Genomic DNA, 245474 nt, shown 5'->3' with positions numbered 1-245474 from the left:
GCACTTCAAACACCCCTTGAGGGTTAGATGCTATTCACCAAAGGGTTAACCACACACGAATACAACTTTAGTGACAAACATACTGAGAAAGGGTTTGCACAGCTCTCAGATTAATCATCTTAATAACGTCATTTATATAGGAACCTTCACAAACAGGGATTAGTAAAAGGAGTAAAACATCATTCCTACACTAATACAACTTTAGTCACACCTTACTGAGAAAGTCTTTCTACAGCTCTTAGAATAATATTATAAACAACTTTATTTACAAAGCGCCTTTAAAAACAGGATCACAAAGTGCTTAGAGGACACTGATAACAGCAACTAATAAATAAAAGCACTAGAAGACAGCATCATGAAGAAGCTGCACTTTACAGTTAAAATTAACAATAAAAAGAAGAAGACGACATAACATAAAAGACTGAATCAGCAAACCACAATTTCAGGAGGTTGCTCTTCATTCTGATAAGGCAAATAATCAAATAATCAAAAACTGAAAGTATAGAAATACAGATCATCACTTTGGACTTGGGTTCATGTTCAGAGTTTTTTCACGTTTCTTTATGGGACTGGCCTTCCTCGGGTACAAGGTAGTGATAGAGGTTAGGGTTTTAAATTGGCATTTGTTGCTTGGGGCTGGCAAGATTACACACAAAACTACTTAAACAGACTAGGTATGGGTCAGGAGGAAACCATTGCATTTCGATGCTGATCCAGGAAAAGGAAGTTTTTCCAAATTTTCACTGATTTCTCAGAGAATAATTCAAATATCTTGGTGGAAAAATCTGAGATGTTCAGGGACTGATAATTATGAGTGTGTGTAATTCTGTGTAGATCCATAAAAAGATTCCAGTGAATTTGAATGAAACAAATAGGACTGTTGGCATTGGTGAAGGTATGAATTCGACTGAGCATTACCCTGCTGTTTTAGCAATGTCGCCTGATGATGACTGAAGGGGCCTTAACATGGTGCTGGAAATAATCAACTATTCCAGATGTTTCCCTGCTATTGCATTTGTTCTGTCCAGGATACTTCCTTAAACTTTCTGACACAAAATATACACTTTTATTCACGCACAATCCTTGAAAAAGTACAGTTATATTTTATATTACAGTTAATATTGTAAATCTAGGAATTGATGAATTGGGATTCTGTAAATTCAGATTTGCCCTGGCAGCTCTCAGAGGGAGTGCTCTGTTAGTAAAAAATACAGATTTCGACACATAAACTCTCTTTGAAACATATTATAAGATGTCTGGTCCCATGTTTTTGAGCACAGGTAACTTAGTGTTGAAATCTTGAAGATGCACAATCATATCCAGCGCCAGGGTTTGCAGGTACAAAGTGCAAGGAAGTGCAACAGGTTCTTATGACGGGAAAAAGGGGGACATCTCTGGCCACTGGATAACTGACTGCCAATAAATAGAGGTAGTTTGTCATTTTTAACATAATCACATATCAGAAAGTTCCCAAATCAGTATTGGTGCAACACTGCAACTGTCCACTATCAAACATGTTCACCCCTGACTGTGATTGGACGTGCTCGTGTCAGTCATCCAGGAGGCGTCCTGCTCCACTCGCAGCAGCGCCGCTCCACACTGTCCTGTACCTGAGGCCTCTCCAGATCAGCCGCTAAGAGAACCTCCAGAACAGAGGGCTGAGAGAGTGTGAGAAAGACACAATAACTTCTCTACATCTAGTTTGTTGTGGTTGTTATAAAACTGAATTCTGGCCCAAAATAATAATCTCACCTGTAATCTGGAAAAGACTAGTTGCACGTCTCGTTGCTCTGAACTGTCTCAGCATGTCCCTGAGTCAGCTGATCACCGTTGTTGTGCAATAGTAAGCAGACGTGATGTTACTAATTATGAATAATCATTAAATATTGTAGCGTCCCGCTCACAGACGACACGGAACTTCTTCTCTTATTTGCAACTTTATTGGTGTCAACTCAACATGTCACACTTCTGTTCTTAACCCGACACTAACAACAACAACTTGTCTTCTTCACTCCCCCTTCCTCCTTCACCCCCTGACCCGCTAACAAACCAGCCAATGAGAGCCTGTCATCCCACACAACCCCACAGTCATTGGTCTAGAACTGTCACATGCCCCACCCCGACCTGTTCACTGACCTCAGGACATCTCAGAACTTATTTAACACAGTGTACTTAGCTGAACATAAGTCATAACGAATTAAGCATAGCAGTCAAACAGAACATAATTCTAACTATCAGTCCGTTACACTACCTCCCCATCAAAGTCCCTCGTCCCGAGGAACAACAAAGACTCCCAGGCGGTCAGGAGGTCTGGCGGTTCTCCCGCAGCCGCGCGGCCCTGCAGCAGGGGGTCCACAACGTGGGAATCCAGGGCAGGGACCGGAAAAAAGGGGAAAGGATCCTGACTGTGGGGAACTTGATAAGAACACGGCACATCAGAGGGGTATTGGGAGAAGATCGAACAGTGTCCCTGACACCCTGTGTCTCCAGTCTCCAATCGCAGTGGGGCCGCCGTGCCCCGATAGGGAGCCAGTCTATTTCTGTGGAGGGCAACCTCCTTCCTCTCAGCGGCAGCTGACCCTGCACACAACTTCACCAGCCTCTCCAGGACCCTGCAGGGCCCCATCCATTTGGTGTCCAGCTTGGGCACCTGCCTTTCTTCCTCTGCGGTTGTACACCCAGACCAACTCGCCGGCTCGAATGCCGCCCTCTGGTATGTACGTCGTAGTTCCTCTTCTGCCTTGCCCCTGCACTCTGCAGCCGGGCCCCTGGCAAACTTCTGTGAGTTGACTCCAGGTGGTCCTGTAATTTCCTGGCATATTCAGGCTCAGGAGGATCCACCGGGGTGGGTCCTGAGGTTTGCCCATCATCATTTCAGCCGGAGTCCGGATTTCCCTGCCTAGCATGAGTAGGCGGGGAGCAGGATGTGGAGTTCTGGGCAGCAGACCTGTATGCCATCAGCACGAGGGGAACATGGGTGTCCAGTCTTCTTGGTGTTTAGCCACTATGGCAAAGTTGTTGCGCCAGTGTGCAAGCTGGAACCGCCGACTGCCGCCACTCTGGGCGTGGTGAGAGGTGGTGCGTGTCTTATGGGAGCCCAGCTGCACATGGTTGCAAACACAGGACTCAAAGTTCCTGCCCTGGTCGGTATGGATGACCTCGGGGTGCCCCGAACCAGCTGAACATTCCTTCCACTCAAAGTATCACAATGGTCTCCGCCTTCCTGGTCAGGCAGGCTGTATGCTCCTCTGGCCACTTGAGAAGTAATCCATGAAGGTGAGGACGTAGCGGTTACCCCCTTTCCGAGCGGGGAATGCCCTAGAACATCGACCTGACTCTCTCCATGAGCCCCTGTTGGAAACTGTTGGAGTTGTGCATGGGATCTGTCTGTGGGGCCTTTGCGTAAGGCGGTGCAGTTTGTCGCAGCGCACAATAATCTTCCACATCTCGCTGTGCTGGCCCCAGAATTTCCTGTGTCGGAGGCGGCGGAGAGCCCTAGAGATCCCAAAGTGACCAGATCCAGGAGCTCCATGTACAGCCCGAGCACAGTCTCCTTCAGAGCCCCTGAACTACCACTCCGCCACCGTGTCTCCTGTAGCTGGTTCCTTCCACCCCTTTGTAGAACCTCATTACACAGGCGCAGGGTTTCAAACACTGACCATAGTCCTCAGGCCCGGAAAACACAGATAATTTCCTCCCACCGCTGTTTGTGTCAAAGGGGCACCCACATGCATACTGGCCTGATGTCACCATCCTCCTCTTGGATTTTCCTCCACTCCACTGTATCCACAGCCACTAGTCGCTGATCGGCAGACGGACCCCAGGTCCCAGAGCTGCACATTTCACCAGTCTTTACACTGCACTCTGTGCCTCCCTTTTTCGCAGTAGCGGCAGAATGCCAGCTGTCGCAGGACCGACGTGGAGAGTGCATACTCAAGTCTGTGTACCACTGTGAAGTAATATGCCTGTAGTTCCTCAATCCAGCGTGCCAGCTGGCCTTCCGGCCCTTGAAGGACATTAACCACTGCAAAGCGGAATGATCAGTCCGGACAGTGAAGTGAGCCCCTAGGTAATATTTGAAGTGGCCGGATGGCACTGACCACAGCGCAGTTCAGCCTTGTTGAATGTCCTTGCTGTAGTACGCCACCACTCTTCTCCCCAGGTGTCACTCTGGGCTAACACAGCACCTGAGCCGACGTTGCTGGTATCCGGTCAAGAATGAAAGGGAGAGTGAGGTCAGGCGGGAGAGGATCGGGTGCCTCCAGCATGACTTCCTGCAGCCAAGGAAGGTTCGACACTTTTCTGTCCATAAGAACGCCTCCCTTCAGAGCATGCAGAATATGGGGCGCAGCTATGCAGGAGAACCCTTCACGAACCTCCTGTAGTAGGAGTGACAGGTTTCAGGAAGCCTTAGGGTCCTGTACAGAACTGGGGTAAAAGTCAGCTCTTCACTGCTTGTACTTTCTCTTCCATGGTGCCAACACCACACTCGCCAACCGTGTGACCAATGAAAGTCACTTCCCGTCTCATGAAGCAGCACTCTGGGGATGCAGTTTCAGTCCTGCTGCTGCCACCCTCTCCAGCACCCGCTTGAGGGACCTGAGGGCAGACTCAGCGATTCTCCGTGTACCAGGATACTGCCCAGATATACAACACACTCTCGCGGGGAATATCAGCCAGCACCTGTCCATCAGCCTCTCGAACGTGGCGGGGGCATTGCAGAGGCCAAATGGGAGGACTCAAACTGCCACAAACCTCCATTGGTGATGAAGGCAGCTTTGGGTCTGGCCTCAGGGGCGAGAGGGACCTGCCAATACTCCGCTGCGCAGATCCGCGAGGAGAACCAGGAAACCCCGCCACTGAATCAAGGGCCTCATCAATGCGCGGAAGGGGATAGGAGTCCTTTGGTCACTTTGTTGAGGCCTGAAGTCCACGCAGAATCGAAAGTCGTCCTTCTGCTTTTTGGGGACCAGTGACTACTGGGAGGCCCATGAGCTGGAGGAGGGCTCAATGAGTCCAGCCTGTTGCATCTCCCCGCAGAGTTTGTCAGCAGTGCCATTTGTCTGGCTAGGGAAGGCGTGGGTCTCATCCCAATGGGCTGTGCCTCCAGTTTCGATGTTGTGTTCGATGAGACTGGGTCCGACCAACATCGCTCTCTGACAAAGAAAAATAGCCCTGAACTCCAGCAGAAGCTGTAGTAGCAGACTCTGTTCATTGGGGGTTAGTCCATCAAGCAAGAAACTTGCCAGACCCTCACCGCCAGTGCTCTCTTCCTCAGGCTGTGTAGTGCAGGGGCTGGTCGTAGGTGCAGGCCAGTGGTTGGCGTGGGTGGAAGATGGCGTAGGCAGCGCCTGAGGAACTGTAGCACCCAGGCATGTCTGTCCCGGGTCTCAGTTGTCCCTGTTGTAATGTTGTGTCAGCAAGACAGCCTGGCTGTGGCCGCCATACATTCCGGATAGTGTGTCCATTCGGAAAAGTGAGGTCCCCCTCCTTGTACTAATGACAGTCCAATGCCCCAAGAACATCCAGCCCCAGTATGCAATCTTCGAGGTTCATACCCACACTGGACAGTGGCAAACCTCTTCCCCACCCCCAGAGTCACTAATGTTTCCACCAGCAGGTGTTCGCTCCCGGTGACTGGGTTCCGAAGTTTCACTATGGTGGGGAAAATATTTGTTTTATCTTTACCATCTCGGCTTCACTCAGCTACTGAAGAGCCTGTGTCCACCAGCGCAAAAACACTCTGTCCCTCGATAGTCAATGGTATACCAGCAGTCTCAATCCACGCTTGGCCCAGCATGATGAGCCATCCAGCCAGTTGTCAACTCATTCGCTGATGGTAGCACTCCCACCTGATTAGTGCAGCTTAACGTCTCTTCATTCAAGGGGTCGGGAAACAAAAGCAGGGGTCCACATCGGGCCCTGATTATGCAGCCCCTGGTCTATTTCCTGATTCGGGCCAAAGTTATGTAGGGCATTGTCGAACCAGGTGGCCAGGCTGTCCACATCTCAAAACCTCTTGAATGAGGTCTGAGACTGCCTCTCGCAGTGTGGTGGCATGCACGAGCTGCGTTAGTTTTTCCACCCAGGCAGGTTCTGCGTGCTTAACTCGGCTCCACGCGCAGCTCTCACTCTGTGCAGTAATATCCACCGCAGCATCCCGTGTCCCAGCGCCTCAGCATCTCTCTTTCTGTATTAATCCCAAAGCCTCCTGGAGTGGACCCGGGATGGGCCAGTACATCTGGATACGAGGTCAGCTGGTAATAAGGCCTGCAGGAAATGATCACGGCTAGCTCACTCTGGATGACAGGGGCATGTGAGCATAGGTGCGGTGACCAGCCCTCAATGTCGTTGGCGAGAGATCCCTCAGCAGCTCCCGCAGGCCGACGCTGTCTACTGCACAAGTTCAGAGCGAAGTAGGCTGGCTGTTGAGCACAATCCAACCGTCTCCTTTAAAGCCCCCTACTAATGCATCATAGTCGCCTCCTATCAGCGAGCTTAGCAGCAACAGGCTAGTCAGAGTATCCCCAGTAAGGCACATAGCGAGCTGGAGGGCTTTTCTCCTCCGTGCACTACTTTCCAGCTGCAATAATAGTTCAAATTGTGCATGGAATAAGCCCCAGTTAGCTTTTCCCATCAGATCTGGGGAGCCGAGGCGGAGGGCCTCTCTGCGCGGGCTCCACCCGCAGCTGTCGCCTCAGCCCTTCCTCCAACTGCCCCTGATTGACCCTCCTCCGGCCATTCTCCGGTCATTTCTCTCTCACCCGCTCTCTGTGTTTCGGCCCACTCCCGGCCTCGCCAGCGCTGATGTATTGCCGACAGTCGGGCTTCCCTCCTCCCGCTAATTTTCTTGCTCATCTTGCTAACAGGCAAAAGTCACTGCAGCTCCGCTCATATGCAGCGATCCGGAGGCGAACTTTTTACTTGACACCAATGTAAAGGCCCCGCCTCACAGACGACACGAACTTCTTCTTATTTGTAACTTTATTAAAGTCAACCCGAACATGTCACACTTCTTGTTCTTAACCCACACTCCTAACAACAACTTCGGCTCTCTTTCACTCCCCTTCCTCCGTCACCCTAACCTGCTAACAAACCAGCCAATGAGAGCCTGTCATCCCACACAACTCTACAGCCATTATTCAGGAACTGTCACATGCCCCACCCCGACCTGTTCACTGACCTCAGGACATCTCAGAACTTATTTAACACAGTGTACTTAGCTGAACATGTCATAACGACCACATAGCAGTCAAACAGAACATAACCTAACTACCAGTCCGTTACAATATGATTATTAAAATAATAAAATTATTTATTAAAAATAATACAATTATTAATAAAAACGATAGTTATCAATCAGAATAATAAATAATTAATGAAACAATACAATTATCAATTAAGAATAATACAATTTGTAATTATAATTTATCAAAGACGGGCAATACCTCGATATCAGGGACCAAATAATCAATCAGAAAGATCAGTCTCATAATCTGAAAAAGTTCACTAGTAATCTCAATATTTATCATTAGTGATTATATAATGAACAGTGAAGGTTTTAAGTTCGAGCACTGACTATCATACTCCAGCCGTATTCACATACATATGCACAAATAATCACAAAATACCGGTAATTTTAATTACATCTAGAATTTATTTAAGACAATAACATCAACGTAAATCAATGACTATTATCCCAACAAAACTAATTATATCAAAAAGGTAACAGTGAGACCTATAACACACATGCAATACCTGTGTGTGTGTGTGTGTGTGTGTGTGTGTGTGTGTGTGTGTGTGTGTGTGTGTGTGTGTGTGTGTGGGAGAGAGAGAGAGGGAGGGGGAGTCAAGATGGCGCACGGTCACGGGGATGACGCTGCCTTGCCGACTAAGATGGCGGTATAACCGCGTGGTTTGAACAAGGGAAGTCGAGAACAAAAGGATACTTTTGATCTATCTCGTGCTCCAAAGCGCCGAATGATAGCCACGAGATGCGACTCACCCTCTCTCTAATTCCTGGTGAACGTGTATAAAACGTGAATTGTGTGGATGCAGGTCGAATGTGTGTGCAGGCGGGTTTAGGAGAAAAGAGAGAGAGAGAGAGAAAAGGAAAACATGGAAGGAATGATCAGAGGAGATCTCAAACACCGCCAGAGACTATTTTGCGGGACTTACCACTCGTACCCAAGCGGACGAACTAAGATCCGCTCCAGTTGTGCACCATCTTTTAATGGGTTAAAATCTCTAAAATTGGTCAATGTAACAGTGTGGCGATGGCATAATCTGGGCAGAGAGAGTGCAGCAAATGTCTGGGCATACAGAGGCAAAAATGTCTGGGCAGACAGAGGCAAAAATGTCTGGGCAGACAGGGGCAGGCAAAAATGTTCAAGACAGAGGCAAAATCTGGGCAGAGAGATTGTATAACATTTCTAACACGGCAATACAATTTCAATTTCACACAATGCTATCGGCAGTAATTTTCAACATACCCATGAATTGGATGCGAAACGTGAAATGAAGGAAAAGGGAAAGAGGAGCAGAAGGAAAATTTGAGGCAGGCGAGTAGTGGTGGTGTTTGAAGGTGAACATGTGTGTTATCCTGCCAAAACCCAACCTTGAGAATGGACTTTAGGAGGTATTAATGTTTTGTTATTCAATAACGTGGAATCTATGATGAATCATTTCTAGATTCTGCGATCTACCGATATTGGACTTGCACTGCCAAGACTGAATGTGTATCTGGGAGGGCTGCACAACCGTAGTGGCAGCAGACTTCGGGCGATTCTCTCAACGAGGTCTAAGGAAACCGGTCAGGTGGGGATCCTACCGGGCGCCAGGCTGTTAACAGTGGAACTAACTTCTCTCATGAGGTCCTTACATTAGGTCTTTCGCTACCTGAACATACGTTATGTCATCCCTAAAATTACTGACAGAGTCTGTAAGGCATGCAACTATTGATGGTGTGAGTGGTTTGAATGGTCTCCTGTTGGAGTTGATTCTCCCCCTTTCAGATGTAGAGGCGTAGAGAGAGAGATGTTCTGGTTGCGCCTGGTCCCTCCCTAAACAATAAAGTAAACTTTGGGAGTGGGGAAGGAGGGCGCCTGCTCTAGTCTAGCCTATGAGGTTCAGTGTCTGGCTTCTTAGGGAGCCTGGAGGGGCAGGTACATCAAGGTTCCTTATCGCTCAGCCACACATCTCCGTATCAAGTCCTCCATCCCAGGATGCATCCCATGTTTTGGGTTTCGTCACCATATCTATACTCCTGGTATTGATGGGGGTGGTTTGAATCCTCACCCCCTGGTTTGGTTTGAAACTCAGTTGTTGGAAGGGTCGGTGTTGATGGGGTTTTCTGCTCGACCAATCCCTGCCTCCTGTTGAGAAGTATTTGGATACCGAGGTTCTTCCTGATTGTGGGGCTGGTTTGAATCCTCACTCCCCCTGGTTTTGTGTGGCACCCTGTTAAAGGGTTGACGGCCCCTGGTCTCCCTATTCCTGGGGGTTCATCTTGGCGCGCATTCGTTAATTTTCCAGCGCCAGGTCCACATTTGGCTGACTTGAATTCCCAGAACCCTGGTATCCTGTTCAGGTCCTCTGCTTGGCATGTTCGCATCTCCCAGGCCAGCTGAGAATACCTCCTCATCTCCTGCATGGTGGTGAAGTCACCTGCTCTGCAGTGCATGGTGACGCTCATACCCACACTCTCGTGGAGGTTGTGCAGGAATAGTGATTTGAAAGCAGTTTCTTTCTAGCCCAGGGCGTTACGCCCTGGAAATACGCCGCCTCAGGCGTCTGGGTAGTACTCCCTGCATGACCGCAAAGGCACCCAGGGTGGCAGAGGCCTGGTCGTGAAGAGTGAGTACTTTCTCTGCAGGGCCTGGACAGAGGCAGAGTAGCGATTCCTGGTACCAGGGGGAGCGTTTCCATGAACGCATGGACACCTCTGGTTGTCGCTTTCCAGACCAGCTTCAGCCTTCCTGATGATGGGTTTGCAAGTCCAAGAGGGCAACGCTCGACCTCCCGAAGGTAGTCGTCTATGTTGACTCTGGCTGTTTGGGTCGTAAGGTTTGACGCTTGGACAGGACTCCAGCTGTCAGGTGCGGATTCTCCTACGAGGGGGCATGGCCACTGTATTCTCCGACTGTATCCACCACGGTATTGACTGTCATGGTCACCATATCCTTGCCCTTGCACCGGGAGTGGAGGACCATTGAGACGCGATCAGTGAGCTATAGTGCGCATACGCCTGGAGTGGCAGACGGGGGTTCAGAGCCAGCCATGTCTCTACAGCTGGGAATATCCTCCAGCCCTCCAGGGCGGAGTTCTTCCTGGTTGCCATGGTCTGGGAGCAGAGGGCCTGCAGGATGTGCTGGAGTTGCCTGATAGTTCCAGGTCACTGCACTCCCAGGGCTGGGCCTTTGGCCGGCGGATCCTCAGTGTCCACTAGACTGGGCATTTGAAGTTGGCTGATAGTCCCAGGTCACTGCACTCCCAGGGGTTGCCTTTGCTCCACCCTTGATGTTGCGTTGGCCGAGGGTCGCCTGCTGGGCGAAGTTGGACCCTCCAGAGCAAAGCTTCCTCTGCCTGGAGGGTTGCGCAGCTGTGTCTGCAGCGTTTCCCAGTGTCTCTGTTCCGCTGGCTCCACCGGGAATGACGTCAGCTCCTGACCCCAAAGGCCCAGGAATGCCTGGGGAGGCCAACCCCATTTGACTGCCTCCTTTTGCTGATCTTGAACATGGATCGCGCGAGAGTTTCGCGCTCCTGCATTGCCTGGTCATGTTTTCTCGGCCTGCGTGGCGCAGAGTTTCACTCCTGTAATTGGGCTCTGGGCCATGTTCTTCTCGGCCTGCGTGCGCAGAGTTTCGAGACTTACACGGTCCTTGTTACCATCTTCTGAAAGTGCAACAAGACACCTGGTGGATCGATTTAACTCGCTTACACAAAGCTGCGCACACGTAGGTTTACAAAACACAACAAAGGCACAGGTGAGTTTCACCTCTGTGTATATCTCAGAGACTATCTAGGATAGCTCAAGCGGCTATCAAAATCAAAGAGCATGCAGAATATCTCCAATAAAGTTACCAATACTGAAACGCAGTCAGCAACCAACCACAGTTACACAACGCCTGCTTAGTAAGGAATTTAAAAATAAAAATTTCAAAAAGACAAATCATAATTTCTAAATTATTTCTCTCTCTAAAAATGTATTATTATTATTGTGCATCAAGATGACACAACCACTGATATGTAGTTTTGAGCAGCCAACCACGGTTAAGGGACGGGCACTAGTAAACCTGCTTGGCAATGTCGCATGGGAATAAAAATAATTTTCAACAAAAATAAATTTCCAAAATTTTTCCTGGGAAAATTAAATTGGATTATTGTACAAATATTATAGACAGCTGGAATAAGATAGCCTCACATCGCAAGTACCACTATACAGTAATAGTAAGCAGACTTGATGTTATTAATTATTAATAATCATAAAATATGATTACTAAAATAATACAATTATTTATTAAAAATAATACAATTATTAATTAAAACGATAAAGTTATCAACAAGAATAATAGAAATAATTATAAATGAAACAATAAAATTATCAATTAAGAATGATCAAATTTGTAATTATAATTTATCAAAGACGGGGCACCACCCTGGTATCAGGGACCAAATAAATCAATCTGTAAAGATCAGTCTCATAATCTGAAAATTCAATTAGTAATCTCAATATTACTATTACTATTAATGATTATATAATTAACATGAAGGTTTTGGGTTCGAGCACTGACTATCATACTACAGCTGTATTCACATACCTATGCACAAATAATCACAACACGGCACTTTAATTACACTAGAATTTATTTAAGACAATAACATCAACGTAAATCAATGACTATTATCCCAACAAAATCCACTATATCAAAAGGTAACAGCACAAGCACTTATCACGACCTATAACACACATGCAATACCCCTGATCCCAACACCGTGCAATCTATGATGCTGACGTGATGGCAGTCCAGGATCACTGGAGCAGAGGAGACGCTGAGGAGACAATAAGGGAGAGAGAAGAGTGGTAAAGGACAGGAAAGAGAGGAGGTGATGAAGTGTCTGATACACAAACCTCACCTTTCAGAGCGTAGGTTTGGTAATGTGGCTGAGATACTCTGGTGGCTGGAAAAACTTAGGTCCACTGCTCAACTACATCACTAGTGCACCATGATCAGACACCTGCACGCAATACACACACTGTTACACAAACATGGGTATGACATGGACTTTATTACAGCCTATAGAGAGCAGGGTATTCAAATTCAAATTTCAGAGGTCCAGTGAGAGAAAATTTGAAGCTAAGGTCCGGAAGATCATAATGTCTCACTATTTAGTGTGATATATATTTAAGTATCCTAGTAGTTCTATCTCAACATCTGCATGTACCAAATACCTGACTTAAGTCAAATCAAATGAATTCAGTACGATTTAAAACTTTTTTGACAATATTTATTGTCATGTAACATAGAACTGAACAGAGTATGTATGATTGCAGATATGTATAATGTTCTTCATTAATTAAATAAAAGTAGGGGCTGCATTTCAAAATAAGAGAGCAATAAATAAATGGGAAATGGTATGTCAAATAAAAAGGGCTTAACTTGGAGAAAAAATAAAATAAAGGGCAAAGATTAATTTCCTTTTTTCTGTTTCACATTCACTCAAAGTCTCAACCAATTTTACAGATAATAAATCTCAACACATCTCAAACAATGGCAGTTTTAGAATCACTTTCTTCCCCTTATATCCCACTCACCTTGTCTGCCTGTTTCTCCCTTTCCGTCTCACTCCTGTTTCTCCACTTTCTCCGTCTCACCCGTTTCTCAACTTCTCCAGCTCACTCCTGTTTCTCAACTTTCTCCAGCCTACCTCTGTTTCTCAACTTTCTGTCCTGCTCCTCTGTATCTCCCTTGTTTCCTCTACCTGTATCTCTATCTTCTTTTCTTTCTACCGCTTCATGTGTAACTTGCCTCAACCCCATCTGTCCGCATTAGTAGAGTCGCAATGTTTACCGCCTGGAATGCATAGACTTGATTGGCTGAGTAGTATCACGTGGGACATTAACTCGCATGCAATTACCTACTTCATCCGCTAATCCACTAACAAAGAAGACTACAAAAGCTGCTTGATTACAATAGAAGCGCCTGGTCAGGTTTTAATCATAACCTTCTGTTTTGGTTGTGGTGGTCCGGTCCTGCATGGACGGTTTAAGTCCTGATTCCAGACTGCGTGTCCGCCTGTTAGTGACCTCTGCTATAGAGGCTGTGGTTAATGGAGAAATCAGCGAGGGGGAGAGAACTGACACTCTTGCGACTGATGTGACTGATGATTCAAATGTCCCGAGTCTCTAATCATCCTTTTAGACAGATAACTTATTTCTCTGAAATATCTTCATGTGACTTAATAAAGAGAGGATTACGTATGATAAAATATGATATCAAAATAATATAAAATGTAATTTATACAGCAATATCAACATTATTGCGGGAAAACTATGAACCTTTTTCTAGCATATCCACGAGTTAAAATTCCTGAAAACTAAAATCGCGAATTGAAGCTAAAGTTCGTAATTATATTGCATTTAATTGTCCTGATTGGTAATTGGAAAATAACTCACATTACCATAGATATTAAAAAAATAAATACCAACCCTGAATAAAACGAAGATAAAATCCTGTTATTTACTATCCTCTCATGACAAATATCATGACACTCCAAACCTTCCACAACCAACACAGTGGATGCAGACTTTTTTTTCCATAGCTGAAGAATGAAGTTTAAACCCTACTAACTCAGGTTTACATGATGAAGTCTGAGAAGTAGATGATGAGACTGTGTGGTGTTAAATAATCACAGCAGGAAAATGATTGATTTACTGTGTAGAAGTTTGTTTGGAGCTCTTGTTGGTTAAAGGCCCAGTTCAGACCTGTTCCTGCCTTAAGTCCATAGTTCAGACCTGGTATTGACTGACCTACTCACTGCTTTGAAGTGCAATAATCACGTATGTCATTTTGTGCAATGTACACCAAAATGATGCTGTTTTTACCCAGTCTGAGTTTACAGTGTGTCCAAGACAATGTTGGTGTGTGTGTTGGCACACCAGCAGAGCTTAGAGAGAGAGAGAGAGCGAGAGAGAGAGAGAGAGAGAGAGAGAGAGAGAGGTGACAGAAGACAGGAGGGCTGAGTGAATCTGAGCAGCTGCTGCGAAGAAAGTGTTGGCTAGCAAGGATATTGTAGCCACATGCAAATCAATGTATGGGCGCTGGGAAGAGTAAAATCACATTTCATTCATTGATAAACAGTAGCAGGTCAGGAAAACTCAGCTGAGTACGCGGTCTCATGTTTGGCCCAGGAGTCGGCCAAAGGGGTCAAAGGCAGATCCAGGCACAGAGCCAAACAATCATTTTGTTAACTGTACTTATATCCAGTGAAGAGGTCTTATTAGAAAATGACTCTCACTTGTGCCTTTGAGACAATAGCACCAAAGTTGGGGAACACCCGACTCATCAAGGTCATTGATTCTGTGGAATCATTGAAAGACAAACCTGTTTAAATAGGCGTTCAGGTCACTTAAGTTTACCAGATCTGTCTCTATATGCAATTTTTACTGGACACTATATTGTTGTTTTGTATTGTGTATGTTTGTCTTCTGTTTTCACTTTTGTAATGTGGCTATTTTTCACTTTTTGGGCCCTGTGTGCCACACAACTCTTGTATGTGAAAAGTGCTTGTTATTTACTTTACAGAAAACAGTGAGCAAATTAGTGTGCTGCCTTTGAAAGATTCATGTGTTTCACAGTAGTAGCTGGCCATGCACCTCATCACACACGTTCCTGTAAAGAATATTACTGTACCTTTATCTGGGTCTGGCCGTGTTGTGATGTTAAGCAGACCCAGATACAGCCACACACCTCCGATAATAACAGATCAAACGCTGTCAACAGGAACGCTCACGACAAAGCAGAGAAGTCCAGCTCTGTGGGAGGTCACACGAGCACCAGGACTTCAAATAAACAGACAGATCCATGGAGGCACAAAATTGAGGTAACACTATTGCGTATCCTCTAGCATCTTGGTACTACAGTGTAATCCACTATGGGAGCAAATGCGATGATGAGATCACAGCAGCCAGAGAAGCTTGGGGATGTAGTAGAAGGCCGCATGAGGAACGCCAGAGAGAGCAACACGATCACACCTGCAAAACACCACAGAGGGAAGGTCACATTTACAGAATTTCTCATTTTCAATCTTAATAAACACACAAACTCAAGAAAAGAACTTACATAAGCAGATCAGTAAAATAGCTTGCTTTAATGATAATGATTTATAATGGAAGGAATGGGCATTGTCTTTGTGGCAAGAAGAGGTTGGTGTTGAGAGAGAAAACCTAGTTAAGACATCAGGAACTGTGATGTTTAATGGACCCAGAAAAGCAAAAATGTAAAAGTGCTACACATAGTTGTGGTATCTAAAAGGAATGGTACTTAGAGAAATCCTTTCTTCTGTGAAGGAGTATACTATGAGTGTCCAAATTTGTGTTTTATTGGTTGGAAAAAGCCAAACCAATATCAATCTTTTATGGCAGTGTATAATTTGAAAAAAAAAGAAGGTACTAGATTAACTCTCTGTGTTCACATGCTGGGCTGCCCTGTTTAATGTTTCTCTGGGCAAAGCTGTGGCCTGATGTTTTCTTAATTCCTTTCACATAAATACCAATGGAGGAGACAGGAAGGGAGGGGAGTCCATAAGTAACTCAGTAGTCATTAGTGAGTAGTACATGATGGCTTAGTACCTGCTTGCGGTCAGACCACAGCCTGTGAAGTTCTGTGATTGTATCTTGTACAGTTTGAATGTTACTATGTTGGATCATTTCTGCCCATGGACAGACAGGTGATGATGAGAAATTCAATGGGATACTACAGACAACCACAAGAGGGTGGAAGAGAGTTTAAGTGAGTGCTGACTCACCGGTGATGATCCCTCCAGCAGGAGATACATACCAGTCTGGGAGTTCACTGCTGTCCTGGAGGTGATTTGAAAATATGACACTTGGTATAGGCACGATAGCGCTCTCTCTCTCTTTCTTTCTCTCACACGCACACACGCACACACACACACACACACACACACACACACACACCCACACACACACACACACACACACACACACACACACACACACACACACACACACATAAACACACACAAACTCACACACACGTTCTCATACACACACACCTCCCAAAGCTGCCGGTGACAGGGTACGCTAATAACAAAGGAGCCCATGATGTTGGTCAGCAATTCAATTGCCAGCAGCCCTAAGCCAGCACTCAATCCTGTAGTCGCTCTGACTGGCTGAGACAAACAGGAAGCTCAAATCAGCCGAGCAGTTTGATCAAACACTCGTTCTTCAGCTGCCTGAATTCTAGTGCTAGTACAAGGTGTAGAAAAGTGCTGTAATAATAATTCATTTCATTTTGATTCATTTTCATGTTGCGAGTTTTAAAAATATGGCATGCTACAATGCTAAATGCTAACCTGCTGACGCTCAGCAATTCTCCTGAATCATTGATAAATTGTTGTTCATATTCCAAAACTGGAAAAGAAATGTAAAAGCTTGAAATCTAATAAAGGTATTTAAATCATTAGATAAAGTTCAATATACGTTTTGAAAAAGAATTTCAAATCTCAAACAGTATTGTATTTGGGCACACAGCATGCCCATTTTGTCATGCTGATATGGTTCCTTGGGGTTCTAATAAATGTCTGTAACATACTTTGGTCGTGTACACACAAGGATCATTTAAAACAGCACCCTTTACCCTGTATGTTAAGCTCCCATGCCAGACGAAATTTGCTTGACTGCCTGTTCCTTTAAATGCTAATGAGCCACGCTCCCTCCCCTCTCCCCCCCATGATTTTAAAAACTATATAAACTGGCACCTATGGAGACTTCCGAGGGTGGTTACACACACAATACCCAGGAAGCGTAATCGAGTCGCCACATGACGCTTCTATTCTAGAGGAACTATAACAAAACGCGCTTATGTTTTTTCCTCAGAGTTTTTGGGTTGGTAGACATGCCAGATACCACATTAACCTGTAGAAGCACTAACAAAGTGGAATTTGCATGCTATGTCCCCTTTAAGTATTTGTTCTTTTAAACTGCAGCATTCTCAGTTTGTTTTCCAGGTTTGAAATCTTGTCAATGCTGCTCTAAAGTGTGGTGCATGTATGTTGGTTCTGAAACTTTAGTTTTGAAAGGCTGCACGTTGAGTACCAGGTAATTCAGGAGTGGGAAACATTGAAAGAGTGCTGCAGTTTGAAGAAGGAAAACCTGCAGTCCTCGTATAAATATATTTCCAGCCAATCAAAAACATTACAATGATTCAAAACTTAGTTTCAAATCATGCAAAACAACAAAAAAAAGCAGAATTCAACCTTCAAACTACACAGATGCCAACCTGTGTTTCCTGTAATCAATCCACTGAAAACACGACTTATAATACCACTTACCAAAAAGCTTTGCAATAGCGATGCTCTCCAACAGACCCACAGAGGGAACTACCACAGCCCTCCGAAAATCCTGCACCAAATAAACATAGAGAAAATGGCTGCCCAGCTGTATTTCTGAAAACTTGAAAGAATATGGGAAGTGAAAGCGAAAATAACTTCACTGACTCAATCCTGGTACTGTCACATGCTGTTTACTCGCATCTCTCCAAAGGATCACTATGTCAGTTAATGTGTCTGAGGGTGGGGGCCTGAATGCATGGGAGCCCCCTGGAAGGTTTTCCCCAGATCAGAACACGTGATAACCGTGAGCGCGCATCCCCGAAACGCTAAGGGATGGAGGCAGCCACTACCACCAGAGCGTTAATACACTGAGCGAGACCGATAAGAAGGAGGACAAACAGAAGGCAAAGTGACTGATTAATATGTTATTCTCTGTAAAAGTGATACATCACACAAACACACTCATGCAGGTTCTCAATTTGTTAACAGCCTGCCACTCAGTTTCCCTGGAGTTCATACACCGGCGCCGCGTCAGAGCCCAAACCCGTCTTCATGAACATCAACATGACCAGCAGTGTGAGACACAGCAGACCCAGGACCACGTCTCCGATCCTGGCCTCTGGGACTGGAGTGTAGTAACCTCCTTATGGGGCAACTGCAGTCCATGAAATACCCACCAAAAGTTGTTTTTCATCAATAAACTTCAAATTCTCACCCTGGCTCATTGTCTCCTCCAGTTTATTTTGGCACATATGGGAATGACCAGCACAGCTCTGTTGATCAGAGGGGGAAATCCCATGACGTATTGTCACACAGCATTTATAGTGTTTGAAACACCTTCTGTGGACACATCAAGACCACCAATATTTGGCATCAACAGGTCCCACTATCTACACCATAGGCCTTCTTTCCTCTGTGGGCATGGGGTCACACGACCCACAGGAACACCACCAGTTTCCAAAGTTCTGCAGCTTGCAGCAGCTCATTGTCCTCCTCTGCTGGTTGCCTCTCTTCTCGTCTTCATTCATATACGCTGACTCAAAACAAGTGTGGACATCATCAGCCATTGACATTAGTTCAAACTGCAAAAGCCACAGTTCCTCTCATAGCAAAAATCCAAACTCCTGTCTCCAACTCTCTTACTCACCATGTTTCCACCTCCATCTTCCCAGCAAACAACTTAAGTCTGTGAGGCTTGAGTGAGAATTCTGTTAAGTGAGACATGTATAATGTTGCCACACTCTTAATAATAATTTGAGCCTTTTATTGGGAAGAAAAACACCTTTAGTGCATATTTCCTGACTGTTGCTAGTTGCCCCATAAAATTGCATCGTAGCCAATTGCTACATGTCCTGGCTGCCAGCAGAAATGACTCACTGTCTGATTCATTTACACACTTGTTATAACACAGGACTGTGTTGAAAATACCGAATTCACCTAAAACTAGAACTTTAAGGTTAGTCAGTTAGATGTGACTTGTGGTTAGGTAAAGATTAGATAAGGCATGAATTGTTCATGTTAAGGTTTGTTATCAGGTTTGGGTCAGCTTTCTTACAAACACTGTAAGTCAATGGCAAAGTCCTAAAAAGATTTTGTGGAGCTCTTCAGGACTTTTCCCATAAACACTCCTCGACCGCACCAGTAAACCTCATCGGGACCAAACCCCGGTGTTGGGACCTGGGTATTTGGTGAACTACAGTTCGGCTCTACATGTAGTCAAAAGCCTAAGGCCGCATGTCCTTTGTTGTGGAGAAAACTAGAGTCTGCAGAACTCAGTCTCCCAGGGTGCCTCAACGTCACACAGAGGTGTGACCAGGGGCACAAGTTTCAACTACTATTGGTCACTCTGGGCCCCATGACCTATGAGGTCACCAAGACAATATAAGGCCAGGTCTCCTCTCTCTTTGTCTTTCCATGCACCTTCCAGAGCACACCATCTTTCCCCGATTCTCTTCTACGCCACCCTCGAGAGGAGAAGGGTGTCCAGCCCTTCCGATTCCTCTTCCACGAAACCCTGAATGGAGGAGAGACAAAGGCTTGCAGCTCATCTCAACAAGGAAACCTCCTCCCAATCCAAGCTCTACCATACTTCAAGCAGCGACGCAAGGGCCTGCCGAAGAACAGCAACTGGAGGTGTATTGCATGAACCACAAAGGCAAGAACCACAACCAGCAAAACTACTTCACTGACTTTCGAACAGCACGCTAACCCTTTTTTCCCTTTCCATGGACGGGTAACACAACTGGGCTTAATAATTATACTAGGCTACAAAGACTGTTTACTCACTCCTTGTGATGTTTATAAGTTTGATTTGTGTTGCTGTGATATTTTAATACAAGTTACTTGAAAGTTAATGTTAGTTATGCTCTTCTGGTCTTTCCTTGCATGCATCTAGTAACTTTCTAATTTGGCACCAAAACAGACACATGCATATCTCAGCATCCATCTCTCTGATCCCCTACACGTCGTAAAACATTCCAAAGGGGGGCGTTATCTTTGGAGTGGCCAGCTGCCATCTTAAACACGCTGACTCACACAGACACACAGACACACAGACACATCTTGCTTAGTAAGTACACTGTTATTAATTTGTGTTTTTGTACTTTATTACCTTCATATAAATGTTTTCTTCTTACAAATGTTTTTCATTAATGTTGCATAAGTGAATTTTGCCAACCTCTCTATGTAACAGTAGATTTACAAATCTTGCCTAATAAAAATAAAAAGGCCTATATAAGAAAATAATAAATGCAAAAAATACTTAAGGATTTAGAAAATAATGAACAAAAGTATGATTTACAATTGTCTTTGGAATGTATCACATTCACTCATACCACAGTCACACATCATGAAAAGATTCACATTTTCTATTTACAAACAAACAAAAGTCCTATGCAACAAAACAAACATACCTGTTCAGTGTTTTAGCAGAAGAAAGGAACAGTTGCTATTTATCTGCCTTCAGTACATGCCTAACATAAAAATCAACAGCGATTTCAGGACACACAAAATAGCGAAGCGCTGCCCACATGCACAGAAACATAACACATGTTTGCTAGCTCGCGAAAACACTCTGAACCAATCCCACAAATGAAAATGAACCATGTGGAGCATAAAGGTTTAGTGTTTACAATTTAGTGACATCTATGGTGAAGTTTCATGTTGCAGCTGAATACCGCCACTCACCCCCCTTCCATCATGAGAGAGAACCTGGGTGGCTGCCTTCAGTTGTCATAAAAACTCAAAATGTGTTTGTCCAGTTTGGACTTACTGGGATTCATTACTAGGATTTTTCTATAACCTTCACCTAAATTTTACTCACTAAACCTTTAAATAAAAAGTGTTAAAAATGAGGGTGAATTCAGGATGAACTCTTCCATAAATCAGTGTGTTGTTAAACCGCTCTAGATCTACTGATTCAAGAGATCCTCCAGACATTCAAAATGTCTGAGTGAAAGTTTCTCAGCCTCCCTGCTATTAAAAGTCTGTAGAATGTTCCAATGAGCGAATGTGAGAAAACAGATCCTCCGAGGATTCACCACGAAAGCGAAAGTGGGTGTGTTGATGTTTCTTAACATGCAACAGATGGCAATTAAAACAAAAAAAGGAAATCAAATATATCGATGAAAAAGGTGGCATACACGTAGGAAGTGAAAACAAAGATGTCAAGAGGGCTAATACTCAGTGTCGATAAAAAGGTAAACAAAAACACTTGATCCCCGCAATGAAATGAATACATTAGGTCGTGCTCTCCGCCTGCTGCACCACCCCTCACCTGAAGGCTCCAGAGATTTCTGTGATGCTATGAATGCTGCCTGAGTGGAGAATCTTCTTCTGCATTGTGCATGTGTATAAGGCAACTCAGGAAAAGTTGGCACGAAATTTCCTGACATCCCTCTGGAGGTCATATCTCGAGGCACTACACCATCAGAATAGAACAAAGGAAGGCAGGGGTGAGTGAAACTCAATATTTGGTTGGGAGATGACCATCAGATCAATATCAATCATGCAATCTGGATTTTCTTTGTTATGAGCAGAAAAGGTTGTATCACATTTATTCACACATCACAGGATCAGACCTTCATCTCTGCAGTACATCTACCAGCAGAGAGTCTTCAGAAGAGCCAACAACACAACCAAAGTTGACCCCACTCAGCATCACCTCCTCACACCAGTCTGAAATGCAGGACTCCAAGACACATTTTACCTCAGGCCATAAAACTGATTAACACCTCCAAACACTGCCACTGTCTTCCTCAAAAAAAAAAAGGACAACTTACTGACATTGTGTCTTTGCACAACAGACTATATGCACTTGCTTTTGCACATTCCTTTAACCACTGTTAATACTGCCCCAGTATGTATGGATGTATATTTATCATCTGATGAGTCGATATGACTGCATTTATTTAAACTATTTCTGAAAATAAATACAGAGAAGAAGAAAAGCACTCTGACATTGATTTTTATTTTCTTCAATCATTTCACAGCTCATTACACAGCTAGTACAAATCAGGAATACCAATGTGTGTTACGATTCAATTAAGTAAATGTGATGTTTTTTTATTAATGTATTTGCTAATAAAGAAATTCAAACACAAAAATAATATCACACTATGAAATGAGTTTGTATTATTAATATATGTTACCAGCTCACCATGTGACTGGTACCAAGATAAAGAAGAAAGAGTAAAACATGGTGATCATCTTGTATTGGATTGTCAGTTGATACATCAACCTGAGAGCACATAGTTAATCATACTCACAAGTGATTAGTCCAATGGTGAGGGGGTTCATAGGAGCAGAGCTGAAAACAGAGTGAGATGTCCTTTCTTCTGAAAGACTATGAAAAGAGGGAAGAACAGATCCAATCAAACCAGTGTAAAGCTGCAGTGACTATTGATTGATAATGCTAATGCTAATGCTAATGTGAAACGTGTGACGACTGGGGCACAGCGAGCTCCTCTGGTCACACAGGCTGAGGCTGCAGGAGTGTAAATGTCACTGTATTCACCGTGGATCAGGAGAAACAGGGCGGAGAAACGAGCTCTGTCGGGATGAGCCGCTCTCAATCACTGCCACTTGTCGGTCAGTGGGCACCTGGCAGTGAGGATGAGCATGTCATGAGGGCCATTGTACATCACCTATACACAGTCTTTCCCCATTTCCATTATAACTGAATAAAGCATAATGATAAAGAGGGACACTTACTTGTTCTGAATAAAAAAGTATTGTGCGATCATTGGGGTTTGATGAGTTAGAGGCGAGCAGTTCCAGACAACTACAAACCTTGGGTTTCCTGACTACTACAGAGACGCCACATGCAGAGTAAAAGAGCCCACACAGGAGTGATCGGGCCGTGATGGATAAGGCTGAGTGGAAGGTGAGGCATGAACAGAGACATGGAGGCTCTAGCTCTCTACCTAAGCCTGAGAGGCTACCTGCAGTGCTGTCAAAAATATAAGCCTTGTTATTATGATGACCTAAAATCCTACATAGGTGACATTGATGTGTCCTGGAGGTATAAAGCCACTGGTGGCAAACAGCAGTATTACGCTGGACATGATTGGTTAAAGAAACATACTAGACCAATTTTCAAATTAGGTCTGCCTTGACCATTTTACTGTAAAAAGTGAGTGATTGTCGTATTCAATAAAATAGTACTTACAGCAGGACTGGTCTGATAGCCACATTCATGCTGGCGTCTGTTTAGGATAAAAGGAAAAGGAAAACATCCTTTTTATTATCTCTGACCAGGAGGTTATGTTTTCACACCTGTTTATATGTCGTTTGTAAGCAAGATTACTCAAAACTACCTCAAACAAGATTTCTCAGAACGTGGTGGAAGAATGTGACATGGGACAGAGAAGAAACACTGTATTGGGTGCAGATTCAATCAGGGGTCACATCCAGGAGGGTTTTTTCAATTTCTTTAACTTTATAAAATAGCATTTTTTCAACATTTTGACCATTTACCCAGGAAACAATTCATTGACCTTGATGAATCCAATCCGCACATTAATGGAACTGATATTCATGAATGTGTGAAATTTGATGCAGCTCAAATTAATTTAAGGGGACTGTCAAGTCTGGTCGTGGTACGTATGCTGAAAGATGTTCTAGTTTGTTGGTGTATCTGGCCAGCAGGATTATCCAAAAACTACTGAACTGATTTCCACCAAACTTGGTGGAGAGCTGGGGCGTTGCCTGGAAGAACCATGTACATTTTGGTGTGGATGCAGATTAAGGGTTGGATTCAGGATCTTTTCCACTTTCTCTAACTATGTTTGTCTGCATAGATAAATAATTTAGGCTATCAGACCACCTTTTTTCTTTTATATTTCTACCATTAGAATTAGACAAATATGTGTGGGATTGACTGTAAGCGGAGGTACAGTTTGTGCTCTACTGAGGTCACTCTAGTTAAAGATATAATTGATGATGTTATCCTGAGGCACAAAACTCTATTTTACTTCCTTGACATAAACATTTACTGCACATTTGACGTGTTGTGCCAAATAACAATATATGTTGAAATGTATCATAATGAGGTACCTTTCCAGTTAAATGTGAGCAATAACAACTGGACCCAACTTTAAATATGTAAACATTTACTGTAACATGATGCTGGCATCTTCATTATGTCTTACAGTTGTGACCCCGAACCCTGGATGTCTGCAGTCTGTTATCGATGGTTCCCTTCCTGAACAAATGACGCTCGGCCCAACCAGATGGGTCCACTGCCCTGTCCAAAAGCAGCATGTTGCAGTGCTGAACGAACCCTGCCACACCTCAGCTGTCTGCACACCACACTGGCATCGCTCAGGTCCCCAGGAATCACACACTGTCCCCACTGTCCAGCATGGTAGATCTCCACCTGCCAGAGCAGCGGTTGTCAGAGCTGACCAGCCCCACTGGTGAAGCAGCCACGTAGACACACACATGCAACAAAATACTGTTGATTAGAGACACAGATGAAAGAGAGACTTCAATAGGATTTCTATAAAACCCAGTGATATCAGCGTGAAGCAAATATTCCATATTTCTGTTCTCTAATGTTATCCCATGTCTGGACAGGAGACTTCATTGGCTTAAAATCTACAAATAAGCATTTACCACAGATGACACCAGCATCCCCACTGTGACCACAGTTGGAGATCCAATCCTCGGCGCCGCACTCGGTCAGCTTTTGATTCACGTCGGAGTGCGACATCGGCTCCAACCAGATGAATCTCTGCCCTGTCCAAAACGTGCACTTTGTGGTGCTGACAGACCCTGCCACAACCCAGCTGTCTGCACACCAGAGCATCAACCAGGTCCCAGTGGTCATCACACTGCCCTCACTGTCCATGGAGGAAGACTTCCACTCTGCCAGAGCAGGAGCTGTTTCCTCCACTGGGCTGTGGCGGACCGGTACCTCGACTCCTGTGCTGTTGTCCACTGCCAAGGTTCCAGGGTGCCAGATATGAGCATGGGAGGTGAAGGTCTGAGATCCTGATCAGGTGTGGTTGGTGAAACCGTGGAGTTTGGTCCTGGTTGAACTGGAAAGACAAAATCTATGTGAACCCACACAAGACAACAACAGCCTGCACTTCCATCATTAATGAGGAAACATATTTTTATTATCAGACCAGGAGGTTTTGTTTTCACACCTGTTTATATGTTTGTTTGTATAAAGATTACTCAAAACTACCAAACAGATTTCCACAGAACTTGGTAGGAAGAATGTGATATGGGTCAGGTAAAGAAACACTTGTATTTTGGGTGCAGATTCCATCAGTCACATCCAGAGGGCTTTTTTTCATTTTCTTTAACTTTATGTAAATAGGCGTTTTTCAACATTTTGACCTTTTACCCAGGAAACAATTCATTGACCTTGATGAAATCCAACTCTGGCAAGCAATAAGGGAACTGGATATCTATGAATGTGTGAAATCGATGCAGCTCAAACACCTTAAGGGGACTGTCTGTCCTTGGTGGTGGTACGTAGCTAATTGGAGTGATGTTCAGTTTGCTGGTGTATTCACAGTTATGGATTATGCAAAAACTACTGAAGGATTTCCACCAAACTTGGTGGAGAGCTGGGGCGTGGCCTGGAAGAACCTTTTAAATTTTGGTGTGATACAGATTAAGGGTTCATTCAGAATCTTTTCCAATTTCTGTAACTATGCTTTGTACCACAGATAAATAATTTAGGCTACTAGACCACTTCCTTTTCTTTTATATTTCCACCAATAGAATAAGACAAATATGTGTGGATTGACTGTAAGCGGAGGTACAGTTTGTGTTCTACTGAGTGTCACTCTAGTTAAAGATATAATTGATGATGTTATCCTGAGGCACAAAATCCTATTTTACGTTCTGATATAAACATTTACTGCACATTTGACGTTGTGCCACAAAAATAACAATATATGTTGAAATGTATCAATGAGGCAATTTTCCAAAGTTAAATGTGGTTAACAATAACTGACCTAACTTTAAATATATATAAACATTTACTGTAACAGATGATGCTGGTATCTTCATTATGTCTACAGTTGTGGACCCCGAACCCTGATGTCTGCAGTCTGTTATCGATGGTTCCCTTCCTGAACAAATGACGCCGGGTCTCAAATCAGATGGGTCCACTGCCCTGTCCAAAGCTGGGCATGTTGCAGTGCTGAACGGTTCCTGCCACACCCCAGCCGTCTGCACACCACATTGGCATCGTCTCAGGTCCCAGGAATCGGCCACACACTGTCCCCCACTGTCCAGCATGGTAGATCTCCACTGCCAGAGCAGCGTGCTGTCAGAGCTGACCAGCCTCACTATAAAGGAAGCACGAGACACACATGCACAAAATACTGTTGATTAGAGACACAGATGAAAGAGAGACTTCAATAGGATTTCTATAAAAACTCCAGTGATATCAGCGCAGCTAAATATTCCATATTTCGTTCTCTAATGCTATCCTAAGTGTTGTCTGACAGGGAGACTTCATTGGCTTAAAAATCTGGCCAAATAAGCATTTACCTTCACAGATGACACCAGCATCCTCACTGTGACCACAGTTGTAGATCCAACTGTGCCGGCACTCGTCAGCGATTCGCTGCCGGGAGCAACATCGGCCCAACCAGATGAATCCTCTGCCCTGTCCAAAACGTGCACTTTGTGGTGCTGACAGACCCTGCCACAAACCCAGCTGTCTGCACACCACCTGAGCATCAACCAGGTCCCAGTGGTCATCACACACCGCTTCCCACTGTCCATGGGAGGAAGATTCCACTCTGCCAGAGCAGGAGCCAGCCCATTGGCCAGGCGGACCTGTACCTCGACTCTGTGCTGCTGTCCACTGCTGTTGTTCCAGGGGTGCCAGATATGAGCAAGCAGAGGTGAAGGTCTGAGATCCTGATCAGGTGTGGTTGGTGAACTGTGGAGTTTGGTCCTGGTTGAACTGAAAGAAAAATCTATGTGAACCCACAAGATAACAACAGCCTGCACCTCCATCAATATTAATGAGGAAAACATCTTTTTTATTATCTCTGACCAGGAGGTTATGTTTTCACACCTGTTTATATGTTTGTTTGTAAGCAAGATTACTCAAAAACTACCAAACAGATTTCCACAAAACTTGGTGGAAGAATGTGATATGGGTCAGGGAAGAAACACTTGTATTTTGGTGCAGATTCAGATCAGGGTCACATCCAGGAGGGTTTTTTTCACTTTCTTTAACTTTGCGAAATAGGGCGTTTTTCAACATTTTGACCTTTTACCCAGGAAACAATTCATTGACCTTGATGAAATCCAATCTGGCACATTAAGGGAACTGATATCTATGAATGTGTGAAATTTGATGCAGCTCAAATTAATTTAAGGGGACTGTCGGTCCTTGGTGGTGGTACGTGTGCCACTGAGTGATGTTCTAGTTTGTTGGTGTATTCGTCAGCAGGATTATGCAAAAACTACTGAACTGATTTCCACCAAACTTGGTGGAGAGCTGGGCGTGGGCCTGGAAGAACCTTTTAAATTTTGGTGTGGATACAGATTAAGGGTTCGATTCAGAATCTTTTCCACTTTCTGTAACTATTGTACGACAGATAAATAATTTAGGTTATCAGACCACTTCCTTTTTTTCTTTTATATTTCCACCATTAGAATAAGACAAATATGTGTGGGATTGACTGTAAGCGGAGGTACAGTTTGTGTTCTACTGAGTGTCACTCTAGTTAAAGATATAATTGATGATGTTATCCTGAGGCACAAAACTCTATTTTACGTTCTTGACATAAACATTTACTGCACATTTGACGTGTTGTGCCACAAAATAACAATATATGTTGAAATGTATCAATGAGGCAATTTTCCAGTTAAATGTGAGCAATAACAACTGGACCCAACTTTAAATATATATAAACATTTACTGTAACAGATGATGCTGGCATCTTCATTATGTCTACAGTTGTGGACCCCGAACCCTGGATGTCTGCAGTCTGTTATCGATGGTTCCCTTCCTGAACAAATGACGTCGTCCAACCAGATGGGTCCACTGCCCTGTCCAAAAGCAGCATGTTGCAGTGCTGAACGGACCCTGCCACACCCCAGCTGTCTGCACACCACATTGGCATCGTTCAGGTCCCAGGAATCGTCACACACTGTCCCCACTGTCCAGCATGGTAGATCTCCACTCTGCCAGAGCAGCGGTTGTCAGAGTTGACCAGCCTCACTGGTGAAGCAGTTACGAGACACACATGCAACAAAATACTGTTGATTAGAGACACAGATGAAAGAGAGACTTCAATAGGTTTCTATAAAAACTCCAGTGATATCAGCGTGAAGCACATATTCCATATTTCTGTTCTCTAATGTTATCCTATGTTGTCTGACAGGGAGACTTCATTGGCTTAAAATCTACAAATAAGCATTTACCTTCACAGATGACACCAGCATCCTCACTGTGACCACAGTTGTGAGATCAATCCTCCGTGCGGCACTCGGTCAGCTTTGATTCGCTGCGGAGCAAGCAACATCGTCCAACCAGATGAATCCTCTGCCCTGTCCAAAACGTGCACTTTGTGGTGCTGACAGGACCCTGCCACAACCCAGCTGTCTGCACACCACCTGAGCATCAACCAGGTCCCAGTTGTCATCACACACCGTCCCCCACTGTCCATGGAGGAAGATCTCTACACTGCCAGAGCAGGAGCTGTTTCCTCCATTGGCCAGGCGGACCTGTCCCTCGACTCCTGTGCTGTTGTCCACTGCTGTTGTTCCAGGGGTGCCAGATGTGAGCGAAGCAGAGGTGAAGGTCTGAGATCCTGGATCAGGTGTGGTTGGTGAAACTGTGGAGTTTGGTCCTGGTTGAACTGAAAGAAAAATCTATGTGAACCCACAAGATAACAACAGCCTGCACCTCCATCAATATTAATGAGGAAAACATCTTTTTTATTATCTCTGACCAGGAGGTTATGTTTTCACACCTGTTTATATGTTTGTTTGTAAGCAAGATTACTCAAAAACTACCAAACAGATTTCCACAAAACTTGGTGGAAGAATGTGATATGGGTCAGGGAAGAAACACTTGTATTTTGGTGCAGATTCAGATCAGGGGTCACATCCAGGAGGGTTTTTTTCACTTCCTTTAACTTTGCGAAATAGGGCGTTTTTCAACATTTTGACCTTTTACCCAGGAAACAATTCATTGACCTTGATGAAATCCAATCCGGCACATTAAGGGAACTGATATCTATGAATGTGTGAAATTTGATGCAGCTCAAATTAATTTAAGGGGACTGTCGGTCCTTGGTGGTGGTACGTGTGCCACTGAGTGATGTTCTAGTTTGTTGGTGTATTCGTCAGCAGGATTATGTAAAAAACTACTGAACTGATTTCCACCAAACTTGGTGGGGAGCTGGGGCGTTGGCCTGGTAGAACCATGTAAATTTTGGTGTGGATGCAGATTAAGGGTTGGATTCAGGATCTTTTTCCACTTTCTGTAACTATGCTTTGTACGACAGATAAATAATTTAGGTTATCAGACCACTTCCTTTTTTCCTTTTATATTTCTACCATTAGAATTAGACAAATATGTGTGGGATTGACTGTAAGCGGAGGTACAGTTTGTGCTCTACTGAGTGTCACTCTAGTTAAAGATATAATTGATGATGTTATCCTGAGGCACAAAACTCTATTTTACTTCCTTGACATTAACATTTACTGCACATTTGACGTGTTGTGCCACAAAATAACAATATATGTTGAAATGTATCAATGAGGCAATTTTCCAGTTAAATGTGAGCAATATCAACCGGACCCAACTTTAAATATATATAAACATTTACTGTAACAGATGATGCTGGCATCTTCATTATGTCTACAGTTGTGGACCCCGAACCCTGGATGTCTGCAGTGTGTTATCGATGGTTCCCTTCCTGAACAAATGACGTCGTCCAACCAGATGGGTCCACTGCCCTGTCCAAAAGCAGCATTTTGCAGTGCTGAACGAGCCCTGCCACACCCCAGCTGTCTGCACACCACATTGGCATCGTTCAGGTCCCAGGAATCATCACACACCGTCCCCCACTGTCCACGGAGGAAGATCTCTACTCTGCCAGAGCAGGAGCTGTTTCCTCCATTGGCCAGGCGGACCTGTCCCTCGACTCCTGTGCTGTTGTCCACTGCTGTTGTTCCAGGGGTGCCAGATATGAGCGAAGCAGAGGTGAAGGTCTGAGATCCTGGATCAGGTGTGGTTGGTGAAACTGTGGAGTTTGGTCCTGGTTGAACTGAAAGAAAAATCTATGTGAACCCACAAGACAACAACAGCCTGCACCTCCATCAATATTAATGAGGAAAACATATTTTTTATTATCTCTGACCAGGAGGTTTTGTTTTCACACCTGTTTATATGTTTGTTTGTAAGCAAGATTCCTCAAAAACTACCAAACAGATTTCCACAGAACTTGGTGGAAGAATGTGATATGGGACAGAGAAGAAACACTTGTATTTTGGTGCAGATTCAGATCAGGGGTCACATCCAGGAGGGTTTTTTTCACTTTCTTTAAATTTGCAAAAATATGGCGTTTTTCAACATTTTGACCTTTTACCCAGGAAACAATTCATTGACCTTGATGAAATCCAATCTGGCACATTAAGGGAACTGATATCTATGAATGTGTGAAATTTGATGCAGCTCAAATTAATTTAAGGGGACTGTCGGTCCTTGGTGGTGGTACGTGTGCCACTGAGTGATGTTCTAGTTTGTTGGTGTATTCGTCAGCAGGATTATGCAAAAAACTACTGAACTGATTTCCACCAAACTTGGTGGAGAGCTGGGGCGTGGGCCTGGAAGAACCTTTTAAATTTTGGTGTGGATACAGATTAAGGGTCCGATTCAGAATCTTTTTCCACTTTCTGTAACTATGTTTTGTACGACAGATAAATAATTTAGGTTATAAGACCACTTCCTTTTTTTCCTTTTATATTTCTACCATTAGAATTAGACAAATATGTGTGGGATTGACTGTAAGCGGAGGTACAGTTTGTGCTCTACTGAGTGTCACTCTAGTTAAAGATATAATTGATGATGTTATCCTGAGGCACAAAACTCTATTTTACTTCCTTGACATTAACATTTACTGCACATTTGACGTGTTGTGCCACAAAATAACAATATATGTTGAAATGTATCAATGAGGCAATTTTCCAGTTAAATGTGAGCAATAACAACTGGAACCAACTTTAAATATATATAAACATTTACTGTAACAGATGATGCTGGCATCTTCATGATGTCTACAGTTGTGGACCCCGAACCCTGGATGTCTGCAGTGTGTTATCGATGGTTCCCTTCCTGAACAAATGACGTCGTCCAACCAGATGGGTCCACTGCCCTGTCCAAAAGCAGCATTTTGCAGTGCTGAACGAGCCCTGCCACACCCCAGCTGTCTGCACACCACATTGGCATCGTTCAGGTCCCAGGAATCGTCACACACTGTCCCCCACTGTCCAGCATGGTAGATCTCCACTCTGCCAGAGCAGCGGTTGTCAGAGTTGACCAGCCTCACTGGTGAAGCAGCTACGAGACACACATGCAACAAAATACTGTTGATTAGAGACACAGATGAAAGAGAGACTTCAATAGGATTTCTATAAAAACTCCAGTGATATCAGCATGAAGCACATATTCCATATTTCTGTTTTCTAATGTTATCCTATGTTGTCTGACAGGGAGACTTCATTGGCTTAAAATCTACAAATAAGCATTTACCTTCACAGACGACACCAGCATCCTCACTGTGACGACAGTTGTGAGATCCAATCCCTCGGTGCCGGCACTCGGTCAGCTTTGATTCGCTGCCGGAGCAAGCAACATTGTCCAACCAGATGAACCCTCTGCCCTGTCCAAAACGTGCACGTTGTGGTGCTGACAGGACCCTGCCACAACCCAGCTGTCTGCACACCACCTGAGCATCAACCAGGTCCCAGTGGTCATCACACACCGTCCCCCACTGTCCACGGAGGAAGATCTCTACTCTGCCAGAGCAGGAGCTGTTTCCTCCATTGGCCAGGCGGACCTGTCCCTCGACTCCTGTGCTGTTGTCCACTGCTGTTGTTCCAGGGGTGCCAGATGTGAGCGAAGCAGAGCTGAGGGTCTGAGATCCTGGATCAGGTGTGGTTGGTGAAACTGTGGTGTGGTGCACTGCTGCTGTTTGAGAGGTGCCTTTCTGTCCTGGACCAGGAGTGGTCAAAGGAACTGCAACGTCTGTTCTGTTCACCTCTGTTGACAATGAAAAACATCAGTGTGCAACAATGAGTTTTTGTTCATAAAATGTAATTTGAATATTTAAACAAAAGGACAATATATTCTCTATAACGCTTACAATAGATGGATTAAATGGGAAAATTGAATTTGTTAGAGAGTAAAGTTTCAGTACCTGCACAGTAGGCAAGATTGCATGTGCTCGGCTTCACCAGTTTGTAGACGTAGTAGTTTCCATTGCAGAGTTTGACATTGATGGTGTGTGATCTAAAAGAGCAGCAGCTGGAGCTCCAGTGATTACATACATTCCGATTTACAATCACTCCTGGCTGTGTGGGATGAGGCTCTGTTATCCATAGGGGAGCGTGTGTTCCACACCTGTTTGTCTGAACACACCTCTCGGGAACGTGGGCACTGGTTTGATTCAGAAACAGACGATACCAGCCTTGCCAGTTAACATCTCTGTCACAGCGTGGGATCAGATTCATTGTGTTATCTGTCGACCGCCAGTCATGGTGCAGCTCAGTGTAGCGCTCACAGGGGTCAGCGCAGCGGGCGACCCCATTATTACTGATGCAGTCCATGCCTGTTGGGCAAACAGTGTTTCCACACCTGAACTGGACAGATTGGGGAGAGGGCCCAGATCTGACGGTGGAGGAAGGCACCATACATATGAAAGAGCCTGGTGTGTTGTGGCACACCTGAGGCGGCGCACACGGTGGGTCTGGGAGAGAGCACTCGTCAGTTTCTACACAGCCGCTGTCTGGTGACCAGTGATAACCTTGGCTACAGCACGAAGAGTCACTGCAGAGTTTTGTGTCGTAGCAGGTGAGACCGTCGCCTACGAAGCCATCTTTACAGACACAAGAGAGGACCGGGCCACTGAACGTGTCTCCTCTTTCCCGTGACTCCAGGCACATGGATTCATCGTGACATGAATCACAGCTGGAGACAAGTGTCCCTGTGAAAAGTACGAAGACAGTTTGATCCATGCTCTTGTAAAAGTTTATTCGCTTCTCCAAATGAAACCGTGAAAACCAAGATTGAACTGATTCTAGAAATTAGTACATAAAGCTTTAAGTACTCAAAAGGCACTTCTGGCAAGAATGAGTGTTATAATATGGGAAATGTATTTAAGTGTGTATTTACAGACGTCAGTATTCATGATTGAAAATCAACAATGAATATTTATTATATCACCTCAATATTAACAGCTATGTACCACTTCAGATTGTCCAAAACATTTCCTTGTTATTTCATATGAGAATGAAAGAACAAGGAAATGTGTTCAGTGAACAAGGAAATGTGTTCAGTGTTCAGATCACTGAAGACATTTCCTTGTTCAAAAGTCAACAGGCAGAACATTGATAAGCTGTTTTTGTTTTGTTTTTTGTAATAAACTAAATAATAGGCCATTTCACACAGATTCCGAAAAGGATGTTTATTTTTGACTTTGAGTGCAGTTAAACAGAAAAGTGATATAACATCATATATTATATTATATACATATATTAACATCAGTGGATCTGTACGGTTGATAATTCTCACGTTAAAATGAGTTTAGAAATCAATGAAATTTCGTTTAAACTGAATGTGGTAGGTATTCTTCACACCCTGCAAGAGTAATAGGGTTTTAGGGAATAAGCAATTAATGCTATCTTTTTATGTGATACATTTTTAATTGAAGTCCTAAGCTTCTATTCCTTCACTCTGTGGACTTGAACAGACAGTTAGACTCGGTCTTTTCTCATGAATGTCACTTTCAACTCTCTCTGAGGCTTCTAAGTCCCCCCCTGCTAATAGGCTTATTTATTTGGTAGTTTTCCCTCACTCTTGTCAAAGGTTAAAGACAGAGGGTGTCACACCTTGCTAAGCCTTAAGAGGCAAATTGTTATTTGTGAATATGGGCTATAGAAATACATTTTGATTGATTGATTAAACAGTTGGCAACTCTAAATATACAATGTCCAGATACGTCAGAACCAGAAGCACAGACAGAGCTGGGAGGCTGATTTAAAGTTATTTAAGGACAGATTAAAAACTTGATCACAGAGAAAAGGTAAAATAAACAAATTCATACTTGTGAGGTGTGGTCTGTGAACACATTCTGCTAATTTTAATTGTTCACCAAAATTTACTGTGTAATCGAGTAAGATGAAATGTAACTCGAGATGACAGAAAGTCAGATTGACTTACCTGAAGTGTTCCCTGTAAAAAACTGCAAAATTAGGAGCAAGAGCAAACCCCCAGGCATCTCCATCATGGACCACATCCACGACACAAACTTGCTGAAAAACACAAAAGAGATGTATGAAAATCATATGTTCACATTATGATCATGACTTTACTTTGCCAGTGTTGGTACTCACCTTGGAGAGAGTGAGTGGAAATTTAACAGATGCTGAAATTGTTTGTGAAATTTGCCTAGTGAGCGAGAGCACGAGTCTATAAATACTCGTGCTCTCGCTCACTAGGCAAATTTCAGGCCTGTCTTTGTTCGCAGAGGAAAACAGGAACAGATAATTTGTGAAACAAATAAGCAGGTCATTGATAACGCTGGTTTGATATGACAACAAAAAATCTACTTATTAATCAAAATAGGACAAAAGGATAAAATTCAAACATAACCGACACACAGGCAAAAGCCCTTAATCAATATATTTTATGGTTCTTCAATCATTCGCAGGTCAAGATACAGTACTGGAGACCTTTTGGTTTTGACAGGTTTGCACATTCCATTGTATTAACCTCCTTCCGTCAACAACTGGGACAGACTGTTGTAGTGGATGAACATATTCATTAAAGGTCCAAGGTCCCACATCATTGAACAGCCTCTCACTGTTTTCATGTTCAGGCTTTTACAGTCAGTTTGACGGAACAAATACCATTTGCGTCAGTTTCTGGAAATTATAAGGTGGACGTATATTTCAACTAGAATGGTGATCATTAGAGCGCATACCTCCGCCAAGGCCAAACAGTCCCCTTGAATTCAGTAGAACTCATAGATATCAGTTCTCTTAATATGTCTGATCAGGTGTTATTGTTATGTTATTCCCTGGGAAATTGTCAAAAATGTTAAAGATAGCGTGCGGATTTCGTGGTAATCCATCCAGTAGTTTTTGTGTAATTCTGCTGACAACAAACATTCAAACAAACAAACTAGAAGGGCACTCAGTAGAGCGCATACCTCCACCAAGGCCAAACTGTCCCTGGATGAAATTTAAGTTCACAACATCCAGATTTATATTTGGACCTGCACCTAATTTTGCACACTCGTACAAAGCAGTCCCCAGAACATGTCTGATCTTTTTCATCAAGATCCATGAATCTGTGAGAAATGAAGGAAAATGTTGAAAACGCCCAAATTCACAATGTTAAAGAAAGTGAAAGAAATCCTGATCAGGATCCACACAGAGATGTAATGGGTAACTATGCATGACAAAACTGACAATGGACATCACTGGTTGAAATGTTTTTTTAAATGAATGAACAGATCTCTTTGAAGCGAGGAGTGCAATGTAAAGATCAAATAACAGCGGATGACATTTCCCAATTTCTCAAAAGGATTTATTGTTTTTATTATATGGACACAGCAAGTCTTCGCACCATTTACTGGACTCACTGTGCTGCTGCTTGTATTGATTGTCTAGTGTACTATTTCAAAACTCACTTCCTCTTTTAAGTATTATTACTACAAGGTAAAGGCTTGACTCAGCGTGAGGTGCTTCACTGGAAGAAGAATGTGCTAAAAATGTTTTCATACCACTTGTTGGTAAGTGTGTTCTCAGTGTTACTGAAAGTGAGCGACAAAGCATTTCAAACACCCCCTTGAGGGTTAGATGCTATTCACAAAAGAATTAAACATCATTGCTACGTAAATACAACTTTGAGTGACAACATCCTGAGAAAGGGTTTGCACAGCTCTCAGATTAATCATCTTAATAACTTCATTTATATAGGAACCTTCACAAACAGGGATTGGTAAAAGGAGTTTGACATCATTCCTACACTAATACAACTTTTAGTCACATCTTACTGAGAAAGTCTTTCTACAGCTCTTAGTATAATATTTTAAACAACTATATTTACAAAGCGCCTTTAAAAACAGGGATCACAAAGTGCTTAGAGTGACACTGATAACAGCAACTAATCAATAAAAGCATTAGAAGACAGCATCATGAAAAAGCTGTACTTCCAGATAAAATTAACAATAAAAATAATTTAAATGAAACAAATAGGACTGTTGGCATTGGTGAAGGTATGAATTCGACTGAGTGACATTCTAGTTGTTTTAGCGATGTCGCCTGATGATGACTGAAGGGGCCTTAACATGGTGCTTGAAGTAATCAACTATTCCAGATGTTTCCCTGAGTTATTGCATTTGTTCTGTCCAGGATCCTTCCCCTAAACTTTCTGAGAATCTAATTCCATTTTGATATACATGTGTCTTCAACTTTCTTTGTGGGGTTTGAATGTTCTCCTTGTGTCTATGTCGGTTTTCTCTTTGGCTTCAACCTCGATGCAACCCTCAAAGGATAAACAGCTGAGATGATGTAAGGATGGATGGTAAATGTACGATTGTGCAGCTTCACTATGACTCAAACATTGTTGCACGTAAAGACAAAATATACAGTTTTTATTCACTAACAATCCTTGAAAAAGTACAGTTGTCATTGTAAATCTAGGAATTGATAAATTGGGATTCTGTAAATTCAGATTTGGTCTCTGGCAGCTCTCTGAGGGAGTTCTCCGTTCGTAAAAAATACAGATTTCCGACCCATAAAACTCTTTGAAACATATGATAAGACGTCTGGTCCCATGTTTCTGAGCACAGGTAACTTAGTGTTGTAATCTTGAAGATGCACAATCTTCTCCAGAGTCAGGGTTTGCAGGTACAAAGTGCAAGGAAGTGCAACAAGTTCTTATGACGGGAAAAAGGGGGACATCTCTGGCCACTGGATAACTGACTGCCAGTAAATGGAGGTAGTTTGTCACTTTTTACGCCATAAAAGTCTGATAATCATATATCAGAAAGTTCCCAAATCAGTATTGGCGCAATACTGCAACTGTCCACTATCAAACATGTTCACCCCTGACTGTGATTGGACAGTTTCCGTGTCAGTCATCCAGGAGGCATCCTGGCTCCACTCGCAGCACCGCCGCCTCCACACTGTCCGTGTACCTGAGGCCCTCCAGATCAGCCGCTAAGAGAACCTCCAGAACAGAGGGCTGAGGGAGTGTGTGAGAAAGACACAATAACTCTACATCTAGTTTGTTGTGGTTGTTATAAAATCTGAATTCTGGCCAAAAATAATAATCTCACCTGTAATCTGGAAAAGATCAGTTGCACGTCTCGTTGTTTGAACTGTCTCAGCACGTCCCTGAGCTCGTTGACCACCGTGTAATCTATGATGCTGACGTGATGGCAGTCCAGGACCACTGAGCGCGGAGGAGACGCTGAGGGAGACAATAAGGGGAGAGAGAAGAGTGGGTAAATGACAGGAAAGAGAGGAGGTGATGTGAAGTGTCTGATACACAAAACCTCACCTTTCAGAGCGTGGGTGTGTATAATGTGGCTGAGATACTCTGTGGCTGGAAAACTTAGTCCACTGCTCAACTCCATCACAAGTGCACCGTGATCCGACACCTGCACGCAATACACACACACTGTTAGCACAAACATGGGTATACATGGACTTTATTACAGCCTATAGAGGCTGTGGTTAATGGAGAAATCGGTTGGGGAGGGGAGAGTAACTCTGACACTTCTGCGACTGGTGACTGGTGATTCAAATGTCCCTGAGTCTCTAATCATCTTTTACACAGATAATCATATTTCTCTGAAATATCTTCATGTGACCGTAAGGTAAAGGAGAGGATTACGCATGATAAAACATGATATCAAAATAATATAAAATGTAATTTTATACAGCAATATCAGTCATTATTGTGGAAAACTGAGAACCTTTTTCCAGCATATCCAATGAGTTAAATTCCTGAAAAACTAAAGCTCATGAATTGAAGCTAAAGTTCTGTAAATGCGATATTGCATTTAATCAGTCCTGATTGGTAATTTGGAAAATAACTCACATTACCATAGATATTCAAAAAATAAATACCAACCTCTGAATAAAACGTAATATAAAAATCTTCTAAGCATTTACTGTCCTCTCATGACAAATATCATTACACTTCCAAACCTTCCATTAACCAACACAGTGGATGCAGTGACTTTTTTTTCCACAGCGTTGAAGAATGAAGTTTAAACCTCATTAACTCAGGTTTTGTTACATGATGAAGTCTGAGAAGTAGATGATGTGAGACTGTGTGGTGTGTTATAAATAATCACAGCAGGAAAATGATTGATTTTACTGTGTAGAAGTTTGTTTGGAGCTCTTGTTGGTTAAAGGCCCAGTTCAGACCTGTTCCTGCCTTAAGTCCAGTTCAGACCTGGTATTGATCAGATCTCACTTCACTGCTTTAAATGCAAATAATCACGCATGTCATTTGTGCAAACAAAGACCAAATGATGTTGTTTTTACCCAGTCTGAGTTTACAGTGTGTCTGATGACAATGTTGGTGTGTGTGTCACCACGACCAAGTGAGCGAGAGAGAGAGAGAGAGGTAGACAGAAGACAGGAGGGGCTGAGTGAATCTTGAGCAGCTGCTGCGAAGAAAGATTTGACCAATTTAAGAAAAGCATCAGTCATTATGTGTTGGCCAGTGTTGATATTGTAGCCACATGCAAATCAATGTAAAATCACATTTCATTCTTTGAAAAATAGTAGCAGGTCAGAAACCTCAGCTGAGTACGCGGTCCTTCATGTTTGGCCCAGGAGTCGGCCAAAGGGGTCAAAGGCAGATCCAGTGCTTCAGAAGCCTACACAATCATTTTGTTAACTGTACTTATATCCAGTGATGATGTCTTATGAGAAAATTACTCTCTCTTGTGCCTTTTGAGACAATAGCACCAAAGTTGTGGAACACCCGACCTACATCAAGGTTTGCTTTGTATTGTGTGTGTTTGTCTTCTGTTTTTACTTTTTGTACGGTGTAACTGTTTTTTTACTTTTTGGGCCCTGCAAAGCACATAATAACTCTTGTATGTGAAAAGTGCTTTGTTACTTACTTTACAGAAAACAGTGAGCAAATTAGTGTGCTGCCTTTGAAAGGATTCATGTGTTTCACAGTAGAAGCGTCATGCACTCACTCACACACGTTCCTGTAAAGAATATTACTGTACCTTTATCTGGGGTCTGGCCGTGTTGTACAGCAGCAGGACTCCAGATACAGCCACACCTCCGATAATACCGTACTGCACCTGCCAGAAGCTCAACAGGAACGTCACGACAAAAGGCAGCAGGTCCAGCTCTGTGGAGGTCACACGAGCACCCAGACTTCAAATAAACAGACAGATCCACGGAGGCACAAAATTGAGGTAACACCTACTGCGTATCCTCCACATCTTAAGCACGACATGGTAATCCACCATGGGAGCAACCGCACAGATGATCACAGCAGCCAGAGAAGCTTTGGGGATGTAGTAGAAGGCCGGCATGAGGAACGCCAGAGAGAGCAACACGATCACACCTGCAAAACACCACAGAGGGAAGGTCACATTTACAAGAATTTCTCATTTTCAATCTTAATAAACACACAAACATAAATACATTCAGTAAAATAGCTTGCTTTAATGATAATGATTTATAATGGAAGGAATGGGCATTGTCTTTGTGGCAAGAAGAGGTTGGTGTTGAGAGAGAAAACCTAGTTAAGACATCAGGAACTATGTGATGTTTAATGGACCCAGAAAAGCAAAAATGTAAAAGTAAGGCAAGACAAGGTTGTGGCATCTAAAGGAACAGCACTTTAGAGAAATCCTTCTCTTCTGTGATGAGCATACTCATGAGTGTCTAAATTTGCTGTTTTGTTGGTTGAAAAAAAGCCAAACCAATATCAATCTTTTATGGCAGTGTATAATTTGAAAAAATAAAAAAGGTACTACATTAACTCTCTGTGTTCACATGCTGGGCTGTCTCTGTTTAATGTTTCTCTACTAAAGCCAGGGCCTGATGTTTTCTTTAATCTCCTTCATGACAACAATTTATGGAGGAGACAGAGAAGGGAGAAGGAGTCCATAAGTAACTCAGTAGTCATTAGTGGAGTAGTACATGACGGCTTAGTACTCACAGGTCAGACCACAGCCTGTGAAGTTCTGTGATTGTATCTTTTGTACAGTTTGAATGTTACTATGTTGATCATTTCTGCCCATGGACAGACAGGTGGACAGATAGATAGACCAATGTGATATCACAGACAACCACAAGAGGGTGGAAGAGAGTTTAAGTGAGTGTTGACTCACCGGTGATGATCCCTCCAGCAGGAGTATACACACCAGTCTGGGAGTTCACTGCTGTCCTGGAGGTGAAGAGAACAAAATGACACTGTATATACGTGATAGCGCTCTCTCTCTCTTTCTTTCTCTCACACGCACACACACACACACATAAACACACACAAACTCACACACACGTTCTCATACACACACACCTCCCAAAGCTGCCGGTGACAGGGTACGCTGACACAAAGGAGCCCATGATGTTGGTCACACCAATTGCCAGCAGCTCCTGGTTGGCATCAATCCTGTAGTCGTTCTGACTGGCTGAGGACAAACAGGAAGCTCAAATCAGCCGACAGTTTGATCAAACACTCGTTCTTCAGCTGCCTGAATTCTAGTGCGAGTACAAGGTGTAGAAATGTGCTGTAATAATAATTCATTTCATTTTGATTAATTTTGTCATGTTGAAAGAGCGGAAAAATATGCAGCATGCTACAATGCTAAATGCTAACCCGCTGACATTCAGCAATTCTCCTGAATCATTATTGGATACATTTCATGTTCATCTTCCAAAACTGAAAAAAAGGTTTTGAAAGCTTGAAATCTAATAAAAGGTATTTAAATCGTCAGAGTAAAGTCTAACATAATGTTTCACAAAAGAAATTCAAATCTCTTCAAACAGTATTTTGTATTTTAAGTATTTGTTCTTTTAAACTGCAGCATTCTCAGTTTGTTTTCCAGGTTTGAAACCCTGTCAATGCTGCTCTGAAGTGTGGTGCATGTATGTTGGTTCTGAAACTTTAGTTTTGAAAGGCTGCACGTTGAGTACCAGGTAATTCAGAGTGGGAAACACTGAAAAAGAGTGCTGCAGCTCTGAAGAAGGAAAACTCGTATCCTCGTATAAATATTTTCAACCAATCAAAACATTATGCAACGATTCAAAACTTAGTTTCAATCATGCAAAACAAAAAACAAAAAAGCAGATTTCAACCTTTCAACCACAGATTTTCAACCTGTGTTTCCCGTAAATCATTGGATCCACACTGAAAACACGACTTGTAATACCACTTACCAAAAGCTTTGGCAATAGCGATGCTCTCCAACAAACCCATGAGGGGAATCACAGCAAGCCCTCCTCCAAAATCCTGCACCAAAATAAATATAGAGAAAAAAATGGCTGCTCAGCTGTATTTCTTGAAAACTTGAAAGAATATGGGAACTGAAAGTTGAAAAAATAACTTCACAAAAAAAATCCACTGACTCAATCCTGGTACTGTCACATGCTGTTTACCTCTACGATCTCTCCAAAGGAGACGACGGTGCCGTTGGCTGTAGTGTCTGAGGTGGGTGGGGGCCTGAATGGCGGAAGCCCCTGGGATGTTTTCCCAGTGATCGTGAACACGTGATAACCGTATGCATCCCACGAAAACGCTATGAAGGATGCAGCCACGACCACCAGAGCGTTACGCACTGAGCGAGACCGATAAGAAGGAGGACAAACAGAAGGCAAAGTGGACTGATTAATATGTTATCCTCTGTAAAAGTGATACATCACACAAACACACTCATGCAGGCCCTCACTTGTAGCAACAGCCCACACTAGTTTCCTGGAGAGTCTGGCATAGCGGGGCGCGTCGTCAGAGCCCAAACCCGTCTTCATAAACATCAACATGACCAGCAGTGTGAGACACAGCAGACCCAGGACCACGTCTCCGATCCTGGCCTCTGGGATCTTGGAGAAGGTGTAGTAAACCTCCAGGTAGAACTGGTGGGGAACGCCCTGCAGCCCCAGAATATTCTAACAGAAACAACAGCAACATAATTTTAATGACAAGTGTGTGTGTGTGTGTGTGTGTGTGTGTGTGTGTGTGTGTGTGTGTGTGTGTGTGTGTGTGTGTGTGTGTGTGTGTGTGTGTGTCTAACACTCACCTTGACTTGGCCAAAGCCAATGGTTACTGCAGCAGCACAAGTGAAGCCTTTTATTACAGGGAAAGAGATGAAGTCTAAGAGAAAACCTGCAGACGACAATAAGTCATGTTATTGTATTTCAGGTTCCTGTTTAAGAACTGGTTTGGGACAACAGATGAAAATTAGCATGTAATGCTAACTCTGGCTCATTTAAATAGATTTCTCTGTTGATCAATGAGCACTCTCCCTATCAAATGAAATTATAAATAAATACATAAGGCAATTAAGTATTTACAGAGTCATGATCTCGGACAAATCATGCAGGAATGTTTCGGATCCACAGATTTCACAGAAATACTGTGGTTACAGCTGATGGGCTCAGCACAGGAAGTCATAGATGTGGTGGTAGGAAGTGGCTTTCACACAAACTAATATCCTGTTTTACTGCAGTTCACTCCCTAAACCACTGACAGTTTGTACTTTACATTTCTATCACAACTCTTCTTCAAAGAGGATTCAAGTCAGTTTTTTCAATCTGGGCCATATGTTTAGAAATGTGGGTGTGTAAATGAATTGTACTTACACAAATGTTTGGAATGGGTCCAGGGGATAATCTCTGCTGGCAGCTTCAACACAGTAGCTACATCTTATGGGGCAACTGTGACAGTCCATGAAATACGCACTAAAAGTTATTTTTTTCACCAATAAAATTCTCAAATTCTGGCCTTAGCTGTCTCCTCCAGTTTATTTTGGGCACATATGGGAATGTCTCCAGCACAGCTCTGTTGATCAGAGGGGGGAAATCCTATGACGTGGTCACACAGCATTTTATAGTGTCAGAAACACTGTCTGTCGACACATCAAGACCACCAATATTTGGCAACAACAGGTCCCACTATTTACACCATAGGCCTTCTTCCTCTGTGGGCATGGGGTCACAGTACCCACAGGAACACCACCAGTTTCCAAAGTTCTGCAGCCGTGCAGCAGCTCATTGTCCCTCCTCTGCTGGTTGCCTCTCTCTTTCTCGTCTTCGTCCATATACGCTGACTCAAACAAGTGTGGATGACCATCAGCGTCATTGACATTGTCTAAATCAGAAAAAGCCACAATAGTTCCTCTCATAGCAAAATCCAAACTCCTCTCTCCAACTCTCTTGCTCTCACTCATGTTTCCACCTCCATCTTCCTGCAACAACTTAAGTCTTGTGAGGCTTGAGAGTGAGAATTCCTGTTAAGTGAGACATGTATAATGTTGCCACACTCTTATCAAAGACCCTGAATAATAATTTGAGCCTTTTATTGGGGAAGAAAAACACCTTTACTGCATATTTCCTGGACTGTTACAGTTGCCCCATTAAATTGCATCGTAGCCACTGCTGCCATGTCCTGGCTGCCAGCAGAAACGATCTACTGTTCCATTCATTTACACACACACAGTTATAAACACAGGGATCAGGTTGAAAAATACTGGAATTCATCTAAAAACTGCTGCATTGGGTTTAAATATTGTTCACACTAAATTCAACTCAAAACAAAGTGACACATTAAGAAGAAATCTTAAAATCTTATTTTTCAGTTTGATAAAACTTCATCCAATAGCCTCTCGCGTTTTGACCAACAAAAATGGAATTACAAGGTTTCCACGTGACCTCAGGAGCCCCCCCCGCCCCCCCGCTCACCTAATCTCAGTAATGCCATCCCAGCCTGGATGACTCCACAGAGGAGGCTGAGGAGCACGGCTCGGTGTGGCTGCCCCCCCACCAAAGAGAAACACAGGAGGGACATGATGGCTGTGGGACCCAGTGTCACATCCTTAGAGGTCCCCAGGAGGGTGTAGATGAACCCCCCCATGAAGGCAGAGTAGAGTCCGTACTGTGGAGAGAAATTTTTCAGGTTAAAGGATGAACAGAGGTGCAACTAACATTTAATTAATTCATGTTTGAAGAAAAGTTTGAGCTTCACCATGCAAAATTTTTTTCAGATCCATCTGCTGTAGGCAACGTACAATGTGTAACTTCTGGCACTAGGAGTCTCTCAATCAAAACAACAACAAAAGACCTAGTTCGATGACATTGTGACGCAGCGTGGGATTATGGGAGTTATTGTCTTCACCACCATTGCTAATGAAAATCTCACTGATATGACTCAATCCCAAATCATGTTCACAGATGAAATAATGTTTTAAAATTGAATTTACGTTACGCAGCAAACTGCAATGAATAATCCTGATCCATTACGAGCCGGCTGTCTAACAGTGGCTGTCTAACTGGCGAACAGTGTGTTTATCCTCCGTCATTCATCGTTTATCCCAGAACTAATGCAAAGGCAAAGCCACAGGTAAAGTGCATACTAGGCAAAAAAAGGTAACCCAAATCACCTTGAATAAAATCTTTGATTTCTCTGGGCTTGAACATTGTTTAAAAAATATGTTGAATCATATAAATACACGAGTAAAGAAAATATATAGCAGAGCTCTAGTTGTTTTTAGACATTTTAATGAAGAATTGTTTCATATTATGTCTTTAAACTTCTGTTGAAGATGTTTATGTACAAGCAGGTTTTATGACATCACAATTAGTTTGGAAATCAGTCATTGTATAATTTATAATTTCCAAGCAGCTGAAATATCCGGAGAGACTTGAATCTGAATGAAAATCGAATCCAAAAGATGAACTTTCACACAAAAGACGAGCTGGGACTCACCTGCACAGGAAGACCGGCTACTTCAGCGTAAGCCAGCGCCTGCGGTACAGTCGTCAGCCCGACAGTGATCCCTGCAAGCAGGTCCATCTGAAGCCACTTCAGCCTGTACCTGGGCAGCCAGGAGAGGATGGGCAACCAGGCCTTCAGGGTGTTGTAGGAGCAGCAGCCACCGGCTGACACTCGTCCCACCAGACGTTCGTCCATTGTGCTGGAGAGGTGAGAGGTGAGAGGGGGGAACCTAAAGAGGAGGAGGATGACAGAAGGGATGATAAAACAGCTGTGAGAGAACAAAGGAATAAAGTTTGACCTATTCTAATGTGTGCCTGGTTACAGAATAAAATCACTTACAGAAATAAATGAAGTTTCCTCCTCTACGTTAAATGCCACTCACTGGCGTTATGGAAGTGCTGCCCAGTTTCTCTGGTTTAGGTTTTGCCTGCTGTGAATCTTCTTTCCCGACAAGAGCTCGGTGCACACGCATGAGTCAGTCTGTCTGTGTGTTTTTCTGGATGAATACACAGCAAATCAAAGGGACTGGCTGCCATATCCTCAGATTCATGCTGTGATCTATGTGAAGTGGAAGAAAACAATCAAAAGGTCAGCTACCAGCATGAAGCCAGGTCATATGGACAATAATCACATGCTGTCTACAGGTTTATCTAGTATGTTGTCGAGATAACTCAAACCATGCACAGATAAATGTTTTTCTCTGACCTTTGACCTGATTGGCCTTTGAGGCTTTTATAATCATGTGATGATCATATGACAGGTCACCTACAAGCCATAAAACTCACTGACCACATATATTCCTCTGAGTTATAAATCCTCCACTGACAGTGTGATATGTACTTATCTCCCACAAGATTCGTAGTCTATGATATTCTTCTAAAATGAATGAACAATAAGATGTTGCAGTGACAAAGTAGCAGAACAAGAATAATTTCAGTAAAACAGTAAGATGTGTGACTGGAATAACACACAAAATAATATCAACAGAATACAAAACGCAATGCTACAGAAAATCAATAGAATAGAACAGAAAGAGACACATTGGAATGGATTAGAAAAGGTATAAGATAATGGAATGCAACAAAATAATAACAACACAAGAGAATACAAATGGATTGAAAACAACACAATTGAATAAATTATAATAAAATAATAATAGAAGAGAATAGAGTAGAAATGACACAATAGAATAAATTAATAGAATAGGATACAATACAATAGACTAAAACCAACACATTACAATACAACAGAGTAGAACAAAATAGAAACAACACGATAGAACTATAGAATATAATAATAGAATAAACTGGAATAGAATATAATTGAAACAACACCATAGATATCAATAAATGGAGCAGAATAGAAACAACATAATAGGAAACTTAAAAAGAATAGAATAGAATAAATTACGAAAAATAGAACAACTGAATAAAACAAAACAAGTAAGAACAACACGGTAAAATGTGATAGAATAAAAAAAGAAGAGAGTAGAAAACCTACACTACTGGAATGGAGCAGAAGAATAGAAACAACACAGAATAGAAAGAATCGAAGACAGTCTCACCGTGTGTGTGTCCTCCAGTTTAACAGTGTGACTACACAACTCTGCACTGATTCATTCAACTCTTCCTCCTCCTCTTCTTCTTTTTATTTCTCTTCTTCCACTAAACCACTGAGGCAGCGCGAGACTCCAGTTCCTGTTGTCACTCGTCACGTGACCCGTGTCATGTGACCGCAGGCTGCGCGAGGACACAGGAAGAAGTGAGGGCAGTGTTTGTAGTTGTTGGTTTTACAACTGGTTCTGTTGCAGTGTCAGTCCACACCAGCTCCACACCCACATCACTGAGCTGTGCTTTGTGTTGATACGACGGGTTTCAATGCAAGCAAAGGTTCACAGCAAGGGCAGAAGAGCCCGTCCTGAAACTTAAAGAGTGGCCGAGGTGATCATCATCATCATCATCATCATTATCAACATTCATCTTCATCATGCTGCTGCAGTTGCTTTGTCTCGTTTTGATCTCACGGTGCATCACCGAGGCAAAGACCAGAAACGTGCTTCTGATTATTGGTGAGTGAACTTCTACATTTCTGTCCACGTACAAAGTCAGATCTTCAGTCATCCCTCACTCATCAAGATTATAAAGTTTGTGTTCAACTGTTCTATATATAAGTACTATACTGAGTGGTGTTTCTTTGTCCAGCTCATTGATATTGGAGAGAAACATCAGAAACACCTCTCTGATTAATGCAAAGTGACGCCTCCAAAATGACCCCAGAGTTGAATCACCTCAAACTCAACATTATAACCTTCCTGAGGGAGGGTTTACTGCAGAGCTGCTGTACTTGACTGCATTAGATTTAGCTAGGTGTACCTAATAAACTGAGCATCCCAGACAAAGTATTCTAACATGCAAGCAATGGTACTTGACAATATTTTGATTTGTTTATGTGTGTGTATGAGAGAGAGAGAGAGAGAGAGAGAGAGAGAGAGATATATTATCAGATACATTTGACTTCTACAGCAATAATGTACTGCCTCAACCAAAGTAGTTTGTATATTTTTTGTGCAGGGCTGATTACCAGCATAAATCAGTCCATACAGTACTGAGTACATAACAACACATGACATACACACATGCTCATTGTAAGTGAGTGAATGAATATCAATCCTCCATTAAGGCTAATGCTGCATCTTGCCATGTTAAAGAAATTGAAAATTGACAAAATATGGAGGGGCGGATCATGTTCCACACCAGGGCCCAATACAAGCACTTATCTGACAAATGTGTATCATCTGACAGTAGCAGCACCCCCAATCTTGTCATCTGATACAAATACCAGTTGCCTTGTATTAACTTCAGGTAGATGTACACACACATCATGAAGAGTACCTGTGTTTTCCCTCCTCCAGCCGACGATGCAGGTTTTGAGACGGAGGTGTACAACAACTCTGTGGTCCGCACCCCCCACCTGCGCTCTCTAGCCCAGCGCAGCCTGGTGTTCAGCAACGCCTTCACATCTGTCAGCAGCTGCTCCCCCAGCCGCTCCACCATCCTCACTGGCCTGCCCCAGGTAACACACACACACACACACACACACACACACACACACAACACACACACACACACAACACACACACACACACACACACACACACACACACACACACAATCAGACAGCGCTGTGTGCGTTGTAATTAAATGGAAAAGGCCGGACCATGAACTTACAAACATAATAACAGAGAGACTAGCATATGTAAATTTTAATAAACAAAATGTCAAGCACACTCAATAGAGAGGGGAGACGCTCGCATATATGGAGGGGTCCCATGACTTCAGAGGACATTGCATTGACTGACATTGATTTCCTTGAGACTTACTCTAACCTTAACCATAGTTACTACTTGCCTAAACTAACCTTAACTTAAACTTATACTTCACCTCAACCTTGAAATATGTCTTCACCTTAAAATGTTATGATTTAGGGTGGGGGTTGACATGCTTTTTGTCCCCATAAGGAAGACAAATCCCTATAATGTGACTATGTAAACAGATTTAGGTCCCCACAGCATGGGGAACACACAGACACACACACACAGCATTGAGGTGTGTTTGTCTTGTTTCCAGCATCAGAATGGAATGTACGGGCTTCATCAGGGCGTCCATCACTTCAACTCGTTTGATGCCGTACAAAGTCTGCCACTGCTCCTCAGCAAGGCCAAGGTACACACAGGTCAGTAACAAAGAAACCAGTTTATCTCCAGTCTACACACACATACACACACACTCGCTTGCTTTTTAATCACATTATTCTTTCTTTTTTCACTCTCTCATCCCTGCAGGTATTATTGGGAAGAAGCACGTCGGTCCTGGATCTGTCTACCCTTTCGACTTCGCCTACACGGAGGAGAACAACTCTGTCCTCCAGGTGGGGAGGAACATCACCCGCATCAAACTCCTGGTCCGCAAGTTTTTCCATACGCACAAAGAGGAAGCCATGGAGCACAGGCGGAAGAAAGAAGAGAATAAAGGAGACGGTGATGATAAAAGAAGTGAAGAGAGACCGTTTTTCCTTTATGTCGCCTTCCACGACACCCACAGATGTGGACATTCGCAGCCACAGTACGGAGCTTTCTGTGAGAAGTTTGGTAATGGTGAGATGGGGATGGGACGAATACCTGACTGGACTCCAGAATATTACACACCAGACCAAGTAAAGGTCAGTGAAGTAAAGATTTTCTATAGTGACATGTAGAAAGAGACACAATTTTTCATTCAAAAACAAGGATTATTAACTGTTTAATATATAGATAAATATTTGTATACAAATGAATATCTATTTTATAAGAGATTTCGACATATTTTATAAAATGATCATAAAAATGTAATAGCACAGTTCTTAACATCAGATATAAAGCACCAACAGAACATTTCTGGAACACAAGTGACAGATGTGTCTTCCTTTGCCTCAGCTTCTCTCTCCGCTGGAAAAATATTGATGTTTAATATTAGCGATAATTCACCTGAGTTTTGTTTTGTCCCACGCATCGTAACACTTGTTTATCTGGTCTGCCTCATCTCTGCACTTCAGGTTCCTCCCTTTGTGCCGGACACACCTGCAGCTCGAGCTGACCTGGCTGCACAGTACACCACAGTCAGCCGGCTGGATCAGGGTCTGAAACGACAACCTACACGTACACAAGATAACCAGATGGAGACAGGTCTTGTTTTTGTATAACACCACCTGTGTAAATTTCCTCTGCAGGTATTGGATTAGTTCTTCAGGAGCTCAGGGACGCTGGTTATGAGAACGACACACTGGTAATCTACAGCTCAGACAACGGCATCCCCTTCCCTAACGGCAGAACCAACCTGTACCACTCCGGCACGGCAGAGCCCATGCTGGTGTCCTCTCCAGAGCACAGGGAGCGATGGGGAGACACCAGCCAGGCCTACGTCAGTCTCCTTGGTAAGAAATGGAGACTGAGAATACTGATTTAATACAACAGAAAATCTACCTTGGGAGGCTTCCTACCCCTGGGGGGGAACCACTGGCTTTTACACACACAAGCAAACATGGAGGTCAGTTTATTTATCTTAAGAGAGTAAAGCAGCCACAAGAGGGAGACGGACCAATGAGGCTTCAGCAGCGGATGGCAGATATAACTGGATAAAGGGAAGCAGTTAAATGTGAATATGAATATTATACATAGGATTTATTTAATATATTATTTATTTGTTGAATCTTTCTTAACTCAAAAGGAAACACTTGTTATATTAGCAAATCAAATAAAAAATCACCCAAATACATTGATATACATGATTTTATGTACAGGTGCCTCTCTGTATTCACTAGGAAATAGCATTGGCTCTTTAGTTCACTATTTCATTTTCAGTACTACTTTTTATTCTTATTTTCTCTTTTGTGGCAGACATCACTCCCACCATTCTGGACTGGTTTTCTGTTCCCTACCCGCCCTACAGCCTCCCGGGCAGCTCCTCCACCCTGGTCCATCTCACCGGTCGCTCCTTGCTGCCCGCTCTGGTCACTGAGCCTGGCCAGTGGCACACCACCTACGCCAGCCAGTCCCTCCACGAGGTCCGTGAGCGTCGCTGCTTTCAAACAGGACGTCAGCAACACACGAGGGAGTGAAACACACGGCCGTCTTAACTGCTGGACTGTCATTTGTGATTTCAGGTCACCATGTACTACCCAACCCGCTCTGTCCACCAGGGGGCGTACCACCTTCTCCACAACCTACACTACCGGATGCCCTTCCCGATTGACCAAGACCTGTATGTGTCCCCCACCTTCCAGGACCTGCTGAACCGCACCAGGCTGAGTGAGCCGACGCACTGGTTCAAGAGCCTGGAGCAGTATTACTACAGAGAGCGCTGGGAGCTGTACGACTCCAGGTCTGCTGCTCATGTTATTTCAGTGTTTGTCACAACAGAGGGAGGAAAATGTTCACTGGGACGAATCACAGATGAAAAAACCTATAGAGTTAAAGGATAAGATCAAGTTCTCAAACGCAGAGTAGTCACAGTACTTGGACGACAACCATGAGATCCACTGATGAAATAAACCTGCAACAGATAACAGTTTAGTGATGTAGTGAGTAGAAAATGCTCAAAAACTGTTGCCATGAAGGAGAGAAAAGAGAAACCTTACATAAACAAACATTAATGTTCATAAGAGGAAGCAAGTGAGATTCTCCTGCTCCAGTTTGGCGATCTCATTAAAAACCTCCCTAATGTCAAAAATGGCTTCACTACAGATCAAAAACAGCAAAACCAACAACTACTGTGATGAACTTCTGGGTGAATTTTTTTGGATGATCAATGAAGTGACAAAATATAATACTGTCTGCTCATATTTAACATAGGTTAAATTAGTGTTGTCAATTTGACATCTTGAAGGATATAGTATATGTCTTTAACTAACTGAAATCTGAGCTCCTATCACAAGGACACATACAAGCCCTCAAATATGACACTGTACTAAAATGTTATGTCTTTAATTTTATTCTAATGCTGTAAGTAAACAGAGAATAATATATTTGCTTTTAATGTGCAAAATAATAGCAAAATAACTGATGAATAGACACATCAAAGATTCATTGACCGGTCAATGTTTGGTCAGATTTGCCATTTATTGAGTTTGTACTTTAATACTAACAAAGTAAAAAGATAAAAGAGATCAGGAAATGATTGCAGTTGTTTTATTTAAATCATTAATTACCATAAAATCCACTATAATTCAACTTTTTACTCTCTGACCCCCTGTTGAGCATCTATTAGCAGCTTATAAATGTTTAATAAAAGGTTTATAACACTATAATGGAGCTGTACACAGCTATAAGGACAATTGAATTGTACAGTATTAGCTATTATAACTTATGAAGACATTTTATGGACACATTAATATTATTATAATTGAATTATTCATTATTATATTTTTTATAATTACAACCGTTTTACCTTATTTTCATTGATTATCTGTTTTTAAATCATCCTCCACTTACGGGGTCTCTACAAGAGAAGTTAAAGTTTATGACAAATACTTTAATACACAATGATAACTTCATTATATGAAGAGTTTAATAAACCATTTCTCTAATGTCGATATGATGCTTATAAAACCTGCTTATAAAACCCCCAAACAGACGGGTAAAATTAAAAAGTGACTTACGAGTTCTTTCTAAAATCTCGGCTGTGGCCCTGTATGTTTCAATATGAGCGATTGTTTCACCGTTACAGGACAGACCCACTGGAGATGAGGAACCTGGTATCAGACCCGTCCTACAGCGTTGTGCTCGAGAGCCTGAGGCAGAGTCTGCAGAAGTGGCAGTGGGAGACCGGGGACCCCTGGGTCTGTGGACCAGACTATGTCCTGGAGGACAAACTGGAGCCGCAGTGCAGACCACTCTACAATGGACTCTGATGGACTCTAATGGTACTTTTACTCATCCATGGCTGATTTGTGTATATATATTTTTATACGTTTAAAGTTCAATAATAAACATTAAAGTTGTCCCAACATTATTTGTCTTTATATTACAAAATAATTTTATAATTCTGATCAGTGCTCTTCTTATGTGTCTATACATTTAAGGTATCTTTTCTCATCATCCAGACGCCATGATAACCTTGTTTCATAGAAAGCCAATGTGGTTACAAAGTATGTTATTGTTATTATTTAATTGAACAAACGTAGATGCATCCCTCCTCTGTCTTAATCGCCGTCGCTGTAAGTCTTGTACTGATCTGCCAGCCTCACGGGGTTCATGACGCATGACCTGTGAGCTCCATGAATCAATACGTAAAAAAAGCTTTTTATTGATAAAGGCCTGCTTTTACTCAGAGCTCCACTTTGAAGTCGGACTGATTCCCACGTAGAAAGCTGTTAAAAGTTAACACAATTTGGATCAGTCGATTATTCACTATTGATCTGCCCATTTTTTCCCCTCTCCTAATCTGTCCAACCTCACTGATGTTGGGGTCTTTTGAAGTCCCACACGCTGATTCTGCTTCATACACTCTTTTTGTTTGATGCACAGTTGCATATCATTGGTTTTTATACATCCAGGGAGATTTTGAACCTAAAAATCTGCCTATAACATAATAAAGAAGGAAATGTTGTACATCAGTAATTTATAATTTAACTATTCTGGACATGTTTAGTTTTACGACTACAGGTACAGCTGCTTGTGTTTTTTCAGTGCTCAGTGAAAATGTTCATTGCGATGATTCACAGATATAACTTCACGTTAGAGGTTAAGATCAAGCTCCTAAATGTAGAGCAGTCACAGAACTTGGCCGACAACATAAGATCCACTGAAATGAGATAAACCTGTTGCATGTGTTTTTACCCTGAGTTGAGATTTTGAAGCTAAGAATAAGCCTATAACATGATGGACAGTTTTTTTGTCATCCATTTAAAAAAACATTTGGACATGTTTAAGTTTTGACAACCTACATCAGTGTCTATCCTGCTCCACTGCTGATTTCAGTTTCACTTTTACAAGCGTCAGAGAAGGATTGACATCCCCATACATCTCCAACCCCCTCATACTCTATATCACACGCACACACACACGCACACACCACCCCTCGCATGTCACCACCGAGCCAGCGGATCGATTGTGATTGGTCCTTTCCTCCTCCTGAATACAGACGGCTCATCATCCACCCACCTCAACTTTGATTTGATGAACGTCGTCGGTCACGATAACGTCTCAGCCTATATAAGCACCACAAAGTTTCCCAAACAGCCAACAAAACATAAAGTCTGCCGCTGACCAAGAGCAGAAAGAAGAACAGCGCCGTCTCTCACTTTGCGTAAAGGAAAGGAAAGAGGTGCCAAGACGGTTCCAGACATGGAGAGGTCCGTCAGGTTTGCCGTGGTGTGCGTCGGAGTGTCCCTGCTCATCTCCTGCCCTCCAGTCGAAGCCTGGTATAAACAGTCGACCGGGCCCAGTTACTACTCGGTGGGTCGCGCCTCCGGTTTGCTGTCCGGTATCAGGAGGTCGCCATACGTCCGGAGGGCCGAGTCCGAGGAGACGCAGATGGAGAGCGGGGAGACGACGGGTAACAACGTGATCCCCGAGACCAACAGGCAGATCTCCATCCTCAAAAACATGGTGAGTACAGTCATAATGATGCGCTCTTTATTCCTCGTTGTTTTACACTGAGGATGGGATGAAGAGGTGGTGCGTAAAATGCGCTTTCCACTCAGCACCACAGGAGCTACTTATATGGCGATGCTTAAACATTTGAACTTGGTAATATTTGAAGTAGACAAGCATTAAACATCGATAAGCTTTTACTTTTGTTTCTTACAGTTGAGATCTAAACTGTAAATAGCGGTTTAATACCCGTGCGTAAAGGCGCACACCAGTGAGCGCCGCAACTCAAAGCGCAGCCGGGAAAACACCAGGAGACAAAAATACAGAGCTTTTATATAAGAGAACATTCCGCGTCATGTTGTTATTACCTGCAGTTAAATAATCCTAATAATTTGGCTATATTCTAAATGAAGTGATTAGTTCAGAGACTTCTCCCTGCAGTTGATTCCATGATGGTGGAAGAAAAGAAGGATAAAAACCAGGACGATTCTTTTTTTGGGGTGAATTTTATTTCTTAAACTTACTTTTTCTCATCCCTTCCTCTCACACCCTTCAGGCCATCTGCGTAAAGGACGTCTCTCCAAACCTGAAGAGCTGCGAGCTGCTGCGGGACGGGACCGGCACCTTCCAGTGCAAGGCGGACGTCTTCCTCACCCTGGACTCCCTGGACTGTCTGTCCGCGTGAGTCCCCGCGGGTAGACCCGGCGGAGGCAGGGAGACATGTCATCCCCAACCTTCCCGGGGGCGCCTATCTGGAAACCGAAAAAAAATGCAGGACGAGGGGAAAAAAGAAGGCATGAGGGATGGATGAGTGTGTTGGGGTTGATGGCGCTGAGGAAAACCTGATCTTTATCAATGATGGACCGCTGCAGACTCTGAATGTTCTCTCATTTAAAAACACAAACATTGTTCTTTTTTTTGCTTTGGTTACATGAGTATAGAAAAAGATGTTAATTGAAACCACTTTGTTTCCACACGACTTCCTCTCTTTACTGCCCAACCCCTGACATGTACCCCCCCTTGCCAAAATGTATTAAATGTCCAGACAGTTGGCTGCAGAGCAGATTTCTTGGAAAGTACTTTTATTTATTTTATCTATTAAAATGGACACTGGTAACTTGTGTGGCCTAAAGTTGTCTTTAAATATTTAATTGAAAAAGTAAAATAAGTGATATGTGCAGTGCTGCCTCACCTTACAGAGTTGATTACAAACCATAATCTGGTCCATTAGACTTGAGGAGTAGTGATACATGAATGAAACATAAAGACACATTATGAAAAAGTAACAGGAAAAATACACATGTAGAGATTATATATATGTATGACGCATTTTTATTTACACAGCAGAAGAAAAGCACTTCATCATAAGGCACTTGGGGGTGTTTTTTGTATCTTTCTCTCACCTTCAGAGTCCATATCAGAGCGTATCAGTCATTAGCACATCTTGTTTGTTACTGGAGTCAGAGAGGAGCTGCTGTGATCGCTCAGTCAGTCGCTCAGGGGAGCCTTCAGAGTTAATATCACACAAATCACAAAGAGGCAGCATCCTGCTTGACAAACCAGGGTCTGTGTGTGTGTGTGTTTGTCGGATATTACAACAATAATCATCAAGTAGGAAAATGAAACAAGTCGCCAAGCTTCAGGGATAAGTCCTCATGAATTGCAAGAGTCAGGGGAACGAGCGATGCACAGATGATAATAAACGTGTGTGCTGTGATTTCAGCTGAGGGAGAGTAAAGGCAAACTAGGGTGCTTTTACTGCGATCGCCGCCTCATTAGGAGGGTGTGTGACGCACGGGATGCACACAGCGGGGACACGGTGATGAATGAGCGGAAAACACTAAATTGTATGCGTGAGTGAGCCCTGCGCCGGGGAAGTAACGGACAAACAGTAAATCCTCCTCACGTCCTGTGTCCTGCCTGCCTGCCCCCACACACGCACACACGCACACACGCACACACACAATAAGACAGGGAAATAAATGGCATATCTGTCAAGTCTTGAGAAAATGTAGCGTCACTGTTTATAGTCTGATTTTAAAGCACAGTACAAAACAAAATGCCCATTATTCTCAACACAAACTTCAAAAGTCAACATTTCAGGGCTAAACCTCAAAATCAGAGGATTGGGCCAGTGGTTGTCTTCCGTCCTTAATGTGTTTCCAGACTTTTTTCAAAGCTACATTAAATGAAGCATCACAAAGGATGAAATGCAACAAAGAGCATCACAAGCTCCCAGACTGCTCCTCAAGAGAGAAAACTAAACACTAACGCTTCGATGAGAGGATCTTCATGTTCTCTTCAATCCCTTTTCTTTGCTTGGTTCGCCTTTTAAAATGAAACATCCAAACAGGAACAGGGCCGACTGTCCAGTGACGTCCGCTGGCGGTCACAGAAGTGACACTGCCTCCAGGTTCTCTTTGATAATTGTGTCCATGACCACCTGAAAGACGACCTGGATGTTGGAGGTGTCCGTCGCCGTGGTGAAGTGGTGGTAGATGAGCTTGCTGGCCATGGCGTTGAGCGAAACAAAGGTGGCGGCGATGAAGCGGGCGGCCGAATCCACGTCGCAGTCTGCGCCTGGAAGAGAGAAGAGGGAGGAATCAGACTCTACAGTGAAACATCGGCCTCCTCAGCACAGACAACTGACAAAGTGTGTCAGTTAAATGTGGATTAGTGGGACTATGTGGGAGATTATGTGAAGAAGCTCAGATAATAAAACAAAATAGAGATTATGATTTGGTGTTGTTGAGTGGATTATACAATTCATGTGATCTTTAGAACATTTATTACAGTACAAGAGATGCTACTGTGTGTTCTATTAAGTTACAAGATACGAATAACAACAGATGTGATGGAGAGTTCATGAAAACAAATAACCTTTGCCAATAAGGTTATGTTGTCACCCCTGTCTGTTTGTGTGTTTGTTTGTTTGTGAGCAGGATTAAACAAAAACTACTTGACAGATTTCCATGAAACATGGAAGGATGGAACATGGGCCAAGAAAGAACCCTTTCAATTTTGGTGTGGCTCTTCTAGACGAAGGGGCAGGTCCAGGAATTGTTTATCTCTTTTTTTTAACATTGTGAGTTTTCTACATTTTCCCTGATTTCTAAGGAAATAATTCATAAATCTTAATGAATAAAATCAGACTGTAATTTGACTGTGTGCAATTTGGTGCAGGTTCAAATAAAGATCCACATCTAGTGAATTAAAATGTGGTTTCATTAGGGGACTGTTGGGCCTCGGTGGATGTTTGCAGTCTACTGAGTGTCACTTAAGTAAAGATATTCAGATTTTTATTATTCACACTTCAGTAAAAATGTCAACACGTTAATGTTGATTACAATTTTAATGTCCTGCATTAAAAATCCTAAAAATACATGAGTAAATCTTATGGATTAGTGTTTGTTCTGCAGTAAAATCGATCCGGTGACATTATTACACTGTTAATATTGATCCGGTTACATGGATACAATGAGCTGGAGGTGGAGCTCATTATAGCTCCTTTATGTAGCGTTTGATAGTTTAGTCCATTGGTTTCCAGTCGAAGCATCAAGCCTTCCAAAGGCTCATTAAATAAATCTTTGGGGTTTTAAGAAGTTTAATGAAAATATAAAAGAAGGACAGAAGAAAAACAGAAGAACACATTTCCCAGGTTGGAATTGGTGAAGGGGCACATGAGCTCCTCTGATGGGGCTGTGAGGTTACATCAAACAGAAAAGGTTGGGAGCTGCTGTATTAGACCAGTCATCATATCTGAGGTCAGTGTCAAATGGACGCTTGCTCTGCTGGCTGACCCCAATCCAAGAGTTTTTGCATTTATATTGACATTTGCATGAGAGCACAGAGGATGCAGCCCCTGTTGAGCCCACTGAGATGTGGGGGATACAAAAAAAACTCAAACAATACCAGTGTGTCAGTGTGTGAGTCCGCCACAGTGGGATATTAATGATCAGTCTGTCTTTCAGACATTTTGTATTGTTTCTGTCTGAAATCCTTTTTCAAACTCAATAATGCAACATATTTCGCTTGATGACATCCTTGGGTGATATTTACATTCACAGACATTTTGCACAGAAGTTCCAGGATAAATGAGGTGAAATCTCCCTTTTCTATGATTCATTTGGTTTGTCTGTTTCAAAACATGATCACGATGCTCGGTTTCTCCTCATATGTGAGGAAAGATGCTCTGTTGGTGTTATGCACATGTCAATCAACAATGACAGTTACGTTTTGAACCTTATGTGAAGCAGAATCTGAGTGAAAGTCAAAAATCTTTGTGTAGTCACATTCAGGTTCACTTCTTTCAGCTGGATACACAGGCAGGGTTAAAGGTTTCTGAGGAAAAAAAAGGTGACGTTTTGAAAGTCTGAACCAAGGTTCATGTCTTTGTTAACTTGTTTATATCTGATCCAGTAAGATTCGGTTTCACCATGTAAATTAAGGAGGAAACGAATGACTTATTTTATCTTGTCGTCATCACCTACGTTGGCTGCGTCTACCTTTACCAGACATTGATTGGTTCGTAGACGGGTGTGGGTCTGACATTGGCGTGTTGTCAATTCGATGGGTAGTTGTCTTTCTGTTTGAATGTAGAAAACAAATGAAACGCTTCATTTCTTTAATTCCGTTTTCCACTGGAATATCTTTATGGTATCACCACCAGCATCACAAACTACAGGCGCAGTAATCAACACTAGTTTTTCCATGTTGCTCAAACCTTATATCGTCACTCATAAAAGAGTTCAAGCGATCCTGCTACTTCTGCTTCTTTTTCTTCTTCTATTGTTTAATGCTGTCAACTTCCTGCGATTGATCCGAAAGTCTGAACTATCCCAAAAAAGATTTTTCACGGTTCAGTTTGATCCAGACTGACATCACCTATTTTGGTCAGACTACATTTTGGTCCGTTAATCCAGATCAAAGTCTGAGGCACCTTTTACGTTTGTTATATTCATAAGCTGAAAAGTCCGAAAGTCCGGACCAAACAAAGCTGGGGTGTAAGTTCCCTTTTTGTCCTCCGACCTGGTTGATCATAAAGAACTTGAATCAGCAGAAAACTAAATTCTTTGTTGACAATACTCATTGCCAGGCCACTTTATCAGAGTAACCTGAACAATTATTAGATACGATACAATTTATGAATCAACCCATTAGCTTTATAGAAGAGGACATGCAAACTCCACAAAGAAAAGTCTCTGATCGGCAGAATCAAACCCTCAAGACCCTCTTGCATTGAGACAGTGTGAACCATACTGCTGTTTAATTCAGTTCAATATAACAGATCTGCCACATATTCTACATTTAGAAAGACTAATGTTCAGTTTTAATTATCATTGTGTGATATGTCCCTAACATCCGCTAACATCAACTGGGGGTAGGCATTAATTAGTGCGGTAGAAGGGATATTCTCCATCTTTTCCTATGTTCTAAAATGGGACAGTGTTTAGTTTAAAAAGGCATAGAGGTAATGATGTTTGATCTACTGAGCAGCCACATGGCTTTCATAGTGCTGCCATACAAGCCAGTAGACAGATTTACCTGTAGCCCCAGCATATCCTTAAGTTCAGCCTGTATCGTTGATTACAAGGCCAAAGCACTTGATGATGCTAAGGTGTACAAATGAAGCTCTGCGTAGGTTGAGTCAGGAAGACTTTACCCCCATTCAATCAATCCCAAATCTCTCACTCTCTCTATGCTTATTGATCTGCTGATTGTTTCTAAATGGCCGTTCAGATTCTGCGACAGTCTCTTCCAGCCAATCATGCGGCTGCTCTCAAACTTTAAATCCCTTCTCCTCTCTTCCGCAGTCAGCCGTCATTCAGTGACGCACATATCCCACCACCACCCCAATCTCCTCCAGTCTTCAGTAGAATCATCATCACCTTATCTGGATCCTCAACCACCACCATTGTCTCCACCCCGGGGGGGATACCTGTTCGTTCTGCTTCACCTCTAATCCCGATGACATCACATAGGGGTCTAAAATGCCAAAAGACTATAACATTCACGTCACTTTCTGTGCGCATGTCAATAAACGTTGTTAAAACGTTGAATCGAAGTCCCTCCTGATTGAACTTAAGTTATGTCCCTAACATCCGCTGGTGGCCACTAACACCTGCTAACATCTACTGGTAGTTGGTAACTTAAATTGTGCAGAAGACTCTCAGATGTACAGGGGATATTCACCATCTAGTGAGTCCTATAATCTAAAATAAATTTGTCTTCGTCAGTGGTGGTGCTAAATTAAACTGCCTCATATTGAAACTCTCGATATAATGCTGCCAATATAAACACTGCAAACGACAACATCAATAATAAACAAACACATTAATTAGTGCCGCTGACAGTGGTAAAAATTGACATTATTAGTTTTGTAAAAGTTGCATTCATGGCATAGCAGCTGTACTGTATTTTAAAGATGATAAAGTGGGAACTGTTTGTACTTTATATGTAAAAAGTTATGTTCATGTGCAGTGATATTTTAGTTTATTTATGACAGAAAAGTTCCCTTGTGAAACCAAATTTCAATTCATTAGATCTGGATTTTGTATTTGAATCCGCACCAAATCACACACAGTCATAAATATCAGTCCCCTAAACATACATGAATTATTCTCTGAGAAATCAAGACAAATATCTCACAATGTTAAAGAAAGAGAAAAAAAAATGTATGGATCCGCCCCCTGATCTGGATCTGCACATAAATGTACCAAGTTTCCTGGTATTCCGTCCAGTAGTTATTGGGTAATCCTGCTGATTAATACACACACACAGAAAAACAAATTGAAAACATAACCTCCATGGTGAAGGTAATAACGTAGTAACTGATATGAGTCCTACCTTTAAACTGTGTCAGGTATAACCGCAGATGTCGTCCAGAGTGTAAAATCTTGTCTTGAAAAAGGTCAATCTTGTTCATGAATAAAATCTGAAATAACACACACACACACACACACACACACACACACACACACACACACACACACACACACACACACACACACACACACACACACACACACACACACACACACACACACACACACACACACACACGAGCTGATTTGTTTTAAAGACTCATCTGTAGCACGGCAATAACTTCAAAATATGAAACCAATCAATCAGTTCTAAACGTCACATCTATTCTCACTTCACACACATTTGGGTAAGATGTGAAAATCAATAGCTGTGCTGAGACCATCATGGAGTTATAATGGCAGATCAATGACCTCAATCCACACGCTGTGAGCAAATCACTCGTCAGTCACTCAATCACTCGTGCACTGTCTCCAGAGAAGTCTCCTTCCTGCTGTTATTGTTTCACTGCCTCTAAACTCCACTTCCACTCGGCGGCCGACACAGTTCACCGGCGCTTCTGGCTTTGTAGTCGGCCAATTTAAACTTCAATCAAGTTCTCTCTTTTTTGACATGTTTGATCTCACACACACGCACACACAGCCCCTGATAATAATGAGCGAGGAACGAGGGAGGGCAGATTTTCAATGAGTAAGATACACAGCAACGCTTTGGTGCGTAATTAGTAAGTAAACACATTTATTTAATGAGCCTGTTAGCCGTGTTAACGTGCAGGCCCACACAAACACGTCACAACATTTCATTTCCTGTTTGGCTCTAATGAAGCTTTAAATAATTTCTTATGCTTAAAGAAAGAGCTGGAAGAGATGCTTTGATGCAACGCTGAAACTTGGACCAATAACCCCAGCTGTTACTTATTCATCCTACATGGAAACAGAAAAATTGGTTTTTTTCTTGCAAAAGTAAAGAATGCTGATCACAGTGACGTGCCTCTGTGAAAGTGCAGGAAAAGCAGTTGACAGAGGCCAACACACTTATTTAAGTCAGCTTTAAATGCAAGTTTAGTGAAATGAATTGAACGAGCTCGTTACAAGCTCGTTTTAATGTGACCGGAATAGGGGATGGAAAAACACAGAGAGGGGAAAGTTCACCTCGTCAAAGCTCGGCCTAATTACGAGTCGCTGTTTAATTACGAGTGACAGAGGAATCAGACAAAGGGCTGAGGCTGCGATCGGTGTGCGTGTGTGTGTGTGTGTGCGTGTGGAAACAGCATTAGGGTTATTTTTGTTTCATGGTGTCATTGAGAACAAATGGAGGGTTACAAAAAAGATGTCGCTCGTGTCTCCTCCATTAGTTCCTTCCACCAATTGAACATTCGGACTGAACCGCGGTTCCCGCCCTCCAAATAAACCTAATTGCAAATCCACATCTTGGGATGAGTGGTTATTTATTTAACTAGAGATGGATTTTTAAATACTATTATTTTGTGAAGGCACGCTGCCTGACAGCTGCTAGAAGCTGACATTTTCATGACTCACTGGTTAACTTCTATCGTCTCTGCCTCAGTGATGCACGTGTCTCTGACTAAAGACTCTGTTCATGCTCAGTAAGAGCCAGGCAGGGTGTGTGCAGGCAGGAAGTTCTGTTAGTGACAGACAGGTATACCAACGAATCAGCTGATTGGTCGTGTTAACTACAGTCCTGCTTGGGCCACAGCAGCTTTTGTCTTTTTTTCCCCAGATGACTATTTATTGATGGCTACCGGGACGTGAAGAGGATGTCAACAAATAAGACAAAAAGTGTTTCAGAAACAAATGACCAACCCTACCTTTAAAAAGCTAATTTGTTATACTACATTTTGACTTTGATTAACTGGGTGACTGAAGAATTTCTCACCATGGACGTGCTGCGGAAGAAGACATTGTTGCAGATGGAGGAGAAGAGCTTCATGCTCTCTTGCAGACGATTCTGCAGAGAAGACAATGACACCATCAGACAGACATCAGCAGTGGAGACACATTTTCAAAACTTGGTCTGTGAGGTCAAAGTGTTATCTGATTGGGTGAGACTCAACAAGTTGTCTCGAGTTAACTTTGACTGGAGAGCATGGACAATTGTTAGGCAGTGACCTAGTGCAGCTCGTACCATGGAGGGGTCCTCCACCAGGGTCATGTCGTAACCACTGAGCGACACCACGAACAGCACCGCCCTGACGTCCTCGAAGCAGCTAATCCACTTCCTGCGCTCAGTTCGCTGGCCTCCAACATCGTACATCCTGCACACACAGGGCGCGACATGAGAAAGGGGGAGACACGTTGGTTTAGCAATGAACTGAAGAAAGGGGGAAAAGGGTGTCACAATGTGGAGAAATGGATCAAAATATGAACAAAACATTCAAACACAACAAGCATGTTGGTCATAAACACTTTCAGCGTGGTAGCCCCTCACTGGCCTTTTAAGTGTAACAGTCTTCCTACATTTAGGATAAAGGGCCACAGACTAGCTGAGTTTCCGTTCAGGGGCTGCATCCTTTGGAGGCTGCAATTGAAGACAGATTACGTTGATTGCGCCACTAGGTTGTCCCATTTCAGAGGCTCCTTCAAATGCATCCTTTTATCCCCAAGAAACAAAGGCAATGAACCCCTTTTCAATGAGGTAATGGCGCCTGGAAAGAACGAGACGTCCAACAGGGTTAGGGTTAGGGTAACAGGAAACTGCACTCGTTCAACAATTTCAGAATAAGTTTAAAATGTATAGTCTTTTTTCACATATGAACAATAATAATGGCCATTAGGTGTGGCTGATTCAGGGCTCAGTTGGCTCACTGACCGGATGTGACATTTGAATGGAAGAATGCCATGATTGATGTTACTGATTACACCCTTGCTTTTTGTGCTATGACAAGTGTAAATGTTGGTCTATTTGTCATGAACCCAACCGACTGGGCCCTGAATATGAACAATATTGGAAATATTACAGCAGAATAAATATAACAGAGACAAAACCCATCAGAGCATGTGTAGAAAACGTGTTGTAAGAAAGGGAAATTAAAACTAAACCCAAATGGTAAAAGACACACGTGAAGAGAAATAATAAGAAACTGTGATACGGGGCCCGGGTGGCCCTGATTTAGCTGGCACACTCCAATCAGGGACGATCAAGAGAGTAAACAGAGAGCATGAGTGCACACACACACCCACACACACCCACACACACGATAGTCATTTTATTCACTAAAACATTACTGTGACTTCCCTTCACTACAGAGCTAACAAGACACGAGAGACACTTCCTACTGCCTGATTTTATAGAGGCAGGAAAATGAACATGACATTATGAACAATATTTAAATCCACAAGTCTGCTGGATTAAAGAAATCCTCCCCTGTGCATTCATTTTCATAATGAGGGGGAGAAAATCTGTTTACTTATCATCCATCAGACCGCGAAGGCGGCACTATGTGTATGTGCGCGAGGAGGAGAAACGACAACTCAATGTGACTGACATGTTCTTCATCAGGATTCAATTTCCAATAGGAAAGCGTGAGGTTGTGTTCTCTGTGTGTTCATGACCGTCCATACTGATGGTATAGCCTACAGTAGCACTGAGGGACAACTCTAATCAATGACAGATTGCATTGGTCCCGGAAAAGGTCAGATATTCCTCACTATGCGATTTCCACTCATGAAAAAAACAGAAGAGCGTGCCACACGCCTCTGCAGATCCTTTTTTCAATTTTCACAGAGAATATCACTCTGAGACAATCACAATACAACAAAGGTCAACGATCTCCAAAAGGAGGAGAGAGGACAAACGCAACAGGAAATAAGAGCGGAGAGCCACAGCTGGAGACGTGGGTCGCTTCATCCCACTTCTCAAAGCCAGATGTGCCATCTCCCACCTTCCATCTCAGCATGCAGCAAGTTAATGCAGCTCTTTAAAGCAGAGAGGAGAAAGAAATGTGTGGAAACACAGACGGACACAGAGAGAAACAAACAAAAGAGGAGACAAGGTTTCTAATGGAAATCTTTTCGAAGGCCGGCACAGACCATGTCAGTGACGCTGCTGCTTCACTACACAAACCTACTCACAAGCACATATACACATCACTAATAACCTACACTCTGACTAGTCATAGGTGTGATGACTGCTCTGCAAACACACACACAGATAGACAGTGATCACAATCTCCTGCTGTTCAGCCAAGTTCTTAAGACCGACCAGAGATGATGAAAACCTGACAAAAATAAACTCTACATCATTATCACTTGTACTACAGACAGAGAGACAGATGTGTGTGTGTACTTGAGTCACTGGACAAATACTATGACTATGGACTCTGGGAGCCTTCATTTTGTCTGTGCTTTAAGTTAAATTAAATAGGTTCAGTGAAACATCTCATCAGAATGAAGGTTTCTAAACCACAATCAAACGTTTAGAAAAGAAGATTTTTAAAACTCTCGAAAGATTTCAGTGGCACTTGCTTTTATTTTCGATTTGTTTCGATTTCCATTGTAAATACACACACTACATCTTTAAGTGCAATTTTCATGCAGGTGCTAAGGTTTGCACAAACTCCAACGCAGATGTGCTTCAAAGTTCAGAGACACGGGATTAACTGTATTTAAGATTTTTACCTCCACCAAGGAGGTTCTGTTTTTGCCAAACTATTTATTGTTTTTTCTATCAGAAGGATGAGACATGGGTCAATCTTTACATCACCCACTCCTCCTTTCTCCACACGTGCTGTTCTCGCCCCACAATGTTCACCCTCATCTGCAGCGTTGTTACTATAATTATCAGATCAGTTTATGTTAATGATGCAGGAGAAAACCCAGAACCTTATTACACAATGAGGTCAAAGGTCAAACAGGACATCTGTATGCAAACTAGGCTGTGTCTGGGTGAAAAGTTGTGAGACTGTACACACACACACACACACACACACACACACACACACACACACACACACACACACACACACACACACACACACACACACACACACACACACACACACACACACACACACACACACACACACACCTCCATTTTTGCAGCCGGCAAAGTTCTGCCCAATAGTTGTTAGTTCACTGGTCCACTGGTTTAGTTCTTGGAATGGGTATCACATCCTAAGTGACTCTCATAAGTCCTTTTCAGACATGTCCAGCAGAGGATCTCCAGAGAATTTGGTCCGGACTCTCTCCACAGTTTGCCTTTCACACATGCGCAAAGCAGTGGGGGGGTTCTCTGCTCAGGAGTCTTCACAACAGCAACTCTCCTCAGCAGGATTCAGGTGCGGGGTGGTGCAGCAGGCAGAGGCAGGATTTAATGTATTGATGCTGACTTCGTCAGTGTCTTCTACGTGTACGGCACCATTTTTCACCCGGAGATATTTGTTTTCTTTTTGTTTTTTTCATTTTTGTGTCTCTTGCGTGTTAGAACCATCATCAACACACCTACTTGCTGGCTGTGAAGTCTGTAGGTTATCTATTGCTGTGTTCTCACATCGACTTCTGCTTACATTCTGCGGACTTTATACTTTGGGGCCAGGCGGAGAAGGTCCGCAGAGGCTCTCACTCGGACATTTGCGCTCACACGTACACCTCCTCCAGAGAAGCTGCCGAGGAGCTCTGGAGCTCAGTGCAAGTCTGAAAGCAGCTTCAGTATAAAGAGGCTAATCCTGCCTCCTTCCATCTCCCCTAGTTCTCCAGGTTTACCCATGTTGTGCTTTACCCTGTGAGACTGCCCTTTCTACATTGTCTTGTCTAGTTGGCAGACCTAAAGAACTAGCAAGCTTTTCGCCGCTGGGCTCATGTTGCTTTGAGCCAAGTGGGGGGACTTGTCACAAGAACCAAAACCTATACTTCCCATGCTGCACCCGACCAACAATGTCTCTGTGCCTGAGAGCAGATACACAGCCTCAGACGGGAAACACATTGTCTCAGTTGCGAGCCTGGCAGCAAATGCTTATCTTTAAACTAAATCATGTTCAGGCCCTAATGTACTATGTGGGATCATTATGTTTGCCCATAGGTGGAATTTAATGTGAATGATTGAAGTCATGAACATTTAGTCACATTTATTATTCAGAGTATGTTGGTTAAACAGGAGTTTAAATTTGCTGTGAAACACTGGGAAAGTTTTGTACATTGTTTATGTTTTTAATATTTCACTGTGTGTTTTTATTACATGACAGATTCCTCGCTGCACTTTTAGTTTCCAGCAAATGTTTCGTCTTGTAACATGAGAAGCAGCAAAGAGCACAAGGACATGCTGTTACAAACATGATGTTAAGCTTGATCTTAAATATGGTGATTTTAAAGATTAGCCTGACTAATTCTGGATTTTTGAGGCTGATGCAGATTAATACAGAATCACTTCCTTTTTAACAATTAGTCTTCAAAGTAAAAGCACATGTTCGTTTTGTCGCTGTAATTCTTAATCAACAAACTGATCAACCAACCAACCAACCAACCAACCAACCTATTAACAAACCATTAAACAAACAAACAAATGGACAGGGGTGAAAATATTGCCTCCTTTGTGGAGGTAAACTGACAAGTTCAACATAAAGTGTGGGCACGTTGGATACATTATCTACAAAAGCAGCCTCAATATTTTCAAAATGAAACAAGCGAGGGTAGAATCCTCCATTTTCATGTTTAACCAAAAACCAAGACTCTCCAGACAAAAGCCACAGTCTCTCTAACACAATTGAGGCAACCCCATAGCCGGATGGTTAGGTTGGATTCCAGAGTGCATTGTAGCAGTCAGTTCGACGCCCAGACGACCGAACCATGAGGTGTCATTCCCCTACTGTCTTTCACTTTACTATCAAATAAAGGCCTGAACAATTGACTGACAAATCATTAGTTGATTTATTAGCTCAGTCAAACTACAGTACGTATTATACTGTCCATGTCAGAGACCAGAGAAACATGTGCTGCATACCTGCTGTCATTTCACAGTACACAGTTTACGAAAACACAAACCACATACTCCTCAAAATCCCTCCATATTGTTGCTAAGTCTGAAGTAATTACATCAACATATGCTAAGCTCTTCGTTGTGTCTTGATCTTTTCAAATCACACACACACACACACACACACACACACACACACACACACACACACACACACACACACACACACACACACACACACACACACACACACACACACACACACAGACACACAGACACACACGCAGGACACACATACACAAGGAGCTGTTTATCAATTAACTAAACCCAATTATTTATGTCCTCAAGAACTCGGGCAGATAAGAGGGAGTGTGTGTGAGCGTAGGGGGTTGGGCTCCATCCTGCAGCACCACCTGGGACTCTGATCCCCCCACTCGTATCTGATATGTCACCTAATGGTGACGTCCCCACCACAATGTTTCATGAGAGAAAATACAGACAGAGACAGATCCGCTTCCTTGTGACTCAACGGTGACGCAAACAGCAAGGCTGCGGGGAAAAAGCTGCATTTCCTGCTCACGACCACACAAATGATTGTGGATAAAATAATCTTTTTTACTGAAAAAACTTTTCCAGGTAAGAGTCAAATGAGTTTGAGACATTTAATGCAAAAATGCACACAAGTGAGCAGCAAGCAGAGACATAGATGTGACACAAAGTCCCCAATGCTCATGTCATCTGCTGACAAACAAGCTCCCTCTACGATGTTTATATGCTAAACATGTTATGAAAAACTGAGGTAATGTATTTTAATATTATTAAGTTATATGAGGTGCAATGTCGAGCAGGGATGAAGGACGGCTTGATATCGTAGAGCGATTCGGGAGGATATGCTCCTCAGGTAGATATTACTAAGAAAGGGACAACGGGAAAGTAATCTCATTTGTTTTTAATATGACACACACACACACACACACACACACACACACACACACACACACACACACACACACACACACACACACACACACACACACACACACACACACACACACACACACACACACACACACGTCAGTCTGCTCAGTCACTTACGTCTCCAGATTTCCGAACACGAAGACAGAGTTATGGAAAAACTTGAACTGTGGAAGATCATCCACAGTCCTCCATGTTTCTGAACAAACGTTCTCATGGGTAGTGACCATTACTAACAACTAATTGTAGTGATCCCCTGAGTTTTTAGCTAGCGCCATCACCAGGGCAAACATTGAATAAATAATCTGAATAATTCTTTGACGTTGGTTTGCTCTGCATCGATCAGGCTGCAGGGAAATCAAGTTCACTAACATCTTTCCCGCTGCTGTGACTGTCAGTGACTTCAGCCACTGGAAAGGGGTAAGGTGAGACGCTGGCTCATCGCCCAGAGATGAAGATGATCATCTGACATCAGCCCCCTGATGTCAGATATCTGCCCTCTGCTTCTATGCTGATAAGACTGAGACATTGATGTATTTTGATTGGTGTGTGCGATCAGTAGACGAGTGTAAAGCCAACTGACAGCCGCCACATTGACGTATTGAGTGAAGCCTCCCATCTGACACTTGGGCCTATCAGATGGCTGTAGACAGAGAAAGGCTAAGGGAGTGAAGTTTGAACGACTGTTGGAGAAATGGAGTGAGGACATGACGGCAGCCACTGCAAGCTCGTGAGTGGTTGTGAGCCCCCTTGCTGTGCGACATAAATTCTTAATATAAAGCAAAGTGAAAGGCGTCTACCTGAAAATGAGGTGGCTGACTTTAAACTGGGTCTCTATCACACCTGTCGTCCTCAGTCGAACGCGCAGGACATCAGTCTCTGTGGGCACGTAGTCTGGAGACGTGATGCGCGTCATGTTCTCAAAGAAACTATGGAACGAGGAGGAAACAGAGAGATAAAGAGAGATGAAAGAGAGAAGGAAATAAACAAGGAGAAAAAGTTTAATAACCTACAGACAAACTTGACATCAAAAGAGAATAAGATCAGGTATCAGTTATGGGATGTGTTGGCTCGCGCAGGCTTGTGGCTCCCAGTCCGTGCCAGTTGGCAGCTAGGGTGTGCAGTGATAAGACTGGAGCCCCAGGGGGCGCAGCGGCTCATCTCGATGAATGTTATGAATATTCACGCAGTGATTTACCATAATAACACACTGAGGCTAAGCTTTCAAACACAGATTAGCTATTAACACAGCGAGTGTGATCAACTGTATCATGTGTATGCTCACAGTGAGATCGGCTTTTTCTAAACACACACACACACACACACACACACACACAGTCTCCACCAACCTGAACCGCCTGTGACATTCTCAGCTAGTCATCCTGAATCAGTTTCTTCGACAGCATGTCGTGTGTGTGTGAGAGTGCATGTGTGTGTATTTGTCCCTCTATCTTTGTGAGGACCACTCTGAGTTTTAAATACATTACATGTCATTTAGCTGACGCTTTTATCCAAAGCAACTTACTTTTAGGGCATTCAACATCTATGAGGGGGGGAGGGGGGATTCAGGGTTCAGCATCTTGCCCAAGGATACTTCGGCATGCAGGTGGGGAAAACTGGAATCGAACCACCGCCCTTCTGGTTGGAGGATGACCGCTGTACCCCTCAGCCACAGCCTAGTGCACCGCATGTTTGCCAAAAAGGGCTCACATTTGTTTTAGGATATTCAGGTCACTTAAGGATCACATGCTTTTTATCCAGGCCACAAGAAGGCCAGAAGTGCTGCAGCATTGCCTCACGTGGCCCACATCCATCCATCTTGTTATTGCTAAGACTGATGTCTACAATAAATACGAGAAAAAATAATTCCCTTTATGGTCAAGAGTCAATGAGGGGTCCTAACAAGCACCGAAGAACAAATATGTGTGTGTGTCCCTGTGCGTGTGTGAACAGCAGAGGGTGATGGTGATGTGCTGTCGTTCTCAGTGGGAACAAGAGGGCCTGTCGGTGTAGATAACCCCAGAACCGAGGCGTCTTGCTGGGGTAGAGGATGAGAACAGACGGCCTCCTGGTGGGTCCCAGCTCTGTCTTACCACTGTGTCACACACATCCTCCACTCTACACTTGTGTCTTATTTCCAGTCTTTGTCTTCAACCTCACTTCTATACTTTCATTAATGTGTAGGTTTGACTTATTCTTGTATCCATTACCCACCTTTTAATTTGAGACTTTCTGTGTGTTACAGTGTTTTGCTCTTATCTGTTCAAAACCAGTTAAAACAAACGTGCACAGTGAGGAACGAAAGAGTGACACCCCTCTCCCATCTCAGACTTTTGGACCCCACTTTATATTACAATAAAAATATTATTTGGATGTATATACTAGCTGTGGAGGTACATGTAAGTACAGTTTACTGTCTCCCTCCCTCTGTCCTCTCCACACCCTAATTCCCAGTGACGGCGAGCACATGGCCGAGCATCAGCTGGTAAGTGCAGCTAATTGGACTCCCGCATCTCCTCAGCCCAGCGTGAGTGTGTGCTGCAAGAGTACTCACTACAGTGCCGAGTCATTAAGTTCGTACTCGTATCCCCGGGCCGCCGCAGCCCGAACCCCCTGGTCGGTCAACAGGCAGGACAGGGCGTGGCTCAGGAAAGGAAAGAGCACCTGATCTTCGTCAAAACACCGCCCACACGACAGGACAGAATGGGCGTGGATCTGCGAGAGGAGACAGAGAATGTGGATTGATAATCAGGGAGGAGCGGGAGGCCAGATGGAAAAAAGGATGTGTCAGTCTCTGCGCTCCAGACTTGGTGATCAGAATAGATGCACAAATTAGTGTATATGCAGACAAATACACACACACACACACACACACACACACACACACACACACACACACACACACACACACACACACACACACACACACACACACACACACACACACACACACACACACGCACACACTGCACACTGCACACACACACACACACACTGCACACATTTAATAAAGGAAATACTTTGGTCATCATGTCCCGGCAGGATGTGCCGAGTGGGTGAGCGGGGTATGAGCTCTGATAACTTTGACAATAAAGTTCAAATCAAATTGAACATCGTAATCACACCACCCACGTATCCTCTAACTTTCTTCTGTCGCTCATGCAGACAAACTGTTGGTGTTTGTTTGTGTGTGTGTGTGTGTGTGTGTTCCTGTACTTGTATCTTTGTGAGGACCATTTTAAGCGTAGACCCTACAGAGTGAAGACATTTTTGGAAAGTAAGGACAAATTGGTCGGTCCTCACTTCTTCAAAGGGCTGTTTGAGGGTTAAGACTTGGTTTTAGGGTTAGGGTTAGGGTTACAATTAGGTTTAGGTTAGGGTAAAGGTTAAGGTTAAGGTTAAGCATTTAGTTTGAATAGTTAAGGTAAGGGTAAGGGGCTAGGGAATGCATTATGCCAATGATTGTCCTTACTAAGATAGAAGTACAAACACAAAATGTGTGTGTGTCTGTATGTGTGTGTATGCGGTGCCATATGAAACAGCTCAGATGCTTCTCTCTAGTGGCGATCTGGGTGCAGTGCACCCGAAATCTAGCAATACAAAATTTAATTTGAACAGAGGAGGAGAAAAACCAGGGACAGATCTAAGAGTAGAGAGTAAGAAAATGACTACCTTGTTCCTGCTGTTAGCCAGGTTAATCCGGAGGACACCCATCCCATGGAGGACAAACTTCATGGAGGTCAGGAGGTTATCCAGGACTGCAGGCTGCCGAGAGACAAAGTTCAGAGGTCAAGTTCATGACTTATTGGACATTGTTGTGTCTGCTGAGGGTTTTAATTTACTTTTACTTATGACTGCACTAAAGTATAGTGTGTCAGTTGATCACTTTCCTACCTAAGACAAGAACGTGACAGGACAAACATAGAAGACTTTTCATAACAGCCCAATAATGACTACAAGGACAGTTTTACACTTCATCTTTTGTTAAAAGTCAGATGACAACATTTATAGATTTTCCAAATATTGTCCAAAGGTAACAAAATCTGCCAAATCAACCATTAAAACATATAATCTTATATTTGGTTTTTAATCTGTATGAAAAATAATAATAATAATAATAATAATATATGACGTATCATCACTGCAATATCATTATCCAGTATCTATACCAGTACAGTATATTTATCCTGTAAGGGTCGCTCGCTGGGATGGTTGCTTGGAGCCAGTCTAAGCTAACATTGGGTAAGAGTGGGGTACAACATGGACAGGTCACCAGCGTATCAATTTAGAGTCTCCTATCTGAGAGTCTCAGCAGAAAAAACACTAAAATGAAAACTCCTATGGAAACCGGGATTCGAACCAAGAGCCTTCTTGCTGTGACGCAACTGTGCTAACCACAGTAGTTGCCAAGTAGTTGATATGGCAAAAATATGTTCGCAACCTGGTTGCTATTTACACATCTACTAGACACAGAGCATCATAGGCTTTTATCTTGAGTCATGTTTGTGCTGAGACTCACAGGAGGTTGATTGGTGACTCTAAGTTGATATGCTGGTGACCATGTTGTAGCCAACTGTAGAATGTGGAGAAACTAGACCTGAACATTAAAGGGTGAAGATGAAAACAAACAATTTCAATACTAATATACCTAAATTCTTCACCTGTATGCACATATTTGTGCAGTTGTGTGTGTGTGTTTGCATCTATCAGAGCTCAGGGATCAGCGTTAAAGACTACTGAAGAGTAAAAGAACAGGGTTTATCACATTAATTAAACTCATAACTCTGTCTTTGTGTTCGGAAATCTGGAGACTTAAGTGACTGAGCAGACTGACTCCTGGGAAGAGTGTGTGTGTGCGTGTGTGTGTGTGTGTGTGTGTGTGTGTGTGTGTGTGTGTGTGTGTGTGTGTGTGTGCGCGTGTGTGTGTGTGCGTGTGTGTGTGTGTGCATGTGTGTGCGTGTGTGTGCATGCGTGTGCGTGTGTGTACTCTACGCCACTGCCAGCTCAAGATAAGCTTCACATTCCATCACGATTCTATCACAGTCTGGTCGCTCCTCTCTCGCTCCCTCTGTGTTTCAGTGCCCAGATTGAGATGTGCTGCTCTCCCAGTGAAATGTGCGAGGTGAGATAAGTGTGTGAGGTGACAGGGCTTCATCTTACGAGCAGCGCTGGGCTCACGGCTGCTGACTCCACCGCATTAGGGACAAATTAAGTTCTCTTTTAGGACAACGCTTGCTGACAGCACCGCATTGATTTGTGTCAGAAATAAGCTGCATTGTGTGCTCGTCTCCCCGTCGCCTAACCATCATTGTCAGATATGCAATTTCATATTGCTCTATATTTGCTATATAATAATAAGCCATTCTTATTATCTTAAGAACAATACATTGTGGTGTAGTTTCTATGTTTTATGGTCATAAACATCACTGAAAATTAGAAAGCTGGTGATGAGGGTGTGATGGCAGTGTTGAGGTTTGAGATGTGTAAATGTGTCCCAAGACAACAAGTCCTGCACTCACTGGAAAAAATGAAGGCAGTATTTATGACTGCAAGAGGCTTTTCAAGTATGAGAGAGAAGGCAACGCAGTACACAAGCCTGGTGATGATGATGTGGCGACGGTGATGTGCCAGCAAACAAAATGTGTCAGAGGAGGCAGGTGTTTTAAACCACGTATTGTATATGTATATGTAGAGAGAATAGAATACAATTACATAAAATTACAAATTATGATCCCGAAAATGACCCTGGAGATAAATCAACAACTCCTTTCCAATTGCAACAAAGCTACAGCTTCATAAACATCATAACCACATGATTTATTGCAAGTCTATTGTTATCTTGGGCTTTATTGTACAGGTGTTGACCTTCAATTTTTGCCCGTCTAATTTCTCTTTCTCTTCTTCCAACAAGTCACATATGATGTCACTGATCCACTGTTTGTACCCTTGTCTGTCTTCAGCTAGTTCATTCTCCTTCCTTCCCTCCCTCCACCTTTATCAACTGTCTCCCAGTTCCTCCCTCTCTGACTCAAGGTGGGAGACAGAGAGTGAGGGTGCAGGTCATGGTCGAACAACATCAGACACTTTCAATGCAAAGACTGAGTCATTGTAGATAAGTAACAAACAGAACGTGCAGGAAGCTTTCACAGCTTAGGAGCAGCTCACCAACCATCTTGTACTGGCTGCTACCCTGGAACACTGTGCCACTTTATTTTACCGAGCAATACATGCCTGCACACACACACACATGCGCGCACACACACACACGCGCACACACACACACACACACACACACACACACACACACACACACACACACACACACACACACACACACACACACACACACACACACACACACACACACACACACACACACACACACACACAAGGTGTCCATTTACTCCATACTTACTGTCTCTAAAGGTGACGCACATCTGATAGTGGAATCAGATTACCATTCAATGACACCCCTAGCTGCAGGCCAGTGCGTGTGTGTGTTTATTGGTTGTCATCAGTTTACAAGGAAGTCTCTCCCACCTTTCTAACCTTTGTTTGGTGCTTATACTCCTGCCAACCATCACCACCACCACAGTTATAAAGTATTGTGGGAACTTTGTGGTACGTCGCGCATCAGCAGACATATTACAACTCTCATTACAAAAGTCTAATCTCTAAATCCATCCTCACACACTGAACTATTGTTGTGTTGCTTACTGTCCAGCTCGCAGTTTGGATCGGCTCCCTGAACACAGAGAAGTAACAGCCGTTTGCAGTTGTCTTGTGTCGGAGCACTTGCTCCAAAAACACAACGGCAAAGAATGTAGCTGAACTGGTGGCGGCCTGGTATTTAATCATTAACCACAGACTGTTCTGGTGACAATGTGTAAATAAGCATGAGTGTGCTTGTAGGTTTTAAGCTCCGTTGGTCTTCCAAACTAAAGTCTCACTGTTTGGTGTGAAAGCTCCCAGATTTATTTTTATTTCCTTAGGATTCTTGTTCATGAGACAAATATTCATGCAAACACCTGAATCAACAGAGACATTCCTGACTGAAAAACATTAATTCCCTTCATAAATGTCAAATATCGCCACACACACACACACACACACACACACACACACACACACACACACACACACACACACACACACACACACACACACACACACACACACACACACACACACACACACACACACACACACACACACACACACACACACACACACAATCACTTCTGTTGACAAAGAGCTGTGTGTATTGGAGGAGCATGAAGGGAAAAATCTCAGCCCATCAGCCTATCCACAGTAAAAACAACACCAAGGCCCGGGGCTGCAAATAAAGGAGGGATGAGACACAGAGAAGCCCCCTTCCTACTTTTCCTGCTCTTATTCCTCCAGTGCAGGTCCCATCATGGTCCTAATGCAATACAAGCCTGTCTGGCAGGGCCACAAAGAGCCAGACAGAGGAACAAAGAGATGGGGTTTTCTCACTGTGCCTTCAGGGGACATTTGAGAGAACAGATAGCGTGGAGCAGGGATAACCTGTCCAGTTCAAGGCAGGGTTGGGATCTTCACGAGGCCGCTAGTGGATGCCACATCGCCACTTGGTCAAGGTAGTGGGAAGAATGTGAAAGATATGCTCACATAATGTCTGATGTGTGTATGTGTGTGCAGGGGAGGGTGTGTCTGTGTTTGCCCTGGGAGGTTGGGATGGTCAGGGAAGGGAAGGGCAGGTTTGTGGGCTAGTGTCATTTTCCACTCGAAAATAAGGGCGTCACCTGAGAACGAAAAGCAAACCCAACTGACAGAGGAGACAACAAAAGAGGTCTGACTGCTGGAATTAAACACGTGTTATTGCATGGATGCATGTTAACCGGCTGAATACAGAGCTGCACAAATACCATAGAGGAAGTGCTTTGAAATCTTTAGTGTGAAAAGGTTGTTTCCTACGGCTGCATTACAAGAACTAGACTGACAATCAGTAGAGTGCATACCTCTTTCAACAGTCCCCTTGTGAAAGTATTTTTAAATTCAGTAGATCCAGATTTTTATTTGGATCTGCTCTGATTCCTGGATCCGTCCTCTCTTCCAGATCCACTCCAAAATTCAATGGCTAATGTCACACCCCTTCATAATATTTCGGAGGAATTTAGTTTTAATTCTTCATTTTACCATATACTAAAGTCTTGCAGGAAATAAATGTTGTCCCTCCTCATAAATACAAAAATGTGCCTGATTTTTTTCATCAAGAATGTTTGACAGTGTTTAGCATATCTCCAGAAAATATATAGGCCTGTTGCACATAGGAAGATCACATGCATAAACACCAACCCTCCATGTAAATATAGCTCTTTCATAAATAACGTTCTAGTTCATTTTTGGTTCACTAACTCGGGCAGCTTCACTGTGGAGCCTGCTTTCAGTTTCACAAATTAAACTAAGGTGGGTTCAAACTCCACCATCTTCATAATGAATTCTGGTCTGACGGAGGCTGTTAATGCAGGAAGACGGAGCAGGTATCTGAAGCATTATGGAGACAGGGAAAGACCCTTTCTGTCATCACATACTCATTGTGTTTATGGATCACAGAAAGGAGGAGGCACGGGGAAAAAAGGAGAAAAGAAATAGAAGAGAGGGATGAGTAGGAAAACAGTGAAAGGTTAAAGGTGCTATATGTACTTGTTTTGATAGATCACAACATAGCCAATGATAGCACAGCTGTTTGTCGAAGAAAAGTTGAAAGCATCAGACTTCATTGCTTTACTGTAAGAGCTGAGGTGGAAATCAACAACACTGGCTATGTTTACATGGACATCAATATTCTGACTATTGACCATATTCAGAGTAAGACAATATTTGTGTTTGCATGAGCTTCTTATATATGATTCCATTCACATTTCTGTTTACATGTTACAAACAATTTTTTTTGTCCTACCACTTGAACCCACTTGAACCCAGGGCGTGAGTCATCAAGCAGTTAACTGGCGAATGTTGATTTGCTAAAGGCAGTGAAAACTCCATAGGTTGTTATAATGTGATTATGAAGTATACACGCCTACATAATGTAACTGAGCTCAGAATACTCCACATGTCTTCATTTGATTATTGCTAACTCTGAGTGTGACCTTATTCAGGTTGCAGAAAAATGCTGTTTACATGACAGTCTTAATCAGGTTAATATCAGAATATTGGTGTCCATAGAAACATGTCTTCAATTACCCATTGTCTTCCTTCTCTTTCTATCACTTCCTTTCTTAGCCTTACGCTACAGGCCGGCTGCTTGCACCAGCTGGTTAACTTGGATTGGTTGGTTGGTTGGTTGGTTAAATAGCAGGCGTAAGATAAACCTTCAGTAAACACAAGCTGAAACTGAAGCTGTGTGTGTGTGTTGAACCATTCCAATTTCCCCACCCCATCCCAACCCCGAGCGCAACAAAGGAATTTGGCTTTCAGTCCCTCACAGCACACACACACAGACAAGGAAGAGCAGATGAGAGCCAAACCACTGCATACCAACTTGGATCTGACCCTGGGTATCATGAGAAATCTCAGTCGCCCACAGGAACTAACCATCGCCTCGTATTTCATCTCCTCTCCATCACTGCTCCTCCATCTTTAATCTGATCTAATAATGCATCACCATGACTGCAGCACAAACTGACCTCTTGACCTCTGCTATTGGAATCAGGCTCTTAGCTGAAATGACAACAACCCAACGCTAAACACACGTCACAATAGTCTATTTAAGCATCTAGTAGTTTTCCTTTTCTTAGATAAGAGAGAAATGTGATTGTCATCCTGGAAACAACAACACCAAACCAACTGTATGCAAATAGAGTGTTATCTGATTTTAAAGAAAAGGCAGGGGGACACAGGTTGTAGGCTGATAGCGTGTGTGTATTGTGGATGTTGTGGGGACCTAAACCTGTTTACACAGTCACATTAAAAGGATTTGTCTTTCTTATTGGTCCCATAACACAAAACATTAAATTCTATTGTGAGGACATGTTTTAAGGTTAAGTTAAGGATATATTAAGATTAGGTTTAGGTTAAAATTAGGCTTAGGTTAGGTTTAGGTTTAGGTTAGGATTAGGTTCAGATTGAGGTCAGGTTTAGGTTTAGGTTACATTTCATTACATTACATTTCATTTAGCTGATGCTTTTATCCAAAGCGACTTACAATAAGTGCATTCAACCATGAGGGTACAAACAAAGGTTAAGGCGAGGTTAAGGTAAGTTTTAAATCAAGGTTCGGTTTAGGTTAGGTGTGTGTGTGTGTGTGTGTGTGTAGTCCCACCTTGAAGCTGGTTAGCTCTTGCTTAGTGAATCCATTACTGTGGATGATCTTCATCTGTTTGACCAAAGTGCTTTTGCCACTCTCTGCTGCACCTGCAGGTTTTAAACATGGTGGTTAAATGAAATCTGGACAAGAACAAACATGTTTAAACACACTGAAGTGGCATCTGTGGTGGGGTTTGATCAGTGAGTTCACGATGGGTGAAATCAAACTGTGGTTCTTTGTGTCTCAAACCAAAACAGCCCGAGGCCCTTTACAAGAGTTCCCAGGCAAAATAAGGAATCATCATGTCATCAACTGGAAAAAGTCCAGAAATAGAAACAGGTTGATGGAGGTGTTTAAAACCAGATCTGGGACACATGTTCAACATAAAACTGGGAGACTCCTCTCAGGTGAGTTTACAGTGAGGGGAGAGCCAGTCTCACCTAGTAGGAGTACTTTCACCAGGTTCATGTCCCGTTTGGCGAACTCGTACAGGTCCCTGTCTATCTTGGCGCTGTGGATCCTCGCCCTCTTCTCCTCCTCTGTCACTTCGGTACCGAGACACAGTCCCATCCCGAGCACTCATCTCCTCCCCGGCCACAGGAGCACACGGGCGGGCAGGCGGTGCGCTGCTCCGCGGTGGGATCACCCGCAGTTGGTTTCCACACGCTGCATGATCCCAGCTCCTCGTCAGTCTGCCCCTCAGGATCTCACCGTGGACAAAAGTTACCTCCGCAGAAGTAAAACGAAATCAAAAGTTCAGGCCATCTCTGGAACATCCCTCGCAGTGTGGGAGCGGCGGGTGAAAGGGATTTTACGCGTCGCTCCAGGTGTCGCTTTCTGGCTTTTCCCCCCCGACTGCGGTGAAAAACACCAAAGTGTTGTGTAACTGTGGCACCACCGCGGTTCAAACTGTGTCCTGCCGCCTTGGAAAAGACCCCAGATCACCCAGGAGCTGCCTCCTCCCCCTGGTGCACAGAGGGAAGACTTTTGGACTTCCCTGGGAAGTGACGAAACTGCTGATCGAGCAATTCCATGTGTTTTACAGCCTAGAGAAAAACAAATGTCTTATCGGTGATGTCATGTTAGCAGGCTTATTAACTCATAACTTAATTCATGTCCAGGTATTTTATATTTGTTCACTTGGGTTAGGGTTTTGCGTTTTTTGACTGTGCAATAAATTATGAACACGTCTCTTTTCCACATGTATCCTCACTCTCTTTATGTGTATAATATAATATACTATAATATATACATGATATATTCTGATCTCCCAGCTGGCCTGGAGACTTATTTATTTAGGATGAGAATTTATTTATCTATTTATTTATCTGTTTGTTTCCCCATGGGGACAAATATTATCTATAAATAGCACCTTCCTACCACTGCCTTCCCATCTATCTATAATAATAACTTTATTTATAGAGCACTTTGACACAAATTGCTGCACAACAAGAAATAAAACGGTCAAATTCCACATGGAGGTACATTAACAATAATGGTAATAGGGATAAAACAACAATAACCTGACACCCCACATAAATCCAGGAATATTCAAAAAGGATGTTTTTAGTCCATCTATCTTTTTCTCTAACATTGCCCTTTTTGCTGAGCTGACCTGTTCTTCTCATCCAACACATTGTACCGTTGACCTTGTGTTAACTTACATGACAAATAAAAACTTGAAACTTGTGAGTTAATTTACTCAATTACTTGACTTGTGCTTTTGCTTAAACTTCGTTATTAAATTCATTAGTCTGACACCCGAGTGTTAAAAAACTGTTATTGTTCCATTTTCCACCTACTGTGGTTTGTATAGAGGTCACTGTGTAAAATAAATGTCCATTGTTCAATGTAGTAAATCAGAACAGTGGAAAAACACATTAGACTAAATGTAAATTTGTGGAGTGCGTAGCAGGGCCCCTGACGTGAAAACCACTGTGCTCTGTCATGTCCCTCAGATGAGTGACAGGATCCTTCCTGCAGAAGCTCCTCCGGGACGCCCGGGCTGGAGGATTAAAGGCTCTTTGTGTTGACAATGAGGTGACGGTTTGGTCTTTGTTCAGATCTGGGATCAGTGTGAATGGGACAGGAGCAGTCGGATTTAGCAGTTTCCAAGTGACTGTGACCTCATTTCAGTGACTCAGTGAACCGTGACTTTGTGCTGATCCAACAAAGATCCGTCAAAGGGCTGCACTACATTACGCAGCGGGTGTAAAACACACATCAGACGACACTTTGCCATATTAGCAACGTATTTAAACAAGGGGAATTTACGCATTGTAATATAGTTCTTAAAAATATCCACTGTGTAATATTTTTGAAAGATATTTATTTCTCTGGCTGCCACCATCCCACCTCCAACCCACACACACTTTGAAAAACACACTGTCTCGCTACAATTAACGTCCAGGTAATGTGACTCGTATGATGAGAAGGAACAGACAATAACCTTCAACAGCTTCAACAGTTAAACTGGCTCCCAAATCTTTACATTCTTGGATTGTTTTTTTGTAAAGGATAAGAGGACATTCTAGTTTTTACATTTTTTGTAACACATTTCTTGAATGTAGACTGAAGAAAGTAGGACTCAACAAGTCCAACCACAGTTGTAGAGACAGACGTTCCAACGTTTTCATACAATTCACAAACCTTGCATTAGCTATAGCTTCAAGAAGGAGGCACTACTGTAATTCTCACTCTCTCACACACACACACACACACACACACACACACACACACACACACACACACACACACACACACACACACACACACACACACACACACACACAGTGCAAATTCATGTTGTTAAAACCCACAGTTAAAATCAAGAAGACTAATTCACTGATCTTTTCACGTAGTAATTATGTTTCCTTTACAGATGGACAAAATCATAGAAATTTAAATAAATCTCCATCCTCTAAGTGTATTAAAAAAATCCAACCTCACTGACTAAAACTAATTTGATTTAAAATTTAAAAACAAAACTGACAATCACATTAACATTTTGTCAATAACTTATGGATGATTAAAAACTTAACATACCACTTAACACAAATACAGGCTCACGAGGTTGAGTGAATACATGGATACAAACATAGATATTGAGCAATGTGTTAAATGTTTGGATTCTTTGTGTTCTTGTCAAGGCAGATCTAATCTAATCCTGTACAGGCTGGACTAGTGTAGAGAGAGAACTGGAAGAAGCTGAAAGTGTGAGGGAGACACTGCCTCACCAAATGTTAAAAAGCAGGATTCTGTGTCCAGTGGACCGCTAGAGACCGACTGGCCCCCAGTGGTTGTTTCACCGGCAGCCAGGCCTTGTTTAAAACAACATGGACCATCTGTCTGGGTCATTTAAGTCCGACATCTTAAAGCTTAAATCAGACAAAGAACCAGTTGGGTCCAAGTCTGAGGTCTCGTTAGTGAGCATTCTGGGCGGCAGCATCGCTCTGCTCCTGCTCTCTCTTCTTCATCGCCTCGATCACCGCCATCTCCTTGGCCTCCTTCTTCTGGTTCCTGGCTTCAAACAGCAGCCTGGAAAACATGAAGTGTGACCTCAGTAAACTAAAAATCAGTCTATACTGAGAGGATTCAAATGAAGATGACGTGGAAATGCAAGAGTAAAGCCCCTTTTACACAGGACAAAACCCCCACTAACACCCACTAACATCTGGCTTTTGTCTGCAATGAGAGTGGATACAATCGGCATTCACTCCCCCGTCAATCGACTCTGCAGGAGACACTGGTTAATATTGGCTACGGCTCCGATTGGCAATGATGGAAATGACACATCTGGGTGAAAGCACTAATTTTGCAAGACAGCGAAGTGAGAGAGCGTCTTAGTTTTCAGTGTGTTTGGGACGAACATGACGCATCGGGAAAAAAAACTGAGGTAAACTCCTCTGCTGGCAATGTGAAGGGAGTCGATCAGCTTTTTTTGCAGGTTTATCAGCATATAACTGCTTATTTTGGTGTAAAAAAGGAAAAGAGTTGCAAGACCCTGACCTGTTTTCAATGATCCTCTGGACGATGTCATCAGTGGTGAGATTATTGCTACTATCGATGGTCCTGAATACCCCCCTCTTCCTGGGCTCCTGAAGACACAACACACCACTGGTTATTTCAAAACAAACAATTCCACATTTCCCGTCCAACCTGTGTGATGTTTAAAAACCGAAAAAAAAGAAATAATACACAACACTGAAAAATAACAGTGGGATAACACCTGTTACAATTTAACACTGTAGAGCTCCTGTGAAGTTTATTATAGTTTTCTAAAACCAGAATTGAGCAATAACACATAATTCCTTAGGGTTGAAACAATAATTGAGAACAATACTGGGAGTATCAGTGACCAATCCGGGAGTGGTCACTGATACTGAGTGAAAACACCACTTTTATTGAACTACTCCTCATCACCTATGCTAACAGTTATATCTGAATTCCTAATAAGACAAACAAAATTAAAAAAGACATCTACTGTAACTATGAAGCACAACTGTGACTACAAATGGTTTTCTCACGTTTGAATCTACTAGTTTTCTTTAAGTCATTTTGTACAAGTGTATCTTCCAAATGAAAGCAGTTTGAAATTAATTGAACTTCCAATAACAAAGTTGTTGTTTCTCTTCTGCTTTATAATTCATGTTTGCTTAGGCTACAGAAATACAACTCAAAGCACCTAATGAGTGAGAGGTAACATGCGACAAAGGCACTGTATACGGTGAATGATGATAATGGACCAGACGGATGCACCACAGAGTGACCTGAGTTTACAAGTGGACTTAACCGCCTGATCCTGATCAACCATTGAAAAGTTGTAACAGTGAAAGCTGCATTAATAATGCAGCTTAAGTATTCATGTACAAAAATCATTGCATTTTTTTTTTTATGAATCACTTGTCACTTTTTCCACATATTTGTGTACATTGCATTGCTCAGAGCATTCTTGAAAAGGAACATTCGGAGTCATATATTGGGATTTTGAAATGCTTACTCCATGACTCTATGACCATATTTTGACCTTGAAATAATCTCATACTAGAAACACATGTAACATATAAATGCAGTCATACAGTCGTAGGCGTTGCTCACAGACAGTAGGAACCTGTACTCACAGCGTACGGGTCTGAACCATCCTTGTCAGGAAACACCTCTGTCTTGCCATGACACACCAGATCCACCTGCGCAGTTAAACAGACACACCTGGTAAACCCAGCCATCACATCCTACATATCTGTATATCTACAAGTGTATTCACTGTGGAGTAAGTGAGGGGCCCTGTGCTGGCAGATGTACACGCAGATTATAAAAAAAACTACAACAGCAATGCTCTCTCTTTGCCACGACCTTCCCCTCTGCCTGAGGATTTAACCGATGACTTTGACAGTGTAAGCCCCTGCGCGTCATTCATTAACAGGCCCAATTTTAAGACGGGGAGGAAATTAAAAAACTTGACAAAGCTTTATCAAAATAAGTAAACTTCCCTCAGTGCAAAGGGGTCAACAAACAGTTTTAATCATATATACTTTACAGAAAGCGTAAAGACAGGGATTTTGATGTAAAAATGCTGATATTGCTTTTTTAGTACATAAATTCATCATCACCTTTAAATTGATGATCTTGAGCTTATATTTCAACACTTCCATAAGGGGGCGCCACAGTATTGAATCAGTTTTAGTCTTGGGTTAGCTCTTTCAAATGTAGCTACCACAGAGTAATCTGAAGTTCTGCTCTACACTGTTTAAGACACTTGTGATAACTTGTATTAAATTCTGTGTCGAGAAATGCTTTAATGTGTGTAACATTATTATGCTGTCACTGTAGCCAAAGCTATTGCTAAACTGTTGTTGATATCTACAAACTATCTTTATTAAATTAAGCTATAAATACTTTAATAAAAATAATATGATCAGACTTAAAACCACACAAAGTCAACTCACCTTAAAGTGATCCAGAAGGTCTTTGCCCACTGCGTAGGTTGCACCAATCACAACCTCTGACACATACTACGGACAGACAGGAGGACAGCGAGAGGAAAAACAGATTCATTTAGTCGATTTTTAAACATTCCTGTTTAAATGTCCATCTTTGACAAAACTGCTCACTGGTCCAATTCAGCCAAATTCTGTACCTCATCATGAAGTCTAGAGTAAATTTAGCGGTTTTAGGATTGTGTAACATGTTTGTTTTTTGTGTAACATTCTCATAAGTTATTTGAACTTCAACACAAACTCACACCGGGTCCAGATGGGGCCACAGAGACACCTTGTTCTACACTGATAGCTGACCAGCAGGAAGAAGGGGGCAGAGAGCCAAGAGCACAGAGTGTGCGGAGCAGAAATTCATCCTGCTGTGCTGAACATTTTTTCAGTGTTTGAACTCACCCGACAGGCCAAGACACTCAGTGTTCTCTCGTGGATGTTCATGATTGGATAGTTCTTCCCCTTGTACCGATTCACTTCCTGAAGAGAGAGAAGAGCTCAGTGACTACTTTTACATTTGTATCCTTTTGATAAGCTGCTAACACAGTAGGTCTAATAGTGCTATGGACAATCCTACACCTCCAAACTTTCCAATACCTCTTTTACACCAACATTAGCAAGTATACATGGTTTTTTTTAAACCTGCTAAAAGAAGGTTATTGACTCCTTTCCCGTTGCCAATGGAGGAGATTGCATTACTGTTTTTTCCCCCCGGTGTGTCATGTTCAATGTTACAAACACACTTAAAACTGAGGTGCTCTTTCACCTTGTTTACTGAGCCAGAGCTGATAAAACCCTGTGTCAACTTTAGGGTAATTTCCCCTGGAAGTTAATGCTGGTTGTACCCATTCCCATTGCAGACAAAAGCCAGATGTTAGTGGGATTTATTTTTGACCAGCGGAAAAGGAGCTTTACAGTTAAGATGGTCTTTTTCACCGTCTAGCCGGTAAGTCTGGGCTGCTCTTGTTAACTTGTTCCAAATGTTTCTCTTGGAACCTGCTGACACAGCAGGGAGTGGTGAATTTCTCACCCTTTTGTGTGTTTGTTGAGATGTGTGTGTGACTGCATGTGCGTAGTTAGACGTACCTGGTCAAAGTGCAGACCTACGATGACATACGGCCTCTCTGCCTGCTTATACACCATCTCTAGGAAGTCAACATGGCCAATGTCTGTGAGGAGTTTGTGGTCAAGGAAACAACTATAACATACATAGTAGAAATACTGTTAATACTGAGGTTATTAGCAGGATTACACAAAAAACACTCAAAGGATTTCTATGACATTTTGTGGAGGGTGGAGCATGGCTCAATTTTGGTGTGGATCCAGTTCGGGGGGGGGGTGACCTTGAACAAAATAAATCTGGCATGTTTGGGGGAATGATAATTATGTGTATGTGCAATTTGGTGCAGATCCTAATAAATATCTGGATCTATAAGGATACGGAAGAGGTCAAATGCTCCAGCCACATAGATGATGGTGTCATCTGGCTGCGGCTCTTTTCCTGAGGCAAACTGGATGATCTTCTGGGACGTCTGGAGGAACTGGGACACTCCAGTCCATGGACTGTGGCCTTTTGGACCCTTGAACACAACACACATACAGTACTGAGTCATAGTGATCATTTGGACAACGTGGCAAAGGCAAGGTGCGATAAATACTAGGATTTATTTATATGATAGGGTTATAAAAAGACCTACCTTTCCAAAGTTGTCTGTATGCTGCTGGTAATCTGGGTTATCCTGCAGAAGTTATAGAAGAATATATTAGGTCAACAGCAAATGAAAAACAAACAACCATTGTCCATACACTGAATACATACGCACATACTCACCATGTTGCTGTGATGGGCTTTGGTCATGAGGAGCATTCGTCCCACCAGGTCAGTGGTGGAGACACCCTGTGTGCGTTTACACTCGCGGTAACGGCCTTCACGCTTCACCTCATCATACGTGTCCTTGCCGTCTACCGTCAGCGTGATGTCATCTGGGAAACAATGACATTGATTCATCATCAACAACATCATTTCATCACATCTGGACTTTGATCACATCTCTATAAAGGATGAGACTCATTGTGTTAAAACAGGATTTAAAGAGCAGACTTCAAGTGATTCACCTCCGTGCACGCAGAAGTCACAGTTGTACTTGTCCAGAGTCTCCAGGGTGGTGACGTAAGGTGCTCCTTCCACTATCTCATCCACCCACTTGATGGCCCGCACCATCTTGTAGCGCTCTTCCTGAGTGAAGACCGGAGGACCCTTGTGCTTGGAGATCTCCGCTTTGAGAAGGGGCAAAGGAAAATAATTGTTTATTACTGGTGCATCACAAACACATGTATGGTCAGTAATGAATTATGAAGGTGGTAGTCCTAACTTTCAACAGGTCTATCTTTCCTTCACAACATTTTTGTTACACTTATCCTATAAATAAAATCATCTCGCATATAATAGTGAGTAAAATACTTCATGAATACAATACACATTAGCCCAGTTTTTGTCTGCACTAACCAAAAACTACATCCACACTACCACGTTTTAGCTTTAAAATGCATCACTATTGCTACATTATACCTGAAGTCCACACGACTCAGCGAGCACCTAAAGCTGAGAAGTTTGGAGACGCAAATTATCAGTCATGACTCCACTAGCAGCAGGGAAAGCAAAATATTGTGAACACTTACAGTAAGTTACTATTTCTCTTTATCATTGGTCAAAGAAAAGAAATCCCTCATCTTATTTTCCACCATTGCTTTATCTAGAACGTAGTATTTTCAACAAAGAACAAACTGCAGAGTAGACATCCCCTTCCTGTTTACGCAGACGTGCACACGTGCACATGCCCAGTGTATGTGAATGGTCAGATGAAGATGACACATTTTCGGGAGAGTTGGTACAGACAGGGATTATTATAGATGTGGAGCTAAACTGCTCGTGTTGAAGGAGATTGTCATAATTTTAAAACTAAATTGTACTAGTATCTGTGGCATTTATCTAAAAGTTGCATTGCCTTTTGTTATAAAATATATAATAACAGCACGTGATTGTGGAGTTCCAAACCAATGAGTAATGAATATTCAATCTGTGCAATAACTTAAAAAGTAGTTTCACAAAAATATGTGCATGTGGCAATTTTACCATCTGTATGTACTCCAGCTATGAGGTAGTCTCCCATGGCTTTGGCCTGGCGTAGCTGGTTGGAGTGACCATAGTGAACCATGTCATAACTGAGGAGACAGAAAAAAATATGTCAACATCATTAGCCTAGAAAACAATAGATACTGCAAACACTCAGTCAGTAAACAGATAAACACACATAACAATAAGGTGTGTGGCCTTCACAATTAGAACGTTATTCAACTGAAGCCCAGACTCACAGCATCATTGTCTTTTAAATGTCTTTCAGACACCTTTGCATGAGAACTTTATTGTTTAACTTTGTCCAATCATTAGTATTTTCTCTTTTTACTGTGACCTTGCACCGTAGAGCACAGTGTTGCCTTGTTTACTCCTTTTAATGTTTTTTTTCCCTCACGATTGTCCTATCTGACATTAAGCATCTTTTATCTAAATCCCTTATCTAATCCTAAAACAGTCTGACAGCCACAGAAAGAGTAGCCACTGTGGGAATACAGTAACTTGTGGGGATCGAAATAAACTTAATGGGATGAGAGGAAATGATTATGGTAAGTGAGAGAACGGTAATGCTCAAGGACACTATGCACACAATGTGCCAATGTTTATTTGCTTTCTATCATTCAGTAACTTTTACAATCAGTGTCTTGTTTTGGCATTTTCTTTTCAAATAAATACATGTTGTTATCTGATCTAACTGCAACATATTTAAACTCTTGTCTGGTTTTTACCAAAAGAAAAAAAGAAGCTGTGTTTTCCACTGATATTTTGTATCACTCGGTTTGACTTGAATCTGCAGGGATGTTGCTCATTTGATCAAAATGTGCTTGTATTTCGGCACCCTGCAGCTTAACATTCCTGAAGTTACTAAACATGGAGGACTGCCCCGTCATTCCACAGAATGAGCAGATGCACAAGAGCTGCTGGAGGTAAGAGAGCAGGCTGAACAGAAAAGTGGTTTAAATAATTTATAAGCATGAGTGGGCTCATATTACACATTTATACTTTATACTGCTAAGAGATCTCAAAGGACTTAATATAAGAAAAGTTACATGGAGCGCATATGAAACCTCACTCTCATTTTAGATATCTAAGAAAGCTATTAAAGGAAGTAAAATAGTACCTATGCTAGCAAATGTGCAGGTCATTTCCAACATATCTGCCTGCTTTAATAAAGGACACGGTACTGTCTGTCACAGCACTTCCAGTGGCCAGGCCTCTCCTCTGTAATGACATTAGCACAAGCTGCTGGTCTGAATTTCCTCACCAGTAATCCTCCAAGCTCCCTCACCCTGCCTCATCAGCTGCCAGTTGTAATCGGGTCTTCTTGAGAGTGACGTATATGCAGATCAGATGTTTGTCAATGATCATTTTTGCAGTACAGGGGTACAACTTTGAGAGTTTTAGTACTAACACTGTAATTATTTACCCCTATAGTATACATTTTACAACTTCCAATCAATTAAATGTCATTTAATGTTTATCGGGGTGCAGTTACAAAATAAAATAAAATATTTGAATGTCTTGAAAGTCATCAAATGTTCACATACTTTATACTTGTAAAATTAATTGATGGAACATGGAAAGAATCAATAGACATGCTCTGTTAGAGGCACCTTCAGCAGTCTTGTTAATGAAAGCAGTAACTGATGTTCTGCACCAACCAGTCCAGTACCTCCTGGCTTATTAACATCTTTCATTATTTTCTGAGATAATAATTAATTTACAGATGCCTTAGCTATAAGTCCTGGACCACAATGGCTCCCCTGAACCCAACAACTGTTAAAAACTGTCATCTTTGTATTGCAAGAAGAACAGTCTTACATTTCATTTTAACCAATATGCTCCTCTTTCTCTCCCTTCTGTTTCATTGGTTATTAGATGGACAACATGTCTCAATAGGCCTCCTCTTTATCCTAAAATAGGAAACTGCTGCCCACTACATGCTGCGTTTACATCCGCACACTGGACAACATGTTCAATATGTCAGTTATTTATAACCCTCACAGGACATGTCAATCCAGCTATCAGTGACTCTGAGACTTTGTTGTGCCGCAAGTCCAACAATGAAGTATTGCATTGCACGTTAGGAGTTAGTTTTCTGTTCAGCTAAATCATATGAGGTTCAGGGCCTTTCAGTCCCGAATAACATGTACCTGTCTGACCAATGGGGGGATATGAGTCGGTTACAGCATGACAGACAGACAGTAAATAACTAATCTTGGCATTCCCCAGTCTATCAGGAATAACAACATAAACACTGTCAATAAATGTCACAAAACAACAGTGCCAAGACTTGGCAGGGTTTCAAATGACAGGGCAGAGTTATGGATGAGGTGTACACGCAGCAGATGAGCTTCTGGACATCTCTACTGTTTTCAGGAATGCGACTGCGGTCACATCCTGGTTCGTGGTGGCATGTGATTGAAGAATAAGATTATTGCATCATTACAATTGTCTTTGCTGCTACCTTCCTCTCTGTCGGACATTTTCTATTGTATAAATGCTTTAAACATCTCTTTTTATGTTTGACACTGTCTTTTCGCATGGCTTTTATAAATATTGTTATTTTGTTGCTCTATTGTAAACAACAACTATTGCCTTTCTGTCCGCCCTGGGAGAGAGACCCCTCCCTTGTGGCTCTCGCTCAGGTTTCTGTGTTTTTCTTTCTCCTGGTAAAAGGTTTTTCGTTTTGGTCAAATTGTGATTCGAGATTATTGGCTGATTTGATTGATTGATTAAGGTACATATCAAAGCTGTTTGACATTTCCTTTGGGTCATGCCTGCTGTACGCACATTTACATCCAGCATCTGTAACATCTGTGCAGGAGACAATGCAATGATCACAGTTTGTATTTAGTCTGGATATAGTTGAAGTAGTGTCATACACACACACACAGAGCAGAGCAGAGCAGTCTCAGAGGTTATGAGGTTATGAACAGACAGGACCTTGTCCCGAGTTTACCCCCACGCCTCTGCGCCATATAAACTGGTAGTAACAGAGATATGACAGCAGCAGGTGGACGGGGAGAACACGACGCACTTTGTGAATGGAATGGTCAGGGGCATATCAGTGGCTAAGAGACGTAGTAATGATAACTGTACTGCCTCAACAAGCCTTCCAATATTTGGGCTGGGCTGCGAGCACAAACAGAGAATGGACAGTTTTAAAAAAAAGAATTGTGCTATTTTGAGACGCTGGCTTGAACCACATCCCACAGTTAAAGTAGCTTTGTATGATAACACAGTTAAGACTCCTGTTGCTGAGTTACTAAAGTGCTGATGTGAGTAGCTAGCTAGCATTAGCACGCTAACCCAACCCGGTCCCATCGGTTATTGCTAACGTGCGTGTGACTGCGCACATATAAAGGAAGATGAGCGGGGAGAAGAGCTGAATGAACCCCCACCGACAGCGGGTCGGTGGCGGGGGGGCACGGACACTCACCAGCCGTCACACCACAGACGGACGACGCGCTTCCTCTTCTCCGGACTGCACACCGAACCAGCAGGCTTACCGCACCCGGCTCCGTCCCGCCGCTCGTCGGCTGCAGCTTGGTGGTGGTTACCGTTCTTGATCATTTCGACGGGGTTCGGACAAAGAGCTGAGTGTGGATGAAAAGAACCAGAGGTAGAGTGAGTTTGAAAGTGTCCAGGCGGGTCTCAGCCCCGGGTGTGTCAGTGAGACTGTCGGCGGAGGGAACGTCTTTTACTCCGCTCCACTGTATATGTGAGTGCGTGTGTTACACTGCGCCGAGCCAACGCCTCCACGGCGACGTCACATCGAACGGGCCCGCTCACGTTGACGTGGTGGTTACGTAAGAAGCGCGGAGCTGCTGATTGCGGAATACCTCCAGTCAACACCACCCTAAAAACAAACTGAGCTGCAGAGGACGACTGTAAATAAACATGGCTTTATATTTAAGTATTTAAATATAAAGGGCCCATTCTAGGGCAAAGAAAAAACACAATTTGGTCAATGAAGATGAAACACACTAGTGAAAACACCATTTGGGTTATTTTCTATTCATTTTCTCCCAATAGATCACTTTCACCTACATTACACACTGAACCTTTAAATATGACGCAACTGTTCCTGGTCTCTCTCTCCCTTCTCTCCCCCATTTTCCACCCCTCACCCACAACTGTCGAGGCCGATGGCCGCCCACATTGAATCTGAGGTCAAGTCTCTGTCATTTTTAAGGTCCGGACCTTATGTGAAGTGCTATGAGATCATGTATGTCAGGATTTGTCGCTATGCAAATAAAGTGTAACTGTAGATTTAGCAGATAAAGTTCAAACTAATCTAACTAGGGCTGCAAGCAGCACTGTGCTGCTGCCGCGGGGGAGGGCGAACAGGGACCGAGCGAAATAGCTCCGTGTTGTGTGCGTTTTGTGCATCGCGGGAAGGATAAACACGTCACTTCCTGCGTCCGCCACGCGGCGCTGGACCACGCCCACTAATCACGCATTACGGTCCACGCCATCAAGTGTAGACCACATGGTGAAAATTTTATGTCAATCAAATTAAAGTTGTCAAACGGGGCTAACCTTCTTTTGGCAGTAGGTGTTGCTATCCCTTTAGTAGTGAACCTGAGGTCAAAAACACTAACTTGTTTCTCTTCAGATCCTATAAATCTTTCAACTTTGCAAGTCTTCAAAGACATCAAAGGAATCTATGATCACTGACACTGTGACATTAAAGCAAACTGACAACAAGGAATTCTTTGCTTAATGAATCCTTGTTCTTTTATATAAAGCCTGGGTTGAGTTAAATAGTAAGTCACAAACAAGTGTTATTCTTTCAACTTAACCCTTTGATACACAACAATATTTTCTATATCTTTGCAGTGAATGAGTTTCATCATTCAGTATTTCAGGTATCCCCCAATTAACTTGTGTTTCTTTGCTATATGTTTGAAATAAATGTATTTTATCATTTAATATTCTAAGTATTCATTAAATATCTTGTTTTGAATTACCACAAATCATTGTTTTCCTTTTTCCTTTCTTACTTTATAAACAAACGTAAATTTTGTATTTCTACATCACTTTTACACACTTAAAAAATGACCCATACAGTATGTATTCACTACGGAACACTTACCATACATTTCACACGGCTGCTTTTGCACATCTGACTTACATGAATAAGTCTCTTTTTACAATCCATTACTAGTTAGAAAGGTAAATATGTACAATACTAACTAGCTGTTAGCTAGCTAGCTTCTTTTCTGGCTGTTAACCATAGCTAGATCAACAAAATAAAACTTGAAATATAACAGTATATACTTAATAGACTCATTGATATGCATTTTAAAATATGTTTATGATATAGAGTGTTAGTAAGGCTGGTCGCAATAATTTCAGACTCACGGTTTAATGGTCATAAAGATGTTGCATGAAGAACAGGATGAGGAAAATGAGGAGGCAATTCTTAGTCTTGATTCCGAGTCTGAAATCTCTGATGCTGAGGACCTAGACTATGTTCTACAGGATCAAGCTGGAGTTGTCCTTCTAAATGAAGAAGGAAGAATAAGCTTTATAAGAATATAGCAGAGAAACACCCAGCCATGCATGAAATAATACAGGAAATGAATACGGGTCATTTTTGACCCATGTTGTGCATTAGAAGGGGTTTGCATAGCTTGTGTATCAAAGCTCTTTGAATTGCTGGTACAGGAGAAGAGTTTCAGTGCTGACCTCAATATCCAGCTCTGCGGAACAAACAAGACTGCTGAGTTTACAGACGGACTCGAGAAAACTTCAGGAGAGATACAATGAGGTCAAAACAAATTTGATGATTTTTTTGACAGCTTAAACATACTAAAATTATTACTAACCTGAATCAACCAGCAGGTGAGTAACGGTAAAATGAAAATGCAGAATTTGATAAACAGACGGGTTAAAATGAGGTACACTTTATTGTCTCAAAAATATTACAACTTTTTTTGCAAAGGAGACAAATGATGAGTCTTCACATCCACTTGTAGCACTGATAGGAATGCTGAACATTAGCTTATCATGGCTAACCTGCCCTGTCACAACATCTGACACTCTGTGGTACAGGCTGAGAGGATTAATACTACTGGATCTTCCTGAGACAAATTAATAGAGATTATTTGGTGGTAAACAAGAATTTATCCTCACACAAACAAACATTAAAAAATGTAAGTAAAAATGTAACACTTTAAACTTAGCATTTCTGCCTACAGAGCTGTAAACAAATAAGTAAAAAATGTAAACTCAAGCAAATTCTACAACCTCCTTAAACCATGGTACAGATGTGTTATGTCGCCTGTAAATCTGAGGATGAGTGAAAGCAGAGTGAAGGTTGAGTGTGAGTTCAGAAAATAAACCAAAATACCATGAAACCCCCCCCCCCACACACACACACACTAAATATGCAAATAAGCTCGTTTGAAAAACGTCAACAATGCATGTTTAAATGTCTGCAAAAATACTAAAAATGTTTTTTTTGTCCAAGTCAAGAAACATAGTAAATGTTTGACCTCCCTATTTGTTAATCTCTTCTCAGTTAAAGTGGTGTCATCACAGAATCCAGAAATTGACCTTTGGTATATTGCTGTTGTTCCACTGATGGAACGCTCCATACAGTAACTTTCACTTAAGACACCTGCATTTTCTGGCTATTTGCCTTGAGCTAATGCTCAGTCCAGCAGCATGTTGCACATTACATTTGTTGCTTTGATGTATGCACTACTAACTTTGTAAAAATACACATTAAATAGGATTTAAAGTGATATTCTACCACAAATCATTCAGCACAGGCAGGCGTCAAACGGGGCTATGAAGATGTGCTGTATTTGTGATATACTGAGTGCACAGGCGGACAGCAGACAAACAAATAATGCTGCAGGAGTGATTTAAAAACTTGACACTACTGCTGTCCACTGTGACTATCTGAAGAAAAGCTGCCACTTCTTAAGCCAAAAGGTTGTGAGACACTAAAAATGGTCTTTCTTTTGAGTTTTTTGAAAAACTAAGAGTAACAATCTTATGGTTTTGTTGTTCAAACGTACTTTAAGTCTTTACAGGCTGTGCTAAAGCTTAGCTCTGACTAAACCTGCCCGTCGAGATGCCATCAGGACAGTCGCATAAGAAACAAAAGCAGCACTGTTTGTAACACTTTTAAATCCTGCTGAAAATGTAAGTTGTGCAAGTTCATGGTGCAAAGTGCCATTTTCAAATAGGAAATTTCCAATCTTATTTTTACCTTCACACACACACTGAGTGCATGTGGGTAAATGACAGAGGCAGCCAAGAACATAACAGCACCTTATAAATTCAAGTCAGAGTTGAAGGGACAGAAATCTGAACCCCTCATTGGGATCCATCACAGGAAGCTACAATACACGTAGCCACAATGTATTCCAATCTATAGAGTTCACTCGGTTATGTAGCTTTTTTCTTCTTCTTCCTGCCTTTATTATAACCTCGGCCGAACCAGCCGCCCTGCACAGCTGTGCCTTCTTCTTGTCCTCCAGGGTCGGCTGAAAACTCCTGCTCACCATCAGGGGGAGCTATGACCTCACGGGTATGGCTGTCCACTTCCTCTGGCCGCAGAGGTGTTGCTAGAGTGAAGATGGGGTCGTCTGCCCTGATGAGACAGAATGAGGGAGAGTGAGCTGGGAAACAAAAGGGTTGTCTAAGATGTTTAGGAGCTTTTGCAAATGTTTTACCAGTGTCTGTGAAAGTTATTTTTGGTATAATTACTCCACATGGTCTTTACCTGTCATACACAGGCATCTGAAAGTCCAGCTCTTCCATGAGGAGGCTCATGACATCATCACACTTGCCATTAATTTTCAGCGTAGCCAGATCATCTTTCGGTGTCCACTAGAACAAACAAACACATTATCAGCCTTGGCTTCATTTGTAACTTATTTCACCCAAAACATCAAACCAAACATACCTGGAGGTTGACAATGTAAAGTTTGGGCCTTTTGCTTGCTGGTCTGTTCATGCACCAGAGACAAGCGTATTTCTTCAGCACCTAGATGAGCAACAGAAAGAGCACACAACATTGACGAGGATGCTACAAGAAAATAAGCTCTCAACTAAACATCAGAGAATAAAATGCATTAGTCTGCATATCAGTGACTGTGTTGACATGATATTTATCAACTTGACTAAGAATTAAGCAACAGCATGGAAACATTTTCAGATATCTCTCTGAGGTCATTCTAGAGGAGAACAGATTGAAATACAAGCTATGAATTGTCACATAGTTGGTTATGTAACATTTTTAACACTGGTATTAAATTTAGATGACAAGGTTTCTTAGCATAGGCTGCAACAGAGGCTCTACTGCCTGATCAAAATAAAGCCCAGAGCTCCCCCAAATGTGCATGAATGCAGCCAAAAAGGATTTACAGAGTCAGCAACAGGACAGAAAGGTGAGGTCGAGTATTGGAGAGGTAAGTGTTAAATTAGTAGTCAGGTTACGGAATATGAGTGAATCTGTTCTGTCAGTGCTCCATGTAACCGACTAAATGAAAAGTAGTATTTAGCATCGGCCATTATTGGGAATGTTACAGTCCCCAAACATCGTAATAAACATCAGGACTGTCCGTCCAGACCCAACCCGTTTAGTCTTCAACAGATTTGACTGGAATTCATTAATTTCACAGACTCACTGTGGTTTAAAAAAAATAAATAAAAAACTACCTTCAGACTGGAGCCTAAGCAGAGAATAACATCCGCCTTCTTGGCAGCCTCTGCAGCTCCCCTCCAGTTGAGCGGTTGCTCCAGGGTCCCGCGTTCCCCGAAGTGCACTATGGTGTCCCTGAGTTCACCGGAACAGTGGCTGCACCTGCGGCCTGTCCCGTGCCGGTGCAGCGATGTCCGCTCCGTCACGTCAAATAAGCGAACACACTCCCTAACGGGGGAACAGCCTGTGCAGACCTGAGGAGAGGATGCGAAAACCAGCATGTCAGGATGAGTTACAGTCTATTGAAAACCGCTTGTAAAAGCCAAACGCTATCTCAGAAATGTCTCAGTAATCTCCCTGTAACAGTGCTCCCTCACTTGTTCTGTCTATGGAAGCACTGATTCAAAATAGGCTTGGAGTTTGCTTCATTCTTTATCCTAGACTTTTCTCACTCCCTACTTGTAACACACTTTGAGCCATTTATGAAAATAGCGCAAACTACAAACTACATGGGAAAAAAAAGATTTTTCAACTGAGAGAGGTTTGCTGATGCACACCGTCATATCATTGACTGAACCTAGTAGCTGCTGTTGCTTTCTTTCTATGTGCATTCAGGCTGTGCTCTGCAGTTTTTACCTGGCATGATGGGATACAAAGCATTACATATGGATCAAATGAGATCTAGGCTGGATCTGTAAGACATTTTTCAGTTGCCCGTAACTGTTGTCGCGAGTAGGAGGAGGAAGCTGACAACAGCAGTGTCTAAAAGATAAATATATAAAACACTGAGGATGTGTGTTTTTACCTCAATAAACATGTTTCCATGGAGCTCAGACAGAGCATTTCTGGGTAGGCTGCTTCGCATGTGAAGTCCATCACAGTTTTGAGACACAACATGATTTACCTTCAGAGACAAACAAGAATATTTACTGTAAATACCTTCTTTTTTTTTTACACAGCACCAACATTATATGTCATCATTCTACCATCATACCATCTTCTCCTTATGAAGCATCCTAATGCACATGTGTGTGAGGGTCGGCTCTGCTTTACTGAGGTCCGAGGAACTGTTGGTAAGGAGAAACAAGAAAAGAAGACACAACCAGAAATATTTCACTTTTAAATAAATTACGCAGCCACTCTCCCATCATGGCAATTACTGCGTATCTCACTTGACTGTCCGTCCCTTCTGTAGCTGTGTCCACACCCCATTAGGACCCCTGTAGTCTGGGATAGAAGCTGCCTGAAAGGAAATAAGTCATCAGTCCTCCGAGCAGTATACATAGAAGGAAACTGAAAATGCAGAGTTTGTCGTACCGTACTGATCCCGGCTCCAGTGTAAACCACCAGGTGATGTGCTTGTTTGATTGCCACAGCCAGCTGTCTGACTTTATTTTGCAGCCCCTCGGCGTCATCATACACCTGGAGAAATGACAGGAAATGAACACGTTTTAAATTTGTTGTCTGAAGTAGCAACCACAGCAGGTTTGTATTATCCTGGAAACATTTTCCAGCAAACACAAACACATAATTATGGAATCATGGCATGACTTAATCACTGTCCGATTCCAGCTAAGCCTCCTGACATTGTGTTTCAAAGCAATCTATGTTTTATGTTTTGATATTTCCTGTGGATCATTGGTGAGGAAAGTTCACTCCACAACAGAGTTCCTTTTCAGGGGAGCCATGAATAGGTCTTTAGCTTTTTGAAGATTTCAAATGTATTGAAATAAAGAACACATTTTGTGAGTTAATATAACTTGATGTGACTTCAGAAATGTCTTTAGTCAAGTTATCAGCTTTTGATGTAAAGAGGAAGCAAAGTTCTCAATGAGTGTGACAGATGTTTTTGTTCATAGTAAATATTATCCATGATTGTTTGAGGCCGCACACTGGCCAGGTTGGTCTTTTTAATGTGTCCACACAATAAAAACACATTTTTCACTCACAATGCAGCATTACGTTAAAATGTACAGTTCACCCAGAATTATCTACTCATCACTACGGACACTTGTATTACACCAAAGGAGTGGTCACCCAGTTATTTCAATTGCATTGGATTTGGTTGCAACAATGTTAACCCATGAAACTCCCAGTGTTTTTGTTTTCACCCACCCCTCCATCAGCATAGTGGTGAATAGATAGAGGGAATTTTCATTTTTTTGTAAACTATCCTTTTAAGCCCTTTGAGACTAACTGATTTGTGAATATAGGCTATGCAAAATAAATTGTATTGATTGATTAATAGAAAATGATCTCCATTTGAAGGATATTTTCAAGTTATGGCCTGAGTGGTACTGATAAACTAATTTAGAAATCACAATATACCACATTAAAAAGGCCAGCCCTGCTGAATGAGTACTTTTATACAGAGCTTATAGATTATACTTCTGTATTTACACAAGAATATAATATTCATAGACTTGCTTATTAAATTGGAGACAAACTCTAATGAATATTTCTCAGGTGTTTCACGTTTTCTACTCGTGGAGAAATCCCTGAAAGAACTTGGAGTTGCTTTTGTCCTTCAGACTAAACCAAACTTGGTCCCGTCACTAAAGTCCCCCTGTGCAGATCAGAGTCCAGCTCCATGGAGTCAGTCCCTGGGCCTCACCTCCTCCTGCTTCCTCTTGAGAACACTGCTGCGGACGTGTCTCCTGCTCAGCTCCTCCGCTGTGTCTGTGTGCAGCAGCAACACAGCGGCCTCCTCCTCTGAGCGCTCAGCCTCAGGCTTCTTCAGGACTCGACCCACCTGCAGTGAACAGATCAAACCTGCTCAGGCTACACACACACAGTGGTGGGCTGCAGTTGTCAGCCGGCCAGCTCGGAGGTAGCAGCCATAAACCTGCTGGTTCCTCGTCTTACCAGTCGGAAGATCTTCCTCTCGCTCTCCCGCTGCAGTATTCTGGCCTTTTCCAAAGCCTTTCTCTCAGCCCGTGAGGAGACACCGGTGTCCGCCTCCTCTGCCATCACGTTGCACCTCAGCTGAGAAGAAGCCATCTATTCAAAACAAAGCTGATTGCACCAACGACAGCCGGATGTCAGCTCTGAGGAGATGAGACAAGCTGCAGCGCCCTCTGCTGCTGGGAGTCCGCACGTGATTTTTCTCAGATTTCACAAACTTCACAGCAACATTAGAAAGTTATGAAATATTTATTGTCAACTGCACAAAAATAAATATAAAGTAGCATATAAAACAGCTCCAAAACCAATTAAGTGTTTGTTTTGGCTGATGTGTGTTGCCAATATACTAGGACACATATTTAGGCAACACTTAGTTGTAACACACTATTAAAGTCCTAGCATCAATCTTCACTAACATCTGGAGCTAGGTAGTAACAACTGGAGGATGTCTGAGGATAAAAATATTGTAAACATCGCACTAAGCATGTGGTAATTCACCTGGAGACAGTCTCTTCTATGTGGTTATTAACAAGGCACATATACACACACACACACACAAAGGAACTGGATAATAAAATGTTCCTGGGCACGGTCACACATACTCGAATGCAAAATGAATATTGCAGCTCAAAGTTCACTGGAGTTGAACTCTGAGATTTTCCTCGCCACAGGAAGCAAGTCTTTTATTCGCCTCCCCGCTTGCACCGATTGGCAAAATAAATTAAAAAAAGAATCCTGTGTTGGATAATTAAATTTGTCCTGCTTCCCAACCATCCAAAATCTATCTTATAACTCTGAGATTTTGAGCCTCTGTCTTTCTAGAATGAAGCCATCATGAACTTTATTCATTAAACCTGTGCATTTCCTTTGTGCATCATCTTTCAGGTGCAGTGCTTTAAAAGGTGTTTAAGTCTTTTTGCTAATGAAACATTTTCCCCAGTAGCTTCTTCAACGTGCGCACACTGAAGGTTCTAAAAGGGCTGGTTAAGAGTTTCTGCTGCAGACGGAGCGGGTGCAGTGATATCTTATCCCCAACTCAGAGCACCCAATCGATGTGAAATTACTCTGAGTGCAACTCTAGTCAGTATAATATCATATACGCTGGTGGAGAAGGGTAAAAAACACATTCTCTGGCACTTTAGATATGAAATACAAAAATACATTGGTCAGCAACAGGCATCGCTTTGTGTTAAATTTGGGATTTGAGGTTTGGAAACTCTCAGAAGATTCGTTCTACAATATTCATGTGATCGCTAGAGGCCTTATTAGGAGTCCTCACTGGGGCCAATTAGGACAGTGTCATCGGGGTCTAGCGGAGAGAGCGCTCTTGGGGACCCTCAGAGGATTTGCTCTGAACTGTCCTCGCTTGGCTTTCTGCGGCTGCTCGGCAGAGATTCCAGTCTTGTGTCCAGTCTTCTTCACAACATTCCTGTGCCTCTCCGCTCCCTTCTTCTGGGTCCTGGAGGGAAGAGAAAGCAGGTTTGAACCACTGACAATGGTTCAAGGTTTTCAGTTAATTAACAATTTAAGAAGATTGCTGCTATTTTAGCTCGCTGAGACATTATAGTATGTAAAAATGTGTTTTGCACTCAAAAATATATGTGAAAGGTCCACGAAATCTTATGCAAATGTTAGCTATTTTACTTGTGACTTTCCAGGGTGAAAGATTGCCAAACTACTGACATTTAAGCTAGGTATGGTTGACGCTACACTATCGGAAATCACTTCTTCACCTCTCTAAAAACAGTACTTGCCAGTGGCAGTACAGCGCACCTGCTGGTTTGGAGCAGCACAGAAGTGATTTCAGGGAGAAGCAAATAGCAGTTTTATCTGGGTAAAACTAATATACTTCAGAGACTTGGTATCAGATCAGTAAATAGATTAGCAGGCTCGCCGATGCCTGACCCGGCATTTTCAGCAGTGTCGGCAGCATTTCTGATGATGGTCTCGGAACATCTTTATTTGTAATGAAGATATCTGAGCACATGTTTATACTAAGAGCTTTTACTAAAGTGCAGCAACCAACATTGTGACTTCGGAGTTGAGCTTCGAGTTATCTGATGAGCTGAGATTCCTTCATCTTACATTGTGACTGTACTGGTAATAACTGTGTCTATATGTGTCCTTTTAAAAGGTATGCAAGAAAAAAGAAACACTGAAGCAACTTGAAACAGAACAGGAAGACTCACATCACTCCTCTCTTCCTCTCCAGTGCTTTTTGCGTAGCAGCTGACAGAAAACTCATCCTTCTGGGTTGGACTGTGTCTTCACTCTAAACAAGCACATAAACACAATCATACACATCCATGTAGAGAACAGATTAGTCTTTGCACTTCCACAAGGTATAATATTATAACACTCACAACATTTGTGATATGTATTAATAGGCAGGAAACAGGACACAATCGATAGCCGAGTCCTCTCTTACTACTTTAAGAAATTAGATTATCAACATAAGCACTGCGCTAGGAAAAATAAAACAATGTTCTCATTATCCACCTGAATAATCATGAAGCAGCGTTAATGCTGGAGCCCAAAAGGTCTGGACAGTACTAAAAACATAATGGTATTTTGAACAGCTGTAATTAAATACTGATATTTCTGTGTAGTGTTTAGTATTAGCTCAGTGGCGCATAATCACCAGGTTGTGTGCCATGTGAAAGTGAGTCAGCAATAACTTTTCCACTGCAACCACTTTCTAAGTTATAATTTATAACTTTTGTCATTATTTGTAATTTTTCACTGTCAACCACTCCTCCAATATGTATAATGTTTTTCAGCCTGTCCACCCGTCATCTACACCACATGTCCTATGAGGATTGCGGGGGAGGCAGGAGTCAATCCCAGCTGACATTGGGCAAGAGGCCGGGTACACCCTGGACAGGTCACCAACAAACAACCGTTCACTCTCACACCTACGGACTCTTGTCCAGATGTTCTGAGGAGTTTACCTGTCGTCTAAGCTCTCTCTCTCTGGTCAGGTCTCTGTCCAAGCTGATGAACTGCATCCTCTCTCCGGCTGACAGGACGAAGAATATGTCGTAGACCCCATAAAGTGCAGCGCGCAGCTGAAGAAGCAAAATAATAACTCAATCCGCATAATCACACACCTGAGTTTCATACCTGGACATAACGTGCGTCTTGTGTCTTGGTCAATTCACACCTAGCATTATCATGCACCTCTGCATTTGTTTTGAGTGGCCACTTGTGATCGGATCTCACTTCCCTGCTCTCAGAAAAGAAAAGTGTAAAATACGTTTGGTTCATTATAAAAGCTGAGTAGATGATCCTTCAATTTGGCCCAGGATGCTTCTCCATTTAGTCTGCTTAAAGAATGTGGACACAAGCGTCACAGACCACCTCCGAATGTGTCTGAGTGATCAGATCCTAATGCATCCTCAGTGTGTCTTGTGTGTGTTCACTAGAGCTGCTCACATGTGATCGGATCAACTCAGGTGGATGATAATGCCAGGTATGAACAGGGTCACAGTTGTGATGACTATCAATGAAGGGAGAAATTGCCCTGTTGTCAGTGTAGAAGAGAATTTAAGTGAGGTTAACAGATTTTTTAAACCATGCTTGACTTCATACCTGCAGAGTAACTCTCTCCTGCAGTAAAAGGTCCTGTCTGCTAAACAATTCTCCTCGGTTGGGGTTCTGCAGCTGGAAGGCAAGCAGGAACTGCCGCGTGTCCTGGACACACACACACAAACCACAGTATTTGTTTATTTTACGATAGTAACACAATAACAGTGTGGCTGGTGACAGACATGACACTGCCCCCCCCACTTACCCTGATGGTGCGCACCAGCTGTGCCACTCTCTCCGTCCTCAGCAGCCTGCGCGTCAGATAACCTTTCACAGCCGCTGACAGCAGATGGCGGTAGTGCTCTGACTGTGAGCTGGAAGGCTGAGCAAGAGGACGAGCAAGTGATGAGAGGGGTGAAATAATGAGGACCAGTGGGGAAGACAGAGGAGAATGCTAATTCCACCAATGACAACCAATTAATTTCCCATGAAGATTCTCAAGGTCTTTTGGTTGGCATCTGTTTAGTGCATCAATTTGAGTGGACTCACATCTCATCATCATAATAGGGAATAATAAGAGGAATAATAAGCAGCCGATGTGGTGTCACTCACTTGTTGACTCTTGAGCTGTTGCATTAAAGCAACATGTTTGTTGAACAAATGTCGTCTAACGACTGTACTGAGATAGATATCAGAGTAATAACAAATGACAGAGGTTACTGCTGAGGAATAAGACATCGAGGGGGGAATATCTGTTTCACCTGAGTGTGTCGGCTAACTGGGGATGAATAAAAATCATGTGGTTACAGGGATAAGAAGGACAAGCATTTCGCATCACTGATACTCTTGAACAAATGTGATAGTAATACCTGAGAGAGGGTAGAAAAGGTCAGCGTGTCCCCGAGACGTGAGGCTGACACGGAGCAGGGTAAGGACACGCTCTGGAGGAGATGGTAACGCGCAGCTAATGCCTGAAAGAGAGACAGACAGACAAGGAGAGAGAGACAGGGATGGAAGGATGGAGGGAGGGAATAAGAGGTGAAATGCATTAGTGCGCACAGGCATGCATGTGTGCATTTGGGAGCCGACAAGGTTGGAAAATATTGAATTGGAAAGACAGCAAATGAAGCAGGAGGAAGAAATTAATTGAGGGTGGAGAGAGAGAGACAGAGGGGGAGAGATGGGGCACAGAGGCAGGAGGGATGAAATGAGAGAGGGAGCAGAGGAGGAGGAGGAGAGGGATGTTGGGGATGATGAGACAGGAGAGATGGAGGAAAATTAATACAGCCAGAGAGTAAAAATGATGTTGGAGGAGGTATGAGACAAAACAAAAAGAGGGATGAGAGGGGAGAGAAAAAAGAGAAGGATAAGGGACCATTAGTGGTGGCACTCGGCGGGACGATCTGGCACTTAACCACAGACGCTCATGAATTAAACAAATTATCCGTTCCTTTTCTGTGTCAACTCCCTCGCTCCCCTCCTCCCTCTACCAGAGTCCAGCCAGCTTGCACTCTCATCACATCAAGTGATGGAAGGATAGGGGGGAGTCAAATAGAGCCTCTTTATTAAACAGCTTATGTTAATTATATTGTTGTTAAGGATACATAAATTAAACAGAGACTGTGATTAATAGGGCAAGGACACCGGCCAAGAACAAATACAGACACAAGCGGAAGAAACAGGAACTGGTTGCCAGAGAACAGCAGGCGTCCTTGAAGTGCGCACACGCACGCACACGCACGCACGCACACGCACACACACACACACACACACACACACACACACACACACACACACACACACACACACAGAGAAACAGACGACCACGCCAGCTCGCCTCTTAAGGGATGTAATGAAACATTTATAGTAGAAATCCTGTGTGTTTTTCTGGGGAGAGTCTGAGGGTCTCTAGTAATGAGGAGATGTCTGTAGTCTGCCCACGACCCAGCTTTCCAAAAGCACTCTAACAGGTAGAAGAACAACATGTGTGTGTGTGTGTGTATATATATATATATATATATGTATGTGTGTGTGTTCACATGTGGAACAGTGCCAGAGCCTTTCAAATGTCTGCCTCTAGTTTCTAAAGAACGGGTAAATGTTGCATCACAGCTGAGTGACTTGGTCAGAAGCTCTCAGTCTATTCTCCTTTTAAAAAACGGTGGACACACTGGGCCGGACATTAATTCATAATTTCTCTGAGGTGACTTTGTAGGGAGTCAAAATCTCTGGTAGAGTGATTTATGGCAGCTGTACAGGAACTACATAGTGCATCACGTACAGCAGCAATATGTGATGCAATCAAATGCAAGAGGCAGACCAATGGGACGTAGGAAATATCAATGGTTTTGAACCATATTTAGAGTCTAAAGCTTTTTAGAAATTCTTGGTAGTTTAGGTGTTTAAGATTTTTGTCATTTCCAAATATTATTTTGAACTCAAAGCAAAACAACAACAAAACTGCAAGAATGAGGCAGGTAATATTCTATTTTTGTGTGTTGTCGTTAAAAGAAATCCCAGGACCACCATACAAACTCTTGAAATTCCCTTTCCTGTCTGTGAAGCTCAGTCCTAAGCACGTATGTTGAAGTACACCTGTAAATACAGCTCATAAATTCATACTTTAAATAAAAAAAAAGGATCAACTAATTCCTAATACAGATGGACATTGTAGTTTTTAGCAAATGGTATTCGGGACAGGAGGAAACTGTATTGGCGACTCATTTGAGCTTTTTGGCAGCAGGACAACTTTAGAAAGATCAAGTACAAATAAACTACAATGCCCATGTTCACCATGAATGTATATGTCAGTAGTCTGGTTCACTAACGTGCTCTAAATCGTTCTTAGAAAAAATTAAAGTCTGTAGCAAAGGCTTCATTAAATAATATGACCATTTTCTTATATTTTGTATTAAATGGATAAAATTGCCATTTTTGTTGATTTCTGCTCAATAACCCATAATGAAAAAGTTAAAATACATTTGCAGAATTTTCTGTATGTTAAATTTTACAAATAAACTTAAAATAAATGTATTTTAATCTCTCTAATATTCAGAGTAAAAATACCCCTTTTCTTGTTGCAATAATCCTTGTAACAAAAGGTGTTGGTCATATTCCAATGTTCTTGTGCAAGACATCTATTCTAGCTATTAGCTACAGCACATAACTAAAATGTACAAGATTTGTTTGCACAAAGCCTTCACACGTTACGATCACAGTTGTACTGTCATTTAAAGCTCAAAACCTGCAGTAGGCCTGGTTTTGATTAGTTTCATATAGGGCTGGGTAATATGACCTCTAATCAATATCACGATTATTTCAAACTTTTACCCCGATTACAATGCAGAACGTTTTAGTTTATAACACCCCCGCCCATGGGGCGTCTCAGTCTGCGCATTACTCAGTGACGGTCAACAAGCGACTCCGCTCCTCTGCTAAGCGAATCAAACAAACACAAAGTAAACTTCAGTACTAATCCGGTCCTAATAACTTTTGATTAGTGTTAGGGTTTGTTGATAACGTGTAAAGTGAGCGCAGGTCAGCAGGGGAGTGAGGAGGGAGGATATGCGGCAGGGTGATGCGGCACGGAACGTAGCGGAAACCTGAAAGTTTGTGAATGTACGTATAGGGGAAAGTATTAACCGAATTAACTGACATGGGCAAAATTAGGTCGGTTAGAGGTTATAAATGTTGGTTTCAATACATTATCGGTTAATTGCTCAGCACTTGTTTTCTATCTGTCATCTTAATAACCTCAAAGTCTCCATTTTGCTGCCCCACCTGTCGTAGTTCTTGCTGTTGTCTCCTGTGTTCATGTTGCAGGGCTCGGATCTGAGCAGCATGGACCTGTTTCAACTGTTCTTGCTTCTTTTGACTTCCATGGCCATTGTACCACAGTCCGGCAGCTAAAACCAGGAAGTACAAAAATATATTGTCAGACATCAAGATTGTCAGATATCAAGACAAGACAGAATCCAGACAAATACTGCTGGGTTTAACCAGGTGTTGTGGAGGGCATGGTTGCAGTCCTGAATATGTGGTTAAAAAAATGTCTGATCTGGTATTTTTCCTATATTTGTGCATGTTTTCCTATATGATACAAATCAAAAGCATACACTTTGCGAAAAACTAACTAAACAAAGAATTGGAAACTAATCAGGCTTTGCACAGTTATCCTGACCCATCAAAAAATGGGTGGGCTTGGTCGTTATGCAGATTAGATTCAATTCAATTTTAGAGTAAAATCACAACATGCATTATCTCAAAAAAATCTTTCACAGGATAAAAACCTCAGTCTGAACCAGAGTTGGGGTGGACAGCCATAATGAGTTGAAGACGTCCACTCAATTATTTTTTTTAAAGTCTGGTCATTGTGTCATGTTTGTTCCACTTATTCAATATTACACTGCTGATTCTACACAATATTGAAACTCACATTGTGACACCGCACTCCCTCTGGGAGTACTGGACCTGGGTCTGACCACACGGTCTCCTCCTCCTCCGTTGGTATCTGGACTCCTTCCCTGGGTCTCTTCTGCTGTTTGCATGAGCAGTCTGCGTTTGACCTTGGCTAACCTTCCCTGACCTTCATCCCTGCATTCTGGGGTCATGTGTTTTCCTTCAACGACACCACTTTTTGAGCCCGAGTCGGATCCTGATCCGTCGAGGAGCCACAGATCAGATGGCGTGTCCACATCATATGACTGGTTGAGAGACGGCGACTGAGAAGAGTTAAGACCTTCCACCGCCATCTCATTCCTCCTCTCCACTGGTTGGTTACTGGTATCCGAAAGCACGGACACGTTACATGGAATCATAATTTCTGATGGAATGTTTCTGAAGACATCGGGAATACGCATCCGCTGTGCAGCAGACAGGATACATTTAGCTGGTGGCGGCTGCATTCTACTGCTGCCATAACTCACTGTGAGTCTTTCTTTACCTGTTCCTTTTTCCTTTACTCTCTCTGTAACTAAGGTGTTAACGAGCCTGATCTCTCTTGAATTAACTGATTCATCTCCTTCTCCCAGCACGTTGACAGAGAAATCATCTGCGTCACTGAAGATTGGTTCAGGTCCTGTATCTTCCTTACTCTTTTTGTTATTGTCTATTGATTGTCTTCTTGGTAAATCCCTGTATTCTGAATCGCTGCTATCAAAATCAGCACCCCCCAGATTGTCCTCAAAAGAGTCACAATCATTTTGACACAGCTGCGCATGTTGGTCATTTCTACTTTGCTCAGAATGCTCGCCACCTTTAAAACTGAACTCACTTTCCGTGGTGCTCTCAGTCTGGCTGTGATTCTCCAGGTTTTCTTTCACTGTGGACACCAGATCTGAGATCAGTACTTTCAGACTGGACAGGTTTGACTCAAGCTGGTCTATGTGCTCTGAGCTCTTGGCTAAAGCACCTGGAACCATCAGATTCACAGTGGAGGGAACTGCTGTGTGGCTGTTTTGATGTCCCAGGTTTCTTTCGAGCTCATCAGTTTGGTCTTCATGCAAGAGAGTATTGACCACAACTTTCTTCTTTGAGGTCTGTGCCCCGTCAACGGGTTCTCCATTTTTATTAGTTACTCTGCATTTGGAACAAACTGGACTCGTACAGAAATGAGGGGCTGGGATTGTGTAACTTTTCCTTACTCTTGGAAAAATATATCCGGGACAGAGGTTACTCTGCTCAGTGGGCAAGTAAAAGGCTTCCTGGACTGGGGAGACTTCTTTTGCCACAGGTTGTTGCTGGATGATGGCGCTGATTTGCTTAGGCTCTGTTAAAACCTCTTGTGAACTGTTTAGCTTATTATTTTTGAAAGTTATTTCTTCTTCCTCAACTCTAGTAATTTCCTTAGTATTAATATCTCCTGTTAAATGTTTGCTTTCAGATTTGACATCAGTTATTTTCCCAGTGAAGTCACTCTCAATCATTCTTGTCTTCTTCTCCTCTGGAGTCACAGTCACCTTACAGGGGGACTCCTCATTCTCCTTATCGGAGAGGCTCTGATCCTCTGGCCTTGTTTTTGGCTCTTGATTCCTCTTCTGAACTTTAGTGTTTTTGGCTTGGTTCCTAAGCATCCGCTGGTGCCGACGATACTCCTGAGATTTCTTCAGCAAGGCCTGGAGGCTCGTATGATATGGCTCCTCAGATGGTTTTGCTTCATCTACACTACTGTCTGCTGGTTCTGTGGGTTCATGCTCGGTATGTAGTTGTGCTGCTGGATTGCAATGAGTGCTTAATGTGTCAGATAATTCTGGATTATCTGAAAAGCCACTGTTTTCTAATAAAGAAACTGGGTCCTCACTTCTGTCCAAAATGTGATCTCTGTCCAGGTCATGTTTTCCAGTCGACTGAACGTCATCTCCACTCTCTGTGCTCTCCAGAAGACTGCTTTCAGATGTTTCTGCTGTTAAACTGTCACATGTGGCTGAATCATCCTGGAATGAGATGCAACAAATGTCTTGTTCTGCAATGAAGTTATTACAAAGGGATAACTCCAGTCCACTCCTCTCTAGTTCCTCTCCATCTATGGGAGGGTGGCTAATAATTTCTGGCATCTTGGTGATTGTGTTTGAGGTGCTTTGAAGGAAAAAGCCATCCATACTATAGGCTCCCTCTGAGGAGCTAAAGCCACAGATCCCGCTCCCTGCATCAATCATTCCGGACACAAAGACAGTGTTTTCGACATTTTCAAAGGTCACGTAACCTGAGGATACTGACTCGTGAATCGCACCATTAGGAGAACTTGGCTGCGGTCCCTGTTGGCTGTCATGTTGGTCAGCAAGGCAACTTTCATTGTAACTTCCCTGAGGTGTCACGTTGGAAATGAGAAAGGCACTAGACACTGTTGATGCCAACCGAGGAGGAGAAAGCCCATCCTCTCTTTTCCTTACAACGGGTGGCGAGAGCGACGGACTATCCTTTGTTGTTTCATTGAAAAAATGACTCTGTGAAGCTGATCCACCACTGGTGTTCTGGGAATATGAAGATCTGATGTTAATCTCTGACTCCTGAAGCAACTCCTCCATTGTTGGTGTCGTCCTCAGCTGCAATTAATGAGAGAAATGAAAGAAAATAACGCCTGATGATTATTCTACTCATTCAAACTAACTGCAGATATGTGACAACACAACATATAGAATATAAGCACATTTCAGGATTGCAGAGGGGACAGCAGTTACCTGAACACTGTGTAGAATAGATTGCACGTAGGCCATTCTTGGATGAGCCTTCAACTTCCTGTGGCCAGCAGCTTTCTTTGCTGCATCTCTGTGTCGCTGCATCTCCGCTCTCTGCTCTCCCGAGAGCTGTAATCATCAGGAAGAAGACATGGGATGTCGTGAATATTACAGACACAGGCTGCAACTAAGGATTACTTTCAGGATCAGAGTTATTGTTTGGTCTATAAAACTATCAGTTAAACCCTGTGTATCTCTGTGCATTACATTTTATCACACATGACTAATGTCGTACTCGTCATTGTTCTCTGTATCACTCGGCTTAATGGACATCCTTACAGTCAAGACGTCATCGCATGTTATCCATTTACAGAGCTCTACTGTTGAAACTTACTAACCTCACTTTTAGCACACAATCCAGTACCTACATCACCTTATATATCCCCTCAATCACATCCATGTTGCCAGAACTGGGGTCAGGTATTACGGACCTTTCAAATGTAACAAGCTGTAATCTGACCTATAACTGCAAGCTTACATTTCCCTAAGGTGCTTTTAAATCTTAGTTATGTCTTTTCACGAATCTTGAAATGGATTTATGTAAGTCCTGGTTGTGTTGACTGTATTTGCTGATTGTGAATGTCTCCTGTTCTCGAGTCTCTCTTATAACAGAGACTAAATGAGAATGCCTGATTAACTAAAAACAAAATGTCCAGAAATTGGGATAATTGCACATAACAAATCCCCAGAGACCTGGAAGACTTATTCAAATGGATTATTTTGTCCAACCAATCCAAACATGTTCAATTTACAATTCATGAACACGGCTGACCTGACATCAGACGAGCCACAGTGATGTGGGACCCAGTTCATATCAACGTTACACAATGGCAGAGCATGATCAGTGATGGCCCACCGTTACAGTTTTACTTCGTCTTGATATTTAAGTATAAAACCCTCAATCGTGATGTTTCTATTCCAGGATCAGAGCTCATACCAGAGGAGGAAGGATGGGTCGTCCATGGACACGGATGAGAGATGATGCAGGTGAAGGTCTGCTGTGTTCCTCCTCCTCCTCCTCCTCCTCACTTCTCCTCAGACGGGAGAAACGACGCTGCACGAACTTGTCGTAGTCCTCCATGAGGTTCATCAGGATACAGTGGTAGTAACGTCAGGTTCACGTTATTGTGTTGTCTTCGCTAACGTTAGCTGCCGAGATGTAACAACAGCTAGCTAACCCACATAACTAAAGCTGAGCTGGTGAGCGTTTAATACCGAAACAGGTAAAGTCGAAACATACTAAAGGCGTAAGAGAACAAAAGTAAACATACGTACAGCAGCCCCACCGTATTATTTTAGTTGTAAAAGCAGCAGGAGACAGACTAGCATGCTAACAAACAGCGGTGCGGAATGATTCAGTAAGTACAAGCTCAAATCGTGGCAGCAGTAGCTCGTAGAGGCACTTCCGGTGTCAACAGAAACTGCCACTGATATGTAAAGGCGGCTGCCTCTGATGTTACACTGTTAACAGGCAGCTGCCTCTGATGTTACACTGTTAACAGGCAGTTGCCTCTGATGTTACACTGTTAACAGGCAGCTGCCTCTGATGTTACACTGTTAACAGGCAGTTGCCTCTGATGTTACACTGTTAACAGGCAGCTGCCTCTGATGTTACACTGTTAACAGGCAGAAGCCTCTGTTGCCACAGAGCTGGTGGCGGCTGCCTTCTACTGCTGCAATTAACTGCTTCATCTACTTTTGTCAAGATGACAGCAAAATTACATTACATTACTCATTTGGCAGACGCTTTTATCCAAAGCGACTTACAACTAGTGCATTCAATTAGTGCACCCCATTTAGGTGTTCAGTATCTTGCCCAAGGACACTTTGGCATGCAGGTGGGGAAGACTGATCGAACCACCGACTGTCTGGTTGGAAGACAACTCTACCCCTCAGCCATAGCCCCCACAAAAAAAATCATCTGCTTCACTGAAGATTTGTTCAGGTCCTGTATCTTCCTTACTCTTTTTGTTATTGTTTATTGATTGTCTTCTTGGTAAATCCCTGTATTCTGTATCGCTGTTATCAAAATCAGCACCCCCCAGATTGTCCTCAAAAGAGTCACAAGCATTTTCACACAGCTGCACATGTTGGTAATTTCTACTTTGCTAAGGATGCTCGAGACCTTTAAAACTGAAATCACTTTCTGTGCTGCTCTCTGACTGGCTCTGATTCTCCAGCTTTTCTTTCACTGTGGACTCAAGATCTGAGATCAGTACTTTCAGACTGGACAGGTTTGACTCAAGCTGGTCTATGTGATCTGAGGTGTTGACGAAAGCACCTGTTACATCACTTTGGTCTTCATGGAAGAAAGTATTGACCACGCTTTTCCCCTTTGAGGTCTCTGCCACATCAACAGGTTCTCCATCTAGACAAAGAGTGCTTTTGATGATAGACATTCAAAATGTCTAAATAATCGCCTATTTTTTTATGTTTGAGTAATTTGTGCAAATGCAGATCATATTAACTAAATTAAAGCATTCAATTATAGCATTGTCTATTGTAATGACATATTGTGTCAGTGAAGGTAAATGTTAATAATGGAACCTTAAAAAGGGCGACAGAGCTGCAATAACGGACACAAACATCAGGTTTTACATGTGTTAAAGATAGCAAAGGTATTGTAGTAAGGACTGGGTTAAAAGGACTTTAATATTACGTTAAGTTTACAAGGCACGGACATTAATTGGCTTATGATACATTAATAACAGCTTCTCACAATCATCATTTCAGACAGAGGAGAAAAGTCATAGCAAATTTTAGTATTTTATGTAACTCATTGAAAAGAAAGCAGGGTTCCAGTTTCAGTCATTAAGCATCATGTTCCATTGACATCACTGTTCTACCACACACCTGGCAGCAGTGTGATTTCAAGTTTCAGTTCAATGACACAAAACATAGGCAAAGCATTAACAGCATTTAAGCAGAATCGGTACTAATATGCCAAAGACATCAGCCATATAAATGAGCATGTTTCACAAAACAAGTGGAGAAATACAGATCAATTATTCTTGGTGCCCAGAACAGTAACAGGCTGATAAACATTCATAAACTAAGTATAAATCTCAGGGAATAAGTCACAAACAGCGGTAGTTGCCCTCAAAACGGGGCGACAGCGGTGGCAACTGTCCCCAAACCACTGTGGCAACTGACAGCTGCCGCAGCAGCTGTCTTTACAACTGCCACCGGAAGTGCCTCTACGAGCTGCCGCTGCCACGATTTGAGCTTCTGTATCTCGGTGGATGAGTGTTTACATTTTTACCCGCGTCTTCTCCCGGGGCAACTGACAAGAGACAGTTGGATCCGCTGTCACAAAACCCGGAGTGGATTTACAGCATTTACTACACATTTAAACAACGGATATACACATTTCAAACCGAAAACACAACTTTAAGTCAAATGTATTAAATAACATTAAGCAAAGGCACATACAGGCTCTTTTTTGTCAACAATGTTCGAGCAAAGCTTGTATCAATATGGGATTAAATTTAGCTCTGCTCCGTGTTTTTGTGTTATCCCGACCGGATTGAGATAAAGGGAGCTCAGGATAACTTGACACTGCCCCCTACAAGCCTGGCGGGCTAAACAAGGGCATGAACAATACTGGAAATACATTTATATATTTATTTGAGATATTTGTTGGTTGACGTATCAAAACACATCATAGCCTTTGTTCAGTTTGAATCAAATCCTGGACTTCGAGTTTGCAACAAAACGCTAAACGTTAAGGTTTTAGTTTAATGCCAATATATATCTATATTTATATAGATTTATATTTTCAATAGTATGTTCAATAAGAGCACTGCACAACAATAGACCAATAGACAGCAGTTATGTTGAGTTGTCACAGCAGGAAAAGTGCTGGTGAAACCAACAACATTAATGATAACTCTGTGAAAAATATCTGTAAGGTGTCATACTTCTGAATTGTGACACAAATACACAAATATTCATAGTTCTACCATGTAGGCATCACAAATATGTAAAATACATTTTCAAATATTCCATCATCCAATATTGTTTGTCTTCTTTTTTAAATTTTTTTTCAATTAAAATGTTGTTTCGTTGAATGTGACTGATTAAAATCAGTAAATGACTAACTGAAGCTATGGAAGTTTGTGACATTGATTGAGTGAACATGATACATGTAGGATGTAATGTATGTAGCCTCCCCCTACCTTTTCCCTACTGTAGTGTTATAAGACTGGGTTGGGTTGCTATACTCGGGTTGGGTTGAGGTTTTTTTCATGATAAAAAAGAAAGAACGTCTAGGATAATAACAATAATTAAGACATACAACATATGTGGCTTTCTTTTTTAGCCAGATTTACAGCAAGTTGCTGTATGATTATAAAATGCACCTTATATATGCTTAGAATACTCAAATTATATTTTAAGTTCACCATCATGTTAATAATAGCTGTCAAAAACTACTCTTCCTGTATTTCTGACTTGCACAAGACACAGTAGAGCTGTTTCATTTTAAAACATGTTTATTGGTCATATACAAAATAAAGTAAGCTGTTTATCAACAAACATACAGTATATACATCAATAAATTAAAAGATGCATCAGACCGATGATGAAACGGTTAATTTCATGATTACCAGTACCTTGTCATCATCACTTACATATCTACAAATTCAAAAAAAAGTACAATAATTTAGTCGAAGATAAATACTTACAAAGACCGTCACATTTTAAGTATTTTCCCATAGAAAGTACTGTCGTAGAATAATTTATTACACCCCATACAGAAATATTACAAAACACAGAATCTTCCTATAACAAGGGCTTTTCTGAACAGGCTACGCCATATTCACACAAACTCACTACTTTTCTATAGCTTTAAACCGACCGTTATATACTTTTAGAAAAACACAAATATATTCCAGCTCCCCGGAGCAACCTGGCCGAATGCTCACCTCAATAAGAGAAAAAGAAGAATATGATGTGATATCTGGGTAAGATTTTATGTTAGAGGTCGGGACAATAGATGAGGGCAGGGGCAGCAGAAGGGGCTGACAAATCAAATCCTTTGCCTCATTCACACTCAACAACCTGCATCATAGCGGGGTTAAAGGACCTTTAGAGCCCGGTGGTGTGATTCACTACACAGAAAACAACCGGATGACTTCATACTGATCGGCCGCACAGCAAGATAAGGAGTTAATGATTTGCATCTTCCAGAGGATTTGGGTGTTTTTGAAGAAGCACTCGCTCCAGTTCATTTGCAGACACTTTGTAAAAAAGGGATGGGATAAGTGGGGTGGGAAGTGGGTAAGTGAGTTTTATCAGATGTTTCTCCACCGCTCCTCTCTGCCGCTGTAAAATATTTATGGTTGTGGTTTAGGAGTGGTTGCTTGGGTTTGTGATGAAATGGTCTTTTCATAAGGAGGGTATGACCTCTGTTCAGGCAGCGGAAAGAAAATAAGGCCAGCGTGTCTTACAAGCTCATAAACTCTGTTATGATAAGCCACCAAAGCTAACCCCTGTGTGATCACTATATGTCCCTGCTGTCATCTCCTCATGTTTGCTGAGTGAAAATTAGGATTAAACTTCTGCAAGTGTTTAGAGACCCAACACACTAAATCCACAAGATACTTAAATCTGGAAGACAAAAATAACGACATTATTAAGTTGGACTGGAGGCATTGCATGACAGCTACAGTATATTTTTGCATCCTGTTTTCTTCTCAGTTGGCAAAATTTTTTTTTGATGATTTCATGTTTTTCACAGTTAAGAGACGGTAAATAGTAAAAAAAAAAGATAAGCCACAACACATAAGCGAGATTTAAACAGAGACAAACTGGCGCTGGTATTTATAACCGAGTATAAAATGCAAAACACTCTGTATATAAGCGTTTTAACCTTGTCACATCAAACTGTACCTGCGATTATAAGACAGACAACTTGACACAACGACTACGATAGCATCACTGCTCCTGTGTGGCAGGAGTTCTAATTTTGCCCCACACAGTTGGTTGCATAATTAGAGATGTCTATTTAACAGCGGTCACCATGTTGACACAGTACACGTCCTTTTAAAACTAGAGAAGCATCAAAAACACAAAGAGGGGGAAACATATCTCGTGACAGCACGTACAGTTTGACAAAGCACCTGTAGGTTTCATGTTTTGCATTGAGTTGTTACAAACCTAAACATCAAGTGTCTTCGTATTTTATACAACACACCACAGCCCTACCAGGATTTGCTGGTTAAAAAAAACAACTGGATAACATCATTCAACAAGCAAATGTAAAGACAGACGGGAGGCCAGAGGGACAGAAATAAAGAATATATGAAAGAAAAAAAAAAAACAGGGTAAACCTTTTCAAATATAAATAAATCCATGAATACAATGGGTGCGATACCTACTGTGTAGTCCTGTGATAAGACATTTGAAATAAATGTATTTGAAATTTTCATTTGACATTTGTAGTTCTCTGGTTTTACGCTCAACTGAACATGCAAATGGTTATCAGTGGAACGATTATGGAGAAATAACATTATTAAAATCTCAAACCCGTTCCCTTCCTTCAGTGCTCAGTGTTCACCTGTTTGAATCCCATTTCCTGTTAATGTACTGTACAGATGAGGACACAATTTACTAATCTTAATAACTGCACAGCAGTAGGCTCCATAATCCTTTTTCTTCACAGTGGAAAAGTAGCGGTTCAGGTAAAAAGGCTGCATGGATGTTATGTTTTTTATGACATTGTAAATTGCTTCTAGTACAGTAAATGACTCAATTTAAATCTGGGTTCCTTCGTTAAAAAAACGTTTTTTGAGGCAATCATACTTCATGATGGTAAACCTCACTCTTTCACAGGTTAAATGGCAGAATAGATTTTCTTCGCTTCATAAAACACTTAATATAATAACAAATCTTATTTCACTTCCCTGACACGTAACAACAGTTCAAAAGCAAACAAAACAAGAACAACAATAAATATCGATAACTATATAAATGTACACAGCAAAAACAAATACCTTGATCACACACTACAAAAAACTACTTAGTGAAAGAGAAGGGGTGATGCACAGACTCAATGTTCAACATGTCTGTTATCAGATATCCTGAATACACATGTTCTGAACCTTGTGAGGTAAACCAATTATTGGTCATGTTATCAGCGATAATGAGCGTTGAACACTGCAATAACCAAACCAGCGCCACAAAGGCCTGTCCAGAAACATGGGGGGAAAAAAAGAAATTCCTAAAATGAACAAATAACAGCTTCAGACCACGAGCAGATTAACAACCGATGTAACCCGACTGCAGCGCTGGAGCTGAATAACATGGCCAGGAGGACAAAGATTTCATGATTAGAGTAAAGAGTGCAGTTACCAACGGTGTCATCACCCGCTTCGGCCCGGAAATCAAACAGAGTGAAAGTCTTATCCAAGAAATAGCGAACATCATAGTTACCTCGTCACATACCTACACAGCACACACCACACGCTAGTTCACGGTTACACACACGTGCCTAGTCACTAGAGAAGAAACAAAGCTATTCAGTAGTTAAGCCACTTTTGGTACAATTGCAAAATAGAGAGATACTGTATATCAAACAGATTTCGCTATACCTTTTTTTTTTAAACAGGTCGTTACAAACAATGCAAAGATAATTGTCTTTATAAAACTCCAGACTCTACCGTACATAGACAATGACTTTTTGAGTATAGAACACCACATAGGACTACTTTTATGGCAAAGCTCGTGTGAGATGACAGCTCATTTGTGTGACTGGAAGTTCAGAGAAATACCTTTTTTTTTTTGTTCGTGCTGCACCGTCAGTAATCACATGTTGCTCTTGCAAAATGAGCTCTGTGGTTAAAAGCGAGAGGGATGCAGCATAGACCGTAATCACATTGCTGTAGGCGTAATAACCTAGATTTTATATTCATATTCGTAAACACAAGAACCAATTTACATCAAACAGACATGGGTTCTCCCTAATCACAGAATATAACCTTTCCAAAAAGTGTGCAATAAAATCTAGATAAACATAAGTAAGTAATTGAACTTCCAAATCACATAAATGGCTGTTATCAATATTATTATTAATCCTGATAGCTATTACACAGCTCATATAACAACACATGGCGAATGTCAAATGTTAAATGAGTCCTGATTGGTCAGTATGTCCCAACAAGCACACATATAAGCAACCACCTCCCCTCAATCTCCACCGTCCTTCCCCAGTTTCTCATGTCCTCTTGACTTCTTCTTGATGCATATCATTAGGAGACCAAGGCACTGCCCGTCTAAATGTCCCACTATTCTGAGAGGAAATCATCTTCATCTTAGTTCGGCTTCAACAACCATTTTCCTGCAAACTCTTACAAACTGAGACTTGTAATACCATCATCGCCCTCTTTCTACAGTATGTTGCTTTTTCATATTTTTTTGGTAAATATCTATTGTCTTTTCTCTCCTCTTTCAATTAAATCCAGGAAGTACTGTACGTAAACCAGTCGGAAATTCTAATAAAATGGAAGGACAGAGAAATAACAGAGATAAAAGAGAGAGCGAGAGAAAGAGAGTCGGACATATAGAAAGTGAAGAGACCGTAGAAAAAATACAGCTAACTAGATATAGCGATACCAAAACGAACACGCGTCACAGAATTTCACAGAATTCCTGATATATAACAATTCACACACAGAGAATACACTTTGGACCTCATGTGAATGACAACACAGTACAAAAACAGTAGAAATACAGTTACCACCATTGTGTAATATATATTTTTCTATAGTACTTATTCTGAAAAAGTTCTTGGCTAGGTAGAGCAAGATGGAACGTCTCTGCAGCCACTGAAATCAGCAGGTCACACGAAATCTTGTGTTTTCTTTTGGAGGTCAGGGAACATGTGGTTTTAGAATATGTTTGTTTGTGTAGCTGATTTAAATCTCGTATTAAGATCTAGTGTGCAAATGTGTGACAGGATGATTCTGCATTTACAGATATTTAGATCCACCACCAGTAAAACCTGACACTGAACATTTACATGGTTTAAATGGAAGATGAAGAAAAATTGCATGATTTTTCCAAAGAAATTGGGCCTTTTTGTTTTTTTCCCACATTAAATTCTCAGATTCCCTGACTGTACCAGGTTTTCAGTGACCATAGGAACCCTGTCTATCTGTGCTGTGCTAAATTATCATTCGCCGACCAAGGCCCTTGCATCTGTGTAGTCTCAATAACCGTCCTCTGCCTCCATCCTTTCCTTCATCTGCACTGATCTGAGACAGGTGACAGAAACGTGCTGAGGCGAAGTGATGGAGATTGCCCAGCTGTTTTGGAGTCAATGCAGGGGGAGGAGAGGGGGACGACGGAGAAGAAGAATTACTGTGATGCAGCTGAACTCCTTCCTGATACACCCTCATCTATCTTCCCCTCCCTCAAGACCGTGCATCTGTTTTTGACTTTACTATTGTAATTACACTCGTCGCTGTTGCCACCTTCCCCGGTATGAGCGGACCGATGACTGATGACGCCAACCCTCCTCCGCCCCCTCCGGCCCTGACCCCGACCCCGACATTAGGGCTCCGTGCCACAGTCCTTGCGAAGGTCTGCAAGGCCTCGTACTTGGACCTCAGAGCGTCCAGCTCAACGCGCATGGAAGCATTCTCGTTGGCCAGTTTGTCCACCTCCTGCTGCAGCTGGTCCTTCTGCTTCTCCAACTGCTCCTTCTGGGTGACCCGCTTCACCCGGCAGCTGGCGGCGTAGCCCCGGTTCTTCAGGGTGCGTCGCCGCTGTTTCAGCTGCAGGATCTCCTCTTTGGTGAGACCCCGGAGGTGCTGGTTCAGCTCCCGCACCGACATGGTCACCAGCTCATCGTCTGTGAGGCTGGTGCCATTCTCCCCCGGCTCACGCTTCACCTGGAGGAAACAGGGAGGATGAGTGAGAAAAACAGGGCAACATATCAGAAACAGATGCTTCAGTTTTAAATGTGCACTCTCTTACCTTCAAGGCTTTATTTCCTTTGTTAGTCGTCGTCATGCCACAATTACCTTGCTGTTCTGAACAGACCTGCGGAGAAGCAGGAAGAGTACAGAACATAAGCAGAGAAAAATGACAAAGAAAGACCCTCCTTTGTTTTACGCACAGTTCTTTACAAAAATCAATATAAACCTATTAATTAGAGATCAGTCTGCTGATAAGAGACTCTAGTGAGAGCATGGTACAGTGTTATGCATCAGTATAGTTAGTTGTGTATCAGAGTGTCTCAGTGAAAGTGATTCAAACATTTCTTAGAATTTCCCTGACGTCCTGTTTCCTGGTGGTTACACAGACAGTGCCCACCACCTTTGTGTTGTTGCACTCTTATTGGCTGGCTTCAGACCAATAGTAATGAAATGAGCGTGAAAGGAGGAAGTGGTAAATCTGTGGGATGAACTCCAGGGGAAAACCAACTGTTAGACTTGACACGCACGTGCACGCACGCACGCACACACACACACACACACACACACACACACACACACACACACACACACACACACACACACACACACACACACACACACACACACACACACACACACACCTCACACCTCACAAGAGACTGCTGCAAAGAGACTGGTGAACAGTGGGAAGACAGACACAGACACCAACTAGTGATAAAAAATTAATACTCCACAATGAGCACAGCAGATAAAACGATGCACCAACGTGTTAACAAGGAACAAAAGGACTGACAGAGTCAACAAAGAGGGAGCGTGGTGCAAAAGTGCGAAAGATGAGATCAGTCCTGAGAGCACACAGCTCCACGAGCTCCACGAGCATCTCAAAGAGACGCTTTGTGTGGTGGTGCATTGGTCTGGCTCTCATCTCTCAGACCTGTGTGTGTGTTCGATAAAGGGCGGCTATTGTTGCTGCTGCTGAGCGATCATCATGCGACCAGTCATGATGACTCAGCAGATTCCTCCTTTCACCCCCCACACCCCTCCTCCTGCCATGCAAATTTCTGCTCTCCTCTGTCACTTTTTATCCCCCTCCCTTTCTTTTTCTTTTACTCCCCTCATAACTGTCTAACTATCCTACAAATGTGACAGTGTGCTCAAAAGATAGATGGAGGCAATGGATTGACAGTTAAATGCGGTTGTAGTCAAAACATTTAAGACCTGCCTCACCTGATACTGCTGAATCAGTGTTTATACTCCCCTGTGTTTTTCATAAAAGGACAAGTTAAAAAATAACTAAGAGACAGATTTGGGATAAAGTTATAGTCCTTTAAACATTTACAAGTTTTGTGATTTGAAAAAGCTCCTTGTTTGAGGAAGTGGTGACACTGAAGTGGCGACGCGTCTTGTTCATTCTTATTCTTTTCTGCTAAAGGACACATGCCAGTGAGCCTCCCCCACAATGCACCTCTGTATGTCTGTGAGGCTGCGTGAATGTGTGTGTGTCCAACAGTTATAAATAGCTGTGGGTCAAAGCAAAATGTACCGACAAGCACATACAAGTAATCATACATCCACACAGCACACGTGAAGAGCACAGCAACTTAAAAATTCTGACGTTGACTTGGTGAAAAGATGAAGAGTATGGGAAATCAGCATTGCTACACTTGCTTTGATAAACCAACCGCACTGCTTCCTTCAGAACGTTTAGTTTCAGTACTTCATAGGTCAATAATAAATGCTCTTTCATTAAACTGTGTACATAAAGAGCTTCTTGTAAATACTCGTGAACCACTGTGCTCTCTTGTTTTGTTTGGATGCAGCCTCCCACAGCTGGAGGTGCATCATCGCACAATAGACGGATCAGAGAGAATCAAGTGAGGGTGGCTGCTGTGGGTGGGGGTGGAGAAGAGAGGAGGTGGTGGTGGTGGGGGGGGGGGGGCAGAGAAAAAAAACAGAGGGGGCAAAAGGAGGTTGTTATCCTTCCAGGCACTGGTTTATTTCCCCAGTGCCACCCCCAACCCCCCATCTGCATACAAACAAAAAGCATGACGGCAAACACAAACACACACACACACACACTCCCCCTGCCACCGTGCCAGTGGGGCACGATAAAACACACACGCAACACGGTTGACTGCAAGTCCGCAAATGTTTAAAGGGCTCAGACAATGCGTGATACATGCAGAAATGGAATGCATATTAGGGATTTTGTTTTCTTAGATAAAGACAGCTGACAAACAGAATTATTGCTGGTGCACAAACGGTGATGCAGCTCCTCTTTACTCTGCAAATGGTTCAGTGTCTGTGGTTTGTAGTACATTTGTTAAATGAACGTGAGAAAACTGCAGACAACAGGATGTACCAGATTTGGTTGTAATCAACGTAACTGGATGTGACAATAAGTGAAACCAGTTATCATGATCACTTAAGAAAAAGATGATATTGGTATATTGCTTTTCTCTTTTAAAAAAAAGTTTAATTGTCTTTTTAAAACCGCTATTTAAACAATGTATTACTGTTGTTGTTGTTATTATTTATTATTGAGAAGAAATGCTTAATAATAACATTATTAATTAATTTACCAGCTGAATATACCGTAGTACTGCAATCTCTCCATGTTACCTGTTTGTCCCCGAAATATCACTTGTCCAACAAGACTAGCACTTAGTACAGCACACACCTCCACCAAGGCCCAATAGTCTCCTTAAATTCAAACAAGCTGAACCAAATTTCACAAACTCATAGATATCAGTTCCTAAAATATGCCTGTCTTTCTTCATCGAGATCCATCCAATTTTCTTACAGAGGAAATCTGTGAAAATTTTAAAAACTGCCTATTTGCAACACTAAATGTCTGCACCCTGATCGCGATCCACACCACACTTTCTAACTTGACCCATACCACATCCTTCCACCAAGTTGTGTTTGTGTAATTTGGCTAACAAAAAAACTAACCAACCAACAAACAGACAGGGGTGAAAACACAACTTGCCAGAGGTATTAAATGCCTTAACACCAATTTATTATAAATCTACTGATTAATGATTTACCTGTAAATTGTCTGAAAATTATTACATTTACCCATCGCTATTTGTCAGAGCCTAATGTGACATCTTCAAATTGCTTCTTTTGTCCAACCAACTGTCAAAAACCCAAGGATATTAAGTATGTCAAAGTTTTGTTTTAGAATCTGGAAACCTCAGTTTTGCTCAATGCAATTAGGGTTATCGGGTTTTCAAAGTTTGAGACTGTGGTCCTAAACTCGAGTCCTCCTTACTCCACTATATAGTTTACTTGCTTAGTGTCACTCATGTTCTGGATGCCGATATGATCATGATTATGCTTTTTGATCGACACTCCACATTTGAGCAAAGAGAGCCTAACGTTGCTGTTTGACATGACTTCAGGCTATAAAGTCCTGTCCTAAGACATTTATATGTTTCTGACTCTAAAACAGTAAAAATCCCTGAAACTACTGTATCAACAACAACAATCTCTTTCACCAGATCACACATATTTAAGTCATTATAATATTTTTTACGTTAATTTCAGGCCAGTTCAGGCCATGTGTAGGTCACCCAGGTTAAGGATCATCTGCTGAGCAAAGGTATCGCCATTTATCATGGGCATACACACACACATACACCCTCCCAGTGCCAGAGGTGTCCTTCCCATAATGCTTGCAGGGTGGTCGCTGCAGTGTGGTCAATGCCACAGCCACTGTTGCTACAACAGACAGCTTTTTTGCTGTGGCAGGCAGTATTTTTATGGAGCAACCGAAAGAACGCTGACGACTCAGGAGCAGAGATGCTTACGGTTACAGTGGAGAAACAACACTCACAAACACGGAGAGGATGGGACACGGGGACAGGGATGGAAGGAGAGGTGAGAGGCAGTGGAGATGAATAAAATATGGATGGAAGAGGAGAAAAGAAAGAGAGGAGGGCGAGGAGTTGGTGAGATAGCAAGGTGAAGAACAACTAGGTAAGAGGAAGGGGTGGAGGGGGAGCCGGCGGTGGTGGTGGTGGTGGTGAGGGAGGACTGAAAGAATGCTGACGTCTCCAGAGCTGATTAGCGTTACAGCAGAGACATCACACCCACAGCCCAGAAAAATGCTGAGTATGTAGGGAGAACGGGGCGGGGAGTGCAAATGACAAGGGAGGAAGAAGAGAAGAAAAGAGAGGCAAGTGAGTAGGGGGAAGAGGAGGAGGAGAGAGGTGAGGAAGGAGGGAGGAACACTGATGAGGAAGAACAGGAGGGAGAGGAGGGGGGCAGAGACAGAGGAGGAAGAGGGGGTGGGAAAGTGTTTGGGTGAAAATGCATCCTCAACACATTTGTAAGAGCTTAGCTTGTGTGTCTGTATGTGTGTGCGAGCGTGGAGGGGGCTGGTGGATGGAGGAATGGATGGAGGGGGATTGGGGTTGAAAAAAAAAAAGCCTGAACTCAGCAACGACCAGGACTAAAACCTCCAATTAGAAAAGTTCTGAAGCTGATCCAGTGTAATGAAACTACTGCTGACCATCTCTCTCTCTCTCCCCCGCAACCTTCTGCTCCGTGTCTCTCTCTTTCTCACACAAACACAAACACACACACACACAAGCTTCACATCCTGTCATGTTGATAAATCAAGTCCTGAAGAAGGGATGAAAACGAGAGTAATGGCAAGGCGGAGGGTGAACACAGAGATCATGGGGTTTATAAAGATAGATTAAAGAGCACAAGAAACAACACAAGTCATATAGCAGACTTTTTCTTCACCTGTGTGTGCAGACAAACAGGATGATGAAATCTGTGTGTGTGTGTGTGTGTGTGTGTGTGTGTGTGTGTGTGTGTGGCTGGCCCTCAGACAGAGCTCTAATTAATCTTGTTTGAGAGAACCTATTGCTCTGGCCACTGTCGCCACAGAGAGAGGAATTTCTTAGAAAGAGACTTCCTACTTAAAAGCTGGTGGCATGCTGCACCGGACGCACACACACACACACACACACACACACACACACACACACACACACACACACACACACACACACACACACACACACACACACACACACACACACACAGGAAAATAAATAGCCAGATTAGGCGCTACAAAAGCAACCTGGGGGCTGGTGTGTGTCTGTACACGAGCATAAGAAGGCCAGCGTACAGAGAACGATCAACAATAGATTGTACGAGTCACAAGTCATTCGTGATGCAAGTCTGTCTTTATTGAATAATCCGACCATAACAACTGACTTAACTGCGCCTCCTCCCTCAGGCAACTCTCTGAGCAATAATGGAGAGCACAAAGGATGGCAGCAGCAGAGTGAGGCAGTGAAGCCACACAGCAGGACACAGTGCGAACTTGATGGAGAGGCAAAAAGAGATCAAAATATAAGGAGTGTGAGTTAAAACCTCAGAGCCCCACAGAACTGAGCTCCTGGTTGGCTGTCCACCCTTCATGTCTTTGTTAAAAAAAAAAAAGAAGATGGAGCAGTGCTCAAACTCATTGATCTACTGAGGGCCCAGGGTGCTGAGGGAGTTGGTAAATAATTAAAGATGAGCACTGTGTGGAGGCTCATTGAGAATTAGGAATCAGATCAGCGATAATGGCAACCTGTGTCTGCAAGGGGGAGACGTACAGTCACAGCAGAGATACAGGACCATGGAGAGAGGGCGAGGACGTGAGGGGGGAGAAAACACACCTGTTCAAGCTCTGTGTGTGTGTGTCTGTGTGGAGAGAGAGAAGGAAGCTATTAACTGGGAGGTATGCAGAGCGTGAAATAAGCATGATAACACAGACAGAGAGGAGAGGAGGGAAACACAGGGAAAAGTGAAGGAGCAGACTTGCAGGAGAGTCATAGTCTGGCCCCTCATATACAGTATCATAATATATGCAGAGGGACAAGTGATCACTTTCACAGTGTTCCCAGAGTTCAAAAAGGAGATCCTGTGTGTGTGTGTGTGTGTGTGTGTGTGTGTGTGTGTGTGTGTGTGTGTGTGTGTGTGTGTGTGTGTGCTGGTTAAGTGTGCGCGACACCGTGTTTGTGCAAGTGTGTTATTAAAGGTGAGAAAAAGTCCTGGCGTCGACACGTTTTTCCCATTCCAGGTAGTAAGTCGGAGTGTGATGACAAATTTCCCAACACAAGCAAAAAAACTGCACTGTCAGGCAATTGAGCTCTGGCTCCTTTTTTTCTCTGCCCTTTTTGAAGAGGAGGGAAAGCATGTACCGTAGGTTAAGTTTGTTCTCACTTTGTGTGTGTGCGTAGCAAACAGAGGACTGCCAGGGAGACAAAGTTAAACGACACCTTAAACTTTATTTCCCCCCAGACGCAGCACATCCCTCCCTGGTCAGCAGTACTAACCTGAGACAAAGACAAAGGTCCAGTGCAACAGCAAAGTAAGCACTGTGTGACTCTGCAGAGACACTTTCCTCACTATCAGACACACTAGTGAGGACAAATCATCAGATGCTCCTCAGCAAACATTTTGTCAAAAGGAATGCACACAAGGGGGATGTGTTGGGTTTGCAGTGGCCTTTTGCACGGGCACATTGCTTGTGAGACCATTTTAAGGTCACTCATTTTAGATGGTATGACAGGCATGGTGCCCATCTCCCCCCATACACACACACACACAGCATGACCCTGCAATGTAACGCAGATCAAAAACTCTTCTAGTGTTATATGTAAATACAGATGCCTTACATTTACATAGTATGTTTATGTGGAACTTTTCTTATTAGTTGTGCTCCAGACATAAAGTTTATGCTGATGAAAGGGCATTTAAATGTTTTGTATGTAAATAGAATTAACTGATTCCACCTTCTAAAATTTGGTGAATATTTATTTTTCTTTGTCTGTTATGAGAGAGAATCTGTTTGTGCTCTACCACTCTAAAAACCACAGATTTGCCAAAAACGAAACTAATCTTCATCTAAATTGTCAACAAAGACAGACATGTTAATGGTAAATAAATATCCTCTTTTTGCATATGTTAAAAAAGCATCAGAGACAGTCAACATGCAGTGTTACACAACAAAATCCAATCAGGTGTCATGTTTAAAAATGGTTAAAGAGTCCAACCTGTTGCCATTTATATGTCTATATATGTTTAGTTTCTAAATTAGACTTTCATGTAAACAGAGAAATTCAAAACTCGAAAACAAACACTGCACGGAAGTGATTTCATGCCACAGGTGAAGTCAAAGAGCTGGTGTTACACTTGAGGCCCACTCTTATCTTTGTTCCCCCTCGTTACCACTTGGCACCACACGTTGGTCTGTGTGTCTGTGTGTGTGCATGTGTGTGTTTTATTTAAAAGGTTCAGAAACTCATACCGCAATTCTGGGATCGTCACACTGCAGCTAAAAAATGCGGCAAGTTTGCGCATATAGATGATGCAACTGGTAGACAACCGCTGGTGTGGATGCTCCTGTTACCAGGGCCTTGCATCTCCACAGCTACACGCCATTCTCAATATCTTAACATTGCACGCACACAAAAAAAATCATCGCTATGGGTTAGAGTGTGTGTGTGTGGGAATGAGTAGTGTCCTCTAACTGGAGCCTTCTCAAACAGGTCCAAAATAAACCCACTGGTCCTCTGAGGAACACAAGGATTTGACTGAAAGAGAACCGATCACATTGATTATCTATACGGACGACCAGCTCGGTATTTCACCACACAACAGCCCTTTAAGGGCGCATGGGCACATTCAGTAATTGGAGCCACTTGAACTAAACTTAAACTTGTTTTTTTCCATTTTCTAATCCCTTTGACTTCTTGTGGCTGTTGCAGTGGGATTTATCTTGATTTCATACATTTTCCGCTTCTCAGGGAGGTTATGTAAATAAGGAGTCAAGACACTTGTGGAGAGGGGGATTCTACACACATAAACACACACGCACACACATACTATCTCAGAATACACAAGGACAAGCAGCACACTCCCACAGAAGTAGAAAAAAAACAGTGGAGCACAGCAATGATTATGCACCAGATCTGCTTACACCATATTTCATCATTACTGTGGAGAAAAAACACTCAACTATTGATCTGCCCCACTGCTTCCTTTTCTCTCCGCCGCTCGCTCTCTCTCTCTCCCTCCCTCCCTCCCTCTGATTCCATCTTTTATTCCTGCTTTTACTTCTCTCTTTTAACTCCTCTCTCGCACTCTGAAATTTGCAAGCATAACAAGACTTTTCTGAAATGGATCCCAGTAGTAAACAAGATCATAAACATGCAGACGGCACTTTGGAGATTATTCCCCAATATTATCTCTCCTACACACACACACACACACACACACACACACACACACACACACACACACACACACACACACACACACACACACACACACACACACACACACACACACACACACACACACACACAGAGACAGGCACGGGAGGTGGACACAATACTGTGAACACCTGTGCAATCTAATGCAATCTACCACCACAACCCTGCAATAAATGCTGCCGCTGTGAAGCATCTTCAGGAGATAGAAAGGATTATGGAGCGACACTACAGGAGCATGTTTCAATGTCATGGTGCATAATTACAAAACGGGATTGATAATTGAAAACCAGCTCAGAATAATAGACTTGAATGAACACCTGACTGATACTTATGGATAATGAATCTTAGTAAGTACATTTTTGCTAACGACTGCAGTGACAGCACCCCAAGTCGGAACTCTCTGCTCACTTCATTCTTTAGTCTTGTTTGATTATTCCTTCATCAGATATTTCCTGGGTTATATCATAATTTTTCTTGTTTTCAAATAAAACCTTGTCATGGTGTGTGTATCAGGACCGAGAATGAAACCCATCCACATGAGTTAGACAATAGAACATTATCAGCGTCACACTGATAGGACGATGGTATTTTCTTGTGGCTAAAAATGCCAAAAAGAGAAAGGTGCTCCAGGAATTACACAGTGCCAGAACACCCCGTCCTGTTTAATAACCATGTCTGGCCCACGTATTTCAAAGGCAACAGCAATAAGTTCTTAGAACAATACACGGAAATATGCATTTAATTATCATTTTAATCAGTAATTAATCTGACTGGGATTTTACCATTTCCTTTGACCCAAGCTGACACTGTTCAAACAGCTTCTTTTGTCTGACCAACTCCCTGAAGTTGCACTAATTAGACTTAAAAAACAAACACTTTATAGATGAAAGCTGTTGCCGTTTGATTCTCCAAACAATCAGTTTATCAACATAAATAATCTCTTTCTTCTTGAATAGACACCTGTTCAATAGCTTCTATCCTATCCATCCTATACCCCAAATGCAGGGAATCAAACAAGGATCCATGAGCACAGAAACACACACACACAGTTTTCTGATGTGGTCAAACAGACTGATGTTACACTCATTACTTCCTCTTGAGGATCGAGACTTCAGATGTGAAATGACGGAAAGGAAACAACTGTCAAGTGCAAAATGTTGAAATGGCCAACTGATAGTAAAATCATCTTCCCATTGCTATGACTACACACACACACACACACACACACACACACACACACACACACACACACACACACACACACACACACACACACTTTTTAACCTTGGTGCTTACTTTGCTTTCTTACTTGCAAACCCTACAGCAACTAGATCTTTATAGGTGTTGTATCTCTTACACTCTTGGCACACACACACACACACATACTCAAACACACGCACACACACAGTCTCTCTCTCTCCCTCACACACACACACACACATACTCAAACACACACACACACACAGTCTCTCTCTCTCCCTCACACACACATACGACACAAGGCAAAAGAAACTAGCTGTGGTAAGTAACAAGTGAAAACGCCATCTGTCAAGCGAGAGCGCATTTGCTTCGCCTCAGCATTTTCAGGGGAATGCCTTGAAGACAAAAAGGTCCTTGTTCTCAATCTCTCCGCAAATCCCATCTCTCATTCTTCCTCCCTCTTCCTTCATCCCCGTTGCTCTGTGCGCTTTGCCGCTCCGCCACCATCAGCAAAGTTGCACACATAAGCATTGGTCAGCGTTCAATTACCATGAACACCAGGGAAGTGGGGAAAGTACTTGACAGAGAAATGCACTTCAAGCACTGATTAAATACTGATACCAAGTATAAAAAGCTTAGCCCATAGGTTGTGTGTGTGTGTGTGTGTGTGTGTGTGTGTGTGTGTGTGTGTGTGTGTGTGTGTGTGTGTGTGGCAATGAGAAAAGGAAATGGGGAGAAATGTGTGTGTGTGAGTGAGAGAGAGAGAGAGTAAGGGGTTGAGGGGTGCTCTTCTCTCCATCTGATACAACTGTTTCATCATTATGACCCTCTATTACAGTACTTGCCAACTTGCTTACTACATACTTTTGATACACTCCGCAGAGTGCTGACTCGAACTAAAGCTGCTGATATGGAGTCATTAGGGGGTGAAGTTTCTGTTTTTCTTGTGCCCACAGAGCTTCCCTATTACTCTTCAGTGTTTAAGAGTTGCAACGCTCATAGGTTACAACCGGGCGAGCACATAATGGCCCGGCTACAGGAGATCAATCAGAGCAGCTTCTGTTGCAGCAGGGCGCTATATAGTTCAATGAGGTGCTTGCTTTTTTTAGCACATGCAGTGGGTCCCTGTGTGGGTTCATGTGCAGTAAGTGTCCAGCATTAACCACAACAGAAAAGTGTCCTTTCCCCCCAGCTGTCATTTGTGTTTGACCAAATTTTGACAAAACACACAAACACTTGTCCCTCTATGGTTGTGAGGTCACTCTTTGGCATAATGCATTCCCTAGCCCCTTACCCTAACCTTAACCATCACAACTAACCCTAACCCAATTTAATCCCTAACCCAAAAATCAAGTCTTAACCCTCAAACAACAACCCTTTGAATTTGTGAGGACCAGCCAAAATGTCCTCACAATGATGGTATTGAACCAAAATTGGCCCTCACACACACACACACACACACACACACACACACACACACACACACACACACACACATGTTAGATCTTGCACACTTACAGATTGGGTTTTAATTAGAAATGAGCATATCAAGGGTAGCAGGTGTCATTGCTTTGTCTGCTTGTGAGGTTTGTTTTATTCTCCACCTCTCTTCTCTCCCCTCTTTTCCACCCCCCCCTCCATTTCTCTCCTACCGGTCGAGGCACATACACTCTATACATTTTCATCTTCGAGTGTGATTGTGATTTGTCCCTATGCAACTGTAACTGAATTGAAACAAGACCCCCAAAGTAAAACAAGAATGGGGGTTGAACAGCTAAATAATTCAGCGCGTGTTATTTATCCCGCCTGCGCGCACACTCTCCCCATGTGCTTTAAATCCCCTGACCGAGGATGAGTGGGATCGAGCTGCACGAACCAAACCTCCACTGAGAAAACCATCTTTTGTTCTTAGCAGTGGTGACAGTTTGAAAAAGCCCACACGAGCTCTGACCCCCCCCGTGCACCGTCACCCCGCCGCTACACGCACATGAACCGGGGCCCATGTTGGTTTGCACCGAGCTCTTCCTTCCCTCGCGCCAGACCTTTGTCCGCCCGCCGCCGCCGCCGCCGGTGCCATGTTGCCATGGCTCCCTCGTGCCTCCGCTCCGCTCCCGCGAACGTTGCGAAATAACGACGTTGTGATGAATCAGCATCTCTGCCGCCGGTGTACAACACAACGAGACACGCCAGGAAATAGACCGGCTCCCTCCGTCTTATAACAAGGGGCTGAATGCGCCGTGTGGCCGTGGAGGGATAGCGACGGTGGAGTGGAGGCCCGGCTGACACAAAGCAAATGTCAACACAGTCCCCAGCAGCAGCCGCCGCGGGACGTGGAGCTGTGTCCGCCGGACTCTCACAACACAATGACAGCTGGGGTGGTCGCTGCTTCTTTCTTTTATCCCCCCCCTCCCCACCACATCACATTTTACTGAACCGAACAAGCAGCGACCAGACTAAAATGTCACCTCAGGAGCAGGAGGGCAGATAAAGCCTGAGTTTAACAAACCAACAGCTGATCGGTCATCTTCTTACCTGCGCGGCGGCGGCGGCGGACACACACACACACACACCGAGAGGCAGGGAAGCGACAGCGGCTCGCGGCAGCTTGTGTCCGCCGCTGCCGCTTCAGCTCCAGCTCCCCGAGCAGACGGAAGCACGGAGCTGCTCTTCCAGGGTTTCCTCTTGAATAAGTTGTGACTCTACGCTCAGGTTCCTACTTTCGCGTCTCTTTCTAGATATTCAGTCAATTAGTCGTCAGAAACCGAGGGAATCCCCGGGAGTAGCGGCGGCACGGAGCGCGCTCGGTCCTCTAATACCGACACATGGCTTCTTTCTTAAGCTTGACAGCCGCACGTAACGTAGCCTACACCCCCTTTGTCTGTGTTGTTATGGAATCTCCGGCTGATAAGTCGGCGGCCGAGCGACCGACCCCGGTGTCGGTAGAGCACGTTCGGGTCCGGATGACGAACCGGGATCGCGATGATTCAGCAGAACCACACCGCGCTGCTGCTGCGGCCGCGGAGACTCGGACTGAACGGGACAGCGCAGCGGCGGCGCACACCGGGGACAAGCGGCAACGTCAACGCGACCGCACTCGGCGGCGGCGGCGGCGGCCGTGCACACTCAGCAAAACAGCGCGTCTTTATTCAGCAGTTTTCTTTTCCTGCAGGAAAATAAATAAGAGTTTTTGCTCCACACAAAGCTGACTCACCCAGAAGTCAAACCGGCGCCGTTCGCCCGCCGCACCTTCGGAGGTTGGGGTTCCGCCGCTTGGTTGGTCGACCCGGGGAAGAGCCGAGGCAGTTGGAGGAATGTTTTTTTCCGCTCACGCCTTCTCGCAGGTCTTTAGATACATCCACTCCTTTATGGTCGGAGGCGCCAGACGTCAAATGATGTTTGGATCACATGGTTTCATTCATGAAGCGGCTACGCAACCCGCATTTAAAGAGACACGAGACGCTACTACTGTGTGATGGACTGTTCCAACAACAACAGCCTGAGAGGAGAAGTGGGACCAGGAGCCAGCCCCACCTCTGTGTGCACATCTCTGAGCCAACACACCAGGCACCGGGTCCCCAGAGAAGGGATCGCACGGGACACGGCTGATGCTGGAAAAAGAATGCTCTCACTGTTACTGAGTAACAATAAACTAAACTTTACATGGCACCAGATTTGACTGCATTTTCCCATCTTGTGTTTTTTTTTTATGAAAATGCACAAATCCCCCAAAAAAGGACAGCATGAATGTGGAAAGACAGACACCAAACAAATAGAAGAACAGATACATTTAATTTGTATCTGCACACATGGACAAGAAATGCACTAAATGTGAAGTACTACACAAGGATTGGTTGATACGTCCAAACAATTATATAAATTGTTGATATCAGTTGACATCAATAGTTATCATGACAAATGTCACATTATTAGTTCCATTAAGTTTACAGACGGATTTTCTCTTCTTTATGGGCAGAGACTCACAAACACGGGATAAAGAGTTATTTATATTTTGAGATTAAATTTACAAATCTGAGGTAGAAATATTATACCTCCTCAATGTGCTTAAACAATAGATAACCGTTCTATCAATACATATTGAACCTTTGTTAAATTGCTGCTGATAAATATGATATTGAGATAAGTGTTGACATTGTTTTATCGCCCTGCCCTGATGTCTGCACACTCACACTTTTCTTTACAGGACCTTTTTTCAAGCTGTTTATCAATACAGAAAACTGACAAGTGGATTTTTATCACTGTCACTTCCCTTAAAAGAACATGAAATGAACATATGAAAAAAATCTCCTGACTCAGCTTCCACAAAACAAACCATCACTTTTAACATTTAAAAAAAAGGTCGAGAAGTTGTAAAGAATTTCAATCTGGAAATTATTTTTTGTTGATTTTGCACTTTTACAGCCAACTCTGTTTTTTAAATTTGGTTATCTGAATGCATGACAACTTTAAAATATTTCCTGTTTTTAGTGGAAAAGCTCATTGATAGACTGAAGAAAAGCATGAACCTCTAGAAGCAGACCATTCATCATACACCATCCATCCAGATTTACAACACGATTTAAAAACACATCTAAACAATTACGACTAATTGTTTATCAATATTCTATTTCCATTTCTCAGAAACTAATGACTTCCCTTACAAGAAAGCACTCAACCAATATTAGCAGCCTATTTCCAGATAATGCCACACAATTGATAAATAGTAGGTGGTATTACATATTCATTAACTGATAAAACTCCACTTGGACGTCTTTGAGTAAATCTCTGAGAGGAAAGATTCCTTATGAAATATCACTTGAATTTGGCTTGAAAAAGACGAAGACAGGGGCAGAACATAATCACACAGCATTTTAGGAGTAGATTTAAAACTGTTTCCTGGATCTTAATGGCAGTTTTCCTTGGAGGAAGCATTTTTGGCAATTTTCCTTGCGAAGGACCTCCAGACGTTTTATCAGCACAGTCTGGACTGTTGAGTGCAGAGCTTTTCTTCCTGCATACACTGTGGACACACATGGAGTATAAATGCTCCATATGCTGGCAGTTTTGAGTAGATGCTATACGGGGCTATAATGAAGTACAATTTGAGGTTATTAAAAGGTACTTATTGTGCTAATCTATGTTTATTCTATGCTACTTTACTGCAGATCACTTCAGAGGCCAAATGCTGTAATTTTAACACCATCATATTCTTCTGACTGCTTTAGTTATTTTGAAGATTCAGATTATTCTATTAACAAATAAATACATGTAGATATAATGAGGCCCAACTTTAACTACAACATCAATATATATATATCCATTATTACAATATAATTTCTTTTCTGAAATGGGCTATTTTGCATAATGATTACTTTAGCTTTTTGTATATTTTGATACTAATGTTTCTAAGATGGTATTTCTTCATTGTGGTATTACTACACTTACCTATTCCAATGAGCTGAGTACTTCGTTTCTTGCCTTACTTTGGAAACTAAACCCCACAAAAACTGTTGTGTCAGAAACACAGTGATGTAGTGAAAACTGGAAACTGACCACAATCACTAAACTGCTGTGTTTAAGTAACACTTTGAGGTCAATTCTAGTATTTTGAGCTGAGTATTACAATTGTATGCTACATTGCGTAACACTATATTTCAGACAGAAAGAATGTACTTTTTACTCCAATACATTTATCTGAGCTTTATTCACAGGGAGGGGATGTGGGGGATATACAGTGGTTGTTGTAAAGCTGAGTGATCTCTTCTTTTCTATTGGAGAAGTTACAGTAAGGAAACAGACTCAGAATATAAGCAGTATAAAAAACACATGTCTATCGAGATTGTTTAAATTTAAAAGCTTTTTTTCACAATGCATGGCATGATAATTAAAGCTCAAAGTTACTAGTGATAGTTAGCCTCACTGTGAAAGATAGCAATGTGGATTATAAACAATTGAATTCTTACTTAAAAAAAATTGTACAGGTGCTAAGCAAAAGCTCCTTTGACAAACTCCAACTTGCTGTCGTATGCCTTTTATTCAAACTGCATTTAAAGGACAGAGCATGAGGAGAATGTTTCACTTTTGTTAAGAGCCAAATTTAACACTTAAGGCAGAACTACAAACACGTGATAAACACCAGGCAAAAACATCACTATGGTGAAATATGGTGGGGGAATGCTTTACCATCATTGTGAAGTGATTGTCCTTGAATGGACCAAACAAAGCCCAGACTTAAACCCCATGGAACGTCTGTGGAGAGACCTGACGGTGGCCGTTCACAGGTGTCCAATCTGGTGGAGCTTGAGAGGATCTACCAGGAGGAGCAAGATAAACAACTCAAATCCAGGTGTGCCGAGCTTGTAGTGGACTTCCCCTGGAAGAGCTGAAGTTGTAACTGTGGCCAAAGGTGCTCCTACATAATATTGAATTATGTCTGAAAACCTTTGTACATGAGACATTTCATTTTCAAGTTTAAAAAAAAGAAATCTTGTAAATAAATATCCTTTTCTTTATTGGTTAGAAACACAATTTTTTGGTTCACTGGCAAGTGATATGAAATCCCCAGCCAGAACTATTGGTATCACATTTGATTGAAAACTAAATTTTGAATCCCATGTCAATAATCTTATAAAATCTTGTTACTGCCACCTAAGAAATAAACCAAACTTCATTCAGGTCAGTCTTCTCCAGACCAAGAAAAGCTTATTAAATTGTCTTCTCACTCCGGACTACTGCAATGCACTGTTTTCATGTAGCCCTCATTGGCTGCCAGTTAAATTAAGGTTTGACTTTTACAGCTCAGCACGGTCTGGCCCCCAGTTATGTTACAAAGGAACTAGTTCCCTCTGCTCCAGGCAGTAATCTAACATTTCCCAACTAACACTTGGTAGCAGTTCCTAAATCAAGCCTGGTGACTCAGGCTTACCGGGCTTCTGCCATTAGGACCCCAAGGCTCTGGAATTCCATGCCAGGAAGAGATTAGACTTGCCAGCACTTAATTAGTTTTTAAATCAGCAATCATAAAACATATTTTTAAAGGAAAGTCTTTTTATTGCCTGATTTTAACTTGTTTTAAAAGATGTTGGTTTTTAATATTTTCTTTTACGTTATCCTTCTTATTTTGTTTTTTTCTTGCTTTCATCTGTGTTGTTTTATTCCCATAAATCTTGTAAATCACTTTATAACATTATTTATATAAGTGCTATAGAAATAAAGTTCTCTCATCATTACTGAGTGTAGACTGATGGGCAAAATGGCATTTACAATAAAGTATGTAAAAGGTGATGTGGTCTGAATACTTACTGAAGCCACTGTGCACGTCTCATTCCCAGATATGTACAGTAGAACACAGGTGTGTGTGTCTGAGTGCACCCTGGAGACCTGTACACTTCACATCGACACCAGAGAGAAGCACAAGCTGCAGATTCACTGACTATGTGGTAACAGTAAGAGCTTCCTCTTTTCTGCAACCGTTTCACCAGACAGCTGCAGCAGACTGATACTGTATCAGCCCAGAGATCACAGTTACACACACACACACACACACACACAGTGCACAAACACAGAAACAGGAACATGGATGACTGCCACCACAAACAAACACCTCTTACTTGTCTGTTTTTCATCGTAAAGAGAATGAGGGGGATGTCCTGTGGAGGTGGTGATGGAGGAGAGAATCAAATAGAAAAGAAAGAGCCTTTCCATCTCTGTACTCATCTTGGTTTCTGGCTCTCCTCCTGGCCTTGATACCATATGCAAACAACCATGTTGCAAAGGTCAGTGATTGCATTGATTGAATGGAGATGACAGGTAGCATCTGGCCTACCTGTGGACAGAAATCCCTTGCTGGGCTGGATTCAGCACGTGCTCACACACACACACAGACACACACACACACACAGTCCAAACTTTCCAACTCTAGGATTATCCGCCACTGAACTGCCATCTTAGACGCTCTGCCGGTGTCAAAATGATTGACACAGAGCCTCCTCACCTTGGGTGGAATGGAGGCACTTAAATCCGCCGCAACAGAAGTCTAATAATGAGAGGCAAATGGAAGTCTCCCCGGGAATGGCTAATCTTAACGGAGAGCGACAGGAGCAAGCGGAGAATAACCTTTTGGCATAAAAAAGGGATTACCAAGACACTTCAGTGGCGGAGGAAAAACCATTGCACGCACAAATAAACAGCCCAAGAGCACTAAGAGCATGTGGGTAGCAATTTAATCAAGGGACACTGGTGTGTGTTAGTTTAAGAAAAATAAACTAATCCTACAATAGGTACTGTATAAATTGTTTCGATAATAATGTGGACATGGCTCTTCACAAGCCATCACTTTTTCCTTTGCCATTATGCACCTGTGTATTGTCATTCCAACACAGAGCAGCATCTGTTAATCCACAATGTAGCAGCCTGGAGCATATTGGACCCAAATATATCAGACTTCATGTCGGCTGGAGCTGCTGCATCTTCACGTACCTAAATGTGACTGCACTTCAGCCCTCTACTAACTTATTGATATTTAGTTTGGAAGCTCACAGCGCTCAGTGGTAAACACTGCGCTTAAATACAATTTACAATTAATGCTTTTACTCGGCTTAATTCATGAGAATTAGTTACTTTTAGAAATGATCAGATTACCAATTCATCCATCCATCCTCTATTGTGCTTGTCCATTGAGGGTTGCAGGGAGGAGCTGGAACAAATTCCAGATAGTGGGCGAGAGGCAAGGTACACCCAGGACAGTTCGCCAGCATATTGCAGGACCAACATACAACCATTCACACCTACGGCCAATTTATAGTCTCCATTTAACATAACCCCAAACTGCATGTTTTGGACAGTGGGGAGGAAGCCTGAGTACCTGGAGAAAACCCACAGACACAAGGAGAACATCAAAACTCTACACAGAAAGACCGGGAACCTTCTTGCAGCGCCATGCTGTCTATTATAACATTTTGTTCATATGAATAAATGGTTATAGCTCATAAAATCAATGCATGCAAAAATGAAAGCAACCATTTTTGACTTGTGATCATTTTGAAAAAAGCAGTGGCTCTTCAGGGCTGCTTGTCACGTTTCAGATCTGTTAACAGTTCCACTAATTTCCCCTCTCAATTGCCCATGTTGTTTAATTGAGCAGCAGCTACAACACTTTAAAAATCATGTATTAATATCACAATCTAATAATGTCATATATAATAATATATTAACCACTGGGGCATTTCTGTGCAGAAAAACAGCTTTTGAGACTTTAACTGCATTTATCTGATAATATTTAGGACATTAAACAAAGTACTTTTATTCATTCACATCTTTTACGTAAAGGTTATCTCGACATTGACAGCACCCCTGTGTTTCTAAACTGGTTAAGTAATAATGACATGAACACCTCTAAGGAAGGAGAGCAGAGGGAAATTCATGTTCGCACACACACTGGTCATATGACCTGCTGACGGAAAGCTTCTAAAATAGGACTGGGCTTCCTCTTAGAACAGCCAATCACAATGCATCTCCAGGCCAGGGAGGAGAAACACCTTCACCATTATTATTTATGACATATACAAAATTAAGATTTTGTGAAGAGGCAGTGACCGACCAGCGGAGACAGAATAAGACAGTGGGAGTGTTTTGGATGGACAGAAGGAAACATGTAACTCTAGCGCTACAGTTAATGCTGTGAACCAATAAGTGACGTGGTGTAGTTATATTTGATGTTAGGCCAGGGTCAATTTTAAGTCCCTCTGAACTGGCAGCTGTGTTGAGTGTAATGTGATCTTCATGAGCATGTGCAAATGGTCCATGATCACACAGCACCATCTGCAGGCCAGGGTGCATTTTAATGACTTCACTGACAGAACAATCTGGTTCATTCTCGTGCAAGAGGAACCTTAAACCACATAGGACCAAATTTACCACACAAAACATGTGGAGCCAGTAAAAAGGAAGAGGACACTTCATGTTTGGAAAGCAACCCAGTAGAGTCGGTGCAGGGCTTTAAGAGTAAAAATTGGTCTCATATTGAACTCAGTCCTGGACAAACAGCTTAGGAACAATGTAAGCAACAGTTTCTTTAATAGCGTCTTTCCGCCAGGCACACCAATTCAGCGGTTGATATGCCGAACCAATGAGCATATAACATCTAACATTGATGGGGATAAAAAATATACAGAATACAAAATACACATTAGGACGGATTGATGGCTGATTTTAGCTTTCATTACCATACTTAAATATTCTTCAGCAAGCGGTTTAAATGAAATAACAGAAGGATCCGAGGAAAACTGTTGACATCAGAGGTTTAAAGTTTGGAATGACCTTAATATTTGAGAAAAAAGTTATGCGTCGAAGGCACAATTTTCCTAATGTGCTAAAAATCCCAATTATAAAACACAGGGAAGGTATTTTATCCATGAGTACCATAGTGTTGTTATACGATAAGAAAAATAAAGGCGTTAAAAGGTTGATGAACCCATATTCGGTCTTTAACAGCATAATACTGTTGGCTTAACAAAGATAACTGCACCAACTACAAAAAGAAACATGATGATTAACATTGTAGCTTCATGTTTTTCGAAGATAGACATTAAAAGACATACATTGACATTAACGGCTTGATGTTTCCCAGCAGCCATCTGCTGCCTGGTGCATACCAGGATCCCATGATGGCCCACTGGGTCATTATCGTTCAACTGCCCAGATAGCAAATTGTAAATGCACTTTTGCTCCTCAGTGTGTATCTGGATTTGTGTGTTTGTAAACCGTAATCCTAAATCATGACATAAGGCTGTAACTGTGAGCACCCAGAATACACTTGTGCTTGTGTATAAACTGGCGGTGACCCCATCAGGTCCACTGTCCAAAAGTCATTCAAGTATGAATAAATTATTTGGCAAAGCAATTTGAATGTGATTTCAAGACCAGTCCCGAGTCTGTTTTTTTAATTCTATGGCTGAATAGTATGTGTTTGTTTACTCCATGTGTACAAATAGTACACTTAATCCTGTAACATGTATACGTGTGTGTATGTGTGTGTGTTTGTGCCCGCCCCTCTGTGTACTCAGTTCTTCTTCTTGACCCCAGGGTTGCGATTGTTGAACAGGTTGAGCCCCGGCCTGCCGTTCCCATTAGCCACTCCGCTGACTGCGACTCCAGGCTGCTGGAGCACCTTGTCAAGTGTGGTTTTCTTAATGGCTGCTGGAGAAATAAGCTCCTGGTCTGCCAGGTACTGCAGCTCCCTGTGAGAGGAAGAGAGGCCTCACGTCAGGTGTGCAGTACACATGAAGGTTTGAGTGTGTATCACGTTTCCTTAAATTGTATCAATGATAAGCAAGAAGATACCAACAGCCCAAAGTCCTATGTGACATAGGAGCAGGATCAAGAGAATTGTATTGTATGGTGTAACTTTGAAATAAATCAAGTAATATTATAGCATTGCTATTATATATATATATAAAAATAATGTATATTTTAGCTGCTCTTCATGGTCTTGAAAGCAGAATACAAAAATAAAAAATTATCATAGTAAGAGCAAAACAATGATACAATGACTTGTCACTTGTGAGAAAGTTCAGTTTTGGCTCCTTTAAGCTGAAAATGTCCTTAACTACTAAGATGTTCAATTTGGCAAAAAGAAAATCTGTAGACACTCTGTAGACAGAAAAGTGTGACCTGGACTGAAAATTGCTGGGGTTATGCAAATCCTAGTACCCAGGAGCAAAGAGATGGTGGTGTTGTACATGTGTGATATGCATTTCCTTTTACAAGTGTCTCACCGTGTCCTGATGCACGAAGCCTCCACTGCGTTGATCAGGAGGCTGCGGAAGCCACCGCTCTCCAGGACGTGCAGGGCATGGATGGTGGCGCCCCCTGGTGAGCACACGTTGTCCTTCAGCTGGCCAGGGTGCTGCTCCGAGTCCAGTAACATCTTCGCTGCTCCCTGAAAAGAAACGCAGGAGATGAGGATTTGTATGAAGGAAAACTCTGTTGAGGAATCCATCCTCAACAGCAGAAATCCTTCTGTAATTATAATGTAGAATAACCGTTCCTCCAGGAAATCAAATCCATCGAATCTAAGAAAATGTAAAGATTTACCAGACAACATGGTAGCAGAATGTGCTAACATGACTTTACTACTAGTGCCTTCTGTAAATGTTTCCGACAAATGTGCAAATAAGAGGGGACTCTCAGAACATTCATCTCCAATATGTAACACCTGAAAGAAAGCCAAACCGAAAATACTGCTCCCAAAGATGCAGAGAGAAGCTGGATACAGAGTCTGAAGAAGCTGACACAATTACAAAAAGAGTGTGCTATTCTAGTTGATTTTTAAGGTCAGGACTTCTTTATTTATCTTGGCTATTCAGAATAACGGGCAAGCTTTGATTTATAGTTACTTCATTTTTAGTAGCAATTCAATCCTAACACACAGATGGGCCAACGACTCAAGGAGACTAAATTGTAGGGAATCCAGAGAGAGAGAGAGAGAGAGAGAGAGAGAGAGAGAGAGAGAGAGAGAGAGAGAGAGAGAGAGAGAGAGAGAGAGAGAGAGAGAGAGAGAGAGAGAGAGAGAGAGAGAGAGAGAGAGATTTAATCATTAACCACAGACTGTTCTGGTGACAATGTGTAAATAAGCATGAGTGTGCTTGTAGGTTTTAAGCTCCGTTGGTCTTCCAAACTAAAGTCTCACAGCTGTTTGGAGTGAAAGCTCCCACATTTATTTTTATTTCCTTAGGATTCTTGTTCATGAGACAAATATTCATGCAAACACCTGAATCAACAAAGACATTCCTGACTGAAAAACATTAATTCCCTTCATAAATGTTAAATATTGCCACACACACACACACACACACACACACACACACACACACACACACACACACACACACACACACACACACACACACACACACACACACACACACACACACACACACACACACACACACACACACACACACACACACACACACATACTAACCAATAGGGCTTGAGCTCCAAGTCTGACAGCAAGTCTCCTGGGCAGACCCATCTTCACTCCTCCGTCTGCGAGAGCATCAAGGGCCGTGAATGCCTGTGAAAACATTCAGATTTTTCTTTAAAAGCAACAATGTGTCAAATCTTCACAAAATGTAAAACATAGAAGTCTGACTCATCAGTGTTTTAATTTATGTATATGGAGAACAGGTCATTCCTATGTTCTTGTGCTCCTTGCTTCCCAATTACTTACCTTTCAATCTTTATAATATTAAGTAGAACAATAAAATTTACTTTTAAACACCATCATCCCAAAATTTCCACAATGTCAATTAAAAAAAAAAAAACTGTAAATCTCAAGCTTAATATTGAAAACAGAATAAAACCTGACACTCAATAATTTTACTTTCCACAACCACCTGGCATTTACTGCAGGGTAAAAATCAACTACATCAATCCATACAAACAACAGGTGACTTGTTAAATAAAAATATTATTTATTTGATGCTTAGAGTTATGAAGATCACTTCTCCTTCTCTCATTATGAATTGAATACATTGACATCTTATAGACAAAATAATGAATCTAAAGAAGTGATAGATAACGATAACGAATAATTGTTACTTGAGGCACTGGCTGTGAAGCCAGACAGATAAAAATACAGATAAATAACAGCAGCATAACAGATCAGTCCTGCATTAGTATAAATAAGTGACTCTCAGTGTAAAAAAAAGAGTTCGGAAAATTATAAGAAGATTGCTTTACTAGAATGGTACAAGATTTTAATGAACTGTGACGGTTGACATGACGTAATCACCGACTGAGCAACTTTCCAAAAGGATTACATAGATTACATCCTCCATGCCAGACCCCACAGTCACAGCCAAAATAGTTTCTCTTTGGCACCTTCTATTCTGATTCCGGGTGGATCCGCTAACCTCACATACTGCGCTGTCCTTTCGGACAAACACAGGGCAGTCAGTCACTCACGTAGGCTGGTCCACTGCCACTCAGCCCGGTGACGGCATCGATGAGGTCCTCCTCCACCTCGGTGCAGAATCCTACACTGGACATCAGCTGCTCCAGTAACTTGCCATCCTCAACCTAAGAGGAGGAGGAAAAATGCTTATTTTTTAAAATCTCTTTCAAGTTTATCTGAAGTGCAGGCAAAATTTCCATATGTCATATATAGTATAGTCTGAGTAAAGACTGAATAAAAACAGAATAAATAAGTCCTTCCTATTAATGCATTCATAAATAATTTTATGAAGTCTCTGTTACCTCTGCATGTGTCCCAGTGGCGTACACTGTAGCTCCCTCTTTCACCACCACCGGAGTATTTGTCATACACCTCATGACTTTAGGATTTGAACGATACTTGAGCAGTTTCTGTTAAAATTACAAAAATGGAAACAGAGGATAGGTATTTAGAACAGACATGATGTCAAACTATTTCTACTCCAGGATTAATGACAAACAACTTCACCAAAAAATAACTAAAACAAAAAGGGTGGAGTGTCCAAGAAACTTGAGCAGATTACAGAGCAGCGAGAGAGAGACAAATGGTGAAGGAGGCCGACCTTCTCTATGGAGCTGATGGTGACACCTGCAGCACAGGACACTATGAGGTGACGGTCCTCGATGTCTGGCCCGATCTCATCCAGAACGAAGGGGATGATGTGGGGTTTCACAGCCAGGAAGAGCACATCGCTCTTACTGACGGTCTCTTTGTTGCTTGTTGTCATGTTCACCCCCATTTTCTGCAGAAGAAGAACATTGGGGAGAATTGGTGATGGGAAAGTGAGAGGATGTTGAAAGGCACTGAGAAAATAAACTGGTGTTATTACAGCCACATGCACAAATTATAACCTTTCAGACAAGCCCCTCAATCGCACACCACAACTTTTCATTATCAGACAGCACCCTACAGCCATGCAGAAACTTGTCCTCTCACCCTCAGCCCTGACACCGTTGGCAGGTCTGTATCTGGAGAGCTGGCTGTAATCCTTTGTGTAGCAATCACACCTGTAGAGGAAGTGGAGAGTGAGGAATGAGGAGGTAAACTGAGATGGGAAACAACACCTGTCTCCTGATCCCGAGCAGGAAAATTCACATGTTGCAGCAGTAAAGTTCATAGTCAAAAAAGAGAAAGGAACAGGTAAAGGACTATAAAGTAAATAAACAAGTCAAAATAAATAACACGGAAGTTTAGTAAGATCATAAACATTATTTCAGAATTGTGGAAGTACATATATTTGGAAATCACTGGTCTACGGGTGCAGCCTTGTTGTATAATTAGTGTATAGATGCGACTGCTTTTTTTTCCTAGAGCCTGACAGATTCATAAGTTGGTCAATTGAATCAAAAATAGCCTTTCACAGATATATCAGTGTTTATGTATAATACTTATCTTACAGAAAAAACTATGTAGGAAAGATGCAAACTTATGTTTACATTTTAATGTAAAATATTTATTTTTATTAATTCAATTCTATGTATTTGTTTTCATATTAAGTTATTTATAATAGAAGTTTATAGTTAAACTATAATATCAAGCCTCAGTTACATTTTTTTGCCAAAAGGGTTTGAACTAAAATCTCATTCATTGGCGAATTAAAAAAAAGTATGTGTCTGCAAATATATGGGTATTAGAAAAGTTTCCCCCCATATAGCTATTGACATAAGCCCTGATAAATCCATATTGCTCAGGCTCTGATGTTCCCCTTGTCAGAGACGGCTGATGTTGGCTTATGATTTCACATCAGTGATGTAACAGTCAGTGCCTGGTGGAGCTTGCATAATAAAGAAAGTGGCCTCACCTGCAGCTGTGAACCCTTTCACCAGGGCATGAGCCAGCTGGCCTGCTCCAATGAATCCAACACTCATGCTGTCAGATGATGTGGCCTCTCTGTCCTGCAAATAAAAAAAGCGGTTAGTGACAGCCATGCATTTCAGTAGACTAAACTTATGAGCTGACTTATGTGTGGATCCAGTTCTGACTGATTAACAGCACACAGACAGACGTTGGTGATGTGGAGGGAAATGCTGGAGTAGGTCCTGAGAGAGTGGAGGAGGAGGATGAAACATCCCAGAAACTCTGGTTTAACTGGGATATCGTGGAAATCACTGCTCTACAGTGGGCAGCTTTACATTAATGGGAAACTCAGTCTTTGTTTCAGTGCGAGTCAACCAACTCCATTAAATGTCACTTAAGGACATCAAATCTTTGTTTTCCATCCTAGTGAGAAGCTGAGTTTGTACTTTTATTATCCAACATTACTGTGGGATAAGTGTCAGTGCTGATTTCCCATTGTTATTGTCTTACAAGATGCTAACTAGCTCTGCTCGATGCTGTTCTGATGGTAGCATTATCTGGCTAGCTAACGTCCACCTGTCCTGGGCGAGCGGCTCTGTTAGCTAGCCGCTGTGCTAGCTGATAAAAGCGACACGTTACCATGACACTGTGCTCGTTACCTTTCTCTGGATGTTTCAGTGGAGCTGCCTGAGTTCACGGATGTTACCCGACGACGTGACCGTTACCTCCGGAGGACAGACACACACACACACCACCATGAAACTCCCGGTCAGTGTCAACGTGGCTTCCTCTCTCCCCGCTGCGCTCCGTACCTTGAGACGAGCAGCGACACGGGCCAATCATGGCAGGGGAAGCCTGAGCGTCTGACCAATGGGAAACTAGATTACGGGATCCGGGCGGGGCTTACAGGTTGCATCAGTTGTGTGGGTTCATGCAGCCAAATCAGAAGAGATGGTAAAGTAGGTCATGTTGATAAGTCTGAGACTGACAGCATCTATTCAACCCACATCTGACTGAGTCAACACGGGCTGACCGGACCTGTACTGGGTTATTGTAGTCAGCAGACTCCCAGCTCCTGTTGATCCAACTATTAAAACCACATAACTCATGGCTGCAATGTGCTTATATACAAGGAAGAGGTGTTCAAATATTATATCATGATATACAAGTTCAGTCTATATTGATGATTATCATAATACATTTATCATTATTATTTATTAGAAGTTGTTAAACTCTTATAATAATTATAAACAGTATCATCTTCTACACACACACACTGATTACATACAAATGTCTATCGTTTTACGTTCACATGATATGTGTAGATAAACAAAATCATGAGGATATAAAACATGAAGGCATATGCAGCAAGATTTTCTGAACACTGTGAACACAAGATGGTACACGTGAGTAACTCAAAGTATGAGCCTTTGATCAATAGTCTACCAGGTAATCAATCATACACCATCAGAGATGTTAGGGCACAACCTGCATGGGACACACCTGGGATGGATCAGGTGAAGTGCGAATACTGTGTGGGCCATCTTTTTCAGTATGTTTACTCAATACTGTACATCATTATATCTGAGTACAGTTTTGGAGTATTATTTCCATTTGATGCTAATATATACTTCCATAGAGCACTACGAGGAGCGTATAATCAGTTTTACTCCGTGCAAATGTAAAACACACAATCAGTTTCTGAAACATGACACATTGCTACAAAATGAACAAACAAACAGTTTATAAAGTATTTCTAATTAGCTACACTTAGTTAATGAATCAATAATAATCAAAGGGTATACTAGCTGATAATTACCACATTCTGAAAGGAGGAATTCTACACAATGAGTACTTTAACTATATTTAATATCATCATGCTTTTCTAACCATTTACTTGAGTGAAAACAATACGTGCAGAACATTTAATGGAGTATTTTCTTTACTATGTGTTATGAGAACTACCTGATGAAGATGCAATGACATGATGTAAAAGTGCAGAATAATAGGGTAATAATAGGGTTTCAGATTTTACCTCTTTATATAATGTTGGTGTATGTTTTGTCTTGTAAAATCATGTAAAGACATGCAGCCGCAATATTAGTATTTATTAATTTTTACATTAGTATTGTACAGGTGCAGTTTTTGTGATCCATCAGAATTCTTTTCTTTTCATGGTTTTGCAGATAAAAACATCATATTTCATTTTCACATTCCTACAAACTAAATCATCCACATGAATAACCCAGGTCCATGCTCACTGCTGATCATTGTGAATGCAAATACATTGAGATTCAAACCTGAATCACGGACACATTTCATGAAACCAGAAGAACCTGAATTTGAATGAAGGATTGTTATTCTAACAGGAGACTGTAGACTAGTACTAGATTTGACAGAATGTGAAATAAAGCAGACTTGGACCCCAGATACACTAATGAGCCACGGCATTTGAATACAGTTTGGCCTCCTATCCCTGAGCAATTCAATGCATATTCTGAAAATTTGCCCTGGACTCGTCTTGCTACTGTCATTCTAATGCTAAAATCTGCCCTCTGCATGTTTTAATGGGAGCGACCCTCCTCTTGTCCTTCTGTCTGCCTCTTCCTTTCATGTGTCTCGGCCATGCCAGACTAAATTTATACTGCAGCATAGGTCCTGCATGTCTCCTCTGAGGGGCCACATTCCATTTATTTTCTCATAGTGCTGCAGGACTGCCGGAGGGATGGCATATCCTCCTCTCTATATATAGAGCAGAATGCATGGCCTGAGGTTGGGCTTCAGCAGCGCCAGCTTGACAAATTGATACATATCATCAGTTATCTCTCTACAGGTGTAGATGCAAACACCTTAAAATCAACATTTACTTTGCTCAGAGTCTTTGTCAGGATTTCTAATTGTGGAATTCTATGATTCATCAATTTTATCTTCTTCTATAATGGTGTGAATGCTGATTCTCTGCACAGCAAGGATGTCATTCAGATGGATTAGTCTGAAAACGGTGGTGTAATCTCTTCTGTTAAATTCTGACAAAAAGGACCCTGATGATGTCATTGTGATGTCGTTGGGGTTATTCTGGCTTATCTCAGCTCCAGCCTGAGACTTTTTTCTTTTACAGAAAGCTCATTTCAGTTCATTCTTTTACAGAAAGTTTACAGACAGTTCAAAGTGTGGAGAATGAAAGAAGAAGTTGGTGTTCAGAAGAGGGAGATCCAATCAAAGATGTTGCATTATGGGAATTTTAGCATCCAGTGTTTTGGGGGCTAGACTCAAACAAGAATTGAAAGTCAGGAAATATCAGTGACTCCCTAACCCTGACCCTAACCCTGACCCTAACCCTAACCCTAACCCTATAGTTCACTATGTTAAAGAAAGTGAAAAAGAAAAAATCCTAAATCTGCTCCCTGATTCTGATCTGCACCAAATTTAATGGGGTTTTCTTTGATCCATACGACATATTTCCAGCAAGTTTCGTGGTAATCCCTCAAGTAGTTTTTGCGAAATCCTGTTGAGAAACACACAGACCAACAAACAAACGCTGATGAAAACATAACCTCCTTGGCAGAGTTAATCATTTGATATGTGTTAGTGCAAATCTTCCACTTCTCCTTGGGTCAATATAAACTTTTGAATTTCCCCAAACGACACAAAGGACATGACGCTAGTGTCGTCACATTGTAGCCTTTCCCATGTTGCTTCGGTTTGTGGAGTAATTACCCACAAAACAGTTCTTCAAACCTAATCTCAAACAAGCTGAAAATGTCTGTGATGTATCCCTACAGCTCTGCCTACACACACACCCACACATCCACACACACACACACACACACATACACACAGTCAATTTACCACCGCCTGCCTCTGTTCTATCACTCAGTTTGGGCATGGGCGCTGAGGCGTGACAACACTCATTCCCTCTCTTTCTTTTTTTGACAATTGACAAAACCCCAAGAGGTTTATTAAAAAATACCAGAACTCACAAATCTGTGTTTTGCTCTTTTTTTTTTTCTTCTTCTGTTTCTTTTGGGCACACAGCGACAGGCAGATCTTGCTGAAGCGTTCACAACAATTTGTTGCTGGCAGTGATTACAGCCCAGAGCTGTGTTTGTGTGTCTTGGTGTGAAAGACTGAGAGAAAGTGCTCGAGAAAATCCAAGAGAGAGAAAAAAAAGCAGTTTTGCGAAGTGAGAGAAGATGTGCATATTTAATATCCCAGACAGACAGAAAATCTCTCCCGAGTGTTTGTACGTCTCCCGCCTGCAGTCTGAGACAAGAGTGACAAAGACGGAATACAAAAGAAAGGGCAGAAAATAAGTTACGGCTTCCAGTGTAGTGTCAGCCTTCAATGTCATGTCAAAGCCAAAACTAATAAAGGATTTCCCACAGCATCTCACAACATTGCGCAGATCGAAAATCCCAAAGGACGCTGCAGTCGGAGAGAAGCAGTAGATTAAGTCATATACTTCTGTATCTCTATCCTCAGTTCGGCAGGTGTGCAGCACAGAGTGATGATGAAATGAAGTAAATCAATCAAAGAACACAACGTTTCTTGACAGTGTTCTTTACTCCACAGCCATGTCGAGGGAACCAGAAGGTAGCGGAGGCCAGAACTCTGACCAGGAGGTCACAGGAGGAGACTTGTTGATTCCTCATCTTTCTGATGGTTCACTGGTGTCCACCAACACGGTAACTAAGTACCATCAGGTTGCCAGGCTGCTCATCTCTGTACTTTGACCCTCTAATGGAAATGTGTCTGCTTCATATTGAATAGGCAATGGAGCATTATGGGATATACGTGTGTGGGGAAAAACTTTTTTTTTTTTGCTTTCTGCAAAATACCAGTGTTTGAAATTATGTCTTTTGTGACCGGACAAGATTGAACATGGAGAAGACACACAGCAAAGGCCTAGGTTGGAACCAAACCTGCGACCGCTGTAGGGGGACTCAACCCTCCGTAGGCAGGGTGCCTGTGCCACCATGCAGGCACTAGCGGACACCTTAATACTAACCTTTAAAAGATACAGGCAAACAGAAAGTACTCAAAAGCAAGAAATTGTTGCTTTAGTTCTACTCAAACTCTGTAAAATTACCTTAAATGAAAATGTCCATAACCAGCTCATAGAAAAACATTCAGTTTGAGCAAAATCCAGAAATAGATCAAAAATATATCAACCTTAATATTCAAACCAACGTTTTAAATGTTACACTCAAATCAGCACCAGTACTGTTTTATGTACAGACGCTTCTTACAAGATGCTAAACCCGGCAGAGCCGGCATTGATTCAAATCCTCTGGGACCAGAGATGTCTCACACAACATTTGGCAAAGCAAGAGTCAAGAGATGTGAGGGGAAGCTGACATCAGCAACATGTGCCATCAGAGATTAGTCAGGACAGAGAGCCAGCCGTCCCCCGTCCCCCCACGTCCCCCCAGCGGGAGAATCAGGAGGGGAACGGTTGTGATGGACACCTGTCGCAGCTCATCACTGTCAGTTCATCCACTGTGGGCTGTGGGTGTGTGTGTGTGGAAACGCAGCTATGTTTAAGACAGAGGCCCACAGGGAGTGAGAAGTAAAACGAGTGCCAGACATGGAACAGCTGCTAAATGGGGATCTGCAGAGGAGCAGGGAGTGCACAGGCCCTGATGGAGCTACAGATTGCTCTGTAGCAACACTGTCCACCTCTTTCAGCAGTAGATTTCTCTGGGCTCTGTCGAATCGCACTGCTGAAATGTTAGTGAGACACAAGAGTAAGGAAAAAAACACACCCCTCATCCAGTATCAGGTACGGCTGAGGAGCTGGAGCTTAAAGAAATCAAAGTGAATGAGAAAAAAAGGTTGTGCACACTCGCATTTGTGCAAACATCAGTTTAATTTGCAAGCTTTCAGTCAGAGACCCTCTTCAAGGCATGAACATCATTCAATCAGAAGAATAGCACAGGAGGACCAGTGCTGTCCCCAGCCTGTCCGTTCTGCCAACAGAAATAATTCAGCAGGATTTATCAGAGGATTCATTTGTTTTCAAAACCAAGAAACACACACAAGAAGTAAAAAACATTATGTCAACAGCAGAAAGTTAATTTTTGCAACAACAGTTTGCACAAATCCACTTCTAAACCACTGCTCATCTGCTCTTTCTCTATGTTCATGGTAGTGTATTTACTTAAAAATTAACTAAAACTGTGACAATGGTTGAAATCATGCTCAGTGACGTCCTCGGTGGTCTTAACACAGATTTGGATACGAGAGGAGCCACCTGGTGTTGGATTTGCTGCTGAGCACTGAGACAGGTTTGGTAGACGTATGCTGTGGTACAGTGGCTTCCCAAGGACTTAATATAATACATCCACAGCACTCAGAGACGTGACAGGAGAACACATTGATCCTGGATTAGAGAGATGACCAGAGATCAAAGCTGACAGGAGTGGAGGATGGAGAGAACCAGGAGGAGGAGGAGGGGACTGAATTAAAAAAGAGAGGGAGACAAATCGTCATCGAGGGAAAGAGAACAAAGATAGACTGAGTGGATCAGATCTCCTCCTCTGTTTTATTTCTGGTGGCAGCCAGAGAGGCCTCCGTCTCTCCTTCTTCATCCACAGAGGGTGCAGGGATAATGGGATAGAAAGTCACACTGTCTCACAAATGAATGATGGAGGACTCGTCTGATGATGCATTGGGTCGTGCACTTAAATTGACCAGACTCGTGTCCCGAACCTGAACCTGGTAGAATTGAAAAAAGTAACCATGAAAACTTAATTAAGCATATACAAGACACACAGTGAGCCAACTGTATCAATCATGCACCTTCTGCAAGGTTATTTCAGGGGTAGGTTTCAGAGCTGGGTGAGGTGACAGCTTCTTGAAAAATATCATAGCCTGATGAACGAGGTAGAAAAACACAATGATAAAGGGGGATTGTTTCTGCGATTTCACTCAGGAAAGAATGACCACAACTTTAAAATATCTGTGTACTGTCTGTGTTTCAACATGTCAGTAGTTGCTTCTGTAAACACAGCCCAGCTGGTGGCAGTAATGAATGTGAATGTGAATGTGAAGGGATGGATGCGGTGACGACACACACTTGAACACATGGACACAATTTCAATGTTTATTCTACAAGGGCAATTTTTCATGTGATGTTGGACAGATCTGCTGGACATTTCAAATTTTCATGCTCATATCCTCACTTCAGCCAGGTTAGTTTTTTTGTTTTTCATTTTGTCTTCTGTGTGGAGTTGCTTGCATTTCTTCCTTATTCTGTTTAATGCTGGTGGGAGATTGTGTTTTTGTGGAAATATGTAAAGTAAGACCACTTAAATCATAAAAAAAAACATCCACCTTCTGTGTATAAACAAAACTCTGGATATAAGATAATTTGAGAAGTAAAAAGAACAAAGCTGATTAACCATGTTAGATCAGATACATAAACCATATACAACTAAAACAAAATATTCCTTTATATTTTCTCTTAATTGAATCCGATGCATAAGTTAATGCTTCCTGGCCCATATCACATACCTCCACCAGGTTAGAATAAAATCAGTTCTGCAGTTTTTGCATAATGCTGCTAAGAGGTCATGAAAACATGACTTCCTTGGCCGAAGTCATTACATTTAAAAATCTTCTGTCTCCACACAGGTAACATATCAAATAATAAAATAACATTACTTGTGTGTCACACGCAAACAAAATTAATGGAATTTGCTCTCATGTCTACAGACTCAACAGATTTACTTTAAGCAGAACTCAGCTGATCTGAGTTCATTATTCAAAGCTGCTAAATGCTCCACTGTGTTCACCAGCCAACTCAGTCTGTGTGGTGACGTGCACAGTTGATTACATAAGAGCATCTTCAACAAACACAGCTTGAGGTGAGAAATGATGTTGTGTGAGTCTGTGTGTTGCAACTACACAATGAGCTCAAAGATATTGATTAAAGCTGCTCTATGTCAATAAATGAACTCATCTTATTTGAGTGTAAATCATTTCAGATCTTTTTTAACTGCCAGTGTAAATGTTGGAAATGGAAAGTAAATGTTTTTTTTTTTACATCAGACCTGTTGGTTACAGACATGTCAGGTCACATTTATCTTGTTCTGTGAGAGCAGGCAAACATTCCTGGGTCACACTGACCATCATCACATTGTGCAACTGTGAGTATTGACTTAAAAAACAAAAACTTTGGGTCGATTCAGTATTAGAGAGCTGTCTGATGTTTGAAGTAGTTTGTATTTTTTATCATAGACTGACAGAAACATTTCGTAGAGAGGCTTTAAAAATGGCAGCTTCTTATAAATGGTGTCTCACAGCTCCAGTATGAGGGCAGACAGCTCATGTTTATTTTTGGCAGCCTGGGTAATATCTGTAAATCGCTGATGGGGGGTTTGCAGATGCCACGCATGCCTATATCAGATTTGCTGTTAATATCCGAGACATCTATGTAGTATTTTGAATGCAAATACAGTATAAATAGCAAGTTAATGTGTGTTACGCCCCAGGTCAAGAGCACAGGAAGTGTCTGGTGTTATGAGGATTGGGGCCTGGCTGTTTGGCGGAGGGGAGTGGTTCTCCCTGGATTTCTCAAAGGGCAGAAGGGGTCAGTCAGCAGGATGGGGTGTCTCCTCAGTGGGGTGTGGCAGAGGGGTCATAGTGCCACAACTCATTGTTCACATTCCACAGTACAGATTTAATTTGGGGTGTCAGGATGCCTCAGTGGTACCACGTGCAGCCCCAGTGATGTGCAGGGCCTCGTATCTATTTCTCCCCCTCAATCGATTCTGGCTTTTTCAAACAAGTGCACTCGCAAAATCACAAGGCGTGAACTAAAGGAAAAACCTGTTGAGCCAGTGATGGAAAATAAGTTTTCCATGTGGTGCTACGCCCGTGAGAAAGTGGGGACATGTGAGGAGACAAATTTGATCCTCTGGGAGTAGATCAGGTCCACCAGGTACAGAACAAAGTTGACGAAAGAAAACACAGCCACAACAACCTTGCTGTCCCACGTACACTTCCCCTGGGGACATGACGACGGTCTCCATGGCGACCCGTATTTCGTGTCAAAGCAGAACACGGGCCACACCACTGATGCACTCAGGTAGAGCAGAACTTCCAGGAGGGTGCACACCACTGTAAAGCGGTCAAAGGGCATGCAGCGCACAGCTTTGGTCCGACCACACACGGTCATTATGACCACCAGGGCAGTCAGAGCGAAGCAGAAAGCATAGACCACAACACAGTAGATTGTAGCAGCGTAACGGGAATACTCGCTCCCGTTGGCCAGGGCTCCGAAGATGATGCAGGTAACGAAACCCTGCACGACTTTGAGGAGGCCAGAGACGGTGGCCATGTAGCCCACAACAACCTGGCCCGGCCTGGCTCGGCACAGAGCCACCTCGGCCCCGTAGGCCAGAGTGGCCATGATGGAGCAGACGGTGACAGCGATGCGGAAATCTCGGACTTCGCAGCCGGCGTAGGGACACTCGATTTGAACAAAGAAGAGAGGGTAGACCACGGAGGCTGTAACATACCTGCAGGAGGAGACAGAAAAATATGACGTCATCAAATATATATGATGTCATCAAACCAGAGGGAAAACGTTATTCTACCGTTAGTATAACAATAATGATTACACAGCCACTTTAAAACATTTCTGGACAGAGTGTGATGAAGTTGCGTCTATTTGAAAATGAACAACCAATGCAAATATGGTGATAAAAGCTTTTTATCAGGGTATTGTTAAAACTTATGTAAGATTTTGAGAAACTTTCTACACTGAATCAGGTTGTCATTCCTCAGTACCACAGTATAAAATGTGAAACATATATCTTACTTTAAAAAAAGAAGAATATTCCAGGAATGATTGCCTTCGATAAGGTTGGTAAATATGACACTAAACTGATTAACTTACTATTGTCAAGTTGATCCAACTGGCAAGTGAAATTAACTTATCCTTTTAATTTGAGTGGAACTAATTAGTCTGACTTAACTAAATAGTTGAGTCTAATTACATCGAAATATTCAGACTAGGCAAATAGCTTGAGTTTAGCTTCATACTGTACAGTATGATACTGTGGTGCACTGGGATTTCACAAATTCAAAGTCCCACGTGGAGAGAGTGCTCTCACAAGAGTTGGACATTTTTATTGATACACTGAAAAAAGAAATAAATGAAGTTTGTTCATCTTTAAGTTATATTAACAATATTTCTGATTATATTTGAAAGAAACTTAATTCATTGGTATGTCTTAAAATTGGTAAAAATGTTTCCCTCTCCATTAAAGTCGATTTGATTTCTTCCCACACCTATTCTGGATGTTAACCGTGCACAAAGTTTCACTCATGGTACCAAAATGTATCAGCAACTGCAACCACCATAATGAAAAGAACTTCAATTCTACTGGTAGGCCTACTTGCCAAGTAACATAGGTTACTGGTATTGCTGGCTGCTGCACTTTTCTCTTCTTCTTTTAAAATGTTGTATTTGACATGTTTTAGGTGCTGATTTTATTCCGTCTTTACTTCAATTTATTATTTCATTATATTATTTTATTATTCTTATTCCCTCTCACGTTTTACTTACAGGGATTGATTTCCATTCTTTATCATTACTTTTCTACAACTGTTTTCATGTTCATTCTATATCTTTATGTCTTTTATCAAAAAACTTTGAGCTTCATCAAAGGTGCTATATAAATAAAGTTTATATATAATACTAATACTCTTTTTACTTTTACAGTGCACGTGCATTAAACAACTCCTACTGCACTGACAAAAAGTTTGGTTAATAAAAGAAAATGGAAGTTTTAAGAGAAAAGTGTAACTTCTTTCACGTAACTTTTCTGTTAATGCAACCTCAAAGACATATACAAGCATCCTGACTTACACCTGAACACGTGACTTACATGAGCGTGGCGAAGGCCGCACACGTGACCGTCAGGTTGTCCCAGGATATGGGGAGGCAGCTGTGGAGACGGGTAGCATCTAGAAAGAACACCACGACCGTCATGGCGAAGCAGAAGCACCACGCCGCCATGCAGAACACACCTTGTGACCCACTGTAGCCGGCACTGTGGGCTACCATGGCGATCACAGCACAGCCCAAGGCCAACTGGCAGAGGCGGGCAGCACCCAGAGGTGAGCAGAGGGCCTTCTTGTTGAGGTACGGACCACCCAGTGAATCCATGGCCGGGTGAGTGCAGGAGAAATCCAGAGGTCTAGATTTAAGAGGTGAGTCAAGGCCTCAGACAGCTGTGGGTCGGCAGTAGTACCACAACAGAGGATGATGTGGTCCAACCAGTTCAAAGTTTCTAGTTTTGACGTATTGATGACATCAAACAGACAAAGGCAGACAGAATGAATTCATTTCAGATTCAAAATTAGCCCTGGTTCCTCTCAAGGAGCTTCTCTCTCTGCTTCAGCCTCTGTGTGATCTCCTCATTAAGTTGAAGAGGAAGTCACAACACTGTTTTAGTTTTAGTTTTGTTTTTAGTCGTCTCCAGTCATGAATGAATGACTCAGCTTTGCTCAAACAGCTTCCAGTGTCTTCGAACTTGTTGAACGATAAGTGGTGAGTGGGCACCGAGGTCGTTGGTGCACTGTTATGCCGTCGCTCAGGCAGGGTCACTCTCCTCTTGCTCTGTTGGGTTGACTCACCTTGTGGGGACTCTCCGATACTCTATTTCTGTGTTGTTGATTCAGAGCAAAGAATGTGAAACGCAGAGGAAGAGAAATCTCTGGTTGTGATGTGTGAAAGCTCAAGCTGTCCAGATAGGCACACTGACCCATCGTCCACAAATACCCACACTTAGCACTGTGCTCCCAGCAAACCACATTAGAAGGGCGGAAATTCCAATCCGATTCTAGCCGGTGAAAAGTTGTAGATCCTCTCTAAGTCCAGGATGTTTGTCCAGAAGTTGTCGGTCGAGTAGAGTTTTCCAAACACCTCCTACAAAACCACATCAGAACCTGCGGTGCTTCGACTGGTCCAGGCTCAGGATCACCTTCATTTGTCCAGATATGTCGCACACACACGTGTGCGCTCAAGACGCCATTGGCCCTCCTCCGATATCAACTCTCATCCTCGGACTTTCTCCCTGTCTCACTCACTCTTTCTCACACACTTTCTCCGTCCTCGCCGTCCCTCCCTGTGCTGTGAAGTGGGGGTTCGTCCTCTCAGTCAGACCAGAATGGAAGTTATGTAGGGTTGGGCCCTCACACGCGTGTTGTAGTGAGGGGTGGGGAGAGAGAGCAAGCAGACATATATAAGGACCCTGTGGAATGAGGTGAGATGTCTGACCCCCGTGCTTTCAGGAAAATCTGTCAGCACATCCAATAATCAATATCAAGAATAGATAATGAAGTTACACTTATAGGTAATATAGATATGTTTGACTCCTGGGAGAGTAGAGGTGACGTCACCAGAGAGATATTGGATGTGTACAATAAAAACTGTAATAAACTGTGTCAAGTGTTCAGATCCTTAAGCCTTTGATACACAACATGGGTCAAAAGTGGGTCAAAATCCTTATTTAAATTTTCTTTTGTTACTTTTTGAATAATTTTTTTTTTTTGTATCACTACCCTTCTAATCCACAACATTTACTGTGTTGTTTCATGCATGAGTGTTTCTTTTCTATATATTTGAAATAAATGTATTTTTATCATTTAATATTCTTAGTATTCATTAAATATCTTGTTTTTGATTACCACAAATCATTGTTTTCCTTTTTCCTTTCTTACTTTATAAACAAACGTACATTTTGTATTTCTACATCACTTTTACACACCTTTTGCATTTTTGCATTTGTTTTTTATGTAAAAACGTTTTTATTCTTATGTACTATTTATATTTCCTTATTCTCTTGTCTACCTCATTTCTGACCTGCCTGCTGCTGTAACAAGTGAGTTTCCCCGGTGTGTGGATCAATAAAGTTTTATCTTATCTTATCTTATCTTTTTTTTTCGTTTTTTTCAATGTAGCATCAACCCTGTTATACCTCCACATACTCAGTTTGGATTTATAATCTCCTTGTGTGTGCACTTTGGTTTTGTATATTTGGATTTATCTTTGTTGTTATTGTTATTCTTTCCTGTTTTCCTTTAACTTCTTTTCTTACTCTACTTCCTGTCTTTGTCTGGTTTCCCTCCTTCATCGATTAGCTGCCCTGCCTTAATTAGCTCCAACTGGCTCTTTTGGGTATTTATCCTCTGTTTTTCGTTTACCTCAGGGCCAGTTCATCTCGTCACTTCTTCTGTGATTATTCCTTGTTTGTATGGGCAAGGGTTCATAGAATTCAAAAACCAAATCGGAATAGTAAACTGGAATCCACGATACAAGTGGCCAACTCTAACTAACACACACAACATAGACACACAGAAGGAGGAATAGACAGACACAAGAGGAAACAGGGAAAACAAGGAAAGCTGCGGTTGGGCCCAAGGCCGTAACAGCAGGAGATTCTGGATTTTTTACACCTCAAGATGGGCTGATGACAGCGACTCTGATTAGAGTCTGATCACCCTGTTTGTTGCAGGTTTAGAAAACTGTAGAAACTGCAGTAAAAGCATCTTATAGTGTGCCCCTCATTCATCTTTTCACTCACTCAGATGTCAGGAGCAGATGTGTGTCTCATGAGGGCAGACCGGAAGGCACAAAAACAAGCACTCACAAACACACACACACACACACACACACACACACACACACACACACACACACACACACACACACACACACACACACACACACACATAAATACATAAAACTATGCAAACTAGTAACTTAAAGTATACTTAAGATTGATTATTAAACAAATATTTTATCTGGTTTACTCTGTTGTTTTTCAATTTTTCACTAATCTCCATTTACCCATGTTAAGATAAATGAACAGTTATCAACAACATTAACACATGTGTCATGTACATCTGTATATTACTTAATATTACCTCTGCCAAGGAAGTTATGTTTTCATCTGCGTTGTGTCTATGTTAATCGGCAGAATTTTTAAAAAGCTGCTGGACAAATGACCAGGAAACTTAGTAGATGGATGTAGTATGGATCATAGAAGAACCCATTACATTTTGGTGCTGATCCAGGATTCTTTTGCACTTTCTGTAACATTGAAAGATTTGAGTGTTTTTCACCGATTTCCCAGGGAATAATTGATGGATCTTGATGAAAAAATTAGTTACTTAAGTAGTGTTACTGTTATTTCACAATAGTCTATCATGGGAGTACATGGACTCTCAGAATAAAGGTGTTAAAAACAGTTTGATGGACCTTCTCTCAGCGACTGAACCCAAAAAGAAACTAGAGCTAAAAATACTTGCACTGCAGGAACTAAGGCCCATTGGAATGTTCTTTACAAAGACATCGACACTCCACTGTAGCAGGTGTGTGTTCTGTAATCTGTGGTGTCTGTCGGTTATAGTGAGCTTGTTGAACTGGTTTGGGGTAAACTCAGGATCTGCACTGCTGACTGTCCACAGCATGGGATCAAAGTTTTAGATTAATACTAATGACTGGGAAATAGATTGAAAGCACATTTACATAATTGATGTGACATTTTTTTTAACAATAAAAACATGAAACAATACAGCAATGATATTGATACAAAGCATTTATACAAAATGATATATTCTGTTCATCAGGTTTTACAATCTCCTTCTACAGAGACATTATAAATGTATTATTATTGTTCAGGCCTGCATCCTTCATATTTGTCAAGTTAAAATGAATTTCATAATTTGTAAAACCAATAACATTTACCTGTGCTTGAAAGTTAAAAGTTTTGATTGCCTACCCATAATATTTACTATTTTATGTATTAATTATAAAATGTATTAACAATTTAAGAGTGTAGCAAACTGAATATTAAAACGCAGGTTAAAACGCAAATGGAGAGTTTATTTATCTCTCATTTCAGATTAAATTAGCAAAATCTGAAACATGTTTAGAAACATCACACCGAACATCAGGTCTGTTTTTCTTGGTTTCCAAGTTACGTTATTGGTGCAGTTGGAAATTGCAGAAGGATTTAAAAGTCCAAACAAATAAGTGTGACAAAAATAAATGTGGCAGACATGCAGCTCCCTGAATTTCCCGTCTTTTTGGTCTGCAAGTAAAACTAAATTCTTCACTCACTGAATGATTTTTAAACTTTTTATCCCTGAAACTATTTCCCACTTAAATCACTTTACCATTATACAGGTAAATGTACTTCACTGTACCTGCGGCATAGACACTGTACACACTCACACAGCTAAAACCACAATCAGTTCAATCCCTTCATGTGGATGTAACACCACAGCAGCAGTCATCTCACAGCTCCATATCCATGCACGTTAACTATCTGTTGCTGAGCTCTGTCTTTATCACATCAGTCCTCTGGTCTCTGTCTCCACCTGCAGGTACACTTTACACTGACAGATGTTAAAACAGCTGCATCTAAATCATGTCACCAGGCTGTCATGTGTTCACGTGATGTGGTCCAAGACTCATGCAGGGATATAGAAGTGTATGCATGCTCCAATTACTAACTATATACTAATAAGTAAATCCATCCATGCATTATCTATGCCGCATGTCATTTTTAAGGGTCTGCTGACATTGGGCGAGAGGCGGGGTCCACTCTGCACAGGAACAAATACATAAATGTGGAAATGTACAAATAAATGAGTAAATAATTGCAATTTCCCTGCATTTTCTCTACTGAGACAACACTGATAAACAAGGTCTGGCTTCAAAATAACTCGCATTTATTCCTCGACCTGCAGCTATTTTGAGGGCCAGTTCCTTCCCCTTGAAGGGGACTGGCCACACTGGTTATTGATTCAGTGTGGTGTTCCTGTAAAATGTCCAGATGAGTTGCTTCATCTGTGGGTAATGAAGATGAAATGAACTTTGTGAGTTTCCTCGTGTGAACATGTGCAGTACATGTGTGTGCATGTGCATCTGTTTATATTTATTGTGCATGCTTGAGTGGGTTGTTTGTTTGATATGCACCTCTTGTGTAACAGTAATTGTAGGTCACACATGAGTTTCACACTGTGCTGTCACGGTTCAGGTTTTTTATTCCAGTTCTTGCCAAAGGCAAAGCAGATTTATTTGCACCGAGCATTATCATAGACAGAGGTCATTCTAAGCACTAAAAAGCATTAAACACTAACAACATTGTAAATAACAATGTTGACACAGCTCAAGAGAATAAAAAAGCAGAATCTCAAAAATCTTGTGAGTAATTGTTCACAGGCTAAAGCTACAGAAGTCAAAGTGACATAGTGAAAGAAGATCATTTAATTTCCTAGTTCAAATCCTGTCTTCTCATATTAACTGTCTTTCTTGTCTGTAGGTATTTATTCTAAATATTTGTCAAAAACTATATCGGAGTGGCTGACTCGGTGACAAAATGACATCAGTGCAGTAGTGGGATGTAACAAAGTACATTTACTTTATTACTGTACTTAAGTAATATTTTTCATGTACTTTACTTAAGTAGATTCATTTTCAGATCGTTTTCACTCGACTACATATATCAGCAAATATCTTTACTTTCTGCTTCAGCACATTTTTACACTGCACTATGTATCATGTTCACATTGTTTTAAATATCTTTTTAAATAATCAATAATGAGAGGGGAATTGGTCCTATGATCCAATCAGAGTGGGCAGGTAACATTAGGTCCCGCCTCCTGCAGCAGCAGCATCACTGGTGTAGATGAAACACGAGAAATGGATTCAGAAGAAGCTGAAGAATTGTACTTAAGAACATTTTAGTCTATTTATTTGTGCTTTTACTTAAATATTTGAACACTTCGCCCACCGAGTATGTGGCCACATACTGGACCTTCCAAATAGGCCATTGCCCCAAACAGTTACATATTACATCATCAGGTCAATACATCCTGAACAATCACATCAGCCAAAGATTTATTTTCAGGACTTCCTCACAGGAACAGGAATAATCACAAAACTTCCCTTCTGTTAATCCTTCAGCTTTATATGTCCTATCTGTTTGTCTCTCGACTCATAAACCCAAGGAACTCTTCACCACAGCAGCTGCCTTCAGCAACCACTTGTCGTTGTTACAGCTGCCACCAGAGGACGCCATTGTAGCAAAGCGGACGCTCCATGTGCTCACACCACAGCTTTGTCCATGTAGGCTTTAGCCAATCAGCATCGACTTCAATATTTTGACGTAAAACAAATAATGGAAAAATAGTTATAGATATTTTTCAAAACAGTTTCTCTGTAATTATAGTTAAGTGGTGTGAGGCAGAATTTGAGAGTAAAGTTGAAACAGTGAGTTAAAACCTCCGTCACTGACACGCAACCGACACCATGCCTATAAACGGCCTGTGTCAGTGCCCATCGCTTTATTTGGCATCAAAGGCTCCGGGGACAGTTGGAAGTAATTAATTTGCAAGAGGGAGACAGTGTGTGTGAGTGTGCGTGTGACAAGTGGATGGAATGTACTCCTCCCTCACGCTCCCACCACACACACACACACTCCCACCACACACACACACACACAGATGGAGAGAGAGTCCTGCTCCCCTCTGTGTTGGGCCTCTTTTTGAAGTCCCTCCACGATAAAAAGAGTGAATGAGGGGCAGCAACGTGTTTCGTTGTGTGTGATGGTGACAGCCTGTGAAGCTATGGCCACATGCTGCTTGTTGACTGTTACCTTTAGGTGCCCGGATCAGTTGGGGCATGTGAGATGTGTGTACCATGAGGTGCATTGTGTTAGATCAAAGCTGTGGTCGCCATGGATCCAGGAAGGCACCTGAAAAATGTTGAGCAGCTCTTTAATGCTGCAAACACACACACACACACACACACCACACACACACACACACACACACACACGATGCCTCTGTTGAAGTTGCAAAACCCATTTCAGACATAACCTCGCATATTAGAAACTTTTTGAGATCAAATTTTCTAAATACTTTTCCTCATTGTCCTGGTAATCTAAGCAGTTTGTGTCTATAAATTCATATATTCTATTTATACAACCCTAAAGTAGAGGGTAGTAACTACAGTACGGCATTAGGAAATGTTTATTTCATCTGCTTATTCTACATCCCAAATATCAGCACGGAACTTATATACCTTGAACAAGCAAGAGAAAAAACCTTTGATAATCTTCAATGAATGTAAATGAACAGCATTTTGTCTGTATATAAAGATGGACGACAGATCTCCACTTCCTCCTGTTGTACAATAATAAAACTAAAATATCTCAGATATAGGTGCTACCATCTTGCTCCATCTTTTTAACATCAATTTCTACCAATGAAGATTTCAATTTGATGGAAAGCTGCTTTAAAGTTTCAGTATGTAGAACTTAGTGACATCTAGTGGTGAAGTTGCATCTTGCAGCTGAATACCCCTCACCTCAAGCTCCCCTTCCAAACATGAGAGAGAACCTGTTGTTGCCTTCAGCTGTCAGACAAAGGGTGTTTAGTTTGTCCAGTTTGGAGAAACATGGTGGCCTCCGTAGAGAGGTCCCGCTCCAGATGTGAATATATAGTATTTAAATATAAAGGGCCCATTCTAGGGTAAAGAAAACAACAATTTGTACAATTCAGATGAAACACACTAGGATTATTTTATATTTAACTTCTGCAAATAGATCCCTTTCAACTATATTTTTTACACTGGACCTTTAAGGTGATATTTTCTTTGTCAAGAATAAATCTAACTTTAAACATCAAGGTAAGACAACATGAGGCACATTTAACTTCAACAATTTTTATTCACTTTGTAATGTTTTCAGCTGCTGAATAACAGCAGCCTCTTCAGCACGCTCAACCGGAATGAAACAGCATCAAAAACTTCATGGCAATTTCTCTTTATCACTCAGACATTCAGTTCATTACTTTGACTTTATGAAAAACTATTAAGCGCAGGCGTCAGGATTAAGTCCACTGTTGTCACAATGTTGAGCCGTTTTCAGAATCGCAGCAAAGGTGGAAGTGCTTTTCTCAGCCTGCAAAGCAGAGCTCGTCAGACGTCTGTGGTCGGTCCTCACAGTCTCACTTCTTACCTGTGCAGGAAAAACAAACACAAATGAATAAACATTACAGGGTTTTTTTCTGTGTAGGGTTTGTGTCTGCGTGTCTCCTCCAGCTTCCTCCCTCAGAACATGCAGATTGGGGTTAGGTTGATTGGAGGCTCTACACTGACCGTACGTGTGAATGTGAGTGAGAATGGTTGTCTTGTACGTTGACCCTGTGATACACTGGCGACCTGTCCAGGGTGTCCCTGCTTCTCGCCAAATATCAAAAGGATAACTGCTATAGATAATGGATGGATGGAGGAATCATACCAGGACATGACTTCTTTGTAGATTAGCTAGAAACCAGAGATCTCTGCATGGACAATGGCCACATATTCTGCTAAATTGTTTGCATCCAGCCAATGTCTTTTTATACAATAAACTCCTCCGTACAATGGAGTATCAGGGTAATTTGGAAAAAATTCAAATCTGAGATTAACAGAATAATGCTGAGATTTAATAAGAAAAAAGTCATATTACAAAAATACACTCGTAATTTAAAGAAAAAAAGATTCTCTTAGGAAATAAGCAGCAAGGAGAACCTGCGCTTGCCAGACATCAACTCCTTCGGGATCAAAAATCTTGAACCAATCTCATTGTTTGTTGAGAAACTATTAAACCCCTTTGAATACCAACAATAATCCTCAGTCTTACACCACCAAACATTTCCTCTTCCATATAAGACACATTTCCACTAATTCACTGTGCAGCTCTTTCTTCAGAATAGACACAGTTTATTGCACAATCTGTTCAAAGTCCTGATATTTATGATGACGTGGAGCTGAGGAGCCAACAGATGAACTATTTTGGAATTAGTGAAACCTTTACTTCAGAGTAACTTCAGGAAGCCTATAATTATGACTAATTCTTGCAATCTTTGATTAGTTTCATTTTAAGTGGCCCTAATACTCTTCTGTCGTACTTCTGACATGTGTTTAATACAACAGAAACAGCTATTTTCAACAGGAACTTTTATACTTCTTGTATGCACTGTATGGTACAGGACAATCCTGTATATACTCTGCGTGCTGCTTCATAATCCGTACTGAATTTGAAACACTGACACAGGATACCCATTAAAAATCATTTGGAAAACAAGCACTGTATCATCCAGAGACGGCTGCTTTTCAAAAAAACCACTGCAACACGCGATGTAATAAATCCTGTCATCACAGCACAGACACAATAGCCATCATCATAATGCAGGAAGGAGCAGAAAGTTCTATTCGGAAGATAAGGAGCTTTTTTTTGGTTTTGCCAGAAGGTCAGCAGATGGTCCTAGAACGGGAGTGTATCAGCTCAAATCTCAAATCCTCCAGTGCACATCAACACTCTCGGGCAGATCATTTAACACAGGTTACACTGCAGGACAACTTCAGGGAAGGACAAACAGTCTCAGATAGTGTGTGGAAGTCTGTTGAGTGTGTGTGTGTGTGTGTGTGTCATCCGCAGGGTTCCACACGTGAAGTCCGTCATTCCAGATTCAAACCCCCCCTCAGCCTTTTCCTTTTAACTTTCCTCATGAAAGAAAAAGCAACCACAACTTTCTTAAGAGACACACACACACACACACACACACACACACACACACACACACACACACACACACACACACACACACACACACACACACACACACACACACACACACACACACACACACGGCAAATTGAGCAATATTATAAACAAAACCATCAATAGTGGCGACTACCAGAAACGCTACAATAGAACACCAGAGCAGCACCGTGCCTGAACAGACCACAGGGGCTCGTGCTGTGTGATGTGGCCAGAGCAGTGAGATCTCTCCCTGGGCTCCGAGTGTCTGTAGTGGTGTCCTGGGCCGCAGGGGATGGCGATCTGAACTAATTGGTTCATCCAAACACGCATCCTTATCTTCTGAGTCACGAAGAATTCTGCTTTCAAGAGGCTTTTTCTCATGAACTGTGGTTTTGGGGTTTGCGTGTGTGTGTGTTATTTTTTTTTTTTACCATGACAAGAATCGTGTGGTTTAAAAGCCTTCTGTTCTTTCTCGACAGAATTGATCCGTGAGGAGGAAAGATGAAGGGATGATAAATTTGTTTCTGTTGTGTGTCTACGAGTGTTTTAAGAGCTAATGAGTTTTGTGCGGTTCAAATGAGGTCTGGTGTGTTTACTTCTTTGTTATGTTTGATTTATTTGGGCTGGTGGGAAAGCTGTCAATCAAACTGGGGTGCAGACTTAACAGCAGGAAGGAGAACGCCTGAAAAGGTGGGTCCTCCGGTCTGGTGCAGTTTGTTTGAGGTTGAAAAGGAAAGCAGAGCAAACACTTGAACTATTTGACCCCTGAACCTTGTCTACATGTCCGTGTTACTTCTCTACACGAGTAAGACATAAGTGAAATAAGCAGTTACCATCATGGCTGGGTAGCTCCACCACGGAAAGCACTTGTTTTTGTTTACAGCACATTAACACCGACATGAGCCCTCATTCCAAAAACTCTCAAATCTCATGTTCATTATTGATATTTTTGTCTGCGTCTTCTTCCTGAATGGCTCCTCTTTATATTTGTATTCTTCAACTTCCGTGTCCATCACCGCTCAGAAACATCATCAACACGGCAACTCCCTCATTTAGAATTTCCCAGAAATGTTCCTGCTGTATTCTCACATGGGCATTTTCCAAATATTTTACCAGGGGACAGTTTTAAACAAACCATTTTATGGAAAAAAATGAACTCCTAAATGTGATATAATTTGAGGTACAAAGACTTTTTTTCACATTCAAGGGGTTTAATTAATGCCAGGACAGGAACTTAAATTGTGAATCTCTCAATAAAGCAACTCTTACTGAGAGCAGAGTGTGTGTTGCATTATGGGTTGTTTGTCGGCCAACTCTTCTTATATATTTTGTGTAATGTAGTCAGGTATAGAAGTGTTACTGCTGTCTAGTATGAAGGTTTGTGTGAGATGTTTTTCTGCTATAGAGGAAATAAATGAAAAAAAAACATCTCTCGCTTTCACTACAGAAATGGACCATGCGCCATATTTAACATGGCGTGGCGAGACGTGACTTGACTTGGTGTGGTCTGACACTCATATGACTTCCTTTTTACACCTCGTACTTTGGAAAAAGAAACAGTGTGAACACGAGCTGGCAAAGAACCACATGTCAACATGTAACATCACCTGTCCTGTCCTCACCTGGAAGCTTGAGCCACTTGGGCACTTTGCCCAGGTCAGATCTGGTTGTTTTAGCCGCCTGGGTGGGTGCGGAAGGGTCTCGCTCATCCTCTGTGGACCCACTGGTGTCTGACGTCTGCTCAGGAGGGGACAGCGGCTCCTCTGAGTCCACAGAGCTGGAGGAGGGTGTCGGGGACTGGATCATGCAGCTGAGGTAGAAAAAAGGGATAAAGAAAAAGGTGGACAAGTGTCACCAGGACAGTTTTGAGAAATGCAGGATGTTTTTTTGTTTTCTTTAAGTATTTAAAGCAGCATTATCTTTTGGAAGAGGAGCTGAGCCAGAAATCAAATAACAAAGTGAGATAAAGATCTAAAAGCGAAGAGGAGTGATGACCTTGTTAAAGAAGCAAGAGGACGACAGGTGGGGGTCACTTTAGGGAAATAGGCTCTATCTTTAGAAGGAGTGGAAAACTGTGTGTGTGTGTGTGTGTGTGTGTGTGTGTGTGTGTGTGTGTGTGTGTGTGTGTGTGAAATGAGGGTGCATAGGGGCACCTGCTGTTTAGGCAGAACCTCAAAGGCATTCCAATGATGACAGCTTTGTGACAGGAAAATAGGCCGGTTGCCGCAGGCTACAAGTGCATATATAAATATATATTTATATATTTTTAAAAATATAAATATACACACATGGCCAGGCGCTCGTTTAGAAATGCATACCTCACAATGGTCTCATTTGCTTGCAAGGCTGAGACAGAGGATTGAAGGAGTTCCCTCTTTAAGTAAAAATCTGTGGAGGAAACAAACAGGCACAAACACAACGTTAGCTATTGTTCTATTATATTACATTCCTCTGTAATACTCCAGTATCTAATTCAAATCAGCATGTGACAGAAAAGAAGAAAAGAGACCCCATTAAAGACCTGTCTTATCGTCGGAGCCGAAGTAAACCACTGCACCAGGAAACAAGTCGGCCTGCAGACAGACAGAGAGAGAGAGAGAGAGAGAGAGAGAGAGAGAGAGAGAGAGAGGAGGAGGAGGAGAAATGAACAGAAGCCTTCAAAAATGTTTGGCACACAAGTCAATTTCTGCAAAACACAGAAAAATCCAAACAAAAGTGGCTCCTGCTGCACACAAACCAAGTGCCGCCGCCACATCCAAGACAAAGTCAAGTTGATTTCTGAGGATGATTCATTGCTCGGGGATCTGAAGCAGAAACCGTGGTTCTTTGAAGCAAAACCACAAAATGAGCGCCAATCAAATGGTTTGTGAAAACACTTTCACCCCTCAAGCACAACACTCCTCTCCAGTGATAGTCTTAATGGTTATAATGGACCAGTCGCAGGCTGATATTATCAACCGTACAATTATGAGGTAGAACCACAGACAGACAGGCAGGCAAGAGGGGCACATGTCTGATTTAAACAGAGAGCAGACAAACAAGACTGGTTCTAAGAACAACTTCATCTCCTGCTCATGCACACATTCAGATTATCAGGTCAGCAGAAGCACAATGTTGAGTAAATGTTGTGGTTAATACAAACACTAGGTTTCAGCTGGTGGTCACCGTGTGGCCAGGGACAAAGCTCAAATTCTTTGCATTTTGCATTTTTGCATTTTCTTCCAGTTAAAATATCTTATCATGATGTAAAACAACCTTAGAACAAATAGGCCTCATGATGATGTTTACTATAAATCACATATAAATATAGCCATTTAAATTCTATATATTTTGTTGAATATGTATTATATTTGGATTTATAGCTTGTGGTTACACTGTAATATGTCAAGGCTTCATTAGATTTCTATCATAAGGGTTTGATAACAACATCTTAGCATGTGGGCAGCTGTGGCTCAGGATGTAGAGCGGGTCGTCCACTAACCAAGAGGTCCTTGGGCAGGACACTGAAACACAAATTGCCCCTGACGGCTGTGCCAGCAGGGTGTGAGTGATGTGTGATAGAGAAAGTGCTGCACTGTATATACTGTATAAATGGCAAAAGTGTCATGTTAAGTGCTTTGAGTGGTCATCAAAACAACAAAATCTCTGTATAAAACACAAACCGTTTAACATTTGGAAACATTGCCATTTTTTATATTGATGTTTATTACCTAATCAATACAATGATGGTTCTCACAGACACTCTGGACATTGATTTGTCACTTTTACAAAACAGGCACCTGCCCCTGAGTCCCTGTGCATTAAACTGTGTATTAAACTTCACCCATGCATCTTTTTTTGGGTTTGATTGATGACCTCATGTTAGCAGTTTACACAGACTAAGATATACTGTATAATCTGTGACAGACCTGCAACTAATGATTCATCTGCTAATTATTTTCTCAATTGATCAAAGATAATAAAAAACTGTGAAAAATAACTGTCAGTTTCCTGAAGCCAGCAACAAAACTCTCACAATACTTGTGCTTGTCTGATAAACAGTGCAAACCCCAAAGATGGTCAGTTTATTATGAGACAAAGTCCTTTTTGGACCGGAAAATATTTGTGGATTAATTGTTTCTCTAAACATCAAGTGAATCGACAGAAACTGAACTGATTTCTCGCCGGGTGCAGTCGTCCTCTGCTCTCTCAGACCTTTATGATAAAACACTTTTTAACAGCTTTTCAACAGATGTCAAACATGAGCTGTTGAGTTAGTTTCTGCTCGAGAACACCAGCGGACACAAGACTTAATAACCCTCTTGGATGTGGTATCATGGTATAATCTCACATGGTTCTACAATAATTTTTTCAATGTTATGATAATTTATCAATTAAAAAGCCAGATGTTTGCTTGTAGCTGAATGTCAAATGATTTGCTCTCTAACACTATCACATATGAAGCCTTCATGTGTTCATTAGAGACAACTTTTACAAGATTCCTGTCTCTAAATCAGTTGGCTTGAAACATTAAAGCCGGCCTGAGCCTGCGTTTGGAACCATCTCCTGGATCTAATGTTAGCTTAGTTACCTAATACATGGGAGCTGCTGGTGACGGTGAGCTACAGCATCATTTGTCTTGTCGGCCGACAACATCAGAAGTCGTTGGTACTGTAAAGCCGGTGAAACATTTTCCACGAATCTTATCCCCACGCTGTTTCTAACCAGCAGTGTAAAAAGAGAAGGTATGACTGTGGCTGGGATTAGGTGGGTTTACCCTCCGCCACAACCTGTCGTGCATGCACGCACGCTGTCCTTTCTGTCTTTGTCCCCCCTTACCCTCACTAACTGGTGGCTAAATTGGGACGTGCTGGCCTAATTGCTATTATCACAGTCCTGTGAGCAGGAAACAATGTGTTACAGTGAAACTACGGACATTCCTGCAATCCTGATAACTCTGGCAGCCACGCTTCCAGTCGGGATACGACAGGGCAGCAGGACAAGATCTGTATGTGAGTGTGTGTGTGTGTCTGTGTGAGAGAGGGAGAGGGGGAGAGAGAAAGAGAGAGAGAGCATGAAAAATATATAAGAGAGGAATGAAGAGAGAAAAAGAAAACGAGGCAGAGCAAATCCTGATGGAGGACAGAGGGAGAGACGGATGAGGGAGGGGACGCCTATCAAAGGGCTTCTGGGTTGGGAAACATTCCTTTCTTGACATGATACAAAGTGATTAGACTGTGTGTGTATGTGCGTGTGTGTGTGAGTGAGTGAGAGACAGACATAGTACATAAGCATGTGTTTTTATGTAAAAAAAAAAAAGATTCTTTGAGTGTGTCAGAGATTGATGTATTGATGAGGAAATGGAGCCAGACGAAAGTGTATGTGCACGACATGACACCAAGTGGAATAAAGATTTAGTTTTTATGCAATTTAATGCTTTTAAGTCCCTAATGGACAGAGACATGGTGGTGACGACGGAAGGGGTGGAGGGGGGCTCGGGCACAAGCGAGGGATAGTAGTGGTGGTGTAGTAGTTGGGGTACAGGAGAGGGGCGTGTAGTGAAAAACAGACACGGAGGGTTCAGAAAGGGACAAAAACATGAAAAACAAAGCGACAGATGACTTACATCACAGCATCAGATTGGATTCAGAAATGGTGGCACCAGAAGGACACACACACACTAACAAACATTTCAAAGTGAGCTTTTCACGATCATTATCTTGTGTCCCTCCGAGGAGCTGAATTTTCTTCATCGACACGATACATCACTTCAAACGACTCTCTCTTCCTCCCCCTCATTCCTCCACTTCTTCACTTGTCTGCTTTAGGTTCCACGATATAACAAGGTGGGACTTGAGCGCTCTTTTGTGCATCAGTCAATGTTACTATTAATTATGGCATTTAAGCAAAGATCAAATGCACGTTGACGGGACATGAATAGGTTTTTAAGCTCAAGTTAAATTGATGCATCTTTGTCCCCTTATCTTAATTTGATGTGATGTTGCAAATTAAGCTGCTGTGAAGCTGGAAAAATTATAAGTGTGTGTGCGTGTGCCAGAGAACAACTTTTTATGTTTTTTAATTTGTATCTCTTTGCTCTCGATTCTAACTGTGCAGATCGCTCTGAACTCGAAGGCAACAAAACATCAAGGCTGCCCATTGCTCTGAATGTATGTGTGTGTGTGCGTGCGTGCCAAGATCAAAGCGGGGCCTGTATTAACCCCATGTGCCAGCCTGGGAAAAATCAAGCCCAGCTGGGGTCAAGGACAGTGGAGAGAGGGGGGAACAAGTGTGAGAGTGTGTAGGAGCGAGAGAAGAGGGGGAGAATGGGAATGTGCTGGGGCTTTGAAGAGGAGAGAGCGACCAGCAGATACATTTTACAGTCAGTCTGTGCGTGTGTGCGTGTGCGTGTGTGTGGATGCATGCATTGACTTCTTTTACTGTATTCATGATGTTTGTGGGGTCCAATAGCCTTTAGGAGACCAAGTTAAAAAACAAAACAAAACTGTGAGTCAAATAGTTGTGTTTTGGAGTTTGATGCTACATCCACATTACTATGTTTTAATCTGAAAAAGCCTCAACTCTGCTACAGATACGCCTGGTGTCTCCAAAGTATTTGAGCCGTTAAGACAGCTGCTCCCTGATTTAGTTAGAAAACTCCAGGGCAGCACTTTAGTCTGTACGGGCAGAAACTAAGATGTTTGAAAACAATGAGGTAGACACTCACAACAACTTGCATTAGCCTCGGCTACCATTGTAGAACACATCATGGATAATCAGTTACAAGCCTTGCAGACCCTGTTGTCTTTGCTAACAGCTGTTGTATGGTTAAATTCTGAATTTTACAATTATTCAAGCGTCTGTGACAATTCCAATGTCCAGCGGGACACACATACCTTCCTGTTTACCAGCATGCACATGCCTAGCGCATGCCTAGCGCATGATAGTGGTCATGCGGATGGGATGTAAAACTGAAATGCTGCAAAAATGCTTGTGTGGAAAGAGATTGTTTTAGTTTGAAAACGCAGTGTGATGTGGTAAAGTGATGCCTTCATACTATAAAATATCAATGTGAGGACTCTTACCTGGAAAAGTGAAGCTGAAGGGTCATCTAGAATGGTTTTTGGGGGTGTGATGACTGAAACAAAGTTTTAAAGCAAAAACGGGGTTAATTACAAACTGGGAACATTCTTACTAATGAACACGAATCCTAGAACCAAAGGAAATTTATATTTGTCATAGTTATTAAAAAATGGACAGAAATTATTGATGTAGACATGTAATATGTTAAACTGCAGGGTTTCCCAAAACAATAGGATCAGTTCTCATCTAAAAGAAATGCTGAGGAACATTGAACAGATTGAACTTCTTTTTTCAGGAAACAATGAATAATAGCAAGTCGACTGTGGAAACGCTGACACATATTTGTACACTAAAGTAAATCAAGTTGAATTAGAGAATTGATTCAACTTTGACCTCCTAATGTTTCCTGTGCAATAATATCCACCAAGGACGTTAGGGTTTCATCCACGTTTGTTTGTTTGTTGGCAGGATTGCGCAAAAACTACTCAACCAATTTTGATGAAATTTGGTGAAGTGATGGGGCCTGACCCAGGGAGGAACCCAGTAAGCTCTGGTGCAGATTACTTTGTTTAACATTGTGAGATAGGGCATTTTTTCAACAAATTCATTTATTTGTTCATTATTTATTGATAGTGTGGATAATTGATTTGTTTGTTTAATACTAATTATCTGACTGCTACTTGCTGCAGCTCTGGAGCTGAGCAATTATTCTGATGGGTGCAATGTTATCATAACTGAAGAAAAATGGTCAAAGCTGAGACCTGAGTTAATAAACCAGGATTATCCTGTAAATGGACAAAGTGTTAATAGAGAGAACTATAATTCAATGACACGTTCAAACCTATACAAAGATGCTACATGGTGGATGCTGGTGCTTGATGATGTTGTGAAATGAAATGAAACTTACACAGGTAGAAACTAAGCTGAGGATTCTCCAGATGACTCTTCACAAAGCTCCACACGGTATCAACTGGACAGAAAACACATGGGACATGCATCATTATGCATCAACAAACAAACTGTGTGGAGTAAAGAAAAATATATTTTTCTGATGGAATTTCCCTTCAATTTGTTGTTGTGCTGCTTGTCGTGTTGCTGTTGGGGCTGAGATGGATCTAATCCCTGGAATTACAGACCTGTCTCATTCTTTCTGTCTCTCTGTCACTCTGGTGTGGCTGCGCTCATACATGTGGTGAGGAGGCCGCAAGTAGCTTGAACATTGCAGCCATACCTGTGGCTAGCCAGCTGAAATGAACACTCTCCACATGGCATACACAAACATACACAGACACACAAAAGGAAATGCACACACCTGTCTCCAGGGGCCTGAAGAAGCCTTGTAGGACATGCCTGTCTGGAAACTGGACCCTCAGGACCACCTGGAGGCACACGGGCAAAGAGTGTTCATTTTGAAATCGGTGCATTTCACACAAGCAAAAGACATTGTGGTTATTTGTTTGTCTCTTACTCACTTTGGGATATCTGTACATCTTCTCCTTCATCTGGTTTTCTCTCAGAGATTTAGTCATCAGTGGAGCCTCCTCCAACACCTTCCTACAGAAAGAGACGGACCGGGTTACAATGAAATGAGCTGTGAGACACAAATGCAGGTTTTAATATCAGTAATATAAAAGATGAACAGAGAGGAGAAAGAGTAGATATTTCTTCATCTGCTTTGACTCGTGTGTGGCCGGATATGTGTGTGTACGTGTTGGCGGTAGAAATGAATTGCTGTGGTCGGCTTAATTCCCCCCTTGGTAATTGTAGTCACTGAAACAGTAGTAGCGTCGGCATGATGCAGCCAGCTAAGTCAATATAGATGGAGATTGAAGGATGTACACGTTGAGGTCTCGACCTGACGGTGTTTGGTTGATGGCTGGAAGGTAAACGTCTACACACAACAGGCTTACCAATTGCTCCCTGTATGCCATATTTAGAAGCTTTTGTAGTGTGCGTGGTGTCTTATAAATGAGAACATGCTTGAAAACACCCACACACAATGTTTCAGCAGCTGTGGTCTACAGCAATCACATCCAGAGTAAACTCGCCTGCATCTGTTTTGAAGAAGCTCTCATAAATAAATAAAAACTTCAAACTCACAATAAATAAAAACTTCAAAACACACACAGCCATGCCCGACACTCTCCCTGCCTATGGCCTCTCATCATCATCGCTATGGTATTCTGCAATTAAAGATTATACATGGACGAAACACCGCAGGACCAAATAGCAAACTGACTAATTATCTGTTACAAACAGAGCAGGATCATGTTTTATCTGGATGTGTTTCTGCAGCAAGAAATTATTTATACTGATTATCACACACAGCCCTCTGACCTTTCGTCAACAACCTCCATTCACATCCTCCTCCTCACCTCTCGCTCTTCAGCTGGGCGAAGCGCTTCCGCACGTCATCCACTGTTATTTCAAAGAACTCGTCGGGTAGATCCCTATGGTCCGCAGACTTACGGGACATGGAGTCCAGGTGGTAGATGAGAGGCTCCCTCTCCACTGGCTGCAGAGAGAAAGTGATAGAATGAAAGGATGGAGACTGAAAAAAGACGACACTGATGGTTTCATGTAAAGCACCTTGAAAAGTCCTGGTTATGTCTGTAATTATAATAAGTTACAAAAATCAATCTATGTCCATTCAAGGTGGAAATCCACAAAACGAGAAGTAGATAAGGAAGTTAAAGAGCAGAAACTTATGACTTGAAACAAATGTTTACCTCCAGGAACTCCTCCCCATGATCCATGTCCTCATCTGGCTGGTTGGCAGTGACATGACCCTATGAAAGGAACAGAAAAGCCTGTAAGTTTTACCCTGTAACATGTGAGGAGACTTTTTTGTCTTTTGTGTTCAAAGGTCAAATATTAACTTTTAATCCTAAAAAAAAGTAATCTAGATAAATCTGTCAATTGGGAAAAGAAAATGATTTTTTTAAAGTTATATTGTATCAAGCTGAGCTTTATTCGCATGGAACAACTCTATCCCCTCATTTCCTGTCTATTTCTACACTGTCCACTATTAAAAATAAAAAGTTATCTTTCGATATCTCAGATATAAGCGATGACACTTCAGAAATTTAATAACTAGACGATCTTTCCTTTAAGCTCAGTTTTAGATATGATTTTATTTTGCTGCTTTGCTATGGGGCTGTCATGCTGTTAGAGGATCACACCCTGAAATGATATGATTATATTTGCATTGTTCTTACTGGTTTTGGAATCGACCTCATTACTTAAATAAGGAGCTTTGTGCCGAGTTTCACTTAAAAGATAACTTGTAAAATAATAAGATAATTTGGGAAAATAACGTGTTAATAAGCCCTCATTGGCTCAGAAAACAGTATTAAATCATCCTAAAACAAGATCTTCAGATTTTCTTGATTTGCTCTTCTTGTACTGAGAAGTCTCACCTTGGTGCTCGAACCGTGGCTGGATTTGGCTTTCTTGGCTTTGGGTGACTCCACTGCCAGAGCGGACAAAGACGGTGATCGTCCGACTGCTCCTCCCGCTGGACCCCCGAGGCGCTGACCACCTCCAGAGAAGGGGATGAATGGGGCTAAGGGAGCGGAGGATGAGGAAGAAGATGGATGAGAGCTTAGTCCTGATGGCCCTGCTTCCTCGCCATCGTGTTCTGAGACACTTCTCTCCACAGGGGGGACTTTTGGCCGAACTGCATCCTGGGGGTTCAGAACCTCTTTCTGTTTTACAGGAACTTCCTGTTGAACAGGAAGTGAGCTTGCGACAGAGGCAGGAGTTGGCACAGGCCGGGTTTCCATTGGCCTATCAGGGCTTGAATTTTTAACTTGCTCGTCTGTTGTTGACGTCGCTGGATGTGATGAAGCAGGATCGGGCTGTGATGATGTGCTATGGGTGGTTTCCTTGGCAACAGGCGTGGTTGGAATAGCAGCTGTTTCAATGGCTTCTCTGTCATCTTCCTCTCCAGGAGATTTGTCCTTTTTGAGTAAAAACCTTAAAAAGAAAAACATCAGCATGAACTCACAATCAGTCGGGCTCTAGTTTACATGATATGAACCCACTTCAAACTTGTTTTTTGAATGAATTATTATTAAAAGCACACAAAAAGCATGTAAAAGATTGAAAACAAGCAGGTTACCGGACAATGGCACTTCCTCCTGTGAGACCCAGTGACTTCAGAGTGGTCTTCTTTAGTGCTTCTTCCCCACTCACCTAAAACATGTACACACACAAACAGTTGTGTTACCATAAATCCCATGTTCCATGTCTTGAAAAGAGAGCGTTAAAGGAACATTCCATACCTCATCTCTCATGTAAACACAAACAGGAGTGGATCCTGAGTCCGACAGCCCTGAAGCACTGGAATAAGTTGGTGACAGGAAGAGAAAGAGATGTCAAAATTAATGGTGATTGATTTTTATTTGCTTAAGCTGTGAGTAAACAAAACCCAGGAGTGACTCTCTTGTTGAGGGAAATCATCTCTGTGATTTTACAACAAAACCTCATACGTAGCAGTGGCATGCTGTTTGCATGTGTAAACCATGTGTGCACAATCTCGTGTAGAAACTAACTGAACCATAAATGTTTTACTATTGTTTCTGAAACATCTAAGCTTACCCCTCTGCTTCACAACATTCCCAGAGCTTTTCTTACGCTGGTGTGGAGCTAAAATTAATTTCATGGAAGTGTAACTTCCTTGGAAAAGGATTAGGATACGGAGTGATGTCATTTAATAGAGATGAGATGAGGGCTGGACAGACATGAGCACCTGGGACCTCACAGCTGGAACTACTGAGTAACAGCTGCATGTGTGTGTGTTTAAATGAGCAGTGGTGATGTGTGGGAAAGATCAAACTTCAGAAGAGGAGTGGTGAGAAGAAAGGATGGTATCTAACACAGCGTTGCCTGAACTCATTCCTGCACAATGACCACCTTCACCTTTTCCCGGCCGAGTGGAAAGTCAAGGAAAACACACACGCGCGCGCACACACACACGCACACACGCACACACACACACACACACCTTGTGAGGACCAGACTGGGGCTAAAGATGTATTGCAATATGGCAAATATAATACAACACTATAGTGTTCAAAACACAAATTAATTACATGCATTACATAAAACTCTGTGTGTCAACTGAAAGTTTGATAATATTGAAAACAAATCTTTACGTTTTTGTATTACATTTTTACTTAAATCTTTCTGAAAATCATTTAGATAAATTATTTTATTAAAATAGACAGAAGTTGTAGAATAATAATCATATTATCAGCATATTGGATCGAACAAAACATTGTTCGTAAGGAGACTGAGATGGTTGAAGCCTTTTTGGGCTCCACTGATTTAAGACATACAATTTCCACAGTGAGGTGAGTCATAGATCTGGTTGGATCAGCAGTACAAAAGATGGAGATCTAAGTTAGAAAATATCTGGTTCTTTGATAAAAAGTTGAGGTTATGAGTCTGAGGAGCTACAACCATGAGGTGAGACGTTAACTACCTCTTTAGATGAGAAAAGACAAGTCACTGTGCTTAAAAAAGCAAACTGAAGCAAAGGATCACAGAACTGTGAAACATGATTTTACAATCTGCAATCAGTCAACTGCAGTGATGATGGTGCTGAGGCTTATGGGAATTGTAGTGTGGAGAATGTCAAACAAAAAAAAAAAGGTCTCAGAAAGGTTGAACTTAAGAAAACTATTGGCCAACACGTAAAGCCTTAGGATCGTTATATTATTACGGTAAGTTCTGTGTTTCTGTATTAAAACCACTGATGCTATTGTTTAAAGAAACATCTGAACTTGGAAAACAGAAGAGTAAAGCACTTCTCTGCTGTTTCTCTCTTGAAACCTCAAACCTATCTGAGAAGAAAATCCCTTTTCTCAGTTTGGTCCTCACAAAGACAGACAGAAACTTTGCACATGCACATGACACACACCTAATCTGAGGGAAATGTGTGAGCAGCTCCCACAGACTTTGTCCACAAGAGAAGGAACCCTGGAGCCGAGAGCCGTCCTCCATCTGAAGAGCAATCCGCACCTGAGGGATATGAAACCACAACTGTATTTTATATGTGAAAGACAAAAATAGACCACACACAGGTCAAAATGATCTCTTGAGCAGCGGCTCTAACATAACTACATCCAGTGTGTAGGAACTGTAATGGTGTGATAAAGATGTGATAGATGTGTCCTGAATGGATCTGATCCAGAATTATATCATAAACGTTTAAGAATCCAAGGCCACAAGGATTTTCAGATTTTTTTAACCTTCACCAAAGAGGATATGCTTTTTTGGGTTAGTTTGTCAGCAGGATTACGCAAAAAAGAAAAAAGCTAAACACACATATTTCAAAGATATGTCCAGCTGAATAGAACTCAATAGAAAAGTGGATAAAAAACTGCTCCTCAACCCTTTCTTATTGTAGGATTGTGTGACAAAAAGTTTCCTTAAACACAGAAAAGGAAATGCACTATATTATGCATCAACTCCCTATTTCAAAGCTCTTGGCTCAACAATCTCAGTCAATTATGCAGGAGAACAATTCTTTGCAAATCACACTTGATTTAGCTGCACATCTGGACCTGTCTCCGTCTGACGAAGAGCAACCCCAGACATCAGAGTCTGTTGCCTGGTGTTACTCTTTTTTTTTTTGGTGTTGTTCTTTCTTTGTCTGAGTCACTCAACAAGTTGTTTGTGTTTACTCAGCAACCATGTAGTCCAGCACAGAAAACCTGCTGCATGTCGGCACACCGGGAGAGATGAAATGAGCGCCATGGCTGTCAACGGCCAAACATGAAACACTCTCGTACACCGGCTTGGCTGACGTTAACACTCTGTGTGTGAGGATGTGTACGGTGCAAGGGCGAGAAGTCTGAGTGTATTATATCTGTGAGGTATCAATACTCAACCATCCATTAAATGAATAAGAACAAGAGATCAAACCCAGCCGTGATTTTACAGCTCAGATTATGATGCCATGATGTCATAGGAAACTACAGCTCACTACAACAAAGTGTTTTTGGATGAAAATCAGAGACAGACAAAAGACCTAACACCAAAATATTGGAACAATATTGATTTTGAAATTGCAGGATACATATCATCTGGGATGTTTTTCCCCAGAGATAATTATGGGTATTATGTGCGTTATTGAAGAAGAGGAATTTCCTTTCTTTCCAACTGATACATCCTCTTTGGTCGGTTTTAGTTTTGGCCAATTTATGGTTTTCTCACACTGCTGTCATGGCACCTGTGCCCATGTTTCTGTGTGGCATAGATTCTCTGCACTTTGATACACGGTTTCTTCACACCTGTCAGAATTTAACTCTGTGAAAAGTGAAAGCTCCAGAGAACTATATATTAGGTGACTGTCAATATAGGTGATATTTAGTACGAAACATACTGTGATAAAGACAGAAAAAAAAAAAAAGAACAAATGAGAAATCAAATGAATGCAGAGGCTTCCACAGTAGGCACATGGTTTGACTAGCGATCTACACACTGTGGCCTTCACAGCAACTAGATCTTAACACATCATTACAGCGCTCTAACTACAGATGAAACAGTTTGAGGATTCACAGTGAAATTCCCTGTTGTAAACTTAAATGTTTCAAATAAAAATTATCATTAGTTACTAAATTTGAAAAAAATACTGCTCAACATCAACCAAATTCTGTGCATCCAGTAATGTGGGCTTATTAGCATTCACTGAAAACATGGTGGAAGGCATTTACAACAATCCAGATGTTTTTCAGGCGTCGGACTAAGTCTGAACTGGATCATATTTTGCTTTTATAAGAGTCCTGAAAGAAACCTGATTGAAAATGCTCACCTTGTCTGCAGAACATGCAGAAAGATCATTTCAAAACACTTTGAAAGCAAAGGAGGTAACTATCCTAGTCAGTCTGTCTAACATGCTCATCCCTTAACAATACAAACTAAAGCTTTCAGAGTTATCAAATCTTGTAACTACACTTCACATATTTGTGCTGCTGTAATTAACATGTGACCTTACTCACCCATTACACATTTAAAGTTTTTCAGCAGGAGAAACACTGTAGTGTGTGTTTGTGTGTGTGTGAAAGAGAATAATAACAGAAATAATAGCAATCATAATTCAACAACACAACTTTTGAAGCATTTTCTGCAGTCTAATAATATTGATATAATATTGATAACCATGATAATTTTTGGTCGCTATAATCGTGTTATAACATTTTTATTCTATTCACCACCATCATCAAAACACCAAATAAGTGAGTAAGTCTTTAGGAAAAATGCTGTTCACCCCTACATTAGCATTCAGAGACTTGGAGAGTATCTGTTTGTTTTTCTTTTGTTTGCTGGTCCATGCTGACTCACAGTCAACTAATCCAGTATTTCAAACATATTTGACACTTCTACATTAATAAATGACACCTAACAAAGGGACTATGTATGGCTCCACTTCAATGTGAGACATGTGCTAATGAGGAAAGCTTACAGTTTCATGTTTTACTAAATCAGACCTAGGAACCAGACCTCCGTGCTCTGACTAGCAGACACTGTTACACATTGTACTTCAATAATACAGTTACTACTATTATCATTATTATGTGGTCAGCCGCGACAATTTGACACTGCTATCATACTGTCTGTCCAGATTCATGTCTCTCTCTTTCACTCTCTCTTCCACTTTCACTTTCACACACTCACACACTCACGCATTATATTGGAACTAACCTGGCTTTCGGCTGCAGGTTGTTTCCTTGTACTTGTAACCATTTCCAATTTAGCATTATTGGGCAGGTTGGCAAACCTCAACGGCACCGTCAGGTCGATAACAGTCCTCTGAAACCTGTCGTAGGATGATGACAGAGGTGAAATATGTGAGCATCACTATATAATACTTTTTTTGCTTTTTGATAATCAGAAGAACCAAATATCTCTCATCTAGAGCTGCTGAAAGCTTAAAAAAAAAGAAAAGAAAAAGGATCCAGGCACTGAGAGCAAGTTAGGTCAGTGCATTAAAAATAAGAAACACATTTTGCATTTTGAGGTTTATAAACTATGTCCTGAGTTGTATCTCACCTTTGCAAGTTAAATGTTTTGAGGCACGTTTGTCTGTTTTTTTCCTGTTGCTAACCTGTCCAAGTACACTTTGACATACTTTACACTATAATGTACTGTTACCTAACTTACCAATCAAATCAAAATTAATTGCCCTAATAATTTGAGACAGGGCCCTACAGCTTATTAAACAATAAAAGAATATATTTGACTGGTTAAATATCAGCAGCCACGTGAGTTCACATATTATTGTTCACTGCTGTTAACTTATCAAACTTAACATCTCACATGAGATACTAAACCTGATTCAGTTCACACATGTGGTTTAACATCTTAATAACGTATCTATCACTGCCTTAGAGATATTTAAACAGGTAAAACGTACTGGATTGTTTTACAGTCATGGCTATGAAGCAAAATAACACAGTCTATTGACAAGGAATAAAACACGTTGGCTTCCTTATATAAAAAAAGGATATTGCACATAAGCTGCTAATATACATAGAAAACAATAGTATTACCTATAATCAAGCAGTCTGAATGTTAGGCCTGATCATGCTCTACACTACAAACACTGCGAATGTGGTCATCTGGTTACAAGAGACGTTTCATTTTCACAGAGACATATTTTTACTGTCACCAGGGACATAAAGTTAAGTGTTTGTTCACGTCATGACTGTGACAGCAGCTGTGGACGTATATAAACCAGGAAATACAGCTTTAAGAGGCAACCAGTCCATTACACACTGAAGACTGGAGGCTAGGACTCATTCAGCTCATGTACCAGCACTCTGACAGCTACACTAACCCACTGTCAGCCTCACTCACTTCAAACCGTGATCGTCCGGGTTAAATCCATGTTTTCTGCACACGTCCTCCAGCACCTGAGGGTGACACAAAGCAACGTACATCACACAACGCAGCTACGTGTTGTGGTTTCATCAGAAACTGATCTGTCACTGGCTAACTGCTGCTAGCCGAACAAGCTAGCTCAGAGGAGAACAGTTCGCGCGCTGGGAAACTAAAGAACAGACTTTAACCACGTTTTAATGTCAGACAACGTGAAACGTGCAGTAAACACGAGTTACCTTCAGTAACGGTGTGTTTGGAGACACTTTAAATGCTTCTCGTCTCCCATTTGGAGTGAGGATCGTCACAGCTGTACCGCTGGCTGCCATTGTGTGCCGTGACGTCACAGTGTTTGTTTGAAAAAACTTTATTGACTCCAAACCGGTACAATGATTTAAAGGGTCAGTTCACTTACATTTTATGGATTCAAAAAAATGTTTCTAGGGGAGTAAGATGAGGCATTGATTTCACATGCAATCAATAATAATAATAATCATCATCATCATCTTTATTTGTATGTCACTTTTCTTAGTTACAAAGTTACTTAACAAGAGGATAAAAACAATAAAACAACAATAAAATAAAAAAAATTAACAATCCAAGGAAGGAAAACTATTTACTATTTATTTTTAAAAGAATAATTTTGGAGACTGTGATCAATGTAAAAAAATTGGTCTATGTCCAGTTAACTAATTCATGATGAAAAGTTTAACATATATATATATATATGATTTTTCTCTCTCTCTCTCTCTCTCTCTCTCTCTCTCTCTCTCTCTCTCTCTATATATATATATATATATATATATATATATATATATATATATATATATGTAGTCACGCTAATCTGGCTAAACAAGCCTTCACGCACATTGACCCACACAAGACAGAAAAGATAGATCCTGTCTGTAAACTGGCCAACAACATCTCCAATCTGTTCCCCATATGGATGACTTCATACATGATGTGCCATATGCAGCTCGACAGGCAACCTTTAAAGAAATGTACAGAATCATGGCTGTTTTCCCTCAGAAAGATTCCAATCAGATCAAAGCTGGAATCAGAGCAGACAGACAACAGGACACATGGTGCCAACAGATGGAGAGGTGTGAGGCCTGAGCTTCAGAGCGCCTGCAGCTGACCGATCGACCACCTCACATGCACAAGTCCACCTTGGAGTGAGAGAGAGAGTGAGAGAGATGTGAATACAGCTCTCAGTTCTGGGGGGAAATAGCCGCCGTCTGAATAAACAAACAAACAAACAATCTGTTTCCTTCCTCACTCAGCAGGATAGGAACTTCAAAAATTTGCCTGAATGAAATTCAAGCACATGAAGGCATCTGTGCTGGGAGTTTATAATGTTCTACACGTTTTTACAAAAACAGACTTTGATCACAGAGCAATGAATGGCAAACAGATATGCATATTAAATAGAGAGTCCGTCAACAAACTTTTAATGGCAGCATGTTGCTAAATGTCCAATTTAAGTGGATGCTGAAAGTGGTTAAGATCTTTTATGGCTTCAATCAGAACCATTCGAGTTCTTCTTCATAATGTGTTTTGTTGTTTCGAATACACTAATAAGGCCTTAGATGAGGATGAGGCAAATTAACTTCAAAAGACAAATTGTCTGGAAATGTTTTACCAAACATGGCATGTGGACGGACCAGTGTATTATCTGATGAAAACATTATCGAACTTCTACTGTCATACAGAAGGTTCAGTGATATCGCCGCACGGAAAATAATGACTCTAATGAGATACTTCATTGATTTAATGATACTTCATTGATTTATTGATTTTGTGTGTGTGTGTGTGTGTGTGTGTGTGTGTGTGTGTGTGTGTGTGTGTCCGCGTGTGTGTGTTCATGTGTGCGTTTCTGTGAGTGTGTGTGGGCCAGATATTACTCATGTGGGGACATAATCTATTTACACAGTCTCAGTCAAGCCATGGAAAAATTACTGTGTGTGTGTGTGTGTGTGTGTGTGTGTGTGTGTGTGTGTGTGTGTGTGTGTGTGTGTGTGTGTGTGTGTGTGTGTGTGTGTGTGTGTGTGTGTGTGTGTGTGTGTGTGTGTGTGTGTGTGTGTGAAACTCAAATAGAGAAAAAGAAAGAGAGAGATGATAATCAATAGCCTACATAGTTAATTCCATGTGTCGGCACACTACCACAACTTGTATAAGGACACGCAACTCATTCCTATAAACATATCTTTGCCAACCACAAACAAAAGCCACAATGCGGATTTCCTTTTTGGGCACATTCCACCAGAAAACCGCAAAACATGCGCCTGATCATGTTTGTCTGTGTCTGCAGCGGATCCTTCTGTCCAGCAGCGACACTTCAAAGGCAGCGTGGTCATATGATGAACCCAACATCAAAGGGATCGAGTGTGTGAGCGAACCGAGCGGAGGGGCGTTCCAGGCATACGCGCGCTCTTGGTGAGAGACCGACGCCCCGCCAGGAGCATCAGCCAACAATAATAACGATTGGCCCGCGAGAGTGAGAAGCACGGGGCAGGGAGGAGGGTTGTTGAAGGGGGGGGCGCTCCAAATAAAGACCCTTCTTCCTCCGCTGCTCGTGAGGACCAGAACCCAGAGTCAACAGGTCGTCACTGCGCTGGTGAAGCGGGGGTTAATGACGGATTTACGCGCGTGTAATGACGCATTCATACTGGATGAGGCGCAGACAATTTTGGGACTTGAAATGATGCAGGAGCTTAATTTGGGGTTAATTAACAAAAACAAAAAACAGCTGTCAACACGTTGAGGCACCATGGAGAACTTTGACCTGCCGTCTTTCAGCACACCTTGCGTGAGCGATCGTTTCCAAGAGGCGTCCGTGCGTTTTCAAACAACTCCCCACCTCTACATTAGGACATGCTGTGTTTGATCCAGACCCCTCGCACACACTCGAGAGATATTTTCCAGTAATAGAGATGCAGGGCCGTTGTGTAGCGAGAGGCTTTGCCGGTCTGTCCGCGATGCGCTCCTGCTGCCTCCTGCTGCTCCTCCTCCACTTGAGCGCACCGGTGGAGGCGAGGAGAGTGCGGGGCGGCCGAGCGCAAACTCGGCGGGTGCAGCAGCAGCAGCAGCTTCAGCAGCAACAGCAGCTTCAGCAGCAGCAGCAGCTTCAGCAGCAGCAGCCGGCTCATGCGTACAGGGAGCGGGCGGAAGGAGCAGAGAGCTTCCCTTTAGACTTTACTGCCGTGGAGGGGAACATGGATAACTTCATGGTGCAGATTAAGAACTTGGCGCAGTCGCTGTACCCGTGCTCTGCGCAGAAACTGGAGCAAGACATGAAGCTGCACTTTTTGAAGAATGCGTCTGTGACGTGCAATGATGGGTCGCCTGCAGGGTAAGTGTCTAAACCTAAAACATAAGTGTTATTTAAAATGCCTGTCAGCTGTCATTGTAGCCTATCTGGAGATTTTTTGGGGATAAACCTACGGAGGCGTTACCCAGAAACTTAGTTGCGCTTCTTTGCACCAAACATCCCACCTGTGTCACTCAGTTCACTGCCCTTCGTTCCCGTGTCCCTCAGGCTGTGACCACAAAGGATCAAAAGCTCAGATCAGAGAGAGAGAGAGAGACAGAGCGCGCAGTGCGCACTGCCACTGAGCTACAGACTGCGTGAGAGGGTTCATGTGCGCTTTCTGCGCTTTTCTTCCCTGCAGAGATGACTTCTGTTACGGATGGACCAAAGCTGTTAGGTCTAATATTTAAAACACAAACATGGATTGAGAACTAAAGAAGTTTTTGACGTTAATCATTAAAGATCCTTAAATAATTGCGGTATAGTCCACTAGATGGATGCGCACAGTGCGACCAAAGCCACAGACTTATGCGTAACGCAATCTTCTCTCTTCAGACATTCGCACATTATTGAAGTCAGTGTAGCTTTGACAGATTTATGTTGTTATTCCAAGCAGCTACAATACAACAAGGAGGAAATTACTTCAAAATAAACTGGCCCATCACTGCAAGAAGGGGCAAGAGGGGTATTATTGGGGTGTAGAGTCCCAAATGTTGTGCCAATGGTTGGAGTACCTATGGGCCCATTCAATACTACTTACGAGTACTTTGTTTTTGTATAGTCAGTGTGATCTTATACAAATGCATTGTGCATCACTTGCACCTCAGTATTCCTCTTCATCAGTAATAAAGAGACTAATATTACTTTTTAAATCAAACCCTGGGTTCCCAATTATGTTTTAACTATTGTACATTTAAATCATGAATCAAATGAACTATTGTGATAGTGTGAATAGGAGGATCCATTATCTCACCCAAGCTGTCATTGCTGTGAGTGTGTGTTCTGCCAACAGCATTATAACTTTCCTCTTCTCATGTTTTTTTAATCAGCAATTAGAGCTCAGAGGTGAAACAGGATCCTGCGGAGATGTTTAGTGAAGTGATCAGAGCCCAAATCTTTCTTGTCAGCATCAAACGTAGCATCCCAATCGCAGCACTTGTGTTGTGCTTGTTCTGTATATGTCTGTGTGTGCATGACACAGACAGACAGACACACACACACACACACACACACACACACACACACACACACACAACACACACACACACACACACTCAGTGACTTGTTGTGGTGTTCTCGTGCAGGTACTACATCAAGGAGTCGAAAGGAAGCAAGAGGTGGCTGCTGTTCTTAGAGGGTGAGAATTAAAGCCGATACTGAACAACAGACAGTGCTCAACACAGTGACAGACAACTGTCCCTATCCTGTTAACAAGCTTCTGTGTGTGTGTGTGTGTGTGTGTGTGTGTGTGTGTGTGTGTGTGTGTGTGTGTGTGTGTGTGTGTGTGTGTGTGTGTGTGTGTGTGTGTGTGTGTGTGTGTGTGTGTGTGTGTGTGTGTGTTGGTCAGGTGGATGGTACTGTTTCAACAGGCAGACCTGTGTCAGTAGGTATGAGACCATGAGGAGACTGATGAGCTCCACCGAGTGGCCACAAACCAGAACAGGTAACGAAGCAAACACATTATTTTCTGCATAATCATTGCACTCTGTGTCATATGCACAAACACACATGAAAGTGTTACACATTTGTGCAGCTTTTGAAAAATCTCCTCACAGCCCCCGCAGGCCTTTTGCCTTCCTCTGGAAAAAAGAAACTTCCCCTGAATGAAAGAGATTCATAGACCTATTTATGTTTCCTTTTAAGCTGAGTTTGCGTTAATCTTTTAAAGTCAGACTCTCTGGTTCTTTTCCCTCCGTCCATCAGGGTACCCCTTGTTTGTTTATGACTCCTGGCCTCCAGCTCCCTCTCTGTGTACACTTTACACTGGTGGCCAGGGCAGCAGCCGCACAGCTCTTCAATGGCTGCATGTAATTGCTGACCAGAGCAGAGAAACTTAATGACTTGTTTACCACAGTCACACACACATCAAGGTCTGTGAATTTTAACAAGTAGCCTGAAGCATTTGAACCTCTTTTTCAGTTACTCTGGGGTTTTGAGTCTGTGATGAGGACATTTGTGCAGAAAGTAAAATTAAGTGTTAGATCTCATGTGTTTTTCACAGGAACGGGAATTCTGTCTCCCCAGCCAGAGGAAAACCCGCACTGGTGGAACGCCAACATGGTGTAAGAGCTCACTTCTCCTCTTCAGTTTAGAGTTAATACTCTCCTGTGTTCTGCTTAGTTTTCTCAACTAATCAAGTTTTCTCCACTTACTTCAGTGATAGGAGTGTTGGGTGCACATACATGAGAAAGTATCACATGTCTGTCATAATATTGGCCAATATTAACGTAAAGTGTTTATGTTCATGTATTATTTTCATTTTTTCACATACTGGTGCTTTATATGACTATTTATATGACTATTTCCAATTTGCGAAACTCATATGTGAACATTGTGATCACTGTGCTACACTACAGAGCTATATGATTTGAATAAATAGAAGAGTGGTTACGGAATTATTATTGGACAGAGGGAATATTGTATTTAAAAAACTTTAAAAAGTGAATGCATCAATAATTTTGGCCTGTGAAAGGGACTTTACTAGGGAGCAAGTGTTTACCTTGGTAAAGACGTGGTAGTACAGCTACCATTTCTTTGCTTTTACTCAATTTTAACTGTTAATGGTTTATGTTCAATATTAATAATTGTAACTCTACTGGTGGTGATTTTGTTATTCATCAACCTTCCACACATCAAAATGTAGTTTTGTTGTAGCAGCAACTTATTATTGTCAGAAAATGACAGATACACAATGACTGGCATCCACAGTCCTATATTTTGTATCTTCTAACACACTTGTACTATTTATTTGTCTACTGTCTATACAGCTGTGTTATGTTTCACCATCTGCAGTCAAAAAAAATCTGCTCTGACTTTATATCTGATTCCACATCGTCTGTGTCGCTGTCTCTCTCCTGCAGGTTCATCCCATACTGCTCCAGTGACGTGTGGAGCGGAGCCACCCCAAAGACACATCACAGTAAGACACAGTAAATGAGAGGACACGTGACTCAGTGTGTGAGCTTGTGTGGCTCTGGTTGTAGATATTTATAGAAAGAATGATCAATGTCTTGGAAATGACAAGGCAGAGGAAAGGGGCAAATGAATAGAAGAGTTAGAGATCAAACAAATCCAATTTATCTATGTCAGACATCCTTTTGAACTTCCTCCATAACTTACTTACTGAAATATCATATTATAAAGTGTTTTTTGGTTACCAATGAATAACATAACACACACATAATACGTTTTCAGCTGAGTGAGAAATCCTACGTTACATTACTAATTATAGATTTTTGATCATAAGCTGATAAATACATAATATTTTTACTGACAGGTGACTATGCGTTCATGGGGTCACTGATCATTAAGGAGGTGGTGAATGAGCTGCTGACAAAAGGTCTGGACAACGCCAAGGTTCTTCTTCTGGCAGGAAGCAGGTCAGTCCTGGACGAACTGTGTGTGTGTGTGTGTGTGTGTGTGGTGCTGCGGCGTGCGTGCGTGCGTGCGTGCGTGCGTGCGTGCGTGCGTGCGTGCGTGCGTGTGAGTGTGTGTGTGTGTGTGTGTGTGTGCGTGTGAGTGTGTGTTGTTACCAAAGATAACTGCTCAGGTGCACCTCTCCAACCTCAGTCTAACCTGACTCCTCCCGTCACTAGTGCGGGCGGCACAGGGGTCCTGCTGAACGTGGACCATGTTGCTGAGCAGCTGCAGTCACAGGGCTACACCGGGGTGCAGGTGAGGGGCCTGGCTGACTCCGGATGGTTCCTGGACAACAAACAGTACAAATTCACAGAGTGCCTGGACACCATCAGCTGTGCCCCCACTGAGGCCATAAAGAGAGGTGTCAGGTAAGGCAGAGATGGTGATGGATGGGCAGACTGGTGGAGGGACAGAGGAGGTCAGGATACATGTAGTGATACTTTGTGCTTGTGCAGGTACTGGGGCGGACTGGTGCCTGAAAGCTGCAGACAGGCCCATGTTGGAGAGGAGTGGAACTGTTTCTTTGGATATAAAGTTTACCCCTCGTTAAAAAGTGAGTGAGAAATCACCCTGAACTTCTCCATAAGGCTGACGCAGACATTAAAGACAAAGGCTGGTGAGTTGTAGAAAGTCTGACCTGCGGAGACGTCCTCTCTCCTGTCCAGGCCCAGTGTTCGTGGTGCAGTGGCTGTTTGATGAGGCCCAGCTGACTGTGGACAACATCCACCTGACGGGACAACCCGTCCACGAGGGCCAGTGGAGGTACATAGAGACCCTGGGGCAGGAGCTGAGGAGCACGCTGCGGGACGTACCGTAAGACTGACACACAAACACACCCAGATACACAAACACACACATATTTACAAAGAGGAGAACATTCAATAAAGGTGCTTTTGTTAAATGTGTGGTTCTGCGTTTTGATTGGCAGGGCGATGTTTGCTCCGGCCTGCTTGTCTCATGAGCTCATAACCAGAAGGTGAGTGAATAAAACTATAATAACATTCGGTTATTGATTCTATACACACAGCATGTCAGATTAATGAATGGAGAACTGTTAATACTTAACTTATCCCTATATACTAAAATATAAAATATATAATAAATATAAAATATACTATAGAAATAAACTATATGAACTGCAAATGCTGTCAAATGGGCAATTTGTGCCAAGGTAAACATACAGCTTTTGTGATGTCAACAAGTGGTGTGTACTCATACTCATAGTAATTGTCATACTAATACATTATAATGCAACATCTGTAAAAATATTTTAGTTAATTATTTTTTAATAAAATTGAAATGAAACACTATCTATACAAAAAAGGATGGTTAAGTCTACGTCTGTCAGAATCAAGGAGCCAGAATGTCACTCAGTAGAAAACATACTGCTGCCAAGGCCAAACATACACACCCATAGATATCAGTTCCCAAAATATACATACATGCATACTGCATCCTTCTACCAAGTGTCATGGAAACCCGTCCAGTACTTTTTGTGTAATCTTGCTGAAAAACAAGCAAACATACGGACAGGGGTGAAATCTTGGCAGAGGTACTTATACAATTAAGTGTAAAAACATTTCATAGAGTGATAATATGTATGATTTCTACAGCATTTTGAGGGCGAGAGTTGAAATTGTCAAACATCAAAGTATCTCCTGTTTCTTCTGAGTCTGTCTCGTCGACCTTTGACCCTCCATCGCTGTGTCTCCCCCAGTTACTGGATGGACATTCAGGTGAAGGGCACCTCCCTGCCTCGCGCCCTCCACTGCTGGGACCGCAGCCTCCAGGACAACCTCAACATCAACGGCAGCCATGGCAACCACAGCCAACAAAGGCACAAGACCCCGCCCATGAGGGGTTGCCCCCGGCATCTGATTGACAGCTGCCCGTGGCCTCACTGTAACCCGACCTGCCCGACCATCCGGGACCAGGTGACGGGACAGGAGATGAGCGTGATCCAGTTCCTGAAGCACATGGGCTTCGATGTGCAGAAGATGGCTCAGCAGCAGGGCATGGACCCCAGGAGGCTGCTGGGAATTCTAAATAATGGGAACTGAGTGAAGCCACTCTGCAGAGACGAGGGAATGGGCATAAATGGAAGACGCAAAGAAAACCGATGAGAAAACTGTCAGTTCTTCCAAACTACAAACAAAATTAACTCAGCATTTTAAAAACTGAGCCACTCCAAAAACTCTCAAGTGCCTCATGAGTTTTAAACACATATCTATGCCATTATTGTGAGGTGTACACAGATACAATGAAAGCTGGGTACAGTGTGTGTGTGTGTGTGTGTGTGTAATGTAAATACATGATGTGTATATGCAGATGAGACTTGTGGTTATAATCTGAAATAGTCTGATGATTTTCGATGGGATGGGTTTGTTGTTGTGGGGATTTGGTGCTCTCTTCTGCCATCTCTCAAAATCACAATCACAAATCCATCTTCAGTGCTGCTGTTTCTACCATCCACCAAATATGCTGCTTTTTCTCATTTTGAAAAACTAATTTAATGGGTAATATTTACAAATAAAAGGTACACAGATTTAAGTATTACTCTAAGATTCTCCTTCAGGCTACTTCAAGGTGCTTGTGTATTTATTTTTCAACTGAAAATATATTTTATTTAACGTACAGTTAGTGTAACGTCTCAATAATTTTTTTTATTTGCATGTTTGTAAAAAAAAAGAAATCCTGTATGCTAACAGTACATATCATGTTCATACGGTTTTTAAGACTGAGTTTGTAACTAATCATTTCTTGGGCTGTAGCAGTGCCCACACTTGACAAAAAATGCAAATACACACCAATATCATAAAAGATAATTTAATTAAAAAAGTATGACAATACAGTTGCAGTTATCACCCTAAAAAAACTAATTCATAAAAAACATTTACAGTTTTAGTTCCTCACACCCAAAACAACAAGTTTACCTACAACATGGACACTGACAAAACGTTATTTATAAAATCAAAAGGATAAAAAATATTCACAGTCAGTATGAAAGTGCTTCTACAAGAGATGAATGAAATCTTTTTGAACTGACGATATCAGTTTCAAGATTTTCATAACTATACAGGTTCTCAGTTTGATTTTTAAAACTTAAAAACAACTGCAAACACAGGTGTCCAGTTCTCTTCCTCTAATGTGCTGCCTCAGTTCTCAGTTCCTCTTCAGCAGTCATCCTTTCTGTCGGCAGTCATGCACAGCTAATGTTCTTATGGTTGTTCTGCTAAGGAATCAGACAGCTATATTTCGTCTGGTGGTTTTGATTTGTTTGTTTGTCCTCTAAAATACTGCAGCCAGTAAAAATACTTCCAAATTTAAAAACTACCAAACGTATAATATATTTGATTTTGGCTGTATTTCTTGCTGCTCCTTTCTGATGATATTCCAGTTATATTCCCATAGGTGGAAGATTTTTCCAGACCTCAGTCAGTGATGAGTTTTCAGAGCTGCTTCAACATGAAGAGCCCTGGAAAAGAAACAAAACCACCAGTAAGTAAAAGCTTCAGACACGAGTGAAGACGAGACGCTAAAGTAAAGACAAACAAAGGAGCATCACAGACTCACCTGACTTGAGAGTCTTTGAGTGGGCGTTCGTTTCTGCTCATGGATGGACTGGAGGCGAGTGATGAGAAACTTTTTATCCTCTCCCTCCTGAACAGAGACAATGAAGACAAAAATCAGACGTGTCAAAACGAGGAAAACATTTTTCACTTGAGTCTGTTTTATAAATATCTTTATATTTTAACATAATGAGATCTAAATTATGTAGGCGCTGTCTTTTTGTCTACAAAGCTCTCAGTGGCCTTGCCCCTCATTATATCACTGATCTCCTGATGTCAAACTCTGCTGCCAGGTCAATTAGATCGTCCTCTTAAAAACCCCTTTCAATCCCTGCTTTCTTGAGATTGAGCTTCTTTGTTGTGGCCCCTAAATTCTGGAAGAGTTGCTAATTCAAAATTTCTTTAGCTTAAAATCATATTCATAATATAATTAATATTATTTCAATTTAAAAACCTACTTTTTTTTCATTTACATCTTTCTCTGTTTTTACTTTCTTTTAATCCATACTTGTATCATTTCTTCTTCCCTATGATTGTAAACCACTCTGGCTCAGCTCCTGTTGTTTTAAACATGCTACAGAAATAAATCTGACTTGACGCGTCTTACATTTTCTATCTGCTCCTGTAGTAAACTGATGATCTTCCTTTGACCATCCACCACCTGACTATGGAAGTAGATGACGATCCTGAGGGACACAAAGGATAGAGTCGATTAGAGCAGAACAACCAGCGCTAGAGAACACTGATTTCTATGATAATGTAGTTAATAATACAGTTTGATAATGTATTAAACACACCAGAGCTGCTGCAGCTGTGTGTGTGTGTGTGTGTGTGTGTGTGTGTGTGTGTGTGTGTGTGTGTGTGTGTGTGTGTGTGTGTGTGTGTGTGTGTGCTCACAGAAAGATTCCTGCCCCCACAAACAGGAAGAAAGGGTTTTCCACCAAGTAAGAGTGAGCCCTGGCCAGAACAGACAAATTGGGATTATCTTTTTCCAGTTCTTCCACCCAGCGTTTCCCCGCCTGGAACATCGTTTTGAGTCCACGGAATGGACCGCAGGACGAGGACGGCTCGATACTGAGGACAAAAGACACATGTGGAGATTGTACTTAGGAAAGTCTCAATTCTCAGCCCACAAAAATAACCTTCAGAGGGACAGACACACAGCGCTATTCATTCAGTTAATCCCCTGCAATTGAGGAGAATTACGTCATGACCAGGAAAACCTCAAACAAAGTTATGATGCATGACCAGTGTTTTAAATCTTTGCGAGAGACTTTTAAACTGTAGGTAGAGAATGTACAGCATGTTGCAGAATGATTCTTTGGATTAAACTAATCAAAAAAATGAATAATGATCAAAGAGCCCCGTTTTTAATCTGTGGTTAGTGACCTTGATATGTGTGTGATAAAACACCTCACTGTGTATCATCAATTACATGGCAACAATAAGCACTTATAAATGACTCCCTATTTAATACACAGAGCACCTTATTTAGTGGCCATTTCATGGTCAGACTAGTTTGTGAATGTGGCATGGTTGGGGTTACAGAGTTTCAGACTGAAAACTGCATTGGCTCAAACACTGTTGGTGTTTATTTCAACTAAAATCTAGAACAACGCAATTCATAAAATCATGAATTTTTAAGGTTCAATCAGATTTCAAAACACTGCACTACAGTTTATAGTGCAGTGAGATTTCACAACTCTGGAATCTTGTGCTGCTTCAAGACACGCACTGAACTCCAGACATTCTCCTGAAATGATCCAGAAGGGCTGCATGTGACAATGCAAATGTCTGAGTAAGTTGCTCCAGACATTTTCCGAGAATTTTATTGCCAGCCCCCAAGTAAATGCCTAAGGAATGTCCGAGGTAGTGGGCTCACGTGAGAGTGCAGCAAGATGAAATGAAACGCAATGTCGTAAACGTAAAGTGAATTTATGCGCCATGTCCTTCCTCCTGCATGCTCTACACAGACGCCCCCCCTCGTCTGAATGTTGTGGACATTTTCCTGTTGTTCTCAACACGTCTGACCCGCACTATCTCCTGCTGCCTTCTTCATATGTGAAAGGCAAACTCTGGAAAATGTGCGGACCCAATTGTCCTGACAGTCCATGTCTGAAAACGGCTTAAGTAACAGTAACAATTGTCTAAAGCTCAGTCACAGTGATTGTGAGATAAAGGGTATACATACAGTGTTAATGTTACAACATAATCTACCAGAACTGCAGTTCGGTTGGACAACACAGTGACGTGTTAGAGTAGATTGTATTGAATTATGGCAAAAGTGGAGCTGAACGGCTACTGCATTATAGGTTAGAGTCCCCAATAAAACAACACTGTGGCTTCAATGAGATGAGTGAGCACACTTTGTTTTCACGTGACCTAATATTTAGATGAAGCGGTGCTATTAATGTTTAAGTGGGTTAAACAATAGTCCACAGTGAGTTGATATAAATGAATGTAGTGTCTGTAGTGTGAGTACCTCCACATGGTGTACGTGACACACACAGAGGCACCGAGGAAGGAGGGGAAGCAGAGGAGGGTGATGAAGATGGTGGTCATCTGGCTGACTCTGTATGGTTTCCTAGGATTCTGACAGTTCATCATCACACTGCTCTGTGGGAAAACAACAACAACAAAAGACAGAGATTTTGTTGTCAAACTGACTCCAAGGTAGGGCTGGGCGATATTACTTCAATTCACTCCTGCGTGTGTGTGTGTGTGTGTGTGTGTGTGTGTGTGTGTGTGTGTGTGTGTGTGTGTGTGTGTGTGTGTGTGTGTGTGTGTGTGTGTCTCCTCGTCTCTGTCGCGCTTCACACAAACTGACAATCACATTTATTTAGTAATTAACTGATGATGTCGGATCATGAATCCGGATCGTTCTGGTCAATTTAACACTGATTTCCTGGCTGTGCGCATCACGTTACGTCTCGTGTTGTGTGTGAACTGTGTGGGAGCTAAGTGTTTAGCTTTTGTGAGTCTGAGGTGTTTGTGTGGGCAACAGAGACGTTACACTTGCTTGATAACAAAACCTACAGGAAATACCCCCAACACCCATTTACAGCCTAAGGGTACACTAACAAAACCTGCAATGTTGTATCAAGTAACATCACAACTGCTCCTCTCCTTTCACTTCTTTAAAGAAAAATTTGGAAAACTATTCTTTGAGATTGAGTTAGTAATTTAGTTATTTTAGTTTTGCTTCGGTGCTGGTTACCAAGCATTGACAATAATATGGTCAATATTGCTTAAAACAAGTTAATCTATGATTACTTTTTTAAAATCTGTGTCTCCTAAACTTTAGAGTGATTCAAACAAACACAAAGTAAAACTTAAGCCCTGTAGCCTACGTGTCCTAATAACCCAACAGTTTGTGAATGCATGCATTGGGGAAAGTATTAACTGAACTAACCGAAATCTTGTTAGCCTTTTGCTACACAGCAAAACCAAGGGCCTAAGCTGTAATTGAGTAATGTCAACGTTTGTTCGTGTCTTTTTAAAAAACCCTTTAAAACAAAAAAGTTTCGATATTGCCCAGCCTTACTCCAAGGTTAAGATGGAATTTTATATGTGTAAACAACATATAGTGTATGGGCATGATACTAATATATTAAATAAATACACATTCAGTTCAATGACAGATCTAGAGTTTTAAAAGGGTACGGGAGTTTCTGAAGGCAAATTACTACTGATAATAATTTCAACCACAATATTTAAAATCTGAAACAATCCAAAACTTTCTGATCTTTTGGAAATTTCAGTTTTTATTTTGTGCTTTTTAATTGAAATCTTTTAGTCCAATACCTTTTTAATGTAGAAGAGCAGCAGGAGTTTGAGAATCTGCACTGCAGGCAGGAGAGGAGTAAAGAGAACTCCCAACCTGAAAAACACAACGTTCGTCATCATTGCACAGAAACAGTTTGACTTCACTCAGCTCTACTGTGCGAACATCTTAACTGTAGGTTTCGTACCAGGCTAAAGTCTGTCCATAGATGAGGTCAAGGACATTCCTGGCGATATCAAAAACTGGTTTCCTCTTCCTTTTCAGCACCTTCGTAGAAAACAACCTGCAGAGATCAGGAGCAAAGAAGTAGAAACAGAAATCAACAGAGAAATAACTACAGAGAAATTTTAAGTGCAAGTTTTACTTTCCCATAAGTTATTGATCAAAAATTATTTTAAAACCATGAGAATGACAATACATAAATGTATTTTATTCAGTAGTAAAATACAATAACTTTATCTATATAGCACTTTTCTTAACAATAACACCAGACAGGCAGAGTATCTCAAAGTAACATGAGCAGAGAAAAATAGAGGGATAAAATAGATAAGATCATAATTAAATAAATAGGATGAGTCACTGTAAATTAGAGCCAATGTCAACTTTTTGATAAAATGTTGACAAAAAAAGTGGGATATAAAAGAAGTTGTAAATTGAAGTCAGAGTACAGTGAGCAGTAAATCCCATAACGTGGAGGCTCTAATAGCAAAAGATTAGATAGAGGAAGAGAAATAAATACAAAGAGCTTATTGATGCATTGACCCACCTCCACAGAAACTCTCCTAACAATGTGTCCAGCAGAGTGAAGATGAAGTCCATCAGCAGGAAGCGATAAAGCTCCTGGCCGACAAAACTCTCCCAGCACTGATGTGTCAAGACAGAGTCAGAATCAGTCATTAAGTAACACACTGAAACAGAAACTCAAACAATAAGATGAGACAAATATTCCTTGATGCAGCTTTGAGCAAAAAAGTGTGACAGTGAGAATGGTGTCTAATCATTAATATTACCATATGAGAGTCATTGGCCACCCGACCCAGCCAGTGGTAACAGAGGACGATAAGAACACTCACTTTTAACATCAAGTTCCTAAAAAACACAGACAGCAAAATACATTTTGACAATGACATCAAAAACTGCTTTCAAACATGCACTGAACTTCAGATAATCTCCTGACATTATCCAGAGAGGCTGTATATGAAAACAGAAATGTCCGAGCCCGGTACTGCGGACATTCTCCTGAGGTACCCCTCCAGTCCCCCCGAGTAAAAACTCTAGAAATGTCCATGAGAACACAGCACAAGGTTATCCAGAGGATTCACCGCAAACAAGTGGGCAGGTTGACTTGTGAAACTCTTTTATCCAGAGAGTCCAGACCCAATAAGAGTCCAGACCCAATAATTCAGACATTTTCCAGAGTTCATGTCTGAAAACTGCTTAACAGCTCTGCATTTTCTTACACCTCAAATTTAACTCTGTGCTTTTCCATATAGTTTCTCTGTTGTACCTGCCGATGGCGACATATGTGCACACAGAAGGTGACTGATAGTCCTCCATCCAGGCTGCGAGGTTGAACAAGCCGGGCATCAGCAGGTTGATGAGCGACACCACCACGGGCAGAGCCAGCAGGCTGGCCTCATCCAACAAGTGGTTCTTGGGTGGGCTATGAGCTCTATTCTGGAGGTCCTGTGGGGATAAGAGGCAAAAACTGAAAATTTGGATGATGTCTTTTCTTCAGTGTTACTGCAGGTTGTTCCCTCAATTTCCGTTCAGCATCTTTTCGATACCGCCACTAGGAGGCACCAGCAAGGCAGCAATTTTCAAATAAATAAATAGAATGACACTCAATGGAGATCTTGCCTCCACCAACGACCAACATTCCCCTTAATTTCAATCTCTAAATATGCCAGATATTTTCCATCAAGAATCATGAATTATTCCCTGGGAAATGGGGAAGATGTTGAAAAATGCTCAGCAACAGAATGTAATGGGTTCTTCCGTGACCCACATCCTTCCGTGACCCACACCACATTCAAGTTTCGTGGAACTCTGTCTGCTACTTTTTGTGTTTTGCAGACAGGGATGAAAATATACTGAGGTTGTTCATTAAAGATGCCATTTACTTCACAGCTGTCTCAGGCTACGTCAATAGAAAAACGGTCTCCGTCCACAAGAGTGATTTAGCTTTGTATCGGTCATATTACATCTCCACTTTAACAGACCAGGACTGCGTTCAGTCCAGAAACAGTAACAAAATGATTTGAGATGAATGAAGATTAATGTGCAACTGAAAATGTGTATCATGTGGCCAATCACGTAAACTGGGCGTGCGTGTGCCAGTGTAAACAGAAAGCAGATTGTCGACTGTGCAATCAGACACCTGGCTACAGATAATACAGTATTATAAATGAGGAACAGCGATGGTGACAAGTAACAGCAGGGAGTTCTTCTCTTTGAGCAACAATGAACTGTTGGAACTGTTACTGACAGAAAGTGTTTACAGTCCTTTTTATTCCCAGCGAGTTGATGTTCAGTTACCAAGGGACAAACTGGTGAAAGTGCCTCACCTGGTGCATGAATTGAGAGAAGAAGAAAATGCCGATCACACAGGCAACGGTGCTTGCTATGCAGATAGCCCACGCTAGACAGTGGACCATCAGTCTCCACAGCTTCTGGCACAAAGTGTTCTTGACATGTTTATGGTTCACCTCCGCTAACAGCTCCTGGAGAGAGAGGAGAAGGAACGGGAGAGAGAGAGGAGAAGGATATTTTAAGGGAGGGACAGAGAAGAATGCTTTAGATCATCACATTCCTGTAAGTCTTGTGACAGAGAGGAAAACAAAGTGAGGAAAGGATGTGTTTGTGTACTTGTACCTATATCTCTGTGGGGACCATTTTGAGCATTGACCTGACATTAGACTCACACTTATGCATTTCGTTAAGGCTTGATGGTGGGCGTGGCTATCGCTAGGTGACGGCACAACCATCATAATACAATCAGAGTTTTGTGTGTGTGTGTGTGTGTGTGTGTGTGTGTGTGTGTGTGTGTGTGTGTGTGTGTGTGTGTGTGACCATTTACCTTGAGCTGGGTGCAGATATTCTCCGACATGAGTTTGACGGATGTTTTCTTGATGACCTTAAAGTCCCAGGAGCATAAAACCTTCACAGCCAGGATACTGTGAGATTTGTCGATTCTGAAGCTCTGACCAAACGACTTGGACATGCTGTTGGGAAGTTGCACATTAAAAGTATGCAACAGATGTGTCATTCAAAGCAAGTCGGAAGTGGATATTTTTCCAATTTACACCCTATGATGTTGATGTAGTTTGTGTTTAGAGTTTACGCTTCTCTTAAAGACCACTCCATACCTGTACACGAGGATGATACATGTGATGAAGAAGGCCAGTACTATGGTGAAGAAGTATGCAAGAGGCATGTTGTAGGACAGATGCTTGGTCACGCAGTCCAGCGTGGTTCCATTGGACACAGAGATATTCTGCCCTCCACCATCATCCCTGCAGTGTCCACGTATGGTGTAGTTACAGTAGTACCCATAGTACATCACTGTGTCGGAGAAATAGCCCTGAGACAAAATGACATGGACACACAGCCTTTCATTATCATAACTAGTGACGTTTAAAATCATCAAATGAACATGATTAATTACCTTAATGACATATTTCTAGACCAAAAGATCCGCTCCAGACATGTTTTAGGACATATACTGTAAATGCTGATTTCACAAATAACAAAATACTTGGCTCATCAGCAGCACAAGTATCAGAACTAAAAGACATGGAGGAAATTGCCTATTTTGTGGAGAAGGAAATATTTGGTAGTGGTCAGTGGCAGATCTGTGGGATATTTCTCAAGAAACAATGAGTTTGGCAATCAAGATTTTAGATCCAGAAGGCAGAAGGAATGGAGCCTTGTCTTTTTCTTCTTTAATCTTGTAATATTATACTTTTTTCATTTTTCTTCATTCTGTTGTATTAATCAGTAAGAATAGAAGATGTCTTGTTATTGGGATCTCATCATATTGATTTATAGCTTATAAACACACATCAAGTATGTCTGGGGATTCGTAGCGTGAGAGAGGTTTTGAAACAATGTCACCACAGAACCCTACTTACTGCTCCAGTGAGGAGCTCCAGTCCAGAGAAGGAGCGTCTGTCAGACGGTAGAACTGGAGGATGCACTGCCTGAGGCAGCACCATGAACGCACCCATCACTAGGAACAGGAAGAGGTTGAAGAAGAGTAGGGTCTTAAGGAACAGGAAGTATGAGAGAACTCCGGTGCCAAAGCGCCCGCTCACTCTCTTGAGTGCCACTTGCCACAGCTGGAGGGAGTGCAGGAAAGAGAGCCAGCTGTACCAGCTCTGTCTCACGGCCTGGGGAGAGACAGTGGGAAAATGTATATAGTGAACTTGTCATAGCACAAGAGTACAACAGATTTGATTAAATACAGGAAGTAAAAGACAGACAAATATTGCTGGTGGTGTAACTTACTATTATGATGTAATATTTGAGTCGACTACAACAGGGGATCTGACTTCCAGAAAATGTGGGTCTCTCCTTTTGTAATGCTAACCTCCTGTAGACAGAGGTGACAAGAGGGATTTAGACCAAAAAACACATTTAATCTAAAAATGAATTATGAGAACAAAGATCTTTTGAACCTGAGTTCACTCTTCTCAGCCACACTGAGCGGCATCGCTCGGAGCATCCTCACTCTGTCGTTAACAGAAAGGTTCTGCAGGTTGTTCACCAAACGTTCCCTTTTAGTCACTGTAAAACATACAGACATAGAGAGTGTGATAAGTGAAGTGACGCTACACACAAACACAGTAAATATTCGTCTGAACAATTGAATTGTAGCCAGTGAACCTCCTCACCGTCTGCACCCTCTGCGTCAGTGCTGTCCTCCATGCCGTAGCCTCGTATGCTCGGCCTGGCAGAGCGTGAGAAGTCCCGGATGGCGGGTCGGCTCTGCTTGCGTCTCCGCAGCTGCATGGTCCTGTTGTAATACTGAGAAATGATGGCTCCCCTGCTGCGGCCTGATGGTCAGAGACGGGATCAGATGAGTCAGAGATGGGATCAGCATCATTTAAGGCACTGGGACAATTGGGAATTGTTTTGCCACTTGTTACAGACAAAGACTTAAATTTAACTGAGTTCAGCAAACATTGCTTCAGGATTTGTCATCTCTATCTCTTGTCTTTCCGCAGTTTGGAATGTAATGACCACATCATGAAAAAAATGTGCCAGATATGCATCAGCACTAATGGCTACATCCACATGACTAGGTTTGCGTTTGCAAATGCATCAATTCTGCTACGGGTTCGCCTGGTGTCCACACGACTCTGGAGCTTTAGAGCCACTACGGAGAAGTATGGAAATGCTGCTGTACCCTTTTTAGTTTGAAAACTCTGGAGCAGCGTTTTAGTCTGGACAAGCAGAGGCGGAGATGTTGAGAGACAATGATGTAAACACTACAGCCGTTTGCTGATTGGGTCATTGCTGTCACAATGTATTCTTCACTGATATGTCAGGCTGTTTTGGGGCATTATGGTATTGATGGGGATTAAAACTGACCCGGAGCCAAAATGCTTGTGTGGGTAATTTTCATTTGAAAATGTTTTCAGATGACACAACAAAGTTGTTTAGAGTGACGCAGTATATTTAAACAGGAAAACTATTTTGACCAGGGAGCACACTTTACCATGTAGACTTGGCTGAGAACAGAGGGGTAGCACTGAAACATGAACAGTTATCTCTCACTCTTCCATTTCTGATGTTGAAAGTCAAACCAGCAAATATATATCATGTGTGGCACAGCTGAAGAAATCGGACTGCAGCTATGGAGCACCTGACTTGCCCCAGATGCTGACAGGAAGGTTGCACACAAACTGCTTCCCCATGAAACTCTGCTCGACCGAAACGAGTCTGTTTTTACAGCTCAACGTGTGCAGCATGTCACTACTGCAACTGGGTTAAATGTTAATGTTACACTGAGGCTGAGACACAGTACGTTACTGTGGTGTTTAAGTAAAGAACTATAAATCACTTTCAAAGATCTAGTCACATACAGCATTAGTACCTATACAATGAAACTTTTTATGGCAGATATGTAATTTTTTTTCAGGAACTATGATAAGCAGCCTCGTTCCCAGCAGACACTTTTTGCTGAGCTTTGAATGAGCTTCAATACGTCTGAGCCGGTAGAAGTTTTAACCAACTATCAATGAGCTTGAGATATTTAAAGCGATTTTTAGACATTTTCATTGGTTGTTGAATGTCTTCAATGAGATGTTTGTATTCTCTTTGTTTTAATTAGTTTTGTGTCCATTGCACATTAGAGACGTAATCAAAACGGCCACTCACTCGCTATGAATTCTCTGGACATTTTCCTGCTGTATTCTCAAATGGTCTTACTCAGACATATTTCTTGGGGACTGGCAGGAAAGGTTGCAGAGCTAGTGACTCCGACATTTGTGTTCTCACATACAGTCCCTCCAGGAAATGTAAGGAAATGTCCAAACAGGTGATATTTCAATCAAAAAAAGTCCTGCAACTCGTATACTGTACCACCCTGTAACTTTAGGCTGCATCACTGCTGCTGAGTCAAAAAAGAATAGCTGGAAAAAATGTTTTACAAAAATAATGAACTGTTTGTTTTTGTTAATAAGCAACTTTGACTCTTATAGTCTGATATGCCAAGAGAATTTTCACTCAATTTGGAATAATTAGTATCAAATCAAAAATGATTATCAAATCAAAAGACTCACTTAGACAAATTTCTTTGTCAGGTATTCACTCACATGCACAATAGATCTAAATAAACAGCAGTAATACACACGTATATATACATATCTGTTTGTATGTATCATCCTCTCTCTGCATAATGTGTTCATTTCTGCAGGACCCACCGATAGTGCGACTGGGCATGGACGACAGGATCTTCATGGTGGCCGAGGACCAGCGTTCCCCAGGGTCTCTGCCTTCATCATCTGCCCATTCAACCTCTCTTCCTCTTTGCCTCCTTTCCCTAAGATCATGTCCAGGGTTGGACAGGTAGGGCACAATATCTGTGGAATAAAAAGAAAAAGAAGAAATAAAGATGACAAGTATTGCTACTGCTGAGAAATATTTATTGAGAATGACCACAGGTATTTTCAGATGATATTTAGACACAAAAATATGACCATGGTGATCTAAAATCTTTATTTTACTCAAAACATTTAGTACTTAAATATTTAAACCAAATCCCAATACGACTATCAACAAATTTCCAAATATCTTATCTTATGTAGGGACACGGTTTGACAGCATTTTTAGCAAATTCAAATCCAGTATCAAATCCATGTGAATGTGAATCCTCTCTAATCCCTGATTGGATCTTATTATGTTAACATTTGTGACACTTTTGTTTGCTGACAAAGCAAAAACCAAACAGTGTTTACCAACAGCCTAATCGATGTTCACAAACTGTACCTTCAACCTGGAAATGAGATGATGAATGTTTTTGTTTTTTTTAAAGGAAGATAGGGAGAGATAGAAATTAGTCTTATTAGATTTGTCAATGTCGGAGGAATGAATCAGAGGACATTGCTGACCACGATCCAAAATGAGACCAGCTGTCTGAACCCACCCATCTTATATGTTTTATTCACATTATAATCACATAACACACAGCTCTTATATAAATCCAGCTCTTGACATGCTTGACATGCAGACATGCATCTGTGTGCTCTGTTAAAAACGCACAGTACCTCGACCCTCGTCGTCCAGTTGTCTCTGCAGCTCCTGTAGCTCGTAGGCATCAGACAGTCCTTCACTCTGGCTCTGCTCTTCTATCAGCTGGTTGAATGAGTCATGAACCCCTTCCTCATCCACTGGACTCCTGACGGGAGGACAAACGGACATGAAGACTGATGCCATGACAGGAAATAGGAGGATAGGGGCTCATCTAAATTCAAAAAGGCACTTCAATACAGATCCACGCTGCTCTGTTTACTGTGAGTCACTGACAACACTACAGATACACTACAGATCAAACACAATGGCGTAAACAATCTCATGGGAGGAAACAGCAACCAAACAACCCAATCAATCCTGTTTTCAAATGGAAACATTCACTCACAGAGGGGCCAACTGTAAACACACACATACAAACATGTGAGTCTTTTCTCTGAAGACAATGGTGTGGAAGTTGGTCACTTAGGTATGAAAAGAAAACCTTTGGGACAGTTTCCCTTCTGACCCGCCCTCTCGTTCACGGTCTGCTTTTCTCTCGGCCTTCTCAAGTAGCGCGAGATAAGCAGACAGCTGACATTAGCCAAACTAAACAGAAAACGGGAAAAACAGGCCAGACGCGAACTTTGACACTTACTCCAATCCAGCTTCCATGAGAGGGTGGTTCAGGTCCAAGTTAGCGTTTCGGGCCATTCTTCTTCTTGTCCCCCCTCCCAGACAGTACTGATCTGTGCGGGCGTCAGTCACGAATCGCTGAGGGATCACACTCTCACCTGCTCAGAGCGGCACTCCACTCCCACCATGGTGTTTTCTCTACCTGAGAGAGGCGGGGAAAAAGGCAGGGCAATGAGCGAGTTAGAGGAAGAAGGAAAAAAAACACGTCAAGCTGACTTCCTTGGAATTTCAACACTCATGGTCATGTCACTGCTTGTCTTGCACAGCATTTTAAACAGCGTTATGAGGAAATGTAGGAGTGTATACATGACAATAGACTGCGGCACTTCCAGCCTGAGGTCCTGTTTACACTTTATACTAATATGCAACCTTTATCTTAGTAAAGATAAAAATGTATAATAACCAACAACCCTCGCATGAAAGAAAAGCTCTGTTTAACACTTTATGTATCTTTTTTCATGCAGTTAACATTCAGTGGCATTTACTGTAATTGAGGTGTCCATTTTTGTCGTGAAGTTGTCGTGTCATGAGGAATTACGTAATTCTTTCCAGAATCCACTGTGGCACCGCTTGTGATGGGGACTGTGGTCAGAGTCAGATGGTGCAGTGTCACCAGTGAAATGAATATTTATAGACAGAGACAGGGCAATGCATTGTGACATTCGTTGTGTCATATGGACGATTTCGAGGAAGCGTGCTACTTCTTGTGTTTGTGTGCGTTTTTAATGACCTGAACTTTGCTCCAAAAATCTGCCCACAGTTATGAGCAACAACTGCATATAAACCTTTCATCAAAGCCCCAGTGAGGACGTGTCCTGAGGTTTTAAAACATGATCACACAAGCCATAAAACAAGGCACTAGTTGAGTGTTTGGCATTCTGGTCAATTAAATCCAGATATTCATTAGTGACTAATAAAACCTAAAAAAACCACTATCTAAAGCTGTAAATTCTTCTCTTTGGGATCAAAGCTGCGACAAAAAACTTTCACGCCTAATGAGAACTGGCTGAGGATGATAGATGAAAATTTGCCTATACAGCTAACTCTGGCTCATCTACAGTATTTTCTCTGTTGATCAATGAGCACTGTCCCAATAATGTGAAATAATTTAAAATAAACTTCAAAAACTTCTATGAGTATTTCAGCATAATCAATTATTTAGAGAGACAATAAACAACGGTATTGAATGATGACCATTTACTGTTAAGTAGCACTGTCTGCTAAAAGGCTGAATTAGTCTGAACTGGATATCTAGAGATATCAATTGGCAGCTTCTCTAAAAAGCCTGAAACATGCAATTAGCATTTTTCATGAGATGGATAACTGGTCTAAGTACATAACAATTTTTAATCTCTGCTTAGGTTTCAATAAATCCTGTAAACACTTCCTGTTTGCATGCACCCACAACAGAAAACGTAATCTTGTATCTCTTCGGATTGAATGTTGAGCTTGTTAATAGAAGGACAACAACAAGAAACTTTGTATTTTACAGCCAAGGAGCAAAGATTGTACCTCCAGTGCTGCAGGTGTTTCCCCTGTGCGTCCTGCTTCTTGATACCACAAAAACCAAGTGATCAAACAGCTAAACTAAATGCAGAGTTCACCAGTCAACTAACCTTCAAACTGCATATGAAAGTGTCTCATTCTGGGTTTATCAGAAAAATCCCCTTTAAACTGATCTGTTGCGTCACCACTAACCAGCTCAGTTTTTCCCAGACACCAGTTTCACACAGGACTGTATCCACTCATAGTCACTGCAAGAAACCCAAGATAAAGGCATCCGCTACGTCACAGGTACAAACTGGATGTTTCTGTTTACTGCGAGTGTGCAGAGTGTACTGACGGAATAGCAACAGACAGTGAGAGCATGTTGTAATGATTATACATGCATCATTGTGTGTGTGTGTTTTAGACACCAGACACCTGGATTTTTTACTCAGGGCGGAGGGCTTTCTGGTTCTGGTCCTGAGTGTATATGATATCAGCAGCGTACATAAAGCAGGGCGCAGCTCTGAACACCAGCCAACATGCTGACTACATGACTTAAAAATGTCATTCTGCCACCATGAACCTTAATCCTTCTCTTGAGCTCAATCTTTTCAGGCCTTCTTATACTGAACAAACTACTGCACACATCTGCTTCTTCTTTTCTCATCACCCGAGGACTCAAAGGTCAAATTACAATTTCCTTTAGTGCCTGTTTTCTAGCCCATTTATTCTTTTAAGTGAATCTCTTTTTTGTGCAAAATCTTTACGCAAAACAGAAAACCTGGAGTCCCAAGTCCTTCTCTATATGAGAGTGAGTGTTCAGCCGTGCTTTGTGTCTTATCTTGATGTCTGAATATTAGATTACTAAAACTGAGGCAGTCCTCTGAGACTGTACAGGCAGGGGATGAGATTGTGGGAGGGGGACAAACGCTCAACAGAGCTGGACCGGGGGTCAGAGTTGAGCTGCATGACTGCCAAAATAAAATATGCTGAGAAACAAAGCAGGGGACAACAGACTACAGTGTGTTTCTGTGTGGGTTTAAGTTGGGTCACTTACAAGTTCATTGGAGAGCTTCTTTTTGCTTCAAAAGAGGAAATATGGACTTTGGGACAAAATCACTGTAGAGCTGCAAGATGTCTAGCAGGGTAGTATATTCAAGTCGCAAAGATAACACTGGCTAACATCCCATGTGAAGTGAGGCAGCGTTGACAAAAGAGAGGGCGGTTATCAGTAGATATAAAGTCAAAGCATATAGGTGTGCAAGAATCTGTCCACCCCGGACAGCTCTCAACAACTGCAAGGCAAACAGTTCCCAACTGTGCTGACAAAGGCCAACAAAGGGATCAGGGAGGCACCGAGCCACAGTAAACACACACGGCACTGAGGCGAGTATTTCAGTACCCCGATCTTTTCAGATAAGCATCACAGTTGAATCCCTGGGAAATGTGGCTGTGACAGAGAGAGGAGGAAGAGAGACAAAAACCTGGAAGTCAATGCTTTAGTGCAAAGGAAGAAAAGAGCAGGCAGAGAAAACAGCTCAAAACCGAGCACTAACAGAGGAGAAATAAGAGCAAGCAAGAGGAGAGCTGTTTCCAATTAAAACAACTCTGCTGTCTCTATTAGGTATACACGTGCACAACTGCAGTGTTACTGAGGGCCATAACCCTGCATGCCACTCTGCCTTCGTTCAGAAAAACCGCACATCAAATTATAGGTTCACTGCTGCCAACATCCCTGACACTGGAAATGTGTGTGCTATGACACAGAAATATATTTATATCTATGTATTTATACAGTTATATAGATAGGCCCAAAATAAAACACACACACGTATATATATATAAACATGTATACATTCATATATATACTTACATACATTCAAACACATACCTATACATACAAACATACTCCCAAACATATATATAGAAACACATCTATGTACGTGTTTATGTATGTGCGTGCATGTCTTTCTATAGTTATGAGGGCCAATTTTGGTTCAATACCATCATTGTGAGGACAAGATAGATAGATAGTTAGTTTGAGGGTTAAGACTTGGTTTTAGGGTTAGGGTTAGGCAATGCTTGTGATGGTTAAGGTTATGGTAAGGGAGTAGGGGATGCATTACGCAAATGAGTGTCCTAAAAACTGTAGAGAGACAAGTGTGTGTGTGTGTGTGTGTTTCTCCTTGCACAAGCGACAACAGAAGCTCACTCAACCGAAACAATGAAAGTAGAACAACCTCTGCAGACTTTAAACTGTGAACACACTGTGAACTCAGAGACACACAACAGACTGACGCGGTTCAACTCTTTCAAACACTTCTCTATTCTTCTAACCACTTTTCCAACCACTCACTGACGACCAGCGGCAGCAGACACTGCGGACTTGTCAACCTGTCTCACGAGCTTCGCGGAGCTCATACACGCGGACCTCCGCGGTGACCGTACAGGTGTGGTGTTATTAAATCGAGCGGAAGCTGAACGGAGTCAAACAGCTCGAACACAAACAGGTAAACACGGTCCACTCACCAGTTCGGCTGATTCACTCAACTCTCGGTAACTTTGTCACAATAGAGTGCACGCTCGGCCGGAGAGAGCGGGACAAACCATTTTCTCAGAGGGGCGTCCGGGTTATTTATAACTACAGCAGCCACGCCGAGAGCCGAGGTGTCGGTCACATGGCACAGTCACTCTCAGAATGTAAATATTAGTTGCACTCTCAAATAAAGGAACGATTTTTACCAGCAGCATCATATAGTGAGAGTGAGGTAGCGTTTATTTGACACCCCTACAAATGTGGTACTCGTGGCACAGTCCTATTGAGGCTTGACGTCCTTCCAGACTTGTTCTTCTACTCCAACAATGCAGAAATAAGTCTAAACATACTTCTTAGAGACCTTTAACCCTTCAATGTGCGTTACATTATCTTCTATAATCTTCTATTGTCCACACAGACTTAACCAGACCCATGAGTGGAGTAATAGAAGACACATTCCAACGGGGACAGGAGCCAAAGCCCCAGAAGTGAATACAAACTACTACCTTAGTACCTGGGACCTCGAATGACTCACCTGCACACATCTGACCACACCCAGGCTGCCTCTATAATATATAGATGAATCTGTATGAGTGACCAGCTTCAAGTAGACTCATGGATAGAGTGGACACACTATAAGGCCCTTTGCACTCATTTTGGCACGTCACAGAAGGAAAAGCACATATATGAACTAGGATGTCACTCACGACAGTGCAGGCCTCCTCCAAGGCCCAACGGTTCCCTCATGAGACCACGTTTAAATTCACTGAATGCGGATTTTCATTTGGATCTGCACAAAATATCACACGTACACACACACACACACACACACACACACACACACACACACACTCATGAATATCGGTCCCTATCACACCAACAATTTGATGTGTTCTTTCCTGACACATACCACATCCTTCCATCGAGTTGCATGGTAATCCCTCCTGTAGTTTTTGCACAATCCTGCAAACAAACAAATCAAAATAAACATTACTTCTATTTGTCTGCTTCAGTTTCAGTGTCCTGGTATCTTTCATGCTGGGCTGATACTTTAAATACATTTTCTGCAAATAACTCTGCAGTTGTACTGTAAGTAAAAGTCTGAATGCAGTATTTTTGTTTGTAGTTATGTATTTTTACCTTAAGATTTAACTGAAGTAGCAGAATCTGAATTCTTTATGTACTACTGCATGTCCAGTGTGTGTGCTTGGCCTGAGCGGAAAAATACAAGCAGGTAAAGATAAATTGTATTCTTCTCAACAGTCTCCCCACTTTGAAAAGGAAGGTTTCAGTAGAATTGAAACCAAGCTTGTCAAAGTAGCGCCGAATCACACCCATGCTCATGTTTCTTTGTAAATGGTTCTGACTGGAAACCTCAAATGTCCTTGTGGGGAAGAAAGTGGGTGGAAAGAGCCTCTTTCTGGCATCCTCCTGTACATTAGATTCAAACGCAGTTTCCAAATGATGAAATGCTGTACAAAGTAAACTGTATTTTTTTTATATGACACTGAAGTACACAATGTGGTGGAACAAGGAACAATATTCAAAATATATTCAACGATGTGTGGCTTTGCTCAAAGGTAGAAAAATAATAGCTCTGCCACTGCTGCATCGTCTGTGAAACAGTTAAATTCATCTGATGTGGATTGGATCCAGTCTTGATCCAAACCTCAGCCTCACTTAGTTAAACATGGTCCTCCACATTTTCTCAGTCAATATAATTTCTCAGTTGCATGTGTGGATACTTCTTATCGTGCCGACAGTGGGGCGTTTTTGTCGACATCCTGTAACGTGATTTCCTGTGAACTGTCAAATCAGCCACAGTCTCAGTTAGCCAATGTGTGGACAGATCTAACATCTGCCTCAAAGTGAGCCACACCAACAGGGCTGGAGGAATAACAGACTCCGTGTCAGCTGCTCAGGGTGAGGGTCTTCACATTAGTGAGATGTTGAGGTGGGAGGGCAGACAGCAGGATATTTTGGTGCAGATTGCGGAAGTGAATTTAGAATAAGTTGGGCGGTGATGTGTGTCGAGTTGAAGTGAGAAAAGTGGGTATTTGCTGTTAAAGAGGAAGTTCAGGGAGAAAAATGGAGGAGGACCACTCTGTCAACTTCATGAGACTCTTATCAGGTAACAGAAAACATTATAAACTCACCTCTTTATTTCGAATTTGTATCTTCCTTATTTATAATCCATTCTTAAGTGATCATCTCTGTGTGTTTGGGTGAGAGAGGACATCTTGCTCAACACTGTCCCTGTATTTGTGAATGTGTGTGGGATAAACCAGAGTTAAACAAAAATATATATATCGCACATTTGCATGGAGTTACAGCTAAACGAAGCAAAGAGACACCATCACTTTGTTGTTGTGTGAATTGTATAAGTTGCTGGTCTATGTTTAGTACAGCCACATCTAAAACTACATGCAAACAATGTGGCATGCTGTTTTTTTAATTTAATTTGAGGGGAGACCAGCTGAAGTCCCACAGACAGCTTCCACAATGTGGGACAAGAGGGACGAATGATGCTGAAAACCATCTGTGCTAAATATCAAGACCCTGCTCAGGTCTAATTCATGCAAATAAGGATGTTTATATTCTAGTGTTTTAATTGTGCTCAGATGTTTTGATGACACATCAATCATCAGAAAAGAATGCACTGATCCACGATTTTATCTACTTTTATTTCGATGTCCTGCACCCCAGGGTTCCTCTGCAACACTGTTATAATACATAGAGGAAGCATAAAACCAAAAAGGAAAGCAAGTCGACACATAGTATTGTCTCCATTGGTTAAGTTTATTTGGTATAACTAAATCAAACATACAGCAACTGAAACATCTAGTCAATAAATCAATCTGTCAATTAACAGAAAATAACTGGAATTTGAATGACACTCTAGAATGGATTCAGCCGCCATGGCCCAACAATGGAACCACATTCACTATTCAAATTCACTAGATCCAGATTTTAGTTGGATTTGCACCAAATTTGACACACTCATGAATGTCAGTCCCCTAAATATGCCTGACTTTATTCATCAAGATTCAAGAGATACTCTATGAGAAATCAATGGAAATGTTCAAAAACGTCTGGTTGTGTCAAATATAAGTGAAAGAAATTACTGGATCAGCCTCCTCATCTGGATCCACACCAAAATTGAATGTGTTCTTCCCTGACCTCCTTCCACCAAGTTTTGTGGTGATCTGTCCAGAAATTCTTGTCTGATCCTGTGAACAAACAAACAAACAAATGCAGATGAAAACATAACCTCCTTGGCAGAGGTAATACTTTTAATTACTGTATGTTTCCAGCAGAATGTATGAGTGTCACTGTTTATTTAAGTCAGAAAATCCCTTCTGTCATTCTCACCACAGATGAGAGCACTCACTCAACGCTGTCGGTGGACTCCTGTGAGTACTACCAGACAGAGATATTTGATCAGCTGCCCAGCATCCAGGCTTCACGACCTGGGCCGAGCAGACAGGATTCTTTGGAAGCCTGCGAGGCCTACCAGGGCAGCACAGAGCCGAGGGAGAGGCTCCGCAATGGCCACCTGTCCAGAGGATCCAGAGACAAGGTGTCAATGCAGCCACTTCGGAACCTGCCCATGTGTATTCAGGCGAAGCGACAAGCCAGGTGGGAGAGCTTTTTATATCCTCCTCCCGCCTGCTTCTTCTCAATCTTATTTTAAGTGGAAAAGTTGGTCACATCTGCTTACTGCATATGCTTTCCTTGGTTAAATTAAACAAGAGTCCCTAATCAGTTCATTCATTATACTACAATATTCTATCATGTGTGTCTGCAACAAACAATTGTTTGCAATCTTTTTGGCCTGTGCATCAATAAAATACATTTTTGAATTCAAGTGAAAGGCTGCAAATGTAAATGCTTGGTGGCCAATTCAGTTATACTTCCCTCTCATATCATTGTATTTCAATACATAGGGCCTAAATGTAGAGTAATTCACATGCAAAAGAAAATCGATATGTCCTCTCGATTTAGTTCAACTCAATTTTGAATTTATTTTTCCTAAAGCAGACTCACACTCTGTCATCATATTTGTATTGATGAATTCAAAGGGTATCCCACTGATTAATAATGGGATTTTAAAAGATTTGGAAAACAGATAAGAAAAGAAGAATGATCAAAATGTACAGTCAAGGCCAAAATGCACAGATTTATTATTCCGAGTAAGGATCTAGCTTAAAAACACAACAATTCCCATAAAGCATCTGTCATTACACTGGTAAACACATGGGTCTTTCACACCTCTACAACGTAATGTATTTTAATACTAGAATCAGTGAGGTGTACCTCTAAACCTTTTGTTTTGATTCGGCTAGGTGGTCCGAGATGTTAAGATGTGGGGAATTAATGGTATATAATGTCTATGCTGTTGATTAGGGTCAGGAGGAAGATGCAAATCAGCAACATTGGTTTTTGGGAGTCCTGGAGGCGGAGCCAGAGCATCAACAGGAAGAAGGTGTGGGTGCAGATGGGAGGAGCTCTGTCTGGCCTGTTGCCATGGCAGCCAACTCTTCGTTCCATTGAAGGTGAGGAAGGCCTGTGGTCTATGGGCTTGTATCGACATCTCACAGTAGCTAGTGTGTTGTAATATAGAAACCAAATCATCTCACCATGCACTTTGATGTTATTGCAGAATTAAATTCTGAGTGTTGATGTGTTCCCAGGCAGGTTTGGAGTTGGCGTGAAGGCCTACTTTGTTTTCCTCAGATACTTGATTTACTTGAACATACTTCACTGTGCTCTTATCGGGGGATTTATTCTTGGGCCTTCAACGTTTTATGGCAGAGGCAACAGCAGTGGTGAGTCACATGTAATGTCAGATCACAGCAAATCTTACACAACACGATACAGACTTCCCAAAATACACTGATGATTGTTTGTGTTTTACAGAACCTTTGAAGTTCGGAGGCGATGATTCCGTTTTAGATTTCTTCCAGGGATCGGTAAGAGTGTGTGTGCATTTGTTCGTGTGTTTGTGTGTCAATATATATATATATATATATATACAGTATATGGGTGTGTGTATACTTGTGTGTGTCCTATTCATCTTTCTCCTCTCCTCTTTTCAGGGCTTCGTGGATCGTTCTCCGGTCTTCTTTGCTTTTTATACCCGTGGATCCCTGAATTTTCCGTGCTTGAATACACCCCTGCTTTACTTTGCTGGGATCCTCACCATCCTCTTCCTCAGTCTCATCATGGTGGTCCGCAGGTCAGTCGACTGTGACAACACGGCAAAGAAAAACCGTCAGTTGTTATTTTCCTTGCATCTTACAAGCAGTTGGTTGATGTGTCACCCCTGCATATCTCTCTAATAGAACAACAGTTGGCTTCAAGCACAGGTGGATGCTCGGGAGGCGTTACAGTACGATTGTGAGCTATAAGGTCTTCTGTGGTTGGCCCTTCACCATCCAGCACCCCGATGCAGCGACTCTCAAACGCAGCTTCATCAGGAACGATCTCAAGGTGCCTGGACGGACGTGGAGTGCCTGCACACATGATGTCATCTCTTCATATATTGTGCTCTTTGACCAGATACTATGTAAAAAAACGTTCATACCTACCCAGGCTGTAATATCTGAAACACTGCTCAGTACAACTCAATACTATTCAACACAAAGCTCAGCATTCACAATTACCATTACGTTGAACCAACGACTCTAAACCAGGTTTCAACAAAATCTGAAGTTGTATAAATGAAGGGCTGCTGTATCTGATGTTTTTTAATGAAGGGTATCAAATAAACCGGCAACAGAGTCTAAACCTTCATGAATAAAAATCAGACCTGGATGAACATACACAACTCAAACTATTGTAACTATTGTAACTGTTTAAGATGATTATGACTGTGGTCAAATACAAGTTATTCATGTTAAAATTGTTGCTAACAAATGAGGCTGGTAGATTTGAGGTTTTCCAGCGACCTCGCATCCGCCTTCATGTATACGTACACATGTGCATGCTTCATTGAGAGAAATGGTCAATGAGGTAAATGACACTTAAAACGTTCACCTCCATGAAGGAAAGCAGTAATATTGTCTGAGGGAGATGTGCTAAATAAAGTTATTATTATTTTAGATGGGGACTTCTAGTGTGTCCTAGTATGTTTGGTTTAAATTTAGGAATAAGTGGCTATAATAATAATAATAACAATAATAATAACTTTATTCTTATGGCAATTCTTATAACATAAAAACACAGTCATAATAGAATAATATTTAAAATGTTCCTAAATTAAATGATCTAAAGGTAAGTTGTGCACAGTTATTATAATATTATTCTTGTTTACTGCAATTGTGATATTAAGGTGTGTCTTTGTGTTGAAACAGTCAAACTTTGGTTTATAAAAGTCTCTGTGTCTGTGTGTCCTCAGCTCTTCCTGGAGGAGCAGAGCTTCTCCCTGCGAGTGGCTCAGAGGACTTTTGGACAAAGGATCCGTCTCTACCTGCTCAGGTTCTTCTTGAACATGGTCGTTCTGTCTCTGCTGGGTGCAGCCTTCTACCTCATCTTCTATGCCATAACGAAATCACTGTCTGCGGTAAGACCTTAACACTCAATACGACTGGATCTGTCGCTGCATGTCCTGGATTGGGTGAACAGCTGTCTGATTCATGTGTGTTTCTCAGAGGCGGCACAACTGGTTGCCCAGTCTGTTCCTCCAGTATCTTCCTCCCATCACCATCACCTTTGTCAACCTGCTCCTCCCCCACATCTTCCGTAAGATCTCATCTTTTGAAGATTACTCTTTCACCACGCAGGTTAACGCCACACTTGTGAGGTAAGCACAGAGATGCAAACACATGAAAACCTATTGCATACACAGACACAGACACATGCACCTGCATAGATTCACACTGTCTTCTCTTCAGGAGCATCTTCTTGAAGCTGGCCTCACTGGGGATCTACTTATATTACTCTTTCAACGCCACAACAGAGCGTCAGCAGGTAAGTTGAGAGATTTTCAAAGTCCTCCTGATGGCGCTGTAATGAGGCATAATTAAAGTAATGCTATCTACACTTCATGATTATGTGTGTTTCATTTGTGTTTTTTGCAGCAGCAGCAGCAGCATCCGTGCAGGGAGAACCAGTTTGGCAGAGAGATGTACAAGCTGTGTATTTTCAATTTCCTCGCCACCTTCTGCAACACCTTTCTGTTTAGCTACCCCAGGAAGTGGGTTTGCTCAAATCAGCAATCTCTCTCTGTCTATGTCTGTTGTTTGAATGGAAATGCATGCGAAGTGTTTCTTTAACTTGAATTCACATCAGGCCTGGGATGATTCTTCCCCCGCTGGGCTCATGAAGCTTATATCTTCCCTCTGTTTGACAGTTTGTTGCATGAGAAGTACCCCACATCCTTGCTGGCCCGGTTGTTGGGGAAACAACTCTTCTTGATCCCTTTCAATGTGTTGGATCTGGTGTACAGTCAGACTGTGTCCTGGGTGGGCATCTACTACTGCCCTCTGCTGCCTCTGATAGGAACTGTCACACTGGTGGCCACGTTCTACATCAAAAAGGTCTGGAACAGAACAGTTACACTACACATGAGCTGTTCAGTTAAATATATATATACATATATATATATATATATACATATCACGCTGTGTCCATATCTCTATTTGTCCTAATTTAAGGTCCGTTGCTCTGCTGTGTTGTATTTGTCCAGTGATGTCCATGTGTCTCTTTCTAACTCTGTCTCCAGTTCACAGTGTTGCGATGCTGTGTTGCCGAGCACCGCATGTTTCGAGCCTCCACGTCCTCGGTTTTATTCCACTTCATGTTGCTGCTCGGTCTCATCATGGCTGCATCCGCAGTGGGCTTCAACCTCTACCGACAAGACAATGCGTACTGTTCCTACTGCAACTCTGATATCTTGCATTTTGACAGTTATTGTTAGAGAGAACATAAGATTTATTTCTGTTTCTCTGTTACACATTACTGTTTCCTCTCCAGGTCCTCCTGTGGTCCATCTGGAAATGGAGAAACAGTGTTTAATGTGACAGGAGTTTGTGTGAATAGTCTGCCCAGCCTGGCACAGAGCACTCTCCGCTACCTGGCCTCTGAGGCCTTCGCCCTGCCACTCATACTCGCTGAAATGTAAGTGTGGAAGCTAAACTCCAGCTCTGTATTTGCAGTTTCATGAATTTTCCCAGATACATTCTTTTTCAAAAGTACATTTTACTGTGACGCTGTTTCAGCCTTAGGGTGAAGGAACAACAGTAGAAGCACCGTGTGTTCAGTATCATGTGGTGATCATCAATGAGTAGAAGCAGTGTTGAATGTAGATGTGCAGTACTTTACTCTTTGAATGTAACATGAAACACATTGTGTTCCCTCAGTATAATCTTAACGTCCTATGTGTCACGGGGTCGAGCCAATCAGAAGGCCATCGAGAGACTGAAAGACATGCTGGTCATGGTAAGACACATGTCACCAAACAACTTACATACCTTGAAATTAGACACAGAATGAAAATAGGACATATTTTAGTCACACAGCATAATTAATTTGGGGTCAATATTTATGTTGAGCTTCTCTACTGTGCGTGTGTAAATGTGTACGTGTCTCCCTCACAGAGTAGCTCAGATAAGCGTTTCCTGGTGAAACAGCACACCACAGTGCTCAGACGTCAGAGGGACAACCGCAGAGTGGGTTCCGCCAGCGCCATCGGAGAGGACGCCGCCCCCAGTCGCAGGAGAGACCCCCCCATCGCCTCACATAGAAGCTGATTCAAGGGCTAAAGTTGTCAGGCCTTTCTGTCCACAGACTCCCATTAAAAAAATTCCCTCTTCCAACCACAGACTGGAGCTGCCTGTATATAAAAAGTAAAAAAACTCATGAAGTCTTACTTTTATAGTGATATTATTTACAAATATAAGAAGTGTAGTAATTATATTTTCCTGCAAATGCCACAGTTGTCTTTTGAATGAATGCTCAATTTAACTGCAGTATGTACGTGAATTTTTATACTTTTGTCATTGTGGTTGTGTGTTAAAGGGATAGTTCACCCAAAATGAAAATACACTCATTATCTTCTCACCACTGTGCTGATGGAGAGGTGGGGTTAGGGTCAAATACAATAAAAGTAACTGGTGACCACTTCCTCCCAAGGAGGATAACAGAGGACATTTAGGCTAAAAACATGGTTTCGGCTGCAAAGCTGTTTACCCCTGAAACTCCAAAAGTGTTAAGTGGACTCAAACACTTCACCCACCCCTCCATCGGCATAGTGGTGAGTAAATAACGAGTGAATTTTCATTTTTGGGTGAACTATCCCTTCAAGCTTGTTTTATACAATTTATATACTGGGTATGTTTTTCAGTGTAAATGTATGAAGACCTAATATAAAGAACTGCGATTATAATCCTAATTGCTGTAGTTTTAAGTTTTTTTTGTTTACTGGCTTTTACTTGAAATAGTTTATCAGTATGCCCCCGTTGTTGTTGTTGTTGTTGCTTTTTTCCTCCTCTTTTGCTGTCTCTGTAATTTAACTTGATGTCATTGTAATTTAGGGTTGTCCCTCAATCTTTTCTTGAGTATAAACAAAGGTTGTAAAATTGTAAAATGTTCTTAAGTGTCACTTTGTGTGAATGTTTTTCAGATACAATGCTCATTAAAACCTGTGTGGTTTGTGCTTTCCAAAAAAACGACTATTTGTGTTGTTGTTATTGTGCATCGCACAGATCATTAAAATGATGCCAAATACGCGGCCTAATATGTTATCTATTAGCAACACATGTGTAACACCCCTAACCCTGACACACACACGCAAACACACACAGAGTCACGCATGCAGATACACTTATACACAACCAAGCTAGAGAAACCATGTCAAAGATAAATACTCAGCAGTGTTATGAAGAATCTACAGACTCTTTATTTGTTGCCTCTTTTGGGTAAGTTTTATTTAAAATTACAACAAAAATAAATAATTTAATATTAATATTCTAATATTATTACTGCAACATGTTGTTGATTTTGTTTCAGCTCTGGCAAGTTTGTTCATCAAGATAAGTAAGTGCTTGAGATATTGAGCTCAGTTTTCTGAGATCTTTTATTTGTCTTTATGTACAATAACCATAGTGGTTCAGAAGCTTGGTAATTGTAGGTCTAATAAAAATGCTTCAGTGACTTTACTTGTCATTTATTTTATTAAAATGTGTTACAGGTATTTCAGAGGTCTATAGCCAAACTATTTCTACTACTTCATATCTTTCTTTAGGTGGATCAGTTTCTCCTCGCCCAGTTCTGACCGGCCCTCACATGGCCTACCTCAACTCGAGGGTGGCTTTCCGATGTACTGCACCTGACTCCTCTCCACCAGTCACCTACCAGCTGATGAGAGATGGTGGTATCCCAATCGCCACAGGCATCGATCTCCAAGGAGACCAATCTGCACCATTCTTCCTGAAGGTCGCTGCAACATCAGAGGGGTCGTACCACTGCAAGGCAACGAATGAAGGAGGCACAGGAGTCAGCAACATCATCACGCTGAGTGTTGTCAGTGAGTACCACACATTCGTTGTTAGAAAGAAGAAATATTCCCAAATGTAACTTCTTCCTTTCCTCCCTAACCATCTGCCATTCCCTCTCATCTATAGTTCCAGCATCAAATACCAGAGTGACCGCTGAACCTTTCCCCCCAGTCGCATACGAGGGGTCACGCATCATCCTAAAATGCAACGTCACAAGGGGCTCCCACCTGTCCTACACCTGGTTTTTCAACAGGAAGGCACTAACATCTTCTACCTCTCCTCTTTTCCACCTCACTGGTAATGAGCTGGTGATGGAGCAGGCCACTCCAGAGCATGCTGGGCACTACTCCTGCAGGGCCTGGTCCATGGTTCAGGACAACACAAGGTTTTCAAGCAGCACCGAGGTCAAGGTGACAGTCAAAGGTACATATCTACAGAAATATTAAGGTAACAGAGGATATAGACGACTTAGTACTGGGTGGAAGGATGGGGTCTGGGCCTGGGACGATTCTGAATTTTTTTCTTTTCTTATTATATGCAATAAAATCTCTATTTTCCACTGTTTAGGAAAAGGTTTTATGACAAAAAATGATTATGTTCTGCCTTGGCGGAGGTATGAGCTCTTCTGAGGGTCATTCTGGTTCATGGTAGTTTTTAACCATGTTGGTCGATGGTCATTACAATTATTAATTTGAACTTAATTTTAATTTGCTTTATGACCAAATAGCTCCAACATTCCCATCAGCCTCGATTGAGCTTCGTGATTAGCACTGATGGCAAACAGAAGTATGCCAACATGCTGAACCCAAATGTGATAATGGTTAAGACTGTATTAGCATGTTAGCATTGTCACTGTAGTTTAAATGGAAACACAACTGTCTTAACCATGCAGCCACAACAAAGGGCAGAGTTTTATTACCACATGGAGCCTTTAGACCAAAGTTATTGCATAACTTCTTTTTGAAAATACACTTTGTGGCCATAACTATATGGACAATTGAGAATCATCTTTTTTCCAAAATCATGTGGATTCAAAATACTGCCAAAGTATGGCTCACTTTTCAAGGGAGGACTTCTGTAAAAAAGTGTTGAACCTGGCTGCAGGAATGTATTTCCCATTCAGGACTGAAGTTGGGTGAAACTGTCTCCCTCACAGTCCAGTTCATCCCAAAGGAGTTGTATGGAGTTGAGGTCAAGGCCCAGTGCAGCCAGTTACCACACCATACTAAAGAAAAAACTTTTCTTCATGGACCTGGATTCATGAGAGCAATGCCATGATGAAACAGGAAAGGAACCTCTGTTATAGTCTAAAATATCTGTAGCATTAAGAGAAAGCTTCATTGGATATAAAGCGTTGCCCAAACTATGATAAACAACATGTAAATAATAAGTATTCAATCGCTGTCCACATACTTTTGGCCATACAGTCATGATTAAAAGTTATTTTTTGGTAGTTTTTCCTGACTCTTGTTGAGGGTTAAGAACAGAGGATGTCACACCTTGTTAAAGCCCTATGAGACAAATTGTGATTTGTGAATATGGGCTATACAAATAAAATTTGATTGATTGTCGTTTTGCCTCCACCAGCTTATGTATCAAAGCCAAACATCTCCTTCTCCATCTTCAAAGAGGGAGACGGTTACCAAGGCAACATAACCTGCTGGTCAACCAGAGGGAGCCATCCGGTCAACTTTTCTCTCTCAGTAGATGACAAAGAGGTGGGATCCCTCACAGCGAACGAATCCCTCACTGTCTGGTTCCTTGTTGCCATGGTACCCGGGATGGACATGGGCGTGGCGCGATGCTGGGTGAAAACTGAGATGCAGGAGTTGATGAGTGAACCTGTGTCTCTGGAAGTGGGTATGAGCTATACAGACATGTGAAGGAGATGTGTGATGTGTCTGTCATTCCCTTCCTCTAATTTCCCTCCTCCTCATGAATGTTCTTCTCTCCTCCACGTTCGTTCAGTCCCAGTTGGAGGCGACGTGACAGCGGAGGTGGAATATCTCTACAGAGCCGACTCCAAGCCTTCCGCCGCCAGGCTGAGGTGTGTGGTCAGCAGAGGAACCTTTCCTCAAATCTCCTGGCTCTTGAATAACTCTGTCCTTCCCTCTGAGACAAATCTGGACGTCCAGTCTCAGGATGACCTGACTCACGTTGCCCTCGCCAACCGTAGACAGACACTCGTCCTCACTAAGCTCACCTCAGAGGAGTCTGGGTATTACCGCTGCAGGGTCAGGAACAGCTATGATGACTCCGGGCCCTGGGTGGAGAGTGGAGATGTGCTGGTCCGAGTCACAGGTAAGAAGATCATAACTCAAATGAAAGTAATAAGACTGTAGTGTAACATACCACACACACGAGGGAAGCATCGGTTTTCTCATCTAGCTCTTGACAAGATGGCAAAATAGGATATAACCCCAAATGTCAAACTATTCCTATAATGCATGTCTTTTCATAAATGCCTTCTGTGTGGGGGGCCTCTGCACTCTATCATATATTTTTTACTTTCAATCAGACAGGATCCTTAACTCCATGCCTCCAGCAACATCTTCCACTGAAACAGCACCAAGTAAACAGCACATGTTGTATATTTAAATGACTCCCATGCTGACACCACAGTACGTCATGGCTCACTGTTCATGTCCCTTCTCCTTCACAGAGGCTTTCATGAACCCGACAGAGATCATCACCATAGCGTTCTGCTGCTTCCTTTTGCTCATGTTGGCAGTTGGTGTGGCCTGTGTTTACAGGATGTTTGACCACAACCAAGGTGTGTGTGTGTATGTGTGAAGGATACATTCTCTATACACCATTTTCACTATATAATTCACTATTTAAAATATCCCTATATCTCCACCTCTGACTTCTTTTTCAGCTCATGCCCACATTGCTGCGACCAAGTAAGCTTTATCCCAATGGACCTTAGAAAGTTTACCGTTTCTGTGATTAAAACCAACCCGATAAACCATGTTTGTACCTTCTCATGTCAGTTCAGATCCACTTCCTCTGACTGCACCCTCGTCCCAGTAGGGAGACAAGCAGGTCGGGATCTCCTCTGCAGACTGACTGTGTCCTGAGTCAGGTATACAGGCTGTCACGACAGCACATAAACACAATGATTTTAAATCAGTGAACTGACTCTTCTCAACAGGTCTAAGAAATTCACACTAAAGTGAAGATTTTGAAGTTATTTTATGTGTTTGGTTTTCATATACTGAAACATTTTAATTTAATTGAGAGAACATTTAACATTTAAACAGTTAAACATTTCTGACTATTTATCCCAATCGACTATTCTCCTGATTTTGTATATATGGACCCATGAAATAAAGCATTATTCAATTAAGACGTTTTAAGAGCACCACAATTTTTTTATTTTTTTAGCTTTTAATGGAGCAATTCTTTCAATCCTCTCCCTCAGGAGCATTAAGATAAAAACAACTTTGTGTTATGACAAACAGACCAGGTACTAATATAATGATATAATTATTTGTGTCTCCCTGTTTCAGACCATAGAGATCACAGTATGACACAGCATGAAGATCCCGCACCTCTCAAATCATCACATCCATCACTTCATGCAAATATTTCATTTGAATATTGCAACTTGTTCTTTACTGCATTTGATACTTTTCCCGACCTGTAAAGTTACTTATAAGAGACTGGTATTCCAATAAAAGGTTTACTTCTAAATGTTGTTGTGTTTTTATGAAACCAGTGAAACAAAATGAATGCTTGACTACATCACTTCAAAATGAGTCAGGCTTAATATTCACATTTTTATGCATCTGCACCGGCGACAGCCAGCGGCATGAGGCATTATGTTTTTGGGTTGTGTGTCTCATTCTTGTGAACATCATATCTCAAGATAGCCTTGAGGGAAATATTTCAAATTTGATACAATTGCTCATTTGGACTCAACGATGAACTGATTAGATTTTGTTGATCAAAGGTCAGAGGTCACGTGACATCATGTTCTTGTGAACGTGATGTTTCAGATACACACATAATGAATTTCATTACATCTGGCCCAAACATTCTCTTGGACTCAAGGATGACCTGACATCAAAGATCAAGGTCACTGCGACCTCAGAAAACTATTTTTTGCCCCGTGAACACATCTTCTGAACGCCTCAAGAGATTCCTCTCAAATTTGGCACAAAAGTTCACTTCAAAGGTCAAAGGTCACAGTGGCCTCACAAACATGTTTTGGCCTCTTGCACATGATATCCCAAGTCTGTCTTTGAGGACCTTCAAACAGTTATCATTTGGCCTCATAGATGAACTGATGAAATTTCAGTGACTAAAGGTCAAAGGTCACTGTCGGTCTGACCTCATATGAACCTGGGAAAAAGTGCATCTAGACTGTAACTGCCTTGGTTGGCGGACACATTCAATCGCAATGCCGTGTTTCTAGTTCAAAATAGAACAGTTTAACAGTTAAGACATGAGAGGAGGGAGGGGTAGTGTATTGCTATCAGTTATTCGCACATGTTTCTAAGTGTGTGTGTGTGTGTGTGCGTGTGTTTATCCACGGTGCGTAAACCCTCGGTTAAAAACTGGAAAAACCTGATGCACTACAGTGTAGCAAAATCATGTTGGAAGTCAGTAGTTGTATGAAAGTCAGTCATTTTTCTTTGAGAATGTTTGCTTCCCTCCTCGTGGTCACGCTGGGTGAGCTAACACAAACCACACAACAGTACGCAATACAGTATCTCAGTTTGAGACTTTAGCATTTTCTTTATTTCTTCTTCCTCTCTGCAGGGTTATGCTACTGCAGAACGGACAGCAGTAAGTTAGTTTTATGGATTCTGTGTGCACAGTCAATTAATAGAAAATATGAGTTTAGAACCCTATAAAGCATTTGAGTGTTTGTGAAATTTTGATTTGTTTATTTGTTTTTAATAGATCAGACATTTCTGGGGATTCCACAGCTGTTTGGCCCTTCAGAGGCTTTGCTGGGAGAAATTGTAGTATTCAAATGTGTAATGCCAAACCACCCAAAGAATGAATCTGTCCTGCTGCAGTTATACAAGTGAGTAATAATACTGTATTCCAAAATGAACCACTGTATTAAAATTAATATAAAACCCTTTTACTATTGACCTCTTCTAGCAAGGATAATGACAAGCGGTTGGGTGAGTCTACCTCCCTGTCTGGGGAAGCTGGAACCTTCACCCTGCTCATCAAACTGTCCCATGAGGGCAACCTGGAGTGTTTGGCCAGAGCACAGAACAACTCTCACACCATGCCCACTGTCAGCAGAACACACCGCCTGAGGGTGGTTGGTGAGTCTATTTGTTACCTGAGATCACTGTGCACATTAAGGTGTGTCAACACTCAACACAGTGAGAAACACATTTCTCAAAAAGAGTAGTGGGATGTAACAAGTTACTGTACTTCAGTACATTTTTCATGTATGTTTACTTTACATAAGTAGATTTATTTTTGGTTACTGTTCACTTTAACTCCACTACACATATCAGAAAATATCTGTACTGTACACTGTACACTGCATTACATTACATGTTCACATGTATCACTGGTGAAGAAAAACAAATGAAATTGATTCAGACACTACGATGGTTTTCAGTTGCATCATCTGCACCATTATTTTAAAAATTATATTTGATAGTCTGTATTATTGTTGTATTAAAATATACAGTAATGATGTAGTGAATGTTGCATTAGGGAATAGGCTAAGCTAAAAAAGTAGAAGTTATTTTAATACTTTAAAAAAACGTCATATATATCTATAAATACATATACATATATACATATTTAAACGTATAGCCTAAAAATATAGAAAAATATAAGCATGTAAATAGAGACAATAAATATTGTAACAACAGCAAAAGCAGCATTAATGCAACAATAATAACGTAAAATGTAAAATTTAACATTAATATGATTTAACATAACATTAACATAAATAACTATACACAGAGAAAATAATCATTTGACTTAAGCCAAATGTTTGTCTATCTCCTCCAGCACTGCTCAAAAGGCATGTTGATACAAGGTGTAAGGTGAAAACTGTACAGCTGAGGCATATTATTAGTATTATTTGGAGTGGAAATTTTGACCTGAAAATGGCAGCAGATGACAGTTACGATATCGGTCAACACAGTTTTTAAAATAACTATTAGAGTTGATTTGAAATAAGAGCTTGATCTCATTGTGCTGCTGTGCTTGTCCTGCAGAGGGAGTGAAGGAGGCACAGATTTTTGTTGGTTCAGGTCAAGTAGAGTTGTCGAAGGACGAGAATCTGGAGCTGCTCTGTGAAATTACTGCAATTTTTTTCACAAAGATGTTTTTTGTTATTTTAGGTAGTTCTAATAACACTGATGTTTGTTAAAATGCAAATTTTTTCAAGCAAGTTTGGTTTAAATAAATGATTTGATGCAATCTGCATTTTACTGAAATAATAATAATCGGTGTCTTCCTCAGAACCACTTCAGAAAACATCGGCTATTACACATGCATGGCTACCAACTACTACAACCAAACAGTCTTCTCAACCTCCACAAGTCCTGATGTTGAAATCACAGTCGATCTACTATTTAGCTTTATACCGTATAACTATAGAGACTATGAAGAAGAAAACATCCTCTCACGTCCTGCTCCCTCAGATGTGGTGTCAGCCCCTGATATCTCCTTCACTGTGCTGAAGGAGGATTCCTACAACTACTCTGCTGTGGTCACATGTGAGTCGACGATTGGGACCCTGCCTGTCACCTTTTCACTCTACAACAGGACAGAGCTGGTTGCCAATGTGACGAGTGATAACAGGAGGGCCATATTTAAGTTACCACTTGTCTTGGATCAGTACTCGGGAGAGCTCCAGTGCAACGCGGACAACGGAGCCCAGGTTGCTCACAGTCAGTGGCTGCCCTTGGAAGTTGGTATGATGGCATTGTTTGAAATCGCAGACATGAAGCTATGATACAGATGACTTTTTAGTAATTATCAAATCTATGATGTGTCCTTCAGTCTCAGTTGGCGGGCCTGTGACCATGCACTACGACTCCGACATTGGAGAAAACTTTGCTGTGATTGGCCTGAGGTTGTACTGCAAGGTGGCAAAGGGATCTCATCCACGTTACCAGTGGTTCCTCAACAAAACCCTTCTCCATGACAAAGGAAGTTTCTACTACGTGGTCGACCAGCCGCCAGAACAGTCAATACTCCTGCTGTCTGTGGGGAGGAGCAGCGCTGGGACGTATCACTGCCAAGTGTCTGACAGCTTTGACAACACTACTGCAATAAGCAGTTGGGAGCAATATTTGGATAAAGAAGGTACAGTTGATTCATTAATGTAAAACATCTTTGTCACCAGTGATTACTGCGTTAATTCTTCTTCTTCCTGCTCCTCCAGTGCTGAACCGTCCCCCTGTCTATGTAGTGGCAGTTGTCTTTGGTTGTTTCACAGCTTTGATTCTCCTGGTGTCCGTCTGTTGTATTGGAGTGGTGTACAGTAAGATCACAGATTTCTCCAACATTTTAGAGTTCTGTTTTTTTCTGGTGTTGATCCTTCTCATTTGCTTCTGGAGATAGGGGTCTGGAGATGGAGAGAAGGGTAGTTGCCTACGAAGGCGAGCTGGTTCGTCACTCTTTTTGTATCTGCATCATTCAAAGCTTCAACCATTCATTTACTCCCACAAGAGCAATTTTCACAGCATAGTGTTCTATTTCCGTTGTGTTTTATGTTTTAAACCATGACAGTGCTCTCTTCTCTTAGGATCTGCGTGAGTACGGTGAGGATGCAGGTGTGGTGAGATCAGCCAGAGGGGGTGAATTTGATCAGGTGAGACCAGATTAACCAATGAAATCCATCAGCCAGTCATGTCAGTTACATAAACAAATCAAAGTCTCATGTCTCCTGCACTCTTCAGACATCTGAGGCCTCTGCAGATGAATGGCCCTAAATTGCAGAACAGAAGAAGACGTTGGAGGATGAAACGTTTGAGGCGCCCTGAGGACTTGTCATTTGCTCCATATAATCACACTGCTGTGGTTAAATAAACCCCTGCTCGTGATGCTTCATGTCTGCTCAATGTACCAACATTTATATTGTTTATCTTTAAACAAGGGCAACGCGGGGGTTAGCACTGTTGCCTCACAGTGAGAAGGTTTCCGGGTTTAAAATTCCCGAACGTCGTCTTTCTGTGTGGAGTTTACATGTTTACCACACATTCACCAACAGTCCAAAACATAGGTAGGTAGATTTGGGTTAGGTTGGGACCCATTTATTGACATCACAACACTGTTAACGTTGCTAATCCTCATTATTGTATTCACCTTCACACAGGTAAGAAGCAGTCTGTACTTCAGTTAATCACAGTCCAGTTTCCATTAGCAATTTCAGTTTAACACAATGTAACCACACGCCACATACTCCACACTTGAGCTTAGCTATATGCACTTCCTTTGGCAATGTTCTGTTAATACATATGGTCACCAGAGTACTGCTCAAAAATGAAATCAAACGAACAAAAACTATATGATGGCTCCAACAGTGAGTGTGATTGCTTGTTTGTCTCCACATGTTTGCCTTATGATGGACGGAAACTGGCTCCGCCAAATGATCTCTCCCCTCATCTGCCCCCCTCCTTCCCAACCACCTCTCCTCTCTCCCCCACTTCCGCCAACCGGTCGAGGCACATGGTCACCCACATGAGTCTTGTTATGTTGAAGATTCCTTCCTGTTAAAGGGATAGTTCCCCCCCAAAATTAAAATTCATTCATTATCTACTCACCACTATGCCGATGGAGGGGTGGGTGATGTGTTTGAGTCTACAAAACACTTTTGGAGTTTCAGGGGTAAACAGCTTTGCAGCCGAACCCATGTTTGGATGACACCACAGGAGCAGTATGGAGGCATTTTATTTATTTTTTTCTGTTCTTTTTTTGCGTTTAAAGAAGTGGTCACCATTTACTTCAATTGTATTGGGTTTGGCTGCTGACAGTGCTTGCTCTTTGTGTGAACTGTTGGGTTTCTTTAATATTGTATAGTCTCAACCTTTCTTTGTAAAGCCCATCCATCCATCCATGCATCATCTATAGCGCTTATCCTTTAAAGGTTCAGTGTGTAAGATTTAGGTGAAAGGGATCTATTGGTATCAATTGAATATAAAATAATCCTATAGCGATGTTTTTACTAGTGAGTTTCATCTAAACTGTACAAATTGTTGTTTCCTTTACCCTAGAATGGGCCCTTTATATTTAAATACTTTACATTTACATCTGGAGCGAGTCCTCTCTATGGAGGTCACCATGTTTTTTACAGTCTTCCAAACTAGACAAACTAAACACCTTTTGGGTTTTTATCACAACTGAAGGCTACCACAGGTTCTCTTTATCTCTTCTCATGTTTGGAAGGGAGGGTGAGGTGAGGGGTATTCAGCTGAAACATACAACTTCACCACTAGATGTCACTAGATTCCACACACTGAGCCTTTCAGGGTTGTGGGACAGAAACTGGAGCCAAATACGAAATAAAGTTCTTAAAGAAAATGAATGTTGTGATTTATTCAAATAAAACTGAATTGAGTGGAATCGAACATGACCGTGTCCCCTGGCTGCTGATGTCCGCCCCTCTGACGCGCAGCCGCTGGCGCGCAGCTCCTGTCCCACTGGCTCGACGCGTCCTCGTCTGCAGGAGGTGGCGACAGCAGCGACTCTGTCTCAGCTCACTTTAGTTCCAGTTCAGCCGCCGTGCCGTGTCGTGCCGTGCTGTGAGGCCAGGTCAGAGCACACTGTGGGCTCCGGAGGAACTGCCGCTGAACCGGGAGAGACATGGAAGACGCGGGCGGTGCAACTGTGTACGGGGCTTCGCTCGCAGGAGGAGGCTTCGACTTGAACAAGTTTGTCCGACAGCCGCAGACCATAGTGCGGCTGCTGAGCTGGGTGAGTGCCGCTGCCGCTGGAGGAGGGAGTGTGTTCATGTGTTCCGCGGTGTGAGGGGAGGAAGGGGACATTCAACGTGGCCTGGGAACAGGTGCGTTTGGCGAGGAGCCCTCTGACTGACTCTGTGGAGCGGATACATCATATATAAATATATTTATATATGTATCATTTATACATATACAGCATTTATACACATGTTTATTTTGATCCGTGTTGGCCAGAACAACGGGCTACTATCTGCAGCGTCTCCACGGGGGGCGTCATGTTGCGTGCAGCTGGTGTATGACAGCAGCTCGGTGACAGCACAGGTCAACACTGCTGTTGTCAGAAGACAAAAGACAGGAAACACACACACACACAAGTCTCTACTTCTATCTGTGAGGGCCCTCATTAGCACAATACATTCCCTAGCCCCTTACCCTGACCTTAACCATCCAGACTAAATGCTTTACATAAACCTAAACCTAATTCTAACCCTAAAACACAGTCTTAACCCTCAAACAGCCTATTGAAAAAGTGAGGACTGGTCAAAATGTCCTCACTTTCCCAAAATGTCCTCATTTGCTTAAAATAAAATAAAAAAACTGTCACAAATATATAAGCACAGGAACACACACACACTGGAGGCTTACCAGTTGAATAAAGGCTGTATAATAATCCATTGTTGTCTTTACTCTGTTGCTGTGCTTCCAAGCAGCAGTTAACTTTTTTATTGACTTTATATTATGACTCTTGTAAAGTCAGTTGTTTATAATTTTATAATTTAATGTTTTCAAAATGAATATAGACATGTTAGTTAGAAGTGGTATTTGCATAGAGAGGGGTACCCACGTCCCAGGGGAAGATTCTGCACACGGCGGATCACCTGTTGCTAGGTAAATCAAATGGCACAAATTTATATTATGTGGTGAGGACATTGATATGCTATGTGTAAAATGAAACTCAGCCAGACAGGTTGTGGCATCACATATAGTGAGGCTCTGCGTGTTTCTGAGCTCACACACTGAAGGATTAGACTATCTGTCCTTGGCTGCCTCCTTGGTGAAATGAAACTATTAGGAACCTCATTTAATGGGAGTTTTACTGCTTTCATTTTGTTACAGGAGGATCGCTGTGAGGACGGTTGATTTACAGGTCTTCTCTTGAGGCGTAAACCATTTTTTAGGCCTCTGGCTAAAGTTCTGCAGGGTCAGAGTGAGGGAAAAACACGGCTTAACCTGAACACTGGGGTGGATAAAGACTGAGGACAGAATGTGCCCTCGGTTGCCACAACAGTTGTTTATATGCATGCACGGGTGTGTGTGTGTGTGTGTGTGTATATTAAAGAGAGATTAGATATCTGTCTCTAGTAAACAGAGTCTGGTGGGCAGGTAAGGTGATACCTTCCATCGCTGACCCTCTCTTACTCTTGGAGAATGTGTTTGTGTGTGGGTCTCTCTTTCTCCCTCTCTCTCTCTCTTTTACACACACACATACAAGCACATATATATACACACACACACATACTTTGCAGCTGTGTCCAACCCATCAAATATTCGCCTCGTATGCCATCCATCTCTGGTGCTTTTATTCTTGCTCCATTGACCAAGCACCTTCAGTAAAAGAAAACTTTGTTTGCTCTGTAACCCCGCCTACATGTCCCACAATGCACCACACCCGTTCCCAGAACAAGGAAGAGTCTTGTTCTAGGAATAGGCATCTCATATTCTTCAGCTATCTTGACTGTAGTAAATGCAGATCTGGTGGTTTTAGTTTATGTGTAAATACAAGACACCATTATTTCAGGCAGAGATTCGTAACATTAACCGAAACAATATACTTTTTGTTCACATGGGACATTTAGTCGTTTATTTGACATCTGTCACTCAACACTTTCCATCTGTGTATTTATGTTAAGCGACATCCATCTGCTCCTCTAACAGTCCCCATCTCACTTTTGTCTCGTGTTTTGGAAGTCCCCGCGTTCACGTCCCTCAACGTCTCTCCTGCTCAAGTCCATTTACCTTTTGTCTCGCAGGATTACGGCCTCGCCTCCTTCCCACGCGTTAAACAGTCCCTGTCTATCCTCCTCCCAGATCTCATTATGAGTGTTGTTAGGGACGTGGTGGCATCTCCAGAATCACATGGCAGGCAGCTGCACTCAGAAGTAGGTCACATGGTTAGGTGGGTAACCAGAGCAGACAGTAACAGACCACGGGACGCTCAGAGGGACCTGGCAGCAGTTAACGCTCTTCGATTTCTGAAAACGAGAACTTGAGGGTGTTTCAAGAGTCAGCAACAAGAAAAGACTGTGGGCGACGTTGCTTAATACTCTATGTTGGATTTAAAGTAGAAATGGATACAGGTGTTTGTGAAATTGTTTTCCATTCCAAACTGCCTGTTTGGAATGTGCTGTCTGTGTTATTGCGTTACTTCAGAATTATTCCTCATCATTAGTGACTCCTCCTCAAACAGTTCTAAAATATACTTCTACAATTGTTTGTGTGTTGGATGTTGTGTGCAAAGCTTTTTATAAACAGTCTATGGTGCAGAGTGAAGTTAGAAAACTTTACGTTCATCCTATCTGGTTTATCTGCAATGAAGCTGTTTCCCATAATCAACCGGATTCTGTTGTTGACAGAATATTTTCTCACATAATTTTAGTCTGATGACTATAGTTATGTCTTCTCTAAATGTTACTCAAAGTAGACACAAACTAAACCTGGGGAGGTTTGCTTATTTTGTCATGTTGTGATTCATTTGAAGGATATTAACGTTTAGATCGCCCTCTTTTGTTTTCCATTTGGGCGGCTGTTGTCTTGATTGCAAAGTCTTTTGAAAGCAGACTCAAATTCCAAATGTCCAGGTGTCTGTGAATGCACCACCAAGGAAGAGTTTACCAAATCATTCCTTGAACTGAAATGAGGACAATGATGTGAGCTTGACACAAAATAAAGTCGATTATCTGTTTGATAAGTCTGATTGTAGATTTTCATATTGTTCAGGAAACATATAGTTGCCTGAAAGGCTGTAATTCAGACTCAAAACATTTAGTTTTAACATTTGGTGAGGAATAATGTACGGTATGCAGTGTGGATAAACTTGAAGTAAACTGCGAAATGCACCTCTAACTGAGATAGTTGAGTCTTTGCAAATCATTGATGGTTTAAAAATTTGAAATAAATCTCATATTCCTTCACATTACATTAATTGCCACCTTTCTCCTCTCTGTGTTTGGATGTAGATATTTGCCATGGTGGTGTTTGGCTGCATCACAACAGAGGGATACATCAACAGTCCCCTAAGTGCCGAGGCAAAGTGCATGTTCAACCAGAATAACTCGGCATGTCAGTATGCTGTTGCCATTGGGGTGATGGCCTTCCTGGCCTGCGTGGCCTTCCTGGTGTTAGATGTTTACTTGCCTTTCATGAGCAATGCACAGGAGAGGAAGTACGCTGTCATGGCCGACCTGGGATTCTCAGGTGAGCAAAAACTCTATTGTTTAAAACTAACATTAAAACTACTCAAAACTAGCATAATCTCTATTTTTATATTAGCAATGGATCAAATTACCATGTGTCGTCTGAAAGGTGCCACTCATAGTGACAAGCCTTCATGAAATGATTACCAATTCTGCAGTAACTTACAGCTGTGCACTGTTTTAGCTTCTTTTAGCTCATTGTTTTGGTTTTACAGCTTGCATCTTGTGAAGTTAGTACACACCTGACCTTACCTAAGCTGCTTTCAGACACGCACTTAAGACATTTTCCTTACATTTTCTGGAGGATCTGTATGTGAGAACACAAATGTCGAAGTTAGTTGCTCCGGACAATTTCCCGAACTTTTCCTGCCCGCCCCCCAGTAAAAATTATGATGTTTTGAACACGAGATAAATGCAAAACTGAAAATAAAACCAATTTCACGATGAAAAAGGTGCCATACACGTAGAAGACGCAGACAAAGAACACAACTTAGAAAGATGTTAAGATTCAACAGATTTTGATGAGAAGAGCAGATGCTGGTTTTGATGTGTTGTAAATGAAAACCCTGTGTTTTCCCAGCTAAATGTATAGGTCATGTCCTGCCTCCTGCTCGCGCTACTCTGGTGCCACACCTCATCTAAATGTTCCAGACATTTTCCTGTTGTTGTGAATGCATCTCCTGCTGCGTTCATTATATGTGAAAGGCAAACATTGTTCATGTCTGAATACGCCTCTAGTAAGGTTAGCAAACAACTAGAAAGTCTTGTAAAATGCCTTATTTTGATGCCATAAAACTTGTATCACTAGAAGAGATTGTTTCACATCTTAAATCCTCCTGTACTGTCTTGATCTGCTGCCTGCAGATTTCTCCAAGGTTTTGTTGCCTGAAAACAGATGTGCTGCAGATAGTCAATAGTTCTTTACTATCAGGAGTTTTCCCAGAAAAGCCATGAAAGCCTCAGTCAGTAAACCCTTTTAAAAAAAAAAAAAAAAATCTGCATCCTTCCGTTCTGAGTAATAATAGGCCCATACTAAACCGGTCACCTATCACTAAAATCATTGACAATGCTGTTTTAAGTCATTTCTTTCTGTAAAGACATTTGCCAGTCTGTATTTTGACCCCACCACAGTATGGAGACTGCTCTTATCAAGGTTTTGAATGACTTCAATCTCTGTCCTCGTGCTACTAAACCTCCTTGTTGCTTTTGATACAGTTGATCACAGTGTATTAAAAAACAGACTGGCGCACTGTGTGGGTCTTTCTGAATGTGTCCTGAACTGGTTCAAGTCCTACATCCATGACAGAGACTACTTTGTATTATGTGCTAGATGCCTATCAGAGTGTCTCCCAATAACGTGTGGAGTGCCGCAAGGGTCGATTCTTAGACCTCTGTTGTTCAATCTTAATACGCCTCAATTAGCCAATATGATTCAAGATGGTATGATTTCTTATCACATGTATGCAGATGAAACACTGGCCCACCAAACAACTATAGCTCATTGAATTCCTTATTAAAGTGCATGAAACACGTTAATACCTGGATGCTTCAAAATTTACTGCAGTTAAATGAGGACAAATCAAAGTTATTCTCTTTGTTGCTGGAAGAAATACTCAGACTCTCTCCTGACTTTAACAGCCTGTCATTGAAAAATCTAAAATCAAGCTTGACACCATGTTGTTATCCTCAATTCAAACCCTAATTTCAGAAATCACATTAGCTCAATAACAAAATCAGACTTCTCCCATCTCAGAAATATGGCAGGGATCATAGACTTGATGTCAAAACTCAATCTGGAGAAATTTGTAATTCCATTTATCTCCAGCAGGCTGGATTGCTGCAATGGTTTACAGGTCGGACAGCTCCAGCCGTACCAGAATACTGCTGCCGTATGAAGAATCAAAATAAGCTTGACCAGTTCTCAGATCACCTCACTGGTTTCCTATCTCTGAAAGAATTGACTTTAAAATGATTCTGCTGGTTTATAAATCACTGAACGACCTAGGTTAAAAATATTTGTTTGATCTCCTGAACCAGTATAAATGTTGTAGACCACTTAGGTCAACTGGTTTGCAATTATTGGCTGTTCCGAGGGTTAAGACTAAATACGACAAAGCTGCTATTAACCACAATGCTAAAATACCAGATGATCTGAGACTATAAACACCTTGTAATCATAAGTGTAATCACAAGACTTACATTTTTATAATTATTATAATTATTATTGTTATTGTTATTATTGTTACTACTAAGATGTCTGAAAGTTTGTTTATTTATTTGCTTTATTGTGTGTCCTTGGATTGTCTCTGCTTGCTTGCTTTTGGTTGTACTTTATAAAGCAATTTGAGTTGCCAGTAGTATGATATGTGCTTTACAAATACATTTACCTTTCCTGGCATTGGTGAAAGCTCGTCTGGATAGAGATGGTTTCCCTTGTAAATGCCATTTTAAAACTAAAAGGCACTGTTAATCTATGTCTGCTAAAAGCCTATTGCCAAATGTTTGATAATGTGTTACCCACACTTAAGATCATTATGTCTAAAAGAAAATGCTTCTTAATGCAGAAATAATAGAAGTAAGCATGGTGGTAGTACTAAAAAGGGCTTGCAGACACAGTGGCTGGTAGTAAAATATTCTCAGGACACTCAGTTTTTATTTGTGTGAGAGACGCAAATGTTGATTTTACCCCAGAGAAGCTTTTAAAGGATGAAAGTCATGAGAGGGCAGTATCTTCTAATCCCATTTTTTTCTCCACAGCATTATTAACCGTTCTTAAGCCTCTGAGTGGTTGTTTCTCCTCATAAGTTCCCCATCTGAGTTTTACTTTTCTCATTTACTGTAAATGTGAGCCTCTTCGTACAGAAAGCCTCTGATTGTTGGTGTAATGTGGGACAGACCGCCTGCCTGTGTTCCTGACATAACACAAAATGTAGGGCCTATTATTCCTCGAAGCGTACAGTAGAGGAGCAAGCAGCAGTGTGGGGTAGAACAACCTCACAGATTCTGCTAAAATGCAAACAGCCAAATCACAGTCATCCATTCATCAAGGAAAACAAAGAAGTGGTAGTTTGTGAAACAGCTTGTGGTCATTCGAGCAGATGGCGACAGGAGAGACCTTTTTGTTCTGTTGATGTTTTTCTTCCTTTGTGTAGTTGAATTAATTTTCATATCATTTTCAGTGCTTGTGATGTTGTTTCACACAGTGTGGGAAAATGATCATTCATTCTGCGTCATCTGTGTGTTTTCTAGGGGTGTGGGCCTTCCTGTGGTTCGTGTGTTTCTGCCTGTTGGCCAATCAGTGGGGTCGCACTCATGATGACAGCAGTATCCCCCGCGATGCTGCACACGCCACCATTGCCTTCTCATTCTTCTCCATCGCCACCTGGGTGAGCAGGACTGTCTGTGTTTTTATTAAAACAGCTGAAATGTTACCATGTCACTTCAACACTGAGCGACAGCTGGAGTAAGAAGTTTAATAATATGATTGTTGCCCGGACTAAGATCTGACACTTAGGAGATAACTAGTGGTGCTTTTTGCCAATGAAGTTTATAAATTAGCTTCAGTTTTACCTCCAATGAAGATAAAACCAAACTTTTTCTGATAAGATCCATTTTGAAAAGAGAGAAAACCATTAATCATCTGGGTAATCCTGCCTCACAAGTGTATCCAGCAGTGAAAGGTCTCTGGGTTACTCTTGACTCAGACCTTAGCTTCAAAAACCATGTTGATAATATTACAAAGCCGCCAATTTCCAACTTAGAATTACCTCGGGAGTTAAGCTTTATCTGTATCAAACTGACTCATGCCTTTATCTTCTCATGATTAGATTACTGTAACGTCCTGCTAACTGGCCTCCCCAAGACAGTACTACTGACCATATCACTCCAGTACTCACCTCTCTACACCGGCTGCCTGTATCCTATAGGATCGGTTTCAATGTTCTTTCATTGGATTTCAAAGCTCTTAGTGAAATGGCATCAAACATAGTCAGAATTGCAAACACCCTGTTCAGACTGGCTTCCTGCTGGGACATATGTGGCCACATTATTTTTCAAGTGTGAATGCAAAAACGTCCCGGGCCACATATGAAGAACCATCTCCTCAGCCGAAGTCTCTGACCCGCTACAGTATAAATGTATTTTAACTCTTCTCAGTGTCCATACATTGATTTGTTTGTAGCCATAATATCGACACTGATCACCACATTGACACTTTTCTTAAATGGGTAAAATCCGAGCTGTGCATTCATTCATTCAGCCCCTCCTGACTCCTCTCTCTCGCTCGCTCTAGCGTCACACAGACACATGCAAACACTTACATCGGACGCATCATTAAACTCAGACTGGTTTAAAACAATGTAATTTGGTCTTAATGACCACTTATGACATATGTGATTATTTGCATATAGAGCGGTGACGAGAGACTTGATCATAAGTGGTCACAGGAGACACATTCAGGACGTGTTGTAATACCACATGCGAACAGACAAACTTAACGCTGATCTCTCAGGTGTTGACAGAGGTTAAACTTGCTGAATCAGTCTTAAGTGCCGATGCCCCAAAACTATGGAACCCTCTCCCACTGCGTACCTGACAATCAGACTCTGCTAAGGATCAACTCACAACAATCACTCTGGCTTTCCCTGACACCAGGAACCTTGTGTTTTACCAGACTGTTCTACCAACCTTAGTGGACTCGATCCTATTTTATTGGTCATATCATTTTATTGTCTCTGGTTTTGCAGTGACTCTCTGTCTTTTATTCTTTTATTATATATATTTTTTTTTATTGTATCATTGTTTCACGTCTAACTGGTTCTATGCTTTTACCTTTTTGTGAAGCACTTTGAGTGGCATGAAAGGTGCCACATAAATATAATTCATTATTATTATTACTCATTTAAAGCTGCCATTAACTGCAGTTCTTGCAGGAAACTCACCTGCTTGAGATTGTGACATTTAGGGCTGAAATTAATTATTATTTTTATCATTGATTAATCTGTTGATTATTTTCGTTGTGTGGTCCACAACAATTTCTGGAAACCCTAAGATGTCCTCCTCAGATGTCCACAAACCCAAGATATTCACTTTACTGTCAACAGAGGAGAAAAGAAACCAGAAAATATTCACATTTATGAAGCTGAAATCAGACAATTTTGAATTTTTCTTAAAAAAAAGACAACACCTAAACCAATTAATTGAAAATCAAAATAGTTGGTGACGAATTTATGAGTCGATCGCTGATGAATTGTTGCAGCCCTACTTATTGTGTTGTGTTTAATGTCAAACCTTTGCCTGGTAACACAGCTGAAGTCACTGATGGTACAAGGTTCTCCAGGTTGGTGCGTTTAAGTGCTGGAAGGGACGTCTAACGTTTGACTCTTTTGTGTCAGCAGAGACATTTTATTGCAAGAGACTGTTTTAAAGTTGAGCCATAGACTTCCATGCTCTGTAGCTTTTGCACTCTTCCAATAATAGATGAACAAGAAAAAGATTACCCTTATTGTCCAAATTTTTAAAACATCCTCAGCATTAGTGTGAAGTCAAAGTGATTTATCAAAACGATGCATAATCTTTCAATGGACCTGGACTGACCTTTACATTTCTCATCTCACTGTGCAGGGAATCCTAGCCTACTACGGGCTGGTTCGTTTCCGCCGTGGTGTCACTGAAGTTACCCTCCCGAACCACGCAGAGCCGCCATCAGATCACCACACCGCTTACCCTCCGACCTACCCCCCCACCACCTACAACCCCACCACCTACACCCCTACCAGTTACGCAGCCTATCCCAGCAGCATGCCCGACATGCACCAGCCGCCTCCCTTCGCCTCGAACCCTCAGCCGCAAGGAGACGTGGGCTACCAGCCACCCAACTACTGAGGCAAAGGGAGCTGACGCGGGCGAGGTGGTGTCCCCACTCATCTGTGGATAGAGTGATTGGATTTGCACTGCACAGACACGGAGCTGTATCATATTGATGTGGTTTTACGTTTGATTTATTAAATTTGTTGTTCTCAGATGTGAGAACCTGAGCAGTGCAACTGCGAGTCACAGATGTGGGACACTGCGGTTTACTTCCAACGGTCTGCGGTCAGATCTTGATACGTCAGACAGGAGTGTCGAGATTAGTGCTGACGATGATTAAGCAATCTATCTTTAGACCTCTGTGTAAAGATGCAACTCTTACCTCAAATGGGCCGATCCTGAAGGGGAGAGGGATGATGGAATGTACCCGGGAGGTCAAAGGTCACATCATGTGACTTTATGAAGCTCCAGTCAGAGTGGAAGAAAAAAAGCACGTAATGTGTTTACACCTTACTCTCTGTTGGAACCTGAGAATGTGCATTTGTACATAATTGTCGCTATGCAAAGCTGCCATTTTTACGGTTGTATGTGCGATTTACTTTCTTATTTAGTTTAGTGGATTTATTTTCCCCCTCAGTGCAGTTAGAGTATCTCGAGGCTGTTAATAGTTTAGGATGTAAAATTAAATAGTACAGTGGGAAACAACCTTTATAAAGCCAAATGTCCTGTGATTGTGGGCTATGGTTGGATTTTGTAGTTAGCCATATCACCATAAAACACCTTTTGAAACAAAGTTTTAGGGGTTAAATAATCTTTGTACTGCAGTAAAAACATTAGTGTTCACCATCTCAACTGATACTGGTTTAAAAACAATCTTCAGGTTGATGATGACAGGAAAACAACGTTGGAAACCCCCCATTTCCTGAGCTGTGACGATGGCTTTAATGTGTTAAACTTGCCAAACTGCAGAGTCATTCATTGGACGTGCGTAGTCAACGTTGCTCTTTAAACCTGCAGCTAACGTTCAGATAGTGAGGAGGGAGGGGAATGTAGATAACCATGCACTTATTGAACTAGTTTATCCACTGAGCATGTCCTATTTCTGAAGTCATTCATTAACCACTAGTAACAATGCTTCTTCTTCTTCTGTATGAGTAGTTTGACCTCACACCTGCTCCAAGGTCTCAGTGACATGATATGTCCTGTTTACACACCTAGTCCGAGCTGTTGGAGGCAGACTGCAGCGTGTGTGTCTTTGAAGATGACAGATTAACACTTTAGCCTGCGACAGTGAGAATCACACAGCTGTCCTGGTTTCCTTTGTGCCACTCAGTGGTGTTTATCAGTTTGACACCTCAACCGCCTTCCGGCTGTCGTAGCTCAGTTGAAGTGACAGATAATAATTGGCCTGAGATCAGTTTCTTTTATTGTTCCAAGGTTGTTGTGGAGGTGTAGGCTGACTTCAGACATGACACCATTGTCTGAGACCATATATCTGATGCTATACCACAAATTGAATGTGATTATATTCATCAAACTTGACATTGTCATTTGCAATCATTAAAAAAACTGATTATATGTTTTGACCCACCTGCAGTGCATAACCCACTGAACCCACAATGTATGATTAACACTGCTGATGATTTGTCTTTTGTATCTGAAGGAGAAAACTGAACTCGAGTTTTTTTGGGGAAATGAAAGTGAATGAGAGCAAACTGTCCCGTGATCAAATACTGACACTGTTATATTTCAGTTGAACAGCTGCACTCGAGTGATTTTCTTTTGCTCGGTTTCATGCTCTGTAAAATCAAGTTAAAACTATTGTGTGAAAACTTCAGTGTATTAATGTTAGACCACTGCTCGTATTGAATAACTCAACTGATCATGAATTTTAAAAAATTGTTCCTTTGGACTTTCTGTCTCCAGCATCTTCCTGCACACTATTGTAATGGTAATGAGGATGTTGACTCATGAGCCCACATTAAATTTACAATGAGCTTGCCAAGATAACTGTTGATTATTTTTGTAGATTTAGTTATATTGTAACTAAATATAGATGTGAGAAGACAGGAACCTGTCTTATTATTCACATCTCAGCTTGATACGACACCTCCTCCAAAGAGCGGCCATTTGTTTGCCTCTGTCAGGATTACGTAAAAACTACTGAAATGTTTTTCCATGAAAGTTTGTAGAGGGGAGAAACATGACCCAAGATAAACCTTACATTTTTGAGAGAATCCGGATAATCAGGCTGATCCAGGAATTCTGTATCCCTTTCTCCAATATGGCAGGATACAGTGTTTAACCAAGGTGCAGCTACGCACTCTCAAAGTCCCTTCTGGGTTTTTTTCTTAATCACCGAAGTTGTGATGTTGCCATTTGCTTTTATCTGTTGGTGTAAGGAGCATGACTTTCTTCAAATAATTTTGTTTATAGAATAAAATCACTCACAGGATGTTCGGACATAGTGAGACCATAGACCGTACACAAATATTTTTGACTTTATCTCTACTACAGGTTATATATAGTACAGCCTTCCAGGATTTTAACAGGTTATTTTGGTCCTCTGTAGCATGTGAGGGCTTTGGATTACACATCACTGAAGGGAAACAGTCAAAACACTTACTTTTAATAAATTTGTGTAGAAGAGCATTTCAACTGTTTCGAAACCATAAATTTTACTGTTGTACTGCTCCTGGTCAGCCATATATAGTGAAACAGACTTTTCCACAAATTCATAATAAATGATGGCAGCACATACATTTTTAAGATAAAATAAATTATAACTTTAGTCACCAGGAAACCTCTACAGTTAAAGAAAGTTAAATTGCATAAATATTTCAGATGTTGATTCTATTGTAGTGAAGCCTACGTCAGGAAATATTAGCTGGTTCATGCATTTTTTCCCCACGTTTTTCAAGTGCACATCCCCATCAATTAAGTAATAAAACACAGAAAAAGTAGGTCAACACTGTTTGACACCAAATACATAAGAAACAAACTGAGCTGATAAAACTCAATACCACTGTACACGCACCAAGATACCTAAAATACCAACAAATGCCAATCATTTTAAAGTATGTCAGTTTTAAAAAATGTAAGTTTTGTCCAATGCTCTTGCATATACGCACACACAAATTAATTGTTCAATTCCTCAACTCTCCCCAGATCTTGTGCTACATGTCTGGTTTTAGCGTTCAGAGATGGAGAGAGGAGAAAGGTTTCCGGGGAACTCCACAGTCTATGATTTTTCCTGAGGGATGTTGTGGAGTTTCATTCCTGAAGGGAGTGCTGTTCTCTTTTTCCTCCATTAGACCCCCGTAACACCTTCTACACACCGCCAGATATTTGTCTGCTCCGCCGATCACTTCCACCTACGGCACAAACAAACAATAAATGTCCCGTTAGGAAAAATATTGAAAGATGGAAGAGGCATCTTTCTTTTTCACATTGTCTGGAAATGCACCAAATCGACCTGCTCTTCACTTAAATGTGGGGAGGTTTGTGGCAGAGACACACTATCTCAATAATGCTCAGTAATTATTTGACCTATAAAACTAAAAAAATAATTAAAAGTAAAATATAATCACTTTAGATATTAATTGAAAATATACATGGTCAGGTATTTCAGATAATAAAAAAAAAACTTCCCTTTAAATAAAGGCCCTGTTCAGACCTGGTATTGACATTTGGTAGAGAGATCTAATCATAAGAAGGAAACTTAAAGTTTGTCTGTTCACATCTGGTTTTAAAATGTGTCCTGAATGCATCTCAAGTGAGTATTTGAGGTCAGATCTCACTTCCCTGCTGTATGTATGAACAAACATAATTTCTGTTCACAAAGGCCTAATTGTGTTGTTTTACACAGTCTGACTATACACAAGTGTCTGTTGTCAAATCAATGTGCTGCAGTTTGCAATGAAATAAAAACCCATTTGGGGAAAAAAAATAGAAAATTGTTAAGTGGCAGCGAGTACATCACACACACACACACAATTCATCAATACATGGGAAACACTAAGAAGTTCATTGTCAAACTGTAGAGGGTCAAAGGACGTCAGCTGAGTAGGCGGTCCTTAATATGTGGTCCAGGGTGTATTTGCATCAACACAGCTCAAAGAATGTGACCACATTCAACCTGGACCACCTCAAAATGTGGTCTGAGTGGTCGGATCCTTGGGATCGTTCACAACTGTATTTGAATGGATAGTTCGCCAATAAATGAAAACTCACTCATTATCTACTCACCACTATGCCAATGGAGGGGTGGGTGAAGTGCTTGAATCCACAAAACACTTTTGGAGTTTCAGGGGTAAACAGCGCTGCAGCCAGTCGACTTGAAGCGGTGTCATTTCCACCACGTTTTTAGCCTAAGGTTAAAAACATGGTGGAAATGACGCCGTTCCGAGTCGAATTTGAATGCCGCGGCTTACGGACACTTGGATGACACCAGAGGAGTGGTATTGAGGCATTTAGTTTTGTTCTGTTGTTTTTTTTACATTTGAAAAATTGGTTACCATTTACTTAAATTGTATTGGATTTGGCTGCAATGTGTTTTACCCCCCGAGACTCCAAAAGTGGCAAAGTGGTGTGTAGATAATGAGTGAATTTTAAGTTTTGGGTGAACTATCCCATTAAGCTGTCCACCTGTAATTGGATCATCCAAATCAAACGGTTACAGCAGGTCTGAAAAGGGCCCAAATATTGTTCAGTTTATTGATGCAAGATTGCCTCCTCACCTCCTTCTCTGATCCTATCCTCTTGGTGTAGGCAGCTTCTTTGTAACACTGCATGCAGACAGCGTGGAGCTTCACCACGCTCTCTGCCAGAGGGATGAGATTCAGGATGTTTCCAAATGGCTGCAGGAATGCACAAAACAGCAGGAAAACAGTCAGGTATAATTACATTACAAGGACAGAAGAGACACTATAGTGTGAAATAATGAGCACATTGAAAGAGTTGAGGAGCTGCGCATGCAGATTGTTCACAGTACATCCTCAAAAATGTTTGGCATTTTGTTGTGTCTAAACCCATCGTGATACTCTGTCTGACCCTTGAGCATCCACACAGTGCCTGTTTGTTAATAAGAACCAGCATCACGCTGAGGGGGAGAGACAAACAGGAAAACTTACCTTTCTCTGGAAAGTTCCATCCAAGGCAGCTACAATGATTGTCTTTCCTAAATTGGCCATCTCCTCACAAAAATCCACCGTGTCTGGAAACTACAAGAACATAAAAAAAAAAATTAAAAAAAATCACAGATTTAGTGGGCGACCTCCTGACACTCAAATGTGTTAAGACAAAGAATTTGTGAAACACACGGTTCCTCTAAATTAGAACTTTTCACAAGTCCACAATAATACACGTTGTGTTCATCCTGGAGGGGAAATGTCTAAGCCCAAAAAAGAAAGCGG

The 245474-nt window shown here is 41.9% G+C and overlaps 19 protein-coding genes, 1 long non-coding RNA gene and 1 other non-coding gene across 29 annotated transcripts in view; 7 read left to right on the top strand and 14 right to left on the bottom strand.

The window, feature by feature from the left end:
* Positions 1-23009: 23009 nt before the first annotated feature.
* On the bottom strand, positions 23010-26182 carry LOC118118692. The gene is made up of 3 exons (XR_007034723.1): positions 26077-26182; positions 23243-23279; positions 23010-23023 (listed from the first exon to the last, which is right to left on the bottom strand). It is a non-coding gene; the product is annotated as an uncharacterized LOC118118692 (transcript).
* Positions 26183-28590: 2408 nt separating this feature from the next.
* LOC124851133 (soluble scavenger receptor cysteine-rich domain-containing protein SSC5D-like) lies at positions 28591-34718 on the bottom strand. The gene is made up of 7 exons (XM_047342144.1): positions 34681-34718; positions 34508-34599; positions 32487-33272; positions 31820-32329; positions 31313-31627; positions 30127-30335; positions 28591-28919 (listed from the first exon to the last, which is right to left on the bottom strand). Exons 2-7 carry the CDS (start codon positions 34581-34583, stop codon positions 28740-28742), a joined length of 2076 nt encoding a protein of 691 aa, XP_047198100.1. The 5' UTR covers positions 34584-34599; positions 34681-34718; the 3' UTR covers positions 28591-28739.
* Positions 34719-36930: 2212 nt separating this feature from the next.
* slc26a11 (solute carrier family 26 member 11) lies at positions 36931-46991 on the bottom strand. 2 transcript variants are annotated; one of them, XM_035175774.1, is made up of 15 exons: positions 46836-46991; positions 45611-45829; positions 45263-45500; positions 44239-44431; positions 42579-42664; positions 42231-42447; positions 41941-42119; positions 41722-41794; positions 40862-40973; positions 40674-40729; positions 39761-39901; positions 39555-39682; positions 37859-37958; positions 37635-37768; positions 36931-37540 (listed from the first exon to the last, which is right to left on the bottom strand). In XM_035175774.1, exons 3-15 carry the CDS (start codon positions 45464-45466, stop codon positions 37430-37432), a joined length of 1734 nt encoding a protein of 577 aa, XP_035031665.1. In that variant the 5' UTR covers positions 45467-45500; positions 45611-45829; positions 46836-46991; the 3' UTR covers positions 36931-37429. The 2 variants fall into 2 exon arrangements, with proteins under 2 accessions (XP_035031665.1, XP_035031673.1); XM_035175782.1 differs by having other exon boundaries at positions 45654-45829.
* Positions 46992-47014: 23 nt separating this feature from the next.
* sgsh (N-sulfoglucosamine sulfohydrolase (sulfamidase)) lies at positions 47015-54082 on the top strand. Of its 2 annotated transcripts, XM_035175806.1 has the most exons (10): positions 47015-47339; positions 48183-48343; positions 48898-49003; positions 49113-49489; positions 49862-49943; positions 50036-50239; positions 50703-50869; positions 50969-51186; positions 52531-52726; positions 53947-54082. In XM_035175806.1, exons 1-9 carry the CDS (start codon positions 47258-47260, stop codon positions 52712-52714), a joined length of 1581 nt encoding a protein of 526 aa, XP_035031697.1. In that variant the 5' UTR covers positions 47015-47257; the 3' UTR covers positions 52715-52726; positions 53947-54082. The 2 variants fall into 2 exon arrangements, with proteins under 2 accessions (XP_035031697.1, XP_035031687.1); XM_035175796.2 differs by lacking the exon at positions 53947-54082 and having other exon boundaries at positions 47016-47339; positions 52531-52812.
* Positions 54083-54125: 43 nt separating this feature from the next.
* npb (neuropeptide B) lies at positions 54126-55519 on the top strand. Its single transcript, XM_035175841.2, has 2 exons — positions 54126-54413; positions 54955-55519. The coding sequence occupies exons 1-2, from the start codon at positions 54150-54152 to the stop codon at positions 55081-55083; spliced, it is 393 nt and encodes a 130-aa protein (XP_035031732.1). The 5' UTR covers positions 54126-54149; the 3' UTR covers positions 55084-55519.
* Positions 55520-55712: 193 nt separating this feature from the next.
* Positions 55713-80552, bottom strand: gnav1 (guanine nucleotide binding protein (G protein) alpha v1). Of its 2 annotated transcripts, XM_035175819.2 has the most exons (9): positions 79851-80533; positions 79426-79517; positions 72795-72887; positions 71677-71837; positions 69923-70051; positions 63366-63495; positions 63117-63188; positions 61245-61332; positions 55713-56978 (listed from the first exon to the last, which is right to left on the bottom strand). In XM_035175819.2, exons 1-9 carry the CDS (start codon positions 79978-79980, stop codon positions 56788-56790), a joined length of 1086 nt encoding a protein of 361 aa, XP_035031710.1. In that variant the 5' UTR covers positions 79981-80533; the 3' UTR covers positions 55713-56787. The 2 variants fall into 2 exon arrangements, with proteins under 2 accessions (XP_035031710.1, XP_035031719.1); XM_035175828.2 differs by lacking the exon at positions 61245-61332 and having other exon boundaries at positions 79851-80552.
* A 1170-nt stretch (positions 80553-81722) lies between these two features.
* On the bottom strand, positions 81723-92286 carry pcyt2 (phosphate cytidylyltransferase 2, ethanolamine). Its single transcript, XM_035177958.2, has 12 exons — positions 91973-92286; positions 88531-88619; positions 87513-87674; positions 87229-87380; positions 87095-87136; positions 86839-86977; positions 86484-86566; positions 85800-85877; positions 85356-85421; positions 84531-84596; positions 83419-83507; positions 81723-82947 (listed from the first exon to the last, which is right to left on the bottom strand). The coding sequence occupies exons 1-12, from the start codon at positions 92104-92106 to the stop codon at positions 82833-82835; spliced, it is 1215 nt and encodes a 404-aa protein (XP_035033849.1). The 5' UTR covers positions 92107-92286; the 3' UTR covers positions 81723-82832.
* A 2143-nt stretch (positions 92287-94429) lies between these two features.
* On the bottom strand, positions 94430-100252 carry sirt7 (sirtuin 7). Its single transcript, XM_035145455.2, has 10 exons — positions 100064-100252; positions 99813-99950; positions 98516-98620; positions 98371-98441; positions 98193-98265; positions 98004-98102; positions 97216-97452; positions 96461-96541; positions 96278-96384; positions 94430-96145 (listed from the first exon to the last, which is right to left on the bottom strand). The coding sequence occupies exons 1-10, from the start codon at positions 100196-100198 to the stop codon at positions 95941-95943; spliced, it is 1251 nt and encodes a 416-aa protein (XP_035001346.1). The 5' UTR covers positions 100199-100252; the 3' UTR covers positions 94430-95940.
* An 80-nt stretch (positions 100253-100332) lies between these two features.
* Positions 100333-112272, bottom strand: si:ch73-100l22.3. 2 transcript variants are annotated; one of them, XM_035181936.1, is made up of 10 exons: positions 111800-112272; positions 110806-110931; positions 108066-110670; positions 107411-107535; positions 104500-104601; positions 103896-104012; positions 103694-103795; positions 103054-103170; positions 102292-102374; positions 100333-101591 (listed from the first exon to the last, which is right to left on the bottom strand). In XM_035181936.1, exons 1-10 carry the CDS (start codon positions 111950-111952, stop codon positions 101402-101404), a joined length of 3720 nt encoding a protein of 1239 aa, XP_035037827.1. In that variant the 5' UTR covers positions 111953-112272; the 3' UTR covers positions 100333-101401. The 2 variants fall into 2 exon arrangements, with proteins under 2 accessions (XP_035037827.1, XP_035037836.1); XM_035181945.1 differs by having other exon boundaries at positions 100333-101561.
* A 3065-nt stretch (positions 112273-115337) lies between these two features.
* mafgb (v-maf avian musculoaponeurotic fibrosarcoma oncogene homolog Gb) lies at positions 115338-133812 on the bottom strand. 2 transcript variants are annotated; one of them, XM_035181891.2, is made up of 3 exons: positions 132803-133812; positions 120841-120906; positions 115338-120755 (listed from the first exon to the last, which is right to left on the bottom strand). In XM_035181891.2, exons 2-3 carry the CDS (start codon positions 120874-120876, stop codon positions 120276-120278), a joined length of 516 nt encoding a protein of 171 aa, XP_035037782.1. In that variant the 5' UTR covers positions 120877-120906; positions 132803-133812; the 3' UTR covers positions 115338-120275. The 2 variants fall into 2 exon arrangements, with proteins under 2 accessions (XP_035037782.1, XP_035037774.1); XM_035181883.2 differs by having other exon boundaries at positions 133482-133812.
* Positions 133813-140324: 6512 nt separating this feature from the next.
* Positions 140325-146880, bottom strand: pycr1b (pyrroline-5-carboxylate reductase 1b). The gene is made up of 9 exons (XM_035180507.2): positions 146720-146880; positions 146065-146158; positions 145200-145270; positions 144826-145005; positions 144527-144634; positions 144236-144349; positions 143250-143342; positions 142042-142205; positions 140325-141504 (listed from the first exon to the last, which is right to left on the bottom strand). The coding sequence occupies exons 2-9, from the start codon at positions 146129-146131 to the stop codon at positions 141327-141329; spliced, it is 975 nt and encodes a 324-aa protein (XP_035036398.1). The 5' UTR covers positions 146132-146158; positions 146720-146880; the 3' UTR covers positions 140325-141326.
* A 6271-nt stretch (positions 146881-153151) lies between these two features.
* Positions 153152-158283, bottom strand: LOC118125286 (myeloid-associated differentiation marker-like protein 2). Its single transcript, XM_035183734.2, has 2 exons — positions 156959-158283; positions 153152-155584 (listed from the first exon to the last, which is right to left on the bottom strand). Exons 1-2 carry the CDS (start codon positions 157237-157239, stop codon positions 154933-154935), a joined length of 933 nt encoding a protein of 310 aa, XP_035039625.1. The 5' UTR covers positions 157240-158283; the 3' UTR covers positions 153152-154932.
* A 6512-nt stretch (positions 158284-164795) lies between these two features.
* Positions 164796-183984, bottom strand: aspscr1 (ASPSCR1 tether for SLC2A4, UBX domain containing). The gene is made up of 17 exons (XM_035179942.2): positions 183865-183984; positions 183605-183660; positions 182450-182564; positions 179664-179764; positions 178024-178081; positions 177861-177934; positions 177157-177715; positions 176467-176526; positions 176113-176252; positions 175210-175291; positions 175050-175116; positions 174645-174707; positions 173740-173792; positions 169197-169248; positions 168994-169063; positions 168298-168485; positions 164796-165106 (listed from the first exon to the last, which is right to left on the bottom strand). The coding sequence occupies exons 1-17, from the start codon at positions 183952-183954 to the stop codon at positions 165096-165098; spliced, it is 1839 nt and encodes a 612-aa protein (XP_035035833.1). The 5' UTR covers positions 183955-183984; the 3' UTR covers positions 164796-165095.
* Positions 183985-186137: 2153 nt separating this feature from the next.
* Positions 186138-194756, top strand: notum1b (notum, palmitoleoyl-protein carboxylesterase b). The gene is made up of 11 exons (XM_035180981.2): positions 186138-186977; positions 188240-188292; positions 188503-188598; positions 189157-189217; positions 190016-190074; positions 190432-190534; positions 190751-190942; positions 191030-191127; positions 191240-191387; positions 191503-191550; positions 192292-194756. Exons 1-11 carry the CDS (start codon positions 186559-186561, stop codon positions 192632-192634), a joined length of 1620 nt encoding a protein of 539 aa, XP_035036872.1. The 5' UTR covers positions 186138-186558; the 3' UTR covers positions 192635-194756.
* Positions 193385-210449, bottom strand: tmc6b (transmembrane channel-like 6b). Its single transcript, XM_035180969.2, has 21 exons — positions 210375-210449; positions 206320-206499; positions 205700-205830; positions 204857-205015; positions 202823-202984; positions 202607-202715; positions 202437-202521; positions 202061-202318; positions 201296-201510; positions 201007-201151; positions 200495-200650; positions 199435-199613; positions 198938-199016; positions 198694-198791; positions 198115-198210; positions 197948-198023; positions 196626-196759; positions 195041-195217; positions 194751-194829; positions 194148-194234; positions 193385-194049 (listed from the first exon to the last, which is right to left on the bottom strand). Exons 2-21 carry the CDS (start codon positions 206373-206375, stop codon positions 194035-194037), a joined length of 2496 nt encoding a protein of 831 aa, XP_035036860.1. The 5' UTR covers positions 206376-206499; positions 210375-210449; the 3' UTR covers positions 193385-194034.
* Positions 210450-212222: 1773 nt separating this feature from the next.
* On the top strand, positions 212223-220052 carry tmc8 (transmembrane channel-like 8). Of its 2 annotated transcripts, none has more exons than XM_035183843.2 (16): positions 212223-212512; positions 213759-214020; positions 214789-214937; positions 215076-215210; positions 215302-215354; positions 215481-215620; positions 215727-215874; positions 216782-216946; positions 217035-217186; positions 217278-217353; positions 217473-217579; positions 217736-217922; positions 218108-218250; positions 218359-218502; positions 218745-218823; positions 218982-220052. In XM_035183843.2, the coding sequence occupies exons 1-16, from the start codon at positions 212470-212472 to the stop codon at positions 219132-219134; spliced, it is 2136 nt and encodes a 711-aa protein (XP_035039734.2). In that variant the 5' UTR covers positions 212223-212469; the 3' UTR covers positions 219135-220052. The 2 variants fall into 2 exon arrangements, with proteins under 2 accessions (XP_035039734.2, XP_035039715.2); XM_035183824.2 differs by having other exon boundaries at positions 217464-217579.
* Positions 220053-220159: 107 nt separating this feature from the next.
* LOC118125372 (Fc receptor-like protein 5) lies at positions 220160-224576 on the top strand. Of its 2 annotated transcripts, XM_035183855.1 has the most exons (11): positions 220160-220301; positions 220393-220419; positions 220628-220909; positions 221007-221303; positions 222468-222740; positions 222849-223181; positions 223399-223452; positions 223543-223653; positions 223759-223783; positions 223874-223965; positions 224393-224576. In XM_035183855.1, the coding sequence occupies exons 1-10, from the start codon at positions 220262-220264 to the stop codon at positions 223911-223913; spliced, it is 1482 nt and encodes a 493-aa protein (XP_035039746.1). In that variant the 5' UTR covers positions 220160-220261; the 3' UTR covers positions 223914-223965; positions 224393-224576. The 2 variants fall into 2 exon arrangements, with proteins under 2 accessions (XP_035039746.1, XP_035039754.1); XM_035183863.1 differs by lacking the exon at positions 224393-224576 and having other exon boundaries at positions 223403-223452.
* Positions 224577-225386: 810 nt separating this feature from the next.
* On the top strand, positions 225387-228922 carry si:dkey-93h22.7 (platelet endothelial cell adhesion molecule). Of its 2 annotated transcripts, none has more exons than XR_007032303.1 (10): positions 225387-225557; positions 225648-225674; positions 225792-225918; positions 225999-226171; positions 227516-227788; positions 227877-228182; positions 228262-228360; positions 228441-228486; positions 228625-228690; positions 228779-228922. XR_007032303.1 is itself a non-coding variant. In XM_047338239.1 (10 exons), exons 1-10 carry the CDS (start codon positions 225479-225481, stop codon positions 228809-228811), a joined length of 1233 nt encoding a protein of 410 aa, XP_047194195.1. In that variant the 5' UTR covers positions 225391-225478; the 3' UTR covers positions 228812-228922. The 2 variants fall into 2 exon arrangements, 1 of the variants encoding a protein (XP_047194195.1); XM_047338239.1 differs by having other exon boundaries at positions 225391-225557; positions 228437-228486.
* A 1459-nt stretch (positions 228923-230381) lies between these two features.
* LOC118119886 lies at positions 230382-232963 on the bottom strand. The gene is made up of 2 exons (XR_004698151.2): positions 232796-232963; positions 230382-230914 (listed from the first exon to the last, which is right to left on the bottom strand). It is a non-coding gene; the product is annotated as an uncharacterized LOC118119886 (long non-coding RNA).
* On the top strand, positions 230503-242065 carry syngr2b (synaptogyrin 2b). The gene is made up of 4 exons (XM_035174286.2): positions 230503-230792; positions 234016-234253; positions 237502-237638; positions 239875-242065. Exons 1-4 carry the CDS (start codon positions 230682-230684, stop codon positions 240133-240135), a joined length of 747 nt encoding a protein of 248 aa, XP_035030177.1. The 5' UTR covers positions 230503-230681; the 3' UTR covers positions 240136-242065.
* A 406-nt stretch (positions 242066-242471) lies between these two features.
* tk1 (thymidine kinase 1, soluble) overlaps positions 242472-245474 on the bottom strand; it is a 4492-nt gene continuing 1489 nt past the window's right edge. The window contains exons 5-7 of the mRNA XM_035174299.1: positions 245193-245282; positions 244800-244919; positions 242472-243434 (exon numbers count right to left, since the gene is read on the bottom strand). Coding sequence (XP_035030190.1) covers positions 243258-243434; positions 244800-244919; positions 245193-245282 — 387 coding nt within the window. The 3' untranslated portion in view covers positions 242472-243257. The remainder of the gene's footprint in view (positions 243435-244799; positions 244920-245192; positions 245283-245474) is intronic.

This window comes from Hippoglossus stenolepis, chromosome 2 (assembly GCF_022539355.2).
Source record: "Hippoglossus stenolepis isolate QCI-W04-F060 chromosome 2, HSTE1.2, whole genome shotgun sequence".
Taxonomy (NCBI): domain Eukaryota; kingdom Metazoa; phylum Chordata; class Actinopteri; order Pleuronectiformes; family Pleuronectidae; genus Hippoglossus; species Hippoglossus stenolepis.
The sequence above is the reverse complement of the archived record's forward strand: the minus strand, read 5'-3'. Positions and strand labels throughout refer to the sequence as shown.

What these genes read in the sequence shown, in the direction of transcription:
- LOC124851133 (XM_047342144.1), bottom strand. Translation starts at nt 34,583, where the DNA reads ATGTGGTCCATGATGGAGATGCCTGGGGGTTTGCTCTTGCTCCTAATT. An exon ending in CAATCTTGCCTACTGTGCAG is followed by an intron (nt 32,330 to 32,486) that starts GTACTGAAACTT and finishes CATTGTCAACAG; the next exon opens with AGGTGAACAGAACAGACGTT. An exon ending in TGCTGGTGTCGTCTGTGAAG is followed by an intron (nt 31,628 to 31,819) that starts GTAAATGCTTAT and finishes TGTGTCTCGTAG; the next exon opens with CTGCTTCACCAGTGAGGCTG.
- slc26a11 (XM_035175774.1), bottom strand. Translation starts at nt 45,466, where the DNA reads ATGGACGAACGTCTGGTGGGACGAGTGTCAGCCGGTGGCTGCTGCTCC. An exon ending in TAGCCGGTCTTCCTGTGCAG is followed by an intron (nt 44,432 to 45,262) that starts GTGAGTCCCAGC and finishes TTCTCTCCACAG; the next exon opens with TACGGACTCTACTCTGCCTT. An exon ending in TTGGCTTTGGCCAAGTCAAG is followed by an intron (nt 42,448 to 42,578) that starts GTGAGTGTTAGA and finishes TGTTTCTGTTAG; the next exon opens with AATATTCTGGGGCTGCAGGG.
- sgsh (XM_035175806.1), top strand. Translation starts at nt 47,258, where the DNA reads ATGCTGCTGCAGTTGCTTTGTCTCGTTTTGATCTCACGGTGCATCACC. An exon ending in CAAGGCCAAGGTACACACAG is followed by an intron (nt 49,004 to 49,112) that starts GTCAGTAACAAA and finishes TCATCCCTGCAG; the next exon opens with GTATTATTGGGAAGAAGCAC. An exon ending in AGTCAGCCGGCTGGATCAGG is followed by an intron (nt 49,944 to 50,035) that starts GTCTGAAACGAC and finishes TTTCCTCTGCAG; the next exon opens with GTATTGGATTAGTTCTTCAG.
- npb (XM_035175841.2), top strand. Translation starts at nt 54,150, where the DNA reads ATGGAGAGGTCCGTCAGGTTTGCCGTGGTGTGCGTCGGAGTGTCCCTG. An exon ending in TCTCCATCCTCAAAAACATG is followed by an intron (nt 54,414 to 54,954) that starts GTGAGTACAGTC and finishes CACACCCTTCAG; the next exon opens with GCCATCTGCGTAAAGGACGT.
- gnav1 (XM_035175819.2), bottom strand. Translation starts at nt 79,980, where the DNA reads ATGGGACTGTGTCTCGGTACCGAAGTGACAGAGGAGGAGAAGAGGGCG. An exon ending in CTTAATGACTCGGCACTGTA is followed by an intron (nt 70,052 to 71,676) that starts GTGAGTACTCTT and finishes CTCGTTCCATAG; the next exon opens with TTTCTTTGAGAACATGACGC. An exon ending in TGGTGGAGGACCCCTCCATG is followed by an intron (nt 63,189 to 63,365) that starts GTACGAGCTGCA and finishes TCTTCTCTGCAG; the next exon opens with AATCGTCTGCAAGAGAGCAT.
- pcyt2 (XM_035177958.2), bottom strand. Translation starts at nt 92,106, where the DNA reads ATGATCAAGAACGGTAACCACCACCAAGCTGCAGCCGACGAGCGGCGG. An exon ending in AAGCCCATCACAGCAACATG is followed by an intron (nt 87,137 to 87,228) that starts GTGAGTATGTGC and finishes TAACTTCTGCAG; the next exon opens with GATAACCCAGATTACCAGCA. An exon ending in ATGGTTCAGACCCGTACGCT is followed by an intron (nt 83,508 to 84,530) that starts GTGAGTACAGGT and finishes TTGTGTCTTCAG; the next exon opens with GAGCCCAGGAAGAGGGGGGT.
- sirt7 (XM_035145455.2), bottom strand. Translation starts at nt 100,198, where the DNA reads ATGGCTTCTTCTCAGCTGAGGTGCAACGTGATGGCAGAGGAGGCGGAC. An exon ending in CAGAAGGGACGGACAGTCAA is followed by an intron (nt 98,266 to 98,370) that starts GTGAGATACGCA and finishes CCTTACCAACAG; the next exon opens with TTCCTCGGACCTCAGTAAAG. An exon ending in TTTACATTGTCAACCTCCAG is followed by an intron (nt 96,385 to 96,460) that starts GTATGTTTGGTT and finishes TGTTTGTTCTAG; the next exon opens with TGGACACCGAAAGATGATCT.
- si:ch73-100l22.3 (XM_035181936.1), bottom strand. Translation starts at nt 111,952, where the DNA reads ATGAACCTCATGGAGGACTACGACAAGTTCGTGCAGCGTCGTTTCTCC. An exon ending in CCTTTTCTACCCTCTCTCAG is followed by an intron (nt 104,013 to 104,499) that starts GTATTACTATCA and finishes CCTCTTGCTCAG; the next exon opens with CCTTCCAGCTCACAGTCAGA. An exon ending in AGAGAGAGCTTAGACGACAG is followed by an intron (nt 102,375 to 103,053) that starts GTAAACTCCTCA and finishes GTGCTTGTTTAG; the next exon opens with AGTGAAGACACAGTCCAACC.
- mafgb (XM_035181891.2), bottom strand. Translation starts at nt 120,876, where the DNA reads ATGACGACGACTAACAAAGGAAATAAAGCCTTGAAG. An exon ending in AAGGAAATAAAGCCTTGAAG is followed by an intron (nt 120,756 to 120,840) that starts GTAAGAGAGTGC and finishes TGTTTCCTCCAG; the next exon opens with GTGAAGCGTGAGCCGGGGGA.
- pycr1b (XM_035180507.2), bottom strand. Translation starts at nt 146,131, where the DNA reads ATGAGTGTTGGATTCATTGGAGCAGGCCAGCTGGCTCATGCCCTGGTG. An exon ending in CAACGGTGTCAGGGCTGAGG is followed by an intron (nt 145,006 to 145,199) that starts GTGAGAGGACAA and finishes CTTCTTCTGCAG; the next exon opens with AAAATGGGGGTGAACATGAC. An exon ending in GTGGCAGTGGACCAGCCTAC is followed by an intron (nt 143,343 to 144,235) that starts GTGAGTGACTGA and finishes ATGTTTTCACAG; the next exon opens with GCATTCACGGCCCTTGATGC.
- LOC118125286 (XM_035183734.2), bottom strand. Translation starts at nt 157,239, where the DNA reads ATGGATTCACTGGGTGGTCCGTACCTCAACAAGAAGGCCCTCTGCTCA. An exon ending in GCGGCCTTCGCCACGCTCAT is followed by an intron (nt 155,585 to 156,958) that starts GTAAGTCACGTG and finishes CTCCTCCTGCAG; the next exon opens with GTATGTTACAGCCTCCGTGG.
- aspscr1 (XM_035179942.2), bottom strand. Translation starts at nt 183,954, where the DNA reads ATGGCAGCCAGCGGTACAGCTGTGACGATCCTCACTCCAAATGGGAGA. An exon ending in ACACATTTCCCTCAGATTAG is followed by an intron (nt 178,082 to 179,663) that starts GTGTGTGTCATG and finishes AACTTATTCCAG; the next exon opens with TGCTTCAGGGCTGTCGGACT. An exon ending in GCAAATGAGACCATTGTGAG is followed by an intron (nt 168,486 to 168,993) that starts GTATGCATTTCT and finishes TTTCTACCTCAG; the next exon opens with CTGCATGATCCAGTCCCCGA.
- notum1b (XM_035180981.2), top strand. Translation starts at nt 186,559, where the DNA reads ATGCAGGGCCGTTGTGTAGCGAGAGGCTTTGCCGGTCTGTCCGCGATG. An exon ending in GCCATAAAGAGAGGTGTCAG is followed by an intron (nt 190,943 to 191,029) that starts GTAAGGCAGAGA and finishes GTGCTTGTGCAG; the next exon opens with GTACTGGGGCGGACTGGTGC. An exon ending in CATGAGCTCATAACCAGAAG is followed by an intron (nt 191,551 to 192,291) that starts GTGAGTGAATAA and finishes TGTCTCCCCCAG; the next exon opens with TTACTGGATGGACATTCAGG.
- tmc6b (XM_035180969.2), bottom strand. Translation starts at nt 206,375, where the DNA reads ATGGCCCGAAACGCTAACTTGGACCTGAACCACCCTCTCATGGAAGCT. An exon ending in TCTCTCAATTCATGCACCAG is followed by an intron (nt 199,614 to 200,494) that starts GTGAGGCACTTT and finishes TTATCCCCACAG; the next exon opens with GACCTCCAGAATAGAGCTCA. An exon ending in TTAGGAGAGTTTCTGTGGAG is followed by an intron (nt 198,211 to 198,693) that starts GTGGGTCAATGC and finishes TGATCTCTGCAG; the next exon opens with GTTGTTTTCTACGAAGGTGC.
- tmc8 (XM_035183824.2), top strand. Translation starts at nt 212,470, where the DNA reads ATGGAGGAGGACCACTCTGTCAACTTCATGAGACTCTTATCAG. An exon ending in CTGTTTAGCTACCCCAGGAA is followed by an intron (nt 217,580 to 217,735) that starts GTGGGTTTGCTC and finishes TCTGTTTGACAG; the next exon opens with TTTGTTGCATGAGAAGTACC. An exon ending in CTCTACCGACAAGACAATGC is followed by an intron (nt 218,251 to 218,358) that starts GTACTGTTCCTA and finishes TTTCCTCTCCAG; the next exon opens with GTCCTCCTGTGGTCCATCTG.
- LOC118125372 (XM_035183855.1), top strand. Translation starts at nt 220,262, where the DNA reads ATGAAGAATCTACAGACTCTTTATTTGTTGCCTCTTTTGG. An exon ending in TTATTTGTTGCCTCTTTTGG is followed by an intron (nt 220,302 to 220,392) that starts GTAAGTTTTATT and finishes ATTTTGTTTCAG; the next exon opens with CTCTGGCAAGTTTGTTCATC. An exon ending in GCCCACATTGCTGCGACCAA is followed by an intron (nt 223,784 to 223,873) that starts GTAAGCTTTATC and finishes TTCTCATGTCAG; the next exon opens with TTCAGATCCACTTCCTCTGA.
- si:dkey-93h22.7 (XM_047338239.1), top strand. Translation starts at nt 225,479, where the DNA reads ATGTTGGAAGTCAGTAGTTGTATGAAAGTCAGTCATTTTTCTTTGAGA. An exon ending in CTACTGCAGAACGGACAGCA is followed by an intron (nt 225,675 to 225,791) that starts GTAAGTTAGTTT and finishes TGTTTTTAATAG; the next exon opens with ATCAGACATTTCTGGGGATT. An exon ending in GTCCTGCTGCAGTTATACAA is followed by an intron (nt 225,919 to 225,998) that starts GTGAGTAATAAT and finishes GACCTCTTCTAG; the next exon opens with CAAGGATAATGACAAGCGGT.
- syngr2b (XM_035174286.2), top strand. Translation starts at nt 230,682, where the DNA reads ATGGAAGACGCGGGCGGTGCAACTGTGTACGGGGCTTCGCTCGCAGGA. An exon ending in GGCCGACCTGGGATTCTCAG is followed by an intron (nt 234,254 to 237,501) that starts GTGAGCAAAAAC and finishes TGTGTTTTCTAG; the next exon opens with GGGTGTGGGCCTTCCTGTGG. An exon ending in TCTTCTCCATCGCCACCTGG is followed by an intron (nt 237,639 to 239,874) that starts GTGAGCAGGACT and finishes CTCACTGTGCAG; the next exon opens with GGAATCCTAGCCTACTACGG.